The sequence below is a fragment of the Meleagris gallopavo genome, chromosome Z (assembly GCF_905368555.1).
Source record: "Meleagris gallopavo chromosome Z, MGAL_WU_HG_1.1, whole genome shotgun sequence".
Taxonomy (NCBI): Eukaryota; Metazoa; Chordata; class Aves; order Galliformes; family Phasianidae; genus Meleagris; species Meleagris gallopavo.
This window is the reverse complement of record NC_139435.1, coordinates 36,119,950-36,408,307: the sequence shown is the minus strand read 5'-3', so window position 1 is coordinate 36,408,307 and position 288,358 is coordinate 36,119,950.

Sequence of the window (288,358 nt, the reverse complement as noted above, 5' to 3'; positions counted from 1 at the left end):
CCCTTCCTGGAAGCATTCAAGGCCAGGCTGGATGGAGCTTCGAGCAGTCTGGTCTACTGGTAGGTGTCCCTGCCTATAGCAGGGGGTTTGGAACTAGATGATCTTAAATATCCCTTCCAACCTAAACCATTCTGTGATATCTGATGGATGTATGTCAAGTGGATGAGGCCAGGCTCTTTTCAGTGTTGCCCAGAGACAGGTCAAGGGGCAACAGACACTAGGAAGTTCTATCTGAACATGAAAAGGAATTTCTTTATTTTCTGGTTGACAAAGCACTGAAACAATCTGCTTAGAAAGATTGTGGAGTTTTCTTCTCTGGCAACATTCTAAAGCCACCTGGAAGCTTTCCTGTTTAACCTACTCTAGGGAACCTACTTTAGCAGGGGCATTGGACTATGTGATCTACAGCAGTCCCTTCCAACACAGATGATTCTATGATTCTGTGAAAAAAAGTACAACACAAACGTATGATAACTTTGACATTCTTCTCCTCACTCCATTCCTAATCTAATATTGCAATATCTGTATTTTCCTTTGGGTTTAACTGAGAAAATGTTCTGCTCTCAGTTTCCATTGATGAGGACCTATTACTGCACACAATTAATTTTCTTACTGTATATGGGTCCATAATGTTACTACAGACCTTGTTACCACCCCTGTCTTGTTCAAGGACCCCACACCCAATTGTTCCAACTGACTTAGTCTTTGAAATATATCTGTCAAGTCCAACATGTTGCTAAGTTGCAAATGTGCTACTGAAGGAGTCACCAAACCCCTCTAATGAAGCCTGAAAGAAAAAATATATATACTTCCAGTTCTCCTGGAAATGATAAGAAATACAGAAAGGAATAAGAAATCTTCCAAGTAAAATACATCCTAGTTTACAGCCTTCTATCCACTTCTCTCCCCCTGCCTCCCCTTCTCTTGCCTTCCCTCGCCTTCCCTTGCCTTCCCTTGTTTTTCCTTTATTTTCCTTGCCTTGCCTTTTCCCTTTTCCCCTTTTTCCTCTTTCCCTTTTCTTTTCCCCCCTTGTGTCTCTTTATCTTGCACTGCCTTTTGCTGTGCCTTGTGCTTACAAAAGCAACGTCAGAAACATGTATTCCTCAGGAGATGCAATTTCTAATACTAACTCCAGTGCCTTTAGATTCAATTAATGTTTTGCTGGGCTATGCTTATGTCCTTTATCTAAATTCTAACTATCAAGTATATATGTGCCATCACAATTGATTTTGTTCTTTCCAGAACCCTTTTTAAAAAGGCATTTATGACAATCACAGAGGATTCTCATTTTCTGTATGAATCAATATCGAATCTGAGTCTCAACATGAGACTCAACAAAATCCAGACTTGTGATCACAATGGACATTTGCAGCAGTTGAAGGAAGGGAGCCCGTGTCTTCTGAGTCCTAGTGCTGTGATTTAACCACAAAACCACTCTGACTCAGATTGCTGGTTCCACTGTTGCAGAGTAAGTCATACAGAGCTACAGTAGATTTAGATCCTTTCCTGTTTTATGTACTTAGTTAGCAAAGAAAATCCAGGAAAGAGTCCACAGAGGGCAACAAAGATGACTAGGGGCATGGATTTATCACCCTTGTGAAGAAATGCTGTGAGATCAGGGATTGTTCAACCTGGAGAAGACTGAGAGGGGATGTTAATATCTAAACTGTGAGTGTGGAAGGGCTCTTTTCAGTTGGTGCCCAGCAACAAGTCAAGGGTCAACATGCAAAAACTGGAACACAGGAATTTCTATCTGAACATAAGGAAGACTTCTTTACTATGAGGGTGATAGAGTACTGGAAGAAGCTGCTGAGAGGCTGTTGAGTCTCCTCTGAAGATATTCAGTACTTCCCTGGACACTTTCCTCTGCAACCTAAATGTAGGGAACTACTTTAGAAGGGGGTTGGGATAGATGATCTCCAGAGTCTCTTCCAACCCCTATGATTCTGTGATTCTAAAATAAGATAATGTTAAATGAGAAAGTCTAGGCCAAAGGAGCCATAAAACTCTTAAGTTCAGATTGTCCTACAGAATGTTAAATATTTGCAGCCATCCTAATTCACAGTATCTGAGACGTCATGGGTGCTCTGGACTTGGTGGGCTGGGAAAATTTAATGTGTTTGATCCAATGTATGTATCCAAATGTATTCTAAAAGAATATGTAAAGAAGGAGTCACAGCTCTGGAAGCTATATGAGTGTGAAACAGAAAAATATTCTGCCATGCCTGATAAAAGAGTTTTCTAGTTAAACATACCTCTATTTCTTTTCCTCTATGTTGAGAATTTTGAGTTACTTCTTTTTTTAAGAATAACTTCTCCCTGTCTTTTGCCAAGTGGTTCAAAGATTTTTTTTTGTTGTCAGAAAATTTATCATGCCAATGCACCTCCATAAAAATAAAACACACTCGTTTCTTGTAAATAAGTTGTGTTTTTCCCTAATTATTCCCATTTGCAGTTGTGTGCGTGGTTTTGCATGTTGCAGAAAACAAGATTGTGAGTCTTTGTCTTTTTCTTTAGTAAAAAGAATTAACATCTCCATCAATATTTCCCTCATTTCATATTGAAATGAAATCTAATTTGACTTTTATAAAATACAGGTCACTTGATCATAATTGGTTGCAACTTATTACTTCCTTGGTGCTGCTCGAAGGGATAACTCAAATTTTTCTGCATAACAGAAATTAAAGTCTTGTTTCTACATACTTTATTTACTTTATTTCAGTCTCATTTCATTATATTCTTTGAATTCTCTGAAGATTGATGTTTAACAGAAAGCACATCCACAATTTGACTTATAAGAATTATGAGATTTTGCTCCTATTTACATCGCACTGTTCAAGTGGAAATGCATTTTTTGAGACCTATATATTAACTTTTTTAAAAATTATTATTATTATTATTTTTATGATGATAAAACACTATGGAAGATTTTTTGCACTGAGAAGCAGATTTTGGTTATATTCTAGATCGAACAAGTAACAGGTGATTGTGACAAAACTCTTGAACTATTCTCTCTTGACAGGTCATGATATAACAGCTGAAAGTACTCCAGATAAAAAGCTGTAATAATAAGCTGCAATAATCAAGTCAGAAGATCGTAAGAATATAGAATATCATAGACAGACAGCATCAGCCAGGATAGTATTATACCTTTTGAGAAGTTAGTGAGTAATTTTTGTTCCCCCTCAACCTCTAAAATGCAAGACTGAGGGAGAGAGAGATTTCTTTTGAAATTCTCTGTGTTTCATTTTGACATTTACAAAATGAAACACTTTGAAATCCTATTTTAAAATGGATTTTCATTTAGAGATTTACCTCATTTAAAACAAGACAAAACTAAACTAAAACATTTCCATGCTTGGCAAAAAAATGAAGCTAACCTTAAACCAACCTCTAAGGATAAACAATTTGATGATTGTTTTGTTCAATTATCAGTGAATTAATAATGATCAGTTATCAGTTGCTCTATCTTCAATAGATAGTGAAAATTATTAGTAGCTGTAAGTTCAAGTAGAGAAGTCTGGGAGAGGTACTGTTATACTGCACTGCTTGAGTAAGATAAAACTATCAGCTAATAGCTACTGAAAATATTTAATGACATTTTACAAAAATGTTCATTTAAATGCCTAAAATAAATGAAAATTAATATTATCACAAGTTCATATCTGATAAATCAACAGGCAATAGGCTGACTTGTGAGCCTTATTTTTTCTCAAAACATTACATTACATGTTCTTGTGGATCGATACATTTTGTTCCTCTATCAAGTGACTAGCCAATTACAGTTTCTAAGCTCTTAGTGAGCCAAGTTCAGGTAAGGTAATCCTGAGCACTTTTCCCCTGTCATGAACCTAAGTGTTTCATATTTTAATTGACAAAATTATCATCTTTTAGCTTTTCATTTAGATTTAGATAAAATGTACTCACAAAGGCAGATGGTAGGCTGTTATTTTTAATTCACAAGACATGTTAAATATATGCCATATGTTATAGAACTTTTCAGGCACAGCCTTTTGAATTCTATCACAATAAACATACAAAATTACATAGAAGGGAACTCTGACAGAGAATATCATCATTTCAGGTTACATTTTTGGAAAAGGAAGTGGAAATGGACAGTCTTTCTGCTTCATAAAATATAACTATCAAAACTACTGAATTATCACTGAAACATCAACATCATTTGGGGGTTGGACTCGATAATCTCTAGAAGACCCTTCCAAACCCTACAATTCTGTGATTCTGTGATCAGTGTAGAAGGAAAATACCATTTCCTATATGCACAACATGATCAAAATTATCTGTTTGCTTGTAAGCAAAAGGCTTAAGATGTTTTACACTATTGTATCAAGTCAGCTTCATGGGAAAGGTAGTGGAAACTATGGGGCTGAAGTAAATAAATTTCAAACAACATTAAAACTGCATGTATCTTACAAGGAGACATTCAAGCTGCAGCTGTCCTATAATGGAAGCTACAAAAGCTGAAACAGCAACTGTAAATCAGCAACTCTAAACAGCAACTCTAGAGTATTGTTATTTGTTTGTTTCTTAAAGGACACAGTTAGTGGATGACTTCCACTGTCTAAGGTACCAGTAAATGATTGATTCACGATGTACAGGGCCTTAGGAGTGAACGGAAAACATTGTAATGTCTACATCCAACACGTTACTCAATTTCTGGAATGAGAATGTTCAGAGGCAGTTTATGGAGTCACAGGGAGTGAGGCATACAGCACTGACAACTTCAGTTCAACCTAATAGAGGGAGAGATCTGACTCCCAGGGAGGGAAATAAGTGCCCTGGCAGACAAAGATGGGGAAAAGGAGGACGTGTTGGAATGAATCTTGTGACTTGTTGTGGCCGGGACTTGTCTCTAGAAACTCCAACAACAACCGTTGAAAAGGGTGTACATTTGATTACTCTTGTGTACCATTGATCAGACTGAACTATAACAGTGAGAGTGTGAATTGGGTTGTCAGAAGCAAACATTGTTAACTCAGTCCTCTGGTTTGCATGGGCATGTTACTGTGGTCCTGTATTTATTCAGCTGCCTAACACTGCCTGAAGCCATTGGCAGAGAAGCTTTAAAGAAATGGTATAAATGTATGAGGAAAATAGCAAGAACATTTCTATATAGTGCAGGCACGGATGAATTATTCATAATGAATTATTCATAATACAACTTTTGGCATTTTTTTCCCTGAATACATTTCTGATTATTTTAATTATTCAGCAATAATATTGAATAATTTCTGCACTTTTTTTTATCATCCTTCGGAACACCTTTTAGGTTTTTAGTTTCTTTATTCAGTATTCCCCTTAACAAATTCACTGACAATTGATTAATCCAACCATTTCTAGAATTCCTGACTATCTTAGATTGCTAATATCAGTAGACTAATGAGATCCAGCTTGTTAGAAAGACTGTTAGAGAAAATGGATAACATTGATTTTTTATTTTTTTTTTTTACATTGTGAACACTGTTCACTGTTTTACAAGACTAAATAGATTTAGAGAGATTTGTTTATAATAAAAAGATTCTTAGAACTTGTAATAATGTTGTGCTTGGACAGCTTCTGTATTGCAGAGACTAGCAAATATTTCATTACAATTATTTCTGAAGTAGTTACTGACATTTGCATTTGTTAAATGGAATTGGACTGGATTTAATTTTAAGTTAAATCCAAGATCTGTTAATTTAGCACACTGAAGATGCCTGATTGTATATACAGAACATGAAAGAAATGAAATCAGGATTAGAACCTCTGTCTTTGGTGGTATTGCTTCTGCTTTAACCAGAAGAAGAAGAGATTTAGATCCTGTGTAAATACAGGCTCTCATTTTGATAACAGAAAGCTGTGAACTGAAAAACGATCATCTCTATATGTACAGATTTGTAGGCTATACATCAGTTGGAGTCTAGAGAACAGATAGGAATCTCTACACAAGTAATATATATCTTTCTATTATTCCTCTCTTTAGAATCCTCCAGGGTGCAAAACTGCTACTGAAACATCAAATCTTTTGAGACTTACAACATAACAAAAGCACAAAATGTAATAGCATTACTATAAGGATGTCCAGTCAACGAACTTTAGATACTGTGGCAGCATCAGATCCCCCTTGCTGAAAACATCAGTGAGATTTGAACTCCCCTGGATATGGTGGGCTTATTTTCATCCTTGTGAACGGAGTGGTGGGGCAAATATAATAAAAATTTTTAAAAATGTAAACTTCTACGAACTTTCCTTGCCCAGTTACCATGGAAATGAAAGTGGAAAGACTGCTGGCAGTCAGTAGCTTAGTGTGAGAACACTCACTTGCAGATGTCAGTTCCTGACTATTCATTGAAACCTGAAAGTTTTGATTTAAAAGATCAGCTGCAAATGTCTTCAAAACTGCAGATTGAAGTTGAAGTTGATAAACTAGTTTTTAAATTGGAGCTTTTAAAATGTGAACTTCTTTATATTTCTACTTGGCTGCTGAGACAAGTCTTTTATAAGCAATGGGACTGGTGACTATTTTTTCAGTCAGTATCTTCTATGACTGGATTTCCTTTCAGTCCAGAAGAGTTGCAGAGTTTGCTGAAGGGCTTACTTATTTACAGAGGACACAAGGTTGCTTGTTTGTTTGATAAAACTCTTGTGGATTTTGTTTAGAATTAAATTGCTAAGGTTTGCATAAGTGTAACATAACAAGGAAGATTAATGGATCTCATATTAAGTCATCAAATGACAGTTTTGCAGACAGTTGAAAATAAATGTAAAGTTTAATAATATATTTGACTTCTTTTTTCTCATTTTGATAGAATCACAAAGTTTGAACTCAAACGCAGGGTTACTACAATAAGCTTCTTACTGTAATAAATATCCATTCTTCATATCACAAATAAAATGCCAGAAACATATATACCAGGTATGTGCAGTGTACATTCTCTGGATCATCAGTAAATTTATTCCACTGTGTATTTTTATAGATAATTTGCTATGCTTGAATAAAAAAAAATACACAATGAGTATATGGTGTTTTTCCTAAGATAGCAGTCTGAAAAACAGATGAGGATTTTATTTTATTTTTTTAATGGTATAGGGTAATTATAGTAATACATTATTTTCCCTGAATTGACTATCAGTAGCCTAATTCAGAGAGCACTAACTTATTCATAAACAGCATCATTAGGACTTGAGGCAAATAAGTGGCTGATGTGGTTTGTACAGTACACTGAAGTCTTGAAACTCCTTTTCCTTCTTTTTTCCCTACTCATTAATTCAATTTTCATGACTGCTGCAGCAGGTGGAGTATTTTATCTTCTCATCTCATTAATCACTTGTGGGTTACTGAGGAAGCTATATTAATATCTGTTCAGGAGATAAAGACAGTATAATCCATAACTCCTAGCAATAGCACAGCCAGCTGTGGCGCCAACAATCTATAATATTACTAAGACTTAAGTAAGGTATACCAACTAATATGAGGCATCTGAAAAGCAAATTAGTATTTTTCATTCAATAGCAAATATTACTGATAAACTATGTGAAAATAAGAGAAGATAGGACTGTGGTAAAACTTTTTGAGTGGATGATAGGTAGGCTTGCTTTTCTTTTTCTTTTTTTTTTTTTTTTTTTTTTTTAGCTACACTTCCTCCAGACTGCCAAGATTCATCAATAATTATCCAGGAAAGTACCCAGCAAAAGGATTTACCTGAATCCTTATATGTATAATTTGCTGGGTTTTTATGCACTCAGGAGCACTAGGAAGGAAAAGAAAAACACTGCAGTAGAGAAGGGATTCTCTGAGACACTTTACCTGAACAAAAATGCTTAGAGGACACGTAGAACAGCATGTTATTTCAACTGTTGTTTTACAAAACAGCAGTACAACCCCAGCCAGTTATGGTTCTTCAGTAATGAGAATAAAACCATTAAATGATATGACCAGTTATAATCGGTAATTTCAGCCAGATGCCTAGCTTGTGCTCACAGAGCAAGTTTCAGGAGAGGTCTTCATTTTCTGATCACCATACACCACCTCACTAGTTATCTGAAGCTCGTTACCCACTTCTTCCTGTAGCTGTATGCCTGCCTTCATCCTTAATGATTGTTAGGACCTCAGGTCTTTTGAGATGGATCAGAGTGCATACTCCTGCTGGAATTTGTGAAGAAGGTTCTAATTAACACAGGTGGACTGCACAGTCCTTCTGAACTCTATAGCCTTAAAGTGGACGAAGATACAGCTCTCCTTCACTGGATAGTTAGTTATAATCATCAGTAGCTGTAAATGATCCAGTCCCTTATTTTCCTTCTTGAGAAATGTTCAAACTCTTGGATATCAGCATTTCCAACTAAAATGCTGCCCTGGTTTTAGCTGAGACAGTGTTAATAGCAGGCTGATATTTGTGCTGCTGAATAATGGATTCACACTCCAGGTCAGGCTGGGCCAGTGGGTGAGGAAGAGGTGTTGCCAAGATGGTATGGTGACAGAGTGGGGTGGAGTCTGGGCAGCAGGACTGAACTAGACAAGAGGCTATTGCATTCCACGTGACATCATACAGAAGGCTATGAATCTGTGGGCAGAAGCATGGAGGCTGGCTTCTGCTGAGGGATTAGCTGGGTGCTGATTGGTGCATGGAGAGATACTGCTTTGCTAGCAATTGGTGAAAAGTGGTATTGTTAGCTGGGTGTCAGTTGGAGGATGGTGGGTAATTGTATGTACAGAAACACATATAATCACATTTTTGTTTTTATTGTCTTTTGTTTCTTTTATCTTGGTGAATAGTTTTACCTCAGCCCACAAATTCTAATTTGTTTCCAGTTCTCTCCCTCATTCCACTAGGGCTGCATGCTACTTAGCTGCTGGTTGGGTTGAACCGCAACAAACACTTATGCGTCTCTTGCCAGAGTGTCCTCAAGCCATTTATAATTCTTTCCCACTGTCTTCTCTTCTTCAGAACTTTTGCATTCCTCATTTAATTAGGAGTATTCCATATATGACATATTAGTTTGAAACATATATTTTTGTAAGATTTTTTTGTACAACCTGGACAAAATACTGAGGCATCTAAGCAAAAAAAATTCATCTAATTCCATATTATGATGTATGAACTTGTTCCTTGTTAGTGCTAAGGCATATCTCCCTAGGACCAGTACACTGTACTCATTTAACTACACAAACAATTCAAGTAAGCAAGTAACTGGAGCCTATGGAGAGAGAGATGTGTTTACTTCACATTTATTTGGCTTTGGCTTCATTGTGGTCAAGGAGCTGATACAGCATAGTTAGCAATAATAGGAATGTCACATCTTCTAGAGGTTTTTGGATCTTTTTTGTGGCTTCCAATTTGCCTGTCTGTCCCATTTTTTTCTGTATAATCAGCTTTGCAAGAGGTGGCATTGCCAGCTGGTTACATAGATGCTAGGCTGATATAAGCTAATTTACACTAGTTGAGAGGCTGGCTCTCAGCAGTCAGCTACCCAAAGAACATTGATATTAAACTAAGAGACTTCAAAATGATCTGAGACCTACTACCACAAAAAAGCAACACAGTTTTTGTGCTGCCTAGGAGCATGATTTATCCCCCTACTAGTAGGGGAATGACTAGTAGAAACTAGCAATTCACTTTGACGATAACATCAGATTTGTGAGTCAGTAAAAGATAAGTAGTATGTGTAAGTTTTTAAAGGTATATACATGACACATTTAATTATTCTAGTTTTCAATTAACTATTACTGCTATAAATACAATGCTATTTTGACAGAATTCCATAGAAAGGTGGTGACAGGCATCAAATAAGTCTTATAAATCTAGTTTCTGAAAATCAGGAAACATCACACACCAAAGTTATATATAAAAAATTTCAAAATAATTTCAAGTTTTTGTTGGATCACAACTGTATTTTGCTTCTTTTTCACACCATGTCATTTGTTTCTCATAAGCTTCCCTTGAATACGGTGAATACAGCTGTAGTCAAGAACCATTAATGTTCTTAGGCCCTCCCTTACTGTCTCTGGTGCACACTTTCTATTTATATAAAACGCTTCACATATCCATAAGGGACTAGATTTTTCATTTTTTTCTAACCTGAAAATAATACTTCCTCTTCTGCTTCTCATTTAAGCTTCTTATGAACTAAAACTTACACAACACTTAGGTGAGAGAAAAAGATTTTAACTGATTTCAATGGTCTTTGAATCAGGAGATAATAAGCATACCAGAAAAAAATATTCATACACATTTAAAAAAAAATAAAATGGCAAAAAAATTGCTCTGTTTTGCTCCCTAACTCCTACTGCCATGAGATAATCTGAAATATTTTTCTTTCTCATTATGTGGAGTAGGGGAAAAAGAAAGAGACAGAAATGTACTCTGGAAATGCACATATAGAATCTCACAGACCGCTACCATATCAATAACATAGATTAACACAGATTTCTTTGCTGAAATTTCATATAAGAAATTTTATTCTGAATTAAGGAACTGTTTCATTTACAGCTGCAGCCACTGCCACTTTGAGTTGATCAGTGTCGTGTTGTACTACTCTTCAGTTTTTCTCTAAACTAGTTTAATCTGATTTCTCAGAGGATTCAAACTTATCTGAGATTTGAAAGAAACCTAGCTCTGTTTTATTAAGATGGGAAATTTGAAAGAGCATTTTTATTGACTATCCATATCCTACATGCACAAGTCTTCTTCAGTTAAATGTTCCATTATAAGTCTTCTAGTATAGCATGTGGTTGTGATCAAATGTCCCATCAAAACCTTTAGACAGGCAGGTTCAAAACTACTAAGCCAGTGCACCCAAACAGAATTCATATTGATCTTCCTCTAGGAAAAGAAGAAATTTCTTCTCATTAGCATACAGCTGCTAAGTGTCATACAGTGCAGACTGACTTGAAGTTTACCAGTTTTGCATAGACCTTGTGTCACTGCTTTCTAATGGCAAATGACAACAGACAGAAAGGCCACCCTGGAATACAATAAAAGAGAATACAATAAAAAAAAAATAATAAAAAAAATATAAATAAAAAATATAAATATAAATAAAAAAAATATAAAAAATTAAAAAAAAGAATACAATAAAAATAGAGAAATAAACAAAAAATATTCCAAGCTTTCCAGTTAATATTCTTTGCCATACTGTATGTGATAGACCACTAATCATTCCTGATTCTGTGATAAATTTGAATACTAATCCCTTCTGAATAGGGATTAAGTTTCAGCATGTAGAGGAGGGATTCATTAGAATTCATCTCATCAAGACACAGCTTGAACAAAGTTCCACAGCTCTCTGCACTGCAGCTTTTTCAGTGCTGAAAACAGAGTTCCAAAACCAGCAGAATTAACAGTAAGTGGCTAAAATCAACAAACTGTAACTTATGAATGTCCGTATTTTCTCAGTTAGAAATTTCAGTGTTGTAGTTTGAAAAGAATTATTTTCAGGCAAAACACTTTCTGGGTAGTTACAATAAGTAAACCGTCACAGAGTCCTGAAAGTGATGACAGTAATTAAGGGAAATACAGTAGTGATCATGTTGACAGAGCATGACTGTTGTGAGGCCTCATCTTTTGGTTTATGCATCATTGTCCACTGGCTCACAACAGTTAAATTACTCCATTGATTCAGCGTGAATCAGACTAAATATTAATACATCATTGAGATGCCCTTTCTCATGAAACGTACACAGTGTGGAATAGCTTTGACATCCACCAAATTGTATTCATGTAAAGGCATAAAACTACGCCTAATATAAAATGTAAAATGCTTAACAGTAGGTGTTTTTTGTTTTGGTTTGGTTTGGTTTTTGTTTTTCCTCTATTAGCTGGAACTGATGCTAATTTGACCACTAAATTAAAGGCAAAGTATCCAAACTTTTAGAACTCCATTCTCAGTTTTGACTAAATTGGCAGCATTTGTGAACACATGGAGCTTTGCTGATCACATAAGCTGAAGATTTGGAATTGTCCACAAAACATCCTGCTGTCGCAGGGAGAAATAGCCTCAGGTGTTCTGAACTCCAGTGCTTTGTTTACAGTAAATCATGCACAGCTATACAGCAATACAGTTCTATATGCTCTGCAAGTGGAATACTGCTGCACTGAAAGATGACAACCTCTCACAAACAACACTACTTCTCAGTGTGACCAATAATAGCTTAGCAAAATGGACTATAGATAAGAATGTCCTTCACATAACAAAAGGAACTTTGCGACATATAGTCTCATTCATCTGAAGCAGCAGAAAATTTAGCTAATTAGCTTGAAATGTATGTAAAAAAATCAATCAAAGATTGAAATGAGAGACCTAGTAGTGTGTGACATCACCTGCTGAACTCTCCTGCACTGCAACCATCCAAATCAATGCTCTGCAATAACTGATTCCAAAATGAAGTTGTTTCATGTGGAACAGCAGATATGGATGTGTTTCAGTTTTGTGGTCACCTTTTCATCTATAAGAGAACATCAATGTGAAGGTATTCTTCAAAAGAGAATAGTCATCATGTAATATACAGAATCACAGAATCCTTAGAGTTGGAAGGACCCTTCAAGGCCATCTAGTCCAACTTCCCTGAAATGAATAGGGATTCCACAGCTAGATCAGGTTGCTCCATATATTCATGTGTGAAGTAGAATATACAATACATTCTGTAGCAACATTCCATTCATTTTGCTTGGAAGTTTACAAATGCTGTTACCAAACACCACAGTATAGTTAGTGATAAAATAAATGGTATTACTACATAGTAACTCTCATAATTTTAACTAGATTCCAGTGGCTACCTCTAGTTTTTTGCACATAATACACTAATGTAAACATAACTTTTTTGACTATAAACATGCTATACCTGTGAGCAACCTGAGGTTACAGCTTACCAAATTTTCTTATGCTGAATTAGAACCACTTTATCATTTCTCTCCATTGATATCCCTGACAATACAAGAGATGTTCATTGAAACAATGAAATCTGTGCATGTTGTGAAAGATTGAAAGAGGCATGCATATTTATAATGCAGGGTATTTGAAGCAAGCAGCCAAATCTGAAAATTAAAGTTATACAGTAGTAAAAAGTGTACCATGTGCCTTTCAGATTTCATACTTAGGGTAATAGAAATTACTAATAAGCTGAACAACAGCAACAACAACAAAAACCAAAAACAATCACTGACAAAAGTGCATGTATGGAAATTTGATCTTGATGCATCCTGAGAGATCTGTGGACTGTTAAAAGTAGATGGTTCTCTGCTTTGGGTGTTTAGGAAGACAGCCTACTTTACCCAAGAATATTTTCATACTCAGAAGCTCTATTTGATTTTTAGAAGTGTTCAGCAAAACGTATGCTTTTCTTGTTATTTGTACTTCATTGTGTTGCAGAATTTTTCTCACAAATAAAATTGAAACCCTAAAAGATACTTTACCTCAAGAAAGCATGTTGCAAAACAGCTTATTATTGAATAAAAAGTTCATTAAACATGAAACATTTACCTTGGGAAACTTGCAAAAAAAATCTCATTCCATTTGAATCAGCATTAAGTGTAGGGTTTTTATGTAATCCTGTATTTTTGCAGAAAACAACAATAACAACAAAATGTAATAAAACAGTGCATGGGCCTCAGCAAATTGTCTTGTAAAATGTTACAGCACATTATTTGCTGCCTTACCAGTAAGTTGGTAAGTTAGCAACTAGTGCCCACTGGAGGGCGCAAAGAAGAAAGTGCTAGAAGTATGCATAAACCGGTGGTTAATCAAAAAAGAGGCTGCTCTGTGATAGCAGTGAAGTTTGACGGTCATTAACTTGCAGCACAATTCATAATTTATTGTCCTGTAAATCTGACCTTTCTTTTGCTGTAAGAGATGAAAGTTAGAATACTGTCCTGCTCACTGCACTGAAAAACTTCTAACTTTCCTACTTCTCTATGGATAACTACCAATATCTTTCAGAAAGTACATATACAAAGTCTCATAAATGCAATATGAGTGCTATATATACCCCTGAAATCTGTAATTTATTAGGACTAGTTGAACATACATTTTGTCACTACATAGGACAACTATTATACTCAATATACAGATAGAACGTGATGTTAACATTAAATTCAAAGGGGTGAAATTTAATAGAAAGTGAATTTTCATAGAATCATAGAATCTTTGAATTGGAATTGATCTCTTAAGATCATCTAGTCCAAATCTCCTGCAATGAATAGGGGGACCTAAAGCTAGATCAGGTTCCTCAAGCCCCTGTCTAGCCTGGCCTTGAATCTCTCCACATACAGGGCATCCACCACATCTCTGGGCAACTTGTTCCGGTTCTTCACTAGTGTTATTGTGACTTTTCTTATATCCAACCTAATTCTCTCCTCATTTTGTTTGAAACCATTTCCCTTTGTCCTGTCACTTTTGATCTTCATCCAGAGATCAGTGAGCCATTGACCACCACCTTCTGAATATGCTCTTGCAATCAGTTCCTCATCCATTGAGCAGTTCACCTGAGGCTGACAGATTGATAGTTTCCTGTGTCATCTTTTCTACCTTTCTTAAAATGGGTGCAGCATTGTCTTTTTTCCATTCACCAGGGGCTTCACCTGACTGTCATGATTTTTCAAATGTAATTGAAAGTGATATCAGCCAGTTCCCCCAGGACTGTGGGATGCATCTCTTTGGGATCATCAACATATATACTTAGGAGCAGTTTCACATTCACATGTGTATCAGTGATAAAAGGAAGGTCAGGGAAAAGTGGGCCTTCTCTGTAAGAAAATTGGAGACCTGGTCACAAGGGATACGGAGGAAGCTGGGGTGCTCAACGACTTTTTTTTTTTCAGTCTTCATTGTCAAGAGCTTTAGCCACACCACCCAACTTGAAGAAAGCAAAGATAAGAACTGGAAGAAGGAATATCTTCCTGCTGTAAGTGAAGATCAAGTTTGAGACCATCTAAAGAAAGCGAAGATGCACAAATCCATGGGATCCAATGAGATCCACCCATGGGTTCTGAGGGAACTGATGGATGAAGCTGCTAAAATGCTATCCATCACATTTGAAAGGTCATGATAGTCTGGTGAAGTTCCCACTGATTAGAAAAGGGGAAACATAACCTTCATTTTCAGGAAGGGAAAAAAAGAAGATATAAAGAGCTACAGGCCAGTCAGCCTAACCTCTGTGGAGGAGGGGCAGTAGTGCCCAGGTGTACTTCCCCACCTCGAAGAAATTCCTAAAACCAGTTAAATTCCAGCTGTAAAAGAACATGGTAGAGATTGGAAAGGCACCTTCAGCATCTGCAGTATGTCATCCTTATGAAAATCACCACCCCCCGTAGGGTGTGCAGAATCCATGTTAAATTGTTGCCCCTTAGGAAATCCAGAGCAACAAAGCAAAGAACTTGAAAAAATGGGAGTCTATAGTTTGAAGAAAAAAAGGTAAAAGTGGCTGCACCTGAAACTTGGGAAAAAATAGGAACAGAATGAAAAACTGCAATGCTCTTCCAAACAATAATTTTCAGTGTAGATGCTTTCCTTATTCCTGATATATTTTACAATTTTGATACTTCTCAAAAGGTATATTTTCCAAGTATTTGTCCATTATGAAAAATCTATATCTGGCTTTTGTATCCATGGCACTCTTGGTTTGAAGTTATGTAGGCTTACTGCCTTAGCAAAAAAGCTTTATGTTTGATTCAGTCTGCTTTCCAGTAGATTATTCTCATACAGCTTGGAAATGCTTCCAATAATCTAATTTATCACCCTTGTTTTACAAATGGCTTAAGGGTGCTTCTGACTGTTGAATGTTAAAAAATAAGGCTGAAGATTTAAATATATACATTTTTAAATTTAGATTCTTCAGGAAACCACATTTTGTTCTTGAAGATCTAGAGAGCACCACTAAGGTTAATAATAGATTTCAACTGTTGAAAGAACTTCAGGACTTCCATTTTGGAGGTCTGACCAAGAAAGAAATCTTCCAGAGAGTCGTGTTTTCAAATTTGTGAGGAAAACATACTTATACGTACACATGTAAGCAGAATGAGGAAGATGTGTTCAGAATTGTTTCTGTAATCTTCTGCTAGAGAATTAGGTTGTTTCTTATTCATTCTGTTCTTCAGCCAGTACCAAGCCATTCTACATTCTGTAAATTATTCTGTGAATCTGCAATCAAGACACAACATATATGTAGAACTTAGGCTTAATCACTTTCTTTTCTCAGAAAGAAAGGCAATTGCTCATCACAGTGTGAAACAGTATTACTAAGGAGAAAAAAATACTGTCACCTAGTAAGAATAAAGAAAACAACAGACAGTATTTGTTTCAGCTATTATATGGCTCATAATAATAATAATTAGAAGAAGAAGAAGAAGAAATCAACTGAGAAATATTTACATGCAGTTTGAATCATGGAAAACGTGGGGAAAAAATTTGTAGGAAGTTGTGGACAGTGTTATAGTTTAAGCGATTTGTTTCCAGTGGAACAAATTTTCCACTAAGACACATATTTCAAAAGAATAAAGTAACTGATTTATTTCCATTGTGATATACTAACTGGCTGTTATTTTTAAATAATAGAATCATAAAATCATAGAATGGCTTGGGTTGGAAGGGATCTCAAAGATCATCTAGTTCCGAACTCCCAGCCATGGACAGAGTTGCCAACCACTAAATCAGTCACTAGGTCAGGCTGCCCAGGGCTCCATCCAACCTGGCTTTGAGAACTTCCAGGAACAGACCAACCACAGCTTCTCTGGGCAGCCTGTTCCAGCACCTCACCACCCTCTCAGTAAAAATCTTCCCCAGACATCTAATCTAAACCTCTCCTCTTTTAGTTTAAAACCTTTCCCATTTGTCCTATTACCCATGTAAATTGATTTTCCATTTGCTTATAAGATCCCTTTAAGTATTGGAAGGCCTCTATCAGATCTTCCCAGAGCCTTCTCATCTCCAGACTGAAAAAGTCCAGCTCCCTTGACTGGTCTTCGTAGGAGAGGTACTTCAGCCCTATGATAAACTTCATAGCCCTTCTCTGGACCTGTTTCAAAAGCTCCACATCTTTCCTGTGCTGGGAATCCCAGGCATGGACACTGCACCCCAGAAGAGGCCTGACAATCACCTCTCTTTGCTCTGCTGTCCACCCTTCTTTCGATGTAGCCCAGAATGTTGTTGGCCTTCCTGGCTGCAAATACACACTGCTGGCTCATGTTAAGCTTTTCTTCTAGCAGTGCAACATCTTATATTTGGCATTGTTGAACCTCCTGCACAGTCTCACTTTTCAAGCTTGTCTAGGTCCCTCTGGATTGCATCTCTTCTGTCTGTTGTATTAACTTTACCAGTCAGCTTCATGTCATCTGTAAACTTGCTGAGGGTGCACTCAATTCCATCATCTATGTCCTGATAAAGAAAAATGTTAATTTACGAGTACTGGTCACAAGATGGGCCCCTGAGGGACACAACTCTTAACAATTCATGATCATCTGGACATAGAGCTTTTGATTACAACCCTCTGTTTGTGACCATCCATCTAATTCCTTATTCAACAAATAATCTACCCTTCAAACTTGTTTGTCTCCAATTTGGAGATAAGAATGTAGTGGGTCTATGGCAAAGGCCTTGCGGAAATCTAGATAAATGTCATCAGTTGTCCTTCCTTTGTTCACTGATGCTGTAACTCCATGTATTTTCATAGAACTGATTTTATTAAATATTACAAACAGTTAATATTAGATTGTACTTCTCATTACATCTCTTTGATCTCCAGCTATGTGGTTCCAAATAGCCATTTCATCTTGCCTGATTGAAGTGGTGGAGTCAGGAATGAAATTAACTCCATTTTATTTTTCTTGGTCACTTATATATACCATCTCCTATATAACCAACATATTTTAATCTTCTCAAACAATTTACAAGACTTAAAAGTGATCCGTTAGGAAAAGCTAGAGAAAATCTTCAACAAATTGGATTGAAATAATTGTTAGCATACAAAAAAAAATGAAACTCCTAAAGCTGGACCTATAAATATTGGACTTTAATATGCATACAAATGTACAGACAGAGAACATACATCCTAATTGCTCCCTTACTTTATAATATGTTTTTAATTACGACATTCAGCAGGCATTTTCCTCAGTCAATCTAAAGAAACTCAAAGGAGAATTAGTCTCACTATATCTATTCTCTCACAACCGTAGCCTGTAGTTCACTGGTGTGTAGAAAGGCAGAATCATAGGATAGAGTTTGCTTTTGCAAGGTATGAACTATCTAAGGAACACTGTAAGTTCTTGAAAACATACTATGTAGAGTTACTTTTACTTGATGGGAATTAAAAGCATTGAAATCGTGTCTCCAACATCTCAAAAAAAACCTTGTTTTTACTAGTTGATATTTTCTACTCAACAAACTTTTCAAAGTGGTAAAGCTAGGAGTTTGCTTTAGCAGGATCCAAGTTGATTTTATCTCTTACACTTGGAAATCCTTGTCACTATTATCAGGGAAACTTGGAATTTTAAGTTTCACAAAAGAGCCTGTAGAAGATGATTTAAAGTTAATTTATTACTTACTTTAAATGGGAGTTATACATTTCTGTAAGGAAATTATTGCTTTTTTTATTAACTTTCTGGTTGTGATTTCAAAGGCTATGAGCCTGTCTTGTTTAAAGCACAACCAGAGTACTTTAAGAAAAAAAGGATATCCAAATTCTGCATGGGATTAATAAAACTTAGTATGACATTTTGGGTTGGATTGGGTGGATAGGAAAATGTGAAATTCATCATAGATTAATTCTGTAGCATAGATAACCACTTCCCAATTTCACATCTCAATTAATTTGCTCTGTATGTGGTTAAAGTTTGTGAATACAAATGATAAGATCTGATTAACTTTATCCTAGTTGTAGTACAACATTTTGTTAGATACAATATTCAAAACAGCAATACCCTTAGAATTCAGGTTTTATTTTCAGAATATGCTATCCCTTTATTCCCTATTTTTGATCACTAATACTATCACAGTTTGGAAACTTCTAATGAGAGATCTGTGTAACTGGAAGGCAATTTAATAGAACTCATAATAAGTCATTTTAAAATGCATAATATATATATTCCTCTAAAATACATTCAGTTGGAAGCACTTCAGATGATAGAGCTCTCTATGAAATTCTTTGACATCATTTACTGAATATACTTATGGCATCCTGTGGCCTAGTGGCATGACTTACCATTTAGCTATCATCTGTCTAGCAAGTTCTGGAAGTTGCAAGTTGACAATGACATCATGCAAGAGTAACAATCTGCTAACACATGCTTTTTTTGTTCTGGTAGAACACCCTCATATTGTACAAATTATGAATCCATACAATCAGCTAAGGATGACTCTTTTGTTCCTGCCTTTGAAGAAAGCTTTTAACTGGGAAAGCACCGCAGAATTATGTAACAAATGATAAGGAAAAGAACAAATGCAGAAAATTTTAGTGAAATGTGTATGCAACAAAAACAAGATGAGAAAAAAAAGATTTTTGACCGTTGTGTGATGTCTTTCAGGTGTTAAACTTTTCCATAGTCCTTTGATATTCCTTTGAACAAGCTATTCCTAAGCTCCAGGCTTTTTTTTTTTTTTTCCTTAACCTTTGATGATGATCATTGTATTTGATTTACTTACGTACAGGAGGCATCAAACACTAAGCACTTTCTGTCTCCTGATATTGTCCCTTGCCATTTTTTTAATAAAAGAAATATGTTATAAAGATCTATATTTCTATATTGCTCCATCTCAGATAAGAATATTATTTGTATGGTAGACTAGACTCTCTTTAGGAGATTACCGTTTTGATCTGAACATCTAGAACTGGACACTGATCTCTGGATGTGGCCTCAACAGGGCAGAGTAGAGGAGGAGGATAATTTCACTCAACCTATTGGCCACAGTCTCTTTAATGCAACCCTGGTCACAAAGACACACTACTGGCTCACCAGGACAAGGTCCTCCTGGCCTGTACTGATCTGTGCAATTTTTCCTCCCCAGATGTAGGAGACTATGCTCACTCCTTTTTGAACCTCTGGCCCACCCAACTCTCCAGCCTGTCCGTAAGTCATCCAGTTCTTATTGTCCACTAATCTATCCCACATTTTCCTATGCTTTCCTATGAGGATTTTATGGATAACAGTGTCAAAAGCCTTGCTGAAGTCAAGGTGGAAAACATCCACAGCTCTCTCCTCATTTACTCAGTCAGTCATGACATCATGATGGCTACTAGATTACTCGAGCTTGATTTCCCCTTTTAGTGAATCCATGCTGATTACTGATAACATTCTTCTTTTTCACTTGCTTGGAGACAGCATTCAGAATAAGTAAGTTATTTCATCACCTTCTCAGGGTTGGATGTGAGGCTGAATGGTCTGCAGTTTCCTAGGTCACTCTTTTTTGAAGGCTGGAGTGACATTGGCTGCCCTCCAGTCTTCAAGAACCTCTCTCATTTTCCATGACCTTTCAAGGACAGGTCATGGATAGAGAGTGGTTTGGCAATCACTTCTGCCATCTCCCTCAACTCTCATGGCTGCATCACATGAGGGCCAACAGATTTCTGTGCATTGAATTTTCGTAGGTGACCTCTTAACTGGGTTGTCCTTGACCAAGAGGAAGTCTTCATTTCTCCAATCTCTCTTGCTTACCTCTAGGGCCTGAGATTCCTGAGTGCCAGTCTTAGTAACAGAGAGTTGCCCTTCTTTTGTTCAAAGAAGGGCAACAAAGCTGGTGAGGCACTGGAGTGATCAGGCACTGGAATGGGCTGCCCAGGGAGGTGGTGGAGTCAAAGATCCTGAGGTGTTCAAGGAACATTTGCACGTTGTGTTGAAGGACATGATTTAGTGAGAACTATTGGTGATCAGTGGATGGTTGGACTGGGTGATCCTGTGGTCTTTTCCAACCCTGGTGATTCTATGATTCTATGAGAGCGAAGCAAAGAAGGTATTCACTTACTCTTCCTTCTCAGATTTCTCTTTGTTAATACATTCAAATGATCTGTCCTATGATGTGATTGAAGGATAGGCAGCTAAACTCCATTTTAGAAATGAAAAAATTTTAGGGAAACACTAAAACTGTTTCTTATTCAAGATCACTTACTCCCATTTAATTCAGTGGAAGGCTATGGCTTAAGAGAGCTGTAAACACAGTCAAGTGACTTGAGCAAGGAGACATGGAAAATCTTTGGTAGGGCAGGATTTCCCAGCTTGGGTTAAAATTTTCCAAACACTGTGCCATTTTCTCTCTGTCTCATCGTGAAATCAATGGAGCTCAATAGCCGTAAAATTATAGAGAAAATTTTCCAAACACTGTGCCATGCTCTCTCCATATCATCATGAAATCAGTGGAGCTCAATAGCCATAAGGTTATAGAGAAAATGTAGAACACAGAAAAGTTCTACCTTTTTATTTTTCTCCTCTCTGTGAAGTAGTAAAGTAATGAAGTAGGTTATTGTAACAACTATGTTTGAAATCTTATAGATAGCCATCATTAGAAAAATCTGATTGCTGTCTTAGAAGAATAAAAAATCAATAATCAGGACCAAACCAAACCACCATCACCAAAAACAAAACAAAACAAAACAAAAAAGACACTAAAACAAAACAAGAAGCAGCAGCATTTCTGCTTGACTAATTTTAAGAAGAAAGAATAGCTAAAGAAATAGATGTCACCTCCATTCTCCTTTATGTCCATATTTCAAAAAGTGCTAAAGTCAAGCCACTTAAAAAGTGTCAGGTACCTCAGTGAATATTTTAATGATATTATATTGAGAGTAATTATGGAGATTAATGGAGATTATTTTAAGTGGGAATTGAAAGTGACAACCTGGACCTTTCAAAAACATTTGGTAATTTACTCTGGATAATGTGGGTAAAGGGCTTTTCTGTATGAAAATATACCAAAGAAAAGTGACAGCAGACAGACCATCACAAAAGTCATGCCTATTGTAAGAATGAGCCTCATATTTGTCTGTGTAAATATGATATTCATAGCAAAGCTTGTCCTTGTATACCAATCTGGTGTCTGGTAACAGAGAAGATGATGCGAAAAGAAGCAAATTGTCCGTGTAGGTTACAAATACTTAATGGTAAAAAAGCTTGGCTTGATGAACAGTTTATATTTCTTCATCCCCATACCAAAGGAGACAAAAAGGACAAGATGTCCCTGTATAATAGGCTTGAGACTTTGTAACTTGAGGGAGAGTTGGGTGAGGGTGTTGTTGGAGGTTCACCTGCAAGGTTGTCTAGGGTGATACAATTGACTTCATAACTAAAGACTGCTTTCACCAAGAAGGAAAGAAAAGTGATAGTCATAAGTGGCTCCCTTCTGAGAGGAACAGAGGTCCCTATTTGTCAGCCCAACCCTATCTGTAGGGAAGTTTGCTGCCTCCCTGGAACCTGGGGTCAGGGATATTTCGAGGAAACTTCCTAGTTTGATTTACCTTGTTGATTATTATCCTTTATTGATAGTTCATCAACAGCAGTAAAGTCGTTGAGAAGCCTCAGGATTAATAAAAAGGACTTCAGGGAATCAAGGTGGTTAATGGATGGCATACAGATCATTTTTTCCTTTATCCCTTCAGTGGCAGGGGAGGATACTGAGTGGAGCAGGAAAACACATCTCATAAATAGATGGCTGAGAGGCTGGTGCAAATGCAAGAATTTTTATTTATTTATTTATTTATTTATTTTTATTATTGTGGGACAGTTTACTCAGAACCTGGCCTGATGGTTCTCACCTGTCTCCAAAGAGGAAACAGATTCTAGCTGAGGAACTGGCAAGGCTCTTTAGAGGGCTAGATATAAACTATATATATAAAATATTAAACTAGATATAAAGGGGGAAGAGGTTAAAACCAGACCCGCTAGACATGAGCTTAGGAGAACAAAGATGGGACTGGGGGAGAGGCAGGGGACTCAGTTGAAGTGCAGCTACACCCGTGCATTCAGTTTGAGCACCAAACAGGATGAGCTGGAAGTCATTGTGCAGCAGGCAAAGTATGATTTAATTGCCATTACAGAAACATGTTGGGATCACTTCCATAACTGGAGTGCTGCAACTGATAGCTATAAGCTTTTCAGAGGGACAGGCAAAGAAGCAGGGGTAGTAGTGTGGCTCTCTGTTAGAGAGTGTTGTGAAGTTGTTGTGCTTGGGGCAGGGAATGATAAGATTGAATCTCTATGGATAAGGATCAAGGGGAGGGCCAGCAAGGCAGATATCTTGGTGGTGGTTTGTTATAGACCACCTAACAAGGATGAAGAGACAGATGAGGCATTCTGCAAACAGCTGGCAGAAGTTGTGCGATTGCCAGACCATTTTCTCATGGGTACTTCAACTTCCCTGATATGTACTGGAAATACAATACAGTGTAGAAGAAGCATTCTAGGACATTTCTAAAGTGTACGGAAATAGCTTCCTAGAGCAGCTGGTAACAGAGCCTACCAGGGGAAGTACCCATTTAGACCTGTTGTTCACAACCAGAGAAGGACTGGTGGGAGATGTGGAGGTTGGGAGCTGCCTTGGACAGTGATCACGAAATGGTAGAGTTCTCAATTCTCGGTGAAGTCGAGGGAGGGGGGGCAGATAGTAAAATCTTAGACTTCTGGAAAGCGGACTTTAAATTGTTCAGGTAACTGGTAGGGAGAGTCCCTTGAGATTCAGTCACAAAGGGTAAAGGGGTCCGGAGAAGATGGTCACTCCTCAAGAAGAAAATCTTAAAAGCTCAGGAGCAAGCTATCCACCTGTGCCACAAGATGAGCTAATGGGAAAGAGGACTGGCATGGATAAACAGGGAGCTTCTCCTGAGGCTCCAGGAGAAAAAGGGAATATACCTCCTTGGAAGAAGGGGTAGGCAATTTGGAGAAAGTTCAGAGAATTTGTTAGGATGTGCAGGGAGAGAATTAGAAAGGCAGAAGCCCACCTTGAGCTCAGCTTGACTGCTGGGGTAAAAGAAAACAAAAAAAATGTTTACAAATATATTAACAGAAAGAGGAGAGCTAAGGAGAATCTTCATCCTGCTAGACCAGCCTCATCTCTTTCTATGACCAGGTGATATAGCTGGTGAATGAGGGAAAGGCTGTTGACATAGCCTTCCTGAACTTTAACAAAGCCTTTGACTCTGCCTCCCACAGTATTCTCTTGGAGAAGGTGTCAGCTCTTGGCTTAAATAGTACACTCTTTTCTGGGAAAAGAACTAGCTGAAGGGCTGAGGTGGTGAAGTTAAATCCAGCTGGCGAGTGGTCATGAGTGGTTTTCCTCCCGGATTAGTACTGGGACCTGTCCTTTTCAATATCTTTATTGATGATCTGGAGGAGAGCATTGACTGCACCTTCAGTAAGTCTGCAGATGACATGAGTTGGCAGGAAGTGTTGATCTGCATTAAGGTAGGAAGACCCTACAGAGGCATCTGGACAGCCTGGATCACTGCTGAGGATAATGGGATGAATGTCAACAAGACCAAGTACTGGCACTTTGGCCACAACAGCCCCAGGCAAAACTACAGGATTAGAGCAGAGTGGTTGGAAGACAGTGTAGAGGAAATGGAGCTGGCTGTGTTGGTCAGCATTTGCCTGAACATGAGTCATGTGCCCAGATGTCCAAGAATGCCAATGGTATGTTGACTTGTATAAGAAATAGTGCTCCCAGCAGGAGCAGGGAAGTAAATGTACTTCTATACTCAACACTGATAAGGCTGCACCTCGAGTACTGTGTTCAGTTCTGGGCCCCTCACTACAAGACATTGACGCCCTGCAGTGTGTTCAGATAAGGGCAATGAAGCTGGTGAGGGGTTTGGAGCACAAGCCTTATAATGAGAGACTTGTGCTCCTCACAAAGGAGCTGGGATTATTAAATCTGGAGAAGCGAAGGCTCAGGGGTGACCTTATAGCTCTCTACAGCACCCTTGTATGGGGCTGCTGAATCACGGCCTGAACCTTTGATTGATCACCTGAGGCAAGCAATGAGTCAGCCACGGGAGCACAGGTGAAGGCAATTCACCTGTGCTGCAGGAAGGGGTGGAGTCTGACTCCACCTCTCCTACACCCATTTAAGAGCTGACTGACAGTGGGGAAGGATCTCTCTGGAGATCTGCTCCATCAGGAGTTCATCTTGTGAGCCCAGGACAGGGTGAGTGACTTTCTCTCATTTCTTCCAATATAAATTGTATTAGCCAAGCTTCTGGATATATATATCATCTGTATATCTATTGACTATATACCATCTGTATATCCATTGATTAAACAACCCTTAAGGGAGGTTGTGGTGAGGCAGGGATCAGCCTCTTCTCCCATGTATCTAGGACTAGAGGAAATGGCCTTAAGTTGTGCCAGGGGAGGTTCAGGTTGGACATTAGGAAATATTTATCTGAGAGAGCAGTCAGGTGCTAGAATGAGCTGCCCAGGGAGGTGGTGGTGTCACCATTCCTAGAGGTATTCAAGAAAAACTTAAATGTTTGTATGAAGTGACATGGCTTAATGAGAAATATTAGTGATAGGTGGATGGTCATACTGGATGATATTAGGTATTTTAAATTCTTCTTTTTCAATGATTCGTGATCCTATGTTTCTACACCTTCCTCATTTGGTTGGTGGTGCAGTTTTTCATCATATTCATTTTGATATTTACATCGTCCATGCTATATGGAAACAAGGAGATCAGTTCATATTGTGTCTGGTCTCTTTTTGAATCAAGTTCATTCTCTAGTTCTTGCATGTAATACCTAATAAGTTTCTATCACAGTCTTTTTTGTGTAGTTAAATGGATTTGATCATCAACAGATTTATCACTCAGCATCTGATTTAAAAAAAAAAAAATTCTGGAACACTTTTAGGAATTGCTTTACTTTGCAGGAGAGTAAATTGATATTTTTATTATTACTATTAACAATTTAGAGCTCTAAGAGAGTCCTATTATATGTATTGCTGCATGTATATGTGCACATTTGAAGGAAGCTTTATATTTATTTTACAGCAGATCTCCCTTTTAGGGTAAGGAAAAGACTTAGAATTTAGTGAGATATACTTTGCGTACTTTTCTGCCAATGCATTAAAACTATATTACAATTTAAAATATACAAATTCTAGATAGAAATTCACCTGATTATCATACCAGCAATGGTCAGAAGACTAACTAGTTCTATTAACTTGTTTAATCCAGGAGGATAAGAAAGGTGAAAGAGGATAGATATGTATGAGGGGGGAATTTATGCATATATTTTTTTCTTCTCACATTGTCATATTTTCCATTCATGTATAATGATAAATTATTATAAAAGAGAATTAAACACCTACAGATTTCAGATTATATTTTATATCTTCATTTTTCTCATGGGACCAGGCAGCTGAGTTACAGAGAAAGACAGATGATTGACAAAATTTTTGAGAGCATCTATATAGCATAATGAATGCAAAGATACCTGAGGTAAATCTTAAACTTGTTTACCTACAGAAGCAATTTAATCCTTACATTGCTTTAATGTGGCCAAACTGACATTATTTTAAAGACTTCAGAGACAAATCTTAGTTAAATGTAAGTGATCAGTCTCTGATTTTTATTTTTATTTTTTAAAGCTGCTATGAGAAATTTGCCAGCTATCACAGATTTTAGGTATGCATCTAGCAGTGAGATAATTATTGTATTTCAACCATATTTGATGTAAATGAATTGGGACATTCATCAGACACAGAAAGAATTCACCAACTGAAACAACACTGTAAACTAGGTACAACATTCCTTGAAAATGCTAAGTATATTGTGTATTTTCTTTCAATGTGGAAAATATTTCCTCACTTTTTTTTTTCTGACAATTTGGAACAAGAAGTAGGGAGGTTGTAGAAACTGCTGCAATTGGAATATGCTGATGATCTCTAAATCCAGTCAGTAAATGTGGATGATAAGTGTAGACGGCATCTCGGCAGATAATTTTACACTCTGTACTGCAGCTTTTGGGAAGTATGAACTATTCAGGCAATTCCCAGCTTACGTTCCTTAGTCCATTCAGTGCCCAGTACATACTCTAACATCATCCTTCTGATGCAACAGAGCGCAACTGAACCACCTATGTCCAACAAATCCAGTTATGTGAAAGATGAAGCCAATACAACATAGATATATTGCCAATTATGTGGATCAGCAACACACTATGATAGAAAGACTGTGTCCCTCTGAAACACATGTATCCAAATCTTACAGAATGATTTTGAATTGCAGTTGTGGTTGGGTTCAGAAACTATTGCAACTGGAATACTGCACAAAGGAGGAACAACAGTGAGCAAAATTATGCTACTTTCCTATTCTGGAAGTTGACTCTTCTTTCATGTGTCCTATTTTAATCAACAGTAGCCAAAAGAGGGGAAAAAAAATGAAACTGCTGCAAAAATATGAAAGTACAATTGAATCTGTATAGCACTTCCATTTTCATTGGAGAGCTGGCATGATTCACATGATAGAAACTTCCAAAGAGGATGATACTTCATATCCATAGAAGTTCAAATATTATTTCATCTGATACAGATGGATGCAAATGGTGAAAAAGGGTAGCTCTGTACTTGAAGATCTTTGATTTAGTCAAGAACCTACTTTGACATTGAAACTTCTCCACTGGTAATAACTGGAAGAGCCATTCCAACCAATAAGTGGCAATACTTATCATGGATTTATGTTCAGCTGTGCCTTTATTTAGAGTGAATTTCTGTGGAACTTTCTTTGCAAGTGCCAAAACTCAATGTAGAAACTACCAGACATTAATTGTGAGAATCGTGTTCTGTTTTAAAAAATAATCATAAATTTTTTGGCTTAGATATTTTTGCATGATTCAGTTTTTTCCTGTTCTTCTTTTAAGTATTTTAGCCTTTTGCTTGGCACTAATTTGTGTGCAAGAGTTGTGAATCTGTAGGTATCTATTCCATGTGTTAGTAGAATGTGGAACTGGTGCTGTTAAATCTACAGCCTTCTTCAATGCCAGTAGAAGTCAATGAGAACATTAGTTTCAGAAGGCTCAGAATAGGAAGTAGAGTTATTTATTAACTAAACATTTGGCTGCTGTTTTTTTTTTTTTTTTTTTTTCAGTAAAACATATATTCTGGTCACTAGGATTCACTAGGACTAAGATTTGACTCAATGTAAATTGGAAGTGAAAGAATAGAAGAAAAGCAAAAAAATATCTTTGTATATAGCACTGATGCAGGCAACCATTTCAAAGCAGTAGGCAAATTCTTATCTCACTCTTTGACAAGAGAAAAAAGTAACATACCAAAACAGTACTAAGAATTTCTATCTGTCACTGTTTGAGAAGACTCTACAAACTTATTTCTGCTCTTAGCAGAAATAATTTGCACTCCTAAAATTTTTGAAACTTCTCCAAGACTTAAAGTCATGTAAAGTACTTGCTGACTCTGCCTCCTTTTCAGTTGTACACCCTTGAGGTGTGTTCCTGAGACTCTGAAGCTGGATATGTTAGGTGTAGGGTTTATGAATATGAAAAATAGTAGATTTGCATGATTGTGAAATATCAGTCATTGAAATTCACTACTATTTAAGCTGAAATGATGTATGAGTCCATAAAACATTTAATTAATGAACACTAAATCTTTAAAACAAAAGCTAAAAGAAATGAAAGAAAGAAGAAAGATTTAACTTCTAAATGCATTTCATTTTTAAGACCCTTTCAAGATCATCTCTGAAGATCTAGTGTCAACACCATTGCAGCTTCAAAACTCATTTCTGCTGCCTATTGCACTGTTTTAAACTTTTACTTCTAAAATCAAAACAAAGGAATGTAACCTCCCGTTTGTAGTTTCTCTTTTAAAAAAAAATGAAAGGCTTCAAATGGTACAAGGGCAGCAATTATGCCATCCAAAGCTATCATGACAGTTTTAGGGATAACAGTGAAACAGGCTAGAAAAAGGCAAAAGATATCAAAAGCAGACATGGTCTTATTCTTTTTTTTTTTTTACATTATTATTTTATGGTTTCTGGATATGTCAAGATTAAGAAAGCTGACTTGTTACTACCCTTCCCTTGAATATTATCTCTTCCTACTTAATTAAGGTAGGACATGCATTTTAGTGTTATAACATTAACAGTTATGCCACGTGATCATAGCCACACTCTGTGTAACTCTTGAAACAACTCCGATAATATACTTTTGAAACTGGTTTACAAAAAATTACTCCTGCTGGAAGGCTATGTTTATTTATTCAGACAAAATTACTCATAAATATTTTGGTGCAGCTGGCCAGAATAAACAACCTTAGATATCATATTTTCTCCTCCCCTCCCCTCTTTCTCTTCACTAGCTTGAATACTCACAGCTTTAATCTTTTGTCTTGTTGCCTGCCTTATCTTTGTGGCCCTTCACTGAATTCTTTCCAGTAGATCTGTATCTTTTTTTTCTTTTCCTGGGAAGCCAAGAATTGGACGTGGTACTCCAGGTGATATCTTACCACTGTTGAGTGAAGAAGAATCATACCTTCCTCAACTTGCTGCTGACACATCTCAGAATGTAACTCACGATACTGTTGGCCTTCTTTGACATGAGTGTTGTCTGATATCTATTTTGATATCTAGCAGGACCTATGAGGCCATTTCTACCAGCACTTGTGGGGCTTCTTCTGTAAAGCTGCTTTCCAGATGGCCAGATACCAATGCTTGTGGGTACATGAGATTATTCCTCTGCATACGTAAAGTTTGTCATTTCTTTTTGTTGACTGCATGAGGTTTTTGTCATCCCATTTCTTCAAACTGTTGAAGTCTTACTGGATGGCAACATGACCTTCTGGTGGATCAGCTATTCCTCAGTTTTGTATTATGACCAAACCCTGAGATTATGCTTGACCTATTGACCAGTTCATTAAAGAGATGCTGATCATGGTGTTCATCATTAGTTAGTGGCCTCCAATTAGACTTTACATCACTGATCACCACTATCTGGGCCCATTTGTCTGATTTTTCAATCCACTCACTGTCTGCTCATCCTGCTCATATGTAAAAAGTTTCTCCATCATGATATTCTTGAAAACGGTGTTGAGGTCCAGGTGGAAAATATTAGCTGCTCTACTTTCACCTACCAAACCATGCACTTCATTTTAAGAAGTTATCAAATTGGTTAGGCTATTTCACCTTCTTGTCTTTCATTTGCCTAGAACTTGTTTCCGGGAGAAGTAATTTCATCACTTACCTGATAAGTTAGATTGAGTTAGTTGACCTATAGTTTTCTGGGCTCCCCTTCTTGCCCTGATTGAGAACACTCAATATGCTTGGCTTGTTTAGTCTTAAAAAAGGTTTATGAACCTAGTTTGGCTTTGAAATGTTATGGTTTTTGGTGGCTCCAAGAATTTTTTTTCTGTGTTTTGTTTCCAGCTTAAACCACAACAGATTAAGACACATTTAAATCTTTGAACAAGGCATGTGAAGCACCACATATCCAAAGCAGACTGTGAATTCCTGAATGATAAGTGATACCTCTGGGACTGGCATCTGCTACTTATAAATGTAGTGGCATTGTAGTCCGGCTGCAATCTTAGCAGATACATTTTTTTTTCCATTGTTGATATTTACCTAATTTGATGCTAATAAAGCACCAACACGTGGTTACAAGTCCAGGTTTTGAAATTATTCTTAAACTCTAAAGACTCCAAAATCGGATGAGAAATATCAGAAAGCTGAGTTCTCTATAATTTTAAAATCTGTCTTATTTTGAACTCACCTTCAGGGAGTGCTAACTTTGTGTTGTGCTCTCACTTCTAAGACTTCACAGATGAGACAGTGGCATTTGATATGAAGTTGCAGAACTGCTATTATTATTGATCATGTCTGCACTATCAGACAGATCAATAGGCTAACTGGCTAATATTCAATCCTAGCATGCATTAAGTTTTAGCAAGTGGCATGTTTAGAATCATTTAAGAGTGCTTTGGTTTTTGGTTTGTTCCAGGAGAGTTACAAGGGTTTTAGTGGTTTCTTCTTGCTACACTGGTATCTCCATCAGAATGAGGAATAGAGCTGAGGGAATGGAAGAATAAACTTGACAAAAAGCCAAAAAAATGAAACGTTTCTACTCAATCTTTTCTGTATTTTGAAGATGATTTTTTTCTAATCCACAAGTCTCTTCTTCACACCTTCTCACTCGAATTGTGACTTGAAGGACATCTGAGAACACTGTGGGAGGGTAAGAGAGAGGCCAACTGCCTGTGACAAATAAAGCATCAAGATTTACAAGCATGAATAACAACAAGAATATTGTACTCAGACTATTAGCAGAAAGAGCCAACTCAGATTTTCACCCAAGTCAGAGCAGAATGGCCAGAATGGAATTGTACCTAATACAAAATTTTAATTATTTAAAAAGCTCAGCTTAAATGTTGCCTACCTTTTACTGGATACGCTTACAAAAACAAAGCAACATGAAAACCCCACAGAGCAGAACAAACTGAAAACAAACTAAAAACCAGAAACATACAAACAAAAACAGCAACAACAAAAAATAGCAGCAAAGCAACAACAACAAAAAACAAACCTAGTACATTTTCAGAAGGCTAAAAAGATATTTCGAGGTAGTCTTATAAAAAGAGATTTTTGTGCTATGAATGTTTTTCAAAACATACAAAAAAATCCACATAGACATAATTCTACCTATAGCTTATATTGTTCTATGGAGTGTTGTTCTCAGAAAAAGCACAGGTAGCAAAACTTTACTTCCCCAAAATGCACTTCAGTATATTTTAAGTACAAAATCCTAATTTAAAATAATGTCAGCATCTTTTGTCTGTAGAACATGAGGCTCAGCATCTTTAAATTATTTAAGAGGTCCTCAGAGAGTCAGTGATGCTTATAACGTCAGATTTACTCAAAGAAATGGAAAGAGCAAAGCAAAATGTTGAATAAGGACTTCCTGTGTGATTTTACCAAGTTATTTTTTACTGCCTGTAATTGAAGCAGCATTCTCACCTCACACAGTTTTAGCCAAAAATATATGTTGTATAACTGCCACTTGCTTAACTTTTTTTTTCCTAAGTAGACTAGGTCTGCTCTACTGAACTGCACTTTTCCCCAAGAGGATGCATTTACAAATAAATACAAGCTCTACTGAGAGTCAATTGAAAGCAAATTTGTGCAAGGGCTTACAAATTCTAAGTATGCTTCCTTCTAAAAGGAAAAATATAGAACTGTATGAAACTTTAAGGGGGATAGTTTACCATTAGCATATTAGTATCCTCTCTGACAGGTTTTATTCTTTTGATGTGTTAGAAGGATCAGAGTTAATACTTGTGATGTGATTTTAACAGTTTGTACTCAAAAAAAATTATGAATGAGAGGATTTTTAATTGGGAAAAATGTGCATATAGATGCAGTGCTGTCATCTGTAAACATCATTGTACCTAATATACTTTTTATGCCTCTTTAAGAAAAAGTGAAACTTCTGTTCCTTCTTTTCTTTGACACTCTTTCAGCACTAATAAGGAAATTAGAAAGTACTCAGAGAATGTCTATCAGAGCTAGAACAAGGAGAACAGGCCAATTCCTGCTTTACCTCCAAGCACCTTGTACTGGCACATCATGTACCACTGGTGTTTGAAACACTTTGTGTTTGAACTACAGCACAGACTCCTTGGAGAAGAGGTGCATCATCTCATCTGCTTTTGAACTGAGCACGCAGGTTATTGAGTCTCAATACATAATAAAAGGGATTGGTAGCACTCATTAATTTTTTGAGAAGTGATTTCTCATTAACCTAAACAAGAGTACTCCTTTTCAGTGGAAATAAAAAAACATGTATGTATTTGCACAGCTCGTAAAATGATGTGCAGTGGTCATACCCTTTGACATGATATGCATTAACAGGAGTTTTGGGTAATGCTGAGTAACAATCTTTACGCTTGAATAGAAGCCTCCTGGCTTCGAGTCACAGGTTGCCAGATAGTTTGCATATTGAAACTCATGCAGAGCCACACTTCACCTAAGGGCAAAATCTTTCCTCCAAGAGCCACCGCTCTCTTCTGCCTAGCAGCTTAGCTCTGGATCTGTGGATCATCCTTTTCAATACTGAGAAAATATAGCATCAGTAAAAACCATCATTTCAAGTATTGTCTTTGCCACAGACATTTTTTTTTTTTCTCTTATCTCTGTTCTTAACACTTACTAATAAAGGATAGTAAATATTCTGTTTCTACTAGGGGGAAATACAAGTAAATAGTTTTACTGGATGCTAATTGTTTTTTTGCTGTTTAGAGGTGTTCCTACTTACAATTACCACAGAGTGGTAGATTAAGGAGGGAGCATAGACACAATTCATGTACCACTGTCATTCATCTCTTGTTTTCATTCTTTGACTTTTAAATCCAATTTGAGGTTGTATTCTAAGGAAATAATCAAGGCAGATGTTTAACTTCAAGTTTCTAAGTCATGGATCACCTTGTTAATTAAAGTTTGGCAAATGGAATAGCACTTTAATTAAAAAAAAAAAAAAGCCTAATAGGTTTATTCATTATTCTATGCCGGTCAGAAATGCATCAAGCATGCCTGAATTCAGTTTGACTACTGTTTCTTTCTTTATGCTTCTGCTTTCATTACACGAAAGAAGTGGGAAGAACTATTCAGGAAGTAGTGTTTTACCTCTCTCCATCATCTCAACTCATCTCAAACTGACGTATTCTCTACTACTTGTGCCAACCTCATCTGGCAGAGAATGGTGAAGCTACATGGAAGATACCAATCATTTACATAGCAATGTATGCCCTAGGCATTGTTTTATGACCTAACTTAAGCTTCTGCATTTTTCCATCCCTTCTATGCCCATCACTATGCTGCGCATGATTCTACTTAGCAGTGTAAAAAGGATGATTTCTCAGTCCAGATCAATTGTAACAGTGCTTGGACAGTGGAAGGGCATATGAAGTACGTTCATAGAAGATTTATAAAACTCTCCACATTTCAGAAAAAATATGAATGATTTTAACAGTAAGTTCAGTAATTAAATCCTGTAGAGAAAACAGGAAAAAATAGTGAGAAAATAAACTAGACATGATAGTTAAAGCAACAACATTTGATTTACTCTATTCCTTTGCTTTTCTTATTTTTCTATTGCTATTTTTATCATTTTCTTGTATTAACATGGAAGACGGTCATTTTTTTTTTTCCTACAGGAAACTTTCTCTGAAGACATGTCTGAGACGAATTTTTTCAAAATTAAGAATACAATTTTGAGAAACAGCAGGTTTCTATTTATGTTTTCTGGCAAACATATCTCATGCAATCTACTGATTACTATACATTATGTTTTCTTGTTTTTTATTTTCGAGTATTTATTTATTTTTAATCCTGATATTTCTGTTGGAGAACTCTTTCAGTATTCTTTTAAGAGACAGGACTTGACTTTACTGCCTGAAAAGAAACAAACAAAAAAAAACAACAAAAAACCCCCACTTTTTCTTGCCGCGGAATTCTTATGTATATTGTCTAAAATATTTCCTTTGTCTTCCTGTCTCTTGTCCAATAACCTATGATTGCTAATATGTAACCAAGTATGCCGAAGTACTTCATAATCGGTCTTCATTTTCTAGAAAAATCATAGCCTGAATCGTTTAGTCTTTGTGGGAATCCCTCACTTATCTTTTTTGTATTCTGTTGATGTTTTGATCTCTCTGCAAGTTGTATAATAGGCATTCCAAACAATACTTACTATGGTCTTTGCAATTTTATTAACAAGTCCTTTTTCTGGTGGAAATATATTATGTGATACATCTTTTCTGATCACATTCACCTTTCGCACCTTCATTATTTTGGTGAATTATTGTAAAATCTTGTTAACACCAGTTTTATTATTTTCTATCTCTTTCTGCCATCCTTCTTAAATGATGGGCATACAATTTACAATAGTTGTTCTCATTAATACTTATATATATATATATGTAATTTTGACCCTTAGGGTCATCCATTTCTTCCTACCTGTCAACATACCTCCACTTTCTAGTTCTATTAAAAAAAAATCCAAGAAGATCAGTTGGAGAACTTACTGAATAGCTATTACTCATTGTACAGAAAGCTTTTATTCACCTGCTATAAATTTTGATCCCTGTTCATTCCCCCTGTTAATCTTGCAGTGTTTAACTGTCCAGATAAGTGGTGATTGCTACAGTTTTGTTAAATAAATAAATAAATCAGTAATATAATTGAGGCCTGCTGTGAAAATATATCTTTGCTAAAGAGGATGCTCTTCCATCACAGATAATCTAACATCATAAATAGTCTATTTCACCTATAAAATGACTGGAAATGTAATTTAAATCCCCACTGATCTTTTTTGCATTATTTGTCATGTCAGTTATCTGGCAATGTCTTCTTTACATGATATTCATTGTTCAAACTTAGGAAAAATGATTTATTAAAATCCTAAGTATATGAATAATTGCAAAGAATCCATACCATACAATAATTATAACTTCTATAGTCTATACTACAGTCTGCAGAATGAGTGGCCTTAAAGATAACTACTGAAATGACATGTGGATCACTCCAAAAGTAATGCCTCTTATATATTTCCATGGAAACTACATCATATAGAAAAAGCACAAAAACTCTATTGATTATAAGAACCTGCATAGCTATCAAGAATGTGGCTTATCTTTCATGTTGCCATTTCCTCTGTTGGAATGCAACACCCACTACCTTACTATGTTCACATCCAATGTTTGGTCTCCAGAAATGTACAGCAAGCATCAGTGAATGTCAATGGGTGTAATTTTTTCCACATGGAGGAATTCAGTGACACGCCTTTGCTTCATATGCACTTTAATGTCAGATGCCATTTGTCAGACTGCTACTCTGCTGCCATCTGTAACATGGCAACAAAAAGGTAATGGAATATTGGCAGGCTGGCAGGAAGTTCAACCTCTATTGCTGTACCACCAACATCTGCTTCTGACATCGGAGGCCAACGTAATGTAATAGGGGGGGATTTACTTTCGCCACAGACACTGTATAAAGCTTGGATTTCACTTGCTCAAGTTGGTTCTGTAAGAGAAGGCAATGCATGCAAACTGGTATTTCAACAGTTCAGACATTTTACTGGAAGTTAGCACAATAATCTGTTCTCTGAGAACTTCTAAACTGCAAGAACATTTTTCATTTACTTGTGTATTGTTATTGCTTACTCTGAATACTTGGAAGAATTCAACAGTTGTAGGTATGGAAATACAGTAATGCTTTACATGTTAATAAAAGCACTACTTAAGAAATATTGAATATGCAAAAGAAATGAAGCAAGTATGGTAAAATGCAGGAGGTCAGACATTCTGTGATTATTCACACTTCTCACAATCATCAGAATGCATAATTTGATGTACATTATTGTTTATTAATTGAGTCTTTTTAAATGTTTAAACATGTCTTTTTCTATTTTTACAGGAATGGTTATTTAGTAGAATGTACTTAAAATGTCATTAAAATTAGTAGGGTAACTCATAGTCTCAAAATTATGTGTAAGCAGTATGTTGGACTGAAGCCAGAATTCCACAATTCCACCACCAAATTTTGAACAAGGGCAGAATTTGACTCATGCTGTCCTCTTGGTAGTTGATGAGTATACTATGTTGTGTAGCTTCTGTGGGTACTTTACACAGCTATACAGCATGTATATTTCTTTTCCCAAACCAGGGCAATATTGTTATCCAGCTTGCTTTTAATTTGCATGAAGATTTCTTTTTCATGCAGCAGCTACAGCAAATAGTGTTGACAATAAAAGGATAAAAGGTACAGTTTGTCCGAAATCTATCCCTACATTAAGCATGAGATCGTCTTCTTGTACACAGAAGTTCATCAGCCTTCTGATTCGAGTCTAGCAAAAAAGGCAGTATGTTGGAACTGTAAATTAACTTCAGTAAAACAAACCTTTGGATTCCACGTTTCTTGACAAGAAAGAGACAAATATAACATACAATAACTGGGCTTTTCATAGGCTTATGAAGATATTACATCATTGAACAATTTTATACCATAAGGTCTTTTATGAGCATTTTAATTATAAAGCAAAATCAGAGTATCATATGTATTGAAATATTTGGCTCCAAGTATGGATTACATGACATAGTTTATATATCCTCAAGAGAATTGTTAGGTGCTGAGTATTTTGAAAAGTTAACCTTTACTATATACATATCCACTTAGTCCATGACACTGTCATCAAATCCAGTATTTTCCCATTCAGTGAATTGTGTACCAGAATCATATGCCTGAAATATTATTGAATATCTCTTGACTTTCAGACAATGGACATTTTCATTAACTTAAGGAATTTTCATTCCATAATAACATGAAGCATATATTTGAAAATGCAAACAACACTGTTAACATTTCAAATAATTTTACTGATACAGGAATTTACGCTGACATTAAAAGCTATGCTAAATTACTACTTGGGTTATTTTGAGGATATCTCTATTACTAATATGACAAAAGATGACTTTAATGGCATAATAAACCAGAAACAAGAAAGCATTATTAAAACCTGCTTCATAAAGTGTTACTAGTCTGCTATCAGTTAAGCTGTTCAGACATGATGAAATTTCAAGCTAAATATGCTGGGTGACTTCATGTACTTTTAACTAGCAGTGCTTAAAAAATATTAGTAATACATATTTAAGCTAAAAAGAAGAAAGAACAAAAAGAGTTATTTTTGCCACTCTAGTCCAGAGTAAATATTATTGGGAAGAAATAATTACATATCTTGTAAAATCTAGACATATTTTCCAAGAGTCTTTCTTCTTCTGGTTTTTACAGTGAAACATTTATTTTTTATATTGCCCAGTTCTTGAAATCATGACATTTGGTTTGATTTATCCAACAAAATCAGTAACTTTAAGATCTTATGTATTTGCAAGACACAGAGGAGCGCTACTCTACATTCCTTTAATTAATTATTTACCTCTCTTCAGGGTAAAACACTTACTTTACATGTATCATTCTTTCCCCTTAAAAAAGCATACCGGACCTGGGTAAAATAAAAAGCTTCTGAAAAATAGACTTGATTCTGGGTGGAAAATTTGTTGTTTGTGAAGTTGCCTTAATGAAAGTTTAGGGAAATTATTTTGGAGAGCATCATCTTGTTCACAGCCAACAGATTTAAAAAAAAATTGTACGTTTTAAGGCCTAGGATTGCTCCCATCACAAGTTCATTAAAGTGTTCTTGCCAATACAAAGATTTTAGAAAAGTAGAAAACTAAGAGTATAATGTTCTATTACATGTAGTTCAGATTTAGTTCTACATTTTTCTTAATATTACAGTCTAACAAAAAAGCAAGCATGTTATTTCTGGAAAACACTATGAAACACATATGTCTACTGGGAGGATCAAGCATATGTAATGTATTATCTTTTATGCTTGAGCTATTTTAATGGTACATTTTAGTTAAATGGCAAACAATGTCCAGATTATAAGTATACAGATAAAGTCCTGCAAGAACTTCTTTGGATATACAACAATTTACAAATGTATTGCTGACTATGGAAGCAAAGATTAGGTAGAAAATATTAAACAATGACTAAAGTAGATTCCTAGGAGCTACAGTTTTCTCATAGAACTGAACAAAATGTATTTTCTATTAATTTCATACTATAGCTACAATGCTTTCTCCCCTCCCTACTGATGATTTACAAAAGAATTTTGACACATTAAAATGGAAATTAAGTAGCAAATAGGAGAAACAAGTCATTAGAAAGGAGTGAGAGCATGCAATTCAAAATTAGAGAGAGAAGTTCTGCAGGAAACAGAATGGAGTCATCTAGAAAAAAGTATTTTGGAGTGTTTTTCAAATAAACACACAAAAAAATCAGTGTTATTAGGATAATTAATTTATGGCAGATGCAATGGTAGTGATATGTAGATTGGCAAAGTTATACTACAGCAAGCAAGCAGAAAACTACTTCAATCAGAACAGTCGTATACTGAACATATTTAAGTCTCCTGCAGTACTCTTGATCATTGGTCCAAAATATTGCTTACTCCTTATTGCTTGCCTTTTATTTACAGGTCTGGTCGCAGAAGCATTCTGGTTGAAAGTTGAGAGTGAATAATGCACAAGCTATAAATGAGAGCAAGCTAAATAGTAAAGGATAAAAGGAAACCTGTCTGTGTGCTCTGCAAACTTTACTGTCATCCTAACAATGTATTTTTTACAGCTAACCTCAATGGTGTATTCTGAAGATAACACCCAAAACAGAGCACCAGAGTTACAGTGACCTGAGTATCTGTGCTTTGGTCCATTTCTGAGATGACTGCATAGTCAGTAAGTTAGTTAAAAAAAGAAATAACTTTTTTTTGCCATATGCATAGTTCACAGAGATTCTGTGAGTATAACTACTGAGTATTCAACTGCACTTGCTCAAAAAAAAATTGTATAAAAAGAAAACTCTTTTTTTGCCATCTTATTAGTATTTTTCTTGATCAGCTAGAGCTGTTTGCATTTTAGTGCAAGTTAGATGTATTTTATAACTCCAAGAAGTGCTAGGAGTCACGCTTTTGCTCAAAATCATATTAAAGCCACTTGTAGAGCTGGGGACAGAAATAATGGAAAAAAGTTTTCTAGCTTGAACTTGGGTGCCACTGAGGGTGGAGGTCAAGATGTATATTCCAGCCTCTGTGGCTTTCCATTGCCTCTTACCTGTTGCAACAGCATGTAAAAACGTACAGGGGATTCAGCAAATACAGCAGATAGGTCTGATTTTCACACAAGGAGAATAGCAGCCTTGTGGGTTTTTCTCTCTTACTTCCAGTATACACTCTGACCAGAATTAGTAAAGGTATCAGCTAGAGTTTTCTGTCCTCTTTTTTCACCTTACTGAGGCATCAGTGAGGTTTTTCAGATCCTGTAGAGTCTTTTTCATTTAACAGAAATAAGAACTGGAAGACTCACTGATTTCATGTTTTCTTGTGGGGCAAGTGGAGAAGGCATAATGGAATTCAGTGTCTCTCTGTGATTATAACAGTATTTACTTTTATTTAATAATATCAGATAATTTCTGATTGTCATTCTAATATAAGGCTGTATATTCAAGCGTTTTTACAGAATCTCAAAGAATTGTGTGACTCATTATTATGTAGCCACAAAATACAATAGTTAATGTTCTTATATTCAAGAGAAACATGTCTGACAAATGAATGTTAAGTATATTTTAAGCTTTTGCAGCATCTTTGATACACTGTAATGCACTGTGATGCACTAATGCACTGTGATGCACTGAAAGAAAATACAAAAAGCAAGCAGAGAATGCATTTTAAAGATTGCTGGTTATGCTGAGTTTAGGATATGATTCTAGTTTAGATTTTATGAAAGGTAAAATTCCCGAATCACTGAACTTTCATATTCTTGATTAATAGAAACCCAGCTTAATTGATGTACATTTTCTAATCCTCCCAATATAAGGGCTATTTAAGATGAGATTTTATGAAAATAAGTAAGAAACGTATGATTAGATTAATATCCATAGAACCCCTAATCTGTAAATGACAAAAAATTGCTATTTATAATTCTACCAATGAAGCGGTCAGACCTTATTTTAAACTAGAAATTTAGTTTAGAACATATTTGTCTTTCTAATTTCCCTACCTTTCTTTGTTTTTACAATCCAAAGATTTGAAATTTCCTGATAAATACTATGCAAAAGTTTGTTCCATGGAGGGAATCTTGAAGTTAAATACAATTCCAAAGCAAACTTATTTTCCATGGCACTAGCTTTGTATAATAGCAGGCATAAATAAGCATGCTGTGGATTTTTTGAAACTATAGATCAACACTGCATAAGTCAGATGAACCTTGAAAACTTCATTAGACCTGGGAAGAAAAAACCCCAAGACCCAGGCACCAGTAATACTGGGAACTACACAGCTGTAAAGCAGCTTGACAGAAAAGAGGCTGAAAGTCTCAGTGACAGTCAACTAGAACATAAGTCAATCATGTGCCCATGCTGCTAAGAAAACAGTTCTTGGCTATTAGGTAAAGTATTTCTAGTAGGTCAAGAAAGATGATCCTTCCCCTCTTCTCATAAACTTATACCTTGAGGGAGACTGTAAAAATGACAGAATCAAACTCTTTCCAGTGGTGTTCACTGACAGAACAAAAGGCTGTGAACACATACCAGAGAACAAGCATCTTCTAAACATCAGAAACCACTGCTCTCAAGCCATTCTTTGCTAAGCCTGTAAAATTACTGTAGTGTGACCAGATCAACAATAATCACCAATGATAAACATTAGAAAGCCTTAGTACCCTTTTCTTCCCACTTGAACCTCAATCCCACAATCACAGAAAGTTGTTTGGACGTATCAGTAAAGTATTGAAGAAGAGTATTGTCAAGAGTTCAAACTTGTGTAACTTGTCATCATATTTTACAAGACCACAGAAGTCCACTTGTTCATACCAACCAAAGAAAAATATAAAAGCCATGCCTTTACTATGTATTTCATACTCTAACTAGGAGAGTTGCTTATTACATAGTGCATGATCCCAGTCTGCATTCTTTGTCCAGCTGCATTTCCTAGATCTGAAGTTGCTTTGAAGAGGAATTTGCAAAATGAGACCCTTCAGTGAAACTCAGTATATTATCTATCAACTATCTTAAAATGTAATTTAAAGATTTTGATATAATTTCAGAGATTTGACACTATAAAAGAGCAATAATTTCTCACAATTTTCCTTTATAACAACAAATAATTTACCATATTAACTCTTCTAACACTGAAATGGAAAACATATATAAATATATTAAAACTTTAGGCTATCTGTTTATGTTTTCCTGGGTGTCTAACAACTAAGTTGATGAGTATTGTTTCAAATGTTTTTAGCTGTTAATTATATTTCTAACAGTACCCTGGATCAAACACTCAGAAATGAATTTGTGGTTTCATTTCTTTTTTAGTACCATAATTACAAATTGTAAGCAACTTCCCTTTTCCCTAATGGTTGAGTAACTTTATAAGAACAGAAGATAGGGGTAGAGGGTATGGAACAACAGAAAATTAAAAAAAAATAAATAAATAAAAAAGGAAAAAAAAGAATCTATTGAAGTAGAAATTAAAGAGAGATGTTTGATATGATAAATAATGACTAGATAATGGGTTTCACTGGGATATGGAAATATATCCCACAAAAATAAAGCAAAAACCTGTATGGAGTGGCTTGGGGAAGAACAACACCATCGTGTTTTTATCTCCCTCATGCTTGATACTGTCACCAGGCCAGACCTTGGGAACAATTCACAGTTGACTCAACCTGATTGTGAGTCTCCTTAGGAATCACTGTGGTTAAAGAAGAAATTAATAGATGATTTTATTGCTTTGGTAGACAAATGAGGAAGTAAGAGATACTCTATGTATTGAATGTTTACTGTGGCGAAAGAATATTTGTATAATTACTGATGACATTCAGTCAAACAATATGCACTTTTATCCAATTGTTGAGTCAATTGTCCAATAAACTCCTGAAAATCTAAGTCTGTTGGTTTAGACCTTATAGATTAGAAATTTGCATGGTGGAAGAGTTAATTTGTTCACTTCAGGAGTTTAGCATACCTTAAATATGTAAAGAAATTTTGTTACATCTATTTGTGAGAAGAGATTTTGGAAAAAAATTGTATATTCCACTAAAAGTATATGCTTTCATTGGTGGATTAAATTTAGATGAAATACCAAGAAACACCTTTACAACTGTATTTAATGATCAGTATCCTCTTTAGCTGCTTTAGCTTTCTACTGTTCTTCATTAGATCTGCCTCATTCTTCTCCTAAGCTGGCAAAACCATACAGAAGTCCTGATACCCATTTTTTGAATTCTACCACTGTCACTGATGATGACTCTTTCAAGCAATGATGACTCGTTCAAGCAATGCAATCTACTTTTTTTGTTTGTTTGTTTGAAATGCAGTGGCCACCATTTTTAATAGAAGATTTGTTCCACATTCCTTATGATTAATCAATTGATCCTCTAGTAATTTTATTATAATTTTCTGATTTCCACTAATTTCCACTAACCTAATGTTGCTAAATTTACCAAAAAAATCATATTTCTTAAAGAGTACAGAGTAGTTATAAATTTGTTTTCTCTGTTTAGAGTATTTTGTGACACCACAGTAAATAGAATATGAGAACTAGCAGATGCACACAGCTCTCATGTGGGAATTGTAATTTCTCTGTAAGAAATTTGAAGATCCTGGATTTCTAAAAAGGCAGTAGTATGATTCAGGCAAAAATGGGACAACTATGCATTGTCTCCCTTGGACTTTATTAGATTCAGGGCAATCCTTTGGAATATAGTCATATTTGGCTTAACAGAAGTTGCAGCAGTGAACATGTCTGTGCTAATATTCCTTCTCCCAGTGATGGGAGCTATACGCCAAAAATAACCTGAGGAAAAAATCAACACCCACATAACTATTTTAAGAAATAACAATAGATGTACAAGATGTATATGACAGACTTTTCTTCCGTGGCTTAACATGATATCACATGTGCTCTTCAGTGTGCAATTTCAGGCTTAGTAGGAACTTATCCACTTAGTGCACTTTGACGTTTAGATAGGAAACGAAGAAAGTTACTATATGTAGTGAAATGTCAGATTTTGATTCAAAGTCTTTGGGCTTTGTCTTTTTTCACCTAAACTTAACACTGCTTGTAGGAGAGTTTTAATCTTCCAGAGTAATGACACCAAGCTAATATCTCTTGTTCTTCTGTAAATGAAAGTGATTAACACATAGTATTGTTGTCTTACATTTAAATGTTAATATGTTCTTTTTTGAAATGGAACATTTCGGTCACTTTGTGTACAACCTATTAAAACATTAAGAACACCTGCAAACCAATTAGTGATGACCACTGTAGCTTTCAGAGAAGTGACTGTATGACCACACAGCTATTCATATTAGTTTTATAAGAATCATCTAGTGCTTTGTCAGTCTATCATTTTTTAATGTGCTTTTCTTTCTGTTTATATCTTTGAAGTTCTCACGTCATACCTACAAATCTATTTCAGCAGAAAGAATCTATACAAAGTAAAGCAACTAAATGCTTTGTGATCCCTTAATCTTTCATGTCTTTAACAATAACTATCTGGTTTCTCTCTTCCTATCTATTCCATTTCATAATCAATTATATAAATCTTTGCTTCATAATAACAAAGAATCTTTTAAGGGAACCATGAGGATCGTATGGTTCATTAAGATCTTCCATAAGTGACCTTTTGACGTTTTAATGCAGTTCCTCCTATCCTCCTCATCTTCAAATTAGATCAATTCATGTAACACCATTTATCATCTTGAAATCTAGCTTGCAACTGTAGTCTCCAGTTCTCTCCTCCAGAAATGTGTCAGAATAACTCACACTTGCTTCTATCACTGCCTCTGACAATTTGTTTCATTATTTAGTAACCTTCTGCATAAAGAAATTCTGTCTGAACTGCTAATTCTTTCTTTAACATCAATCCATTATCTCCATTTTTGAGTAAATTATTATCTCAAACTGTGCCTTAGTGACATTCGAGTTCTCTGCCTTCAGGATCTTAAGCAGGTCTAATTAGGACAGTACTAAGATTTATCTTTTCTATATATCTGATTTCAGATATTTTAAACTCTAAAACTTTTATTTATTTATTTATTTATTTATTTATTTATTTATTTATTTATTTATGCCTTTTACAAAAAAAAGAAAAGAAAACAAGCCAAACTTCCCACAGCCTACAATAACAAAAAAGGAGATTAATTCAGATTAAAGTAGGAGTATCAGGTCAGCAAGGCAAAACATTTGAAAAATTCTTCATGTTTGACTTCACAGCTCAGACATATAAGAGTTCTTGTGGCTTGGTTGTGCTCAGAGCTGTCATGAAGAAAGGGGACTTTCAGGAAATACTCTTTATCTGCATCACTCTCTTTCCACTACATAGTGTTAGTGGTCAGACACTTTTCAATGAGTGTTGTGTAATTGTTGGGCTTATTCTGATTTGGTGATAAATTGCTATCACTAACCTTTACAGAATATCTTAGGCAGTGGTCCTTTACAGAATATCTTAGGCAGTGGTCCAAAAAAGTTGATCCTTTTTTTTCCTGCATGAGAAAGATAAGAGATAAGCGAATCTATTATCAAAACTTTCAATCTGGTATAAAATCCAGTATCATGACATTTATTTTTGTTCTAAATCTAGGTTACAAGGTCACTGAATTATTTTTGGGGTGATATTTTTTAGGTTTCAATGAAAGATGCATCATATTTTTATTTCCCATCCAAAATGGATTCTTTTTCTAATGCTTTCCTTGTTGTATTTCACTGACTTACCCAAACTCAACTCACAGAAAATTCCCCTCCAAAATAAAAGCATGCCATATTTTCCCCCCTAAATTCTTATTGTCAGCAACCACGTTTTCTATTAAATTCATCAATATAGAAAATCTTACCAGCTTTATTCATGATAGAACTTTTATTATTACATTGCACTATATATATATTTTTTGTTACATTCATATCAATTTGATCCTCTGTGATTCATTCACTAACTCCACTACACAGAATTTCAGCTGTGCAGTAGCAGTGGTAAGTAGAGATTTTAAGTGTTTGGGAAAAGCCATTTCTGTCCCTAAAAAGCATGTGAATCTGAAAAATGTCCCCAAAATTTCCATCCTAATAACTCAGTGTCCTATTTTCAGAATAAATTTAATTATTAACAGTTTCAGGAAAAACAAAAATGCTCCAAACCGTTACAACCTGTGGGTGTGTAGAAGATAAAAAGAAAATAGTTCATTTCATTTTTTTTTTCAATTTTCATCATTTAAGAAGTTGTTTATTTTGATTTTTATTAATTTTACTAGCTTTATATTCAAATTTTAAATCAATACATTGTTATGATATGATGTACTAATTTTTCATTTTGGGAAAAACTGAAATTAATAATATTTCAACTATTGCTAATTTTTTCTCCAGTGTTTACTTAGCTGAAAAATTAATCCAAGGTTATTTTCCTTTATTCCTTATTAAACTAGCTTTTTTGAGCTGCCTTTTCACAACAAAAAAAAGCGCCTTTCCTACAAGGGCTCCATGTTGTGTGAGAACAAACAGGTATACTGTGTAAAATGGCTCAGTAGTTTCATGTGAAGAAATAAAAGAAGAATAAATTGGATTACAGCCCTTGCATTTCTTTTGTAATGTCATCTACAAATCTAAGTGTGCACTCTTGTTTTCCTCTGAGCACGGGCAAGTCCTGATAGAAAACCTCACCCCACTCCTGCTGCTGCTAGCTGCCAAATTATAAGTGTAGGTAGCTTGACTACATGTCATAAGTGATAGGGTTCCCTGCTGACCCTTCAGTTAATTACATTTTAAATGTTTGCAAAATTTCTGGATTTTTTTTTTTTTTTTTTTTTTTTTTTTAATTTATTGTGCTGTTTTTGTCTGCTTGAACAGATAGATGGATAAGGGCTGGACATACACTTATGTAAATCCTCATTTGATGTTTATGTTTTCACCATACTACTCTAATATTTTATATTTGTGCTAAGCTGATTTGTTTCCCTTAATCCCTCTTTGAAGCTCCTTATTCAGCAATTTACTGCAAGTCTTTTTACTCCTGCTGTGCCTATTACTAAACAGCAGTTGATTTTGCACACATATATTTTTCTTCTTACACTCTTTGTTTTCCTTAATGACTGTTCTCCCCTACACTTCTCCTATTCAGATTTCATCCAGTTTTCTTCAAAATCCATTTTATGGTCATTGTATTGCGTTGTCTAAAGATCATAGATTCGGATTCTTTAAAAAGATTCGCTTTTTAGTAAACAGCAGATTCAACTTTTTAGTAAAAAGAAACCAAGAAAAACATCTGTTGATCTTTTGTCTTAAAATATTCAACTTTAAATGTCCTTTCTTTCCATTTTTCTTCTGTCTGTTATGCCCTGAGACACAGCAAAAGCATCTTTCTAGGCACAGGCAATATGTACAGGCTCACACATACCAATATACACATGCAGAACTGAAGGAGATTTCAATGAAAATACAATGATGCTCAGATGTGCTGGCAACTCCTACAAAAGTATTCTCTTGCCGTTAAGACACTGATTTATTTAAGGAAAGTTGGGAGGACTGCTCGGAAGCAGGAGCAGTGAGGAGAATGTACAAGGCCTAGGCCATTGTCAGCTTGCTCACATACTTTATACACCTGCTTCACAGTTATTAAGCACTTGTGGTCTTTTTTGACAGAGTATGTCAGGGAAGGTAAAGAAATAGAGCCTCTCCACTGCTGTTATCACAATCTACAATAGACTATTACCCACCAAAAAGCACAAATATTTTTGGTTTGTTTTACTGATGACATCTAATATGAACCTTTTGGTGATTGGTACACAGCTGTGACACTTGCCAAATGCAGTTTTAACACATCTACACTCTCTTACAACAGCATGATTCCACTTCAGCGACCACTATCCACAGCCACTCTTTCACATGATAAATCCCAGCTTAACATGACACCATGCTTTTTTTTGTTGATTTTTTTAGTTACTTTAGAATTTCCTTCTCAAATTCAGTCTTGGGTTCTGTTGTTTTCTGCATGTCATATAAGACAAGGAAATAAAAATGAGAAAGTATTCAGAAAGCAGTAACTTGATTTAGTTACTACATGGAGATGAGAATAATATTCACATTGCCCCTGTCTCAACTACTACTGTACTACCTTTGCTTAAAATCACTTTGCAGTTCTAAGATCTGATCCTGCAAGCATCTTCAGCTATTAGCAGTCAGCTTTACAGGTTTTCATAATAAATGCTGAGCACTATCAGTCTTCGGTCCTACAGAGCTATGAAGAAATATTAGTTTTCTTCACAGTGCTTTCATTTCTTGCTTACAAATGTGTTTTTTTTTTTTTTTTTAATCAAAATACAAATCTTAATTACAGGCAAAGTAATGAAAATCAGAAACACATATACAAAAAGCAGGAAGTATAAAATGTATGTTACCCTGTGCACAGCTTTCTTGTGCACCAGATGTATTAACATTAGTATTCAGATCTATGGAACAGAATGCTATTATTAAAGTAACTGAAGAGTTTTTAATATTATAAATATGTATGACTTTATAGAACAGAAAGGAAATATATTCTGCTCAAAGTTCTCCTAATGCTGAATATATTAATAAAACTTACAGCATTTTTGTACAAGTGCTGTAAATTATCCACTTTATAATTAGATAAAAACTATTTGAGAAATAATTATGAGTATATGTTCATTACATTGGAGTTGGAGGACTGAGAGATAAGGGCATTAGGTCAAGTCTTTCAATCTGACTCCAGATACTCATTTCCACTATAATGCCTATAAGAACATTATGGCAACAGAATCTCAATGTTTAGAGAATTCTAATTCATTTCCACTCTCTGGCTGTGAGACAGTCATTCTTAGAATATGCAAAAACACAAACATTGAATTTTAGCATACTCAGCTAAATTATTCCTCTGTCTCCCTTCCCCCTCTACCTCGCCTCCCCATACACTGCCTCTTTTCCATCCTGCCTGGTGAAGCCAATCAGCATGCAAGACTTTACAAAGCAGTTAGTAAATGTTGATTCAGACTGCAGTATTTACTTAATAATGGCATTGCTTTATCCTTGCTTTTAAGTTAATCACAAAAAATCCTCCTCCAATCCTTGCCAGGAAGCCTCCCTTAAGTCCATTGCAAATCATAGACATAATCTGTGTAAATAATTAATCTGCCTGAATCTTATTCCAGCAACACCTGCACCAATACTGATTACCAGATGTGTAATTGCATTTTGCTTGTATTTAAATGGATTCGCCCCTGTTTTCTGTAGTGGAGAGTGCCTCACCTCTCTTGTGGTCTAGGGCAGAATTTACTGACTTTTCCTTGGTTTCCCAATTCATGTGAGTACTAAGATTAATCAGTCTGAAGTCAAACCAAGAGGATGCACCCTGTCCAGCTTGCACTGAAATCAAAGGTCACTGTGCGGATTGACAAGAGGCAAAATCAGTCTCTAATCAGCTCAATAATAAATGTGATTCAACTCTACACTGCTTCCCATTGGTCCAAAAATTAAACACATAAACTGCTTTCATTCAGAAAATAAAGAAAAATTGAGAATGAGAAAATACAAGATCACTCAATTACTGTTTTACATAGAAGCAAAGTTTTAATGAGTCTTCTCTCTACTATCTTCAAACAAATGGCTGAGGTTAATGCTCCTCCTAAAACATACTTGAGATATACATACATATACATGATGTAATACACGTCCAAGCACATACAGGCCATATACAATATTGAAATTGTGATTTTTCTATTTGAGTTCTTTGCCTCATTAACTGTACTTTAAGACTGAAGGGACAAGTTCAACTCAAAGGAAATGAACAGCACAATGTCTACTGTTTTTTTTGTTTACTTCAGTCTTAAATACTCTTTGGTCTTTAACTCTGAGTAATATTCGTATATTATGCCTAAAGAACTGGTCTGATGTTTTTGGTGATAAACATCTAATTTTGCATAATACTCTATAATAATGTATAATCTAAAATATGCAATCAGTTAGTGGAAGAAGGATCTGATCATTAGAGGGAGTTTTTTGTAATTTTCCTTGTTATGAGTATTTACATAATACTATAATACATAATATACATACTTTAGTCTTGAACCTGTCCAGTCCATGGCTATTACTCTGTCCTATTTCTTGTGATTATTCTCCTCCCCTTCCCTCTCCCATCCCCTCTCCCATCGCCTCTCCTCTCCTCTCCTCTCCTCTCCTCTCCTCTCCTCTCCTCTCCTCTCCTCTCCTCTCCTCTCCTCTCCTCTCCTCTCCTCTCCTCTCCTCTCCTCTCCTCTCCTCTTTTCTCTCTTCTCTACTCCTTTCTTCTGTCTTTCTACTTCCTACTTTCTTTTTCTAAATCATCAGGTCTAGATAACAGCATTGAGATGTGCCAACAATTTTTTTTCCTGAAAGGCAGAAGCATAATAAATCATGTTTACTTCTATATTATCACAGATTTTCTCTGCAGTACTTTTGTCTGCAATCATGATCTTATAAATTAACAAAAGATAATATCCTGAATTTGCAATGTTTTTTCAGTCCCATGTGCTCAGATTTGGGGCTAATCTTATAGTTTGTTTTATTTTTTCTTTTCAAAGCATTGAAGCTGTATTGCATAATATCAATGGTATTATTTCTAATTTCAGGTAATCGCACAAATGAGCGCCTGAGCCTGAGCACACTTCTCTTACACGTGATAACTTAAATGAGGCAATGAGATAAACTGGATAAATACAAGAAATATATTTGTCTTCGGCAAAGATTTTAAGGTGACCTTAACCTCAAGTCCTTAGGGGAAGGCAGACCAAAACAAACTAATTTATTTAATCAGATTAAAAATAATCTAAACCAACAGCATAAACTAAAAGAATACATGAGAACACATGGGCAGGGACTCAACTAAAAAATATCTGGGACTGATACAGTTGTGAAACAGAACAGGCTCTCTTGAGTCACGACAGCAAGTATTTTGATGTTAAAAAAAGTTCAAGGTTGATGCTCTGAAAAATACAGTCTGAATTTTGGGTGGTCCAATGTGGAGCCAAGATTTGATTATTCTTCTGGAATATTCTATGACTGTATGATTTATATATTTCAGGAATATTGTTAAACAAAGCAGACTCATTTAAATCTGAGAAGAAAATTTGGATATGTCATCATCACCTCCAGTAAAATGAAGAAAGAGAAGCACTGCTCTCCAGAATAAAACATGTGTATTTAGCTTTATTATAGAATACTAATTTATGGTTATTTATTAAAATGCTAACATCTGAACTCCAAGCCTTCATAAATAGCTGTCCTTAGCAAATCATTAACAACCTTTGATCAGAAAATAATGAGAGATAAGTGAATTAAGAAGGAAAAAGCATAACCAATAGAAGTACAATTAAAATGACTAGGATGTGTTCTATCATCTGAAGTAAACATAATAATGCAGACCTTGCATTAGAGTCCTTGAGAAAGAGAAACTGAGGTAGACTAAAGAATTAATGGAACCCTATAATTTATACAGAGTTAAAAAAAAAAACAAAAAACCTTCACAGTCTTCAGGGAAGTGAGAAAAAAAAGAGCTTCATGAGAACAAATGTTGAAGAAAGGGCAATAATGAGGCTTTCCTAAGGCAATTCTGTTACTCTGCTTATAGCATAAAGTCATACATGGTCATGCAACATATAACAATCAGTAGCACATACAAAGAAAGGTTGCAAACTTACTGTGATGCAAAATAACACTCAAAGTTGTGTCAGTTCAGCCTTACAGCTTTTGGTCTATTTCTTACCTGCCTATACTGAAATCACTACTGCCTGGAATTAGGATTAGTAAGCAGTTTCCAACCATGTGTTTTATAGAGATACTTCTACTAATATAGTCAAGATATAATTAAGATTTATTAAGGATTGCAAAGTCCAAATTTTACTGGGACAGAACATGATTGTACAGAGTCCACTGCAATAAATGGGAAAAAAAGCTGCAGTGTGAAATGTGGGTGCCTATCTGGCACAGTTTAGCAGACTCATGCACATGGATTTGTAGCTCGGTGCTAAGGAAAGCTACACTATCAAAATTATCACTTATCTGCTGTGCTTCTTTGTGTGTGTAATTAGCTGTCATCCTATAGTCCCTATATTTATCGAAGGAGAAAAAAATTGCCCCTTTCTTGCTTCAAAATTATCCGTTTTTCAGTTGTGTATACATAATTACATTGCTGGAGGGGAAATCTCTGTCAAGTGACATGTACATGGGTTATCTGTAGCAAGGAAACTTACTTCATTTTTCTTCTGAGTAGAAATTTTTCTTTAAAAAGACATTTGTGGTAGTTGAATCAGATGGATCATATTTTTCCACAAAGTGGGATTACGCTCCATAATTAAGAATATTCAATTTATATTCTGAGAATTTAGTTGAATACTGTATGGCCTTTCTGTAAATCATTCTTCCAAATGTAGTTCAATAAACTATTGACTTTCTTTACCAAAAGCTTAAAATATTGTTAGATTATGTTCAACTTGATGCCTACCAAGAGCACCATGAAATATATGAGGTTCCTGTCAGCCCATTTCTCCAAACTGCTGAGGTTTCTTTGAATGGCAGCATGACCGTCTGGTAGACAAGCTATTCCTCAGTTTTGTATTATAACCAAACTTGGCCCATCAATCACTGACCTGTTCATTAAAGAGAAGTTGAGCATGATAGGGGCCAGTATTGAACTGTGGGGTACAACACTACTTAGTGATCTCCAACTAGATTTCGCACCACTGATCAGCACCATCTGGGCCCAGCTATATATCTGATTTTCAATCCACCTCACTGTCTGCTCATCCAGACCATATGTAATAAGCTTCTCTATCATGATCTTCAAGGCAGACAGTATCAAATGCTCTTCCTTCATCTACCAAGTCAGTAATTTCATCAAAAACTGTTATTAGATGGTTACTTTTGATTTTCCCTTTGTGAATCTATGTTGACAACACTCAAACATTTTAATTACTTTCAAATATCTAGAAATATTTTCAAGGATTAGCATCTCCATCGCCTTCCCAGGATGAAGTTAAGACAAACTACACCTAGTTCTACCTTTTCATCTGTGAAACCAGTTAACTGTAGAAAGTTATCAGGTTGGTCAAGTATTATTCCCACTTAATGAATCTGCCTTAATGAGTCTGCCTGATAATCTTCATGTCTTTCATGCATCTGCAAATGGTTTCCAAATTTTGCTGTTTCATCACTTTCCCAGGAATAAAGAGGCAATGTAGCTGCTAGTTCTATAGATCCTTTTCATGGAACTGAACTTGTGAGGGATGTGAAAAATAACTAGAAGGTATTCTATAGGTGTGTTAATCAGAAGAGACAGCCAAAGGAGAGCCTATATCCTCTGATGAATGATAAGGCAGAATTGTCTACAACAGATGTGGAAAAGGATGATGTACTCAACAAGTTATTTGCCTCACTCTTCACTGGATGCTGGACTTCCCATGCCTTTCATGTCCCTGAACATCTAAGTAGGGTTGGGGAAGAAAAATCCAGCCCACCAAAGAGCAGAGTGAGTCCTAAACAAGCTCATGAGGCTGAACGTATACCAGTTTGTGGTGAATAAGGATTTGATTGGATGGTTGGAGACAGAGAGTTGTGATAAAGGGATCTACATCCAGGTAGATGCTGGTCACAAGTGGTGTTCCCCAGGATTGAGTCTTCAGATTGGTTCTCTTTAACATCTTTGTCAATGACCTAGACATTGGGATTGAGTGTGCTTTCAGCAAATTTGCTAATGACAAAAAGATGAATGGAGTAGCTGATACAAGATGGCTAGGGATGCCATCCAAAGGGACTTGGACAAGCTTTGGAACTGAGCCCACATGAACCATGTGAGGTTCAACAGGATCAAATAAAAAGTATTGCTTCTGGGTTGGAGCAGTTCCAGACATGTGTATGGACTGGGAGAACAACTCATTAAGAGCAGCCCAGATGATAAGGAGTTGGGGGTGCTGGTGAATGAAATGCTGGGCATCAGCCAGTAGTGTTTGCTTGCAGCCCAGAAAGCCAACAGTATCAAAGGATTTGCTGAAGTCTAGGTAGACTACCTCAACAGTCTTTCCCTCATCTATCAATCTGGTCACACAGTCATAGAAGGCGATGAAGTTGGTCAAGAATGACCTGCCTTACATGAACTTGTGCTGCCTGGGCCTGATCCCCTGGATGCCATGCATGTGCCATGTGATCTCACCCAAGATGATTTGCTCCATAACTTTCCCTGGTATTGAGGTCAGACTGACAGGCCTGTAGTTCCTCGGATGCTCCTTATGGCCATTCTTGTAGATGGGAGTCACATCAGCTAGCCTCCAATCCTCTGCGACCTCTCCAGAAACCAGAAACACTGATAGATGGATGAAAGCAGCTTGGCAATCACCTCCACCAGCTCCCTCAGCAAGGTTGAGGCAGAAAGGCTTATTTGATGGCACATATGAAAGGCACATGTCTTACAAGGAATGGCTGAGGGAACTGGCATTCTTTAGTCTGGAGAAGAGGAGGCTCAGGGAAAATCTCATCATTCTCAACAACTATCGTAGAAGAGGTTGTGGTGAGGTTCAGTCAGCCTTTTTTCTTGGGCAGCTAATGATAAGATGAGAGGTAATTACCTTGTCTTGGACTCAAATTGGATATTAGGAAAAACTTCTCTGAAAGAATGGTTGGGAACTGGAACAGGCTATTCAGGGAAGAGGTCAAGTCTGCATCTCTGGAGGTGCTCAAGTAACTTGGAATTGTGGTACTTAGGGGCAAGTTTTAGTGGGTAATGTTGGTGGTAATTGAATGGTAGAACCAGATGATCCTAAAGTATTGACCATGATTCCATGGTTCAGAAGAGTACATTAATTAGAGATATTTTGATGTATATCTCATCTTGAAGCCCAGTCAAGAAATTTTAAAGTTTGGGAAATTTTAATCAAAAGGAGTATACTTTGAATGAATCTGGATTTTCATAGTGTCATGCGATGGGTTGGAAGGGATGTTAAAGACTATTTAGTTCCAACCTCCCTACCATGGGCAGGGTTGTTTCCCATGAGACGCTTTAGCCCTAAGCCCCATCCAACCTAGACTTGAACATCTCCAGGGATAGGGCACCCACAACTTCTCTGGGCAACCTGTTCCAGTGCCTCACTGTACTCTGAATAAGAAAATTCTGCCTAACATCTAACATAAATCTTATCTTGCAAGGGCACTGCAGAGTGAGACAATCACTTCCCTCTCCCTGCTGGTCACTCTCTTTTCATACAGCCCAGGATACTGTTGACCATCTAGGCTGCAAGCAAATACTGCTGGCTGATGCCCAGCTTTTCATTCACCAGGACCCAGTCCATACACATATCTGGAACTGCCCCAACCTAGAAGCAACACTCTGTACTTGCTCACTTGGTTCATTTGGGCCCAATTCCAAAGCTTGTCTAGGTCCCTCTGGATAGCATCCCTTCCTTCTTTTGTACCAGCTACTCCACTCAGCTTGGTGTCATTAGCAAATTTGCTGAAAGTACAGTCAATCCCACTGTCCAGCTCATTGACAAAGATTTTAACAAACAATTTTGAATCAACAGAGAATTTCCTTCATTAAAATGATTTAAAAAAAAAAAATCATGAAACTCTGAAATTTGTATAAAAATCTAGTACAAAAATTTGCTTTATGCCTTGTGTTGCTTTAAAAACAGTGTCTTTTTCAATACAACCTTAAGATCTTTCCTTTTAAGTTGTTCTGTTTAAAATTCTTATGTAGATTATTGAAGAACTTTTCTTTCTATTTGCCTCTTTGCATATTGTATATTTTTCTTTATTTAATACATTTGGAATTACCCAGTGAGAAAATGAAAGCAGCTTTTGTGCAAAAGAACAAATATTGTCTCCTTTCACCAGGAGTCATTCCAGTGATTGTGACACTGAAAGCAAATCTCTCAAATAGGCTTGCATTCAATAAAAAGAAACAGTGAACTCCTGTATCTTCATCTTTTAGAGAGTACTGCAGGTCTTCGTGTTGTAGAGATGGGTTAGATGATCCTAAGTAGCCTATAGAAGAGCTCAATGGAAGCCCTTTACAAGGCAGAGGGAAGAATACTTTTCCTTGTGTTGCAGAAGGAAGCTTTCCCACTCTTACATGCCTTCACATCACTTTCTGCAGTCTCAATTGGAGAATTAAATCCTAGTCGGTTGATGTGGACCTTCATTTTATTAGCCTGAGCCCATACTATGCACTAAAGAGCAGTCACGACTCAAATTCATATTCAGAAGTGTACAACAGGAAAATGTATTTTACCTCTTTCTCTCCTAGATCCTCAGTCATGTAGCTCTAAGCTCTATTGAAACAAACTTCTATTTCAGCATAGTTGGTTATACCACTAAAATATGTTCTGCAGAAGCATCTCTATCCACATGTTGTGGTTCAACCCAGCAGCAGCTCATCATTGCATAGCTGTTTGCTCATTTCCCCCAAAAGTGGAGTGAGGGAGAAAATTGGATAAATTCCAATTCTTTTGTGTTGAGGTAAAAGCTATTTAGTGAGATAGGAGAGGAAAATAGAAACAAAAATGTAATGATAACAATATAAATAGAGACTATGAAATTTCTGCTCCACCCCCTGCTGCCATACTCTAAATGTTGTCAGTCTTTCCCAATAAGCGGCCTGGCTTCAAGCATGCTCTCATCACTCAGCATTAGCCAAAACATTGGTGTGCTATTAGAATCGTAGAATCATAGAATCCTTAGAGCTGGAAGGAACTTTTAAAGGCCATCTAGTCCAACTCCTCAGCATTGAACAGAGACATCCACAGCTAGATGTGGTTGCCCAGGGCCTAATCCAGCCTTGCCTTGAAAGTCTCCAAGAATAGGATATCAATCACTGGGCAGCTGGTTCCAGTGCCTCACCACCCTCAGTGTAAAAGGCTTTTTCCCTATATCTAACCTAAATCTACCCTCTTTGAATCTACCCTCTATTAATAGCATGTCAGTTCAAACCAGAACACCATCTCTCATACTTTCATATGTGATACAGTGACACATATCATGTGTGAAACCTAAAATGCAGTGGGCAGAAAAACTCTAGATGTACCAGATGGAAAACTTGGAGACACAATTAAGGAGCGAACAGTATCCAGAAGCTCACATCAGACCAAGTAACCTTTTAAGAGTTTTGGAATACAAACAAGACTCAGTAGAACATGCATATGAGAGGAGCACAGTAGCCTGGCATTCAAATAGGACGGGTAATGTAACAGGCAATACTGTACTGGTATTACCTACTTATATTACAGATTCACTGCATTGATCAGAAATGTTACCATCTAATTCTATTGGCAAGAGCTGCTGTTTCATAAAATTTAAATGCCTGCTTATTTATCAAGATGGAAAATGAAGACTTTTGAAAGCCTGCCTTAAGATTTTGTGGTGATATTGATGTGTGATATTATAAGAACGGCATCATTATTGACCACATTTATTTTTGTTAGCTCAACACTGAAAAAAAATAAATAAATAGAACTGCAGAAAAAGCAACTTGCATTTTATTTTTGGAAAGTATTTTTTAGTGCCAAACTCTTTAAAGAAAAGATACTCCTCTTAAATTAAAATTAAAATTTGCAGTTTATTATGCATTACTGTAGTTCATAAAGGTATTTACTGTGTTGCTTAACATGACACTTTTAAAACATAAATAGATAAGTAGGTTAACATCCAGATGCAAATTTCAGATTTGCAACTCAGGTCTGTTTCTAATAAATTTTGTTATATATCCCTATATCCTTTGAATGTCTTCTTCCTGGCAGTATGAGTCAGTAACCATGTGGAATGAAAAAATTGGCTTATGGAAATTTCATTGCACAAGTTTTGTTTTAATTTTCTTTTGGTATCAGTGCTCTGTGAAATCTTGCTTCCAGTTTTCTGTACAAGGTTGTAGTCTCAGAGAAAAAAATAGTTTTGTTTTCTGCCTGCCATATAGAAGCTTTTCTTTGTGATGCCAGAAGAGATAGTGAGAATGCAGTTGCTTTGGGTCTCTTAATTTATTATTATTATTATTATGCCACCGTCTTTGCATTTTGTTGTTAAGAAGAGCAGCGAGGCAAGTTTTCTAATTTCTACAATTGCTAGCTTGCTTGCTACATTTTCGACACTGATACGTCAGTCAAAATCATGTGTGTGTTCATTAAGAGAAGGAGGAAATTCCTTAATTCTACCAGACACTTTCTGCATTGAAATTGTCGAGGCATTTTGTATCCATTATTTCCTCACAATGAACCATCTTTAATCTTCCTTCATAAAATGTATAACCCAAATGAGGTTTTGAAGTTGTCAAGTGATCAAGTGTCAAGTGATATAATATTAATGCTATCTTGTTGTTTTACTGAAGACTAATATACTGGCACAAAATTCTAACCACATTGTCTTTAATTTTTATCTTGTACACAAAGAGGTGTTTGTCACTCATCACCTTGGATGCCTCATGGACGCACTATGTCTGGAAGCTGACACTTTGAAGTCATTAAACAAATGATTGGCTATTATAAATCTTATACTGAAGGTGTACCTGTACAGAAGACAGATATGTCATTTTGAAAAGATGTGCTGGAAGAATTTAGATGAGTAAGTACTACCTTACTGTGAACAATTATTGCAAGAATACACTGCTGACAGTACATTTATATCTTTTTTATATTACAAGTGCCAATATGAAGATGAATATGTGACACACTAAAAGCAGTAAACAAAGCTTTGTGGAGTGAGTGTGCAGCAGGATATCTGTTTTGCTTTAATGGGACTTTCTGTTAATCAACTTTATGTAAGCAAAATTTTTTTTTGTTAACCATCAGAATGCATAGCTTAGTCATAGATCTTCAGAAGAAGACCTTGTTGATGGAATGGGAAAAATCTAATCAGCGTGTGAGGGGACGGTGATGGAAGAAAACCACACAAATGCCAAACATTATCCTTGTTACATAAGTTAAATATGTCACTTTTAGCACTGGGTGTTGGCCAAACGTCTCTAAAGACTGAACTAGAAATTATAAGTAGAGCACTATGAAAATGAGGCAATGAGACAGAGTGTGAGGTTCGGAAACCCTCAGTCCAGACTGAGCTCTAGAACTCCTATCAAGCTTCAAAACTTAGATCAAGCTTACAATAATTTCTTTTTAATATAAATGTATCTTAAAATCACCATTCACCTCCCATTGTTCATATTTTTTTTAATGTCTTTTCAATCATATATTTGAACTGGATTATGGACGCCTAGAACAGAGAATGTGAACAAATAAATGATCTATTCATAATTTAAAAATAGTCCTAAACGTCTTGGGTAAGAGCAACAGTAACTCCTCTTAGTTTCAAGTCAAGGCAAACACTGTCTATCTATTACACTTTTTCAAATATTCAGAATGTCATGTTATAATGTGGTTTTAAAAGAGAAGACAACTGGATGTTAAAAATGTTAGAGTGCAGTTTATTTTGCAGGTTGTGAACTCTTTTTCTTTTTTTCTTTCTTTTTTTTTTATTTTAATGAATACTTTGTAATGGTTTTGTTTGATAAATCCAATCATTTTGATTTTATTTGGCAATTACATCGCTCACAACTCCTGGCTTTTCCTGATGTTGTACAATACCACATGCAATATTTATGCAAGAAATGAGGTACAAAAATATTTTCCACATTACATGCAAATGTTAAAATGATCTGAAACACTACTTAGACTCCTCATTTTTAATTCGTTTTAGTCAGTACAATGTTTTTCAGTTTCTAACTTGTCAGTATCTACTACTCTTAGCTAAAAAAAGTCGTGCTGACTGTGGGTCTGAGAATTTGACAGTACCTCTGACAAGAGTCAGAGATTTCTATATCTGTATAGTTTATAAACTATTCAGAAACTAAATAGAAACTACCAGTGCCCAATTTGCCTGGTGCAGAGACAATCATGTCTTTTTTTAAAATCTGGAGTCAATCTTTCCTTATTGCCACTGGGAACAATATCAAAAGCACACATCATTCTCCAGAGTATCCTTAGAGGGAATTTTACCATGTGAGTATAGAAATAATATTGAAAAAATAAATCAGGTATTACTAAATTCTTAAATACTTTAGAGAAAATATTAGAATGAACAGGGGTTTTTTACCTTGAAAATCTATATTTGCAGAATTCCGAAATCAAGATAGACCATGATGAATTTGAATTATGTTTGTTGCTCAGTGTCTTTCGTAATAAGTATTCAGATAAATAGTAGAAAACAGACACAATCTTACTTTGAACAAAAATGCGGAATCTTTCACCTTCCTAGAAGTATGTTTTTTCTATGAATAGGATAATAAAGTCATGGCATCATGGAATGGCTGAGTTTGGCAAGGACCTGTGGAGGTCATCTGGCCCATCCCAGTTAAGCAGGGCTACAGAGGGCAGCTTGCCTGGGACTGTATCCAGAGGTTTTTGAATTGAAATAAACTGTTTGTGAAAGTGAAGACATTTTCACACTAACTACTAGAACTTAATGCATGGTTTCCTCCTACACAGTTCAAACCTCCTACTTGATGACATAAGGCTAGTGATCTAAGACCAGATATACACAGCCCAGCATGCTTTGAGAGTAAACGTCTACATGAATTGCCATGAAAAAATGACAGAGATTTAGTTTTTAAAAATCATCTCTTTCTGGAAGTCAAATACCTTTCTGAAGACTACAATGAAACTTCCAATTTCTACATACTTTTATAGATCTGGCTGCTGGCCACTATGTCAAACATTGAATTCACACGCAAGGTAGAAAACAGGTAGGGTGTGGCCTTTGTCACCTTCAGTTCATTGCAAAACAGTTTTCTGCTTCTCCAAACACACTATATAGAAATACAAATGCAATATCATGGCTCTTGAGAACACTAAATTAAATTTTTAAAAGAAATTAAAGATATTTAAGTAAAAATATTTAAATAAATACATTTAAATTCTTGCAGGATTTTGATTTTAAGCCATGAATCTATTTTTAAAACTCAGAATTTTCAAGAAATATGATCTTTCCCTGTTTTTAATACATTTTTACTCTCATGACCCAGCTAAGATTTCTAAGCTGTTGCTGCTAATGAGGCCTACAACTGTAAAAATATTTAAAAATTTTAAACAGACATTTCTACTAAAGTCATTGAAAACAATCAATAATAATGTTGCTTACTAATGAAAACTCTGTAAAGGATCTGTTGCCCTACTGGAAAAGCATGGATTAAGCCAAAGATCTGGAGATCCATATGTCAGCTCTAAAAATGAGCTATTCAGTATCTAACTTCAAAATGATAACTTATATAATCTATTATGAAAATTATCAAAGTTATGTGGGACATGAAACATATTTATAGAAATATATTAGCTCTATCATTACAAAAGAAGGAAGAACCATAGTGTCCACAGAATTATGTGCCTTCAGTTATTGATACAGTCGCAGTACGATGTGATTGTGATGACTATAGTAAATCCACAGAGGCAAAGGACTGGTCCTGATCATCTAATATCTACATTAAGCATATCAGTAAATTTTTGCTTCTGACTAGTAGTGTTCTGATCCTGTGGGCTAAATTTGCATTATTGTTTTGGAAACAGATGTGTTTCAAGAGTTCTGGGTCCTGCACTTCTATCACAACAGACATACACAAGCACAGACACACACAAATTTATCTAGCTACTTATTTACTTAAGTATGTGAACAGATATGTTAGAATTAAACAGTTTGGCCTATGATAAATTCACAGTCGAAAAATCTACAAAATTCCAATGAGATTAATAATAAGTAAAAGCTCTTTTTCTTCTTTATATTCCTGCCTTCTCTGAATGTCTCTTCTATGTTTCCATGGCTTCTCATTACCGACAATGAGATATCTTGTATTTTCACAGGTTTTCTCTTCTCTTTACATTCTTTCTTCAGATTCCTTTTCCTCCTTTCCAGTTATAATGCCTCTAGCTCATTAACATTTCCCCATGTGGTTAAAATAGGTGTCAAGGTGTCAATTTTTTTCCTCATACAAGACAAGGTTTAGGTAGGAAATACGATTTCAAGTGGTAGGATGCTTCACTTCGGACTTCCACTTTGTCACGCTGCTGGTTTGACTGGTACTAGGAGGAAAAAGATTGCTTTCTCCTTATGCTTTACCATGCTGCGTAAGTGCTTTTCACTGAAACTGTATCTTCAGTTCTCTGCAGCTTCAAGCTGGTCTATTCACAGGGAATGTGTATTCTGTTTTTTCCACATGATGCTCATTCACAAACTGCTCCATTTTCAGTTTTAGGACTATAAAAGTACAAGAACCTGATTGACTTAGATGACAGTAAGGTGAGTCTTCTACATGATGCTCCTTGAGTTGAAACACTAGTACATATGCAGCAAAGAAGATAACTTGCAACTATCTTTCCTAGTAAACCATATTTCAAAGATGATTAAAGGACAAATGAGAGATTAAAAGTTAGCAGCAATGTATAATGAGTGTGGCTCTCTGTACAGATTTCTGCCATAAACTTAATTGATTTTAGTAGTTATAATAACACTTTGCAACACCAACACTTTCACTACCATTTTAGGTAGAATACGAAAACATATTCTCTCTCTCACACACACAAAAAAGGATTACTGATGGAGGCACATATTCATGCACACATCTGTGTGCATACGTATGTGTGTATACGCATGGAGAAACATACAATGATACAAGTACAGAAATTCCTAAAATTCTACTGGCAGAGCAGAAGTACAATCCATGATAGATATAAGATCAATATCCAAAAATGTTCTGAGGTAGACTCTGTTCCCAACCTACAGCTTTTGCTCCCACCTGTTACCTCAGCTCAGTCGTTAATTTCTTTGTACTGAATGTGTGCAAGTATTGTAGATAGGCAACTAAAGAAGGAATGTTTTCCTGTTTCCCTTGGACTGATTAAAACAGGTATGTGAATACTGAGAACAATACAGTAAATGAAATGACTGTACACACAATGCAAAAGCTCAAAATGAATGTAGTGGCAGCTGTGTTTGCAATTCTGGTATTCACAGAAGTTCTAACACAACAGATCACAGAAATCAAGGAACTAGTCATTAAGTAATTGTTTATGAAGTGAAAATATCATTTAAAAGTATTTATTAAATACTATTAAATCAGAGAGCAACACAGGCAGTATAGGAAAATAAAGGGTGGATAATGAGTATAGAACAATAGAACAGAGATAAAGGTTAATATACATGGGTTCAATGTTTCACTTACTTCTGTTCATTGTTTTGACATCCACATGTTCTAATCTAAGCGCGGTTAATATTTCAGAAAATTCTGGTTGAAACAATCAAAAAAAAGTTTAGTGTATGTGTAAACTAACACTTTAAATATATACATCCCCCTCACCAAAATCATAAATATCTTTTCCTCGCCGAGGCCCTGTGTCTACCTAACTAAAAAAAAAAAGAAAAAAAGTTGTGCTTTTTTATTGTACTGGTGCGTACTATGCAAAATGGTCATAGAAGCTGAATGAGGAAGCTAATATTAGATTACAAAATTTTGTCTTTTAAAAATGAGATGAATAACACCTTCATTTAAAACTGTCAAAACTGATAATGATAACTGAATCAGTTACAGAAAATGGCACAATTATGATGGAGAGAGTAGCAGTGACCAGTTTACCATCCACTGAGTGAAAAAAGAGATATATAGTATTCATTAGTCTATGTATCTGCTTCGTAGGATTTTTCTAATAAACTTTTTTTTTCAATCCTTGTGGAAACTTAAGTCCTGAAAATTCTAAATAACTAACCTGTAAATAAAGTACTTCACTTCATTTTTAAGGATCTTTATTTTACATACAAATAAAAACTTCTTTCTTTGATTGCAGTTCATACACCTTTCCAGAATGAAAAATTACTTTTAACAGAACTCAAAACTTTTATGAGTATGCAAATTAAATATTTTGACTGTTTATGAATACCTTAAGAATACATTTTTGAAGGAATGCTTTTTCAATGAAAGGATTATAAATTTATTTTTTTTTTTTAATTATTAAGAAGGCATCCTGGTGAGCTTGAGTATATGCAATTGACTTCATGTATACTGCATTTTCAGTTTTCAGTGATTTCAGGTTTTCTTATAGAAAGTATATTCTTCTTAAATATTGTTTTTCTCCCTTTCAACAAGTTTTGAAATGGTATTATCAATTTAATATTTTCTGGGTGAGAAAAAATGTGTAAAAGGAAAATATAATTCAAGGCATCTAGTTTTTCTCTAGATTTTCAAGTTTTTGACACTGGATTCCAGAATAAGGGAAAAGCTCAAGAACAGGTAGGACAAAAAATAATTTTAGCTTTGAAGAGTTTTGAGGATTTTGAGTCAGACTCCTCTTTGATGTTTTTTTTTATAAGAAACGTATCCATTGCTGATTTTGCAAAACATACTCACACGTCAAAGTGCATTCTTTAATCTGCATTTATAAGTAATGATCTTGTTTAATTATACAGGGCAGGAGTTGTACATTAGCATACTGAATATGTCATTAGAATAGTTTTTATTGTAAGTACTTTTTTTAAATGGAATTTTGTTACTTACGTGTAAAAAATGAGAATACTAGTATAACACAATCCTTTTTTTCTACCTTATCGTAATGATTGCTAAAATAATATAAATAATTAATTTATACAGAAAGTTATCTATAAGCAGCATATAAAAATGCAGTCACTGATGCTTAATTGAAAAGCAGAGATACAAACAGTTCTTTGATCTCTGCCAAAGGGAAGATTCAAGAAAACTGACCCACTTCCTATGACAGAAAGAAATCAACGAAGCAACCAATCAGAAAGAAGAGAGGGACCACAAGCAAATCAATTAAAAAAAAAAAAAACAAGCAAGGGAACAAAATTATTCCGGAGCCTGTAAAATTGCTCTGGCAAGAGATCTGAATATGAGTGTAGAAGGAAGCAAAGAGCAAAAGAAATCAGTATCTCGTGAAAGATATGAAAAATAAGAAAGCCAAGCGTTGAAGGACTCCTATAAAAGTAATTCCTTGCTATTATTCATTTACTTTTTTAGATTTCGTATTTCTCTTTATAAATACTGGCATAGCAAACATAGTAAGAAATTAATCATAGCTAGGTCAATGTTTATATAAATTTGATAGATTAGCTTTGGTAAAGATCTGAATATTTTTTACTGAGATTAAGTCCTAATATGATAATTGCTGTTTTTAGGCACTCCAGGAAGTTTACAATTCTAGCTTAAGAAAGATTAATTCAGCCTCTAACTAACAGTGTACAGTTTCCTTAGTGTCTCTGAACATCATAGCCCAGCAGAGGTGAGAACAAAAGTAGATTCAATTTCAAAACCACATTACGAGGAGTGACTTCTATTTAAAAATATCTTCGTAAACTGAGAGGTTATTACATAAATCCTCACTATGCCAGTGTCTTGTACTTGGAAGACTAGAGCCACATAAACTTCCTTCACACAGATTCACTAAGGCAACATACTACAGGAGAAAAAAAATCTGATCTGGTATCAATTTTCAGCTTCCATGCTTTCAGCTTCAGATATTTAGACATGAACTGAGGTGCCCTGCAGAAGTTAAATGAAAAGACAAATGTGGATAGGTTGTTCAGCACTACAGGTGAAAGGCTACACTTTAATTTGGCAAAATATGTTTAAATTAGGCCTTATAATAGGTAGGTTCCCCATTATTTTGCACCATTAAATTGGTTTTAGAGAATACTTTAAAACACTTTCACTTGTTAAATCTTTCACAGCCAGCTGATTGTCTCCCTAACAGAAAATGAGAAGAAAAATGTCAAGAAGAGCAAGGATTATCTTAACCTTATACTACACTGATCAGAACTCTGCTTGAAGTCAATGATTGCAAAACTTGTTCAGAATAACCTGATGATTCAGTCTCCCAGAATGCTAATCTTCAAAATCATTGCAGCGAGAGATAAGAGGTTTAAAGCCACATTCAGTTGTAATGATATCTGTCATTAAAGGCAGATCACAGTCCGTTGACATGAAATGTCTAACTTGTAATTACTTTTACTTTAATATTTTCATTACTACAAGAATTGTTATTCTGTCTTTATATTTTGCCTATTATTTTCATTTTATTCTAATGACAAACTTGTTAATAAAGCTCTCCATTTTCTGCAGATTCCTGTGTTGTAGCTTTAATTTATACAGACACTGATTTTTTTTTTTAATGAGAAAGGATGATTGTCTGCATGGCCTCTTCATATTGTTCACCAGACTTTTTTTCTTTTTAATGTTCAGAAAAATTGTCTCATTCTGAAACCTGCCTTTCTCTGCTTTCTTAAAGAGTAGATCTCAGAATTATTCTCTACCTCTCCTTAATGCCTGTATTATCTGCAGTTTGCTAGTGGATCATTCTCCCTTTTTGAAGAACAGATACTTAAAAGAAATACAGAGCACTTACTTCTGTGAACTTTTGTAATTATTTTTTTCTTACTCTTCTTAAATTAAGATTAACTAAGCAGTTCTTCAAGTGACATTTGTGCTGGTTGACTTTACATGGTACTTTTTTTTCACTCATGGAACATTACTGCACTTCATCTTCAGCCAGAAAACCTGTTGTTTCTTTAGAAGGTGGGGAATGGCAAATGATACTCTACCTGATTAATTATCATTTAGTATATACTGAAAGCAAATAAATAGAGCAATAATATTGCCAAATTATGTCTGTGTCACATTTAGTTTTCAGTAATGAGATGCAGACTGGGAATGCACCCATTTCCATTAATTCCTTCTTTTATACACAAAGGACTAATTCTAATTTCAGCCACATAGTATTTTATTTTTACCATTGAAACTGGAAGACAAGCTGGCAAATATTTATGAATCTTAATTAACAGTTTAAAAATATTTTACAGAAACAGATCTGTTCTGTAATTGCTACCTTCCCATTTTCTTGTTTTGCTATGTGTCCCTCTCTTTGCTCACATATATAATTGTATATATTAATATAAGCTTATTTTTCCTTTAAGAAATATTATGATTTAAAATGTATCAAAAACAGGACAGAGGTAGGATTCTAAGAATTAAAGGTAAGTTGCACGATTCTCAAAATAGCTAAGGTTATCAAAACAGACTTCATGACTAGGAATAAAATTATAATGTAATGTTGTCCCCCAGCTATTGAAATTTGCCATTTCCATGTATGGAAGTTGAAGTACTAGCAAACTACAGCTTTTAATTCCAGTGTTTTAAGACCAAACACTACGTCAGAGTGTTACATTGCAGTCTAAATTTATGACTACTTCAAAATAGCGCAAAAAATGTCTGCAATTGCAATTACCTTTGCTTTCAGTTTCTTACTTTCTCACACAGCCTCTCTGAGAGGCTTTAAAGCAAGGTAGCTAATAAAATAGATGACTGAATGCTATAACATAGATGTCGTATGACAGGTCTGAAAGCATCAGGAGCAAATTGACTACTGGGCTACACAGCTCTTCTGATATTCAATGAATGAGACAATTTGTCCTGACTTACCCTTGATAGAATCCAAGGCATGAAAATATAAACAAATTATACAAAATAAGAAGTAATCATTTTTAGGCAGTGAGAAGGGATTAGTAGTAAGGATTTTTAGTTACATATTGTCTGCCTTTTCCAGTCTGAATTATAGATGCAGGAAGACTATTGCTTTCACAGTGCTTCCTGAATTTTGTCTGTCTCAGCCAAGTATGATAGAGGCAAATGAGGGAAAGAGAGGAGAGAAAGGCGGGGGAGGAAAGAGTGCAGGAGAAGTAACCACTTGAAGGTAAGTGCCAAATATTCATAACACAAAACGTAGACTGTTGCAATAGTGTCATAATTTTCAGCTGGCAACTTGCCATACAACATGCAAAAATAACCACGTGCCATCTGTAATTACTTTTTTTTTTCTTTTTTTTTTTCCCCAGGCAAAATGGAAATTAAGGGCTACAACTAAACTGTGATTTGTTAGCTTGAGACAGTGGTAGAACTATAGAAGCGTATAGGACTTGTTGGTATATTTGTTTCCCAGTCATGTATATTGATGTTAACATAATAGAGCAAATAATAATTCTAATGTTTCAGAGAGTATTTCACTTAGGGATTTAAGGTAAATTATGAAAGGAATGCAATATCTCTAAGACTGTGAATAGTACTTACATATGTCTATAGGCCTCGCTGCCTTTCTGTGAATTGCAGTTTTAACTCCCTTCTTTTTTATTTTGGATTTACTAGTGCAGTGACATTTTCAGTGAGGAACTGGAATATCAGCTCTTAATAGGAAAACTGCAAGTTTGAAAATGGAGCTTATTTTGCTTTTAAAAACATACTAATTTGCAGATGATGCTGTATGAAAAGATCTTTATATCATTTACGTTTATGACATCACTTCATATGTTTTTTACTACACCTCAGAAGTAATAGATTTCATCATTTTAATACTGTACATGGCCTCTCCATATTTTGCCTCTTCACATTTGCACATTTTTCTAGGCATGAGATGATTTGTTTATTTATTACTCCTATATATTTTTCTATGAAGACAGGCTGAAGGAGCGGAGCTTATTCAAACAAAAAGAGAAGGTTATAGGCAGAGCTCAGTTTGGCCTTCCAGTATTTAAAAGGAAATTTATAAATGTGAGAGACATCAACTTTTTATACAGATAGATAGTAATAGGACAAGGGAGAATTATTTTAAGGAAAACTGAAGGAAGAGAGATTTAATTAGATGTCAGAAGAAAGTTTTTTACAGAGACAGTGGTGAAGTACTGGAACAGCCTGCCCAGAGAGGTTGCGGATGCCCCGTTCCTGAAGGTATTTAAAGCCAGGGTGGATGGGGCTCCAGGCAACCTGATCTAGTACTTGATTTAGTGGATGGCAGCCCTGCCCTCTGGCAGGGGAGTTGGAATCTGATGATCCTTGAGGTCTCTTCCAACCCAAGCCATTCTATTATTCTATGATTCTATGATACTCTTTAATTGATTTATATATTACTCTTTCATTGGCATTCAGGTGAAAAGAACATGAGGACAGAAATGAATAATAAAAAATGGTGACACAATCTTTCAATTACGAGCAATATTTTAACTTTCTCATTAACCAGAAATTACTTGCAGAAACTATCTGAAAAACTGAATATAACTGTACTACAGTATTTCATCTAATGTACATTTTCAAGGACAGAAACTTTCAGAATTTATTCATGACAAATTTACTCTAAATAGCTAGCTGCTAAATCCTCACATCCTAACTTCATTGGCTTCTTGATCACTCTGTTTTCAGGTATTGTTTACGTAATTTTTTTCCCAAGCATTTACTATTGCAGTCCTGAAGATAAGTATTTACTAAAGTTGTTCCTTTTGTTTTTCTTTGTTTTACTGTTCTATTATTTAGCCTTGAGAAAAGAAGACTGAGAGGGGACCTGATCCAGGTTTATAAATATCTGAGGTGTGGCGGCCATAGCGATGAGGCCAGTCTCTTTTCAGTGGTACATGGAGACAGGACGAGGGGAAACGGACATAAGCTGCAGCATAGGAAGTTTTGCACGAATGTGCGTAAGAACTTCTTCACGGTGAGGGTGACAGAGCACTGGAACAGGCTGCCCAGGGAGGTTGTGGAGTCTCCTTCTCTGGAGATATTCAAGTCTCGCCTGGACGCCTACCTGTGCAACCTGGTGTAGGGAACCTGCTTTGGCAGGGGGGTTGTCTCGATGATCTCTAGAGGTCCCTTCCAACCCCTACAATTCTGTGATTCTGTGATTCTGTGATTATTTGTGTCATCTCTTTTTGCCACAAGCACAAAAGAATACAATTGGCAACAGGTATTTTCCTAGTTAATGAGTCTCAAGTATTTCTTTGGTAAAGGTATTGTGCATTGCTCAGTGAGCCTTATGCATATTACTGCTGCTGCCAGAATGATGGAGCGCACAGAGTATGACTTTAACTAGTCTTACCTGATAGATAAAGCCAACTAAAGCTCTTTTTCCTTCAGTTCAGTCTGTTACAAAAGTCTGATGGCTCCATCCACTATTTAGAACACAGTCTATGATATATCATAGTCTATAATCAGACTGTGAAATCCCAAACGTATGGATTCAAATGAATGTTGCAAATTCTATTCTCCTTGTTGCAGCTCAGCCCTTGAAGGACCTCTTAAATTAACCTGTGTTTTAGAGGGCTGTTTCCATGTCTGTACTTGATTATGTAATGCACACAAAGTGTGTCAGCATCTCTTACACCAAAATTGTTTTGGAATCTAAGATGTGGTTGAATACAAGACGTCCTAGAATATTGTTTTCTCTTTATTCCCTGTTCTTTCCCTACAGCTGTGCCTTCACACTTGCTTAAAGCAGTGCTGATACAAATCTCATGATTTCTCCCCTGCTCTTTCAGGATCCAGCAACTGCAGAATTTGTTAGTCAGAGTAAAGCTTCAGAATTAATAGCCTATACTCTCATGATACTTGACAATGAAAAATCTCAGTAGACCTGCAATTACTACAGCTCAGAAGAAATGCACTGCCTGTGGGATCTTTTTTTTTTTTTTTTTTTTTTTGACTGGAAGGGTTTGGCTGTGGCTTCTGTTGCATTGAGTTGAAGATAACTTTTCTCTCATGTGAAAGATACTCCTAGAATATTGCAAAGGATAAGATTTTTTTCCACAGTTACAAAAATCTAGATTTTCCAAACCAGAAGTCTTATATTCAGGTCTTGATTTGAGGATATCACATAAAATAATTAAAGATATTTTCTGTGAAATGATATGTAGAACTTTGAAGCTTAGGAAGCTTCCATTAGCAGGCAAAGTGGCTTGAAACTTCTTGAGCGTTTCCTTGTCCAGAGGTAATTTTTCCTTTATTTTACTTGGAAAAGACTACTTACAAAGTTTCTTTTTCAGACAATTAGATTATTTTGTGACTAGACCTTAAAAATTGACACTGTATAGAATACAAACATACTGTTAACATAATGTTTTGGGGTGAAATAACTTTAAGGAAGTGATAAAATATCTTATTATTCTAAACAAAATATTTATTTTATTTTAAGTCTCAAGAGCTGAATATTTTAACATTTCCCGTTACTTTCCCTGCTTAAAAATACTGGCCAGAGCAAGCAGATTCCAAGCTACTCAAACATAGAAATGATTACACCTGAGAACATCAGTGTCTTAATTTTCAGCACAAATTCTGGTTTGACACTTACTTACTACAAGTACCAAGAAATGAAACAACAGTAGCACCACCTCCACTCAAAAAAAAAAGAGAAATAAGCAATATTTTTCTATTGTGAAACAAACTGTGTCAACGCTGAAGAGATAATTTCCTTAAGAAAAAATGATAAAAATTAGTTTTCACAGAAAATATTAAATATTAAAACTTTAATATATTAATATAGTTATACATATATTGTATATATTAATATATATTATTAATTAATATTGATTATAAACACTGATTCATGGAGTTTTAAATGCCAAAAATTTTTTTTTTAAACAGCACTTCTCAAAAAGTCATAGTGAAAATAGAATAACTGCTAATCGAAGATCTCATATTTACTATCTTTCCTATTCAGCTTAAGAGTCAAACTATGATTACAGTCAGGCTGACCTGTAACTGTATTAGCCGGGGCATCATAGGTTGACTGTTCTGGAACATAAGGCCAAAATGAGATTTTCAAAGAGATTTCAGAAAATCATATAGTATGTTACTGTCACTTTTGACAATACACCATGGTACATGAAGGAAGATGTCAATCACTGTGTTTTTTTTAAAGGGGCTTGTGTGCATGTTGGGAGAGAAAGTGTTATTCTTCCCTTTGAAGATTCCTTCCTTCTGTGGCTGCTGAAGTGACTTCAGAAAATGAACTGTCCTAGATGACTGCCTTTTCCAGTGTAAAACAGCAGAAGAAGATGCTGACAATGCAAATAAAAATTAATCAACATGATTTTAGTTAACCTGACAGAAGAACTTTTGACTAATTTATCATCAAATAGAAGTATGACCACGGAAAATATAACTTGATTTGAAATGAATTATTTGTCTTTATGTTCATCCCCTGAGTCTCAACTTTTGGTTTTAAACATCACTGGAAATTAAAAAAGGGATTTGATTTTCAGCATATTAAGAACAGAAGGAATCTCAGATATTAAGACAATGAGTACCATATATAGATACACACATATATATTTGATGTCTAATGTGTGTGTGGGGAAAAGCCTTCTTTTATGAAGATAATTCAAAAACATAAACCATTCAGTAAATATCGGGTACTAGAAGCTCATTCATGGTCAGAGAAGTGTTAGTAATAGGCTTTGTTGTACTAATCTGAGGAAATTGCAGGTCTACAGAATAATTATGTGATCACATACTTAACTACTGTAAGGTATAAATATGCAAGCTTTTATCTAAGCAATGTGTTCTTACATTTTTCTGTGATAGGTAATCTCATCAAACCAAGCCAAGAATTTGGCATCGTAATTAAAATGTATTGTAATTTAGTGTCACTGCTTAAGTAGGAGTTCTGAGGTTCTTGGCCTGTACTCCAAGTTTACTTGATGAAGATCTAGGCTAGGAGCCCTCTAGTTGCATTACTTTGTTACCATGCCTGATAGAAGTTCTCAAGCATACCAAGATTGTCTAGTGCTTTAATCTAAGTTATATCCACATGATCAAAAGCAAATGCTTACAAAGAGAACACCTCTATTTGTAAAACCAACTTCAAATAATTATGTTTATTTATTTCATTTTATCCCCTGAACGTTATCTCCACCCTACCAACACTTTTTTTTTTTTCTTCTAAAAGTTGATTTGCCTATCCTCAATTTTACATAATTACAGCTATTTGGTGTCTGCTAGAGATTTATTCACATCTCATTTCCTAACAGTCTCTCAAAACACTCTCTGTACAGACCTGAATATAGGTTTTACCACTAGAAAGATGACCAACATTGGTCTCTGATGGCTAAAAAAAAGTTTATTTTATTATGTTTAGCGGGAGATGAAATTTCACTATAGCATGGTAGTGCAGCTCTATCTGCATTTCAGTAGTGTGGATTCAGGTTACACGAATATTCATAAGTAAGAATCTATGCAGCTTCTATCTGCTTACAATTTTTATTCATATTTAAGAGCAGAGAATTGATATACAAGGTAAACAATAGTATATAGACTGGGTTGTTCAGCTGAATGGGACAACAGTGATAAGTATTTTCATCATATAGATAGCAGGAAGGATAGCAATTAAGAGATTGGTAGGGCAAGTGCTCATTAACAAAGAAAAACACATACAAATTTGTAAACACACTTTGTAGAAAACTATCTTCCACTAGTACAAGACAAAATTTGTTCTTCTAGCCTCTTATAGGAAAGCTTTATTAATTGAGGAGTTTGCTTGAATATAGAGTAGAAAGTAATAGATAACTTTGCTATTATTTTCACTATTTCTTTATCTTAAGATATGTGAAGACCACACAGTAGACTTAGCAAAACAATTCCTCAATAAACATTTGGCAGACTGTGAAATAGCCTCATCATAAAAAAAAATTGACACTTTGTATAAAGAAGATCTCTTTTTCTCCCTTGTATTTCCTTCTGGAAACCATCTGAAGTACAGTATTGTTTTATACTTTATATGAAATGCCCCCACTGACCTCATGTTACCAATCTCTTAATATTTAAGCTGACAGATGGAGTGTTGGGATTTGAACCAGATATCAACCTTCTGTTCACATATGACTAGCTTTGCCTTTAGTAATACAATGCTGCAGAAGCTGAGTCCTAATAAGGATTTCATATCAGGTTGAATTTTTTTAACAAATTCTCATCAGGAAACGGTACTGCTTGCTTGGTACTCCATTCTATATATTCTTTAAAGATTCACTGACCTCTCAAAATGTTAAATGTCACTAATGATGCATTTCCTATTCTCCAACAATAGAGATAGACCAGGATTTCAGCGACTCTTTCTGAAACGTGCATCCGAGTATTTTAATGCCACCACATTCTCAGTGTATCCTTATTCCCTCTTTGAACATGCATTTGATGACTTCTTGAAGTGACAATCAGACAAGAGCCCCATTTTTTGGTTATCCTTACTTATATTGGAAATACTCCATGGTCATCCAAACTTACAGAAGCACATAGTCAGCTCTTTAGCTTCTAACAAATAACAGTAATTGCAATATTTATGAAGGCTCTTTGACATAATTGGAAGGAGACTTTAAAACAGTAGCTGGAAAGAGATAAAGTGGTTGTCAGCATGTGAGCTTATTCTTCCTTCCATGTCCCTTCTTCCTTCCTTTTCTACTTGTCTCTAATATAATCTGTGCAAAAAGGGATATGTGTAAAGCAGAGCAAAAATCCTCTTTGGTGAGGACTGAAAGATTATCTCAAGTCTCAGATCAGATATTTGATTCAAGGCTCCTATTACTGACAGCAGCTCACAGTGCAGTTTGAACATTTAGTGACTTTGTGCTTATCATTAGTCCTTTAAGTATATTGCAGTGTTTTAAGTAGAATCAGACATCAAACTTTAACAGCATTACAGCATATAGATTAAAACACTCAACTCTATTTTTACTGAAGAACAGTCATCTAACTCTTTGCCTACATAAAACCACCACATAAATAAGTTGTTCTCACTGACCGTATGCATACACATTATGATATGCTTATCATTCTTCCAGAACTTCTGCCTGGCTCAAGAGTAGCTCTGTGACTCCAACACTCTCCTCAAATGTGAAGAGGAATTAGCATGGGATTAGTTATTTTTTCATGATTCCCGCTGATGAAGGCATATACTAAAATTGTACTGTCTCTTTAGCCCCTTTGGGAGAAAAATACATGAGAAAGCCTTCCTCTTGCATGACGTCATTTCTACTTTTCCCAGAGATTGTATGGAAGGATCAGTAGACTCACAGAATGTAAGTGAGACCAATCAGCGGGAATATTTATGCAAGCTTTCTTATGTCAGTACTGTTTTCAATACTGTCTTTAGGAATTAGATGAATATGTCACAAAAATCTATTCAAATATAAAATTCCCATGGAGAATCAAAGAGAAAAAGTCAGTCCATTGTCTTTAAATATAATATCTTGGATGCAACACTTTGTTTATCTGAACACCATTTCCAATTCCTCCACTAAGTGTGCAGCAAGAAGTCATTTTGATTTTTCCATGCATTAGTACAAATAAGTCAGTTCCTTCCTCCTTATAGACATGGAAACTTACAGAAATTTTGTAAAACACTAGAATAAGATTTGTATCCCAGAAATTTGGTGCATTGATGCAAACTAAGTTATGAATACTTTATCATCACATGAGGCGAAAGTACACTGCTGTGATGAAACAGAAAACAAAAAACTCGTGTTAAATTCTTGTGCAACCACATCTCCAGACTAATTATTTCCCTCCTAGCAGACATCTGCACAATAAATGGAAGATCACCTCAACCTTTGCAAAACCGCAAGCAGTAGAGGACACAGCAACTGCTACAGTCTTTCAGCAAAGTATTAACATCTTCAATAGCTAATCTAAATGCACAAAACCAACTGTTGGGTTAAGAACATCTAATAGATTTTCTTGCTTCTCTACTAATTAAGTGTTACACTGGAGGCTTAATGTGTAGAATTGAAATCAGTTTCAATTCTGATCTTTCAAACTTAGCTCTAGTTTGTCAAGCAAGTCCTCTCTGTTCTACAGTTTTTCTATTTTATTATTAACTCAAAGGCAACATTTTTCCCCCTATTGACTGATACAAATTCACCGAAGCCTGGGTTAATGTTACAGGTATAAACATCATTTTAAAGATTCCACGTCTTAAAAATAGTGCAAAGGAAATGCTTCATGTCTAAAATTGAATGGGTTGGATTTTGCCAGAAATTCGGCTATGAATAAAATTACCTCTTCTGTTTTATACGCATGGGTAGTTTCACAGAACAATGATGCCAAATGGAACATTTTCTTACTGGTATATGGTATGCTTTGGACAAAATACATCATAAGATAGGAACAATATAACCAATTTAACCTTAGCTCTGAGATGAGGATATGGATGCTACATGATTTCAGCACATAAAGCGCTACATGCTATACTTTATAGAAATACTATATTAACTCCAAATATTATTTTAGGCATGAAAGTTCTCGCTGTTTATTTATTAAGTAAACATAAATTAAATGGACAATGTAATTTTAAAATTGAGAGCTGCTTGTCCTAAACATCAGGAAACTGCATAGTTAGAGCATTTGTTTGATTACATCACATGTTTTAATGGAATGTCAAAACAAAAAATATTATGAAGTTGTTGGCGATCTAAAAGTCTGAAATCAGTTCTGATTAGCATTCTTAATGTATGAAAATCTTAATTCTGCAATTTTAGCTTGGGTGGTTACAACAGTATATTTTAGCTTTGTAATTTGCTACTATTTGCAAAATTGATAAATTATCAATTTTATCATTTTTTATCATTTTTTATCATTGATTTATCATTGATAAATTATGTCTGCAAATTAAGATTAAAGCAGAATGCCAGATCAAAATGCTACGCTTGCTGGCATTTTTTCTTTTAAGAATTTGAACTGTATCGAGTTTCTGTTACTAAAGTTTTTCAGAATAAAAAAAAAATCTGTTTCTTGTCTCATAAAAAAATTGAATATTTATGAAAGTCTAAAATGAACATAGTTACAATAGGACCATTCCAAATTTCTGCAGATGGACAGAGGAATACTTTCAAAAAAGCTATTGACAACAGACTTTGCCAGAATTTTTCCTCATGTATAACTTATTAACAATGAAGTTTATGAGAAGAATCAGAACAATTTGATGTTCTCGATCTCTCCTGAGGGTAGACAAAAATAGAAGTATTTTTCATGCTATCACTGGAATTTTAATTACTGGACAGTTGATTGCTTACCATTTCATAGATGTACGTCTTCGGTCACAGTGAAGCAATTTGAATAGTTTTTCCTATGCATTACAGTGAGGCAAACTTTGCAGTTTTACTTTATTCTTCTCAGAGGCTATCAGTTAATAAATGGAATCAAGAGAAGGCATAAGTAAACAATATTTTCAGTCTCAAGATGGTTCTTTTGCACAGTTTAAAGTCAATGATGAAAAGGTTACAATTTGATTTAGAGAAAAAGAGCAGTTACTATTACAGTGCAAAATTATTTTTCAGCATTATCTGTCTTCAGAATGAAATCATTAAGAAAACCATTTGGTTCTCTGAAGAGAAGTAGTTTTGTCATTATGTATCGGAAACATCTGTAGTCAAACTTCAGGTGCAAAAGATTTTTGTCACCAGCCCATAGAATGATTCATGATAATTTAGTTTTGTTCTGGTTCTTCTTCTGTACAATATCATCATGAGCTTATCAATCAGTTTCCAGCTTACTGGTTTATTCAATATAAAAATTATAAAAAATATTTTGTTTATATTGTACAAGGAAAGCTGATTTAATGTACTTTTTTTTTTTCAGACTGCATCACAGTAGATTTTACAGGAAGAAAATTTGGCATTTTCAGAATCTGAAATATCTTGGAATTTGTAGTCTGTAAATAAATGTGAATCAAGTTTCTGTTATACATTTTCTACTGCTTTTCAGAACTCTCCTTGTTCATGCACCTTGTTCAGCTCTGGACATGGGAGATAAAGCCAGTCTCCTGCTATTGAGATTATTTTCTTTTATAAGGTCATAAACAAATGGATCAACAAACAGGCATTTTCAAGCCTTCCTTTGCTGAAAAAAATACAAGGCACACAAAAAATGATTACAGCCTATGTAGTAGGCCTGTATTTGATGATGTGGTGAGAACGGTAATTAGTGTCACTTTGAAGCAGATTCATAGAGTGGGTTACCTGAACTTTGAATTAAGCTTTAGTGGGGTATTTTGTTGTCTTCATAGTGTATAGTTGAGATCTACAATGGGCATTGTAGAGTCTCAGCACTTAATTAGGGAGGAAAAGCATCTTAGGCAATTTGATCTACTTGAGGACACTATTTATTGGAACACATTAATTGATTTTTCCATTTGTCAGCAAGGAGCTACATTAAGTTTTGCACACATTAGGACAGAAAAAAATAGTGTGTACTTACGCAGTGATGATTTGTATAATAGGAGGGAGCATAAGGCACTGAGAGTAATGTGGAATCTTTGAAGGCCTAAACACATTGATCACTTAGAGTGAGAAAATCTGAAAATCAGAGAGGTAACAGGCTTTTTTTCTGGAGATTTAGAAGTACTAATGAAGCTCACTAAAACTAACACAAGAACTGTAGCTGGTTCTATTTCTGTCTAGGGATGTACGCATACAAATTTCCATGCTCCAAAGCCTTCCAGGGTCTTCTTGTACACAGCACATACAAGACCCCTGTCAACTATGTGCTTAGGGGCACTGTCAAACCAAATTTCAACATGACCTGGTAGCACTGAAGCCTGGTTTTTATTAGAGATTTTTTCAGTATTAAGGGTCTCCATAGATATAGCTCTGCTCTGTCTCTACCTCTTTACATTAGTTCTAATACATTATGACATGCAATGGCTATAGTGCTGTACACTATGCACACTATACCTTCCAACATTCACCTAATCCTTTTAGTGTTGCCACTAATTGAGTCAATAAATAATTGGATGTGTCGTTTACAAAGATAAGCATTCTCTCTAGGTCTTAGAGTGCCTACACTGCTGGGAAAAAAAAAAAAAAAAAAAAAAAGCAGCTCAGTTTAAAAATCAGGTCCCTCTATTTTCGTGAAGTGGAAACATTCCTCATTTTGAGGATACATGTAGTGAAGAAATGAAAAGTTCCCTACTCGTTAAGAAATCATTGAGCTCTGGGGTCTCTTTTTGAAGCCAGTAATTTAAAGGAATTTCTACTTTGTGTGATAAAGATTGAAATAACCAGTACGGGTGCAGGAAATTGTAAGATCCTGGGGAGGGATATGAAGGGGAAAGATTTCTTTCAAACCCATTAGTGATTTTAAAGGCTAAAACTACACATGGGTCTGAAATGCAACAAAATTAGTGAGTCTCAATTTGAAAGTGAGAGGGAGTTTCTAATGCAAGTAAACTTTTGCCTTTAAGCCTTCGAGAAGGGGAGTGAAAGCAAGCAGAACCCACAGCAGACCAGGGGCTGCAGTGGGAGAACTCTTGCCGGGAGAGGAATCGAGGGCTGCCCATGCTACCTGAGCAACCAGGTCACACACGTCTCTGGTAATGAAGATCCATCCATTACCATAACATGCAGTCTAGTGCTGTTGATCAGTTTCATGGCCTCCAAAGAAGCTGAACAGTTATCAGTAACATTCAAAATTCCACTGGAAAGTCATTCATTTCACTTTATGGTCCTAATTAGCCATTTGTATAGTTCTATAATTAAATATGTTCCTTTCTCATCAAGTTTTTCACTTTAGTAATGATACCACTGTGCCACAAACAGGCATCATGCTGTTTGGTTTGGGACTTATTCATAGCATTTAATTGGTCACCCAGTGGTTAGCCAATAACCCCTTCTATGGGAAGCAACACTCTGAATGCTGTTAATGGGCTAGAGGCACAGTGATTGCCTCCTGGTACCCAGCAGTACTGGGAATAAAGCAATTTCCTCCACTGTGTTGTGTGCTCAATAGCTAATCCTCTCCACTCTTGAAATGCACACTATTTGGTTATAAGTATTTGTACTGGCTTACTTACCGCTGGGTTGTTAATAGGCAGTGATTCTTCAATGCTCCTTCACTGAAGTTACAGTCTGCTTGCTGACTGCTAATTAAAACAAGTTTCCACTCTAAGACTGCAACTAAAATGTAGCAAGGTCATATTATTTAATGCAGAAGTCTTTTATTTAATAATGTTTATACAGTACTTATATGTGCACATTTTACAGACAGGCACAGATATTATTGATCATATCAATATAGTCAAAATGAGCCATAGATTACTCTTCTCTTCCTCGGGGTATGATCACATCACTAGATTCACTGCGTCTGAGATGCAGAGTTAAAAAACAACCTGTACATGCAGGTCTCTCCTCTAGTCTATTTCTTAGCTTGTATTAAAACAAACTAAAACAAAAACAAAGAAATCATCTTAAAACAAAACAAAACAAAACAAACAAACAAACAAACAAAAAAAAACAACCAGATGAAACAACAGTTTTCTACAAGGATTTAAACTTCCAGTTGTCTTTATAGAAAGTAGAACATATATTCATGAACAATGGAGTAATTTTAAATGCAGTAAGTTTAAGAAGTGATTATGACATGCAGAACTCTGTACTTTTTTGACATTTATTTAAAATTCAATTTGAGTAAGAACACCTGTCAATAGGGGGTTTAAGTATCCCTGCCCACAATATATCTGAGTGCAATATTTATCAATTGCATGTGACTATCCCTTTCTTCCTGTCTGTCTCCAGCAGAAGAAAAGCTCTCTCCAGCAGATATAATTCTGGTTTATTTATTCTTTTTTCTGCTTTACTAACAGGAAGGTTGCAGAATACTCCTTAGCCATATTGCTACTGAAATTAATATCTGAGACAGAAATAAGAAATTGTGCATTTATAAAAAGTTCTTTAACAGTCTTTCTCTTCTCCATACATTAAAATAGAAGTTCGCTTATCAAGTGTCTCTAGGACAATGTAGGACACTTCAATTTCATCAGTGGCTTACCTACCATTGGGTTGGCTTAATCACATAGATTTTTTCAGGCTTATTTTTCTTTTTTAAATAAACTAACATATAGACTTGCACCTTGGAAACAAATTCAATGTTTATGAAAATATAAGAATTAGGTAAAAAATGTACTGCATCCCATTTACCCTTTACTTCTAGCATACACATTCCCTGTTAGTCTGAGCTGGTTGTTTCAATTTTCATTTGCATAATTTTTCTGCATTCTCTTCCTTTGCTTTGTTGTTGTTGTTGTTGTTGTTTTTACAGAACAGAAAGAGCTTATTCAATTGAAACTCAGACAAAGTATATATTGTATACCTCTTAAGGCATGAAGGAATGCTCTCTGGCTTTTAAGGATGGCTGATGCTCAGGAGTGGTGCAACCAGTGATTAGCTAATGTTTTGTGGATGAGAGGGTACTTTGCATTCCACTCTCTTGCTCTGATTTGGAAAATATTTTTTCACAAAAACATTCACAAAAGTTCATTCAGATGTAATCTTATTCTACAGAATTGTTCCTTTTCATAGGTGTTTTCACCAACCTTACTTCAACTTTGACAGACTTGGTTTCCTGAAAAAGGTTTAGATAAACATCTTGATAAGCACATTTGAATCTTATTTCAAATAAAAACCTAGGATTACTTCCGTAACAAACATTACAAGACACTGCAGATGATATAGTTCAGGATTTTTATACATTTTCTTTGTAATTTTTAGAATATTCACGTGACCAATCTGTGTATCATGCGAAGATTCCTTCATGCATTTTAAGCGTCTGCACAAAAGTTATCATAACTTTTGAATGGAGCAGAGCCATGTTATACCTTGTACTATAAATGGAATAGAAATGGAGGAGGCAAAAGAGAGTAAGAGAAAGGATGCTTTTTACTCCAATCTATCTAAACAGTATACTGACCGTTAACCTTTCCTACATCAGCTCTCCTCCAGCACTCTCAATCACCTGAAGATTAGGTAAACTTCCCAGATTATAAAGGGTGAGTTTTCTAATTAATGTATCCAATGACACTCTTCCACCCCACAACTTGATCTACAGAACATCTGTCCTGTGGATCTTTCAGGCAGAAAACACGATCCCTACTCCCACACAGAAACAAAATAAAATAAAAACAAAAAATATTTAGTGCTTAAAATGTTGAGATAGTCAATGGAAATCTTTTAATTTTATTCTTAAAATCTTAGATCAGATCCCTATAAAATACAACCAGTCTCTGCTGAAGACTGTCTACAACAAGTATTATATTGCTCTAGTTATTTGACTAATGGGCAACAAGGCTCTGAGATACTAAACTAACTTGCTGTCACTATGCAAGAGCCTACTGTAACTACTAAATCTCAGACTACTCCCATCCGTCAATAACTATTTAAGTGTCAATATTATTGTTTAACAAAGTAGCCTAATACTACCTCTGAAACATCACTATGATAGACATTAATATCCACCATAATTACATTTTGGTTTAGTGAAAAACAGATGTGGCTAAAACCAGCATCTAGACAGTGGACTTCAGGTAACTGAAAGGACAGTGAATCCCTATTTAAAACATAGATAAAATAACAGGCACATTGCAGAGGTGAGGACTGATTCTCACAGAACATTAGAAACTACCTTTGAAGTGATCATTCTGGTCCAGTTTTACATGAGCTGGCCCTAGCTGTTGAGTGATTGAACACAGACAGCCTGGGATTGCTATAAGGTTTAGTGCTACTGCAGTGTGACCTTGCAAGGTCGCTTAGAACTACATCATGATGATTCTCCAGCTTGCATGTCCCTGCATGATAGTCTGCTACCTGGCACAGGGATAGGCCATTGTACAGAGCTGTGCTTCAGGGAATCGCTGTCAAACGCTGCATATGGGAGAGACAGCATTTTCAGAAAGCCATCAGCCTGCACATCATAGCCAACTGGAAGAATAAGTATATCTACTTTGTGGAAAGAATCATTCTAAATGCAGGCTGGGAGATTTTCTTGCAAGAAAACTGCCTGCTGTTGTTTAGTTCTACTTCATTCAGACCAACGGGACTGGATGCACTCTCTGTAAATAAACTACTACACCAAAGAATATTCTAGGCTCATGTAATCAATTTGCAGTCTTAATTGAAACACAGCCCCAATATTGTTTGTGTGGGCTAAAGGGGAAGTGATGTTATTATCACCTGGTTGGAAGAGTTAATTTAATCTAGTCTGCCATGAATCATGATTTAATTATTCCTAATTGATCCTTAATAGATGGATGTCAAGTCTGGCCTTGTTCAGCTTCAATTATAGCAATTTCACAACCTCATTTTGCAGTGGAGCTTGGCAAATATCTGATGATTTCTGCCACTCTCATTTCAGTTTGAGCTCTTCTTGAAACTTTCAAAAATTTTAGAACCAGAGAGTGGAGATTTTACTACAGATAGTCTTTGTAGGTTGTTTGTGAGCATTTCCAATTTAGATAGCTTTGAAGGTGTGTTTGTTCTTCTTCTGTGGGTAGGAGGCATTTATGAAAATGGGTGAAAGCCACGAGATATTAAACTGAAACAGAAGTAAAATGTTATTTTTCATTTTCACTTGTTTAAATTTGCATGTAGGTAACCTTAACAGAAAGAAAGAATTTTTTATTAAAGTTGTTAGAATATACAAGTCCCCATAAAATTAATAGTTTGTTTTCCATACTTTAATTTTTTTTTTCTATTACAATTTAAATAAATTAGCAGTTTAAAACATGTTCAGACTGCTTACTGTGATTACTAGCAGATTAGTAAAATTATATTCCAGGAGAATAAGAACTGAATAGGCAAAAAAAACTTTTAGTGAAAGCTTTTTTGTTTATTTTCCTTTCTTCAGTATGCTTTCCTTCACACCAGTTCAATCTCAGAGATTAATTAACATGTTTTTACAGAAAAGAAGTTATATTTGCATTAAATATTCAACACCACTGAAAACATGCTGAATTAAGGCATAAAAATAACAATCTGTTCTAAGACATGAGTAACTCCACAGTTATTACCAGAGAGAAAAATCAGTGTTAGCCCTTCATTGGATATGTGTTCGCAGGGAAACTACATCAGATTAGCTGCACAGTAACATTTTTTATTAAACAGTGCTAAATATGTTGGCCAGATCAATGCCAAGATATAAAGTAGAAGTACGCTTTTTACATATCCTTTGTGAAAGTCGAGACACAATACTATTGAGTAACTAACTGAAAAAATGTAAATAACTCTCAAAAAGTTTCAGCTAGAACATAATTATTAAGTGAATGAAGAAGAAACATATGTATAGTAAGAGTAAAATCAGTACACTCTCAGTATATTTCAGATAATTATTTGCCCATTTTTCAGGAATATACAAATAATTTCTATTTTAGAGAGAATTTTATTTATTGATTGATTTTAAGAATAAGGAGTTGAACTTAAGTAGCAATATTTTTTAAAATGTTCCAATAACTTTTTTGTTGTCTGTTAACTATCTAAACCTATATAACACTTTTCCTTCCCTGCCAAATATTGCTTCTAATAAGTATGTTAATATTGTTAATAAGAATTGTTACACAAAGGAACTAGAAGAACTTGGTGAAATAACTTTTTTTTTTTTTTTTTTTTTTTTTAAGTCTATTGTAAACAGAACCACAAATAAATGGGAGAAGAAAAATGGTGGGCCTTTTAAACACTGTTATCTTATTTCAGGGAAAGAACATCCAAAGGTGCTGTAGAAACATGTGTATACAGTCTATAGCCATTTTTCCTCATTTATGTTACAAACTTGCTAAGCATTAACAAAATAGCAGAGCATAAAATCTATGAGTAAATAGCATGGGAGTCTTTTATGACTTTGGAAACAAGACTTGATTTGTCCCTCAGCAGCTTTGCTGTGATTCATAATGAAATTCTTGATGTTACAGAAATACCAAACTGGTTTAACTTGGATACTTCTGCATGCAGGCATTGGAGCATTCTGTCTGGAATAGTAAGTTATCCAATAAAACCTTAAACACAGTCTTCCTGGATACAGACCCAAACTACTTCCATTAACACAGAGGGCAACTGTACTTATTGACCTACTGCTTTTTAAAGGGATATTTCTGACAGGGCTAGTGTCATCATACGGAACTACCATAGAATCATAGAATCATAGAACAACATAGGTTCGAGGGGACCTAAAAGATCATCTAGTGCCAACCCCCTGCCATGGCCTGGCTATCTTCCCACCAGTTCAGGCTGCCCAAGGCCTCATCCAGCCCAGCCTTCAGCACCTCAGTGGATGGGGTATCCATAGCTCTCACAGTAGCTTAACTCTGTTAAGAGTGTTTGTTGTAGAATATTTACCACTATGATCCTGGAGAATGATGTCAGAATTTGACAGAATGAACTGCAACAGTCCTTCCCCCTGCTGGTGCCTATCTAGGGTCAAGCAGCATTAGGAGTGCATGGAACTTTACAAGACATACTGATGAAACTGAATTAGGGCATCCCAAAGGGGGTGCCTGAAACAGGCATCAGAATTCACTTGGAGTCTCCAGCAAAGATTAAAGCCTCTTCTCTCTCTGCAGCAACCTTTATTTTCTCTAATGACTTTGTCCAGAGTACACCAGGATAAGTTTCAGCAGAGTATTATCATTAGGTCTTCTTGTCCTCAGATTAATGGAATTACCATGCTGATTTAAAGGGGATGAGGGAAATGGTTCTATTTGATGAACCAATGGAAAATGGCCAAATAAATATAAATGTCTAGCTCAGCCATTTAAGTATTTCACTTAGTAAGTTGTATATATTGACTCTACCGAGGTTTTAGTATTTCCAGAAGAATGGCCTACATCACTGCTGATAGCTTAAAGAACATCTATTGTTGCACTGCCAGAAGAGTTTATATCCTAAGGAACAGCATGTACTTTGCTGAAAAAAAAAACAACCAAAACATTACTCAGCAGGCATCTCACTCAGTCCCACACAGACTAAAAAAAAATGTTCCAGAGCTGAAATATTACAGCTTGTTTGCACCTGAAGGTACCAAAAGTGATTTACTGTTGGCAGGTTTACCCACAAAAATTCAAGTTGAATATTTATTTGGAACTGTACCAGTGTTAGCATGTCTCACTGGGGAATAATCTAACCATCAAGGCCACATAAAACACTGACTGAAAAGCAGTGCAGAGGCAAGCTCTCCGTTCTCTAAACATTTCCCATGTGAAGCAGGTTTAGGAGGCAGGCATCTGCCATAGAAGGGTTTGCTATTAATAGGAGATGAAGAGGAATGGCTACGGAGGTACATTGTCAGACATGTTTTCTTCTATTCTAAAAATCTTTCTCATAAAGGTTTCTGCTTTTTAATAAAAATATGAGCAATAGGATGGAGAAATATCTTATGCTTTATGCTCTTTATGCTGAACCTCGGGGAAGATCTGATGCTTATGCAGAAGGATTGCAACAATTGCTTTTGTAGAAGAATGTCAAATCTGCATCTTATCCACTCTCCAAAGGCTGATGGACTGCCACCCAATGATGAAGCTTTTTAAAATAATGCACATCAGCTAAATTAAGATCCTACATATCCATGCCCACTGGCCAGATACAAAGTCCTTTAAAATCAATGAGTTGATTCAGGCCAACATGACTGTCTCCTGCCGGCTATGATGTACTGAGAAAAGAACACAAGCTAAAGAGTTATGCTGGCAACCATTGCTTCTTCACCTGACTAATTTGGAGAGAGCTAACAGACAAATGCGTAATTTAATGTAATTAAACAAACAAACAAAACATATCACAAATAGAACAGAAAAAAATGAGGAAACTGCCATTTATTTTTATGAGATAGATTTGGACATATTTCTTTTAATACCAAGTGCAAATTATTCTCAGTATTAGAACCCATTCCAGAGGATCTGCAAAACCAGATCAGCAGTTCATCTAATATAGCATTCTCTTCCTAGTTCTGCTGGAGATTTCAGAGGAACAGTACAATTTGACAATTCATCTAATTGTATAAATCTACACAACCGGGAACCTTTTTTCCCCTTGCCCAGCTGGTAATCAGCATATGCCCTGAAGCATGAGGTTTGGTTAGAGAAAAGATAAAAGCAGGGGAGAGAAGAAATAATAATGTAACTTATTTGAGGTATTGCTTTAGACTCTAATGGATCCTGCCACAGATTAATTCTTCATTGTATAAATACCCTGTGGTGATGCTCTGAACTACAGATAGATCAGCTGTGTCAAGTACACCAAATGAGTGGTGCCAAGGTGCTAGATTATAAAGGAAAGATTTCTTCCTATTCACATAGAGAACAATTTTTCAATCATACCTCTATTGCCCAGGAGATAAATTTATTCATTCTTCTTGGATGTGTCTTGACTCCATCACTGGATAGCCAAAGCTTTGTGTTCTTAATCTTCATTCAGCTGACTATTAAATTGACTCCTGAATGCAAAAAGGGACTTGCAATGTCTGCGAGTAGTCACAATGGTAAAGATGACTATGTTTTTACATCCATGCTATGTTTCTTAACGAAGACAGAAGGAGGAAGCAGTGTGCTTTGCCCCATCCTGGAACTGGTATTTGCTGCAATTACCTTAAGCTTACGTTTAGGCTGTCACTCCGCAGGACAGTCCTTCAGGTACCAGGCAAAGCAATAACTGTAGCACTGCACTGGCTTGTCCATCTCTGTCAGCCTTCTTTCCATTTCAAATCCAGCAGAATAGCCTGTGGGAAGTGGATTGACAGAGAGGTTTGGCCATTAGTACTCTTTTGTGCTGTTATCTCTTTTATTATGTTTGAAAAAGGCTTTCTTTTTTTCTTCAAGGCTGAAACAAATAGCCTGCAGCAGAAGCCTGGAGAAAGCAGACTTAACCAAGATAGGACAACAAGGATGAGTGATGAATTGTACTGACAAGTCTGTGTTGATAGGAATTTGTGTACAGTGTAGGGAAAGAAGGCCAAAGCGGAGTTACAGTTTCATGTTCAGTGGCTGGAGAGTGTTTGTCCTGGCTGCAGTGTTTGTATTTGAATAGCGGTAGACAAGATGAGAGACGTGAATAATAAAAGCCATCCATTCTGATGTCTGCTTTCTAAATTCAGTTTCTCAAGATAAAGTGCTCTGTAAAAATGGTAAACAGAAACTGAGAATAATATAACAAGAATGAAAAAGACAATGCAGGTTGCATGAGATTATAGGTTACCATTTACCGTTACTTGAACAATAAAAAAAATATAATGCTAGGAAAAGTGGAATTGACTGTGCTTGCTACTTTTTGCTTGCAATATCCCTTCTAAGCATAAAACCCCAAAACAAATGATGATAGGTTATAGTATGTAGCTTCAGTTTCATTGTAGTTCAGAATTATTATAAGCTACTGTCCACAATGAGGGTGCAGAGATACATGCGGTCTGGAACACAAAATTACTAAAGAATTCTGATTACAGAATGGAAGTGAAATGATCTTCAGTCTCATGCAGTTGCCCAGAGAACTCAGAAGTCAACTGCACTAGCTTGACTGATAATTTGACAGAAATGGAATTGGAGTTTAATTTAAAACATCATCCTTCCTATTGAGTAGTACTGCATAGAGAGCACCTCTTTGTGAACTTTTTCTCTGTAGGATATGAGATTCTCTGTTTTGAAGTTCTGGCTGGTCACTCACCATGTCCTCTTTTTCCAGCTGGAAGTATCAGATACAGCCACTAAGTGAATCAGCAGTCTTCTACAAACTTTCTGGAAAGGCACAGGTGCCAACAAGTTTGCAGTAAATGTCACACATTCTGAATGTGCTGGGCTTACTGTGCATGCACAACTCAGCAGTGTATCACGTAAACATTGATATATTATGGATGCACTGAACTTACTGCACTTGCACTGTATGTTCTGGTCCTGAATTTGCTGAATGAAAATGAATGGTAGATTGGAGAGAGATTGAAGTATAGATATCATTTTTTATGGAAGTCACAGAACCCGTGCAGCTGATGCTCTCCAATATGCTTCACAAAGTTTGTTCCAGTGTCAAATCGCTAGTGCTGTACTAGCACACAGATTACTATGTGTCTAGCATCAGAGACTGAATTCTGTAAAAGAAATGAAGAGTAAACGTGAATAACAACAGCAGTAGAAACAGTATGATAACATGCCTGTTCACTAACTGACTTCAATTTTTCCACTCTTGAATATTTTCATTTCAGTTTTTATTCTGAGTGATTAAGCCTCTGGTCATTGTAAACCAGACAGAAATATTGATTAAATTCCAGTTCAAGACTTTATTTTTTGAATGCAATTTTGCAGATTTTCCCAGAGCTTGATTCAGGGGAAGGGAGAATATATGGAACTGTGTAATATTCATTTTTTTCACAGATGCTAGTTGAAAAGAAAATAAAATATCTGTGGAGATAAAGCAAAGAATGAGGCAGATGGGAGAAAGAGCATATGCTACCTATACACTTTTCTTCCTCATCTGATTTCTGATTCCCCTTTGGTTTTCTGTACATCTGAGTTTAAGTAGGAAATTTAAATGAGATTTTCTACTGCTTCTGTCATGTACCACCACAAGAGAGAAAGAGAAGAAAATGCTTTCCAAATCCCCACCTTCCTTTTAAAATAACTTCAGCAAGAAGATCACTAGGAGACATGAAAAATTCTAAGTTTGTTCTTTCCTTACTTAATTCAAAGTTTCTGCACTTAGCCCCATAGCCAAACTGTAAAATACAGAGGAGCTGAATGTTTTTCTGCATAATTCTTTTCTACCTAACAAGCTATCTCACATGTGCAGTAACATCTGTAACATCCTTAAGTAATGAGATAGTATTTCCATTTGAGGCTAAATCTAGGTTGGGGGATGTGCCCTTAAAATTCTCATGAACATACAGTGAAATATTTCTTATCATATTTAAGGAAAACAATTGAGTTTCTTCCCACAGACAATCGTCTTTTTTCCTCACTTCTGTTCATTAGGCTTCACAGTTTCTTGTTACCTATGTTCACATCTCAGAAAACAATGTTTGTGAGGACCTCCTGTTAGGATACTCGTTGCTCTCACTTGCACACATTGTTTTTTGGTGACATCTACTATTACTCTTGCATTTCCAATGCGATTTAAAAGTGCTTTTCCTCTATCTCCGCAACTTCGTTTATTTGACTTAACATTGAAAGCTCATTATCTGGGTGATTTTGTGCAACATGCTAATCATTATTTTTCTCATTATTGTCCAAACTAACATTTCAAAAAAATCCTTGTTGTGCTATCTCAAGAAAAACTGTCAGCAAATATGTATGGTACCTAAGATTTTCATCTGAAACTCTTTCAGAATGAACTACATGATAACGAATCTGTATCCAAGTCTGATGAAACAAGATAGAGCAGGAGAAAAGATTTAGTTCTTTGCAAAACTTAGCTTAGAAACTTGCACAGAAACTTGCAGAGAAGTTGTGTTGCTGGTGCTGGTCTAGGGGAAAACAAAACAAAACAAAACGCTACAACAAAAAAAAAGCTAATGCATAATTAATACATTTTTTTAATAGCTCCTTAGGCCAAATGTTAGCTAGAAACACAAACATCACTAGAATCATATCTGAGCCCTACTTTAAGGCTTGTCAGGATGATAAGCTGTACTCTGACTTCATTCAATCAATTGAAAAACTTGAGAAAATACTGTTCATTTTTAAAATGTAAAGATATTTATAAAGATAGGCTCTTATTGTAGATAGAAACAAAACCATAGGTGTTTGTCAATTGCAATACATTCTTGCATTCATCTCCTAATTCTAATCATAATTATTTTTTTTTTTAATTAGAAAAGCCCGAAGTCTGATCTGTTTTTCCTCTGACTTCTAATTGAGAATGAGAAAGACTTCGATGACACGATTCAGATTACTGTGAATAAATGAGAAAAAGTTCTAAGAAAAATCATCTGAAACACCTGTCTTCAGAGACAAATTAATGGAATGGATAGCCATGCTGTTTGAAGAAAAAGTTAAACATTTTTAAATGGCTTTATAGATATCCTATTGTGAAGGTGATGATACTTCTACCTTGCTGTCTGTTATGGTTTGCTTTACCTTCTCTACTTTTTAGATCTGTAGTGCTTAGAGAACAGCTTTAAATCACTTTCACTCTGTTTTGGCAATGTTCTGCCTAAAGACACTTTTTAAACATAAATCACTCTGAGACACGAGTATAACTAAAGGAAAAAATACTTCTGTTTCTGAAGTAATAACTCAGGAAAGAAAGAGATATTACCTCAAAAAAGCTAACAGTTGTTGGTCCCTGTAAAAATATAAAGAAGCTTATTTATCTGACAAGATTATGGGAACAAATAAATAATTGCCCTAAATTATTCAAAAAATTTTTTAATTGAAGGATGAAACTTACACACAAGATGTAAGCAAAAGGCTGCTTTTTATTTATTTACTTCTCAAATTTCATTTATATTCTTTTTTTTTCCTGCACTACTTTGTAAATGAATCATGTGGCATACAGCCCCGGCTGTTGCTTGCCTTTGTCCATAACTGGTACTTTATTGTTGTCAGCATTTATTATAGTAGTGTCAGTACCAGTGCAATGAATTCATGACCTAGAATAATGACCCTCTAATAGGATCAAGGGACATTTAAAGTTTCTCTTTTCATATAGTTTGTGGTCTCTTATGAGCAGAACAATCAAAATTCATTGCCTAAAGGATCTTCTGTTGTTGGACATTCAGACTCATTTGCAATCATTGGTCTGGGCTAGCCTTAAGTGCTACAGAAACTATGAACCTCAAGATGACCCTGGTCAGCACGTCACCTTGTCCTTTGGAGAAAGAAGTATTAATGACAAAACTTCACTGCTGAAAGCTGTTTGCACAAAGTACCAACTTGCTGGTATGAAGCAGGACCATAATTACTACATATTCACAGTTTAATAAATAGTGTAATAGTGCCTACAATAAACTCTCCTAGAAATGGAAAATATTTGACATGCTTATTTTCAGGCTAACAGAATCCCGAAATTCATTTATGTTAGATTTTAAAAATGTAAAAAAATATTTACAACATACATACTGCTGCTGTGTTCTCTGGGATGTTCAGTAAAAATAGTTTTATTCTGATAATCAGTAAGTTGTATGCAAAATTGTAAAGCCAAGAAATCCAAGGACAGCTGTGAGAAAGAGAATGAGGAAAAATGTTAGATAAGTCACCAAAATCCCCAAGAAAGTGCTCCAGCTACAAGAGCAAGGATTCTGTTGCAACCTGTGAAGTAGAAGATGGTAAAGAATGTTGTCCTCATGCAGCCTATGAAAGACTGCACCAGAGCAGATATCTACGCTACCACCTATAGAGGACCCCACACAAGAATAGATTTTGTATCAGGATATGCATCCCGTGGGGTATCCACACTGGAGTTATCGGAAGAACTGTACTTCTTTTCTGGGTCTGTTCTTGAAGAATTACAGCCAGTTGGAAAGATCCACGTTGATATAGTTCATGAAATGTTCCATCTCATGGAAAAGACCCACATTACAGTAGCAGAAAAGTGTAAGAAGGAAAGAGTGTCAGGGAAGAGCTGTTATGGACTGAATATAATTCCCATTCCCTACCCATCTGCACTGCTTAGGAAGGGGAAGGAAGTTAAGAAATCAGGAATTAAGTTTAGCTTGGGAAGAATAAGGCAGGTTTTTTTTTGTGGTGTTTTTTTGTTTTTTTTTTTTTTGCTTTGTTTCTCACTATCTTATCACTACATGAGATTTTCTGAAAGTAATGCCTCCTCTACACAAAGATTGCTCCAAAAATAATGCTTCCTATTTTACTATATTGAGTCACAATCTTAGAGGGATCTGTTGGAGATATGACAATGGATGCTGAACCTCACTGTCAATACTCCACTATATTTTGTTGCTTGTGACAGATAAGAGCAGAAGGGCAGTGTGACAAAATGGTGTCTGGTATGCAAGTGCATATGAAGCAAAGGATTCTCATTGAATTCTATTTGTGGAAAAAATTTGCACCCACTGACACTTGGTGAATTTTTACGGAGGCCAAATAGTAGATGTGCACAGTGATGCTGTGGGTGGTGCATCTCAGAAGCAGTGGCAACAATGACAGTGTGTCACCTCCACTGGTGCAGAATTTTATGAGCACAGAATGCAGGCTCTTGCTCAATGCAGGTAAAAATGAATAGATAAGGGTGATGATTGTGTTGAAAAATACAATACGCTGAAAAATAGTTTTTAGTTGAGAATTTGCTCTATCAAGTAGAACTGTGTTATGGTTTCATGATTTTTGGTTATCAGTATTCCACATCATAACATCATGTAATGCACTGGGGGTTTGACTGCTGATGCTCAAGTTCCAGGTGCCTGTCCGGAGGAGAGGAAGAACTACATTTCCCCAGGGGACTTTGCGGTCAGCAAGGAGATATAAATCCCGGCAAGGTCACCTGATGTTCTCTTCTTTGCCTGCGCTTCTTTGCTTGCACTTCTCCGTCTGCGCTTCTCTGCCTGCGCTTCTCTGCCTGCACTTCTCTGCCTGTGCTTCTTCATCGGCTCAACTGGACTGCACTTCTCATCTCAGCATTGTGGTGAGGCCGATCCACCTTCCAGACAAACACTCTCTCTATCTTCTTATATTTCTGCTGATACTATATTTAGTAAATTAGTTTGTTTCACCTCAGATTGTTGCCGCTGTTTTCAATTATTTCGGGGTCCCCTATTTTCCTTTTCCGAGGGCGCGGATCTGCGGATCCCTCTGCCCTTCTAGTCATGGAACTGGACCAAACTGTTGACCGTGCTCTTTGTATCTGTTGTAGTTTGCATGGAAATAAATAAGAAGGCACTACTTTTGGAGTAACCGATGTAACAACCTTCAAAACACCTTCCAAGATTATGGATTTACTTGTTTGGTGGGAAACAAACATTTTCATTATGACATTAATCTACTGCCAAGAGCTAAGCTGCATGATGGGGCTACTAGTTCTGACAAGTGTTTAATTTTATGTATCAGCTGAATTATAGCATGTTTAACGAATGAGCTGCAGTTTTCATGTGGATATTTTATATGATATAGAGAGTAGTTGGATTCTATGAGTTTTTTTTTGTTTGTTTGTTTGGTTGGTTTGGTTTGGTTTTTGTGCTTGCTCTCTTTTACTTGCAGTATCCTGTGCCTGTAGGAATGTGATTTTCTCAGCAAAAATATCCACTGTAGACATTATGGCATATTTTTATCTGGTAATTGCCTTCTGAAGGCAGTGTAGTTGAAAACAGAACTCTTTTATCTATTGAAAATAGTAAACTAGTACTATTTGATCTGCCTCTTAGAAAAGGGAGTAGTAAGTGAAAATGATTTCACATAGATTTTTATATACTGCTGTATCTTGATCTGATAGCTCTTTTTATAGATTACTATACTCACACGTTATAAATGAGTACAGGCTTTGTCTACACTTTCTTACCTATCAAGTAATAATTCCGTTCCCTTCCCATCCTTTCCCTTTCCTTCCCCCTTCCCTTCCCTTCCCTTCGCTTTGCCTTCGCCTTGCCTTCGCCTTTTCTTGCTTTGCCTTGCCTTGCCCTGTCTGCCCTGCCTCTTCCCTCTTCTCCCTTTCCTTCCCCTACTCTTCCTTCTTCTTCCCCTTCTCTCCCTTCCTCTTCCCTTCCATTGCTTTTCCTCAGAGCAAATTCTCAGCTAAAAATCACTATATTCTTCAAATACCGTTATCTACGCATTTTTACCTCTTATGTACAAGAGCCTGCACATCACACTTATAAAAATATACGGAAGTGAAGGTGACACACTGTCACTGTCACCACTGCTGAAATGTACCACCCACTGCCTTACGTGTTCATATCTACGGTTTGGTATCCATAAACGCTCAGTAAATGTGGATGAATGTCAGTGGATAAAACTTTTTTGCATGGAGGTAACATTCAATGACATACTTTTCCTTTCCATGCCACATGCCACTTTGACAGACTGCCCTCTCTGCTACTATTTGTCACACAGTAACAAAATGTAATGGAATATTTGTGGGAAGGTTCAACTCCTACTGCTGTACCACCAATATCTCCCTCTGCCATTGTGTGCCAACATAATAACATAGGAGGCATTGCTTTCGGAGCAGCCCTCGTAATTTAATTTATTGCCAAAGTAAATTGTGATATATAGAAATACATAGTTCTTGTGTCCATCATTGACATATACATTGGTACTAAAAATTTTGTTAGTTCAACAAACAAGTGAAAAAAAATTCCAGGAACCAAAACCTACTTATTGAGCAATCCATCTGTACCTGCTCATCTACGTTACTACAGTGGTATAGTTTGGAGATGGATTTCTTATAGACAGAATTTCTCCCTTTCCTCTCCTTATCAAAGCTTCTTTCTGACAGAATGGTTTTAGTTTTAGAATGTGGACACTCCAAAGAAAAAAAGCCACAAAACCAAAAACACAACTATTGTATTTTCTTGTTAATTTGAAGATAATTTTAAACACAGAAAAAAAAAAAAAAAAGTGTAAATTTTGTACTAAGGACAGATTGCATCATCTTAATTTCTAAAATAGGCATGAATAAAAGATATGCTTCCAATTTCGTATCCTCTCTTACCACTTGAATATTTCCCTCTTATGTTGAATATCTTTCTAAAAATATATGAATATTTTTCATATTCATTAATGCTTCATACGGACATTTTTTTTTCTTTTTTCTATTTTCACACAGTTAATGGAAAAAAAACAAAAAAAATACAACACTAATGATGAAACAATAAACAACACCGCTTGATTCACCAGCAGTTCCAGGAAACTTTCTAATGTTATTCACATTAATTGAATATGTGCTTTTTCAGTCTCACAGGTTGCCACAGTATTCTTTTTAAAGGTCTGTCCTCCTAAATAAGCAATAATCACCAGTGGTTTTGGAAAGAAGGAATTTTCATTAAGGATCAAAAATGCAGATTTTGGATACCGTATGATTCTAATCTCATTCAAAGAAATGAGTATCTAGGTAGATTTTTCTTATATATAGCTCTATGCTTTATGCATTAAAAAAAAAAAAAAAAAGAAAAAAAAAGAAAAAGAAAAAAAGATTTTCCACAAACAGTTTGTTCCATACTTCCCCTCCCTGCATTTATAGTGATCTTATTAACCTCTTTGATCTTCCTTCTTAAAAAAACATTTAATTCAATCTATTCATGTGACAGGAAGAGAGGCTATGAAAGAAAAATATTATCAGTTCTCTTCTTTACCTTATATAAAGATTCAAACACATGAAGAGAGAAATAATTTCCATATCTTGCATAAATCACCAAGAAAAATATAATTCATTATTTTTTATCATTTTCTTTTTTTAAAACTTCACTGTCTTAACACCTACTCCCTCACCTTCCCCCAAAAAGAAACACTTCCCCCAAAAACAGAAATAAAATATTTTCATTATTTTTATTGGTAATTTTAAAGAAAAAATAGCATAGAAATATAAAACTAATTTTCTCTGTTGTTATGAAACTCGCAAAATGTTTCTAGTCTGATTTTTATACTCTTTTGTTAATTCTTTCCTTCCTTCCTTCTGTCCTTTTTTAATCTTGGTACCTATATGTGATGGAGTGCAAGGTCCAAAAGCTATAACCTTCTGCTTAGAAAGTTACATGGAACTCACTGAAATAATCTGAAGCATTTGAAAAGAGAAAATAAATAAACAAAAAATAAAATAAACAAACAATCAAAAATGGGCAAACAATAAATACATTTACTTTATTAGACAAAAAGCTCCTGCAAATAAACTCCTAAATTTTTGCCTCTGATAAATCACATTTATAGTTAAAATAGAATTCTGCTGATCTAAATCTATAGCAGTTTTTTTTCTATTTGTCTCCCATCCTCACTCTCTTGTACTAGCACATAAAATAGCATGTAGTACAGATGAAGAAGAAAACCTATTTCTCCTAATAGGTCTCTGCCTTAGTAAACCCTTGCACTTCGCAAGGATTGAGGAATTTAAGATTTGCAGGGACTTTGAAAATAGGCAGGGAATGTTAGTAGCGTTTTTTGTTGTTGTTGTTGTTTATTTGTTTGTTTTGGGATTTTTTTATTATTTTTTTTATTTATTTTTGTCCAGCCACATTCTCCACAGATCAAGAAAGAAACAGTAAATCTCTTCAGGAATTGAAAAAGGGGTATTGAGTATTGAGTATTTTATGGTTATTTGTCTGCAAGAAACAGACACAATTTTGTCTTTTTCCACACAGATATCAAATTGGAAACAATATAGAAAGGAGCTAAAAATGCAAGTTTGTAGATGGTCCCTGAAGTTTACCTGCTCTGCTTCAATAGTGTTTCAGACAGTTCTAAATAGAGTAATTTAACTGTTTTGGTGTACTGCTACTGTTTTTTGTTAATGAAAGGAAGAGCAATCCTGTTTCTTTTTATTTCTCTTGTTTTTACTGAAATTGAGTTGAGTTACATGGGACAAGCCTTACCTCTCATTCCAAAAGCAAGCTCTGAACAGCGAAGGTAAAAGTTTTGCTTTAATAATAGGTGAAATTAAGAAACCACAGTAGTATAAGGTGAACCAGATGATCTCCAGAGGTCCCTTGGACCCCCTATGATTCTGTGATTCTGTAACTTGAAAACAGCAACACATACAAGCTCCACATGAAATAAAATAATCACATTTTATATGATCACAAGCAATTAAGGATTTCAAACACTGCAGCAGATTATGATAATTAAGATCATATAGGAATGAGAAAATACTACACAAAAATTTATTGGGAAAGATAGAGAAGCCCAGCAGTAACAGCATTACAGGCAGAACTGAAGTCTCTCTGTTACAGCTATTTGCTATTACTGCTGATCAATATCAGACAGTAGCAGAAAAATAATGACTCTATTTTTGCATGGTAGTTCTACATTTATGCTACCCGATAACCATAAAAAAATCTTTCTGTTTTGCATTGAACTCTCATTTCTAAGTATTAATGCTTTAAGGTAGGGATCTCATAAATTCTTTAATTTATGTTGATGAATTTCATACCGAAGGGTTTTCAGTTGTATTGAAACCCAACAGCATTTATTATCTGATAAAAAAATTCATGATTTTACGCTACATGGATACATTTACAGGAAGAAGAGAAATGTGAGAAAAACGATTCTCCAAATTCTGTTCTCAAAATGGTCTGCATAGTTTTTCTGATCTCAGTCAAGCCATTTGCATTTGAAAAACTAGCTATGAATCACAGAATGACAGAGTCATAGAATACCCCAAGTTGGAGGTGATGTGCAACACATGGCTTCACACAGGGTAGCCCGGAATTCAAACCTGATGTTGGAGAGTGTTGTCCAAACACTGATGGAACTGTGTCCACTGCCCTGGGCAGGCTGTTCCATGCCCACCACCCTGTGGTGCAGAACCTGTCCCTAACCCCCAGCTACCCCACCCCCGACACAACTCCATGCCGTTCCCTTGGGTCATGTCGCTGTCACACAGAGCAGAGGTCAGCACTGCCTCTCCGCTCCCAGTGAGGAGCTGCAGCTGCCATCAGGCCTCCCCTCAGCCTGCCCTGCTCTGCCCTGAACACGTCTAGGGACGCCTGCTGCTCTTGCATGTGTTGACCTCTGAATTCTTTGTAGCCCTCCTTTCTGTGTTCTCTGAGAGATTTATGCCTTTCTTGTATTGTGGATCTCAAAATGGTATGCAGTACTTGAGGTGAAGCTGCACCAAAGCTGAGTATAGGCAGTCCCTTCCTTCAACCTGCTATCAGTGCTGTGTCTAATGCACCCCTTTTGGCTGCCAGGACACAATGTTGACTCACATTTTACTCTCCATCATTCAGAACCCTCAGATACCCTCTCTGCGTGGCTACTCTCCAGCCACTTGCTCCCTTGTCTGTATATATAATTGAGTCTGTCTTATTTCAGGTGCAGAATTTGGTTTATTCTTGTTAAATTTCATGTGGTTGTTCACTGACCTGCCTTCCAATTTCAAGATCTCTCTGCAAAGCTTCTTTATCCTGGAGGAAATGAGCATTCTCCAAATGTAGTGCTGTCCAAAAGCTTACCTAGTATAACTTCAACTCTTGTATCCAAGTCATAGATGAAAACTTCATAGAGAACTGACCCCAAAATGAAACCCCACTGGCAACTGGCTCCACCCTCATGTAACTATTTAGTAAAATACTTTGAGATCAAGCAGTCAACCAATTTTTCACCTAAGCATTACATATTTGACTGTATGCTGATCATTTTGTCCAGGATACTGTGAGAAGCAGTAATGAAAACTTTGCTTCTTCCCCTTGTCTACTAGGAGTGTAACTTTATCATAAAATGAGACTAAGTCCATTAAGGAGACCTGTAAAAGTAAATATGGAATGATAAAAAGGCATGATTAAGTCTTTCCTTTAAAACAACAAAACAACAAAACAAGCAAAGAAACAAACAAAAACAAACAAAGAAAAAAACAAAACAAAACAAATGGTAACAACAACAATCCAAGTAGGCAGGGATACTTATAAACCCACCATTTGAGACAACATCCTGTTTTCACTGAAACATATACAGCTCACCAGAAAACTAGGTTACAATGTACCCAGACAGCCAACTGTTTTCTGGGGTGAATGAAGCACAGTAGAGCTTGCTGGTTGAAAGGAGTGACTGTACCACTCAACACTGATGCTATCAGAAAACGAGTGCTGCACATGCTTTTATAAATAATATATATATTATTTAAAGGACATAGAACTATTGCAAGAGGTGACCACATTGCAGCCCACAACTTCCTCAAGAAGGAGAATATAAAGAGAAGTGCTGATTTCTTCTCCAGTGACCTAGTAACCTCTGTGAATTGCTTAAAGTTGTGCTGGGGTAGGTTCCAGTTGGATATTAGGAAAACTTCAGTGAGAGTGTAGTGGGAAACTTGATCAAGCTTCCCAGGGAAGTGGTCATGCCACTGAGCCCTTTGATGCTTAAGAACTGATTGGATAATGCTTTTGGTTTGTCGTCTGTACAGCGAAGGAGCTGGACTCATTGATCCTCATGGATCCTTTCCAGTTCTATGTTGAACAACATGCAAGTCTTTTTGATTTCACTATTTTCATTGACTCAGTAAATCACAGAATTTTTGTCAAGGTATCCCAATTTTTGCTTCATTCATTTTGCTTTTGGTCTCATTGGTACGTTATTTATTATAAAACCAGGAAGAGAATCATTTAGGTTATGTTCTTAACACCTGCATTCTGGATGTCGTGTTGTGATTTTGCTTCAAAAAACTTAATGCACATTCGTGAAAGAAAGTATATGCATTTATTGCACTGACTATAGCTGATTGAAGTTAGAGTGATTGTTCTTTTGCTTTCACATATGCATTAATCTAACCTTCTATGAAACCATAATCTTCCTAAAATATACTCTAATTGAACTGTACAGATTTAATGTCATATGCCAGCAGAGTTTAATATTCAAATTTTTCTAATTATATATCTTTTCACAGCTGTAGTAAAGATAAAATATTTAAAATCTACTACTTCTTTTTCATTAGATCTTAATGAGTTATTAACTCTACACATATAGTACATCTGCTTCAGCTGCTACTTTGAAAACAAAAGAAAACCCCAAAAATAAAAATACATTCTTAATAGAGAACTTACATTTTTAGAGTAATATTAGCCTTAAAACTAATTAGGAATGCTATCATTTTTCCAACAATCTGTATTTCTTGAAATGAACTCCTAGCTTTATCTTGTAATGCCAATAAAGACAGCCTCTGAATGTTCTGTAGTACATCCTAATTAAGTCAACTCTAAATGGTGTAAGTTATGTGACATAGTTTCTGTTTGTTATAGATTCATGAACCTACTCAAAACTTAGTTCCCCTACTAATGAGCCTAATGAGCTAATGAACTTTACCTCATCATAAATCTCAAACTGAGTGTGCTTTATTTTGAATTATTTCCATATTCACCAAAGATAATTTAGGAGTAGAGTTTATCTTCTGTCTTATTTAGGAAAGTAGAGAATGCCTGATGATCTAGTTAGAAATTATTTCTTTACTTAACAGCACTTCAAACAGTCACTAAGGTATCTGGATTTAGCAACAAATTACTATGGAACAAATTTCAAGGGAGAAAAAAGAAAAGAGTCAGGATAAATGACAAGAGCTAAGAGGCCAAGCACTTTCTACAGATTTCTTAGAGAAAAAGGAAATTAGACTCCTAAATGTACCATTGTCTCCTACAGTTCTTGAATTTATGTTTGTTGAATGAACTGTATTGATATGAAGAGATTTAGTTAGGTTTTTAGAGGTCCCAATACCCAGAGTTATTTACAAAGAACACTGCAAGGTTAGGCTGAGAAAAGTTTGGCAATGTATATATCTATTAAAAAAAAAACAAAAACAAAAACAATATGTACATTGACATTTGTTACCGCTGCTTCAAATACTGGCTTTCCCCCCCTCCCATCTTCTTTTTATATGTTGTGATTCTAAGAGGAACCTATAAACCAAGACTGTATTTGGATATGTCAATCAACTCTCATTCACAAAGACTCATGAAGTGATTAATGACAGGCTTGACTTAACTGGTAAATTAGCAGTAGAAGAGACCACTAGTGCCTTGAAGCAAGATTCCAGTTCTACAGAAGGTAACTGCAAGCTTATGTCATAGCTATAAATATATAAGATCAACATTTTGACAGTAATGGCACCCATGAAATGCTACTATTATAGAATCATATAATCACAGTGTTTTGCTATTTTCTCATTACTTTCTGATCTCCAGTTTAGAATCACAGAATAACCCTTTGTTGGGTGAAGAGTTGGCTGAAGAACCAGGCCTAAAGAATGGTGTTGAATGGAGTAAAATCCAGCTGGACTCTGGTCATAAGGGATTGGGATTGGGATTGGGATTGGAATTGGGAGTAGGACCTGTCTTGCTCAATATTATTAGCAATGATCTGGATGAGGGGATTGAGTGCACCCTCAATTTTGCACCCTCAAGTTTGCAAATGACACCAAGTTGGGAGGAAGTGACGATCTGCCTGGGGGTAAGAAGGCCCTGCAGAGATATCTGGATAAAGTGGATTGATGGGCAAGGTCAGCGGAATGAAGTTCAACAAGAACAAGTGCCAGCTCCTGCACTTTGGTCCTAAAGACCCCAAGGAATGCTAAAGGCTTGGGGCAGAGTGGCTGGAAGACTGTGTAGAGGAGATGGACCTGGGGCTAATTGGTCAGCACTCAGCTAAACTTGAGCCAGTAGTGCATCCAGGTGGTCAAGAAGGCCAACAACCTTCTGGCTTGTATCAGAAATTTTGTAGCCACCTGGACATGGAAGGTGATCATCTCCCTGTACTCATTGCTGGTGGGGCTACACTTTGAATACTGAGCTCAGTTTTGGGCCTTGAACCATAAGAAAGGAGTCAGGGCCCTGGAGTGTGTCCAGAGGACAACCAAGCTGGTGAAGGGTCTGGAGCACCAGTCTTATGAGAAGTAGATGAAGGAACTTGGATTGTTTAGTCTGGAGAAGATGAGGCTCACTAGAGACCTTACTGCCCTCTGCAACTATCTGAGGCTGTGGTATGGTGGGGGTCAGCCTTTTCTTCTGAGTAATTTATGACAGGATAAGAGAGAATGGCATCAAGATGTGCCAGGGGAGGTTCAGGTTGCATATTAGGGAACACTTCTCCAAAATAGTGGTCAGGCACTGGAAGAGGATGCCCAGGGAAGGTGTTTGAGTTATCTTTGGAGGTGTCCAAGTAATTTGGAGATGTGGTACTTAAGGACAAGGTTTAATAGGCAATACTGGGGGTAGGTGGATGGTTGGACTAGATGATCTTGGAGGTCTTTTTCAACCTCAGTGATTCTATGATTCTATGATAGAATCATTTGTGTTGGAAGGGTCATCTAGTCCAACATTCCTGCAATAAACAGGGGCATTGTCATGGTTTCATGATTTTTCGTTATCGTTATTCCACATCATAACATCATATAATGCACTGGGGGTTTGCCTGCTGATGCTCAAGTTCCGGGTGCCTGTCCAGAGGAGAAGAAGAACTACATTTCCCCAGGGGGCTTTGCTGTCAGCAAAGGAGATATAACTCCCGGCAAGGTCACCTGATGTTCTCTTCTTTGCCTGCGCTGCTTCTCTGCTTGCGCTTCTCTGCCTGTGCTTCTCTGCCTGCGCTTCTCATCTCAGCGTTGTGGTGAGGCCGATCCACCTTCAATTTCACACTCTCTCTCTCTCTCTCTCTCCTTATAAAATTAAATTAGTTTGTTTCACCTCAGATTGTTGCCACTGTTTTCAATTATTTCAGGGTCCCCTATTTTCCTTTTCCGGGGGCGCGGATCCACGGATCCCTCCGCCCTTCTGGTCATGGAACCGGGCCAAACCAGCCCATAAACCGTTGACAGGCATCTACAGCTCAGTGAAGTTCTTCAGCACCTAGTAAAGCACCACCTTGAATGACTCCAGGGTCAGGGCACTCACCACCTCTCTGGACAACCTGTTCCAGTGCTTCTCTTATCATAAAAATCATTTTTCTTATGTCCAATCTAAATCTCCCCTTTTAGTTTGAAACCATTTTCTCTTGTCCTATCACATCAAACCCTAGTAAAGAGTCTTTCTCCTTCTTTCTTGTAACCCTTCCTTACATATTGAAAGTCTGCTATTAGGTCTCGGAGACTGATAGCCCCATCTCTCTACTTGTCTTCATGGGAGAGCTGTTCCATTCTTCAGATCATTTTTGTGACCCTTGTCTGGACACACCCTAACAGATCCATGTTTCTCATGTACTGAGGACTCCACATCTGGACACATTACTCCAGTTGAGGTCTTACCACTACAGAATAAAGGGTTGGAATCACCTCTCTCGACCTGCTGACCATGCATCTTTTGATCCAGCGACAGTTGCCTTTCTGGGCTGCAAAAGTGCATTGGCTCGTATTCAACTTGTCAAACACCGGTACTCCCAAATCCTTTCTGGCAGAGCTGTGCTCAAATGTGCACTGTGTATGTATTCCTCACATAGACTTTCTCCGTACTTAACACTAATTAGCAACTATTGTAGAAGTCTCTCCTAAACTCTGCTGACATTAATGATGTGAACCTGGTGCTTCACACTGCAAATATACTGTTTGTGGAACTTAGCTTAGATTGAATGTTGGTGGTAGAGTGACTTTAAGGTAGATGTTAAAGAAGTAAGAGTAAATACCATCAGATTTCCAATACAGTAAGTTACTGCTGTTGCCATCAGAATGCCATCAGAAATCAGAAGGCTCTGAATATCAGCAGATTGATATAGGCTAGACTAAGCTTCTCAGAATATAAACATATCTTCTGAATAACTGTCTCCCAGAGAATGAGTTATAACATATGTTAATAAGGGAATATCCTGGAAATCCACAAGTTTTCAAGAAGTCCTTCCTACTTAAACAGAAACCCAGCAACTTAACTTAGTTACTAGTTTCTTAAGCTTACTGATTAGTTGGGATGATCCTAATGTACAGTAACTACACTTCACATGTAAACCAGATTTTGTAGTCTGCACATTCATCACTGGATCACACTTCCTGGGTTCTTTTACCCTGAGGTACCTGAATGTGCATGTAATCCTAGGGCCAGAAGATCACATTTGCAAATAAGTCATCTGTATGATACTACTATTCTGCAAATAATATATATATTATACTATCCATGTATAGTGTCTCTGTATACCGTATGTACTGACAATAACTCATATCAAGTATTTTGTTTGAGACTGTTCACACTTGCAGATGCTGCCCTTTGGATCCTCATTTTGATTTTGAGTCCAAAATTTTATGTTGGATTGGAATTGATTTTGTATACATTACAAGGAACAAACAGCCCTTTATTGAGTTTGAAATATATAGCTTACCGGGAGAATTGTTCAATTCATGAGGAACTGTGAGGGAGTTAATTTGAAATAAAAATCTAACTGTGTATTCTGTAGATCCAAATAATTCACAAGGCCTGTCAATGTCTATATTTAGATAGGACTAACTGAAATAGTGTAGACAAAGATAGCAAAGGAATTTTTTTTAATACAGAATATGCATTTCGTAAAACAAAACTCAGTGAAAATATTTGTAATGTAAGAGAAGAAACAAAACTATACAGAAGAGATGTTTTCTCATTATAAAAGTGCTGCTCCAAAAGTAATGCCTCCTATTTTCTTATATTGGGCCATGTTGTCAGAGTCAGATGTTAATGTTACGGCAGTGAGGTTGAACCTTCTCATCAACATTCCCTTAAGTTTTGTTGCCTTGTAATGAATGGCAGCAGAGAAGCAGTCTGTCAAAATGGTATAGGACATGCAAGTGAGAATGAAACAAAGATGTGTAACTGAATTTCTCCATGTGGAAAAAAATTGCACCCACTGACACATATTGATGTTTGCTAAATGTTTATGGAGACCAAACAGAGCAAAGTGAAGTGGTGGATTTCATCAGCAGTGACAGCAATGTGAAAGACAAGCCATGTTCTGGACACCCATACACAGATTCCACACAATGAAAAGAACAGTGTCTCAATCAGCTCATCCTCACAAACTGTCTAATGATGATTATGTTGAAAAATAGTGTTTCATAGCTGAGAATTTGATCTATCAAAAAATGTTATACTGCTCTTTGTGTCTGTTGTAATTTCCATGGAAATAAATAGGAGGCATTATTTTCAGAACAACCTTCATAATTCAAAGCCCAGTGGTTTATCAAAATTAATTTTATCTAAAAGCTTTCCAAATGTTTGTGAGGATGATGACAATGATGATGATGATTTTAGGATCTAGGACAAAAAATCCGGCCAAGTATTTTTTATCTCATCTCTCCCACGGAAGAACAATGTTTTTGTTTTAGCCTGAATTTGAAAACCTACCCACAAACTCATGGCAGACTGGGGAATGGCCTACATTAATTACTGTATGAAAATTTTAGGGAAATGAAACATATTTATTATGTTATGGAAACAAAATACTATACTCACATCTGTAAGAACAAGTTCCTCCTACAGTCATGGAGAATGTTATTTGAAATTCATCGTGTATACCTCCTAGAAAATTTGGCAACCTATTTCTGTTCAAATGGAAAAATAAACCTCTTTACTTCTTTTTACACACATATCTATGTTGAAGCAGTTCTGATACTGTTTTTAAACCTAGTTAATCAAACTCTTTTCTGAACTGTTTTATTTTGCCTCAAGATAACTTAATTTGATTAAACTCAGTCTTATGCCCAATCAAGATAAACTCCTAATCATTTTAAACTTGAAAAAGCACTTTTAAATGGACCTCTAAGGTATCGACATGAGGGCTAATTCATGTAAAATCAGTTAAATTAAGCCGGCAGAGACAAGGCTTAATAGCAAATTAGTTTTTATCCCCATATAATGCTAAGTAGATATTTGTTCTAAAGCATTCTGATTTTTTTTAATTATTTTATTTTTAATTCTCAATTATGTTATCTACTGGCTCACTGTATGAGCAAAGTTTAAAGCATTTAGTAACAACAAAAGTTTTCTGTTAACAAAAAGAAATTTCTGTAAGATATCCTGAAAGATTTCTTTTTTTATATAAGTTAAACTGTATTCAGCATTTGATGAGCTTTGATGTGTGCTGGATATTTATCATCATCAAAGTATTTTTCAAAATCACCAAAGGCAGTCAATTCTAAAGACCAAACCACCACTTGATTTGATGCTATATATTTTCCCAGGGGTTTGGATCAACCCTGAAGTCATTACTTTCACTTACTTTTACTGTGAGGAACACAGGCTGAGAACTGCCATCGTCTGTTTGTGAACTTGCTTTCTGTTCATTCTCCTATGAAGTCCTCAGATTTTTGCTGTCATCTGGAAACATCTCTGAAATAGGAAAAAAAAGTCAACACAAAAAAAAATACAAGAAAAAAAATCACCAAACACAAACAACCAAACAAATTCTAAAAAGCCGTATATTGGGTAATTTTTATGAGTATACTACAGACTAAGATAATCACAGATAAGAAGTCCTAATTCTGATGCTATTGTTCTTACTGGAGTTAGATCTATCTAGAAAACAAGAAATATTTTATGCAGAGAGGGTTGGAAAGAGAGGCAGAAATTGATAACCATAAATGCCCACATGTTCCCCAGGAGTACAAAGTTATGCTTGGGATTTGTCCAGAGATTTCTGATTGAAATCCTTGTCCTTAAACTATCTTAGTTTATCTACTGTCAAGCTGCTTACTTATCACCACTTATGGGAATAGTAGTAGAAAGGACTTGCATCCTATTGTTCTCACTTGAAAAAAAGGATCAAGGTGACTGGAAATCAAGCAAACATGTTTTTTCCATCTTTGAAAATAGTGAGATCTTCTGCTTGGGAAAAGAGGTGGAAATACCAGTTGGCAATAAAATTATATCCAGAATCAACTTAGCATTTTCTAATCACATTATAAAGCCTGACAATTAATTCTTAAAAGTTCTGTGAGAGACTGGAGCAGAATATATACATTTAACAACACAATACTTCATGTATGTAATACTTTACATACTCATTAAAAATTCTGAAGAAAATTAAAAAAGTCACAGAGCTGCTGTGACTTCCTCAATGGCTCATTGAAGGGGCTGGTCAAAGTCAGAAGATATACTACAGTAGCATAAAGCATTCTAGATTTAAATATGTATGCAAGGGTATAACTGTTTTGAAGCTTTTGTTGTTTAGAATATTCATTTTTTCTAACTTCAGTTGCTTATTAAGTCATTTTTATATTTTTTTCTAGATCCATATGTAAAACACACACAAAAGAAAAAAAGTACAAATATTTTATACTATGTACAAATAACTATATATATCAGACCAGAAATAATCATGCAAGTATTTGATTATCTGTTTTGAGACAGTGTCAGATGTTTTGATTATTTTATAATTTTTGCTGTAGTGAGAGCAGCTATAATAATAAAATTAATATTAATTTGTAAACAACAACAACAAAAAAAGGTAGAAAATGTGACTGTTAGAAACTTCTAGCCACTTATTTAACTATTTTTGTTGTTCACACCTAAAAATAGTTGCTATGTATTGCTCTTATATATAATGTAGTTCAACACATAATTTGTCTTTGCTTTGAAATATCTAAGCAGACCAACAGGAGTGAATCACTGAAAATAGACACCATAGCCAAAATTTGACTGACTTGGCACCAAAATATCAAGCTTTTTCATGCATTTAGTTGCCAAGGACATTTTGAGGATCTGTTTCCAAATCACATTAAGATGTGACATTTTGTACTGCATATATTGTTAAATTCTATATTTTCATTCCTGTGTATTAACAGTACACCAGGCTCAATATCATCAAGAAAAGGCTGATTAGGAATTAGTTGGACAGCATGGTATTTAGTAAAGGCTCCTGTCACAGAAATCAAAAATGAATTGCCAGATATTTAGCTTAACAGGGTACTGTCAGTTGTGCTTTCTTGAACTCAGCAGATAAATGACTACAACTCATATTATAGTTGTGCATTATGTTCTTTCAGAATGAAGATCATCTAGTCACATAACATATGTCTACAATGTATGATGTGTCAGAAAGCTTAGAACTATTTCTGAAGAAGCACTGAGGTTGTCAAAGCCCATCCTAGAATGATGAGGTCATGTTTTTGCTCAGTATCTGAATACTGAATGACTGATCTGATACTGAATGATGTATCTGAATGGGAGGCTGAGCAGCCTGACAATGACGAGGATGACCATGCTGAGCTACATTCCTTGTTTGGATTCAGTTCTTACATGTTCATACAATGCTGCATGGTCAGTTGAGAATGAGGATTCTACGGTAGGAAAATTGACTCTCTCAAAAAAGCCACTGTTGACAAATTTATCACTCTACAAAACTGCTTTATTTAGTTTGAAATAATTTGAAGACTAGTATACATTATTTTTTTAGATTGGGAAGAGCAATCATCCACTTCTGAGTGTCTGTAGATATGTTATCTCCACAGGTTATTCTTTTGATTTTCATAGGGATAGACAGATGTGAAGTGCAAGTCCAACATAACTAATCGCAAATTTTAGATTTAACTCAGCAGTCAAAGCACCATCTATAGGTAGGTCAGATATGGGACATTATGCATACGGTGCTGTCTAAACTTCTTTGAATATTTAAGATGGATACCAAGATATTATATTCATGATAGCACAAGGTCATCCTAAAATCAATTTTCTTTTGTTATTTTTTCTGCTTTTATCGCTTGTTTCTTCTTTCATTGTAAAAGCAATGTTTGTGATAGGAACACAATGCAAGCAAGAAATACTATCAGTGATGACACAAAATATATAGTCAACACATTGTGGGTTCAAGCTGACATACTAAGAATATGGTTTTAAATTGGTTATATCAAACAAACTCAAAGAAACAAGATGAGAATTCATAATTCATAGTTCACCCTGGTTTATATGAATATAATTCAATTAACTGAAACCTCTGTTCAAAACAAAATTGATCAGAGGAGATCTTAAAAATCACCCAGTTCCAAACCCCAAATAAGCCATGGTGGATTGCCATCCAGTTTCAGGTTGCCCAGTATGCTATCCAACCTGGCCTTGAACACTTCCAAGGATGAGGCATCCCCAAATTATCTGGGCATTTATTTCTCTTATTGTACCAACTTCATCACTCATCACTCATTAGCAAATTTGCAGAGGGTGCACTTGGTCCCACTGTCTAGGTCCTTGATAAAGATGTTAAAGAGCTTTCGTCCCAAGACACTCGAACCCACTCATCACTAACCTTCACCTCGACACAAAGCCATTGACCATAGCTCTTTGTCTGTGACCATCCAACCAACTTTTTTTCCACTGAATAGTACCTCTCCAATTTAGAGATAAAGATGTGTTATGACTATGTCAAAAACATTGCAGAAGTCCAGTTAGATTACACCAGTTTCTCTTCCTTTGTCCATTCCATCACAGAAGACCATATTGGTCAAGCACCATCTGCCATTGGCTATCTTGGATCACCTCCTCATCTTATTTGTGCCTTAGCATATCCTCCAGGAAGATCTATTCCATGATCTGTCCAGGCACAGAGGTGAAGCTGCAGTTCCCCAGATCTTCTTTTATCTTTTTTTTTTTCTTTCTTTTTTTAAATGGCAGTGTTATTTCCCTATTTCCATTCATTGTCAATTTTGCCTGACAGCCTTTTGAAATAACAGTGTCTTGTCAACTACATTAGTAAGTTCCTTCAGTATTCTGGGATGCATGTTGTTGGGCCCCATAGACTTTCATATACTCAATTTCATCAGGTGGTCTCAAACTTGCTCTTTGCTTAGAAATGAAGGAATACAATGTGTTTTACAGAAAGTTCTCACAGAGTTTAACTGAATTATGCCTTGGAATTATTGTCTATTATATAGCTGCCTATAATAATTCCATTCTCTTACTGTTGAGCGATATGACAGGAATTATTGACAGTATGGCATGGTTAAATATGTATTTGTTATAATACTTGACATGCTTGCATGCCACTCTTTATCACTGCTAATACAACACATCAGTTCAAAAAGGAAGAATTTTAGGCATGTTACTCAGTATATGTATAGCAATTAAACTATATTTTTTTCTTCATGGATGTCATTCCCAGAGAAATTGTTTTCACTAACTTTTCAGCAGCCAATAAGTAAGAGGATGCAAATATAGCTGAAGATTTGTTTTAATTTTAGCTAAGTATTTCCAGATACTCAGCTCTACAGGAAAGTTTGGGTTCTAAAAAGAGTTGCAGATGCAGCTGGATTCTTATTTCATCCGCACTGTGCCTTCTGTCATGGACAAACAGATGCATGGACATTGTTGCCAATCTGAAGTACAAGAGTTCAGGTGATAAAGAGAAAGAAGAAACATAAAGCAGGTGTGAGATAGATGTTCAAGCTGTTGCCAAGACTACCTGAAAGATCTTTATTCTATTTCTATACAGAAAGAACAATGAACAATTGGCAGTGCTTTTGTAAGGATTGCTTATCTCTCGCACCAGCCACTTAATTCCTCTAAATACTGGAAACAGGCTTCCTCTTCTCAGACTGGGAAGAGGTAAAATCTGACTGTTAACCTATTGTGTTCCCTGAGGTTCAAAAGAAGTATCAGTATCAGACTTTCATAAGTGATGGTAGCAGCTTTGTCTCCTCTTAGCAGCTAGAGTATGTGTATTTTAAAGCAAGGCATGGCAGAGAGATAATCTTTTGCATTACATTGCTTTGTGGAATATATATAAATCAAGTTTATTCATTCTTTTATTGTGAGTATGCTTTTCTCTGTATCTGGGCTTAGAGCTGAACAAGTCATCACAAGGTAAGAAGATATTAAACACCAACTGATCAATAACTGTTTAGGATTGTATTCTTTGATTATTACAAGTCAAAATTAAGATAAGTAAAGTCTGTTTAACTTTCCACTGTGAAACGTATTTGCATTTCTGACACTTGTTCTCCACAGAGAAGCAGAATACACACCCATATGTGAAGGCTGATCTGAAAGTAATGCCTCCTATTTTATTACGATGGCCCACACGGCAGAGGCAGATGTTCATGGGATGGAAATATTCCCTTATATTTTATTGCTGTGTGACAGATGGAAGCAGAGGGGCAGAGTGTGACAAAATGATGTCTGAAAATAGAAGTGCAGATGAAACAAAGGTGTGTAACTGAACTACTTTATGCAGAAAAAAATGCCACCCATTTACATTCATTGATGTTTGCTGACTGTTTATAATATTACACAATGGATGTGAGTACAGTCATGCAGTGGGTGGTGCATTTCAGCAGTGGCGACAGTGACAGAGGGTCACTTCTGCTAGTGCAGACTTTTATGTGTGGCATACTGGTTCTTGTTAATCGCTGGCAAAAATGCATAGCTCATTGTCATTGCTATGTTGAGAAAAATACGTTTTGTAGCTGTGAATTTGCTCTGTGAAATTGTACTCTTTGTATCTGTTTTAGTTTCCTTGAAAATAAATATGGAGTATTAATTTTGCAGCAGCTTATGTATTTGTTTTTCCACATATTTATATGCTTATACAGGTAGAACAAAAAAGTGTATACAAACCAGAAGAAAAAGTAGTGGACACACTGTTGAAAACTTTTTTTGCTTGCTGAAGACAAGATTTTTCCATCTGTAGTATATTGCTTGTAACCTATGTAAGGATTGACTGCACAAACTGAGAACACTAATACTTTTTAGCATACACGCACATAGATTATGATCTAAATTACACTAGTGAGGACTAATGAGTTAGTTACTCTGCATATGGTTTAGTTTAACAAATCAAAATTATGCTCACAGCGTCATAATCAATTTGTATTACACCAGTGTATGCAAATAAAGGTAATGAGCATTGAAAAATCTGCAAGTAGAAGTGGAAATTAGGCAACAAATTCCATAGGCTGTATAAAGTGTTGCTTCTGTCTGCAGGAACCAATTAATTAATATGAAGATATTACTCGTCCAGATCACTGTATACTTTGAAAATAAATTTAAAGAAGACAAGTCAGAGATCTGTATGACCAAAAATATGACTTTTGGAAGCTGAAATAATATAGAAAGCAAGATAATAAAGTAGCAGTGGTAAGCATTTTAACACTACAAAGCTGTCTCAAATAAAAGGTTATGTAGTGCAGCCCCCTGAGGCCCAGGGAGCTGGCTGACTACCTGAAGTATATGGGAGAGACAGGGGATGAAATTTAATGCATTTTTTTTCTGCCATTTTGTTTACTTAACTGTAAGAGTCTAAAATATCTTACTCTCTAGAATTAAGCGAGAACAGATTGCTGCAAGGTTGCTTTGAATTTCAGCTTTACTGAGGACCTTTCTCCCTTTGTTTTTTTTCAGGTCTTGTTTGTGAACTGCATTCATGCATTCCTGTAGGGCTTTGATTTGCTTTTTTTTTCCATAGAATATTTTTGGTATTTTGTTTGTTTGTTAGTTTGTTTTCATGTACAAAGACTTACAACACTTTCAAATCTCCTCTCATTATTTGGGAAACCCCTTAGTCCATAGAACTCAGACATTGTTCAGTATCGTATTTCAGTTAGCATTTTCCTATTACCCTGAAAAAAGAACGTCTACATATATTTGACATGTAGGTGGCTATTACTCCTAGAATTTGTCGTGAAGTAGTGGGACTTCTCAGCCTTCATCATTAACTGAGACTTTTACATTAACTTGAAAAATGGGAAATTGCTATTAATTGTAAGGGGAAAAGCCATATACTATGAGGGTATTTTCAAACACTGGAGTGGGTTCTTGGAAAGGCTGTGAAACATACACCCTTTAGGATACTCAGAACTTGTCAGAATCTGACAAGACCCTGAAAACCTTGCTCTAATTGAGCTATACACCTCCAGACCTCCCAGCCAATCAAAACAAAGATGTCATTATGGGGTTAAAAAACCAGCTAGATAATCTAGAAGAAAATATCACATTAGCAACTACAAAGATAAATGTGCATAATTGTGAGTAAAAATGAAAGCGGTGTCTACTGGCTCAGACTCTTCTTATATAAGGAATGTTTTGTGTTGCTGAGGCAAAGTGATCCTGAGGAGTAATATCCCACTGTGAGAGGGCTACTCTACCAATTACATGTGCAGTTCTTCACTCTTCCAATTCAATATAGGAAGCAGTTATGAATGGATTTCCTCACTACGCTGATGATCCTTGCATTTTGTTGTGGCTTCTCAATGTCACTGACAGTCAAAACAGCTTAGAAGAATCCTCAGTGTTCACTTTGCTCATGGAAAGGGCAGCACACAAATGGTTTATGATCTTGTAATCTTTTTATGCATATTCCTTGTTCACTCCGTTTGTTGTGTGTGCTGATAGGTGATAGTAATGGCTTAGGGAATTACTGTATTTAACAGTAAGGAGCTGCTTCCCCCATGATAATGACAATGCATTTTATAGTGGCTCTGAGTTCAACTCTGTAGTGTCCAGCATTTCTGTAACATTCAATAGTCTCTGATCCAGTGACACATTCAACAGAATAGTGATGGTAGTAGGTAAGGAAAATGTTAGCATGGCATATTCCCCTTGCCTACTGATAAATCTTCCTGAAATAAAAATTCTACCAAGTGCAGCAAAGCTGCAACCTATGCAGTGCATATATTGTGAAAATATATATTTATTACGTGTGGAATGAAGGTGGTTTGTCCTTTTTTAAACCTCTCTTCAAGCTCACTGGGAAGCACAGAAAAGCAGTTTCAGCTGATTCTTATAAATATCTGCATTTAACCAGAAAAAGATGCAGATACACAAAAAGATGAAATAAAATCATAAATAATAAAGAAATAAATCTAAGTTATGGTTAGTTAGAATTTGAAATATTCCTCAAGCAGAAAAGAAGGCCAAATTCGTTGACTGAATTTTTTGCTTTTTATGATTTCTCTACTGCATAATTTGACATACTCTAGAATAGAATTATGTAGACATTTTGAAGAAGAAAATGAAAATACATTATTGTCATGAGAAGTTGTAGCTCTACCGTGTTCACCACGTGTGTGCTATTCAATAAGTTACAGAAGAAGAGTTCATTCAATGTGGTTATGTGGTTATGGTTGTGGATTACACTTATCTGAACACAGTTCTGTTTTTTATATGTCAAAGAAAGTTCTGTGTAGCAGGTATACAGCAATAAGAAATGTGATTGTCCCTGTCTAAGAACTCTTAACTAATTTGTTATATGTTTTAAGAGTTACTAAAATGTGTCAAATTTGGGTCATTTTTAATATTGCATTTCTTTAAAAAATCTATTTGAAATGCATCAACTGTTTCAGATAGATCTTGCTTAACTGGGAGTTTGTATTAGACTTTGTCTAAATACACTCATGTATGGCTTGTTCACTTAGTGCATTATATTGTATTCCCTAATGAAATTAGTATTTCTGTGGAAGTTCGGAAATCTTTAAAACTATTATACTGTTATTCTTTATTAAAGAAGCCTTCTGTGTATAACCACTATAGAGGGGAGACAGACCAGAAAAATGCTTTTTAGCATTTTGCACATCAGCAGTTACCAAGCATCAATTTGATTCTTTCCTCCACATGTTGAAACACAGCTCAGAGCATTAAACCCATTCTCCAGTGATTGGGACAAAAGTAGGTTAGTAGAGTGGGTTGCTAGGAGACCAGTGTCAGCGTCATCTATGACCTTGCAGGGCATAAAGAAACTGTATAGATTTATTGAGCTCTGTGGCACATTGACTAAGTCCTCTGCTTGGCCTGTCTTACTCCATTTCCATCTGTTGTAGTGCTCTAGCTCTCCCATACATATGCACAAATGCCCTCCACTTCCACAGCAGCCATGTATAAAGAGATTCACCTCTGCTTCTTGAGACTTCCTAAAGCATCACCATTATTACTCTTACATTAAGCTACTGCACAGTGTCTTAGCTAACCAGACACAGTAAAAGCAGCATCAGCAAAACCCCATCCTTTTAAAAGCCTACTTCTTCATACTGTTGCTGTTAGAAATAGGAATCCATCCTACTGGGAACAGCACTATGAAATATGTATAAACATCACAAAGTAATTTTGCTGTCACATTCAAAATATTTTTTCTAAGTTGCATCCACAATTTTCTTTGCTGAGGTAACTTAAGGTTAAACAGCTGTGTACTGTAGGGATCTGTGGCAATCATGTCATTTTCCTGACATGTTTTTTGGAAATAGCTGAAGGCATCAGGTAGAAAGAAAAATGAATGAAAACGTGATACTTATACAAATAAATCAATTAAAAAAAAATGTCCTTTAGATATGCAAAATTTTTCAGTACCAGAATTTCTCTTTCTGTGAGGTAGGTTTTAGATGTTTACTGTTTGAATGCTACTGTTTGCATTACACAAGAAGAGGCAAAGAGTGTGGGTCAGATAATAAAATTCTGAGGTAATCCAGCCAATTTTTATTAACAAAAAACTGTCCCAATAATTTGTATTAAAAAGTACTGTGTTGGGTACTCAGACTGATGCCTGGTCCATTCCACAGTTTTTGTCACGTATGTATCATTTTGTCTGACAAATACATGTAACAGTAAAGATTACTTCTAGGAAGAAAAGGAACACTTTTCCTAAGCAACCAAATTATCTGTCCTGCTTTCTACTTTAGCAGGTCTCAATAAACTACTTTGTGAATGCCAGTAAAAACTGGTTGTACCAGAGCAGTGAATAAAGTGCATTCCAGCAAAAAAAAAAAAAAAAAAAAAAAAGGCTTTTTTTGGAGGCTATTCCTTATCACTTGCCCTCTTGCATTTAACCTATGAACAGATTCTTAAAGCATCTCAACTAACTACAGCTATCATAGAGATGCCCAGGCACCTTGATGAGTACTGGAGCATTAAAATCCTAGATTATCAGTGCATCAGTCCTGCCAGTAGACAATCAGTACTAGTGAGAAGAAAGAAATTCAGTTGTTGGTTCATTTGATACTATCCCTTCTTGAATCATGAAACTGTGGCTGAGAGATTTTCAAGCATATAGTTTTTATGAAAATATATATTAAAAAAAAAAAAATGGTAATGGTTTAGGAAGCTTCTATTCCTTCCACAAAAAAGCTATTGAATTTTTAAATGTGATGGGGCATTGGGGGATGCTGAAAGTGATCTAGTGCCTAATCTACCCTGTTAGCAGAATTTGGGATCTAGAGTGTAGTCCAACAGCTGATGCACGCCATTGAATTCTTTGGATAACTAGAAGGGCATCTGTGACTACAAACTCTGAATGCTCACATGTTTGCTGTTGGAAATGGATGCATGTATCTGCATCATCTTAGTTAAGGCTAAAGATGTGTCACTTGTTCATTGCATTTTGATTCAGGCCATACCTCTAAAACCAAAATCTCACTGAGAGTCAGTCCTGGGGGTATGTTCAGACACGACTCACTGATGCCAAGCTGATACACAAGAGAATTATCATTGACATACTGATGATTAGTGGTTCTACTGGCTCTTCTGTACAATATTTTAGTGGCAGAAGAAGATTAATATATGTTCTCTACTAGTCAGAAGTAAAGCAACAATAATAAAAATTGTTGAATGGAAAATTCTGGTGCAAGTATTTTCCTTGCAAGTACTTTCCACTGAAGCTGAGCTTATTTGGAACCAGAATAAGGATTGTAGAATCAGAAGAAAATGTACAATGACACAATCAGCCAAAATTTTGGACGTATTATTTTTGTTAAACTGTATAGGACTATGTTCACTGGTGGCAAAATAACTTTACAATTCCCCTGACACAGTTTACAAACACAAAACAACCATTCAAGACTTCTCAGCAGGATGGACAAAATTTTGCTTTAAGAGCTCAAGTCTCCACTTGACTTGAGACAGAGAAAAAAAACAAATGAGAAAGAGATAGTCTTGAGATGGAAGTTTCAGCAAAGCCTGCTTGTATTCTGACCTGCAGCCATATCAGCTTTCCAGGATCCCGATAGGCCAAAATATGTGTGTCCATTATGTCATAGAAAACTATCTACAAGCTATTTCTGTACCTTAAAGTGGGATTTGATTAGAAATGTAAGCTTAATGTTTAAATTAATTTAAAGATAAATTAATACTATTCTCAACAAGTAAACAGAGAGAAGGCTATCCATCTCTACTCTGAGGGAAGATTAAGATAATACATATAAAACCAAACCTAAACAAAACAAACAAACAAAAACAACCCAAATCTTGATTTCAACAAGAATCACTCTACAAAACTGTCCATATTGACCACATATTGACATTCCCACAGTTTTAATTTCAGAATGTATCTTAAAAGAAACATTTTGATTTATGAAGGGAACATAATCTCAGAACAAGAATTTCCTTACTACAGTTTTGTTGCTTCTACACAAAACAAGACACTATGTTGTCCTCAGGTTTTGATAACACCCAGAGTGAGGATGTGTATAAATAGAAGTCTGAAAGGGGAAGTTTTGTTATTGTTGATCTTCAAACAAGCCCTTCTGTGTTTTTTATTATCTTCTAAAGTAACAATTAATAAATTATAATCATCAGTTTCCTTTCTGCTTCATTCAGGTTAAACTTGTCTATATTAGTAAGTTGATAGAGTGCCCAGGAACACCTTATTTGCACTAAACTCTCAGAAAAATCCATATTAGCATCCATAAGCACTCACCTCCTTGTACTGTGCCCCCTGCTGCTGCTGGATGTTGCTCTGGATTTAGCGCATTGCCAGAAGAACTGGCAACCTGACTACCATTAAGAAGTAAGCATACAGCTAGTCTATTCTAAAATTTATTGGGATATGGAATTGAAGTGTCCCATGCTATCTGGTTATCAAGGATTATATGGAAAATAGGAGGAATTAGAAATCTGTGTGCAGTTGTGAGGCTGTGATCTTTCCAGGCTGTAGGGATATGGTGTGATGACTCCCATGACTGCAGTGCTGCAGTGTAATGGTACAGGTCTTAAGAAATGGCAGTCAGGAATGATGAAGAGATGGAGTTGTTCTTTTTGTGATAGAACAAGTAAAGTGCATTGAACTCGTCCTGATAATAGATGGTGAATCTATTGAGATCTTATGGATAAAGTCTAAGATGCAGACAAAAACATGTGGCTCTTTAGTGGGTATATTTCTACAGACCTCCTGACCAGGAAAAACAAGTGAATGGGGCTTTCTATGCACAGCTTAAATTAACTTCACAGTCACAGACACTGGTTCTCATAGAAGATTTCAATCACCTTGATATCTCTTGGAGGAATAACACAGCAGAGCATAAGTAATCTAGGCAGTTCCAGGATAACATCAGCACTTGCTGACCCAAGAAATAGAGGAACAAATGAGGAAATATTCTTTGCTGGATCACATACTCAAACAACTAAGTGTTTTTTGGAGGCATGAATGTTGAAGACAATCTTGACTGCAGTGACTTGAGACAGTGGAGTTCACAATCCTGAGCTGAGGAGGAGGGCAAAAAGAAAGATCTAAACCTTGTGCTGCAGAAGCAGATTTTGGCCTCTTTAAGGGTCTGCTTGAAAAAATTCCTTAAGATAAGGCCCTGGAAGCATGAGGAGTCCAAGAAAGCTGGCTGATACTCAAGGATCACCTCCTCCAAGCTCAAGAGAACAGTCCATCCCGATGAGCAGGTTGTCAGGTCAAGAAGGAATACCTAAAGATCCACATCTTGCCTTACCTTGTTTCCAGAGAATGTGAGGGAACAGCTAATCCTGGAAATAATTTCCAAGCACATGAAGATGATCAGGCATGGTCAGCATGGTTTAAACAAGGGGAAATAATAGTTGACCATATCTATAGTCTTCTACAACGACTGGCTTGTTAGATGAGAAGGGAGAAGTGGATATAATCTGCCATGTTTTCAGCAAAACTTTTGACATTATTTCACATGAGATCTTCATGGAGAAGCTAATGAAGTATAGGCTGGATGAATAGACAGTGGATTAAAAAGTGGCTGGATGTTGGGCTCAGGAGCTGATCCAAAACATGAAGTCATAGAAGATCCTGAACTAGAAGCAGTCCACAAGGATTACTGAGATCAGTCCTGGCTCCACACAGGACTACTCCAACAACAAACATATGTTTGAGAGCATTGTCCAAACACTTCTTGAATTACAGTGGGCTTGGTGCTGTGGACTCTGCCCTGGGAAGTCTGTTCCAGTGCATGACCACTCTCTAGTGAAGAATATTTTCCTAATACCTAAACTGAACCTTCCTGATGTTGACTCATGCTGTTCCCCCAGATCCTCTTCTTCATCAGTGAAGAGAACAGGACTTTCATTGGTTGTGACTGATAAATGCATGGGCTTTCAGGTGTTCTTCAAAAATGTACAGAATAATCTCCACAACTTCTCCAGGTTTTGAAGTGAGACTGACAAGCCAGTAATTACCAGACCTTCTTTCTTTCTCTTTTTGAAAACTTGGATATTTGCTGGCTTCCAGTTAACTGAGATCTCAAGTCTGATGATAGAGACACAGAATATCCTGAGTTGGAAGGGATCCACAGGCACTGTTTAACTTCAGTAATTGTTTACAGGTTTAAGGGACAGATATGGGATTATTTATTTATTTATTTATTTATTTATTTATTTATTTATTTATTTATTTATTTATTTATTTTTGCATTTGAACTGGGTTGAAAATATTGGAATTTTACATTATACCACTAACATAACCGGTTCTACCACAGAGGATGGTGATCAGTGATATGAATATTGCTAATTAGTAATGTATCTCAGGATTCCATTCTGAGTACAATCCTGTACACCATCTTCATTAGTGATCTGGGTGATGGGGCAGAGTATATACTTAGCAAGTTTGTTGGTAATACCGAACTGGGACAAGTAGCTGATATACTTGAGGGTTATGCTGGTAGCCAGAACTGCATGCAGAAGAAATGGGTTGACAAGAAACTCATGAAGCTCAACAAAGGAAAGTACAAAGTTCTATATCTAGGAAGGAAGAGCCCTTTCAGTCAGTGTATGCTGGCGACTGACCGGCTGCAAAGAAGCTTTTCAGAAAAGGCCCTTGGTGTACTTGATGGCTATGAGACATCAATGTGCCTTCACAAAGAGACAAACAACAGTATATTGGGCTGCATTAAGAGTGCTGTCATACCCCTCTACTCAGCATTGATAAGGTTTCCTCATGAGTACTGTGTCCATTTCTGGGCTTCCTATTTCACGAAAGATACAATGTTACTGGGGTGAGTCCAACAGTGGGGCACTAAAAAGATTAAGAATCTTTCAAGAAATAAGAACAAGTTTCCCATGAAGAAGGGCAGTGCTTTTTCATCAGTGTATACGAATACATGAAGGGGGAGTGCAGAGAAGAGAGAAATGAGCTCTTTTCAGCAGTGCTCAGTAATAGAACAAGAGGCAGTGTACGAAAACTGGAACATGTAAATCTCCATCTGAACATCAGACTGCAGAAATGATGTAGCAATTGCACAAGCTGTCCAGAGCAGTTGTGGGATACTTCTGGAGAAATTCAAAAGCCAGGATGTGGTCCTGGGCAACCTATTGCAGGTGAGCAGATGGTTAGGACACGATGAACTCTAGAAATCCTTTCCAACCTTGACTGGTCTGTGACGTTGTTTCCAAACCCATGAATGTGGGGCTGTTGTAACAGAAAATTCAAGTAGAGGACTGCGAGTCTTATTGGAAGTTTGCCTGGCATAGTCTTACTCTCAAGTAGTGACTTTGGGTCTCTGTTTTGAAGTCATTAGTGTATTTGCCCATATTTATGGGCAAAACATTTGTGGATGGAATAAGAGACAAGTCAGGATATACATGAAAACTTTCTTATTTGCTGTCATTGTGAAAAATGGATGTCTTAAGGATTTAGTGGTGCAACAAGAAATCATGTATGATCTAACACTGAACACTCACTGATTTTTTTTTTTTTTTGCAGGAGTACTACAGCCTGAAAGCTCTGTTTCTCATTCAAGCAGAGGAGGAACCTTTGTTCAAGAGTCACAGGAAAATAAAATTTAATTTTCTTTATTGGTGAGAGGTAAGTTCATCCGAGAGATGGAGATAGACTGGATGAATACATAACTCTGAGGAAAATCCAGCAGTGTTCTTCCCTTCTAGAGTTTGCTGGACCATCAGAAATGGGACACCAAGTACATTACATAACCTCAGCCTAGGAACCTTGCTTGAACTATTCATCAACTGCTTATGGTTCAAGACTCACTTGCTAATCACACCTGCAGCATATCAAGAGAGTTCTGAAAAGGCCCAGGTAGATGTGACTGAGTACTTGCCTGTGGAGAGGAACATTTATTTGGAAAGCATTTTCTTTGGGGAATTATCATGGCTGAACCTACATAGATTGACAAAAACAGTGGGAAAATAACAAATTTTTCCTTTTGTAAGAAATTCAAAATTATTTTTTGCAATTTTGCTTAAATCATTTTAACCAAAACAGATATTAAGACTTTTCTACATTTACTTACCTGAAATGCTCTGTGTTCAGCAAGGAAAGTTGAAATGAGAATCTAAAGTTTTACTGATATAAGTAAGATGAAAACTATTTTAAGTATAACGTTTGAGAAAAAGGGATAATTATTGATAGCAAAATGACTGGGAGTGTTATTTGCCCTGTACTCCATGAAGAATGCCAGGCCTGCTTTAACAGGATCAAATCAGTGAGTCCTCACAGCGCGGAACGAGTCTGTGGATGTCTTCACAGTTGCCTTTCCAGCAAAACCTTCTAACACAGGCTAGCTAGTTTCAGCTTCTCTATGTTCAGGATATATGAAAATCTCTGCTGTGCATACATGCTCTTGGGATTTCCAGTCACACAAATATTACTGAAAGTATTATCTCCTCTTTATCATTTATTCCAGGAAGATTTTTTTTTTTTTTTTTTTTTTTTTTTAGGAAAATGTCAGTGTGTAATGGAAAAATACATGATTGTAAAAAATGTGAGAAGTCTGCTCAGACGTTTAGGCTAACCTTGAAGCCATCAATAGACAGCTATCCAGGATCTAGTTATTTTAATTCATTTGTTTTTTGAAGCATCTTACAACAGGCAATTGGGATGTAGGTAGGATATTAAATGACTACTAGCTTGTAATCTGGTTGCACATTTACTTCAGTTACACATGCTCCTTCTGAAAATCTCTCATCAAAAGTAGATGCAAGAAAGACATATTGAAAGCTATTTTTATGTTTGGCTGGCACTACATACTTTCAAAACATTGCAGACAAGTTTTTTAGCCCGATTTTAGATCTCTAGGATATTCAAATAAAGGCAACTAGTTAAAGTTAAGATACTCACCATTTCATTTATGTTAATTCACAAGAGGGACATCTGCTACTATAGTAGAATTTTTACAACAGAAATTTCATTTTTAATTCTAAAATTCTAGCAACAAAATATCACATACACAGGCTGCTAATAATAATCAATCTGGCTCCCTGTGAAGATCCTGAAACCTAATGGTTTGATTTCACTGTATGTTCTAACTGATTTGATGTCGTACTCTTTTTTACAAGCAGCTAAGCACCAGAAAGCCATTCACTCACTTCTCCCCCCAAACATCCCCCACAAAGAATGGGATGGGGGAGACAATTGGAAACAAAACAAAACTCATGAGTTGAGATAAAAGCTGTTTACAAATACTGAAAAGAGAAAGAGAAAAGAAAGGGGAAAATAGCAATGGTAACTATACATATCTAAATATCTAAATATCCACAATGTAACTGCTTGCCACCTGTCGACTGATGCCCAGCTAGCAATACAATTGCTTCCCACTGCTGACTGATGCCTAGCTAATCCCTGAGTAGCATATGGCCCCTGACCAACTCCCCACAGCTTTACAGACTTCTTCATGATGTCACATGGTACACAATAACCCCTTGGTTAATCCAGTCCATCTGCCTGGACTCAACCCCTCCTGCATCTTGCCATCATGAAATAGCGGTGGCTCTCCTCCTCCAAGTGGCCAGGCCCAGTCCCATCACTCAGCAACAACAAAAACATCAGGATGCTATTTACACTGTCTACAATGAAACCAGGGCAATATCCTCCCCTTATTCCATATCAATTGCACCCAGCCCAGAACAGGCAGTTGGGGTGCCAAGATGATCTGTGCTTCAATACCAACCACCTCCAGAGCAGCTCAAACCCCTATGTATGTTGTTCTTTTCCAGTTGGAGTGTTGCAGCCTAAGATCTTGGATCTTTGATCCCAAAACCATAGAACCTGATGCTTCCTGCCAGACGCTCCAGTGGAACCATTTTCTGTGGCTGCAGTATAGAGCATATTATTTTTTACATCTTATCCTTACCAGTCTGACCCAAAGGATACTGCATAAGCTATCTCCTGTCTAATTTGTTCAAGGTCTAGTTGTTGCTCAGGATCTCATACAAAATTGTTCTTCTGGGTTACTTGATAGAGAGGGCTTACTATCAGAGTGTGATTCAGAATATACGAACTCCTAAAACCCACAACATCTAAGAAGTCTTTTCACATGTCTTATAGCTCACACATAGTTAGGCATTGGATGCTTACTGACTACTTTGTGTGTTCTACCTACTCTTCGTTTCCATCTTTGATTGCTTTCCTTCTTCCTCATCTTATTCTTCTGCCCTTGTCTTAGTAAGTGATTATCATCTTTTTGTCTTGAATATGGGTGTAACATATACTGGAACAGATTTGTAATCTGGTTGAACTGTGGTGCCTGTTTCAGGGGTTAGAGTGACCATAGGACCTGTCATAGAGTCCAGAGCAACTGCAGGGCCTATTGCACTGTCATCAGATCCAGATATCTCTTTACTTCCAGGGTACCAAATAATGTTGAAGAGGGCTTGGTATATATGGGCCAGTCCTCAGCATGCTGTAGTGATTTGTGCCTCTCTAGAATTGACAGAGTGGCAGCACACTTTCTCCAAATATTTGACTGTTTTTTCAGGATTTTGCAATTGTTCAGGGATGAAGTTCCAAAGCGCTCATGGTGTTCACTCTTTCAGGTACCTCCCCATATTGTCTCCCTCCCTGTCACTCATAAGATCCAGCTTTAGGGCAGATCTCTGGGTGATATTCTTAAACAGTTGTTTAATCTTAAACAAAGATTGAAACACATCCAGGAGCATTAGGAACTCATTGTTTTCAACACCCCATTTGACTCTCCTATATCCTGACTCCCTAAGGAGAAAAAATAAAGAATGAAGTTATTAATAATTTCCAAGATAAGTATGAAGATGATTACAATATCATGTACAAATACGAGATTGGTTTGCCAACCAGTGTTACATAGTACAAAAAAAATGATAACCTTAATCCAGCCTGTGGAAATGTAAACAACTCAACGGGGGGCATACATAGCAAAAAAAAAAAAACAAAAAAAAAAAAAACACAACAAAAAACAACAAAAAAAATTTAATATTTAAATAATACAATTCCTGGGGAAAAAAAAAGTCTCACAAATCTACTGAATAAATAAATAAATAAATTCTCCAAAACATTATGAACTGTAAATACTAGACAACTATAGTGTTTATAACATTATAGTTATGTTTTAACTATATATGTATTATAGTTTTGTTTTAATATGCTCTGGTAAGGTCTGCTGTGATTTTAACCATTTGAGCCCCATATTGGATGTCAAAAGGGACTGCTGTCATTTAACCTGACATGAAACTAAGCACCACACAACCATTTGCTCACTCCCCTCCCAAACATTGGACTGGGGAAGAGAACTGGAAACAAAATAGAACTCATGGGTTGAGATAAAAACTGTTTACTAAGACAGAAAAATGAAAAGAGAAAAGAAAGAAATATATGTTTATATGCATAAACAATACTATTTTTCTATATATCCACTATGCAACTACTTGTCACTCATTGACTGATGCCCAGCTAGCAATATAACTGATCACTACCTGCTGATTGATGTGTAACTAATCCTTGAGCAGCAGCCAGTCCCCACAGCCATCTTCCCACAGCTTTATAGCCTTCCGCATGATGTCATGTGGTATGGAATATCTCCTTAGATAATCCAGACCATCTTTCTTGGCTCCACTCCGTCAACACCCAGAATGGTGTTGGCCCTGGGCTCAAATTCATCACTCAGCAACAACCCAAACACTGGTGTGCTGTTAATGCTATCTCACCTGAAACCATGACATACTCCCTTTGAAATGGGCCTATTTTTAACCTATATTATCCTATTTCTTATAGCATCTCTAATAACTTGCCATTCACACACATGACGGATGCAACACATTAAACTGGCAAAAAGCTATCTCTCTCTCCTTTTTACTGGTTTCAATTTCTGTAAGTGTGATAAACAGAGACAGATCTCAGTGGGGTCAAAAAGTTGTCAGTATCACTGAGGTATCTACAGATGTATAAATACTTACATAATAAATGACCTTAAATCAAGCACAATTGAGACTGACTAAATTATTTCTAATTATATGTTCATTATCAATATATGCTGCATGCTCTGGATAAAGCAGAGATGGGCTGAAGTTGAACAGCATTATACTTCACTCTATGTAAGTGTGCTGTTGGTCAAATATGAAGGCCAAAAATATGTCAACTCTTTTCCACAGTCACTGCTGTTTTATGTGTTGACATCACCTCACTGCTGAATGCTTCTGAAAGTAATGGGCAGTGAAGCAAACAGTAAAGAATAAAGCTCAAGATAGAAAAGCAGTATGAGGGAGGATGAGCTGGACAGAGGTGCTGAAGACCAACATAAAATTCCTCATACACTTCTGCTTTTGAAGTGCAAGTGTGTTTTCAGAAATATACTGAATATTTCCCTTTGACTCTGAACATGTTTGCATGCACCAGGCCCTTGTCAGGAAGGAGGCTAACCTTCAGAAGCAATTCCCAACTTTAGTGGTTAGATTGGTCACACAAGAACAAGTGAACTGTAGTATGACTTCCTCTTGGTAGCATTTTCCATGACAGGAAACCCAAAGTCATGGAAATGTCACCCTGATGGAACTGGATCAGAATGATTCAGCATAGTACTGAAATCTGGGTCATGGATTTTAATGAGAATGCATTTAATTTTATTTGATATTTTTTGTGGTAGAATGTTGAAGCTCCTATAGTGCAACATATGCCTTCTCAGATACACTTACTTTGTTAAATAAGGAAATAGCCCGTTAACTGTAAGCAAAAGAAATGGATTGAGTACAAATAATGCATTAACACCCTTATTTTAGAAATGAATATCTATTTTTGCCAAGATTTTTTATATATGTGCAAATAAACAAATAAAAAAAAAATAATACTAGACAATTAAATGTACCACATCAAATTTAGAAAACAGTTATTAAGATGATATATCTGCAAATGCACATTTTATGAGACATAAATATCTAGTGCGATATAGAAAGAAACAGGGTCTAGGCTCAGAGTACCTTGTAAATGTCTAATATGAAGCTAACAAGGACAAGAACTGTTAAAGTGAGGGGAGGAGGAATATAATAGTTGTGAAATAAATTTCCATTATTTTGTTTCATAGTCGCTGAGGCAAGCAGCTTCAACATCACAGAGCTAACTTCAGAACTCCTTTGTACGTGGACAAAGATCTGCTTCACCTCTTGATTGTTGCTGCATGGTGAAAGAGATCATTGTAGATGACTGACTAGGCCCCCTTTTTAAAATGACTACAGACTTCTGCAGGTGCAGATCAGGCCTTCAGGTATGAAAAAATAGTTTCTAGCAAAGCAAATCATTTAGAAGATTTGATCTTTGAGTAAGAAAATCAGTATTAGAAATGTATTTAGAAACTTCACAAGCTGACTGATCTCTCTGTTGGGAGAGGTAAGTGATTCCTCCATGCACAAGACTTTGACATGCTTTGATGACTGATGCTATGAGTGCAAAACAACATGATCTTAGCATCCAATGCGCTAGGGGAACCATAAAGAGAACTATAATGAAGAATGATAAATGAAATAAATGAATGTTTTCTTTTCCTTCCTCTGGTTTATTTCATTCCTTTCATTTTAAGGTAAATAAACAAAAGATCTGAGGAATAATTAAATATTCCTTCTAGACTTGCTCATACCTCAAACCACACTGTCCAATATATAGAATTTGTTGCTGAAGGATATCATTGGTGTTAGGAATCAGTGCAAATCTGGTAGTATTCAGACTCAGGGAAGATCAAAATTAACAGATATCACCTTGCAGAGTATTCTGTTCTTCCTCCTAACAGATCAAGCTAAAACATTTCCCCCATATGCTTTTCTATTACCCTCTTTGAAAATTAAGAGAATCGTAAAATCCAATGAAATGTTTGTAAAACAGAAAAACAAATCAAAAAAAGAAAAAAAAAATCATATGCAAGATATACACTAGGGAAAGGTTAAAATAAAAGAGGAATAGTGCTTATCTGAGATCAATTAAATGAATGTATTTCATGTCTTACTACATGTCAGCAGTTTGCCAAGCAGGACCTTGATTCAGCACTGGCTAACTTTTAAGCGTAAAATATTAGTATGTTTTAATTTTCTTCATTGCTTGTAAAATTTTCCTGGTTATAACAGAAACGACAGTTATGTTCTTAACAGTGAGAACATTAAAAAAATAATGCTCAGATAAAAATACATACTGCAGCATGCTTATTATTCTAATCATTTTATTTATTCACTTCAAAAAACTACTAATGTTTTGTGAGGAGAAATCTGGATATTTTCCTCTAGTTTATCTTGTCCCGTAAGTATTTTAATAGGGAAACAGGCAGTGTTACCCAGGTAAAGGTATTTTCTACCTGGATATCTTCTTGTAACACATATTAAAAATCAAGGTATTAAGTGCAAAAAAGGTGTCAGGCTGCTGTTAGTTATCAAAATGTGTGTCTGTGCTCATGAATGCAGAATATATTAACTAGTCTATCTGTTCTAGAAACTAAAGAATGTCACCAAGATAAAGTTATTTAGAAATTGTGGATAGAAGAATTTAAAAACACTTTAGCAACTCAGGGCCTACAGAACAGATGATATTTCTGATGCAAATTGACAGAGAAATGCCACAAACAGGAGCAGAAAGAGTCTGAGAAAGAGCTATTTGAAATTTGCTGAAATCATCTCCTTAATCCTGCTTTACACATACTAGTCATGGACAGACAGATTGTCCTGAGAGATTTTGTTGTTTGTTTGTTTGTTAGTTTTTCACTATCAATATATAGCAGTAGGGAGCATGTGATAGTAGCCCAGAATATTTGCTGAAAGTAATGCCACTGATTTGAATCCCAGAAACTGGAGTTTTTAAATGTACATGTGTATGTAGGGAGAGTCTCAGCTTTCCTAACCTTCCTATTTTAATATACCATGCAGTGAGTCAGAGAGGAAAGATAAGAGCCATTCTGGGAACAGATAATAGTCTAAACAGAAATAAGTCCAAGGGACACACAGAGCACTAAGCTGACTGGATTTTTTTCTTTTTTTCAAACCACTTAGTGACATGCATCTAAAAGCAAATTTAGGCTTTCAAAGGAATGACAAACACATTTCAAAAATGGCAATGCATTTCCCCAGCAGCTGTGATGCACTTATTTGGCACTGCGCAATACCAGTGCTGGCTGCATACAACATGGCTCCCTTGACCCCTTGACCTTATATCCTCCTTCTGATCCTTTGCGGGATCTATTGCTGCGTGAACCGTGGGATGCGCATGGGGACTGAAGGACTCATTCTGACATTTTGGTTTTCATTCCCTGATAGATTCATTTTTTTCATTTTCCTTTTTTTTTTTTTTTCTCCTTTCCTTCTCTGCCCTCAACTTTCTCCTCTTTCCTTTTCCTCTCCACAGTAGTTGCTACTACGATCAGTGTATGAGCTTAGCAGATAATCCAGGTGTCCATCCATTCTGTTCTGCTGCAACAGAAGCATCTGCATTAACATTCCACCTTTTCTGGCCTTGCTGCAAGCTGTGTAGCACAAGAAGCTGCTCCTGTTAAATAAGAAATCCTGTTTGAAGAGGAAAATAAGTTCCGGGTTAAGAATGAAAGCTTAACCACACTGCAAACTCACCAAGGTCAAAATATCCCTGTACTATGCAGTACATTTGCAGTTGGTGTCACTTTCAAGATACAGTAACTCACCAGATAGCAAGAATGCTACATTCTGTCATTCTGTAATATATTTCACAATCTGAACTGTCTGAAGCACAGAAGAAATTTAAATCTTTCCCTTTTTCTTCTAAAAAGTAGGATGACACAAATGGTTAACATACATTATGTACATTTCGCAATAATGCAGCACAGCCAAATAGCTACATAGAAGTCCAGTATCAGAATTAGATTGTGGCCAGAAAACCATTCACATTTTTAGTGCGTTTTCAAATGCTTAAAGTAAATTTGATCATATAAACAAAAAGTAATGCCCAAGAAATCCAATCAATTCTCTCCTCATACTTGCACTTTCCTACTCAGAATATTATGTGACACAGTTGATAGCTTCAGAAGTAACAGGAATGATCAAAACTGAAATTTGAAGTAAAAAAATTACGAATTGAGCTGATGTCCAGTGTTCGTGTACATATCACATTAGAATTTGTGAATTTTATAATGTATTGGAATCATTTACAGCATTCATATTCAGGACTCTGTTTTACCTATATATTTGTTGGCCAGCATGATAATAGAATCATGGAATCTTAGTATCACAGAATGGCTTACATTGGAAGGAACCTTAAGCATCTTCTGCTTCCAACACTCCTGCTATGAGAAGAGTTGCAAACCACTAAATTGGGCACTAGATCAGGCACTGAATCAGATTGACCAGGGCCCTCTCCATGACAACAGCAAAACAAAACTAAGTTTTTTTTTTCTTTTTTTTTTTCCCCTTTTTTTCCAGATAACTTATTTCCTATAACAGATGCAATTTTTCCCTTCAAAAGGACTCTCAAGTTGTATGTCAGAAACAGCTGCTAGAGTAGAAAAACAGCAATCAGATTTTCTATCTTCTTTCCCACACAAATCAATTTTTTTTTGCTATTGTCTCTCTCATACATAATCCTCTGTTTAATATACAAAAAACATTCTGAGTTTCAGTGATTGCTGTGGCTCTAGAAACACTTCAAATCTTTTTTAGGAGATAAGCAGCTCTCTTCCTCATGTTGCCTTCTCCAGAGAAGGAATACTGGAACTGGACTACATGTGAACCTCCACATATTATAATAAAATTCCTTTATCTGACATGAAATTTTACAGCATGCCTCAGATCCATTTAACTGTTAAACTGATATTTCCTGGGCTCTAACAATTACTAACACTCTTCTCTGATTAGCAGTTTCAAAAAGAGGCTCTGACTGGTGAAAAGCAAACCATGCATTTGGACCGAGATTTTTATTAATACTATAAACAAATAATGAAACAAGCACATCAGCTTTCTCTTGTTTAAATACTCTTGTCTACAGTACTGAAACAGGAAGAACTATTTAAATAGCCCAAGCTATATTCAGATTTCTTTACTCTGAAGCAATACATGACACTCTTTTACATGAAAGTAACTTTTAATATAAACCATTAGTGTAGTTAATAATATAATATAGAATATAAAAGAAATTTATTGCAAATACCTTAAGATCAGTGATTTTGTGAGTCATATTCAAGAATGTTGTTTGAAGTGACAGAAAGCAGGCTTTTCATTTAGCATTCTCAGATGCTGGTTATTTAGAAATATATGTTTGAGTTTATAACTGATATATATATTTAAAGGAGTTAACAAATACTGAAGGATGACTGCTTTAGGAGGACAGATACAGAAAAAATAATCCATTCATCATCTTACTGATGGAGAGGAGAGGAGAGGAGAGGAAGAGGAGAGGAGAGGAGAGGAGAGGAGAGGAGAGGAGAGGAGAGGAGAGGAGAGGAGAGGAGAGGAGAGGAGAGGAGAGGAGAGGAGAGGAGAGGAGAGGAGAGGAGAGGAGAGGAGAGGAGAGGAGAGGAGAGGGAGAGGGGAGGAGGGAGGGGAGGGGAGGGGACAGGGGAGGGAGAGGGGACAAGGGGAGGGGAAAGGGGAGGGGAGGGAGGGAGGGGAGAGGAGAAGGGGAGGGGAGGGGGAGGGGAGAGGAAAGGAGGGGAGGGGAGAGGGGAGGGGAGGGGAGAGGGGAGGGGAGAGGGGAGGGGAGGGAGGGGAGGAGGGAGGGGAGGGGAGGGGGAGGGGAGGGGAGGGGGAGGGAGGGAGGGAGGGGAGGGAGGGGGAGGGAGAGGGGGAGGGGAACGGAAGGGAAGGGAAGGGAAGGAAGGAAGGGAAGGGAAGGGAAGGGAAGGGAAAGGGAAGAGGAAGGGAAGGGAAGGGAAGGGAAGGGAAGGGGAAGGGAAGGGAGGAAGGGAAGGGAAGGGAATCCCAAACCACATCCCAAAATGTGGTTTGACTTCTTGACTCTCCCGGGGGACACTGCTGGTCCAAAACTCTTACAAAAGGCAAATGATTTCCATTCATTATGTACCTTAAAAGAAAAATACTAACAGCTATTTCATATATTGGGAACCATTATCTCATTTCAAACCTCTGCACATACAGACATGTATACACGCGCAAAAAAACACACAAACCAAAAAAAACAACAAAAATTCCACTATGAATCTTCACAATAAAAGGCCTTCAATGACAGTATGTAAGCATCCATGTCATCTTACAAAATTACAATGACTCTGAGAGTTCTAAGACAGAAATATTTTTATAGATTAGCTTCTCCTCTTTAGAAACGAACGTCCTGAAATTGTTGTAAAAATATAGAGCTTTGGTTTACATCATTCTTTATTAAAAAAAAAAAAAAAAAAATTCTTGCTTTTTCTTCTATGCTGAGTGCTTGAATTTGTTTAAAACATGATTTTAAAGCCACATGTCTTTAAGACTGTAGATGTCACTTACCTCTCACTCAAGGAATGTCATGCAGAATTATTTCTGTAGGTTGCACCTGCTATTTACAACTCCAGTACTACATTTAAGAACAAGAATATTGGAGGTACGCACCTATCAGTTCCAAATTGTATTAGCATTCCTTATTTTACAATTTTCCTGCCATTTGACAGTGTTCCTTTCCTCTCACATCTGTGTCTTGATTATGCTGCTGATGACTGAAATTTGATGTTATTTCCTACCAAAAAAAAATCAGATTTTTTACAAATTCTGGAGTAGTTTCATTCTAATCTTCTGTTATTAAGTCTTCCAAAGAGAATGCAGGACACTGGAATATATATCTGAACCAGTTTGCTCCTGGAAAACCCGATTCATTACCCCAAGTTCCCCCTGGAGTTAAAAAGTGGAAATCAAGGTGTTAGAAAGGTGAAGACAAATTCCTTCAAAAATGATACTTCAGTAGAAATACTGTTGACTGTAAAGTTATCTGTACTGACAGTGACTCCTAAATTTTCTAGGTTTGAGGCTTTTAGGGTCCTTAAAGGTCTTCAGGGTTGGCAGCAAGTGCCCAAATAGCAGTACAGTGTTAGAAACTGCATGAAAGCTTTTGGATAAGGCTTTTTCATTCCCTGCTCTTATTGAAAATTTGAAGAAGTACAGACTGGACTTTTGAATTGTTTACTCTCAAAACTCATGAATCATATTTTTTCGACATATTTGTTACTGAATGAGCACATCCAGGAGATACAACAGCAAACCTAATAGCACAATAATCTGAAAAAAAGTTAATCTACAGGAAGGACTACTGCATTTATAGCATATGTCCCTCAAATCTTACAGTCTGAAAAGTCAAAATTTAAATGAGGTATGAAATAGAATAAATAAAGTAATGGCAGGAAGATTAAAAATACATAGGGAGAATTAATATGGTGGCTAAACTGCCTACATTCTTTCTCAAAAATTTCTACACTTTTTTTAATTTTTTTTTTTTTTTAGATTATTTTATATATTTCAGTTTTAGAAATTCTTAAATATATTTCTTCGATTGTCCAGAGTGTTACTGTTTCTATTCTTGGAGACCAAGAAACCCAGATCAGGTATTTTCTGAATACTGTTTGAGAACAGCAGCGATGTCTTGACTTTTTTCTGTGTGATATTGGCTACATTTTTTGTGTTGAAGAAGGTGACAGCTCGAGGTTCCACAAAATATGTGTAGTTTCCATATTTTCCCTGAAACAAATCTCAGTGGTTGCTGCTATTCTTCACGTAGAAATTACTGTTTTGTTGTCAATCAAGATTAAGATGTAAACCTCAGTCTGGAGGAATTAAATTGTTTCTAGACTCCTTAGAGAACTGGGCAACCTTTAAGTGCCAAGCAATAATGACCATGTTACATGGATAGAATGAAAATATGTGGTAAAATAGAAATGATAACAGGAACGTTTTCTGAATAACTGGGCCGTCTACTGGACTGGATCTGCATCTCCAGAGAATGTACCTCTTGGAATTTTCTAAATAACAGAAGATTTAATATCTGCCTGGCTACACATCTTCTAGCTTCAATAGCTGGATATACAACAAATGATTATACATTTGCACTGTCAACTTACAAAATAATATAGTCACTCAAAAACATAAAACAGTTGAAAAACAAATAGTAAAATTAATGTAGCTCTTTGAAAACTAAGCTTTTCTATCACCTCTAAATTCATATTCTATCTTTGTAAGATTTTGAATTGTTGCAGTGAGTTTTAAAATCTGCTTTCTTTTTCTTAGGCAGAAAACTAAAATCTCTTCTTAGGCAGTAGCTATCAAAGTAACCTCTGTTTTATTCAACAAATTCAGCAGATTAATTATCCACAAATAAAAACAGCCCCTGACTAGTAAAACTTGATACTAAGATATTTTATGAGCTAAATCTCTAAATACCCAAGTATTTCCTAAGACAGATGGAGTTATGTTCTCTCCTTTCAGCTGTATTTTCCAGAATGTCATACTATGCTTCCCTCTGAGTTTTGATTTATGTTAGAGCTTCATTAGAGTGAATATATATTATCCTACTTAGTAGGATTATTAGTGTAATTAGCATTGCTCATGTGCTGCTTTTGCTATCACTAAGCAATGATGTCTTAACAGAAGTCTGGGAATTTTTCTCTCATTGTGATATGTGCTGACACCAGATGAACTTACACAAAGTTCTTAATCCTCACTACAGGGGAAATTTCTGAGTGCAACCTTTTGATTACTACTTAACATGGCTGGAAGTTGACATTTTTTTCCTAGTTAGTTGGAAGTAAAACCAATAGGATCAAACTGTTACAGTACAAACATTCATTCCCAGAGATTGCCACATGCTTCATCACATTTCTATTGAAACTAATTCAGTGCCAACTTCTCACTGAGGACTTCTGCAGTCAGGATTGCAAGCCACGTACTGGCCTTGATTGATATTACTTTAATAGAATGTTACAAGAAGGAATAAAAATCTGTCTAGACATTGGCAGCTAAATAGGTAGGTTGTTTTGTCCCATACTATAAATAACAATATATATTAAACAAAACACATTTAATCTGACAAGTAAAAGACAAACTTGCACCCATGAAAATACCTCATCAACTGACACAGTATTTAATTATTCCTTAAAGAGTACCCTTAACCACGGAAATATCCCACTTAATGCTTCCTCTAATTTCCTCAAGTCTATATTTATGAACTGCCTATGCATATTTTAATGATTACTCAGAATACCCCAGAAAATATGCTACCCTGTTTCAATGAAAAGTTCAGGCTGAGGAGTGTTGTAAGGAATTTGGACATTCTGTACAGATCTATCCTGAGGAAAACAAGACAATGCAAAAAAAAAAAAAAAAAAAGATACAAAACCATAAAATTGTAAGCTCAGCATATGGGGGCACAGTAATACAACATGGACTAATCTGAATGAGAAAAGTATGGTTAAGACATAGCCCATAAAGAACCTACAGTCATAGAAGAGCTTAAATTCAGAGAAATTTCAAGTGTTCATCAGGTCCATTGCTTTTCTCTGAACAGTGACAACTTAGATCAGATTGCTCAGGGCCTCATGTAGTTGCATTCTGAATGCAAGGATGGAGATTAATTTACTTGATTTACAAGGATGGAAATACAAATCCTTTTATTTAAGTAAAACACTTTGTCTGTAATCTTTCATCATCCTGCAATTTGAGTTTATGAAATATTCAAAGAAGTCTTTTATTTGAATTGTACTAAATTTTAAATCAACTAGCAGTGCTTGGATTACTTTTTGCTTCTTTTAAAAATTTATAATAAATATAACAGATTTTCTGTCTCAAATTACATCTGAATATCAAATGATGATAAAAATGATATTTTACTATGTCATTAAAAATTTTAAAACATTGTTTCCACAAATGTTTTTGCAGGCAATTTTTCATTATGAATGTTGTAAAGGAATTTTCCAAAATCATTATATATTTTAATGATCTTATTAAGTTAATAAAGTACTTAGATATAATCAACTGTTCATAACATTTGACTAAACATCACACTGAAAAACACTGGAGAAAATCACAATGGCAGTAGAATGGGAAGTATGATAACTTTGACAGCAGATTTATAACTGATTGAAATTCAGAAGAATAACCCTTCTTCCTCAGGCACAGTGAAATGAAACAATATGTGCCTCCTTTTGTCCTGATGTCTTTCAAATTAGCTTTTTGTGGTGTTCTGCCAGTGGGAAGTCTCGGGATTCACAAGGATCTAGGAGATGGTACAGCCAGGACAGCTGAACCAACTGGCCAAGGAGATATTCCATGGCATCATGCTCAGCAATAAAATCTGGCGGAAAGAAGGAAGTAGTGTTTGTCTTACCAAGAAACTATTATATGTGATGAGTCTTGATTTCCTGAAGAGGCTGAATTTGTCAGTGGGAAGTCACAGAATTGTAGAATGGCTTGAGTTGGAAGGGACCTCAAAGACCACCTGTTTCAACACCCTGCTTCAGGTAGAGTTGCCACTCAGTAGATCAGGTTGCCCACTGTCCCACCCAACCCAGCCTTCAGTGCTTCCAGGGATGCAGCATTCCTAACTTCTCTGAGCAGCCTGTTCCAACACTTCACCACACACAGTGACACATCTCTTGACATCTAATCTAATTTTCCCTTATTTTATTTTACAGCATTCCTCCTTGGTCTTATCACTACCTATCCATATAGAAAGTTGATTTCCCCTCTATTTATAATAATCAGAATTACAGAATCAAAGAATCATACAATGGCTTGGATTGGAAGAGTCCGTAAGGATCATCAAGGTCCAACCCCACTGCTATAGGCAGGGTTGCCAATTACTAGATCAAGTACTAGTCAGCTTGCCCAGGGCTCCTTTCAACTCACCCTTAAATACCTCCAGGTATGGAGCTTCCACAGCCTCTCTCTGGGCAAAGTGTACCAGCACTTCAACACTCTCTCAGCAAAAAACTTCTCCAACATCTAATCAAAATCTCCTCTCCTTTAATTTAAAATCATTCTCCTTTGCCCTATCACTATCTACCCTTATAAAAAGTTGATTTCCTTCATGTTTATAAACTCCCTTTAGAAACGGCAGATCTCAATGAGGTCTCCCTGCAGTCTTCTCTTTTCCACGCTGAGCAAGCTCAGTTCCTTTAACTTGTCTTCACAGGAGAGATGCTCTAGCCCTCTGATCGTATTTATGGTCTTCCTTCAAAAATCTTTTCTGTGTTGGGAGCCCCAGGTTTGGATGAGGAAATACAGCTAGGGCCCAACAAGGCAGAGCTGATGAGGAGAATCACCTTCCTCACTCCCTGTAAGTACTGGAAAAGTGCTCTAAGTTCTGCCTGGAGCATCCTCTTCTCCTGACTGAATTCATTGTTTGCATGTGAATCATTTTCTTTACCTGGCAAACTGTAACTCAGCTCGTGAATTCTTGTACTTTTACCTTTTCTGTTCTCCCACATGGAGAGAATGAGTGAGCAGCTTTGTTACTTAACTGCTTGCTGGGGTTAAACAACAACAGTCTATATCATGGCTTTCTAAGCCATCAACATAGAATCCTTAATTTATTTTTCAAGTTGAGCACTCCACCAGAATCTCTGATAGAATAGTATCCATATACTAGAATTTACAAAAAAAATCATACACAGAGCTTTTGAGTAAATGGTACTCCTTGTTTAGCAGAAGCTTTCACAGTTATAACAACTATGCCAGCCCCAAGCAGTAGAGTGATCTTGAGGCGATGATTTTCTTTCTGTAGAGGATATACTAGATCACTGACCTTAGCTATCTGGCTTTTTGCTTAACAACTAGAAAACAAGAGGAAATAGCATCTCTGGGGAGACCAGTGAGCTATTTCAGGTACAGAATGCTCTTTTCAACACTACTTACAAAAGTCTTCAAGAAGATAATGGGCAGCTGGTCCATAAGTAAAAACCTTTTTCATATCTGTTTTCTGAATATTACAGTTCCTTAAAAAAATCTTATTTCTTAATATCCAAATAATTTTGTTTATTAGCAGTGTTCTCTTTAGTGGAAGCTTGTAGCTTAAATTGCAGTAGAATAGAGCATTATATTAATTGCATTTATTTTTTCATCCATTTCACTCAAAATGAAAGAAATATGTATGTTTCTTTATCTGTGGATGCTTATTGATACACTGAGGTTTATTTTTTTCTTTTTTATGTTTTTGATATTTTTCTTTTCTTTTTAATGTTTTGGGTTCTCTTCTACTGGTTTCAAGATATATTAACTCTATTTTATATAATACATTTAATTAAAAAAAAAAAAAAACAGAAAATGAATAAATGTAAAGGGAAGTATATCTTTACTTAAATCATTCCTAACATTTAATATATGTGGTTGTAAGTAAGCCTTAATAATTTCAGTTGAATTCAGCTGTGTTAATGTGTGTACTGGCATCTTGATAATTTCATTCAGATAACTGAGTAATTAATTATCAAAGAGTTTGTAACTGATGACCTTTTTTTTTGTAAAGTCATTTATTATAATAGTTTATTTATTTATTAAGAAAATAATTGTTTAGTACTTTGTTTTGTATCATAGAATAATGGATGAACATTTAAAACTCTTCTACTTTAAGCTTTGGAGGGAGAATTTAAAATTTATTCATACCTGAATTGATATGTTATAAATAGCAGCACCAGACTATTGTTTAGTGAGTATGTTTTAGAAACATTCTCTTATTCTCTTATCTGGCACTTAAAACAGAAGCTGATAATGTACACTTCCTCTTCAAAATCGATCTTTGTTTAAAATGACAAAAAAAAAAACCTTTTTCTCTACATTCATTTTTTTGCTCTTAATAAGAAATAAATAAGAATTTTAAATGAAATGTCCATTGTAAAACTAAGCCTGTTCTCCTTGTTTGTATTCTTTTTTCATAAATCCTACCAAACAGAAGTATGTCAGCTGTATTCATTGCTGTACAAGCTGCCTCTTGCCAGTTTTTCAGCATGTTGTTAGACATGATTTATTGTGTGCTGTCACTCTTTTTTTTTTTTAACCAAGGAGCAAATCTGACTAGCATTCCTGAATGAAGAAGTCATCTGAATCGTAGTTAGAAGCGTGTAGATCTTATCTGATCATTTGTAATATGATGTTTTCTCATTCTTTTAGTTTTCCATTGCTGGGCACTTTTGATGGGGAAAAAAAAAAATCCAGCAACAAACATTTATATAAATGCTCACATATTCTATATAATTTTAAATATAAGATTGAATTTTTCTCATGTTTTTAATGTTTTCTATTATACTGAAAGTTTATCTCCTTGGGTTATCACAGTGCTGAGTTACTGTGCAATTATCTCATCATAAGACTGTTCACAAGTGATTTTACACGGATGGTACATGTATCTTAAGATTGTATGCATGATCACTTCATAAATCCAGATCAGGCAGAATTAATCATAATAATCTAGTTACCTATTAACACATCTGCAATGTGCTGCTTTCACACATGCACGTTTACACATCTCCAGAAAAACTGGAATAACTCTGTCATACAGTGTTTAATACTGGAGAAATGCCTTACATTACAAGAAGGGAATGTGGTAAATACATTTAAAAGTCCACTTACTGAAACAAATGTTCAATCCTCATCTCACAAATTTATCAGCTGTGGCTAAGATATATGATGCTCTAAGAGGTCCATTTTCCCTTCAGTACTTTTAATATTTGATATTTGGCAAAACTAGTCCATTCCAAAGTGTTTCAAATAATGTTTATAACATTGGTTTGTAAAGTAATTACACTCAACAATAAATGATAGCTTGTGAAAGGGAATAACTAGACATTAACATTTGTAGCAACATTTGTTTAAAATGTTTAAATAACATTTGAAGAAGGGTGGCACAGCAGGGAGGGGGAGGTGAATGTCGCTCTCCACTCTGCCCTCGTGAGGCCCCATCTGGAGAACTGCGTCCAAGTCTGGGGCCCTCAATATAAGAAAGATATGTAGCTGTTGGAGAGCGCCCAGAGGAGGGCCACAAACAGGGCTGGAGCACCACCCCTGTGAAGATAGGCTGAGGAAGCTAGGCTTGTTCAGCCTGGAAAACAGAAGGCTGTTGTGTGACCTTACAGTAGCCTTCCAGTACATAAGCTGAGCCTATAAACAGGAGAGGAGTCAATTCTTTACAAAGGTAGATAATGGCAGGACAAGGGGAAATAGTTTTAAGTAGAGGGAGGAAAGATTTAGGTTGGATATCAGGGGGAAGTTCTTTACAAGAGAATGATGAGATGTTGGAACAGGCTGCCCAGAGAGGCTGTGGATGCCTCATTCCTGGAAATGTTCAAGACCAGGTTGGATGGGGCCCTGGGCAGCGTGGTCTAGTATGAGATACGGAGGTTGGCGGCCCTGTATGTGTCAGGGGGTTTGGAGCTTCATGATCCTTGAGGTCCCTTCTAACCCAAGCCATTCTATATTTTATGATAATTTATCAACACTGTCCTTTAAAAACTACTTTGTACCCTTTGTGACAGACTCTATTGCTATGGGTCTCACGGTGAAAACAGCAATAAACAATACAAATATCATTTTGATATATCCAAATGCCCATGATTATTTTGTAAGCAAGTTTCTGACTTAAAAAAATCTACTTATGTTGTTTTATCAAATTAATGAGATGTTCATTGTTGCTATTTTCTCCAGTTTTTCTTCAAATGCATTTACAATACATTTTCAGGCCTGTACATTCTAATTTCCTTTTGAATGTAGTCATCTAGATCTCACTTTACCATCTTCTAGTACAGAGGAAAAAAAATATACCATAGTGATTAACACAACTGTCACTTATTCTTGCTGCTTTACTTTATTTATTCATGTCATACAACCAAACTTGACAATAGAGTGCTCTTCAAATCTGAGTTCTGCTAATGTATAAAAGGAAAATGAAGGTGTCCTTTGAGTTGAAGATTCATCCAGGCATCGTCATCATGACTAGTAGAGTAACTCCCTGGCATGCCAATGAGAAAGGCAACAGGGAGATACTCCCAAAAAGTGAATCCTCAGTCCCGTCACTTTTGGTCAGAGGGGGGCAACCTGAGAGATAGCAAAAGTTGGAAGACAGTCCTGTCTTGGCATCATGTGCAAATCCCTTCCCTACCAGCCTCACTTGCCCAGATACCCTTAAATAATAAGTTTGAGGCACTGGATGTTGAAGGGGAGGTGAGAGAGGAGGAGGGGGAAGGTTTGTGTAGGACATTGCCAAGGGCAATGTGGTTGACTCTGTCTCTAGACTATCTCTGCTAAGAAAGATGGAAGGGTTATTGTTGTAGGCAATTTCCTTCTCAAGGAAATGGATGGTCCTATATACAGGCTGGACTCAACCTGTAGGGAGATGTGCTGCCTTCCTGCGACCCACATAAAGAACGTAACTATAAAACTCTCAGATCTTGTTCATCCCTCTGATGATTGACTACCCATAACTAATAGTTCAGGCAGGAAGTGATGAAGTAGCTCAGCTCTGCAAAGTATTAAGAAGACTTCAGGACTTCAGTGTGGTTGGCTTAGGGAGTGGGAACACAACTGATGTTTTCTTTTATACCTTCCGGAGCAGCAAGGGATATGGAGAGGGCTAGGAAAACCCAGGTAGTGAATAAGTGGCTGGGAGGCTGGTGCTAAGAGGAACTTTGGGTTTTTTGACCACAGGGTAATTTACTCGGCATCTGGTCTAATGACTGCAGACAGATGTCACCTGTCTCTAATAGGGAAACAGATCCTAGCCCAAGAGCTGGCTGGGCTAGGTGAGAGAGCTTTAAAATATGTAGGAGGGGGAAGGGGATACAGTGGTGCCTGCTAGGGTATAAGGAGTAGTCTGGCCTTTGTTCCAGATCCAATGGACAAAGAGAGTTGAGTATAATGGGACAGAGAAAGGCTTGGGGTTGCTTATCATGCCAGGAGATTACAGGGAAAAAGCCTCTAAACTGTCCTGTAGGATTGGAGGCAGCCTAGGCTGCAGTGACCATGGCCTGCTGGAGTTTGTGATCTCAGGAACTTGGTCCTGGCAAAGACTGGGCTCAGAACCCTGAACTTTGGGAGAATGAACTTCAGGCTATTTAAGGAATTGCTGGACAAAATCTCCTTGGAAGCTGTCGTCAGAAACAAAGAGATGGAAGAAAGTGGAAAAATCTATCTGCAAGGAAGCCTTTCTGAGAGCACAAGAGCTCTCTATCCCTCAGAATAAGAAAGTGGCAGAAGTGGCAGGAAACTGGTATGGCTTGGCAAGGACCTGCTGGTCAGACTGAGGGAAAAGAAGGGATTGTACAGGCTGTGGAAACAAGGGCTTGTCATCTGGGAAGCATACAAGGATGCTGTCCAGGCTTGCAGAGAGGGGAATAGGAGAGCCAAGGCACTGCAGAGAGAGGGAGGTAATTGTCACTCTCTACTCTGCTCTTGTGAGGCCCCATCTGGAGTATGGTGTCCAGGTGCGAGACCCCCAATACAGGAAAGATGTGGAGCTGTTGGAGATGATCCAGAGGAGGGCCACAAATGATCAGAGGACTGGAGCACATCCCCTTTGAAGACAGGCAGAGGGAGCTGGGCTTGCTCAGCTTGGAGAAGAGAAGGCTGAAGGGTGACCTTATTGCAGCCTTCTAGTATTTAAAAGGGGATTATAAAAAGGAGGGGAATCAACTTTTTACAAGGGTAGACAGTGTTAGGAGAAGGGGGGATGGTTTTAAGCTCAAGAAGGGAAGGTTTAGATTGGATGTGAGGGAAAGGTACTTTACAGAGAGAGTGTTGAGGTGCTGGGACAGGCTGTCCAGGGAGGCTGTGGATGCTCTGTCTGCAGAGGTGTTTAAGAGCAGGTTGGATGGGGCCTTGGACAACTTGGTCCAGTACTTGGTCTGGAAATTGGTGGCCATGCATGTGGCAGGGAATTTGGAACTTAATGATCCTTGTGGTCTCTTCCAACCTAAGCCATTCTATGATTCTCTGACGCTATGATTACTCAAAGTAAAACTTTGTTCTGTGAATTCCAAGATTGTGATAAATAATTTGATTCATATGTGGTAAAAATAATAATTGTAAGAAAATGACTGAAAAAAACTCACTGCTTTGGAGACTCCATTTTTGGAAAATGAATGTCCTTTTCTTTGAGAAAGCAACACTTCTTGTTTCCATGAAAAATACCATCAAATTTGGCCAACTAGCCAAAAAGTTCTGTTTTGCAAATGACTGGCACAGAGATGCAGTAGAGTTTAATGGGTGCATTTTAGGGGCTTTATCTCCTTGGCTAGAATTGACCGGAAGATTAAGTGTCTCTCTCCATCTAACGAAGCTGTGTTAGTGCATAGTCTAGATTGTCTAGATCGACAGATTTCTGAAATATTAACCTACTGAGCATAGGTGAATATAAATTTCCACATATTATTTCTTCCGATATAGTCTCTATGTAAAACGTTTTTCAAAAGCAGGATGCATGTGAAACAATTAGTTCAATAAAACCAACTTGTACTGGTATATGCCTGAACCACCCACTAAAAACATATGAAGTAAAGTTAAAAATGACACATCTCTTAGATTCAACGTTATCCATATTCCCTCTCCAAAATGGGAATTACAACCTGAAATACTTACCTTAAGGAGTTAGGAGTATCAGCTAGCCCTTTCTTCAAAGCAAACCTGAAGAAACAGCATCCTTGCCTTCCTCTTTATGTACTGAGGTTCAATGGAAAAAGGATTTATTCTGTTTCTACAAAATGTAAGTCTGATTCTGTTTTAAATGATCTAAAAACAAACACTTGTCATGTAAAGAAGATGCTTAAGTCCTTTATGTTTAGACTATTTAATCTGCCTTGATAAATAAAAGACTTACTTGGACTATGGAGAAAAAAGTGCATCCATTCTAGAGATAATAGAGATAATGGCCTGAGTGGTATAGTCAATATATTAGAAGGAAGGGAAGCTATCCAGAGTGTCCAGGACCCACAGGAGAAGTGGGTACATGAGAACCTAGAGAGGTTCAACAAGGCCAAATGGTGCACTTGGGCCAGGGCAATCCCAGGAGGGGAAGATCTCCTCGAGTGCAGCCTTGCGGAGAAGGACTTGGGGGTCCTTATGGACAAGAAGCTGGACATGAGCCAGCAGTGTGCGCTTGCAGCCCTGAAGGCCAATTGTGTTCTGGGCTGCATTAAAAGAGGAGTGGCCAGCAGGGAAAGAGAGGCAATTGTCCCCCTCTACTCAGCTCTTGCTCCAACTCTTGACCAGAATATTCAATATTTGTCCAGAAAATGTTCAAAACAAAGGAGAATCTGTGTTGTTTTCTTCAACACTCAATTTCTACCAACTTGTTACTACATTACATTCTCTTTATGCAGTTAAAAATAACATCAGTGTGTACTGTGGAACTGTTTTCCTTAGGTGAGTCCAAGAAGACTTCATCCCTATCAACACAAGGACAAGAAGTCAGTGAAAATGATTTTTTTTAAGAGACAATTTGAGTGAATAAATAGTACCCTATGAAATGCCCACTGAAGTCATAAACTAGTCTTACCCTATAGCAGAGATTTTCTTCCAAAAATCTCTGGTCTCAGCTGAAAACAAAACAAAACTTTCATCCCTTTTAATTTCTTTCTGAATATTTTGGATTCTGAATGCTGTATAACTTTCCTGCAGAAAAAGCAACATGACTTGATATGTTTAAGTGGTCCTGTGAGATCTGATATTTTTGCTATTTTAAAGGCTTCCAGTTTTTTTTTTTTTTTTTAATTTTAATTTTATGAAGCTAAGTTAAAAGACTACCAGCAACATGCTAATGAGTTTTATTCATTTCATCCTAGGAAATGAAAAAAAGTGAAATATAATTTCATGAGTGTCAAGTATAGTATGTAACTGCACATATGCGATCACAATGGCTTTGGCAAAATTAAAGAAAAAATATGCATGACCAGAGTGACTCAAGTGGCAAGTGTGTGGCAAATATAAGAGAAATGAGCTTTTTGGTATGCAGGGAGAAGGGAGCCTACAAACAGATGATTGACTGGAGACTGCATCTTGGCAGCATACACAGGTTGCCTCACTGACAAGAAGTTTTCCAGTATGTGTCTACTTTATTTTGTAAATTGTTTCAGATGGAATAAGGAAGAAAAGATGAACCTACATTTTACCAAATTAATGAGTTTCTGAAGACACAAATATGTGATATTGTTAAATTTTCAGTGAACTCAGTTGTGTAACTCATGCACGTCTGATACTTTTCTCTCTCATTGAAGGAACTAGGACATTATTTCATTTTGAATATGTATTTATTTATATTATATTTATATATATATAATATATATATTATATTAATATTTTTTATATTAATGAAACTGTATTGATCTGTACTTGCTGAATATCATATAGGCACCAATACTTCAGTGTTTCTCAGCTTTATTTTTTCCACCCTCTATGTCCACTCCTATTTCTGGCAGCTCATTTCAATACAGAGTCAGTACTACAGCTGGTCCATCAAACCTTACTTTAAACCAGTATACTATTATGTTTCGTTCTCGTAAAATGTAACCACTGAAAAATTCCTGTTCAATTTTTCAAGCTACTGATTACACATAAATTCTCATAGTCTGAGGGTGGGAATATTGCTTTAGGATTATCTCCTTGTATCTTTGCATGTTTTAACAAATGCAAGTTGTCCAATGGGGACAAAAATAATACCATCTGTCATATAAAATGTCAGAGATTCTGGAGCACATAGGAATAATTCCCCATACATATTGCAGTGCTTTTCACAAAAATCCATGGGTCATGTGCCACACTTTCTCAGAGATTAACTACAAATATGACTTAAAACAGTAATTTCATTTTGGAAGTTCCAAAGATTTCTATAAAAAGGACAAGAAACACAGTGCTGGCACATTTAGTAATGACATTAAATTTTGAGTGGTATTACAAATTTAAGAGATAATACTAGCTCATATATGAGATTCTGTCCAAAAACCTAATTGTTTTCTAATGTAATGATATTTTCAGGACATGTTTACAGTGTGGGCAAAACTGATTTGTACTAGTCTAGATCCAAACAATGACATTGAAAATCTCTTAAGTTTTATTCTAAAATCAAGATTAAAAAAAAAAAGACTTGAAACAAAGAAAGTGTGTTTATAAAGGCTGAAGAAAGCTAAATCTGTGTCTTAATTTCAGAGATAGTCTTAAAGTCTGAGAAGTAACTGAGTAAAGAGCTGCACAGAATTGCTTGCTACAGGTGAACTCTCATGGTAACTTCTGTCACCTTCAGGAAAATGAAAATTTGTACTGAAGTGTGATGCAGTGCCAGTCAAGTCCTTCATACCACCAGTCCAATGAGTATAGGTAAGGAAATATAATATGAAAATAATAAGTACCTACTAATAATGCTGGAGAACTAGGCTATGATTTATGCCTTGTACTGTTAGCTTATCAAATGACACTGGTAATGACTGAAGGATAGCTGTTGGCATTTTGTTTAAAGAAAAAATGAGGAATACTTACACTGAAGGTAAGGTTACTCAGGTATAGCATACATATAGAAAATAAAAAGAAATCAGTGATAATTCTGTTATTTAGAAACCTGTCTTTCTGTGGTTTTTGTAGTTGCTGTTGTTTGTTCATTTGTTTTAAATAAATATAGAGAAGACCTTGACACTGTGCAAGCACTGCTTATCAACAGCAAATGCTGATGAGTTATCAACGCTCATTTTATCACTGATCTAAAACAAAACAGCATTTGGGCTAAGTGAAGAAATTTAACACCAACCCAGATCAATCCAGTACAATGTGAAAAGCAGGAAGGAATATAGTCCTCCAATAGAAATGACCACTGAAGCAAAAGACACTTCTGTGTTATTAAAGATAGACAAATAAAAATAGTATTAATAATGAACAATTCCCAGAGAATCAGCATACATATGTGTTGAAGCTAAGTCCTGTGAAGTTTGGTCTCCTTCCACCTTCCTCTTGTCTTCTTTGGATATCTTTCTATTTTGATTTAATTGTTTGAAACATAACAGCATGATAAAAGTTGTTTTTTTTTTTAATGGAAATTTCTCACAGTAACACAATCAATCATATTTCCAACTCATGCACCATCTTGAGCCCCTGAGCCTCAAAGATTTCTCTTCTATGGAGCTTACTTGTTAATTTAGCACTGATCAAAGACTAAAACATTTATCATGCTTATTAGTGAATAAACCTAGCAGCAGGTATCCCAAGCGAGGAAGCAAATCCTCATTTCCTGCAAGAGTGAATTGGAAATTATCCAAAGAGCTTGCAAACATTTTTCAGGAGTGACGAATTATCAAAAAGAAAGCAGCTGCTAGACACGGCATCTCAAGGGTTTGGAGGGATGGGGAAAAAAAACAAAAAAAAAAAATTAAAAAAGAAAAGCATCCAGCAAAGCATCAAGAGACTACTCCATGGCAATATATTCTATACTTTCATTTACTGTAATTGCCTCTGAAATTATTTATCAGCTGACCTTAGGACCAAGTTACAAATAACTGTGAACTATCATGGTTGTTAATGTACAGACAAATACCAAATTCTTCACTTTCTTCCCTACAGCCACTTTTTCTTTTTATCATTTCCAAAAATGTAAATTGATAGATTGTAGAAGATTGTCTAAAGCATGGGTATCCAATCTTCTGGCTTGTATGGGCCACGTTGAGTGAAGTGGAAATGTCTTGAGTGGCATATAAACTATACAATATAGTTAATATATACAAGTAACAAACATTTTATTTTTAATATATATATATATTTACTAATACATCAAAAAAGTGATGAAAACATAACACTAGAGGGATATTTGATCTCTGTTTTGTGAAAATAATGCAATAATCTAGTTCGATGGAAGTGATTGCAATACTTAATGAGTTTGAATTCACAAGAGGTTTTTTTTTATGAACTTATACTCTTCCTGTGCTTCACCCTCGAAAATAGTAATTCACAAATGTACTTACAGCAAAAAGCAATGGATTGGACTCGATGATCTCTGGAGGTCCCTTCCAACCCCTATGATTCTGTGATTCTGTGATAAGTAAAGTGTGCCTGTAAAACAAGGGATATTTTCTTCTGCTAAAAGAGAATTATAGAATGGCTTGGTATGGGAGGGACCTCAAAGAATCTACCCATTGCTGCAGGCAGTTACTGACTGCTAGATCAAGCACTGTATCAGCTTGCCCAGAGTCCCATCCAACTTGCCCTTGAACATCCCGTAAGATGAGACATCCACAGCTTCTCTGGGCAGCCTGAGCTGTCTCACTGCCTTCTCAGTGAAAAGCTTCCACAACATGTAAGTCTCCCTCCTTTAGTTTAATTAATGGTATAGTTAAAACCATTCCATTAAAACTTGCCCTATCACTATCTACCTGTGTAAAAAGTTGATTTCTCATTTTTCTCCTGTTTAGAACCATAGAATCATAGAATGGCTTGGATTAGAAGGGATCTCAAAGATCATCAAGGTCCAGCACTCCTGACACAGGCAAGATTGCCAACCTCTAGACTACATACTAGATCAGCTTTCCCAGGTTCCCATTCAACCCAGCTTCAAATATTTCCAAGTCTAGAAAATAAACGTTCCATTTTTTTTTCAGTTGAATATTTGACTGAAGTTCTATACGTTCAATTCGAAAATTGGCGGGTAATGTTTTTACAGTGACTGAAAATGGAGTCAAAAATGCACTAAAAAATTTATGATTTTCTTGGCTGTTCTTCAATTCCTTTATTAAAAAAAAAATGAAAGCAAGGCTGCATATGTTTCACTGTTCACAGGATTATATTTAGCTAATGTTATCAAATACAAATATTTATTTGCCGTAACTTGAGCTTCCATAATTTAAGTTTAATTCCATTGCATTTATTTCATTTCATTTCATTTCATTTCATTCCATTTCATTTCATTTTTCACTACTGTTGTAGTTTTGTATAGCACAAATAGGGTGATTCACCTTGAAGACATATATTTAACTCTTTTAAATGACTGGTCAAATCCACAAAATTTACCTATTCACTTTCCTTCAGAAAAGTAAAACAGAATCAATATCTGTTTCTTTAAGGAACTCCTGGAACTGATGATGATTCAATCCCTTGGAATTTGCAAAATTCACAGATTTGATGACAATTTGCACAATATTATCCATTTCTAAAGCACCCATGAATAAATTTTCTTGTAGTATGATGCAGTGATATTTCATCAAATGTGAGTTTCTGGCAGCAATTGTACTATCTTGTATTAATTTTGAATGTCCCCTGTTTTTTTTCCAACCGTAGCTGGGTCATCATCAGTAGCTATAACATCTATAAAAGTTTAAGAAAACCATTTTAGTGTATTTTTATGGATTTATACAAATCACGAGATTTAGCTTTTAATAGCATCAAAGATGTCATTTCTTCTCTGACATTATATTTGTTATCGATATCTCTTAAAAAAATGGCAAGATGAGCTGTATCTGTAGCATAAAGAATTTCATCTATCACCAAAACATACTATTTGAAATTAGTGGCTTAATTCTGTTTTTTTTTTATCAAGACTAATTATATCAGCCATACGTTATACCTGCTTTTTATACATAGCTTCACAAACTCACCACCAATAAATGGTTTTGCTTGTTTCAAAATCAGATTTGCTACTACATAACTAGCTTTAACAATACAGTCCAGATGATCTGTAAATCTTTTTTAAAAAAAATTTGTTGAGACCACAGACTTTTTTTCAGTTCTACTATTTTGTCTTTATAAAATATTCATTGATATGCGTTAAACTTGGCAGCATTTCTTTGCATGTAATCTCTTTTCAAACTCCAATCTTTGAAAAACTGATGCAAAAACTCCTTACAAATTAAGCATAGTCCCATATCATTTGTTGTGATAAAAAAGTACGCATATATTCTTGTTTTGTTGAACAATCTTCTTTCATACATGATTTTCCTTATTTTGGGGGAGGGAGGTGTTCTATTTTCATTTGAGATGACATTGGGTAGGTTAAAATATTATTGCCAACAATCACCAAGTGGCATATGCTTATGTCATGTGTAATTGTGTTTTAGTGAGAACTATTGGTGATGGGTGGATGTTTGGACTGGATGATCTTGTGGGTCTTTTCCAACCTTGGTGATTCTATGATTCTATGATTCTAATAAATGCAGGTTTCAATTCAAATGAGTGTGTGGGTCAGGAGCAAGAGGTGGAGTTATAGCACTGCACTGTGCTCTCCCCTTGTCCTGGTTTCCACTCAGGCACATTGATGTTTGGTTGTTGCTGAGTGACAGATGAGCGCCTGGGGCTGGGCCGGACTGCTTAGTGAGGCAGAGCTGCCACTACGATCGCACAGGGCAGGGGATGGCCACAGAATGGGCTGGGCTGGCCTGCATGCAGCCTGTGTGCTGTGAGTTGGACATAACTGCTCTAGAGGCTTACAAGAGGCAATGGGCACAAAGTGATAGATTAGAGGGTTCATCTGAACATTAATAAGCACTTATTTAATGTGCAGGTGGCAAAACTGGCACAGGTTGCCCACAGAGATTATGATGTCTCACTCATGGAGATCTTCAAAAGCCATGTGGACATGGTCCTGTGCAACTTCTTCTGGGTGTCACTGCTTGAGCAGAAGGCTTGGACCAGGTAGACCCAAAAATTCCTTCCCACCTCACCCATTCTGTGATTCTATGACAAAATCTCCACAAATCCGTTTTGGTCACAGTAGCAGTTGTAAACCCTGGTGTGTGTGCACTTATTTATGTCTTCTCTAAAAAGAAGAGAAAAACAGGGACCATAGCTTATTCAACTGAATGAAAGATTCAATATGAGGCAGACCCAGTGATCTTTATGAAGAAAGACATACACATGTACACATCCCGTGTGGCATGAGAAAAGAAAATTACATTACAGAAGTGCTAGATGTTCTGATTTCATAATGCTGTTCTTAGCAAAGTATTTTTGTGTGCTTAATATAATAACAAAAAGTGTCAGAAGTCAGAAAATAAGTAGAACAAACAGCCAGGCACAGATAGAACTATGACTTTAAAACATTCTTGCTATTGGATTACTATGGGATTATTTTTTTATTTTCAGCTGAATTTCTTCACAATGTGAACACAGCAATGCTCTGTGCACCAGCTCACTCAAGCAGGATGTTTCAGACTTATAATTCCCAGTGAGAATTGTCTCTGAAGAACTTTTCAGCTTAGAACTGACAGATATGAGATCTCCTTTCTGCTGTTCATATTGGCCAGTATCCCCAATGGCAGAAACTTGTGCTGTTTGAACATATCTGTGCTATCTGTGGTTAAGATATAGCTAGAATTTTCTACGATAAAGATTGGAAACTCTTAGATTTTAGATTATGAATATTCCTCCCCCAGGACAGAAAGAATATAGCTAAGTTTTCTCATATTTGTGATTATTTTGCTTTTGCCTTAATATTCAGAACTTATTTTCATGTGCAAATAGGGATGAAGCACAAGAGTTTCCATTTTCACTGAAAGTCCTACATAATTCTGTGCAACATCTACATACAAGAATAACACAGATGAATGTAACAGTTATTATGTGTTAATTTAAGGATATTTAAATGGCAAGTTCCTTACAGGTCTCCAAATTATCAGAATTACATGACCTTAACTTGGGCATTCAGCCATCACAAGAAGAATTCTAATTATATACACAAGTTTGGCAACTGAGGGGAAAAAAAGTAAAAGTAATTTTAAAAGACATCACATTTTTTCTTGCGTATGTACAATGAATTTTATATCTTTCTGCTGAAGGAAGATGGATGTAATTTGAACACATTGCACTTTGTCTCCTATTTTATAGTCTTTCAAAGGTAAAGACAAGTCACATGAAACAAAATTCTAATTTCTTTTCTTTGATCACAACTCATTCTTGTCAAGTCTATGAAATACAAATAATCTGATTGAAAACAAGGGATGTAACCAATTACAGTTTCAAAACAAATAAGCAAACAAAACAAAACAAAAAAATTCATACCAAAAAGCCCAATCATAGAATAAAGAAACAAATAAACTCAAGAAATCTTTATTAATGCTGCTTTCTCACATTGAATTTTATTGTCACTTACATCCACCCAAATTGTGATACTGGACTTTAGACTGAAAATAAGTCTGAAAAAATAGTACTATGAATATTAGTTTCACACAAATCTTATATTTTGGTTTTATTGGAACTAATGTTCACTCCCACAGTTTCTTAAAAAATCAGACAACTGTAAACTGGATCTTGAAATGGCTTAAATGATTGCTAATCCTTGTGAATGAGTATTAGATTTTGGAAGTGACAAATAACTAGATAAGGTTAGAACAAGCTCTGATGAGTCCTTATACCATTACAACTTTTAGTAGAAACAAAGAGCAGAGCAGAGCAATTTAAGTGTTGCAGTATATAATTTATGCCAAGTAATTCATATACTGCTTTTTAATCTAGAAAATGAACCCCAAATAATGTTTTATACTTTAAATATATATATATATTTCAAATGCTTTAAATTCTATCAGCATTGTGGTCAGATAAGTAAAATGTCCAAATATGTATTTTGATAATTTAACAGAACAGAAGCCTCAAAAATCAACAGTAAGCACTATTCAGTTGTGGAATAATCTCCCCTTGGAAACAGTGGGAAGAAGCTTCATCTCCAGGGATATTTACAATTCCACTACACAAAGCACTGGAAAATATATTGTAGGGAAAAATGTTGTACTGACAGCAACCTGGACTAGTGAGTCTTTCCTCTTCTGCTACATCTATGATATCTATAAAGAAATTATTTCAGTTACTCAATCTTAAATTTGCCTTTGGAACTCCCATAATCTGCCATATAATAGTAGAGTCTATTATAGAATTTGATTACTACAACTACTATATTTTAATAACCAATAATATGGATTCTGAAAAGAAGTTGTACCATGACCTAAATTATAAATAATGTGGACAAAGCTAAAACATAACAGTATCAAATACACTAAAATTATTTTGTGACTAACTAACATAGTTATGTATGCATTTGATCATGGTATCATGGTATGGCATCTTTTTTTTAAGGGCTGATGAAGAAAAACAATGTGGCATTATGTACACTGTTCTTATCTTGTGAATTACTGTTGCAGGTATAACAAAGGAGATATGAAAATGCCCTAAAAAATGACCTTACAATTGACCCCCTAAGTTAATGAGAATAAATATATCACAAATATACTTTTCCCAACAACACTTCATAAGACATGTTTTTGTTGGTAAAAGTTATCAATTTTCTTTTTCAAGTTTGTGTGCAGTTATTGTGCTATCATCCCATCCAAGTTATATTCTTCTCAATTTTTCAAGTTGGAGGAAAGAGAAAATCCAGAAACAGAATCCTGACAATGATCTGGTGCTTGTGCAAGGGTTTTCATTTTTATGACAATGGGACTTCTTATTAAGATTATAATCTTAAAGGGATTATAATCTCAAAGGGATGAATGGGATCTGCCTGTCTGGAAGAGGCAGAGTAGTCTTTGGCAGCACACTGGCTAACATAGTGAGACAACTTTAAACTGAAGGACTTAGATTGTGAGATCCAAAATGGTGATGCTCATATCATTGCAACTGACTGGAGAATAACCCAGACCAATCAGAAAAGTGACAAATGTTCCTTAACTGTCTCCTGATGTGAGCCAGAAGACCAGCAACCTCAAGTGTATATAGCTATGGGGGATCTTCTTGCATCCCAGTGGAGATATCTACATCCTCTGTTCCCTTTTATTCTCTGAAGTGTCTATACACCATAGAATGCAGCATGAGGAATAAAAAGGAAGAACTAGAGATCTGTGAATGACTGCAGGGACATTATATCATTGCTGTCATGGAGACATGGTGGGATGGTTCACACCACAGGAACGCTGTCATAGATGTCTGTGAACTTAGGAAAGACAAGTCAGCAAGGTGAGGCAGTAGAATTGCTCTATATGTGACAGAGGGTGGTTTGGCAATCACTGCTACCTGCTCCACTTTCTCCCAGTGGAGAAAGTGCACCCTTCAGTGCACCTTTCAGTGCACCCTTAAGAAATCAAGCAAAGGTGACAGGAGACCCACATGGATGATCCAGAGAATTCATGGGAAACTCGTGCAAGAATAAAGCCTGTAGAATGTGGAAAAACGATCTGTCCACTTGAGAGAAATATAGGAGCATTGTCAAGGCATTTAGGGATGCAATGAAAGGGTCTAAGGCTCATTTGGAATTCAGACTGGTGAGGGAGGTTGAATGCAACAAAAAAAAGGCTTTTTTAAGTACGTCAGTATCAAAAGGAAGACTAGGAAAAATGTAAGCCCACTGCTAAATGAGGTGGGTAATCTGGTAATGGAGGACACTGAGAAGGTAGAATTATCAAATGCATTATTTGCTTCAGTCTTTAATCATTTTTTATCAATCTGGTAGCCTTCTATGATGTCATCACTGGCTGGCTGGGTGGATGAACAGGGAGAGAAATGGTTGTAGTCTAACTTGACTTTAGCAAGGCTTTTGGCACTGTCTCCCACAACATCTTCATAGGTTACCTTGGAAGGTGTGAAATAGGTAAGTGAACAGTGAGATGGACTAAGAACTAGATGACTGGTTCAGAGGGTTGTTATCAGAGGCACAGACTCTAGTTGGAAATCTGTATCTAGTGATATTCCCCAGAGCACTGGGTCTGGCTTTGTTCAATATCTTCATCAGTGACCTGGATGAAGGGCGAGAATGTACTCTCAGCAAGTTTGCCAATGTTACAAAGTTGGGAGGAGCAACTGACAAACTGGAAGGCTATGCTTTCATTCAGTGAGACCTGGACAGGGTGCAGCATTGGGTAGGGAGGAACTTTATGTGGTTCAACAAAGGCAAGTGTAGACTCCTACATCTCGGAAGGAATAACTGCGTGCATCATTATGGCTTAGGATCTGACCTGCTGGAAAGGAGCTCTAAGAAGGTACTGAGTGTGCAAGTGGACAGCAGGTTGACCATAAGCCTGCAGTGTAACGTCTTGACAGTGGTATCCTGGGTGCATGAAAAAGCGCATGACTAGCAGGCTGAGGGAGGTTATCCTCCCCCTCTATTCTGCCCTGGCAGTTCTGTACCAAGTTCTGGATTTCTCAGTTCAAGAAACACAAGCAACTACTGGAGAGAACCCAGCGGAGAGTCACAGAAGTGATTAGGACCCTGGAGCATCTCCCTCATGAGGAAACGCTGAGAGACCTGGAACTGTTTAGCCTGGAGAAAAGAAGATTGAGGGAGCATCTTATCAATTCTTATGAATAACCACTGGTGCGGAGTCAAGTGCTAGGCTCTTTTCAGTGGTGCTCAGTATCAGAACAAGGGAAAGTGGGCACAAACTGCAACAGAAGAAAGTTCCATACGAAAATGGGGTAAACCTTTTTACTCTGAGGGTGACAGAGAGAAGTTGTGGAGTCCCCTTCTCTGGAAATATTCAAAACCATCCTGGACACTTTCTTGTGTAATCTACTGGAGGTAACCAGCTTAAGCAGAGGTATTGGACTAGATGATCTCCAGAAATCCCTGCCATTCCCTACAATTCTGTGATTCTGTGATTCTATGATTGTGTGTTGTTTCTATACTTTCAAATAGCTCAAATAGATTTGAGAACAATAACACTTTGAAACTTTTTACGCTCCCATGTGTAATCAAGAGAATAGGTTGCAGAAGAGTTCTCAGACTTGTCACCATTATAAATCTAAATTCAACCCATCTTCAGGTATTCATACACGCAACTCAGAAATATGTAAATTTCTCTATTAGCATGTCTTTAATTTCTGTGATGGAATCAGATGTGCAGTCCCATTGCTTTCATCACCCAATCTCTTTCTCTATTTTTATGCTGCCCTTGTGTTTCTGAATATTTCCCAGTAGATATATATATGTATTTTTTTCTTTTGCTGTAGCTGATCACATTTGTGAAACATTTGCTGAGTCCTCTTAGATTTCCCAAGAGACAGTGGCTTCATCTTAAGATGAAGCGGTTTCAGACTCTGAGAACGAGTTAGATTTTGTTGTCAGTTATTATTTCATCTATTTTATTATTTAATTATTTTACATTCTAATGTAAAAAATAATAATTTAACAGGTGCATTGTTTTTGAGAGGTATATTCTGTTTTTTTCAGTTTGGATCAGTTTGATATAACAATGATTTTTTAATCTATTTTGGTTATTGATTATCATTAATTGGAACTTATTAAGGACAAGTATAAGTTGTGCAATAGCAGTTGTCTTGCTCAATATAATAATTTGACTAGGTTAGACTAGACCCTAACCAATTTTCTTTTGATAGAAGAGGACTTGTAACAAAGAAATCATTAGCATTCTGTGGACCAGTGCTTCAGGGCACTGAGACCACAATGTGTTCACCTTCGAGATACGTTTTTGTGCATTCCTCATCTGTTAATAGTTGACCAGAAAAGAAAGGGATTTTAAATTCCAATACTAAACCACCAAAATCCTTGTTTTTTGAAGGCATCAAACAGTGAGGTAACATTGCCTTTTTTTTTTTTTTTTTTTTTTTTTTTCCCTTCAGGACTTTGTCAGGCCAATAATTGAGACAAAACATCTGCATTTTCCTTTGAGCTGATTTGTATTAACTTAGCTGTGCTTTTTGATCCTCACTGCTCTATAGCAGTAGCTAAATTCAGAGAAAAAGTAGTGTAAACAGCTTATGAAAAGCAGCTGTTCCTCATTTGACATCATAAATCAGAACACTTTGCATTATTAGAGATTTGTTATGGTAAAGAGGAGTAAACAATGAGAAGTGACTGAGACTTTCTGTTATCTAGCTAAGAGATATGAAAACAGATATGTAAATGGAGCATGTTTTGGTTGTGTGCTTCTGAACATTAAACACTATTTATTCACACAAGATAAACCATAGGCAGTGTGGGAATCAAATGTTGTTTCTGCATTAGAATTGGATAATATATATATTTTTATTTCATGATCTCCGCTGTCATAGTTCTTTTTGGGAGTCTTTCTGCTTAACTTGGGGAAGATCTCTGACAGTTTACATCACTTATAGTCTAGATAACCCTTCCCAGGGACGCACGCTCTGTATATATAGGTGTATATAGGTGTATATATGTATATTTTGTCATACACACTGCAAGAATATCCTGCACGAGATCAAACCAGAGAACAAGTCATGGCATGCCCGAGGAAGCGCCTGAAGAGACATCGGAAGGCCTGGCATCATCCCCCGCCCCGGTGATCCTTGTTTAACGAAGACTTGGAAGCAAATCACCATATCAATACGACAAGAAGAGCGCTGAGACATCTTGGAGACTGACTGACACCAGATAACAAACAAATTAACAACTAAATAACAAATGTAAATCCTCTGATAAGATTGTGAACCTGGAGTACCCAGCCAGTGGGGAAACGGGAGGGGGAGGAGGCAAGGGCGAGAAAACAGGGTATAAAGGCTGTCATGTTGTGTCCATAGGTGCGCTCCTGCTTGCGGGACGCCCGCCATTGCAATCGCAAATAAAATCTGCTTTTATCAGAGATACCGTCCTGACAAAATTACTTGGATATTTCCAACAGCAGGAAACCTGACTTGAATAGTGACTTTGCTTTTTATTTCATTGTATCAGCTGAAGAGAAGTACAAAACACAGTATGCTGAGTTGAAATGTTATGGTTTGGTGACTTTTTTGTCGTCAGTATTCCACATCAGAACAGCATGTGGACCAGTTAAAGAGTTAATGTTCTGGTGCCGTTTACTGCCCTTTTATGGGCACTTTGAGTATCCTAATGGGAGGGGAAAGGGGGGCAACCCCGGAGGACTTGGCGGGAAGAGGAGGTGGGGTGGAGCTCCGGACGAGGCCGGTGTTTGTCTCTCCTTCGTGCCCCGGCTCAGCCGTCTCAGCTCGCTGCGGAGAAAAGCGTGTGTTTTCCTTGCACTATCGTGGTTTGACTCGCATTTTGGATACTCTTGTCTCTCTCGTTTTGTTTGGTTTAGTTAAATTCAGTAAACTACCGTTCCTCCTGAGATCGTTGCCACTGTGTTTTCGTTAAAGCTATCTGCTAGCTCTCTGCCCTTCCCCTTCTCACGGAGCGCACGCGGCCCGGTGCCGGCCGGGTCGCTGCAAACCGTTCGTACCCTTCCTTGTGCTTTTTTGTTTGTTTTGTTTGTTTGTTTTTGTTTTGTTTTCTTTTCCCCGGGGCCTGTGCCCTGCTGTCACGGACTTATATGTAGGGATAACCCCGTGACAAACATTTAACTGTGTTGGAAATATCCGAATAATTTTGCCAGGACGGTATCTCTGATAAAAGCAGATTTTATTCGCGATTGCAATGGCGGGCGTCCCGCAAGCAGGAGCGCACCTATGGACACAACATGACAGCCTTTATACCCTGTTTTCTCCTCCTTGCCTCCCCCCTCTCCCCTGTTTCCCCACTGGCTGGGTACTCCAGGTTCACAATCTTACCAGAGGATTTACATTTGTTATTTAGTTGTTAATTTGTTATCTGGTGTCGCCATCCTGTCGTTTCCAAGATGCCTCAGTGCTCTTCTTGTCGTATTGATATGGTGATTTGCTTCCAAGTCTTCGTTAAACAAGGATCACCGTGGTGAGGGATGATGCCAGGCCTTCCGATGTCTCTTCAGGCGCTTCCTCGGGCATGCCATGACTTGTTCTCTGTTTTGATCTGGTGCTGGATATTCTTGCAGTGTGTATGACATAATATACATATATACACCTATATACACCTATATACAGAGCATGCGTCCCTGGGACGGGTTATCTAGACGATAAGTGATGTAAACTATCAGAGATCTTCCCCAAGTTAAGCAGAAAGACTCCCAGAAAGAACTATGACAGTGGAGATTATGAAATAAAAATATATATATTATCCAATTCTAATGCAGAAACAACATTTGATTCCCACAATTCCCCCTTTTCTTTTTTCATAGATTGTTGATTTCTGCAATTCCTTTTGTTGTCTTTTTTTCTTTTTTTTTTTTTTAAGGTTCACTTTTATAGACATCTCCTCCTTCATTTTCTTTATCTCCCATCTCCTCTAATACAATCATTTTTTTCCAAATGTGGTGGCTGCATTGGTGTTCACTTCAATAATGCTGTCTCGATCAATCACTCTACCAGTCCCCTCATACAGGGGATAACTCAGCAACCAGTGACCATCAGGGCTCCTTTTACTGCTATCAAAGAAGTACATGTGGATACAATCACTCCTTTCCATTCACCAAACCAGGACTCCAACCATCCAGTGATGCAAGTATCTATTCCTGATTTTTCTGACAATTTATTAGCAAGGGTGGTAGCCCTTGCAATGCCTTAGTTATTTTGTCATCCGGAGCTGTGTTATTGGGATGAAGGTGCAACAAAAAGTACCCAGCATTACACATACACCCCTTTCTTCAGCTTGCATCATATCTTTGGAGATCCTATTTTCCCAGGCCATCCTACTTGTGGCATCTAACTGTTCTGCAATCCCCTTTATTGCACTCATTGTATAATTTGTAAATTTCCATTGATTATAACAGATGTAGTTAATCCAATCTACATTCTTATTGATCATCACCCACGAGGACGGTCACTCAAATCCTGCAACAGTTTGATTTCTCACCTTAAAATTATCAGGGACAACAAGAAGTGAAAAGTTTAAATCCTTAGCTTGCTCACATACCAAACAATTACTGATATAAGTATACTTTGCAATGATGTTTTTTTTTTTTTCAAGAGATGCATAAGCATTTACATCAAATGTTGCACTTAACTAAATGAACATTTCTAACAATTATAAGAGCCCGTATTACTGTCCTTGGATTTACAATTTTAAGGATCCAGCTGACTTCAGTTCCCATTGTGTTCGAGGGACCTTCTTAACTCTAGTATGATGTATCCACAAAGTTTGTTCTTTAATTTTTACTGTTGTGTGGGGCATTAGCAGCACCTGGAACAGACCTACCCACCTTGGTTCCAGGGGCAAATCTGAAAGAGATCTGCAATATACATATAATCTCCTTGTAAAATATTATGTATCAGGCCGCCAAGGCCTTGGGCTCTAGTTCCTAGAACCAGTTTCTCTATTTCCCAAAGTTATTCCTGTAGACTTATCACATGCTCAGTTAGTGTTTCACTCCCTAGTTGGGTAGAGATCCCCTTTTGTACAACATAAGGCCCTTTGTACAGTATTTTGAAAGGACTTAACCCTTCTTTGGCTCTAAGTTTCATTCTGGTCCTAAGGAGAGCCAAAGGCAACAACTGTGGCCAGGACAGTCCAGATTCCTGGCCCAGTTTTACAATCTGTGATTTAATTAGATGGTACATCTTTTTCACCTGACCACTCGCCTGTGTTCTGTGTGGTAAGCGCAATTGCCAATTTATTCCCAATGCTTGCTAACCTGTTGGACAATCTCTGCAATAAACTGAGTTCCCTGGTTGAAGGGTATTGTTGCAGGACACCCAAACCTTGAAATAATCTCCTGCAACAATACCTTGGTTATTTCTTTGGCTTTATTGGTCCTGCAAGGGAATGCTTCTGGTCACCCTCAAAGGGTATTGGTTAAAACTAGCATATACCGAAACCCTCCTTTTCCTGGCAGTTCTGAAAAAAAAAAATCAATTTGCAATTGTTGCCCTGAAAGGTTTCCCTTTCCCAACAAGCCCCACTTGTACCCTGTTCCTGGTACTAGGATTGTACAGTTACTTTCTGGTGTCTGTACCCCCTCCTAATGTTTCATTATGTTCTCTTAGAACTAAATTCTATAAAATACTAACGGGCACAACAATGTGTCCATCTGGGTATGCACCCATCTGTCAGTTTGCTCTCTCCCCTTTTAAATTATTAATTAGATTCCTATCCTCTCTAGGATACCTTATAGGTTCTGACTAAGGTTCAGATATTTTAAGTTTACTGTCTGGAATTAAAGCCAGTTCACCAATTTCTTTTCCTTCAGCTGCCTGTTTTGCCACCTGATCCACCATCAATTCCCAGTTTCCTGTACATTGTCACTCTTCTGATGTCCTTTACAATGCATAACAGCCATGCTGCTCTTTGGTAGATTTACATCATGCTGAATGTTTCCTTTTGTGTAAGCAACTCTCGCTCTTTCCAGATGGTACCATGAGCGGGTACCACCCCAAAAGCTTATTTAGCATCTGTCCATATATTTAAGCTTCTTGTCAAGGCAGTTATTTCAGCCTCCTGAATGGAAGTCCCCGCAAGAAAAGGTCTTGCTTCAGTTACCTTGTCAGTAGCAGTTACTGCATATCCTGCCTTACAGTTTCCTTGTCTTCACAAAACTCCTTCCATCGATGAATGCAGGAATCCTCAGCATCGTCCAGCAGTTCCTCCTGTAGGTCTGACCAGCTGGCACAGACAGTCTCCGTGCAAGTCACACTGCTGGCTTAGAGGTAGCTCTTCGTTGTTGTTCTGGGTGTTCAGCAAATTGCTTCCTTCTCTTTGATCAGTTGTGCTTTCTGTTGAGAAACTTGATAGCCATTTAAATCAAGAAATTCAGCAAACTCACAGTCCATTGTACACAGTCCTCCTTTGTTACTGTGGCATCCACATACTGAAGTGAAGTTCCACCGTGGAATAGAGGAACCCAAATCTCAGGCTCACAAGCTGGCCAGTTTTCAAAAATCATTGGGCTGTTCTCACAACCCTGGGTAACACTGTCCGGGTTAACTGAATTTTCATTACTATTATTATTATTATTATTTTTTTTCCTACACCCCATATTGGAGTTTTCTTATTCAGAGGCATTTTAGACTTTCTTTGGCAAAACCAGGCAGAAAAAGGTGTACTTCAAATCCAGAACGGTAAACCTCACCTACTTATTCCTTAACTTGATTAATAAAGATATACACCATGGGTTGTATATATTCAACATTTCTATTATTTGCCCTCAAATCTTCTACCTAACTATAGCTCTTGCCATCCAATTTCTCATACGCAAGATTAGGGTGTTGTATTTGAATTCCTATCCAATTAATAATCCAAAATTCAAAAAGTTATTTATTATTTCTTTTATCCTCCTACAATCTTGTATGCTCAAAGGGCATTGCTTTACCCTGGTTGGGCTGGCTCCCATCTTTAACTTTTATTGGGCTGTATTTTTGGCTCTGCCAGGCATTTCTGATGCCTGCAATCCTGTGTATACCTGATTTAGGATTTATGTAACTTCTGGGGGTACAACATTGCTTTTCCCAGTTTGTGTTAAAGCCAGACTTAAAATTTTCAGTCAGTTGGTCTTGCTTGACACTTAGCTCCAATTTTCTCTACTGAATTTAATCTCTACATTCAACTGTTCTAATGTCATGCCCAAGTAATGGTTTTGGAGAACTTGGCATGTACAAGAATTTATATATTCCTACTTATTCTCCTAGCTTGTATTTAATTGGTCCCCTAAAAAAAAGTAAACTTCTCTTGCCAATAACTCCTACAACTACAAAAAAAAAATCATCTAAAGGTAATAATTCTTGATGTAGCACAGAGTAAGAGGCATCCATATCAGAAAATAAACCTCTTTACCCTGCTTCCCCAAGCTGCTTTTGGTCCAGTGGTGGGGGGGAACTCTCCCTGAGCCCTTCCAGGCTCCCCCTTACCTCTTTTTCTTGGTAAGGACATCCCTGTTACACCTTTGCTCAACTTTGCCTTCCTCAGTCTGTGTGTTTTTTTTGTTTGTTTGTTTGTTTGTTTGTTTGTTTGTTTTTCCCAAACCCTTTTCACTTTCTAGACTTTCATCATCACATACATTACTAACATTATATTTCAGTTTCACCCCCTCCCCTCCCCAGGCTTCCAGTGCTCACACTGGGATATCGGGTTTCCGAGATCTCTGCAGATGACGGCTATTCTCACTTTCAATGTCCCGTCCCATCCCCATTCACAAGCAATGCACCCTTTACAGTCACAGCGGGAGGCTCCGGCCCACACCTCTTTCTCCTACTCCGAGTTGTTCTTACAAGCCGCGGTGTGAGGGGGGGTAGTATGGGGGATGTGTTCTCGTGCCGGCCCAAACTCTAATATCCCAAACTCACTTTTTCCTTAACCCTTTTTTTTTTTTTTTTTTTTCCTCTTGCCGTTTTTGTTTTTCCACAATTCCACTATTTATACCTCAACTACATTTCCACATACCGTTAACAACTGCTTTTCCACATACCGTTAACAACTGCTTTTCCACATACCATTAAAAGTTGCATTTCCACATACCATTAAAAGTTGCATTTCCACATACCATTAAGACAGTTTGTCCCAGTGCCTTCAAAATCCACAAATCAAACAATACAATTCCTCAACTTCCACAAATACCCAGCACTTGGTCTCATGATTAGAGTACTTAACTATAAAACTGACCCCGTTACTCCATTTACGTTCCTGGTTTCTTATTCAATATTCTCCCTGGCTCACCAGCAATGTTTTCTCCACTGAGCCAAAATACAACCCAGGGGGTCTTCTCAGTATCACTTTAGACCTCCTTGTATCATAACAGCCTCGTACATGACATATCATAACACAACATAACACTTTCACAACATAAACATTTAACAATCACAAAGACAGTGACAATAATCAATACAATTTATCCTCAGGATCCTTTCTCCCTCTGCCTCCCTCCAGAGCCCAATCTTCCCTCTGTATTCCTTTCCCATACTTGCATAGGTGCCCACCTCCTTCTCCAATAAACAACATATCAGTGATAACATCATTTCCATCCATGAAATTAGGCCCTAGAAATTGATCTAATTGTTCTGCTACACTTACAGAATCTTCAATTAAGGAATTCTTGAAACTCCTAACTTTTCTTCTCATAAAAACAACAGGCATTAGCATACCCTATTTCCCTTTGACCTAAGGAGACTGCCCTAAGAGGATAAAGTGAAGTATTAGTAAGGTTAGTGTTAGAGAAAGGAAAATTCTCCAGGTCCCATTCACATTGCTCCAACTCCCTCAGTAGTAGAATGTGCATCTTCTCTCCAGGACCCTGCACAGATCAGCGGCACGGCCGCTCTCTTAGTCTGTAGAGATCACTGCCACTTGCAGTGCTTTTGAAATTGAAAGGGGGGAGAGAAGTTGTCTAAGGGGTCCCATTTATGATCTTTCTGGTTCTCTTTCCTATTTCCTCCCCTTTTTGGTCCGGACCTTTTCTTACTAATAATAGACTGGCTTCTTGAATCCAGCAAGCAGCGTAGTCTGATTCCTCCTTTGAAAAGAGGGTTTTATTCTTTACATACGAATTCAGAATCTGACACACCCAATCTTTGTCAGATCCATATTCTGGCCAGAATATTTATTTTCCCTGTATTGGCTCTCTAGGCCATATCTGTATACAATATTTAAGCATCTTTTTCTTATCCTTGTCCCTGGTCTTGGGATCGTCTTTCCAATTCGGAAACATTTTCGTAAGGGGCTATCTTTAGGCACAAACCAGGGGACCTTTTTTCCCCTGCTCTCGGGAGCTCCTATTCCCCATCCCTCCGGAGTGCTACTGTGAACTACCCAGCCCACAGATCACCACACTCCGACTCTCGGATTTAGGGCCAATCCCTCCGGAGTACCTTACTCCGATTCTCGGATTCAAATAGGGGTGTACTGCTGCCACTTCGTCAAGTGTGCAGGGTACCGTACACCAACAGCTCCCTCCCGAGACTCTTCCTTCCACCAACACAGCCGCTTCGTCCGCCCCTGGCCGCGCCCCTCGCGGGACAACGGAACCGCAGGTCGGGACTCCGCACTCGCTTCGCACTGAAGTGCGTCTCACACATACACACACTCAAGAATCTCAACCGACCCCCAAGGCAAGAATTAAACTCTCTTACCTTGGTCCGTGCACGAAGTTACCGGGTCGCAATGGCCAACACCCGTGCCTACCTGCCCCTTGGCTTTTACAGAGCCCGTCCTTTATCTAACAGTCTCGGTTTCTTATCGGCCGTCCCAAGGAGTCACCTCACCACTCAGACAGGACCGCTGAAATCAGCGGGGTGCACCTATCCTGTTCAGGGCAGTAGGGAGACACCCAAAGAGGCAATAATAATCCCGGACGAGCCCCCAAATTGTTGGAAATATCCGAATAATTTTGCCAGGACGGTATCTCTGATAAAAGCAGATTTTATTTGCGATTGCAATGGCGGGCGTCCCGCAAGCAGGAGCGCACCTATGGACACAACATGACAGCCTTTATACCCTGTTTTCTCCCCCTTGCCTCCCCCCTCTCCCCTGTTTCCCCACTGGCTGGGTACTCCAGGTTCACAATCTTATCAGAGGATTTACATTTGTTATTTAGTTGTTAATTTGTTTGTTATCTGGTGTCGCCATCCTGTCGTTTCCAAGATGCCTCAGTGCTCTTCTTGTCGTATTGATATGGTGATTTGCTTCCAAGTCTTCGTTAAACAAGGATCACCGTGGTGAGGGATGATGCCAGGCCTTCCGATGTCTCTTCAGGCGCTTCCTCGGGCATGCCATGACTTGTTCTCTGTTTTGATCTGGTGCTGGATATTCTTGCAGTGTGTATGACATAATATACATATATACACCTATATACACCTATATACAGAGCATGCGTCCCTGGGACGGGTTATCTAGACGATAAGTGATGTAAACTATCAGAGATCTTCCCCAAGTTAAGCAGAAAGACTCCCAGAAAGAACTATGACAGTGGAGATTATGAAATAAAAATATATATATTATCCAATTCTAATGCAGAAACAACATTTGATTCCCACAACTGGAAGCCCTAGCGGAAATGGCGTTATTTTGACTGTGCAGCTAGAAGTAAACGGGTCAAAGGATATATTCTTACAGCAGATCTTATTTAAGGAGAGTCACTAAATAAATGCATAGACCTTGTTTTTGAAGAAGGATGAGGATACCAAGCTAGGATTACCATTGAAAGATGATTAACGTGCTTGCAAAAAGAGGGAAAAACTCTCTCAGGAGTGAACTCAAGTCAAATTTTGATTCTGCTCATAAAAGACCAGATTCACACTACAAATCTGCCGAGATAGATCCAATAACTTAGTATTTGAACAGTGAAGTCCCTTTATTTACAGTGATGTGTGAGACAAAGTGATTTTTGAAGTAGTTTTTCGATAATATTTTTCAAATTAGAAATTTACATATCTTCTCATTAGGTCTGATCAGTCTCTTGCTATAATCAGTAGGAACTTTGATATGAGAGGAGGGAATCTGTTTGCCTTCTTTTAATGCAGCTGTGCCATAAACCATGTACATTGCCATTGTTCCTTGGACTCAGGAGTTGAGTGATATACGCTAGTGTCCTTCCTAAAAGCTACATTAGAAGTTTTTGATACTGGCACTGCTCAAGATGGTCTTTTTAATATTCCTGTATTTTCTTTGAGACTTGGTAATGTTTCTTCTTGCTTTGGAATCTCTCCTGTTATGATGCATTTGTGTCATTCTCCTTTTTATTCTTTTACACAAAATATTTTCTTATGTTGAGAAGTGAATTATGTACAGTGACTGTTAAATAAGTTAAAATTCAGAGTTAGTGAAATTTAGAGATCAAAACCAATCAATTACCAGTAGAAAAACAAAAACAAGAAAAGAAAAACAAAACACTGTGATCAGTATTAAAAAGGAATCTGTGCTTGTAACTGCTGAAACTCAGATTATGTAAAGTCTGTGCCAGTGCTGGGGGGCTCTTTTAAACATTGTAAGGAAAACAGAATTATAGTTGAAAAATGGCTTTAGGCAAAGAATTAATATTGTGAAATCCAACAAATTAGGAGCTATAAAATGGGCATTATATTTAGAAGTGTTAAAGCTGTTTTGAGTTTTTGCATTTCATGGGAAGAAGTAAGATGTACTCAACAGAGTACATCTGTTACTAGTTAACTTAAAATAGTAACCACATTAATAACTTTGAAAAATATCCAAGGGGGGGGGGGGGGTGAAAAGAAAAAAAGAATTACTACAGTGGTAAGGTAAGTGAAACTTCCGACCTGAAAATAGTTAAATGAAAGAAGTTCTGTTGTCTGATACATTTTCCAGTATCTTTTTCTCCTTAGATACCTTCAGAAAAGACATTGCTATTGCATAGACAGATATTCTCTAAAAATGACTGATAAACATATACTTTCAAAAACAGTTTAAACTGGTGACATTGAATGCTTGAATGCTGTTATCTATATAATTGATTTTTTTGTTTTGTTATCTGTATGTTTTGTATTTCCAAAAGAAAGGGATGCCCATTCCATGTTTCTCTCAGTGAGCAGAGGAAAGGGAGAATTGTATGGCCCGGATCTTCAATGAGGAGACAGCATAATGAGGGCTAATGAATGTGGCATGCAACTTCCAGCAGGTAAGTGCCAGAAGCAATTAGGGGAAGAGGGCAAAAATGCCATGGAAGAGAAAGAAGGAATCTACAACTGATAGGTGTAGGTAAAAACAGCACACACAATTATAATGTTGAAAAAAAAAATCTTGAATTAAAAACTGTTGATATTGAGTAGCATCAGGAAAAACATCGCATTAGGTGAAAAATAAAGTTTCCTGACTGGATTTATAACTCCATCAATATAGCAAACAGAATGTAGATTTAAAACTTTACTTAAAAAAAAAAACCCAAAACATTACTTTTCTTGGGAAGGTAATCAGCGTGTACTTCAAAAGCAACAGTCTTAATACACACACATTGCAGATAAGCACTGATAGGTGGATATAGAGCTAATATAAGCTGTCATCCTTCAGTTTAAATCAATAGAGAGCACTGAACACTGGAGTCACTTAGTCATGTCAATGAGAATCTGTCCTACTGTCCAGCTGTATATGCCTGAATGAATATAGTTAAATGTACCTACACTAATGAGGATTGTGCCAATATGGTCGAGCAAGGAGGATTCATTATAATCATATGTACTATGGTACTCAGTGAAAACAACATTGAAGTATGCTGAAATATTTCAATTACATTTATACTTCTTACACTGGACCCTTGAAGTTTCAGTACATTCAAGTCATTGCTAAAAAAATCTAAATCAAACAAGTTTTATCTTAAATTCTTAGAAGGCATCTAGGACAGAGTAAGTTATGCTTTCTTTTTATACAGTTTATTCTGAAGTAGGACTCTAGCATGTGCTCCAACATTAAAGACTCTTTGGCGGGTTTATACATCTCTCTTAAAAAAATGCTGACAGATATCATAAAACTGTTACTTTCATATGTAAATCGTAACTTTTGTGCCTGGTTCCCATCAATGATACAGAAAATGAATTGCAGACTTTTCTTACTTAAATGTTTTAACAATAAAACCTGAGCAAAGCAACCCTGAAATCTCTTTGATGTAATAGAAGATGAAATAGTGATGATTTTGCTAATGGATGTGAAAGGGGGCCTTTTTTTTTCTTTCCCTTTTTCCAATAATTGAGTTTAATGTCAAATCACAGATCAGTTCATTATCAATCAGTACTGCAGGCAACAACACCCACTTGAATTATTTTAAACTGAGCTGTAAATCTGAGATTGGGTTGAATGGTCATGTTTTTCAGATAGTCTTAGGCTGTAAATCAGACACTTCACTTAGAAACAGATTTATTTAAATGGTGTAACAAACAGGCATTGATAAATAAACTTTTCTTTGTCAGGAAGAATAATTGCTGGCAACCTGAGTTTTAACACGACATAAGAGCTTGATCACACAACTAATTTATTTAATCAAGGAAGGTTCAGAAAGACAGAACTACTGAATTTTGAGTAGATGAGCATCAGAAAAGATTACACAAGGATGCATAAAACTTGAGATATCTGCAGTGAAATGGCAGCAGCCCTCATAAGGGTTTTGTCACTAAAATAATGCCACAGTAATTTTGTGTGATAGCCTAATGTATACAAATTTTTTTAGCTTCTGATGTACAAATGCTATTTGTCCCCATTCAGAGGGTTGGTAGATCAGTAAATTCTAGGAAAGGGAAAGCACCCTGATAAGAAAGGTTGTCTTACAGCTCCATACAAAATGTATATATGAGATAAGACTAGTGTTGTAAATGTTTAGTTGTAGTTCCTTCCAGAAAAACATAAGATACAAAGTTAGCCCAAGGGATTTTACTGCCTGTGACAAATTTAAATAATATAACTTGTCTAGAGCTACTTAAAATTTGGATGTCTCTGATATACTCTGTGACCACACAAAGTAGTTATACATAGCTGGAAAGGGAAGCAACAGGTCTAAGGGCAGAGTCATTGATTCCAGTTAAGTATTGTCTGAGATAATCAGTCAAAATAAGAAATATAAATAGTGATGGAAGAAAAAAGCAAACAAACAAAAAGATCAAAAATCCACTCATAAGATGTGAACACTGTAAAACAAGTGGAGTTTCTTTCTGCCCTTTGCTTTCCCGTTGTAAATGAAGAAGGTAAAACAGGAAGACTGAAGATTAACAGTTACTTTTTTAGAGCTATGAATTCTGCATGGGGCTTATACACAGCCTTCACCCCTGACCTGTCTAGATGTTTAATCATCAGTTGACTTCTTTCATATGTGCTGTGTTTCCCAATGATGGTGATGGCAGTTTTTCTCTGCAAAGGATCCAGTCAAGGAGAGGTGTAGTGAAATTTGCTCTTTCCACTACCTTCGCACTAGCTTCACAGACTTTACCAAAAGACAGTGCTCATCTACAGAGCCAGAACTATTCACTGGAATCATTCTGCATTCCCTCAAAATATGAACACTTCTGTACTTCCTCTTATTTTTCAATAACGCCTTTTTTTTCTGATCTGTTGTAAGACGACATTTTGACAGTGTCATTAGCCTCTTAACCTACTCTTTATTTAATGTCTGTTCAGTCGAGATAGTTTGCATTAAGTAATTTTAACAGACAACTTCACAACAAATTTATAGCATAATTCAGGTTTCTTTGTGGAGGGACACTCTCATGTTGAAAAATTGCTTCAAAATTCAAATTAGTTCCCCACTAATAGGGAACGTGAGCTGGGATTAAGCCATCATGAGACAGCTTAGTTTTACTCTAGTGATGATGTGTTGTTGTGCTAGTAATTCTGAGTGGGATGGGAGCATAGGGTGGAGTAATCAAAGCTGTTATTTGTAAGGTCATGGCTCAATGCATTGGTAGGAGTAGTAGAAATACTTGATTCAAAATAAAGAGTACCTAAATATTAGAGAAATAAAAGTTAAGCAATTAAAAACATGTTTGTTGACTTCAGCAAGTTTCAGTTCACTGTTCATCAGCTTCATTGCTCTACGTGCTCTACTTAATGTTTCATTTGGCTGAATTTAGGACCAGAACAACAAACAAATGTGCAATGCAAAAAAGCAAAATGTTATAACTACAGGCCAGAAGCCCTAAGATAATAGCTATCAATGGACTGTCTTACTTAAAATAAAAAGACAGAGAAAACTTTTACATCTTCAGTATTCTGGTTACATTCACTTTAGAATATGGTTCTAAAAATCTCAAAAAGTAAATAGAAGAGTAGATCTTACCATTAGCAGTTAAATTTTAGGTCTGAGCCTTTTCTGATACAGGTTTATGTATAAAGATACTCTTTATTGTTAGTAACAGGAGTGAGTAATAAAGCTCTATGTATTTAAATTGATTACTTTACGAAACAGCTACACTACAGAGTCAGATTAAACATCGCTCTGGCACAATACCCTGTTTCTGATAGTCATCAGTGGTAGACACTTAGTAAGGAAACAATCTCTCTTGTAGCTAATCTTTGCCCTGATATAACCCACCTTTCATTCATAAGATATTTGGACACGCATCTCTAGATCATCGAGTTTGTAAGGCCTTGATCATGTATTTACCCCCTGAAGCTGCCAGCCTCCTTCATTTCTTAACATACTTTTCTTTCAACATTTCTGATAGTGAAAGTAAAGTCGGAAATGGGTTTTCACTTTAGTTCTAGAGCTTATAATATTTTCCTTATTTTGATTTACTGAAATCACCAGTCAGTTGAGGTCTGCTATTAGAGTCAATTGAAAATGAGATCAAAGATAGGTTCTCAAACTTTCTGATGCAGAAGAAAATTCAGTTACCTACTTCTGCTTATAAACATATAGTCCAAATTTTCTGTACTTCTGAACGTCAATTTGGTTCTGTCAGAGACAACAAACTACAGGAGCATCAGAATTTTCCAATATTTTCAGCCTGAATAGACAAAGGATCCTGTGTAAATTCCAAATCAAGACCATTCTCATGAGACATATGATTTTAATTCATGAGTCAAGGAGACCTAAGACAGAAAGTTTACAGATGTCTATACAGATGAAATGAAACTATATCTTTGATTTCATTACTCTCTTTTGCTGTTCTTTTCTTCCACTAAATGAATGCCATAGCATTTGCCCTTATTGTTCTAACTTAGAAATATATATGATTATTAAAGAATTTGAAAATACTAAGTTTAGTTAGTGGAATAGATTATTCTGTAAGAATTTCTCTTAGTTTTACTGAAATATAATTAATGTAGTTCTTTGAAGTCTAATGACACATAATTTGGATTTAATTTGGAGTCAATATTGTTCTGGAATTATTCAGATATGTATGTACTTATATCAGTGTAATAATCCTTAAGCACTGCTGATAGCTCAGGTGAAGTGCCTCCTCATCATTGTGTGCAGCATGGGAAATAAGCAGCAGGAGTTGGAAGACATGGCACAATTGGAAAACTGTGACCTAAATGATGTCACAGAAATCATAGAATCATAGAATGCTCTGGGTTGAACAGGACCACAATGATCATCTAGTTTCAACCCCCTGCTGTGTGCAGGGTCGCCAACCACCAAATCTGGCTGCCTAGAACCACATCCCGTCTGGCCTTGAATGCCTCCAGGAATGGGGCATCCACAACCTTTCACCTACAACTGGAATGCTGTTGTCAAGGGTTACAAGCGATTGATAAGAGATAGGAAGAGAAGGAGGAGAGGATAAATTGCTCTTTATTTATAGAGTGGATAGATAGTGAACAGCTGCCTTTAAGAAACAGCCATGCCCAAGCTGAGTGAGCCCAGACAGTGGGATTAAGTGTACCCTCAGTAAGTTTGTAGATGACAGACAAACTATGTAGTTTCACAGAAATGTTGGAGTGGGTCCAGAGGAGGTCGCAAAAACAATCAGAGGGTTGGAGCACCTCTCCTCCAAAGAAAGGCTGAGGGAGTTGGTGTGATTATCTTGGAGAAGACTACAAGGCCTCACTGCAGACTTCCAGTGTTTAGAAGGAGGTTATAATCAGGAGAGAAATATTTTAACATGGCCTGATAATGATAGGACAAGGGAGAATGGTAGAATTAAAAGAGGGGATATTTAGATGAGATGTTAGGAAAAAACTTCTACTCTCAGAGGATGATGGGATGCTGGAACATGTTGCCCAGAGCCATGTCTTGGGAAGCAGTTCCTCAATATATGTAGCGGCTGTTCAGGAGGGCAGACAGTTTCATAAAGTGCTGAGCTTGACCTGGTCCTTCCAATTTCCAAGCTTCTAGAGCTGAGTGCAACATCACTATGGAATATCTCTTTGGTGATGTCTCCTCCTCACCTCTTGCCTACACCCGACTATTGGATATGGCAGGTTGAGGGAAGGGTTGAAGAGGGTATGGATGTTGCAGAGTGCTGCTCAGATAAAAACATTGGTATGATATCCACCCTATTCTAGCTGTAAGAACATAGCACAGCACTGTAGGAGCTGTAGGGAAAATGAACTCCATCACAGCCAAATCCTGAACAACAGTTTTCCTCCTGTAAGCTGTGCTAAGGCATGTAGATGGGAGGGATGTGATATGGGATAACCAGCTTCACCAATGACAGATCCTGCCTTACCAAATTTGATGCTTTTCATGAAGCATAACTGTGATTATGGAAATGGGAAAAGACACTGATGTAATCTATCCAGACTTCAGTGAAGCCTTTCCCCATAACATCCTTCTCTCCAGATTGGAAATATATGAATTTGACGGGTAGACTGTTTGATGGACAAGGAACTGGTTGCAAGATAGTACCCAGAGTGTGGTGGTCAATGGCTTACTATCCAGATGCAGATCAGTGAAAAGTTGTGTCTCTCAGTGGTCAGTACTGGGATCAGTGATTTTTTTAACATCTTCATCAATGACATTGACAGTGCAACCTCAGCAAGCAGGATGACAATAACCTATGTGGTACGGCTGACATGCCTAAAGTACAGGATGCCATTCAGAGAGACCTAGACAGGCTTGAGCACTGGGGCCAGGTGAACCTCAGCAAAACCAAATGCAAAGTCCTGTGCCTGGGTTGTGGCAAACACTGCTATCAGTACGTGCTGGGGAATGTAAGGATAGAGCACAGCTCCGCCAAAATGACTTGGGGGTACTGGTGAATGGCAAGCTGACATAAGCCAACAATATGCCCCTGCCACTCAGAAACCCAACTGTATTCTTGGCTTCATTTAAAAAAGCATGCCAAGCAGGTCTAGGGAGGTGATCCTGCCCCTCCACTCTGCACTGGTGCGACTGCACCTCGAGTGTCCAGATGTGGAGTCCTCAATACAGGAGAGATTGGATCTGTTAGAGTGTGTCCAGACAAAGGCCACAAAAATGATCCAGGTGGCAGAACTCCAAGTAGACGTGATAGTGGCTTTTCACTATCTAAAGGGGGACTATAAGAAGGAAGGAGACAGATTCTTTAGCATGGTCTATTGTGATAGGAGAAGGAGAATTAGTTTCAAAGTAAAAAAGGGAGATACAGACTGGACATAAGGAAGACGTTTTTTACGGTAAGGGTATTGAAGCACTGGAACAAGTTGCCCAGAGCTGTAGTGGATGCTCTGTCCTTGAAGACATTCTAGGTCAAACTGGACCAAGCTCTGAGCAACCTGATCTAGCTGTAGGTGTCTCTGTTCATTACAGAGGAGTAGACTAGATGACCCGCAAGTGTCCCTTCAACTCTTAACAATTCTGTGCTTGTATGGTATTTCTTCAATGTCATTAATTTTGTTGCAGAGTTCCTTTTATTTCAAAGATGATTTATGTATGTCTGAGGAGACAAATTCCTGTCCTGTGCATTTGCAAAGGGATAACAATGTGCATGAAAAACGATGTTCTAAGGAAAATAATAGGAAAAAAATCTCAGGTGGACTTAATTCAGTTGGAAACGTTATTAGGAATAACAACCCTTTCCCTTAGAAAGGACACACACCATTTCATTCCCAGGTAGTACCTGTGCAAAGAGTGGAATTAAACCTACTTCCTTAATCACACATTTTGTTCTTATCCTGTTAGCACCTTCTGTGGAATAGCACATCGTTGCTATTCCCAGGGGGGAAAATAAATAAATAAATAAACAAATAAAATGAGATACGTTTGTTTCATAATTTTTTAGAGTTGTATGAAATAAGTCTCAGGTGAGCAACTGGCAGTCATGATGAAGGACTTGCTCTGTATTAGGTTGCTGCTTTTGTTATATTCCTGTCAAATTCCTTCAAAACTGACAGTCCTGGACTTATTCATTACAGGCAGTGGACCTTCCTAATTTTTGTCCAAAGGATTTTTAGTCTTATAGCTGAACTGATATACTTCCCAAGAGTGATAAGAAAATATGTCATAGTAAAATACATAAAAGACAAATGTAGGCAGGAATTTTTTAACAGAGGATAATTAATTAGATGGGTCTTAAATCACCATCATGCATGGCTCAGAATGGCTGTTATGTTTGGAAACCTAGACAGAGCGAGTGTTCAAATATGAGACTATAGTCTGATGCTACCTAAATACAAACTGTGCTTACGCTCTCTGCCATTTTGTCCTCTTTGTCACCCAAACCCTCACCTCCCCCACCAAGTACCCTTTGTGGTGAGCTAACATAGCTCACAAAGCCCAAGAACTGCTATAGTTTTATCTTAATTTGCATGACTAGATTAGAGCTTATATCATGAGAAAAAAAAAAAAGGGCGGGGGGAGGAACTGCAACAGGGAAAATTTAAATTGTTGTTATGTGTCAGAGGAGCAGGAAAGATGTTATCATAGCTGAATGAAAATCTAATCCTGGGAAATTCAAATTCAAACAGAAGAAAGAGAATGCGGTGTAAAGACACGGGAATTTATACTTGGCATGTACTTTATTTTTGGGTTCTTTAATTCATTTTCCCAAGCCACTATAATTTTATATAGTTTCAATCTTCAAACTTCCAATTAGACTAAATAAGTAGAGCTGTAGGTCCTATGCTTGGGATGCACAAGAAAGGAAATGTAAAAAAATTGAGAACATGAGCAAGTATTGAGAAGATCTTGGCATTGAAAAGAGATCTGCAAGTTTCCTAGTGGAATAGAAAAAGATACAGGACATGAAAAAGATGCCATGAGAGAAGAAATAGCACTGTGCAGTAAAAGCTGAAAAGGGAACATCATTGAGCCATGGAAGCCACAAATATTAATAAGGCATTGTTTGTTGCAACACAAGTCAGCCAGAGTTCAAACACTAAGTGCCTTGATATCAGTTGTCCTCTTTTGAAATGCACTTTAAAAATTCACATTAACTGTCATCTACTGATTCAAATATTTTAAATTCATCAGTGCTTACAGTGGAAACTGTCAATGTAACTCAAGTACTCAGCTATTTAACAGCTATTTGGTGGCTGACAATGCTTAAATAATGTACTCTTCCTATTTATTCAAATATATGCTTTCCACAAAATGATTAACTATTTCAGGTAACTAGTTCATCACTCAAAGATAAGACAAACCTATATTTAAAGGCCTTACTAAAGTTAGACAGATGGTTTTGTAAACTGTGTCTGTTGAAAATTCATGAATGGTTTCAATTTTCACTACAGTTTTAGATTAAATGATAGCTTAATATTATCCTAGTATCTCCACAGATGTTCCTTTACAGCCTGGAATAGAGTGGGAGACATATAATGGATGCTCATCTTTAATACCTCTTTCAGTGATATTAACAGGGGGACTCCTCAGGTAGTCAGGTGAATAGCCAAGTCTCTGATCTGCTCTTGGGTTATAAACCTTAAGAAAAGTGACGTAGTGTTATAGATCCTGGCATTACCTTTTAATGGTATCCAGTGACTGGTTTCCTTTTGCAAAGAAAAAATCTTGGACTCAGTCATGTACTAGGCGTATTTTGTATATTATTTCCTTTTTAGGCTCAGTAGTTATTTTCTCATAATTTTGGGAGAATCATTTTTGCTATTCTAAAACTGTTTGGATTAATATCTAGCCATTTTGAAACAATTTGTATATCTACAATTCTGTTTTGGGGTAATAAAAAAGAGTATCTTCTTTCACATTTCATAAACAAATACAAGTATTTCAGATTATAACTGTGGTCTAAGCTGTTCTCTCAGAAGAAAATAGTAGGATGAGGAATTCTCTGAAGATAAAGCATTACTAAAATCTCTTCAGAGAATTACTTTTTAATCACTCTGCTTTGTGATCTATTTATCTTACTCTGTCTCAGAACAACAGTTTCCACATACAGACGGGAGGAGAAAATTAATATCTCTCCTTCCAATTTTATTCCAGCTGAGGTTTTTTTTTAACCATTTATTAGAAATTGTATGATGTGGACACTGCTAATCAGACCTATATGTAACTATTTCTCATTCTCTTCATATATTTTGCCATGATATGTGCATCAACTTTCATTTTTGAAAAACTGTGAAGAGGTCACAAAAATAATGTGCTTTTTTGATGTTTGATACAACTCAGGAAAGTATCTCAGAGAGCAGAAAGAACAGTTGGAGTTGCTAGTCTGACACAGTCACAATTTCTTCAGCACATTTTGAAGCAGTTAGAACTCATCCACCTAAAGAAACTCTTATCAGATTACCTACAAATTGTCTGCAATTAAAAAAAAGAGAGAAGGAGAGAAAGAGATAATGAGACAGACAGGAAAAAAATAGTGTGGTGGGCTGTCTCACTTCAATTTATAGGAGTGAGAGGAGGTTCTTTTAATATCTGTATACCTAGCATGAGATTAAGAAACAGTGGTTCAAATGTTGGTCCAACCAGTTTATTACAAATCTTAATTAGGGAGATGGGGAAGGGGAGGACGGGCACTATTATGAATTAGGGTAATGGGGAAGGGAAGGAGGGCGATAGAAAAGGTAGGGAAGAAGAAGCAAGGAGTCTTTATAGGAAGCAAGAGGGAGATAGTCACCACTGTGGATCCAACGTTGTTCATAGTTCAGTCATTGATTTTCAGTAATCGTAGATCGTTGGGCATTGTTCTGTTGAGGACAGACGACAGCAATGGTGACCATGGCGATGATGGCCCCTTTTCAGTACTTTCAAAGTGGTCGAGTCAACTGTCTTTTGGAGTGACAGCTCAAATCCAAAGTGGTGCAGTCAGCTGCAGTGGCAGCTTCTGACTCTGGGATCTCAGCAGAAACTCCTTTGTTCCCAAATTCCGGGCCTTGCTAGTAGATAAGAGGGAGCAGGATGCCCATCTGCATCCTGTTTTTCACAGGGCATGATCATTCCCAAATTTTCTCATACCAAGCTGGAGCTATTTAGTCACAGGCTAGATCTTCTGCCAGTAAACACTCCTGAGCACTCTCTGCGGAGGCAAGCATCTCTGGAGAAAGGGGCTTTCAAATGTTCCCAAAGTGATGTTGATTGTCACAGGGTAGCACCCATCACTTGCCTCCTCAACAAATCAATCAGAGTCTTATCACAAGAAATACCTCAGGAAACAAGCTTTGAGCCAAAAAACAAAGAAGGATTCTCACACGGGCAGAAAAAATAAGCTTGTATACCCAATTTTTGAGGATACATTAGAATTAAGAGATTTTGTCTTTGCTTTTTCCATAAGGAAATATGTCAAAGAGATGGAATGAGTTCCACATCCAATAATTTTTTTTTTTCTAGATAATATTAATGGCAACGCAATAAACAGATGGAAATATTTTTCAAAGTACTGTACAGGGATTGCACTACAAAATCCCATTAGAATTCCTGAATCTGGGAGACTAACCTTCTCTGCTCCCCAGCTTTGAAAATGTACACCTAAACTACCAGTACTTCCCATTAATATGTGCTTGAATTAGGTGGGTGGGAAATACAATGGGTGGTCCATTGTATTTCATTTCTAAACACAAGTTTTTCTCTTGTGCCCATCCCTAAACTGAGAATTAGCACCATTTACTTCTAGGACACAAGAGCTACTGGAGAATATTTGCCCCAAATATTTATTTTATTTAATCTTAGAAATCCTTAGAAAGGTCTGTTGCTTCCATTCACTTGAAACAACACAAGAGTATTAGGATCAAAGTGTGGGAGTGTCCAAGTTAGAGGAAAACAACATGGTCACTGGGTGCTTCTTGTTTGCAACTGTGTTATAATTCTCACAGGCACAATGGTATGTAGTCACACCAGCAGACATCCTCAGAAATGTACTTATATAGCACTGCTATAATATAAAGTAGATTATGAGCAGCAGCTAAGGCTGTTAGTAAATTAAGATCTCCCTCATTCAATTTCAACAATAACTTGACATGTGCTTCAGAAATATGAAAAAGTGTTACTTGTTCACTCCTTTGTAGAGAAGGCCACCTTCTTGATGGTGTTATGAACAGATTTAAATAGAAGCTACTTACCTTGTTTAAAAATCTATCATTTCCTGCTGTGTATTTATGAGCTTATAAAATCAAAAACAGTGCTGAGTGTTGTGCTGGGTCTGGTCCAGTTTGGGTGTTCAGGTTTGCAGTATTTTTTCCCATAGTATGGGTCTTTGAGTAGCCTTAATAGACTCCATAGTGGAGCAACAGTCTGAAGTTAAGGAAAGCTTTCTAAGGATTCACTGCATAGTAGAGTCTCTTGTTAGACAGGTGACTATCAGAATCATTTGCCTTTCCTTTTATTTCATAACCTTTATGGCTACTGTTAGCCATTGCTCACATACAGATTTTTCTTAGACAAAAGTCTGCTTTAAAATGAAGTGATTCTTCTCTGTGTATTCACCTTACTGCTGATGACGGTTTATTTTGCTCAGGCTTGATGAATCTAGCTCACCAGCATAACACTGGTCAGTGTGTCTCATCCTCTAATGGATCTTACATAACTTGCAGTTTACATGCCAAGATGGCAAACCAGCAACAAGGAAGCAGAAACTTACCTTCCTTCAGTGGACTTCAAACTTGACTTTAATAAGGCAGAAATTTTGGTAATGTTGTAGGAGCCAGCTGCTCTTTTAAATTATTTTCCCCTTAGACATCACTGAAAAAAGAAATATGTTGGGCTTAACGTAATTGAACAAGCTTCTCCAAGACAGTATTTTTTTCTTTATGCTCTTTCTCCTAGCTGCTATTTCTTTTTCTTACTTGATGAGAGGATAAAAAACAGTTGATGACCTGTTGGTTTACTGCCATCTGAAATAAACATTTTCATACTATGGAATGCTAAAATAAAATGTAAGATGAGTTAGAGTGTCTGTAGCTCAATTTTGTCACTCTGAAAACAAAAGTGAGCTCTTTTTTTTTTTCTTCTGCTTCTAACATACTCAACTTTTCTCCTCTTTTCTCTGTTCAACAATGTCTTTTCACATTTTACTGACTAGCCAATTCTAGACTGTGATACCAAAATGCTTCTCCCTTTTAGATTGTGACTTTCCCATTTCTAGTTCTTCTGAGATGTATTCTCTGTAAAACAAGTGAAGTGTCTTCTCTTTTCCCAGTTACTGCCTCTGCCTTCATCTCGCATTCTCAATAACTTTTCTGTACCAAATTCCCCTCTTCCATTACCATGTTTACAACTGCCCTCAGCAGTATGAAGAACCTCTCAGAGATTGTATCATATGGTCCTCTTCTTGACTTCTCCTTCTAATATTGCAGATAAGTGAATATATTTATACTGGACAATCTGGAAGTCTTAATACATTTTTAATCTTATCCAGTTACAGTTTCCCATATTCTACCAAAGAAACACTCCAAATCTCTGAGATACCTATGTTTCACATCATCATTAGTTTGTGTCATGATTGAGGAAGGAATGGGATGATGCACAGCAGAAGTTGCATCAGAGCTGCTCTCCTAACATTAAAGGAAACAAAAGCACAAAACCAAATCCAAACCATTTATTCATATATATATTAAAAACTGGCACAATTCCAAGTTATTTTTATTTGTACCTAGATGTTAACTAATTAATGATGTTGAAATCAGTAACATTTACTTGATCAATACACATACATAAATATACATAAATAACACAGGGTAGGCTGCTGGCAAATCCAAATAAAGATTTCCAAATATTATAAATATACAGTTTCTTAGGAGGTAATGTCTGCTAGCAGCACATTCTCCATTTCACGTCTTCATTCCATGGAAAACACATTTAAAACAATTTATGCCATTGTCTTTGCCCTGAATGTGTACCCAGAGGTACTATGTATCAGATATTGAAATGTCAGTTTTTGTAACCATCTCCCATTACCTTAGCAAAAAAAAAAAGAAACTAGGCAAAAAATGTCCAGGGTATTCTGAGGTCCTTATACAGCTGAAACATAAACAAGACAGAGTATGATCTTTACAGTTTGTATCTTCACCTGTAAGCAAGTTTCTATGAATGTTTAGGCATAGCTTGGGACACCTGCAATCTTTCATTCATTGCAGCAGAAAACCATACAAGCTAATGGCATATCTGCACTCCCAACCTATGAGCACCATCATAATTTATAGAAGGCTTCAGACTGCTGACTTATCCTTTATGAACTCTATTTCCCACTTGAATATTTAATTTGGATGCTTTAATTTTATATAATGTGAAATTGGCCTGGATGATCCTGTAGGTCTTTTCTAACCTTGGTGATTCTATGATTCTATGATTTCTATAGTATATAAATATATTAATCTGTTTTTTTCTTACCTACTGCATACACAATATATTTTCAGAGACAAGAACTATGTTTGCTTGGAATTGCAGCTCAGTTTTTCTTTAGATGAAGAAATAAGTTTATTATTGTGACAAAGATTCTTTACTGCTAAATGTCACAATTGCCCTGACAGTAATGCTCCTTTAAATTATGGATAAGAATTTGCTTGTGTTGAAATGTAGAAAGGATGAAACAGCTGAGGGGAACTGGACACAACAGTCCAGTAATACTGGAATAGCATTCTTAGCTATTTGTTTGCTTTTATCAGTCACTTTCTATTACAGAAATACCATTAAAATAAATGTCCTCTTCTGTATGTTTTTTGGGCACCAAATAGAATGATAATTCTCATACAAAAAGCCATGAGCTCTCAGACTTTGAGCCATATTTCCATCTCAAATTGTACCTTTTTTACACAGAAATCATGACTGAAAACTTGTGACGATAGATTTCTAAAATAGAGAATGGATTTAGCTTATGTAGTTCCTTTTACTATAATTCACTCACAGCCCTTTACGCATGGCATTCTTCTTGGAATCACAAGGTATGCGGTAGAAAACTTAGCTCTTTTCACAATAGGACATATCTGATTTGCCAAAATGACATGATAGTCTTGATTAGTAAGATGAAAGGCTTTCATCTTGCTCAGAGACACATGTACTATAGTCATTTCAATAGATGAATTATCAAACTGCTTGAGAGTATCAGTTTTGACATACAGTCAAGTATTTGCCTTGGGAGACTCTAATACAGTGAATCTGAGATACAGGAAGATGCAGAACTGACTAATGCAGGTGCTGCATTTTAGACTTATTAGATGCAGAGATGGGGGAAGCCATAGTAGTTTCTGTGAGAAATAAAATAAGACTGTAGCTATTTAAAAACTAAAACCCCTTCACATTTAATCAGAGACCTTGCTCAAACTCATCCTCATGAGATTGGTCCCACTGGTAAATATTTCATCAGTAACTATGGTTACGTCATCCTCCATTCCTGCATAGTCCTTTGACTGACCAAGTGAATACTTGATCTGTTATATATGACTTGGACTAACCTATTACACTTCCATAAAATGAGTTTAAGATAGCATAAATTTTAAATTTAAATTATCCTAAAATATTACCTTACTATAATTTTTCTGAAATAAAATTTTAAAGTTGAATATTTAAAATATAAAGCTTTATAATCAACGGTCCTTAGAGAATGAGCATAGCAAATTCTAGTATGCCTGTACAAAAGATCATTTGTTTCAAACTTCTCAGATCAAAAGAGCACTGAGCTGTTTAAATGCTATGGAAAAGGTTAATGATCTTTTGGTAACCTCTGACATGGTAGTAAAGGAAAAATAAAATATAAAGAAAACATATATATTTTTAAAGTTCTAAGTAAACTGGAATATTAACTGTAAGTATTAGTCATTGACTCATCCTTTTGTTGGTATTTTGCTTGGAGTTTGCTTCTCATTAAGAAAAATATATAGATATAATATTTATGGTATTACATCCTCATAATTTAGGACTTTGTAATGGCAAAGCTGTATATTCAGCTTCATTTAAGATATGAATAACTTTTTAAATGTTTTTAAAATAGTCCTAGTCATGATCACAGTTGAGTTATAGTAGTTTTATTATATTCTTCAGCTGACCGTAATTATAACTCACATGAAAACCAACTCTGAGTAGTCTATTCTGAATATTAATCATCATGAATAATGCAAGTTTATTATTGATAATAATAATAATAATAATTAAAAAATAGTTTTTTTTTTTTTGTGGTTGTTTTGTCTTTTTAAAAAAATTAATCTTTTAAAGATTTTCAGACTAGAAATAGATAACTTTGTAAGATGAATTAAAGTCATCTACCTTCCCATTAGAGAAGATCTGACATCTGCAAAATGTGATTTTATTGAAGTTTATTATTTAAGCTTGCAACAGCTCTTACAGCCAAACAACACTAGAATGACCATCTTTTTTTTCATCATTAATTACCATTCAAGAATATAAACAATTTTTATAAGGAAGAGATCTGAATATTTCTGTTTTTATTAGTTTAATTCTACTGAACTTTGTCTCATTTACAGACAGCTCACTATAATCATCAATATAAATCAATATTTAGAAAGATATCAAAATAATATTCTAAATATAACTATTGCAGAACAAATTAATAATAAACTTTTCTGCCCTTGATAATACTGCTAAAATAATTTTCAACTAGTCATACTAAGGTTATCACAAATCTGCTTCAGCTGAGTTGAAACATCTTAAACTGCACAATTATAGGACTGAAATCTTCAGAAAGTACTACCTGAGAGGAAGGGCTATTCCTCAAATTCCTCATTTATAACCCAAATCATCTAAAATGATGATGTCATATGAAGTAACCAGGATTTTATTGAATTAACTGTATGCCATTTATATAATCTTCATGCTGACAATACTATTATTATCCCATTAGTGTGAAGCATAAAGTAGCAATACACATCCACATCTCCAAAAAATTGTACTGAAATCTTTTTTAGCCTCACAAGTTTCTGCTCACTATAATCATTTTAAATGTGTCTCAGTGAACAACATTGTAATACAACAAGTCAACACATTACAATATTTTCTTGTTTTCTTTTCAGAGCAGCAAAAGGTAATTTCTACAACTTCTCCCTCATAGTTTCATAAGTGACACTCAGAATTTGTATATTGCTATCACAACTGCCAAAGTCTTAAAATAGTGAATATCTACAAAATATTGAAGTTCCCTTCTATCTGATAATTATTATCTGATAATGTAATCTCAAATCTCTAAAAGTCAACTCCTTAGGGAAAAACAAAAGGTTTTGTTTGAGAGACATACCCTATGTTAGTTGACGTTGTACTAGAAGGTAGTTTTAATTCTGATGACACTGCCACACATTAAGAATGTTTTTCAGTCATGTTATAGAAAGATGGCCTCTAGGCACACAAACACAGGGAGGCAAAGGCAGGAGAAAGACTCCCAGTAATGCCCTGCCCTGTTTTCTCCCAAGCCAAAAACAATATCCAGCAGCCTCTGGCTATCATGAGCAAGCAGAAACACTTGACCAGTAACCTTTGAGGTGAGGGGAGTTACTATCTCTGGGTAGAGAACACATGATAGAATGTAGGGAAAGAATCCTCTTGAGATTGTATGAAGTTTTTAATGAGATCTTCAGAGAAACTTAAAGCAAGGAAAGGGATGAGTCAAGGTAGTCTGGGGAGGAACAAGCACAGGAAATGATGTCCTCTAAAATGAATATGTCATTTCATTTATCTGACTTGCCCTTTTGATCGTCAGCACATCTCATCATCTTTGTAAAATTTCCAATTGGATAAAAGTTTTCTATGTGCACTTGTATGTATACAGGAGTCCAAGTGAAATAATTACGGTCAGACCGTTGGTCAGAGGACCAAGGAGTCCACGATGCCTGCAAATGCATGTGGGTGTGTGATTATATGATCATTAGCAAAAATCAAGGATGGGCTAGCTGGTGTGTAGGTAAGGCCTAAGAAGAAGGAAGAAAGCAAACCACTAACAGAAAAATCACAGGTAATCAGTTGGCTTCTTGGGCATCAATGGTGTCCCAGCCATCTCTATATACGTGTGTGTGTGTACATGTGTGATTGTGTGCATCTGTGTAAGCGACTGTACTAGTTACAGGAGCAGGGCATTTACAGGTGTTGGACTAGATGATCTTTAAAGGTCTAGTCCAATCCAAATCATTCAATTATTTTATAATTATTCAGCCATAGTATTTCCATGGATACCAGATAAACATGATATCTCTGTATACTAGTATAAGGGATGACTAAAGCCATATTTCCAAATGCTCTATGGATCATGAACATCACCAGAAGAATTAAGCTGGTTCTCACACTCACTCTCTTTTCTACAAATTTGTCTTTCTGAATGACTGGTTTAAAGTGTAACACTTTTATAGAAACAACATACTTCTGTTTCTTCTTTATGATTTCTGTTTCTTAAAGCCTTCCTCTTACAATACTACAGCTTCTCAAAATTTGACTACTGAGCTATTACAATCAGATACTTCCTGCTGTTTTCTGAGATTGTTTTACAGGTTTTGAGATCTTTGTATGTAGTGGATAACGTAAAGTTCAGTGAGATTCAAAACTCACTTTGCTTGAGTGGAAGTTCATATACTCCTTGAAGGATCATAAGGAGGGTATTTTAAATAATCTTTGTGAATATATATAATTTGTTTCATAGTAAGAACCAATGTTTAATAACAATAGAAAGTAGTAAATAAGAACAAAACTAGCTCATAGAAATAAAAGAAATTCATGTTCAATGAAGGCAGCACAGAAAGAAAATCTCAAACCAGAAAATGTTCGACTTAAGGTTTTGCTACATTTTAATGCTTTAGATTAAAGGTTTGTATTTGGCAAACTGCAAGTGAATGTCAAAAACTTGGTATGGGAGGAAGTTAAAGTCTTTCCAAGGTCATATTTTAAAGGAAAAGGGAGAGTCAAAGATAAGGAATGTTGTTGATGCCTTAGACTAAATCACATTCTGATTTCTCTTGATTAAGGCAGTACAAACTTAGCATATAAAAAATCTTCTCCAGTTGTACATGGTTTGTTCTGTGCATGGTATGTTATAGTTCAATAACATACAAAAAATAAAAAAAAAAGATACATATGTTTTATTGTTAATAAATGAAAGAAATCATTAAATTATCTAAGTAAAAAGAAACCAAAAATCAACAAAACAAACACAATTTTCCACTTTGAGTAAAACTTTCAAAAATTGTAACTGTAATTTTGACAGACTACTTGTGTAGCAATTATTTCATTTGTAACTTTCTCAGTGTATGGGGCTGCTGAATCACGGCCTGAACCTCTGATTGATCACCTGAAGCAAGCAATGAGTCAGCCACGGGAGCACAGGTGAAGGCAAATCACCTGTGCTGCAGGAAGGGGTGGAGCCTGGCTCCACCTCTCCTAGACCCATTTAAAAGCCGACTGCCAGGGGGGAAGGATCCCTCTGGAGATCCGCTCCATTGGAGTTCATCTCGCAAGCCCAGGATAGGATGAATGACTTTCTCTCATTGCTCCAATATAAATTATATTAGCCAAGCTCCTGGATCTATATATACACCATCTGTATATCCACTGACTATATGCCATCTGTATATCCATTGATTATACACTCAGTATCAATTATATCCTGAACAATTGAAAAATGCCACATATTGGATGGCCATACTCAAAATGCATATTTTTTTCATTTTGCATATTGCAAAATGAAGAATCAGCTCATCCAGGTGGATTGGTAAATTACAATCAAGAAACTTTGTATGGAGTTGAATATTAGCTTCAGTGAGTTGGAAAAGATGGTGACAATGTTGGAATACCACAAAGTCTCCAACAGATGGCTCACGTGAATGCTTGCAAAGGAACAGAAAGAAATTGTATGCAATTTTGTTGAGGACCTATAGAACCAATACAATGCTGAAGGTGACATTTTCCTGGACTGCATAATTATAGGTGATGAGACATCACCACTATTTGCTGGAATCAAAATGGCAGCCTATTGAGTGGCAACATGTAAATTCCTCATCAAAGGAAAATCAAGAGGCAACCCTCAGCAGATAAAGTCCCGTGCACTGTCTTTTTGGAGACATGAAAGGGGTGATTCTTCTGGATTTCCTGGAACATAGACAAATCATCAGCTCAGACCACTACATTGCAAAACTGCCTAAGCTGAAAGCTCGAACTTGCAGAGTTAAGCCAGAGAAGAAGGCAACATTTCTCATGCAACACTATAATGTCAGTTCACACACCATCTGAAGACAATGAAGCACATTGCTGAACTTTGCTGAACTGTCCTACCACACCCATGGCATAGTCAGGGCTTGGCATATTCTAACTTCCATTTGTTCTGGCTGATGAAATCTGGACTGCATGGGCAACATTTTCCTAGTAATTATATAGTCATAGCAGCTGTGATACAGTAGGTCACCTCTGCCAGTGCAGGTTTATCAGCACAGCTTGTAGATTCTTGTTCAATACTAGTGAAAATGTCATCTAATGAGGGTGACTATATTGAAAAATAATGTTTTGTGAAACAGTGTTATGGTGCTCTTACATCTGTTGCTGTTTGCATGGAAATAAATAGGAGGCATTACTTTCAGAGTGACCTACATATATTTCTATCTAAAAGGAGAATTTATTAACCAGCTTAGATTTAGACAAGTAATTTTTATGTGCTTAAATGTAATACAAATAAGACACCCTCTGTGGTAATGTGAAACTCGAAATGTAAGCTATTTTTAAAAAGATATAAATGTTTTTGTTTGCTCAATGCTATGAAGTCAGACACTAGAATATCCTGGATATTCCTTGTTTCCTCCTTCCTTTCTTTCTTCCTTTATTGTTTCCTTCCATCTTTTCTCCCTTTTTCACAAGACACCTAAATCTTTTCTCTTAGTATATCAAAAGTACTGAATGTCTTACCCTAACATTTATCATTAAAGATAGGCCTTCAGACAGAAGGCACTCTGAAAAGAAATATTTATGAAAACAAGGAAGAAAAATATTCCCATCTTCCAGTCACTTCCCTCCTTTTGCCTTTAGTGAGAAATAAACATAGGACATTGTCTCAGTGAAAACTCCTGATTGTAGTCTTACATATAAAGGATCCAGCAGTATTCCATTACTTTTAAATGAGTGGGTTCTGCCTTTGTCTTAAGGACTGTAAGAGAAATGGAGATTCACTTACTTATTGGTTACACTCTATTATAAGAAACTATGGATTAGCAGTCAGGGCAAATGCCGTTTTTGAGTACCTTCTCAATGCAATTGACAATTATCTTGAATTCATAGAATTTAGAGATGAAAGTGGGAGAGAGAGAGAGGAAGACTAAAGCTCCATTAGCTTCACCAGCTCACTTCCCATTGTGCTTCTTACAAACACGTTTTCTAGTATATAGTGCAGCCTAGTTTTAAATGTGCCAAAGCAGTGAGCTTCCATTACTCTGCTGGGATCCCTCAGTGCTGCTAATTGGCTTGCAAGTGCCAATACTGTGAAACGACAGAGTTGAAGGGGAAAAATTAATTTCTGAACTTTAATTTTATTTCTGTTAACTGTTTTTACTGCAGTAAGACTGAAATTTTTCAACTTTCATTCGATCTTCCTTGAATTACATCAACTTTCACTTGGCTGTGCTATTGCAAAATTGTGTAGGCCTCAAAATGTAAACATTAATTTCTTGGAAAGTTGTGCAAGCACTTTAGAAAATAAGGTCATCTCAAAGACAAAAGTATCATGAAAAATATGGGTAATTCTATCGTTGGAAAACAAGCCAAATGAAGACATGAATATATGAGGAATCTTTTTAGGACTCCTGCAAAAATTATCTCCATGTCTATATGCAATATATTAAGCTGATCAGTGTAACTGGAGAATTGTCCTGAGCTTTTCTCAATACAATTTATTTTACAGTAAGTTTGAAATTATTTGGTAACATGACGTCATCATAAAAATTTGAGACCATGTTTTGTAATTGTACAATAGTTGCTGTCATAAGAAGTTTAACAAATAAGGAGTGAAACAGAATCATAGGATCATAGAACCACCAAGGTTGGAAAAGATTTCCACGAACATCCAGTTCAGCTGTCTACCTACTACCAATATTTCCTCACTAAGCTAACATCTATGTATTTCTTGAACAATTTCAGGGACAGTAACTCAACCATTTCTCTGGACTGTTCCAGTACTTGACCACTCTTTCAGAGAATAAAAATAAGAGGCAGGTTCTTCTTTTCCTTAGGAAAACTTAAGAGTTGCCTTGGCACCTGTGCAAATAGCAGTTCAACTATGTAGTCCATTTGATTGGACAGAATCACAGAATCACAGAATGGCCAGGGTTGGAAGGAACCTTAAGGATCATCAACCTCCAACTCCCTGCCACATTTAGGGCCACCAACCTCCACATTCAATACTAAACACAGGTTCTATCTTCCACATAATAGACATCATATCTTACTAAATGTGCAAATTATGCACACTTAGTGCAAAAGTGTGCACTACATTAAAAATGGAGGTAATTACATGGCCAGCAACCTTATCAGTAAGTCTACTACAGTTTCATGGTAACATGACAGTTTCAACTAAGCATGCATACAACACAAATAAACCCTGCACCTTTTAGTACATTATTTTCTCTTTTCCTATTTTAAAGAAAATTAAGAAAAAACACAACACTAAAGAAGTGTTCTATTATTCTTGGTTTACCTCCAATGTTTTTCTTGATCTGTGTTTTCATTCCAGTTCAAACTCTGCATATTTCAGACGACGGGGGAAAATAATCTTGTTCTAACTACAAATGAAAATGTTCTTATCAGCCTCTTTCATTTATTCTTGCTTCATTTCTTGGATCTCTGATAGTGGAAAAAAAATGAATCAAAGCCAGGGTCTGCATGCAGAAGTCACTGTTTTCTTATGAAGACAGAAATGCTGACCTCCATTTTTTAATTTGCTGCTCAGGGATATTCAAGATTGCTAAAGTTTTCTTTGAATCACATGTTTTTGTCTCGATCCTTCTCAACAGCCTGGACAGCTATCAGAAATACACAAGCATGTGGACAACTGAACCCAAGATTTCTAGGCGTTGCACTCCAGGCAAACATATGAGAGCCTTATTCCTGTGAGTAGGCTGGTTCCTTTTATCAGGAACTGATATCAGGGTTAGGAGGAAATTCATGTGAGAGTGGCAAGATGGAATGATTCTGTCCAAAATCAAATAAATACATATTCCTATATTCCAGTTCATTAGCTGTACTGAAGGGAATCATCTGGGTTTGGATTGTACTCAACACTTTATCTTCCATCTTCTGAACAATTAGCTTCAACTGTGTCTTCTTTCATCCCGTCTAGCTGGGAGACATGTTTTTTCTGAGAGCATAAAATGTCTTTGAGTCAACCTATTGAGGAATCGTCAGTGATCAAACACAGGATAAGTTTTTGTTCCTGTGGGTCAGGAACAAAATGCCTAGCACAGAAAAAAATCTAGCAACTTCTTATCTTTTAAACACTTGAATCTGCTTCACGAGTGCTCAGATTGTACCAACATTCACAAGAATATGTCTCCAAAAGGAATTTACCTTCTACCTCTAAAAAGAGTTCAGTATTTGTTAAGAAATAATTATTTTGGGAGAAGTTGTGCACAGTCATCTCTAGATTTTAGAGTAAAAACGAGGAAATTTGCATGATATGCTATACAAATCATTTTCCTCTTTTTAATATCATGGTTTTGAGGCTTTAGATTGTCATAAAACCTAACTAAAATTTATTACTGAGCAATATTTAAACATTACTGGAAAATCACTCAGTATTACCCTAGTATCAGCTAATTAACATAAGCCTGATAGTATTTGTTTATAAAGAAAGGCACTATAAATATTTGTAGAAAGTTTTATCCTAAAAAATCACAGGGCATCTAGAGGGAATAGTTACCTATATATCAAGAAAAGGAGACAGTCCACTAAGTTAGAAGTAAAGAAATCTGGGAATATATGTATTTTTAAATGGCTACTGAGATCATTCTGTATTATGCACTAATGAGTGAACTAGTCAAGGACAGAATAGACAGGGACGATATGCCTGTCTCTCTGTTTTGCCATCCATAAAAAAAAAAAAAAGCATTTCCCATTGTATATGTGTGTACACACATTCATGCACATACCTCCATCTATTTGACCAGCCCTGAAGTGATTTAAAACACCACAACTGCAACAGAGTGTTAACAGTGCAGCTAATCCCTCAACCATATTTCAGTTAGTAAATACATAGTAAACACAACTGTGCATGAAGTAAAACCATATACTGCCATATTAATATGGAGACCGACATAAGATAGAGGAAAAAAATAGTTAAATTCCATGACCCTGAGTCCCATCAGTAGTAAAAAAAAAATATCATTTGAATTATATAAACAAGTGCTGTTCTTAATCTGCTAAGAAGAGAGAGTTTACTTACGGTATTCAATTGTGCATATAAATAGCTAGATGGCATCAGATATGTCCTAACAAGGATTATGGAATTGCCAAAGAGAGTTTCTCTATCTGAAAAGAGCTCCTTTAACTTAGAAAGCACTGGAAAAGCTTTCTGTATTGTAGTTTTATTTGTGGAACCTTTCCAGAATGGACTAGAGAATGAATAATCGCGTTGTAAGTGTAGATCCAACCTCAATATTGTGATTAAAGAAAACCAAATCTGTCTATGGTTTGTGACTGAAGGGGTTATGCTGGTATTTAGTCATCCAGTTTTATACTTTCTGTTACTTCCAGGTCAGCAACAAGCTATTACTTTCAGAGAGAAAAGAAATAAATATGCTAATATTGTTCATAACCTTTCTTAAACTGTCTGTTCTTTTGCAATCTCCTACAGCATCAACGTTACCAAGGCATTTTCCACAGCCTTTAACAATCAAAAGTATACAAACCGTATATATTCACTGGTGCACAAATAATTTATTACTGATTCTTTTCCCCTTGAGAATGCTGCTAACAATATGCTTCTGCTTGTTTAATTCCTGCCCTTGTAGTAGCTTTGGGTTTCTTAATTTCCTTTCCCCTTGTGTGTATAGTAGTTTAGGTAGTTACAAGGTTAAAAAGGCAAGTGTAGGATATTTGATCACCTATTCCAGGGATTGCTAGCAAATCAGCAAGGAGTACTGAGGAAAGAATCATGTCATCCCCACAAGTCTAGCAGTTGATTTCATTATTAGGGAAGCATTTGGATATTTCAGTAGTTATGAGCTACATGCTGTTGAATGTCTGCATAAAGACCTATTTATTTGCAGGTGATTGAGACATTTACCCCTTAAATAATATTTTGCTACAGCAAGTCATTTTCACTATCCTAACTATAAAATTATGACATTCTGATGTATCCCCACAAACTAGAAGCAGTGGAAATAAGTGCCCGATCTATGATTTGCTAAGTAAACCTTCAACTTACTTCTGGATCCTGCTCAGACTACAATGTACACATTGTCATGCTTATGCAATAATAATTATCAGTTCTACTATAAATAATGACAGGCATTGTTTGTCTATGCTTATGTCTCCTACTAAATTTGTGGCATGCTGATTTTGTGCTCCAATAGTACAGGCATCACAGCTAGCCTGGAGCCCAACGTGTTTTCACCCCATTTGTATGTTACTATTAATACTCTCTTGATGTATGCTAAGATAGCAATTTGGACAGGTGACAGCACTAATACATACTTGCATATGTAACTGTTTCTGAGTATCATACTAAATGTGAACTTCATTGACACAAAAGAATATGAAGAGTGACCACATCATGCACTGTATTGTGACCACATACATTGATCATGCATCATTATCTTATAGTAATTCTGACTTTTTTTAAGAAAGATGTAAGCTAAAAATGGTTGTACTCCAAATGAAATATAAATTTATACTGACTCTTCTCATACAAACTCAAGGGCCACCTTTGACATCAATATTAAGCAGTTATCACTCTCAATTAGATGCTAATTTTCTTCCCCCTGGAGAATTAAAGACTTGGCTCTCAATGGTCGTCTGACAGGACTTCAATTAAAGGAAAAATATAGCCCTTTGTAATTTCTGTCTTTTTCACTTACATTGTGTCAGTGTACTCACCTTCCTTCTACATCTGATTTCTGTAAAAGCACAATTTATTAGGTGCTGAACAATCATCAATACTGGGGCCTCTATGTGTTAATTCCATAGTACTACAGAGGTAAAAGAGAGTAAAACCGTTGGCTTCAACAATATAAGTCACTGTGCTTTCTGTACTATGGAGTCTTATACAGTTGTTTATTGTTCCTGGAGCCATGGCAGTAAAAAAGTCGAATGAAACACTGCTGATTTTCAGCAGGACTTGCAGTCATGTACTTGTCCCATTAATAATTGCTGCTGTAGGTTATCTGTGCAACAGATAGGACAACTATTGAATGCTTTTTTGTGTGTGTGTAATGCAACTTTTAAATTTTAATTGTCTGATTATCCCAAAGAAAAGTTGGTGAAGATGGTGGCAGAATGGAAAAAAAAAAACAATTGATTATGAGTCATTAAGATAAGATGGTTGAAATGTCAGAAAAGACAAAACATCACAACAATCCAGATCCAAGTGCAAACTCAGGTTCCTTCTAGTCTTCAAATGAAGTTGTTATCTTGAGGTTCTATTTGAGCTTTTTCTGTCCTCACTGGGAAAAGGAAATGCAATATGAAGCTACTCACTGCCACAGGACTCTCCCTATTCTTTCCTCTCCTCATATTCAAATAAATTACTTTTGGGGGATTTCTGACTCATGGGAACTCTGCCACTGAGGAGAGAACAATATCCTATAGGGAATTTTTCTCTCCCACAGGTATGACTTTAGACAGCGTTCACCAAGTTGCAGAGCCAAAAGTGCTGTGGTTTTGATTCTTTTAGATTTCATTAATCAGTGTCTCATTCCATTGTCCCTTCCTATTAGCATTACTCCCAAACTCCCAAGTCAAGTTGCTAAATTTTTATTGCTGACATAGGATCAATGCAAAATGCATCAGAGAGAACTCTCATCTGATTTAGAAATGGTTTAGAGTTCTGTTTTCCAGATGCTGTGCAATACCTGACCCCAGTGAATGAACAACTTTTCATTAAAATTTCCTTTAAGAATCTTCAGAATAAAGAGCAAAAAGATACTTTCAGATTGAACGTAACTCAAAAATTAGGGACATGGGTAGACAAAAATAAAATAAAAAAAAAAAAAGTTAAAGCCACTTCAAAATACTCTGAAGATAATATATTGCTGTACAAAGACAGTGTATGAGAAAAGAGATGAAGTGTGAAAACTACTGCAAAAAAAAAAAGAAAGTGGTAAGTTAGTAAGAAAACTACTAATAAGCACTTAGGCTGCTATTTAAAATATTTTTTAGAGCTTCTGGTGATTATTATTGTTGTTATTGAGTTATTATTTGGAATTAGGAATCAGGGCTGCAGAATTGTCTAAAAAGCGTGGTCCAATATAATTTTATTTTTTTTAATATCGTTTTATAATTTTCTAGAAAGGTGAATGGCCTGTTTCACATGAAGCATTATTGCACAGGAGTTAGATGAAAAATCCTTTAACACATTCTATGTAAATAATAGTCAGTGGTTTGACAATAATGAACACTAACCAGAATTGCAATTTCTGTAAAAAAATATTTCTCAAGCAAAAGATATTAATCAGATCAGTTTGGAAAATGATTTAAATAGATAATTAGATATAACTAATTAATTGATAATTTTCTGAAATAAAAATAATAATAAAAACACATGGTTTTGCTAAATTATTCCTGGATCTGAACCAATAAACACAATATTAGTAAAGTATTTAATTCTATGCAAAACCTGATACCTTCTCAACAAGATAATATTCTTGATAAAGATCACTGACTTTTTCTTTTAGTCCATTTTAAGCTGTGTTTAATGTTTTAACTAATAATCATAGAATCACAGAATGGCTTATGTTGGAAGGCACCTCAAAGATCTTTGAGTTCCAACCCTCCCACTACCAGCAGGGTAGACAATCACTAAATCAGGTGCTAGATCAGGTTGTCCAGGGTCCCATTCAACCTGGCCCTTGAAAACTGACAGGGATGGGGCATCCACCTCTCTGGGCAGCCTGTTCCAGCACCTCACTACACCCTCTGTGAAAAATTTCACACTTACATCTAAATGAAATCTTTTTTTTTTTTAGTTTAAAACCATTCCCCCTTATCCTATCACTATCTATCTGTGTAAAAATTGATTTGCTTCTTGCTTATAATCTCCCTTTAAATATTGGAAGGATGCAGTGAGGTCTCCCAAAGCGTTCTCTTTTCTTGATTGAAAAACCCCAGCACCTTCAGCCTTCCTTTGTAGGTGAGGTGATCCAGTTCTCTGGTCGTCTTCATGGCACTCCTCTGGATCTGTTCTATAAGAAAAAAGTTCCAAATGTTCCATATCTTTTCTGAGCTAGGTACCCCAGACAGTGCTCTAGATGATCTCAGAAGGACAGTAGAGAGGGAGAATCACTCCCTCTGTTTTGCTGCAGGTCAGGATACTGCTGGCCCTTCAGGCTTCAAGTCCACGCTGTTGGCTCATGCTGAGATTATCATCTACCAGTTCCCTGAGACTTCCTCTGCAGGGCAGCTTTAAATGAATTTTTCTCCCACTCCATACAGATATCCTAGATTGCCAGTTTGCACTTGTTGAACTTCATTAGGTACACAAGCACTCACCTTTCAAGTCTTTCCAGGTCACTTTGGATAGCATTTCTTCCTTCATATCACCAGCATCAAAAAGTATTAAACTCAGTGTATATTAGAGAAAGCACAGACACAGACACATACACACACAGAGATCACTCTAAAAGTGATGTTTCCTATTTATTTTTGCGGAAACTACAACAGATACAAAGAGCACAATAACACTGTTTCATAGAACAAATTGTGAGCTATAACACATTGGTTTTCAATATGGACACCATCATTAGATGTACATTTTCACCAGCACTGAACAAGAGCACACATGTTGCACTCATAAAAAACTGCATGAGCAGAGGCGACCCATGATTTCACAACTCTTACGATGGCTTTGTTACTCAAAAAATGTTGCCCCCAGAGTCAATCTTTTATTGGCTCAAAAAAAATGGAAGTGAGAATGCACAAAATACGCACTATAGAGTGAGCGTAGGACAGTTCAGCGAAGTTTAGCAACATGTTCCCCAGTCTTCAAACTGGCATGGGATCTGCTATTATAGCATTGCAAGAGAAATATCTCTCTGTCCTGATTCTGCAAGTTTGACCCTTCAGCTTAGAAAGCATAGCAATGTAGCGGTCAGAGATGATAGTTTGTCTATGTTCCAGGAAATACAGAAGGATCATGCCTTTCTTGTCTATCCCAAAAGGCAATACACATTACTTTACCTGCTGTGAGATGTGTTTTGATCTTTCTCTTCGGAGTTCAGTGTTACTACTCCACAGACTGCAGTTTTGACTCCAGCTCATAGTGGTGATGTCTCTTCACTGATAACGATGCAATCCAGGAGGAGGTCATGAGACTGAAACCTCATATTGGTTTTGTAGGTCTTGACAAATCTGCATGCAGTTTTCTTTCTGTAGACATTCATGTCACTCACCTGTCATATACTCCAGTATTCCAACATTGCCACCGTTGTTTCCAATATATCAAAGCAAAATTGAGCTTTGTACAAGATTCCCTGATAACAAAGAGAGCAGATCAGGATTCTCTTCATTTCATGATGTGACAGCTGCATATGGCTGTCTGGAACATGGTTTGTCTTTAACATTGCAGTCAACACAGCTGAAATGCACAACCCTACATCATACTGTGCTGACATCCCCTCTTTGATCCCCATAAGTTTTTAGCAAGAATCAATTAACATCAATGGACCTAATGTTTTTCACATGGAAGAATTAATTCCACACCTTTGCTTCAAATGCACTTCATATCACATGCTGCCTTGTCATACTGCCCTTCTGCAGCAAAATGTAATGGAATATTGGCATACCATCAAAGTCTGCCTCTGATGTGTTTTAAAAATAGTTAAAACAATACTTGGGGAAAAAAAAAAACAACAAATTATTTTGTACAGAATTTTACTTCACACAAGAGTATGAAGATTATTGGTAGAAATTGTGGTCATAGAACCACAGACTCATACAATGGTTTGGGTTGGAAAGTATCCATGAGCCAGCAGTATGCACTAGCAGCCAAGAAGGTCGTGGTATACTTGGGTACCTTAAAAAGAGCATGGCCAACAGGCAGAGGGAGATTATCCTCCCCCTCTATTCTGCCCTGGTGATGCCATATCTGGAGTATTGTACTCAGTTCTGGGCTCCCCAGTTCAAGAAAGGGAGGGAACCTCTGGAAGGAATCTAGCAGTGGGCTACAGAGTTTGGGAGCATCTCCTGTATGAAGAAAGGCTGAGATACCTGAGACTGTCCAGCTTGGAAAAGAGAAGGCTTAGAGGGGATCTTAATGCTTATAAATATCTAAAGCATGAGAGTCAATAAAATGAGACCAGGCTCTTTTCAGTGGTGCACTGTAACTGGACAATGGGCAGTGGCAATGAACTGAAACACAGGATTTGAACATGAGGAAGAATTTCATTGAGGGTGTGACAAAGCACTGGAACTAGCTGCCTAGAGAGGTTGTAGAATCTTTTTAAATATTAAAAATCCACCTGAAGTTTTTCCCATGCAACCTACCATAGAGAACCTGCTTTAGCAGCAGTACTGGACTAGATGACCTCCAGAGGTCATCTTCCAATCCTTATGATTCTGTGCTTCTTGTGACCTTAAAGATCATTTAGTTTCAAGTCCACTGCCATGGGCAGGGATATCTTCCACTAGATTAGGTTTCTGAAGGGCTGATCCAATCGAGCCTGTTTGTAGCAGCTAGGTACAAGTTTGACAGAGAAACACTTTCCTGTTGAAAGATTAGTATAGAGATAACAAGTTAACTTTCTGGTTATGGAGAGGAAGGTAATATTTACAACAGAGACAAATATCCCATGTGTAATTACTTGTAGTAAATGGAATGTTTCTGAATGCTTCACAACATTCCTTGGTGTTTTTGAATTTGTATTAGGTTCAATAATATTTGTCTACTTCATTTGCAGTATTATACTTCACAAGTGCTAGTGAGCAGACCTATATTCTTATTCCTTGGTTTATGGTTTAAAAACAAACAAACAACAACAAAAAAAAACCAACATGACTTTAAGACAGCTGAAGTAGAAAAATGAAACTCATGCAGCCCTACAGACTCATGACATTCTTTCTGGTTACTGGTTAATTAACTGAGTAATGCCCAAATAGTTAGGTAGCAGCACTGGTCTGACTGGGAGATTAGACAAAATGACCTCTATGCCAGGCCAGAACTGTATCCAGTTCTGGGTTCCCAGGTACAAGAAAAACAGGCAGCTACTGGAGAGAGTCAGGTGGAGAGCTACAAAGATGATTAGATGTTGGGAGCATCTCTCCTCTGAGGAAAGATTGAGACATCTGGGACTTCAACCTGGAGAAGACTGAGAGGGGTCTTAATGCTTATAAATGTCTAAAGGATGGGAGTCAAGAGGCCAGGCTCTTGTCAACAGTACCCAGTGACGTGACAAGGAGCAATGGACACAAGACTGGAACACAGGACATAACATCTGAACGTGAGAGAGAATTTCATTGAGGGTTTGACAGAGCACTGGGACAGGCTGCCTAGAGAGGTTGTGGAGTCTTTTCTCTGGAGATAATAAAAATATGCCTGAATGCTTTCCAGTGTAACCCAGTCTAGGGAACTTTAGCAGAGGATTTGCACTGGATGATCTTCATAGGTGCCTTCTGTGATCCTCCATCTTTTTGTAAGCACCCTCTATTACATCCTAGGAAATATATATATAGCAAAAAAAAAAAAAAAAAAAAAAAAAAAAAAAAAAAAAGCAAGAATAGAATTCCTCAAAATTACAAAATAAATCTTGTTTTATCTCATCTATTCAGTCCTGATGTTTTAGTTTCAGGCTAAGATTGTACTCTGTGTAATGTGCATCATCCTAACCCATAGGTCTCCTTTCCTACCAGACCATTCTATAATGGTCAAGTTCTACCTATTCTAAATCACATCTGTATAAATTCAGGAGAATGACAGGCAGGTGTGAAAGTATGCAATAAATTTCTGGAGTTCATTTCAATTAGTCTGCCTCCATTTACAATTCTAAAGAAGAAACAACAAATTTTCTCTGAAGTCAAATAAAGTGTAAGCTCCAAAATTCTGATTTTATACTTTTATTCTTTTAACCAATATACTCTTATGTTTCTTAACGGTAATTTCTCTTTGACATGTAATTATTTCTTAAAGTCAGTTCTGGAAAGTTAGCATTTTCTCTGCCTGTATTGTAATTTCAAACTCTTTCATAACATTTTTTATTGGAGTAGAAAAATCAATTTTTGTCTTAAGCAGTGTACATTTGTGTATGCTTTTTAAATAGTACCGCTTTTTTACCTTTTTCAGTAGGGCGAATCTTTATTTTACTAATTCAGATGCTGTAGAAGATATGCTTCTGTGGTACCAAATGTGGTGGGAAAGTCTGTATTTTGCATTAACATGTCATCAAAGAATTCAAGAGAGGAAAGATGCAATTTATTTTAAGCGTCCACAAACACCTATGGAGAAACGTATGACATCTCTGTATACCAAATGAAACCATTATGATCAGTGATACTCTGATGAATTCCAAATTGCTCTGTAATGAGAGGACTCTAAGTGTTATTTTGATCAATTATATCACATACTGTGGGAATATATCAACAAGTATTCATAGGCTGTGAGTTCTTGTCTGATTTTTAACTGCGTAATTAATATACATATCATTTTGTTCCATAACTTGAGTTGTGAAGAAATCACTGTATTATACCAGAATTCAAGAATTCCTTAATTCTTAGCCATCTTTCACTTGCTCAGAAAAATCGTCCTTTTTCATCCTTTAAAACAAAAGAAGAAAAATAGCATAAAGTGTAATATATGTTTTTCCATCAGCAGCAGAAGATCTTCCGTAGGATAAAAACACTATAACTGTCAAGACAATAGAAAAATAACCTGTTAGTACACATTTCTGTCATCTGAAAAATTCAGGATAAGTCTTTCACTAGAAACAAAGCTGGTGGGTTTTATTTTATTAAACTAAGATCTTCATGTATACTGTCTTACCAGCTCCATTCTATGTTTTCAAAGAAAATTTGATGAGTGAAAGCTAAACATTATCATAGATTCACACTTTTTTTCATAATCCTTGAAGAATAGAGATTACAAAAAGTAAACCTACATACCAATAAAATAAGAGATTGTATGCCATGTTATTAAAGAAATCACATATCTTTTCAATTGTGCTCTGATCAGTTTAGCTAATGGAAAGAACATATTTTAGTGGAATTAACAAGAGTTAACAGAATTTTTCTAACAGAATTACTTGAAATCGTATTTCATTCTTTGTTAAGGTGAAGAGGGAAGTGATGTTTTATGTCATTATTTACATGACGTTGAGACTTAAAGTCATGGTGCTGTATATCTTCAGGATCTACCTACTTGATTAATACTTGAGTACTCTCAGCTTCTAAAAACCAGGCTTTTTAGAAAATTAATAAAAAAGGCCTTTAAAATGCAAGTTCTTCTAAATCATGCAATCAAACCTTTCTGGTCTATTTGAAAAGGATGGGAGCACAGAGAAAAAGATAGGACCTTGGCAATATTCAGTAAGCTTACTGTTGCAACAAAGCAAAACACAGTAGAGTCACACTATCCCTAGTGGCCATTTGGTAGCTGTCAGTATTGTCCAATACAGATGGTGTCTGACGTGGAAGTGTGTATAAAGCAAAGGTGCGTGACTGAATTTCTTCATGAGGAAAAATTTGCAACCACTGTCAGTCATCGATGCTTGCTGAACATTTATGGAGATGAAAGAGTGCACAGTGAGTTGGCAAATGGTGCATTTCATCAGTGGTTGCAGGAATGTGAAAGTTAAGCCATATTTGGGATGGCCATGTAGATTTTTACGAGCATAGCATGTAGGCACATTCTCACTGCTAGTGAAAGTACATGGCTAATGGTGATGATTATGTTGAGAAATAGCATTTTGTGTCTGAGAATCTTTTCTGTCAGTGCTATTGTGCTCCTTGTCTCTGTTGTAGTTTCTATGGAAAGAATCGTAGAATGGCTTGGGTTGGAAGGAACCTCAAACATCATCAAATTCCAACCCCCTCGACAGCTGCTAAATCAAGTACTAGACCAGACTGCCCAGGGCCCCATCCAACCTGGCCTTAAACATTTAAAGAAAGGGCATCCACAACCTCTCTGTACATCCTGTTCCAGCACCTTACCATTCTCACCATAAAAAACTTCTCCCTGAAATCTAATCTAAATCAACCCTCCTTTATTTTAATACCATTCCCCCTTGCCTGTTCCACTGTCTACCCAGGTACAAGCATGATTTCTGTCATGTTTATAAACTCTCTTTAAATACCAGAAGGCTACAAAACCCTTAATCTTAAACAAACAAACAAATAAATAAAATAGGTGGCATTACTGTTTGAGCAACGAATATATTTTCTCTCCTACTATTATAAGAGCAACAGGATATTGAGGAAAACAAATGAATGACAGAGTGAAAAAGCATATATATAAGTGAATATTTCATGCCAAAACTGCTGCCCGTGTCTGAGCCTCACTCTGAATGTTGTCTTAAATTTTTATTATTTTCTGAAAGGCTAGTCCTCTAAATCTATATACAATGCGATAGAATCCAAAAACTCCTCAAGTTGTTCTGCAAATTATCAAAATCAGTCAATCAGAATCAGTTATAATTTGCAACTAGAAACCACTTCAGGAATTAATATTATTCTCCATAAATTGGAAGTATTTCAATTACTGTCCATGGATAACCTTCTGGAGGGGATGTCTTGTTTTTATTCACTGTTTTATTGGCAATTTTGCTCTTCCTAAGCCTTTTATTACACATGCATATAAACTTCCAGCTTGAGGTAGGAAATGAGAGAGCTGGTTTCATTTCAGATTTTTTTTCTTCCTGTTAATTTTAAAGTTAAATTTATTTATTAAGATTTAAAAAAAAAAAAAACAAAAAAAAACGATTAAGTCATTTGAAGTTCACAGCAACAATAAAAAAAATCACACTTCACATTTTGTGTAGCAGTGTACTATGACTGAATCTTTTAGCTTTTAGTGATCCACGCGATATTTTTGAGAAACTCTTAAAACAGAGGCTTTCCAGATTCTACACAGCAGACAGAATTTTGATGACCTTAACCTTAATGAAGAACAAGTTCTAAAACCATGTAAAGTGGTCATTAGTTCTTATGGAGATGCCAATACTACTCACCTCCAATTTTTTTATGTTAATATCTTTTTTATTTAAATTTAATCCTTGGGTTTTAAGGTGTATTGCCACATGCAGTTCTTGATGGAATTTGGAATTTGTTTTTGAAATGGATGAAAATGGGGAGAAAAAGAAAAAAACAACAGCAACCAAAAAAAAAACAAAACCCACCACCACAACAAAAAACAAGGAAAGGCTGAACTGACAGATTCCTTCATGCCCAGATGTAATATGACATACTTGTGCAGAAAGATGCTGATCAGTTACTGATTTCTACCAGTTTCCCCATCAGGCAGCCAGTTTCTTTCCAATTTGTGCAGTCACTGCATTCCCATCCATGAACTCTGCAGGACATGGGTCAGGCATAAGCAGTCAAACCACATTTCTCTCTTCTACCCAAGACATAGACAGCTATGACTAGCTGAAAGTACCTGCTTGCCATTCACAAGGACTATGGTGTAGTTGTGTTATCATTTCCCTCCTTTAGTTTATTCAATTACTCAATTCACCAGGTGCATCACTCCCCCTCTGGGCCAGTGCAATGGTTAGATTAATTATGCTAATCATCCACTCTAGGCAACAAAAGCACAAAACACCCGTCCCTTCTATTCCTCCAGCCAATTCTTTTTCCATCTACACTTCTTACACCTGAGTCTCCCCAGTGTGCCTGAATTTTCACAGGGCTGGGATTTGGAGACAGAATCCAAGACTTTCCTTTAGTCATCCTCTACTACCAAGCCATGTTAAGAAGCTTTGCTTCTTCTGACTACTGTGGATATCTGTACATTTGTTAGTTTTCAAATTTTAATTCCATAAATACTAATACTCCTACATCACTTTTTTTCAAAACAGTTCCTAATTGTGTTCCTTTTCCAAACCTACAGTAATATCAAAATTCAAGGTTTTGATGCTTTCTACAATCACTTTTTTTTAATTTTATTTATCATGTATGTTTTATTTCCCTCCCGGTAATCCACAGACCATTTTGTTCATGTTTAGGAAGTTTAGCTAAGGTCTCTTTCTGAGGTTTTTCTTTTTCATTTTTTTTCTTTTTTTTTTTTCATATCCAGCACAAAGTTAAATAGCACAGGACAATTAACTGCATAAAGTACAGCATTGCTTGGGATTTTAAATATCATAATGTATAAAGTTACATGGGTAAGAATGGGTTCAAATGTTTATTTATTTGTTTTTTTTTGTGTATGTTTTTTAATTTGTTCCAATCCTTCAGCACAGTTCTATAGCAGATTTTTCCAGAGATCCCTTTCTTTATTGAAAAATTTTGAACTAAAATTTATTCCTCTGTTAAAAGTAAAGAGATTTCTGTCTCTCAATTCTGTGATTCTATGATTCAGTGCTGGAAAGAAATCCACAGTAAACTGAAAAAAAAATTCTGGAATCACTAGGACTGTGACCATTTAAATGTCAATGTAATTGATCATCTCTATAGAGATTATTTTAGAAAAAAAACATTCAGTGTCTCAGTTCTGACAGTTTTCCAGTTATCTGATGTTTCATTTGCCACCTACGCAATGTATGATGTATTCCTATCTCTTTGAGTGTTTACATGGGGTATTGTACACTTTCTCAGGATACTAAAAAAAGTATGGGAAAAAGTGGGGAAAATATAATAACTTGATTTTAAGCACATCAAAAATAACACCAGGCCTAATCTATAGATAATATCATTAATTTTCATGTCTGACTGAGAATCACTCCTTTTTCAGATATGAAACTGATGGAGAAATGCCAGTTTGTCACACGACAGCATCACAAAAAGCTAGGCATCTTGCCATCCAAATTGTCCTGTTTGCCAGGGCATTGTCCAGAATAGATTTTTGAATATACATAATGTTAAATAGAGTTTTAAATGAGACTATACAGGGAATGTGTTTAAATACAAAACCTGAACTTGTGCAATTTTTTTTTTTTTTTAACACTGGAGTGTGAATACACTGCACTAATACACAGCAGAATAAATAATGCACATCATTTTGTTGGTGTTTGTTAGGATGCAATATTGGCAGATTTTGAATCAAGTGACCTTCCCTAACCCTCAGAGTCTGCTAAGCCAGGGACAAAGTGAAAAATCAAGGTCATTTTTCAGCCTGTGTTAACTAGAATGTCAATTACACTTTTGCTCTGCCACAAAGCAGTCACAGAGAGTTAGTGCACAGGCTTAGACATGAGCATGTAGAGAGGGACAGCCTCAAGATATATTCAGTCTGTTTCTGTCAATGTATGCCTTTCTAACTCTGTCGGCAGTCAATATGCTACTCAAGGTTTGGTTCAGTTTTTTAGGCTCTCAGTAGTTAATTCAAATGCACTCATCTGTAATTCCTGGTTAACTGGAAGGAATATTTCCCAAATTCTGTGCAGCTTAAATGTTTTTTGCTTTTGTAAAAATCACAGAACCATAGCTGGTTGAATTTGGAAAGGACCTCTGGTCATCTGGTCCAATCTCTGCTCAAACAAGGTCACCTTCAGCAGGTTGACAGGAACTATGTTCAGAAAGCTTTTGAGAAATAGAAAGAATACTGTTTGCAAATTTGTCAAGACCTACAAAACCAATATGAGGCTGAAGATGACCTCCTCCTGGATTGCATCGTTATCAGTGAAGAGACATCACCACTATGAGCTGGAGTCAAAACTGCAGTCTGTGGAGTAGTAACACTGAACTCCGAAGAGAAAGATCAAAACACATCTCACAGCAGGTAAAGTAATGTGTATTGCCTTTTGGGATAGACAAGAAAGGCATGATCCTTCTGTATTTCCTGGAACATAGACAAACTATCATCTCTGACCGCTACATTGCTATGCTTTCTAAGCTGAAGGGTCAAACTTGCAGAATCAGGACAGAGAGATATTTCTCTTGCAATGCTATAATAGCAGATCCCATGCCAGTTTGAAGACTGGGGAACATGTTGCTAAACTTCGCTGAACTGTCCTACGCTCACTCTATAGTGCGTATTTTGTGCATTCTCACTTCCATTTTTTTTGAGCCAATAAAAGATTGACTCTGGGGGCAACATTTTTTGAGTAACAAAGCCATCGTAAGAGTTGTGAAATCATGGGTCGCCTCTGCTCATGCAGTTTTTTATGAGTGCAACATGTGTGCTCTTGTTCAGTGCTGGTGAAAATGTACATCTAATGATGGTGTCCATATTGAAAACCAATGTGTTATAGCTCACAATTTGTTCTATGAAACAGTGTTATTGTGCTCTTTGTATCTGTTGTAGTTTCCGCAAAAATAAATAAGAAGCATCACTTTCAGATTGACTTACATAACTGGTTTCTGAAATTGTGCTGTAGAGCTCTGCTTTACCCCCATTCAATCCCACGCAGTCTTTGACTTTTTGGACAGCCACAGCTAAAAGAAACATTTTCAAAGTATCCAAAAAAGTTTTAAAAAATGACTTCTACATGCTAGAGCCTTGTTCAAGAACATGCCGTATATTAATCCTTTCTGACTAGGTACAAACTTGACTGGAGTCACTTTTACTGCTTTGTGAATCTTCCTGTTGTAAGCTGAACTAATGAATATGTGCCCTTTTAGCTGTGATAATAAAAGGTAAAGAAAATCACTTGCTGAAGCAAATGACATTTCTGACCAGGAACTGAGGACTTAGTACTGGAATTATACAAAATGCGTGATTTGAGGCACAGCACAGAAAAACATAAAAAGTCTGTTGTGGGTCACTTCCACTTGCACCTAGTCACCAAGAATGGATTATTACTGCTATTTTTATATCTATATGTAGTAAGGTAATCAGTTAATAGCTTTCATGGGTCTATTTTCTCTGTCTAAATAGCCACATCATTCTAAAGGAGAAGGTAGTTGCTAAATTAGTGTGTCTGAACTGTCTCTCAGGAAATTTAAATATTTTTGTTACCCAGACACAATCACACCTCCCTTCAGTGTTTATTGGCCTCAGTAAGTAGCACATTGCCATTTCTAGGCTCCCACAGGCTCTGTTTGAACTTTGCAATGCTTCTTAGACAGTTGGTCCAAGTTTGTGTTCCATTTCAAGCTTGCCACCATTTCAGGATGAAGCCTGTTATACTCTATAGTTGAGATTTGATTTTCCTGGGTAGTAAGCCTTGGCACATGAACTTGAAGAAATATATTTTGCTTTATGCACTCATTTTGGACAATCAGGTTTACAAACCACCAAGGTCTACAAATACTATATCCATGGAATCTCATCATGAAGACTATTACTGGTGAAGTTGAGTTTACTCAAAATCAAAGTCCTGGAGTCTGATTCTGATACTTTGAATCTGTTAGAAATGACTAAAGAATGACTGGAAATGACTACATGGCTGAATAAAGATTTTAAATTCATCTTTTAAATGTGAAGGGCCTTTGAAGACATAGTTTTGTACCATATTTTAAAAGGCTGAAACAAGAAACAGTCATATGTACCCATGACACCCTCAGGGAACTCTCTTGAGTTTTCATTAGAAATATTTTCAAATTATGTTTACTGTGTATGTTTTACAACTTTACTTATGCATTGGATGTGTCACTTTCCATTACAGTCTAAACATAACATATTCATGTGTATCAGTACTGCTGTTCTATGAAATGGCATTTTGTAAGAAAAGAGTTGTCCAAAAGAAATGCCAGTTTATATACTTACTACCTTATTACTTAAACATTATAAATGTAATATTAATAATTTGTTATTTACGTAAAATTCAAATGAAATGACCAATGACTTTGAAAAATATTTAGGAAGAAATGGAATTTAAGTGGATTTAAGCATTCTACATAAAACAGTTACTGGTCAAAAGAAATAAATGAACATTTGTTTTAACATCTGAAATATGTATTTTCTTTTAGTGTCAGTCTTTGAGCTAGTATCACTTTATTTAGTTTCCTCAGAAAGTATCTAAAGTATAACACTTCAATGAGACAATCTTAAGTGGTTTCAGGCACCTTATCAGAATTTAAATAAATAAAATTTAATAAATTAAAGTAATAATTAGTCTTCTACATTCTAGATACACTGACTAAGATTTTGAAGAAGGGTAAAACAATCAGCTAGTGATACTGTAAAATGTAAGAGTTGCTCTCTTCTTGGGATAAATGAAACTATTTTCAGAATAGCTTCATGGCTTCTTGACCTGAGGATGTACCTCCCAAATTTAGGAGTCAGAATTTTGGTCCCAGTGACAAGGCATACAACAATCACCTTCTGCCTCTTCCTCCATTGGGAAGGCTGTCTGCACTACAAGTTAGTTTGGAGATGGCTTGAGGCACATAGCTTCCCTTAGGCAAAATAAAGATCTGCACTAATTTTTAGTCTGTAATCTGGGAGACACAGCATCCCAGAGTAACTTATTTCACTACGTATCATCCTTGTTGACTTTCTCATTTTGTCTTGAGATCTTTTCTTCTCTGGAGGTCTGTCTTCAGCTACGGATAAATTTATGAGCTGACTCCTGATTTATCTGTTTTATTGAGACAAACCACATCTTTCACAGGAAATTGCAGTTTCAGTTTCCTCCAGGTTTGATAGGTGGCTACTGAGAGGAGCTGAGAACTGAATTTTACATACATTTCCCTGGTCTTACTAATACCTGAAATAGGTCTTACACATTGAAGTGTCTCACTGAACACCTTGAAAATTTCCGTCATACATATACCCCACCAGCAATCTTGAGTTGTGTCCCAAAATTAGTTCTTAAAGCATCTCTTAAAACCAGCATTTTTTATTCCTCCGTTTAAATAGTAAAGAATAATTATTATGTTGTCAGAAAATTGCTGCTCCCTTAAGTCTTGAAGGAAGTTGATAGTCAGAATCTGTTTTCTAATTCAATGTACTTCATTTATGATTATTATATGCCTTTTGTTTTCAACAATTTCTTACAATATCCCATAAGGTAATGATTAAAACTTGAAAGCTTTAAAAGTGAAAACAATTGCTCAAGCAAAATGTAAACCAGTTTAGTCAAGTGCTTTGGGCTCTGACTGTCTCATTCTCTCCCTCCTTGTCTTCCCTCGGATCTTCTTTCTCAAAGCCTGTTCTTCCTCAAGACCAACTATTCCTGTCAGATTGTCTTAAAAGACAAACTTCATTCAAAATAGGGATAACACAAATAAAATGTGCATGTATATTGTAAGAATTTTTATTCTGCCTTCATTGCACCCTTTTTGTAGTAATGCCATAATAACCTCTGGGAGAATTCACTATAGCATAAGTGAAATTATGAGGGTAAAACTTTCATTGGTTTCCACAAGTGCAGTTATGCACTGCAGACAATAGCACTGATTCTACAAATGCTCTGATCCTTGAACAGATTCACTGAATTTGGTTGAATTGAATACAGGGCATGTGTAAGAAGTCATTTGCATGCATAAATGTTTACAAGATGGAGGGCGGGGGGGAGGGGGAGGGAAGGAGAGGAGGGGATGGGTTGTCTGAATTTCAAGTGCTGAAGTTCAAAGAAAACATAATTAACAACAAAGCCATTCCCAAGAGCTGCTTAGTAGTTCCTACAAAGTACTGGATATCCTCAACCCTCATTAACTTCAATAGAAGTTGAAGCCAAGTGACATGAAGCAAGATCAGGTCTCAAAATTCCAACTAATATACATTTCTTCTTGACAGCAACAAAAAGGGGGTCTGATACAGTCTACTAAGCTCAGTACTTATGTGAAGCCCAAATCTGTTTTTGTCTCTTTGCAAGTAATGGTCTCATTAATTCAGCAGATCTTTGGATATGCTGAAATACAGTTGTTGAATAATGATACATAGTGTAGTAAGATCATTCCAAAGCAACTTTTCAACGACAGAGATAAAATAGATACCGAAGGCATTTTTTAGAAAATTAATTTTTGTATCTTAAAAAGTCCCCCTTGCATATATTTAAGAGAAGAGAAAAAAAAAGTATGTATGTGTTCATGTTTGTATATATGTGTATATATACATTTTTGAGTTTGTATGAATATAGAAGCATGCATATATGTATGCATTATTTTACCTCACTTTCACTTCATCTATAATTAACTATACATAGCAGACGTCCCATACAAAGGACTATGCACTTAAATCTTAGTAATAGATTCAAATATCTAATACCAATTAATTACTTAGTTTTTTCAAATTATGCAAATAGCAAAAAGGTTGCCTGGGCTGAATTCAGATTCTTAGAGCTTTATCTACTTCAGCTTCAGGTCATTTTCAAAAGCAAAATGGACCTATTTTCTATATCTAATTTGCATGCAGACAAAATCCTATGGGAACAGCTGAACTTAGAAGAATTCACTTCCAAATTGCAGAAATTATCAATATTATCATTATTATTGCTGTCATTTACACACCCATCAATGTATAATCTGGAAGTACTTTAAATGGTTGAAAATGTGATAAATTAACATTAACCAAATAGGATAATCGGATACTTAATATTTCAATCCTTACATGCATGCCCACACATACATGTGCGTACACACATAATGTCACTTTGAAAGTAAAATGAAAAAAATAATTATTATAATATTAAAATTGAGTAACTGTGGTCAGAGAAAATCAAGGAACAAGAAATGTATACCTTGATCCTGGTCTCAGAAATGACTAAACTAGATCTTAAATAGGCATCTAGTAGAAAATAATTCTCAAATTGAGGGATGCAGTAATGATAAAGCTTTGCTTTTGGCAGAACACAAAGAGGTAGAACATAAACACTACTGAGAAATGGAGTTGGCAAATAGGCAGTAAAACCTTTACTAAGCATGTACCTCAGATGTGCTTGATCTGATTGTTGATGATCTTTGGCCATCAAGCATCCTAGTACAAATTTATTTGAATGCTTACACAGTCTGGGTATCTGAATGTAATATGAACTAATTTCAAATCCCAGCTACTTCTGCTGTCAGTCAATCTCATGCTTATTGTATTCATTATATATCCATTGCAGACTTTATTGGAAATATATAGTAAGCACAAAGAATACATTGGAGACATAACAGAAGAGACAGATTAAGCTTATCACTGTGTGAGTGGTGATGAAGTACATCTCATTAGTTTACAGGTAGCTTTACTCAAATTGTAAACAAAGAGCAGATCAGGCCAGAGTCTTCTTAACAAGGTGCTGAAAAATGATCAGGCAAAATCTATTTTTTTCCCTAATTTGATTAATTTTTTGCATATGGTTATTGCTATCTATTATGGGATGTGCTCTATTGGTACAAAACAACATTTTATGGAAGTATTTTCTGGGCATAGACATCAACTAGAAAACACACTTCTAGATTGTTTATCTCACTTTGTATGCAGCCTGAAATTTTATGCCTACTTCAAAATGAAAAGTATTTGTAAATTTGTTAAGTTTATCTAGCTAGAAGAAGTGCCAACTCCAATGTAAAGGCTGTGGTACAGCATTTAGGTATATTTAGATTTTAACGTTAGAATTTAGGCATCTTCATTGCCCTTGCTAACACAATCTAAAGAAAAATCATCATCCTGACTGTTGAGAAACAGCCTAGTGGGGAGCCCATATGCTACTTCATTCACATTTGTTCAGTGATGTGGCAGTGATATCTATATCTATATTCAAGTCCTCGATTATTTAGGCTGTGGATAACTACATGCAGGGAATTTTTTCTGTACAGAAAATATGTATTTTGCTTTTGTTTCTAAAGACATAATAGCACTGCTGTACACTTTGAATCTGACCATAATTTCACATCATAAACTTTTTAGTACCTTAAATGTAAGTAAGTGATATCTGCAATCAGATATTTATATATTTCAGTATCCCCTATAATCAATCTTTTGTGTTTGATGTAAAATTGTTCTTGCAGAACATGTAACATTTTATTTAATTGATGGTTAATATTTATGAAACTGACAGGTTAAGTAGGGCAGCCTGGAGCCTGTTATTGGATCCAGAGATTTGATAGCTAAATCACACTGAAAATTCCCACTGTGGTTTGCAAGTTTTTTGGAGGAGAGTGAATTTTATTACAAGGGGGAAAATCATTTCTTTTTTGCACAATCTTAGTAAAAAGGATTTATTCTAATGAAATTCCCCACCTGTCTTGTGAGTTCCCCATCCATGACTAACAGTGGAGAAGTTGACTGCTTACGAATTTCTTTGTTAGCCCAGAGGGGTTTGTACCAGCAGGGAACACTTGAGAAACAAGACATGCTTCTCTTTTCACTTGCTGCAGCATCCCTGGAGGCCCTGTGCGTTAAAGTACCTTACTCTAGAAGAGAAAAAGTTGAAGTGCTCCTTCAGCTCTGTAGGCAGGGACCCCCATGAACATAATTTAGACTATAATTAGTGGTTGCAATGTTCAGGCTCCATTACCCAGTACAATTCCATGTTATAGTTACTGTCTCCTCTGACTTTTAGATTCGCTTTGAGTCAATTGTCTTCTGTCTTCCACACGTGTTTCAGAAAAAAAGGCTTTGATTTTTGCCTGCATTGCACAAATGCTGCTAAGCAACATTCCTGGATTTAAAAGTAAATTTAATTCTTTTGAAAAAAAGATGACATGACACTGATTCTGAAAAAGTGTTAAATGGCATCTTTAGAGTTACCATAAACATCAAGGGCAAATTTAAGCCTTATTACATGCATGTAATTGTGGGCATAGTTCTCATAGTTTTGTCCTTAGGACTACACTTTTCTTGAAGTTCCTGATTATTATAACAGGATTATAGCTATAAACTGAGCAAGAATAAATTCATACAAATCAAATGCATTGTAAAGGGAAATACGTGTTTTTACCTCATACTCATTTTAAAAATAAATGTCTAAAACTTTACTCTTTACTCCTACTTTTCAAATTTATGTGTATATATATATATATACATGTATTTAAATGCCATAAATATTGGAAATAAATCTATTTCTTATATGTTAATCTTGACAAAAGTTAACAAATTTGAAAGTGGAAAGGAAAAAAAAGGAAAGCTCTGTGCCATGAAGATTAAACAGAACTAAAGAGGGAACACTTTTTTTTCTTCTCTTAAACTGAGGTCAGTATTAAAAGCCACTTTTCAAGCTCTTTTAGAACATTCTACTTTAAGAAAATTTCTATTTTAAGAGAATATTGTGCTACAAGGCCCAGGCTCAATTAAAATGATTTTTTGGCTTTTTTGTGAATTTCTATTTAATCTCTGTGGCACTGTGCTGACCTGCATAAAGATGGTAAAGCTACCTCTTAGCTTCAAGATCTATTCCTGTAACACAGCCTCAGCAGTCAGTTTCTAACAGTTCTTCTCACAAAAAGACTTCTTATAGAACACTTTATCATTTAATAGCCAAAATAGAAAAGAAGAAAGGACATTCTCTAAGTCCAAACCTCACCGCAGTAATTCTAAGTGGTCTGTACACTAGTGTCCTTGGTACTAGGAAAAGGGATTTTTAGAGGGAAGTAAACCTGTAACATACTTTCATTAGACGAAGAAAGCTTGCATAGCATTGCTCTATGTAGCTGATATTGGTATTGATGTTTGTGTATAAATAATAGCTTTCTATATCAAATCCAATTTTACTAATATTTTCAGTGAAACTGCTGTTGCAGTAGTTACAGGAAGCTTAGAACTGGACTGGCTATCTAAAAATATATTTTCTACTTGGGGAAATTTTGTCTAGTTAAGTCATATTTTAGAGGATGGCAATTCTGAAGCTATTCTATAGGATTCAGCGCTGGAAGGATTCTCCTGGGTCCTCCACCTGTCTCCTGCTATTACAAACAGGTATGTCTCATAATCTTTTTGATTAACTGTATTTCACCTAAGAATAGTTAAGTTTTCTGTCTGTGCTGTTTTAAATGTAAAAGCATTCTAAAATCCACTGACTTGAGTATATGGTACAAAAACTTTCTGCTCTCTTGAATAAATTCATAGCCAGCCACCTACTCGTTTCTGTGGCATCCAAGCACAGTTGTGTTAGTTTCCTCAATGACAGTCTTTCCGTTCACTTGATTTTTGTTAATTTTCTGCAAATTTTCAGTGAAACTATTATTTTACTTATTTGTCCTTTAGGAACTGCACAATCAACAGATATATTTCCTTTTGCTTTTTTTTTTTATTATTTTCCTTTCCTAATGTAATTGAAGCACATATTAAAATGTTTGTCTCAAATTTCAACTTTGAAAAGACTTTATGTTGGTATCTGCCATTTCAGTGTCATTGCTTATGTAGAATCATAGAACTGTAGAATATCTTGAGTTGGAGGTGATGCACAAGGATCATTGAGTTCAACACATGGCTTCAAACAAGATAGCCCAGAATTCAAATGTTGGAGAGTGTGGAACTCTGGCAACTCAGTTCTGTGCCCACTTCCCTGGGCAGGCTGCTCAATGCCCACTGCAGAACCCGTCCCTAACCACCAGCTGCCCCTCCCCTGACACTGCTCCATCCTTGGGCCCTGCCGCTGTCACAGAGAGTAGAGCTCAGCGCTCATAGTAGTGAGTTAGTAGCTTCCATTTTCAGAGAACAAATTCCACTTGCCATCCCAACTTCATTTGTTGTTCTTCACGCTGTCATGTTCACTGAAAACCGTGGATGTTTTATATTTAACAAAGGTCATTTTACATAAACTTTCTTGATTTCTGAGGCTTTATTTTTAATCTCTACCACATCCTTCATTGCACCATTCTTTTGTTATTTTTGTCTGTCTGAGGAACATTTTGCTTATGGTTTTTGTTCAAATCATAATTCTGTTAGACTTTCAGCAATTCTTTCTTTCAATTCTTGAATTTTAAGACATGACTGTCTTTCCTGCCTTTACCCTATGCATGTTTATTTTCTCTTTTAGTTTTTAAAGGGCAGATATAACTTCAATTAAGAAGTTAGTCTTCGGAAGACATCTAGACTCATTTTCTACACTTTTATTTTTCTTGTTTGGTAGACAAATTCAAGATATTTTTTGCACTTTAAATTTAAATAAATATTAAGCTAATTTTACATTCGAACTCCACTCATCAACTCATTAGTTCTTGTTGGAAATATCGTTAATCATTAAAACTATGGTAACAGTTGTGGATTTTATCTGACTTTTAACTTATCTAAATGAATGCATCTCATGTCACTCACAGAGAACTAAAAAAATACAGATCTAGTATATATTTGGGAAGTCCTTATGTGCGATAGACCCCACAATCTCCTCAGAGAAGTAAGACTGGCAAGAGTGACTTATGTCTTGACCTAAAATTATCATAATGATCTTTGATAAACATTTGCATGGAGTTAGCTACCTCTGAATGCAGGAAACTTGACTCAATACCTAACTTAATTATTCCTGCAGCATTGAAATCCTCTTTGAACTACTTAGACTGTATTTGTTCACTATTTTGTTTTAAACTTAACAAGTATACTTGTTCTAAACCTACCGCATATTAGCTCTGAGTTAAAAGCTTTTTTCAAAACCCCTAATCCCTTTTATTTATGATGATGAAACTGGAAGATACTACATAGCTGCTGAGTATTAGATTTTCCCACCACTGCAGTGACTATGTTTTGGATTATATACTGAGATGTGTGCCTCTGTACATTTCTAATCAAGAAAAATGATACTAATGGAAATGTTTCAAAAGTAACAGAACAATCCCTCAGAACAGTTTCTGCTAAATTCTCCTGCTTCAAAATATAATCTCTCCTAAAACTTGTGAAAAAAAATATTCAAAGCACATACAAGAATTCAAGTTAGTATTGAATTTATGATCATTTATCTCACTCCACTTAACTAGTAGCAAGATAATTAAAAATAGTGAATCAATTGTGTTATCTTTGCAGCTTAGAAAATCTTATATGAAGATTATGAAAAAAAAAAGACTGATTGTACATAATCAAAAAAGAATAGATTAATAGATTAATCACTAAACTTTAACTTCTAGGGTAAGACTGTCCATGCTAACCAAAGAAGAGATCATAAGTGGGATGAATAGTAGCCTCTAATCAGTCAGCAGTAAAAAAGATTTTTGAAAAAAAAAACCACCTATGTCTTGAACAAATCAGTCAAATAGGAAAACCCTGAAACTTTTGATGGGAATACAAGGAACAAAATCCTCCCCACTGTAAGGGCAGCACAACTCTGAGACGGACTCATGCAATTGAATGTGTACAGGTCTATGGGGCTAGACATCATGCATCCCAGCCTACTAAATGAGATGGCTGATGTGGTTCTCAAGCTATTCTCCATCATCTTTGAAAAGTCTTGGCTCTCAGGTGAAATTCCTAGTGTCTGGAAAAAGAAGCATCATTGCTGTTTATAAGAAAAAGAAGAAGGACTGGGCAACTACAGACCTGTGAGCCCCACTGCCTGGGAAGATCATGGAACAGACTCTCCTGGAAGAGATGTTAAAGCACACAAGGGATGAACAGGTGATCCAAGGCAGCCAGTATGACTTCACCAAGGGAAGTTTGTGCCTGACCAATCGGGAGGCCTCCTATGAAAGAGTGATGGCATCAATAGATAAAGTGAAGGCAACTGATGTCATGGACCTGGACTTGTGCAAGGCCTTTGACATGGTCCCTCACCACTTCCTTATCCCTGAATTGGAGACATATAAATTTGAACGTGTTGGACTACTCCGTGGATAAGGAACTGGTTGGAAGATCACAGCCAGAGGGTTGCAGTCAATGGTTTTCTGCCAGATGGAGGACAGTGATGACAGGTTTCACTCAGGAGTCTGTCTTGGGCCTGTTGCCTCTTTAATATCTTTATCAGTGACATAGATGATGAAGTTGGTTGCACCCTCAGCAAGTTTACTGATGACACCAAGCTGAGGGATGCAGTTGATACAGCAGAAGGAAGGGATGCCTTACAGAGGGACCTTGATAAACTCAAAAGGTGGGCCCATGTGAACCTGATGAAGTTCAGTAAAGCAAAGTGCAAGTTTTTGCACTTGGCTTGAAGTAATCCCAGATATGTATGCAAAATGGCAGAACTCCTTGAGAGTTGCCCCACCAAGAAGGACTTAAGAATCCTGGTCTGTAAAAGACTTAATGTGAGCCAGCAGTGTATGCTTGCAGCCCAGGAGGCTGACTGTATCCTGGGCTGCATCAAAAGAAGGGTGGCCAACAGAAACAGGGAGGTGATTTTCCTCCATTACTTTACTCTTGTGAGGCCTCTTCTGGAGTACTGCACCCATGCCTGGGGCCCCCAACACAGGAAAGATACAGAGTTTTGGAGACGGTCCAGAAGAGTGCCATGAAGATTATCAGAAGAATGGAACAGCTCTCCTATGAAGACTGGTTGAATTATTAATATAAGGATGTTTGCTGCTGATGAAGTATGGTGTACAGTTAAGAGAAACATACAAGAAAAAATGATGGGACATTAAAGAACCAATGTGAGTCTGTTTAAACAAGCCACACATCCATGCATAAAATCATTATCAATTTGCTTGTCATTAGCATAGCTAAATAGCGTATTAAGAGAAAACACCAGCTTACTTCTGGCTTTACAGATTACAAACTGATTTTTTTGCCTTTGAGCACTAATTTATTGACCCCATAAGTGAAGTTGGTAAATAAAAGTATACTTCTATAAAAACAAAAAGGCTTTGATTGGAAAAGGTGCATTACTTGTGCATTTTCAAAATTAAGTTCTTCAGGTACCTTTTCCTAGAGCATCCAACTTCAGAGATTTAAAATCAAGCAGAAACATGTAGGAGGACTCACAGTCATTTTATATTTTGTATTTTAATAAAAACGAGGCTCAGGGGGGGAAAAATGATTAAAATTAGTATCAAATAAAACAACACAGTGATTAAAATCTCATTTTTTCAGGGTCTTGTCTTTTCTTGTCTTTAGATAACTAGAGTAATAGCTGCCTTCAGCAAAGTTGTAATAACCATTTCAGAAGTAGTATTCCCAACAGCAGCAGCTGTGCCTTGACAAAGGAATATGGAGATACGAGCACAACCTTATTCAGATCTTAAAAAGAATATTGTAGGATGGCAAGAACATGGCTGCCAGGCTTCTATTTTCCCCACTCTGTCTTCCCCTCCTATTCCCCCCTCCCCTGAAAACTGAAGTCAAATAAATGTAATTGGCACTAGAACTGCTGAAATACTCATTTCTGAACCAGGACTATCTCTGAGCTACATAAAGAATTCTGTTGCAAAATACTGACTCCACCATTTCAGGGTGAAAAGCAGCAGTAATTCCTGTCTTTACCATTCTCAATTTCTTCTTAACTAGTGAAAAATGTTGCATTTTAGTTTCTTAAATGTTATCTCTGAATAGAGATTGGTGTATACAGCCTCAAAGTAAAGGTTCCTTTACAACATTATTATTTTGTACGTTAAATAAGTTTACTTTTTTTTGTATTAAATACTAATAAAATTGATACATCTAAAATGATAAACGTAAGTAATAATGTCTTAATTACAATTCAGCTTGTTTGTGGCCTATTCAGGACATTAATTTAAGGTGTAGAAGTTTATATCCCCTGACTGATTGAAGGAATAAAGTAGAAATAATGGATTTATGCAACACAAACCTTGAAAAATACATTACATGTTCAGGTAGAATTTAAGACATGGAAAAAAGTATGAGAGCTGTATATATGATGACCTGTGAAGCATCCTTTGAAGGTAATGTGATAATGGATATTGCGTGAAAATTACAGACTATGGATGCTCTTACTCCATCTAAAGAAAAATAAAGTAAAAAATAGGAAGACTACAACAGATACAAAGAAAAGAATAGCACTATCTGATAAAGAAAATTCTTAGGTACAAAACATTATTTGTCAACACAGTCACCACCATGAGTTATGCATTTTCCCCAGCAATGAATAAAAGCCTTCATGCCACACTCCTAAAAATCTGCACCAGTGGAGCTGAATCACTGTTGCTTCACAGCTGCTGAAACACAGCACCCACCACCTCACTGTGCTCACATCCACTGTTTGGTCTCCATAAACATTCAGCAAGTGTTGATAAATATCAATATATGCAACTTTTCCCATGTGGATGAATTCAGTTACACATCTTTGCTTCATCCCACTTCCATGTCAGACACCATTATGTCAAACTGCCCTTCTGCTACCATCTGTCACATGGCAACATGTAATGGAATATTGGCAGGAACGTTCAACCTCAACTGCCATACCAAGAACATCCATCTCTGATTTCATAGTCCAATATAAGAAACTGAAAACATTGCTTGTATTTCTTTCTCAGGTTGCTAACAATCTGCTTGAACTATCTTATTCACTTAGTGCTGTAAGGAAGGTCATTATTTTCCTCTTATTGTATCACCATCCATTTATCCTCCTATGAGCAAAATCAGAATTTCACTGAGTACCTACCTTGCAATAGGAAAAGGACAAAATGAGTGTGCAAGATTAGATGTGATTAAATCAGGGATATAGAAATTGTAAGCAGACAATTCAGGTAGATAGAAAGTAAACTTCAAAGATGTAATCATCATTGAAGGCATTCCAGAAGAACTACCGTACAGTTATACTGAAGTTGTTACCCTTGTTCTTTCTATTTTAAACTGGAATCTTTAGAATCTCATGAAATTCAGCATCTGCTACTAGACACTACATGATTTATTGTTAATCACTGTGTGATTTATTTCCCCTTGTACACTCAGGGAAACAAGGCCAGATTTGACTCTTTAATCATCCCTTTTTACTCCAAGTACAGCTGGCTGTGTGCATGCAGATGATATCGATCACTATCTAATTTTACTGTTGAATCTGGGACAGGAAGGAATAAAGCTGTAACTGGATAGCAACAAAGAATACCCACTTTCTCTGCTCAAGAGATAGTGAGATCAGGACAAGAGATTTTTACTTTTAACCTGCTATGTCTCTGACTGGCAATCTCCATAAAATCGGTCAAGAAAACTATCCACTGTACACTGTTGTTACTTAGCTTGGAGTACAAGAGGAGAATTACTATAGCAGCCATACTGAGAATAAAAGTAATAAATGGATACCTAAACGAGTGGCCTCCTTCTTGACTCTGAATCGAGTCTAATCAGTCACTTGCCTTGTGGAAACATTTCCCATATACATCTTACTAGCTAATGGTAAGTTAACAGCTATATCTGCTCACATTGTCTGTGCAGGAAAAATAATTAGAGAAAGAATTCTAAGATGGATAATTAGTAGGTTTTCAGGAATATTTACTGAAGTTATAAAAAGAGATACTTATTCTGAACATCTTCCAAGTGAACATCCAGCTATAAATATTTTTTTATATACTCTTTGTTATTAATGAGGAACAACATGATTTTATAGTGAGTTCATCTACATTTTTACAGGTCAGATTTAAGAGGCCGACATCCCCTTACATTGCATGTCACTAAGAAGCACTATCCACTTCAAAATTACATTACCTTTTGCACAGTTAACAAGTTCTGCTCAAGAAAGAACAACAGCTTCACTATCTTGCCCATAGACAGCAAGAGAATCTCTGCTCCAGTGCCTGGATTACCTCTCTCCCTTATTCTCTTCTGACCTTGGTGCCTTCAGGGCTGTTTCTCTCATGTTTTCTTCTCTTTGCTGAACAGTGTGTTTTTACCCTTCCTTAAACACATTGTACCAGTGATACTACCAGCTTTCTGCTCTCCTCTACGTGGGCTGCCCAGCAGCAGACCAATAGTGAAAGTGTCTGGAGCTGGCTGGAACTGCAGAGTTCCTCACAGGTCAACCCTGCGTTTCCTTACAGAGGCTCTCCATACAGCGTCACCACTGCCAACACTACCACATAAATCTCACGTACATTTTTCTTTCCTAAAATAGGATTTTACTTCTGAAGCAGTACAGACTATTTTTATTTTCAGAGATCAAAAATAAATTGAACACTTTATTAAACACATGGGGGCATAGCCAAAAAAAAAAAGAAAAAAGCACCTACAAAAACAGTCAACCAATACAGGCACGACTGAAAAAAACTAGAAAAGAAAACAAATAAGGTAGAAATCACCTCTCTGCTATGGACTGGGGAGACTCATCATGCCTTCAACAGTTCTTAGAACATTTGTAGCTTCTCATATTTTAGAAAAAATAATGATGAAAATCCTGGAAAACTCTATCAGCAGTGAATCAGAGAAGGGGGGAACCAGTGATGAAACAAGGATGTGGTACAGAGTTGCGATCAGCAGATTTCTGGGAGTGTCAATGTCGTAAGGTAGATTTCATTCTGTATTACTTGTGCTCTAATCACAGGAGATGGGGACAGACACAAGCTTGGCTTGTTTCACTCTTTTCAAAGATAACCCTCAGGTTATGCATTTGAAAAAGCAGCACTGTGGCAAATGGAATTGGTCTTAAAAGATTTGTGTGTAATTCTGCTGTGTGCAGTGCCTACAATCAAGACAGACTTCAAACAATGGACTCACTCAGAAGTCTTCTTTCAGAAGTGGCATCCCAGTTTTGGGAATAACTGTTATGCATGAACAAATAAAGCCAGGACTGTGATTAGTTGTATCTCCTCTGAAAATACTTAAGAAGTGCAGTTCTGCTGCACATTTTAAAATGTGTCACATTTTTAAAAGTTCTATTGGAGTGCACAGATGAGAATTTATCATTAGATAAATGCTAGAATCCATCATAATGGACTGAAACCCCATTCCCTCATAGATTGTTTTACATATAATTTGGGAGGAACAACAGAGTTATGGATAGGAATTAAACATGATATAATATACTGCAGTCTCTTTAATATCTGACAGCTAAGATGTACACCCATTCAGCATGCCCCTGCCATTTCTCTGCCCCTTGTTTCATAGAACCATAGAATCCTTAGAGTTGGAAGGAACCTCTGAAGGCTACCTTGTCCAACTCCCCTGCAATGAATAGGGACACCACAGCTACATCAGGTTGTTCAGGGCCTGATCCAGCCTCACCTTGAAAGACTCTAGGGATGGGACATCAACCACATCACTAGGCAATGAGTTCCAGTGCCTCACCAGCCTTACTGTAAAAGATTTTTCTTTCTTGTCATTTTACTTCAAACTGTCGAGTACCTGACATAGTCATGGTGAGCTATCACATATTACGTACCTATACCTATATGGGCAAAAGTATTTTTAGTATCAGATATCAAAGCACACTTAACATCTCCAGGGACATAGGTATGAAAACTGTATTACTGGTCAGTACAATTTAAGTTCTGTTAGGCAGTCCTGTAAATGTGACAATGCTTGTCAATTTAGTTGTGCGATACCATGCTGTAATCACTCTGGCATTCAGGTAGCATCACCACTTTGTACCAGTTTTTTGTTGTTGTTGCTGTTTTTCTTTTTTGCATATGGTAATGATTTTTCTTTATTCTAACATACAGTTGTATAACTCAAGTCCATCAACAAGGCCTTTTGGTTCTAATTATATATACCTTAGTTACAAGCATAAGTAAGTAACTCAGAATTTTGCAAGATACTTCTAAATGGTTTGTTGTTATCTTTGATTGTGAAGTGGTCACTTCTCTCCTGCTGTTTTTTCTGTAATATTTTTCCTTATTGTTACTCATTTTTCCTCAATGGGTTTTCTCAGCACATTAAATTCTTGTGAATTTTGGTGCTGAAATGTCTTGTAATACAAAAGCTGTGATTACCTATGAATAAAGGCACGAGTCACTGGGATTGACTTCTTATATTCTGTAAAAAAGAAATCCATATCAGAGTTGGTTGAGGAAAAACATCAGTTATATGATTTCTGAAACACTACTGTAAGTGTACTAGTCTCACAAAATCCTTATGTCTGAGAACACTGTGTTAATCTGAATTTGGTTAATAACATCAGTCAGTGCTTCAGTCTTCCATGGAAAGTAACTCAGTGCAGTCCTTAGTGTAATATAAAGGCTCTGAGATTTAAGATGCTGAATTCTGGAAAGGAATTCATGAAAAATTAATTTACTTCTTTTTCAATTTTTATGATTTAGGAAATCTGCTGACAAGAGAAATTGTTCTGGTTCTCCTCTTAGCCCTCTCCCCCTCTCCCTGCTTCTTTATTTCTTTACTGTTATTGTTAAGAGAGTTGTCAGAGCTAGCAGGCCTGAGAAAGTAACAGATAATTAGCTAACTATTTCCTTTCTTCCCTTACTCACTTATACTCACTAAGAAAGAACTGATACATAGGGAAGTAGCAACATTATGTCAGTAACTTAAGGCGTGAGAATAGATATTATCAAGGAATTCTTTGATGCTAGTTGTACTGCTAGACAGGATTATTTTATCCAAAAAGAGGCATAAAATGCAATTAGATGTTCAGTCCACGGGAAAGCAATGAATGTTGGTTGCCTGTCTCTATTCTGTTCCTTTGAAAATTACCCTCAGGCTATCTAAAAGAAGAATGTTGTCTTTGATTTTTGTTTATAAAATGTGTTGTGATACAGCACATCAGCAAATGGCCATCCAGTTAGAATAGAAAGATCAATAGAAAGGAATCAAAAATGCACCCTCTTTGTTAGGAGAAAAAAATGTGCAGGTTGCTCCTATGAGGCATTTCTGATTCTTATAATATATATATATATATATATATATATATATATTAATAGTGGTCTATATGTTCTTTCAAGGTAGTGAAAAATAACATGAAATAAAAATACTGAAATAAAATAAAATTTAGCTTCTGCCTTTTTCTTGAAAGGAACTGACAATGGGCAGATTGCAGAACTCTGGGCAGAGGAGCTGCTGTTTAAAACTACAACACTGCAAACTCAGAGAGGAAAGCACAGTGACAACAGCACATGTACACCTGTACACACCATCTGGGGTGGAACTGATAGCAGCCACCAAACCTTGGCAAGACTTAATCTCTTTGGAGATAATCTCTTTGATCCTTCTCTGCCAATAGAGGGAAATTAAGCAATGAGTAACAGGAAACGGAGAGAAGAATAAACAGAATCATGTTTCATCCACCATCCACCTCAACAGAAATGACTGACTTTGTCTGATTGCACCCAACAGGAATTTAATTAATGGTAAAGAACCACTGTAACAAGGCAGCTCAGCTGTGGAAACCAACTGTGTCCAGAATGTATTCTTTAGCCTTAAATAATCAATATTTAGTAATATTTTCTTGTCATGCACAAGTCATTGTCTCACCACTAGTGAAGGCTGAACATAATTCTGGCTGTGTTGCCGTCCTGTATTGTAAGGATGAGGGAATAGTTGCACCTCTTGTTTTGCAAGCATTTAACTATAGCTAGAAATGTTTATGTTGAGAAAGAAAGAAAAAAAAAAAAAAAAAGATAAAGTGTGTAGTTAAGAATTACAATACAATGTTTATCTTTACAAAAATTGTTGTTGCTTACTAACCACAGAAAAAAATATACCTGTGAAATGGAACCTGTCAGATAAAAACACCACATGGGTCCAAATATATAAAGCAGTAACTGAAATTGTTTCCTGACTCCCGGGAGGATGATTGAGATGGAAATCTGCCAAACTAGGGAAGCCTATTTGAATGGCACAAAAGAAATGAGTCCTACTTTCAGAGGTTCAAAAGATGTTCTTTTCTTTTTCACACCTACAGAAAACTATTAATTTGATGATACAGACTAAATAAACTGCAAGCTTCTCATCAGTAATTCTTCATAAACTAAGTCATGGGGTTTACATTCTAATATTTAGGCCTAAAAATTATCCTAAAAAATACATAACACATATTTTTTCTTGAATACTTTCCACTGGAATAAATATTCTAGAAATAAGGCTTGGCAATCCTGTAACAATAAGATGCAAGTACACAAGGGTGCTAAAAGACCAAAGGATGAGTCACTACTTAACCCACCACTGGAGGGGAGACTCCTTCATCATTGGAAACTGCTTTTAAATTTCCTGCTGAGCTACATCAGAAAGTTGTGAAAAGAAAGTAAGTCTCAAATGCCTAATGAGGAATTTTTTGTAGTTTCTTAAAAATTAAAAATTGTGAAACTTATGATGTTTTGATTAATCTGCAAAATACATATTTTAAGTATTCTAGGAGAGATTTTCATAGTTGTGGTATGAAAATGTAGAATTCCATACCAAGACATCATCTATATCTAAGCCTGAAGCATCATGTTTTCATTCTATGTTCCTTTCTTTTTTTGCCTGTTCAAGCATTTTTTTCTTGCCTCCATAATTAGTCCATTCATATTTTGACAAAAATAATCTAGAGAAACAAAGTTAAAATTAGAAAAAAAGTTTGATATTACTGCTGAGAATTGTAAATGGAAAAATAAGGTGCACCACCAATAATGAGACAACAAGCTTCACTAAGAAAAATTCAAGTCAGATTTCAATCAGACCAGTTAGGAAGAAAGTTTCATCAGCTAAGAACAGCTTCAGTGTAAAAACTGTTTTCTGGAGAATGTCTAGTCTCTGTTTTAAACTATGTGATCTCTGAAGAGACCTTTAGAATACAGATGTATTTTTATATTTCTTTCTCAAGAGGGAAAAATTTCTCAGTGGGGAGCTCCTTGCAGCTGTCTTTATGACTTTTCAAAGCAGTGGACATCAGTTAACTACAAAATGAGAAAGCAAAGAGCAAACAGAAAACCCATGGAGAGGGCTGCTGTCAAATTTCCCTTAAAATCTAAATGACAGCAAAAAAAAAAGTATTTTACTTCACCATATATATAGAGGTAAATGGTGCTGAGTTCCATTTGACTAGTTGGAGAGCTATTCAAAATTGATGAAAAGACACAACATTTGTTTTTAAAAACTCTGAGTGGAAACAGTTACAAACTCACACGGAGTACAGGTAGTATTCTACTTGTCTACATGCTTCTTGGAAACCCTCTAACTTCTAGATCATTTATTTTTAATTACTCCCTTATTTCATTGCGCATGCAATAAGGAATAGCTTGTTATCATGACATACTGCTGATGTGTCATTTAAATTCTTTATATTCAACGGCTTTTGAAATGTTTTCCATTTATTCATTTATTCATTTATTTATTTATTTATTTATTTATTTCACAAATTTGGGAATGGCCCAGCTATTGTGATGACTTTGTGGATTTTTTAGTTTGTTATGTTTTTTAGTTGAGAACAAGTGATATTTGGTGCTGATCAGATAAGAGAGAGTTTCAAGAACAGGCTCTACTGAAAGAAATGAATAGTTTCCACTTCTGGCAAGGTTCTACAAATGACAGGGAGACAGCAATGAGTTAAGCTGACTGGTAGGGCTTATGTTGCACACTTGTAAGCAGAATTGCAACATACATCTTGCATAAAACCTGATGACTGCAAGCTTGAAATCTCTTGAAAATTCTGCTTCTTGTTCTTTGACCATTCTTGCGTTTTGAAATTGTACCTTTTTTTTTGTTGCCAAGACCATCCAGCTCAAAAATCCCTACCTAAATACAATTGTAATGCTGGCAACTTTTTTGTTGTCCTACATTTCCTCATGCTGTGGTCCTGAGAGACTACAATAGATTAATTTGATACAATTTTAGCTTAATGAATGTGCCAATAAAAGCTCATGCCAGGGCATCTAGAAAAAAGTAAGACCGTCATTTACAGACATAGCCAGAAAATTCCTGGAGAAACAACTACAGTCATTAAAGATATTACTGATTTTAATTAAGTTGTTAATGTTTGTTGTGTTCCTCTCTTTATTTGTACCCCTCCCCACAAGAAAACCAGGATGGTCACAAAAATGCTTCTCCTTTGATTAAAGGGAGATGAATGCTGCTGATTTATTTTCATAACTTCTAATAGCTGGTTAAGCAAGGCTGACTTTTCTTTCAAGGAAATGAAGAGTTCTCATCAGTTAGATCTCCAGTAGCAAGAACTCAGGAGACATGTCTTACATTAGAAAGTGGTATCAACTCAATTTACAGCTATTTCTATACATATTTTGCTGACAAAGAGCTGGAATCTCATTGGCATATGCTCCAACCCATATAAAATTAAATAAGAGTATTCTGTTCTTCTGTAAAATTTCTCTGCCATTGTTTCCAACATTTTTATTGCCTCTTCTTTCACTTTTTCTGTCAATATAGAACTGGAAAAAGATAATACAAATACATATATAGCATATGGTGTTTATGTACATACGTCTAAGTTTTTCTGCAAAGACAAGCTCAAGAGCTATGTATGTCTTTTAAGCTCTACCTAGCTATCTGTCTGTGCATGAATGACATGTCCTTAATGTTTTTGTTAATATTGTTACTGTGTACCTTACACTGACAGTGTTGTCGGTAATGAACAACATAGACTTACTGAAAAATTATAACAGTGATAGACTCTGTAGTGTAGATGAGGTTATATGTCATAGAATCATAGAATTATAAAATTATAGAATCATAGAATGGCTTGGGTTGAAAAGAGCCACAATGATCATCTAGTTTCAACCCCCCTGCCATGGGCAGGGTTGCCAACCACTAGACCAGGTTGCCCAGAGTTACAGCCAGCCTGGCCTTGAATGCCTCCAGGGATGGGGCATCCACAATCTCTTTGGGCAACCTGTTCCAGTGCAACACCACTCTCTGTGTGAAAAACTTCCTCCTAATATCTAGGCTAAACCTCCTCTGTCTTAGTTTAAAACCATTCCCCCTGTCCTGTCACTATCCACACTCGTAAACAGCCATTCCCCCTCCTGTTTATATGCTCCCTTCAAGTACTGGAAGACCACAATGAGGTCTCCCCAGAGCCTTCTCTTTCCCAAACTAAACAAGCCCTGTTCCCTCAACCTTGTCATGATGTTTTAATATACATTTAGAGTGAGACCTTGAGCATATCTCTGCTTATACTGGAAAAAGTCATATTTACTGTTTGTGTATTCATAGCTGAACATACAACTTATCCACGTTTTGGTCCACTAGACTGCAAACCTGAATTACCCTCAAAGTGCTCCATAAAACAGAAGTATCCCTCAGGCACCATTGCATTTTATAAGGTACAGTTTTACTGTGATATTGACAGTGACTTTTGTAACTCTTGAATGTCAGATGTTTTTAATTTTATTATTATTATTTTCCTATTTTTATTCTAGGCTGGAGAGCTAAGACATTTCTTACTTTACCTCACTTCTATTTCAGGATAGGAAGAATTAAGATTTGTTCTGTCTCTAGCGGTTTTAACAGGTTCATGTGAGACCCTGCCCCAGAGAAATTGTGCCTGACCCCTCCCTGGAAGCATTCAAGGCCACGCTGATCTAGAAGGAGGTGTCCCTGCCTATAGCAGCAGAGTTGGAACTAGATGATTTTAAAAGTCCCTTCCAATCCAGACCATTCTATGTTTCTATGATTTTATGATTCTATGATTCTATGAAGCTGATTTCTGTTCTTAGTCGAAAATATTGCAGAAGCACCTTAAAGTGTTTCACACTCTTAAGTATTCAGATGTAGGTATACCTCATTCTACATGTTTATCACTATGTTGTATCAAATTTGGTTTAGTTTTCTCTGCATTTAACAGATGAGTGAATATGATGGAAAAAAGAACTAGTTGGAGTTGGTTTTCAGATCTTCTACTTAAGTTCTCATCGTAGATTTTTATCTTTGAACATACACCTGTGATGAATAAAAGCCTTGAAATCTTTCTCATGAATGAAAACTGGCATGAATCTGAAGAGCAGCTGTACACACCAATATAAATGATGTTTGTTAAGCATTTAAAAGTCACATATTCATGACCAAAAATGACTGTATTTTATTATAATTAAATATGACTTTAACAAGAATTGTTCCACTTAGAGTGCACTATATGAATTACAAAAGATGAGATCTGAAAGTAGAGCACAGATTTAGTATTTCCAAATGTGAAAAAACACCATGCCATGGAGCCCTCTGCTGTTCAGATCTCATTAGCCATGCTTGTGGCCTTTCAGTGGCAAGCAGACTGAGGTGGAGGCTCAACAAATGGCAAAGATGGATGAAGACACTGCAGGACTCCGATCCCTTAATATGCATATTGTGACACTAGTTAAGTTTTGTGACTTAAGTCTTCAATAGTTTGGTGAAAACAAAAAAAACCCTACAGGAAGTGAAAAGGGGTATGTAAGAAAAAAAAAAAATTATTGTGTATGAATGTATGAGAAATAATTTAGACCATTTGAAAGAGAAAGTAATCAGTCTTAAAATGATATTGCATGCTATCTTAAAATGCCACATTATTTTAGACTGTCGCTTAAAACAAATCTGACACTTTAAATCTAACTACTGATTTTAAATGACAAACAGTGCTTAAAAATACTATTCTAAGTTTTTTTGTTTTTTTTTTTTGTTTTTTGTTTTTTTTTCTCACTTTTGTTGGCTGATCTAATCTCAGTGAAAGTCTCAATGAGTAAATAAAAATTGAAACAAAAAATAAAAAATATTTGTTCAAAATGTGTTGTGGAATATATTATGCTTGCTGATTATTGGCTGATTACCTGGACTCGCTTACATAAATAGCAATGCAGTACAATGTATAAGAAATATTAACGCAATAGAGCCTGTCTCAGGCTTCAGACTCTAATGAATACTACATTTCATGTTCATTAAATGTTGTAAATGCTGAACAAAATAAGAAACTATATCCTGACTTTGCTAATTCATGTTTTCATCCAGTGAATGTCTGAGTGATGACAGCATATGCAGAAAACAAACCTAATTGTTTTTTAGGCAACGTAAGAACTTAATTTTGGTTGATATTTTACAAATGTAGTTTTAGCATCACCATTGGCTTGATTAACATTCCTTTGCACAACTTTCATTCTTAGCATACCTAGAAAATGCATACTTGGAAATAATTGTAATAATTTCAATGTTTGTTCCATGTTTCTTGCATCTACCTTAATACCTTAATTTTATTTAAAGATATATTTGCTTCTCTGCCTCATACAAATTTGCAACAAAATCCATCACGTTTTATTTTTCAGTTCAGAAAACTGTCTTTTCTTAGGTTTCCACTACCAGTTTTCTTTTGTGTCTAGTTTGCAGTACCTTTGGATCCTTTCAACAGCACCAACCTTCAGATTTTTAAAATAGATCCATTTTCCCCAAAAAAGATATTTTCTCACAGTGTCTTAACTGATTTCATCAAAGTATCTCTGATGTGTTACTTCTCCTGAATGAATGTCATGGTGGAGAGGACCTCAATGGACAGCTCAGTCGCTTCATTGAATCCATTTTGAATGCCATATGAAATGTCAACTAATTTCAAGACTTTTGCTTGCAATCACTGATCGTCCATGTCAGAATGCCTTAATTTAGCTTTTAATTCAGCTATTTTACTTGGAACTAGACCATCCAGGTTCCTCTCATTACCAGGAAGAAACAACCAAACAAGTACTTCAATTGCTTTTCCTCAACAGTTTCATCATTTTTTGCATTCCTTAGCAAGCAGAAGGCGAATCACACCAGTTTCACCAGTTAATGTGTCTTTGAGAAATGTGATTTAGTGGATGCATGCTTTTTCTTAAGGTGCATGCTCACCATTATCTTTTTCAATATGACAAAAATTTCCTGCCTTGCATTGGTCTCTCTTATCCACAAAACTCTTAGCATGTGTTCCACAATAGACCATTTAAACAAGCTTGTAAAGTCATACCCTTTTAAAGTCATGACCTTCTTAGCTCTGTTGCAAATGTATAAGATAATCCTCAGTACCATTCATTTCATTCAACAGAATTTTCTTTCAATAGATTGTTTTTTATATTTTGGACAATCCTGGATGACAGAGGGAATGGGAAAAAATACAGTGGAAAGTATTTCAGACTATTTCCTCATCTTCAGTTTTTGTGGTGATGTTTTGAAACCCAGAGGCAGCTAGGCTATCTTCTTATCTCTAATTCAAAACATTGTTTTGAATCTCTTATTTCAAAACAATTTATTTCTTTCTTGAATCATTCTGGAGAGATTGGCTTTACTACTAGTAATACAAATAAGAGACTAGTGCTAAGGAGAAACAGTTTAAAAAAAGGGGAGATTTAGAATAAATGTCAGGAGGACATTTTTCATTCAGAGAGTGGTGAGGCATTGGAACAGGACGCCCAAAGAAGTTGTGGATGCCCATCCCTGGAGGCGTTCAAGACCAAGTTGGACAAGGCTGTGGGCAGCCTGAGCTGGTGGGTGGCAGCCCTGACAATGGCAAGAGGCTGGAGCTAGATGATGTTTAATGTCCCTACTAACCTAAGACATTTCATGATACTATGAATTTTTCATTCTCTGTTGTCTCCAGAATCCAAGGGCAGAGGATCAGTTAAATCTTTTTACCATTGGAATGCAAGGGTAACCAGAGTTTGAATTTCAGGACACAAGATCCTGTATTCAGTGAGCACTGCTTACGTATCTGCAGATATTACACCATTCCAAAAACAATTTTCATAGCACTGAAGTCTTCAGGAACTGTTCTGATTAAAAGATCAACCTAGAAAAGTCTCTTTGAGTATTGTTTTATCTTAGGGCTATAATTTCTTACTGGGATGAAGGCATGCTGTAGAAAATGGCTTATCTTCTAAAAGACAGATAACCGATAACAATATTCCCCATTTATCTTATATTCTTCAGCACAATGAATACAAAGTTCTGCATTTCTTTTCTATGTGCAAGCCCCACCTTTCTCTAAAACAAAAACAAAAATAAAACAAAACAAAACAAAACAAAACAAAAAAAAACCAAAGAAATAAAACCATGGAAGAAAAAATTCTAACAACATTCTATAATAATGAAAAGAAGATGCGAAAATAAATTAAAAAATCAAAATTCATCCCTTTGTAGGATGAAAATAGTTTTATTTTGCAAGAAATCAGATTCAGATCCAGTTAATTGTCTTCATAACGACTCTCAAATCTTTCATTTCAGGCACATGTTAGGATCTTTTCTATGAAGAAGTATACTCTTGGATCATTTGCTTAATCTTCCTCATCGAAACCTGGACCAGAGACTCTAATCTCTGTCTCAAACCTCAGAGATAAAGTCTAAATCATGAAAACTCCTAGGGCCAAAACAAATGCTATTTTGGGGATCATCAGATTTTCTTCCCAGATGTGGTCCCAATTATAAGTAGAATAACCAGTGGAAACTGAATATTGCAAAGAAAGACTTTCTTCTGTGAGGATTAGATATCACACCATAGTTCCTTGCTGAGAGTAATCCATGATCACAGAATATATATTATGGTAGTTGACACCCTTAGTAAGTAAACAACTCTGAGTGTTTGCATCTGGAAAGCCAAGGAGATTATGATACTTAACTACGTGCTATAAGTCATGACATGAGAAGGTTAAGTACATATTTAGATAAACTAGGTCCAAATGCTGAGTTGTCTGAAGACCTCACTCACAAAGTGACTATGTTATTTTGAAATTGTGAAGTTCACTTCTTCACTGTATCCTTCTTATTCTGATGTGAAATAAAATTGGTTTGTAAGTAAGTCAGTATCTTGCCTGCCACTGCAACAGGGATTTTGCAGACTACTTTTTGATTCCAACTATATATTCATAGCCCATCATCTTTTAATTGTGACAACTCTTGGTCTGAATAGAAATCACTGAAAGTCCAATTTGGCACCCAAACCTCGCAAAATGATGACAACATAGAACAAAGTTGTTCAGGAGAATTTAGGGTCCATACCGGCTAGAGTGACTAGCACTGAGGACAAAAATGAAAACTACATTTGGATTTGCAAATTGTGGAAGTGGAAGGAAGTAGAAAAATTCCAGGAAACTTATATCCTTAAATTAATTTATCTCGATATAAACTTTTTCAATTTTCTGGTGTCTAATACGCATTTCTATTTGGTAATTTGTAGCAGCTGTGAATTATTATATTCTCAAAAAGTCTTTTAAAAAATGTGACTGATTTGTTTCCTGTTACATCCTGACTTCTTTTAAACCATTTTACTGATCTTAGTATATGTGACATGTCACACAGAATTAAAATCATAGAATCATAAAATGGCTTAAATTGGAAATGACCCCAAGGATCATCAGGTTACAACTCCCCTGCCAGAGGCAGAGTTGCAAGCTGCTGGATCAAGTACTAGGTCTGATTTCCCAGAGCCCCATCCAACCTGGCCTTGTACACTTCCAGGGACAGTCCACAATCTCTCTGGAGAGTGTGTTCCAGCAACCCACCATACTCTTGGTAAAAACTTCACAGATGTCTAATCTAAGCCTCTCCTCCTTCAGTTTAAAACAGTTCCTTCCTGTGCTATCACTATCCACCCAAGTAAAAAGTTTATTTCTCTCATGTTTATTTGCTTTTTTTTTTAAATACTCAAAGGCCACAAAGAGATCTGTGAGAATGCAGTCTGCCAGCAAAGACTAAGGCAAATAGCTCATTGAATACCTCATACTTCTCCATATCTGTTGTAGCAATTTCTCCTGACACACGTACCTGTAGAATCTGTTCTTGTTTTTAACATGCCTCACCAAGTTCAGTTCCATCTGTGCCTTGGCTTTCCTAATCCCATCTCTGCACGTCCAGACAGCATTCCTGTATATCCCTGGTGATATGTCCTTGCTTCCCATTTCTTCAGTTTCCCTTCTTTTCCCCTAGTCTGACCAGACAGTCCTTGCCAAACCATGCCTATTTCCTACTTCCCTTGTCTGCCTTCTTATTGCTTATGGAAAGCTGTTGCACTCTCAGAAATGCAACTTCAAAGAGTAGCCAGCTTTGTTCTACTCCTTCATTTCTAAGGACTTCTTCCCAGGATACCTTGTCCAACAATTCCTTAGGCAGACTAAAGTTTGCTCTCCTGATGTCCAGAATCCTGATTCCATTCTCTGCTGGGGCCCATGATCCAGTCTTAAAATCTTTAATGATCATCTCCACACTGATGAGCAACAAGTCCAGCAACGCTTCACCTCTGGTCAGTCTGGCCAATACTCGAACCAGAAAGTTATCATCAGTTCACTCCAGGAGTTTCCTGGATTGCTTATAGCTTGCCGTATTGTCTAGCTCTAGTTTAAAACCCTGCAATGAAAAGTATTTTTAAGTAATTTTGTTTGCAAATGGCACCTATCCTGCCACATGCAGAAATGAATTTCACAAATTTCCCCTTCCTTTGAATTCCAGATGCTGCCTTAAACTGTCTTAATGGTATTGTTTATTTATTTATTGTAATGCAAATATTGGTAAAAAAAAATTCTAAAGACTACTCTGCTATTCTGTGTTCCTATCACTGACTAGTCCACTTCTAAAAGCAACCAAGGGAAAACATTTCAATGAGGCAATATGAAATTGCAAAACTTTCAAGACAGGTTCTTCTTCAAGTGTCTACTTAGACCCACCTACTACTCTAAGTGGAGTTCACTCAGTGCCACATTGCAGGGACGTTTGGATGGTAGCAGAGAACATGTTCTAGAGTTGGCATTTCCACATTCTGTGTGGATGTAGATGCATAAACTGTCCTATGATTAGCTCTGAGTAAGAGGTTAACTTGTATTTTGAAGTGAATAGTTTTAAATCATCCAGTGATTTATCAACTCAGTGGACTGTACATAAGCAGCAGTAGAATCTAAACACTATGAAAGCAAGAAAATGGCATGTGACTTCACTTAATTTTTTGTTACTGTAACTTTCACCCTCTGACATTAAACATATGCTCTTTTTGAAAATAGTTATTAACCTCTCACATGATGTATAACTAGCTTTATCACTCCAGAAAAAAAATCCCACTTTGAGTTCTGAAAAGAAGATCCACTGGGAGACACACAAATGGTAAACCACACCAAAGGACACAAAAAGGCCCATAAAACATCAGTAAGGTTATAAAGGTCTATGGATTTTAATTGCTGTGTGCCATTGGGCCTTTACAAAGCAATCAAGCAGGCAATCTCCAAAGACAGCCCTGCCATAATACATTTAACAATAGAGTTCTCACCCCATCAGCAGACTAGGGTTTATGAAGGTCCCAATAGCAATTAATGACCTTGTACATCGAGAGAAAAAGACAAAATTACTTAAATTGGCTATCCTTTCTGGATATATATCTTACATGTAGGAGAGTGCAATTTCAAGGCAAGGAAAGCAGAAGTTTTGATGACAGAAAAAGTCTTACTGATCTGATGTTTCTGTACATGTACTTTTTTTAAGATACAGAAATCAGCTTTTCAGATACTGCCTATTACACGTTCTGAAAAGTGCAGCATAATACTGAATTTTTGGACAAAATTCTAACTGCATAACTTTGTTCTCAACAATCTGGAAAATGCTATTTTTTTTCTGATAGTGAATTTGGAATCAAAATGTAAGTATACAGCAGTAGCAATAAAAAGGTTATATGACAATATGGTAAATTTGGGCAAAAAGTGAAAACTTAAATGCATATTTGTCATCATCTTACATATGCTGTATGTGTCTGCAAACATCAAGGAAATTTTACAACGGTACAAATTTGGAGGCGAAGTGCAACATGTTAAGCAGGGATAAATGCATGAATGAATTCACTGCATTCTAAAGAGACATGGAAGCCCAGCAAGTCCTGGAATTAAAACTGAATCTGAAGGTAGAGAAAAATGAAGGAAAGTCACTCCACACAGCAGAAGTATGTATACATAACATATATATGTCTTTCACTGAGATGAGCATTTAAGAATTTTAATACTGTATCAGAGAAGAATATGTTTTTTTTCTGATATGAGATGAGCTCTCTTGTGTGTGTGCTTGCGGTGTTAGATCATCTTTGTGAAAGAGGAGCAACTAGTTAATTATTTTTTCTAATAATTCCTTCCTTCCTTCCTTCCTTCCTTCCTTCCTTCCTTCCTTCCTTCCTTCCTTCCTTCCTTCCTTCCTTCCTTCCTTCCTTCCTTCCTTCCTTCCTTCCCTCCTTCCTTCCTTCCTTCCTTCCTTCCTTCCTTCCTTCCTTCCCTCCTTCCCTCCTTCCCTTCCTCCTTTCCTATCTTCCTTGCTCCCTTCCCCCCTTTCTCCCCTCCTCTCTTTCTCTCTTCTTTCTTTTCCTCCTTTCTTCCTTTCCAATAGGAAAAAATCCAGACATATATATATAACTAAATAATCCACTTAATTCCTCTTTCTTTTCCATTTTAAAGAAGCTACCATGGACTACAAACAATAAAGCCTCAGGAAATAAAACATGTAGGGATAAAGGGATAACTAGAAAATGAATACTTTTTTAGAATTTTCATTTAAAATCTCATTTAATCTGCATTGTTTGAACTCATTTTAATCAGGCTTGAACACATAAAGGATTCTAGTCATTCTACTATTGTGGAATTACTCTAAAATAATTTTTAAAAAGTTGTCCATTTAGTAAATATCCTAAATTATATTCAGAAATGCAACTAAAATGTTTCACCATTCAATCAAAGAAGCTGCACATGTAAATGCCCTATCTGTGCTCAGCTGACAAAAAGAACTGCTCTCGCAGGGAACTGATATACACAGCATAGAGTTGGTACTATTCCAGGAAGCCATCATTCTATCCATGCTGCCACTTGTACTGTCCATATTCGTAAACATCAATCCTTCTGTCTCTATACCTCTCTGTTTATAAACAAGTGCAAATATAGTTAAGTAGCTAGAGCGTTTAAAAAGATAAGAAGCAGATCTTAGTTTAAATAACTTATTTTTTTCTTCATGCATTCTTTGTCTTAGTATACGTAATTTGCACTAGTATCCAGCCTTGATAAGTAAAAACTGGAAGAATCTGATATTTTACTGATAGTATTTTCTATTTTACTTGCATTTCTTTTTCCCTATGAAGAACAATCTAACACGATTACTATATGCTTTCTATTTTAAATTTGAAAAAAAAATATTGCAAATATATGATTTAACTTCTAGCAATACTGTAGGAGAGCAGTGTCTCAGAACAGACTGAGTATGGCTAATGATAAACTTGTTCATTTAAAATCTGGTCAATAATGTGTATCCCTGTGTCATGCATACCCTCAATTTTAATAAGTATATATGCTAGAAAATAATAAGTGCATGTTCCTGGAGTCAAGAAAATCTACAAATATTGAACAAATTAATGTCTACCTCCATGCTTTCTAACACTCAGATTGCTCAGGACTTCCAATCAAATTCTGGAAAGGAAAAACAAATACACAAACGAACATGGGAAACACAGAAAAATGCTGATCTTCAGTTAAAAGAAAAAAAAAGGAAAAAAAAAAAAAAAAAGTGCTTTCCATTTAGCTTACCCTGTGTTTGGAGACATTTTACCTGTAGGCACAAAATGAGGAGTAGAGTTTGCACAAATCTGTGGGCCTGAGCTTGAGGATGGACTTGCTTGAGGATGAAAATGTGTGTTAACGTCTGTGGGTACCACTGCAGAACAAGTTGCCCTTGGTTGGAAGGCATAGTTATTGCAAGACTTTGAATTCAGTGTTTTTGTTGGATTTTTTTTTAGTTTTTTTTTCATCTGTTATTACAAAGTCAGGCAAAATATAGAACAAAGTGGAAAAGTATATTCTTAGGAGAAAAAAAATTGAAAGAAAATCTTCAAAGAGCACAGTTCATTAACCTCAGCAATGACAATGATTAAAAAGGAGATTGGTACAAATAATAAAACTGATTAAGTCTTGTAACTAAAAAATGATGGACTTGACTGGAAGATACTGGAAAGAGAAGTGAATGCAGATAAATGGAATGCATATACAAAACTCTAAATCATTTCCAACTATTGGAGAGAAGAGATAATTCTACCTTGTGGTGAAAAACAAACTGAACACAGAGTCTGATGTTTGGTTGATAAAGGTCTTTAACTAAAATGATTGGCTGCAGAAAACAAAGGAATAGAAAACACTTTGCAAATATGCTTGAAATGTATTCTGAAAAGAAAATGTAGAAGTAAACATATGATGTCAGTTGGAGGAAGGAATATGAAAATAGTTTAAGTGAAACATTTTAAGGAGAAGGTTGAATTAGAGGAATAAAACTTATTTTTAAGATACATCTTTCCTTAGACTAAACTAGAAGTAAAAATCCATTATTATGGTGGTAGTTTTTTGTTTTCTTTATGATTTTTCTAATGAATAATTTCATAATTGAGAAGTCAATTGATACAGAATGTATCTTTTAACACATCTTTTACACTTCTTCAATAAAGAACACTTGGAATTATGCTTAAGGAAAAAAAAATTGAAAAAAGCATACTGCAGATGGCAGACTGATAACAGTTTAATTTAATTCATAATATAGGATTTAAGGGAGTATTTATATCTCAGATTTGGATAACAATCTGTGCTACTTAAATTAGCTAGCTGGATTCCCAAGGTTCCTTCTCTAGTTGAAGAGAATGGAATGGAATGGAATGGAATGGAATGGAATGGAATGGAATGGAATAGGCTTATTTCAGTTAGAAGGGACCTTCAAAGGTCATCTAGTCCAATTGCATGACTGCTTCAGGGCTAACCAAACATTAAAACATGTTACTGAGGGCATTATCCAAATGCCTCTTGAGCACTGTTGGACATGGAACATCAACCACCTCTCTAGGAAACTTGTTTCATTGTCTGGACACCTTGGACATAAAGAAATTTTTCTTGTTGAGGTGTCCAAATCTCCCCTAATGTAGCTTTGTGCCATTCCCCTGCATCCTAACATCAGTGACTAGGAAGCAGAAACCTAGAATCTTCCTCTTCTTCCCCTCCTTAGGGTGCTGCAGAGTGCAGTGAGATTACTTCTTGGTTATCCTGATTTGACAAACAGAATGTCACAGAATCACAGATTCACAGAATGGCCAAGGTTGGAAGGAACCTCAAGGATCATGAGTCTCCAACCATCTCTCTCTTCCCCTCCCATCCCCCATCAGAAGGCCCACCAACCTCCACATTTAATATTAGATCAGGCTGCCCTGGGTCCCGTCCAACCTGGCCTTGAACACCTTTAGGGATGGGGCATCCACAACCTCTCTGGGCAGCCTGTTCCAGCACCTCAATACTCTTATTGTAAAGAACTTCCCCCCGACATCCAACCTAAATCTTCCCTCCTTCAACTTAAAACCATTTCCCCTTGTCCTGATGTTATCTACCCTTTCAAACAGTTGACTCTCCTCCTGCTTATAGACTCCGTTTAGTTACTGAAAAAGGCTGCAATGAGGTCACCCTACAGCCTTCTTTTTTCCAGGCTGAACAAGCCCAGCTCTCTCAGCCTGTCTCTGTAGGGGAGGTGCTCAACCCTTTGATCATCTTAGTGGCTCTCCTCTGGACCCTCTCCAACAGCTCCCTGTCTTGTATTGGAGCCCAGTATTGAGTGCAGTACTTCAGATGGGGTCTCACAAGAGCTAAGCAGAGGGGGACAATCACCTCCTTCTCCCTGTTGGCCATTCCTTTTTTAATGCAGCCCAGGATATAGTTGGCCTTCCAGGGTGCAAGCACGCACTACTGGCTCACATCCAGCTTTTCATCCACCAGGTCCCAGAAGTCCTTCTGTGCAGGGCTGCTCTCAAGGAGTTATTCTCTGAGTTTGTATAAATACCCGGGGCTGCCCTGGCCCAAGTGTAGCACATTGCACTTGGTCTTGCTGAACCTCATTAGATGCATGTGGGCCCACTTCTCCAGCCTGTCCTGGTCCCTCTGGATGGCTTCCCTTCCCTTCAGTGTATTGACCATACCACTCAGCTTGGTGTCACCTGCAAACTTGTTGAGGGTGCATTCAATGCCATTGTCTATCTCATTGAAAAAAATGTGGAAGAGCACTGGTACCAAGATTCACTCCTGAGGAACACTGCTTGTGACTAGCCCCCACCCTGACACAGAACCATTGATCACAACACTTTGGCATTGACCAGCCAACCAATTCTTTATCCATTGAAGAGTCCATCTTTCAAATCCATACCTCCCCAATTTAGAGAGAAGGATATGGTGAAGGACCATGTCAAAGACTTTGCAGAAGTCCAGGAAGATGACATCCATTGCCCTTTCCCCATCCACCAGTGCCATCAATCCATCATAGAAGGCCACCAGACTGGTCAGGCAAGATCTGCCCTTGGTGAAGCCATGCTGGCTGTCTCTGATCACCTCTTTTTTTGTTGCATGTGCTTTAACACAGCTTCGAGGAAGATCTGTGCCATCATCTTCCCAGGCACAGAGGTGAGGCTCACTGGCCTGTAGTTCACCAAGGTCTTCCTTTCTCCCTTTCTTAAAAATGGGAGTAATGTTTCCCTTTTTCCAGTCAGTGGGGACTTCACCAGACAGACACAATTTTTCAAATATGATGGAGAACGGCTCAGCAACCACATCAGTCATCTCTCTCAAAACACTAGGATGGATATCATCCAGCCTCATGGACTTATATACATTCAATTGCATGTAGAGGTCTCAGATATATTCCACTGTTACAGTGGGATGGAATCTTCTCCTCATACCCTCACCTAGAGGTTCAGGGTCCAGACACAAGAAGCCTGACCACCCATGAAGACTGAGGCAAAGCACTCACTGAGTACCTCAACTTTTTCTATGCCTGAGGAAGCCAGCTTTCCATTACCTTTTATCAGAAGGGAACACTCTCCTTGGCCTGCCTCCTCCTGCCTATGTAACTGTAGAACACCTTCTTGTTATCTTTCTATCTTTCACATCCCTTGCCAAGCTCAGCTCCATCTGTGCCTTGACTTTCCTAATTGTATCTCTGTGCACACAGACAACAGCCCTGTATTCCTCCCAGGCTACACAACTCTGTTTCCACTTCCTGTGTACTTCCCTCTTTTCCCTCAGTTTAAGCTGTCGGTCTTTGCTCAGCTGTGACAGTTGCCTGCCTCCCTGCTTGACTTCTTCTGCTGCAGGATACTGAACCTTACTGAACCGATCCTTAATTTTAACCCACAAACTCTTGACCTGATTTTGGCTATTCCTTAGACACAGCTCTTCGCAATCTATTCTATTCCTAACATAGAGGGCAACTCCCCTACCCCTCAAATGCTGTCTATTCTTTCTAAAAAGCTTGCATCCCTCAATCAGAGTAGTCCAGTTGTGGATTTGTTCCACCATGTTTCTGTGATAGCAACTAGGTTATTCTTTCCCAATTATACCATGAAGTGGGAGGGTTTACTGCTCTGTTACAATAAATAAATGAAAACATCCTCAGCTCACATGAAAAAGCTTTTGGGAACTCTTTTTACTGAAAGCAAAACCAGCTGCAACAGGCAACAACAAAAGTATCATTAATATTCCTCCTGAGAAAACATATTTCTAGTCTATGTGTCTTTGCAAGAGCAAAGATGTGGTATGTATCTGGTTGTTCCTTGCCTAAAAAATGAAATTCTTGACTGATTTGTTTGTTTGTTTGTTTTTAATTCTTATTTTTTAGTTCTAAATGTTTTGTATGTCACCACATTATTTAGAATAGAAACAAATAGTGGTAAGGCATATGCCAAAATGTTACAAAATGTTACTGATAATAAACTGGATAGTTGTAAATGAAGTGGGGGAAAATCACAGTGGTTACTTGCAGTAAAGACAAAGCTGAATCACTGAGCTGTTATTGTAGAAGGCACACATTGTATTAGACAGTAAATGTTTGATAGGAACACAAAAGAGCTATAGAGGCAGACAGATAGAGACATCATGCAAGATATCATGGCAGAGAAACCATTCTGAAGCATAGATTGTGGACCATGGGAAGTCTATCAGGAGAAAAAAGGAAATAGGCAGAGTATTATTTGAAAGAATAAATATTTACCAGGAATGAAAGACTATGTTTTTCAATAGTCATCACTGTTCAAAATAGCAAGTAAACAAAAAGAAAATTCATTTTCCTAATCACTAATTCTTAACAGCAAGGAAAACAAAATTTTAGTCCAAATATTATGGTTCTATCCAAGAACATAGCTTCTTTTCTCTGCTACTAGGCTAATAGCAGAAGAAGGATAATCTGAAATGGGCTGGGGACTTTACTTCCTTTGTGGCTTTGATTTGATAATTTTCTTACCTGATGGAATAGAGTAGCTATGTTATGGTTATTGTTGATATCATTTTGTTTATGTGTGCATTTATGTGATCTTTATTCTTTTAGTTGAACTCCAGGCACCCAAAGTACTAGTGCATACATGTTTCTACAGCTTTAAAAGAAAATAGATTATTTGTAACTCTGTGCTTCTAAACACTTTATCTACTTCTTCATGTGACTTTGTGGCAAAGAGTCAGCTTGTATTCTTCTGCTTTGCTGACCTTTGTGGATCTGAGTTCTGCAATATGACTGTATCGTTTGGATAACTGCAATCAAATTCAAAAACACTATTTTCTTTAAATTAAACTACAACATATTTCAGTCACAACTTTTGGAAGTTTTAGTGCTGTTGAGCAGTGTATGTACTCAGAAAAACTTATCACTTCCAGCCCATGGCCCACTAAACTGGGAATATGTAATGGAATATCTAGTAAATTACTCTAAGCTGCAAGTGCAACCAGTTTCTTAGATGACTGAGCTTGTCATTACTTTTGAAGTTCAAGAAGAAAATTTTTCTCCTTTGGAAAAATAAATTCCTAGTAAATATCCATGAAAAGCAATAAACAAATATGCTTCAATTGTGACTGTAATGTAAAATGTACATATATTAGTTCATGTATTTTGGGGCCTATATTTTTTTCAAAGTTGACAGGGGATCTCTTTCTTGATGGCAGGTAGAGGGGGCACAGCACAAACATTGCATTAGGAAATTACATGATTTGTTCTGGCATAGTTTGTATATAAAGAAATAACGTTTTGGTTTAAATAGCTGTTTGGGGTGATACAGTACTAGGTATGGATGCAGCTATTGTTGTGATAAGGTTTAGTTCAGCTTTGTTTATTTATAAATGCTGTAGTGTTGTCCCTCCATAACAGGCTACTTTGAAGTCTCTGCTATGTTCAGAGCCGCTCAAACCACTTGATACCGCATTCATTTTGCTTCATGAAGTGAGCACTGTAAGCAATTTCAGATTTTCAGCAGAGACTGCTTTGAATAATTTCATGCTGAGAATGTGATTTGCATGAAAGAGTAATTTCTGACAATTTATGTGTTAAGTTCTGTTCTGCCAACTTCAAATACCAAGCTACTTGTGTTCTGAGCTTGTTTTTATTGTCTATGGTTTATATGTTTTTTTTTTTTTTCTAACAATTAAGTTCAGGTTATCAAAGTATCATTATTTCTTTTATTTTTTCAAGCAAACCAACAATTTTAATTAATCTATATTGTGAGAAGAAGAAAGGACACTCTCTGGACTGAATTTAGGAAATTTCTGGTCAAGTGTATTGTGCAACATTTAATTTTGCAAGAAGCTTTTCAGAAAGGACTTTGATTACAGCATGAATACATATTTCCTGGGAGTGTCTGGTTCCCAGAAATTAGTGGTAAAAAATGTATGAATGGTTCTCCCAGTCCATGCTTTGCCAGAATAGACTGCAGAAAGTGGCTGAAGATTAAAATCCTTTTTGTCTGATAGACAGGGCTACAAAGATCAAATGAAGTTACAGCAGCTAGAATCCATGTAGGAAAGATTGAAACATCTTATTTTGTTGAGTAAACCATCTTTTAGAATTGTGCTTGTCAGTTTTCCTCTGCACTTTTTACTGTTTCTCAATTGACTTTCTCATATCTCTGCTTTCTTCCTCTTCCCTTCCCTTCTTATTACTTTTCTCATTGTACATACAAAATTCATCTACACTTCACCCTTAGCTTCACAGTCTTTGGTATATGGTGTTTCAATACACTTTTATGTACATGTGTTTTCCATCATTTTTCTTTTAAGTACAGATCCCAGTGCTCATATATTCAGGGTGGTTAAAAATATATGGCATTAACATAATTTGATACTGCATCACATAACTTTTTAACAATGTTGAATCCACTGCTTCCATGCTAAACATACTGACTTTCCTTGTTTTCAGTATTTCTTCCATTGCTGTCATAAATTCCATAGACTTCTGAGTATATGAGCTCTAATTTCTTCCCTAAATAATTTTTGTTTCACAAGCTCTTTGTTTTTTAAGCCAGAAGCCTGTACCTCAGAATTTATTCAACATATTTATCCCCAAATTCAGTTTCCAATGAAATGCTTATTGAAGTATGTAGGTTTCCATGAAAGTAATGCCTCTCATTATTTCCATAGAAACAGCAATAGATACAAAGAACAAAATAACACTACTTGATAAAGCAAATTCTCAGCCAAAATACACTATTCTTCAACAAAGTCACCACTATTAGATTATTCACATGGGTGAGCTGATTGAGGTGCTCTTCATTTTGCGATGTGACTGCTATGCACTGTCATTCGGAACATGGCTTGTTTTTCATGTAACTTTTGCCATTGCTGAAATGCCTCCTCGTTATGCCCGCATCTGCTGTTTGATCTCCAGTAAAAGGAAGTCTGGTGAAAGGAAGAGAGTAAAACAAAGACCACAGAGAGAGTGGGTCTTCTTCTAAATGAAGCTGGGAGCAGTGGCTGACATATGGGAAGTCTATGTTACGGGTCATTCAAAAAGACCCGTACAGACTGGAGAGTTGAGCAAGGAGGGACCTGATGAGATTTAACACTAGCAAGTGTATAATTCTGTACCTGGTGAAGAATAGCCACATGCATCAGTACAAGTTAGAAGATGACCTGCAGAAAAGAAGCTCTGCAGAGAAGGATCTGGCTATTCTGGTGAACAACAGGTTGGCCATGAGCCAGCAGTGTGCCCTTGCATCAAGAAAGCCAGTGATATTCTGAGGTGCAATAAAAACAGTGAGGCCAGTAGGTGAAGGGAGGTGATCCTCCCCCTCTCCTGTGCACAGATGAGGCCATATGTGAACCACTGTACCTAGTTCTAGGCTTCCTAGTTCAAAATAGACAGAGATCGCCTACAAGATGTTCAGTGGAGGGTCACAGAAATTATTAGGGCCCTGAAGCATCTCCTGTAGAAGGAAAGGCTGACTAATCTGCAACTGTTCAGAGGGGAAAGGGGGAATGTGATTAATGTTTACGAATATCTAAAGGGAGATGGGAGGCAAATGGATGAGGCCAAACTCTTCTCAGTTGTATATAGTGATAGGACAAGGAGCAATGACCTAAAATTTGAATGAAGGAAGTTCCATACAAGCATGTGGAAAAACTTTTTTACAGTAAGGATGATGAAGCACTCTATCAGATTGCCCAGAGAGGTTGTTGAGTCTCCTTCTATGAAGATATTCAAGATCCTTCTGGATGCCTACCTGTGCAACCTATTGTTGGGAGCCTGGTTTAGCAGTGGGGCTGGACTCCATGATCTCTTGAGGTCCCTTCAACCACTGCAGTTATGTTATTCTGTGCGTTTAACATTGCAATAACATATTGAAGCATATGAAGTCTGTTTCATTCAGATGTCTTAAAAATATTTGGAGGAATTTTTTCTCTCTGTGTAAAATATCTTATCAGTGTAATCTTGGGAAGTATATTATTTCACCAATATAAACCTATATTGGAATTTTATTGCCTAAACGATATCTATTTAATGAATTGAACTATATTACGTTGTTTATTGACTTAAAATATATAAATATATATTTATTTCTTAGAAAGAAAATATTAATGAAGGAAAGAGAGAAGATAGTGTCCTAAGCATATGGGCGTATATGAGTAATATATTATGAATGTGGCTCAAATGTATGTATTGAAATGTAGGATTAATGTCCTTTTATTTTGTATTTATATTTTAAAATTTAGCTTCAAAAATTAACATATTCATACTTGAATTGAAAATAAATATTCCATGACATTTTTCTTGTCAAACAATCAATAACTTTATGAGAAGAAATTCATGAAAACAAATGCCTTTTGAAATATTTCTTGAGTTGTTGCTGGATCTCTATAAAGATTTCCAGTCAGAAGAAACAACAAAGTTCTTACATAATTCATGTGCATGCTTTGTATAGCATGGAGTTTTTAAATACATATCTAAAACTTTAAGAAAGCTTATGAGTACATTTGATTTTCAAGCCTTCAAAAGTGATCCAAGAGGACAGTTTTCACTTTGTGTTGATGGATTTCTAGAGTTAGCTCTCAATATAAGTTCTCTCAAAATTTCTCCTAAACAACTTTAACTCAGCAGTTGGAAGAAAACAAGCTAAGGAAGAGAAATGAGGCCTAAGAACTCAATAAAATAAAATAAAATAAAATAAAATAAAATAAAATAAAATAAAATAAAATAAAATAAAATAGAAAATCTAGGAAAATGGATGGACAGGCATTTGTTCAAGTTTTCAGGTAGGTTGTGGTGGCTGAGGAAATCAGGTTCTTTAGTTAGCCAACAGTGGGGATGGCAAAACACTGTAGAAATTGATGCAGATAATCTTGATGCTGAAGACAAATCGAAATAAAGACATTTAGTGGGAAGATCACCAGTGGAATTTTTTTTTGAGCAGATTCAGTTCTGGTGCCACCTCCATATAGTTTATGTCAGCCATCTTTTATATATCATATTGGAAAGACAATCTTATTCCCTTCTCTTAGCTGAACGGGACATCTCTGATTTTTTTTTTACTTATTCCTGCTGGATTTTTATTTGTTATATTTTTGTTTGTGTGTTTGTTTTTCTCTACGACAGATGCCTAGAAAACATATTAGACGTGTATTTGAAACAGACATATTAGTAATGATGTCAAAGCTGTGTAGATTTCCTAGGTACTTTGCCAAATATCAGAAGATGTTAGAGGTTGTCATAACCAAAAAGCACAGAATGGTGAGACTAAAGATTCTTAAATTGTTTATGACTATTGAAATCAAAGTGTCACCATATCACCAAATACTTGGGACAAAGGTCAATGAAGTTTCAGAGCTTCTTGGGTAAGAATGAAATTCTCGTTATCTTTCCTCTAAAAGTTTATATCTCTTAATTTATCTGTAGTTGAAGGACCAGGACCTACTGTTGGAAGTAATAATAAAAATATGGTCCTAGGACTCTTCTGTTCTTCTCTGCATCTAGCAGCTACTATCTTCGTGTAACTTGATCCAGAAAACACAGACCCAAAAAAAGGATATACTACCTAGAGGAAAGAGAAGGAAGGCAAAGTACCACTTGTCTCTCTTCTTTCCCCTTCTCTGTTGTCAGAAACAGCAGATAAGAAATGATTGACAGCAGATATAAAGGAAGAGTAGGATCAGGAATTGTAGGGCTGGATTGGGAGAGGGAACCCAGAATGGTTTTATTGTTGTTCTGGAGTGTTATGAGTGTATGTCACAGCATAAAACCAGGCTAAGCATAAGCAAGGGATATAGTGACAATACATCTACAAAAATCACACTGAATAATTTATGTAGAATATTCTAAGGGGGAATGAGGGATGGGCAATCCTGGATGTGCACTCTGGGCATGGGGAGACGATGAAGATTATCATCCAGGCATGTGCCTCCTCAATATACATAATTTCTATAATTCCTGCTCTATATGGGAATATAAATATTTTGAAAATGTGTATTTGTATCATTATATATATGTTCGTGTATATAAAATAATTCTTGATGGATATTTAGGAGATCCATCAACATAGTATGTCCTTGATACACATGCAGCTCCCAAACGAGAATACAAATTAATATTTCCATAGGAACCTCTCTCCCTTTCTTTTTCTGGTGTTCATGGAGGGTGAAAAGAAAAGAATAAAAGAAACAGTAAAACAAAGTCACTGTTCTGATAAGAATATGCCTATACATCAGATATCATGGAATCATAAAATCATAGAATGGTTTGGGTTGGAAGGGACTCCAGGGATCATTAGGTTCCAACCCTCCTGCCACTGGCAGGGCTGCCAACCTCCAGATCTGGTAGTAGACCTGGCCGTCCAGGGCCCCATCCAACTGTCTTGAACATCTCCAGGGATGGGGCAGCCACAGGCTCTCTGGACAGTTTGTTCCAGCACTTCATCACTCCCACTGTAAAGAACTTCCCCCTGACATCCAATCTAAACCTTCCTTCTTTGAGCTTATAACCACTCCTCTTTTTTTATTTCATATTAAGGTGACACTGACCATTTTGCAATCAGAGCACTATTAACTTACACTTTTCCCTTCTCAATATGCATTTCTCTTGTAGAATTCTATCCAAAGCTACGCTCTAGCTATGACCGTCCTGCAGTCAGTCCATAGTTAATTAAAGTTGACAGCCCTTCTAAGGGTGGGCTTTACAACAACCCAATCAGAAAAAAAACTTGCTGAAGTCATGAAAAAAGCAAGACGATTGCCAGAAAATGTCTCTCTTAAAATTACGTCCAACATCTAATATTGAGTACCTGTAAACACTGGAGAAAAGTGAAGTGTCTGTTTAGTCTATGTACCTGAAATAATGCATTTCTTTTTCTGCAGTTTTTGTGATTTCTGAACAGAGAAAGAAGGCTTAAAAGAAGCATTCAGCAAGATAGAGATTGTTTTCCTTTTCTTTCCTTTTTTTTTTTTTCCTTCCTCCAGAAAAAAATGAATTGGAAGTTATTACTATATGTTAAATTACACTCATCCATTTATTTCACCATCACAATATTCCAATATAGACATAGTTACAAAACAGTATTGCCTTCTCCAATGAAAAGACTTGTTGAAAATTAAAGTTTTCATAATTCATTAAAAATTCATAGTAAAAAACATAATATGTAAGAAATACACCACTAAAAAACTCTAACAATTTCCTTCCAAAATATAACTGAAGGAATCTTATGTCCCAGATCTCTGTTTTCCAGATTACTTATGGAATACAGAAAATTCTGTAACACAGCCATTTCAAATAGGAATAAAACAAATATTTAAACCAAATGTGATGCATCATGTTGACATAACAAATGTGGACATTAATTAAAGAGCAGCAGAATCCAACAGAGAAGTTTGCCCTCCATCTGCTTGACCTGAGGTAATAACAATATTTGTTTAACTAGAGCTGACAGATTTTCTTGTGTTAGTCTTGAATCAGTGAAGTTGCCACCCTCAGTATGAATAACCGTAGCCATATGTGTGACATCACACAAAACAGGCAAACCACAGTTAACTAATTGTTTAGCTTGATGTTTTCTCCTTAGTTATTTTCTTATTTTGATACTAAGGTCCAGGCATGCTGTCCAGGTGTAGGCTGGGACTCTGAGACTTCTTATGTTGTATAGGCAGGACATTATTATAAAGTTTTTAGGTCTTTAGATGCAGAATTTTGGGTATTATTTCATCAAGATCTACACACTTGTACACTTTCACCTAAAAGCAAGATACTCAATGCATGTTGTAAATTATTCAGCCTATTGAGAGATAATGCTTCTATCTTCATTACATTTTTTTGTTCCAGAAGTAAATAATGATTTAAAAATCACAAATAAAAACTGCACAAAACAGAAGGGTGAGCCATCTCTACAAAATCTACAAAAAAATACCAGGACCACTGGAATTTTTGTATCTAGGAAAGATAATATCTACCCCCTGCCCGCTTGCTTTCACTTGAGTTTGCTCTATGAAAATTAGACTTTATTTTATTTACTGTGTTAGATTCTTCACTGCTTTAAATGAGAATTGCCCAGTGTCTCAAAGTTCACTGCGAAATTCTGACGAATGTCCAGTCAGTCTGTTTGACTAAAAGCTTCGAGGCAGTTTAAATGTACCTGTACCCATCTCAAAAGATTATTAAGATCCTGTAACACTGTAGCACTAATATAAATGAAAAATAATCTCAGAATTATAGGATACGCATGATTGAAGGCAATTCATATCATTTAGTAAGAAAACTATCATCTGAGCAACATGCATATTCTGTTGTTCAGTATGAAGTTTAAAGCATAGACAAATTCCACAGTTACTATAAAAACAAAAATGTCAAAAAATTATAAGGAAATCAGGCCATTAAGAATGGTCACAAGTCATTCCTATGTCTTATTAGGTATACCACAACAATTGCTCATATGGTAAAACCAAGGAGTCTTCAGCAAATCACAGACTTGACACTGTCAATATTACAGAGAAGAAATTCTACCATTCAATGTGCTCATGAAGCAATAGAAAGATTGTTTTATTCTCTGCCTCATTATGAATCCAATGTCAAATAATTTTTCACTAGAAATGTACAAATTGAAAATCAATATTTAAAATTCCTCTGATAAAATAATAGTCATTTAGATAGTTTAATAATAAAAAGGGTGTGTATCTGAAGTCTTTCTGTTCTTTCTTGTTCTCTCATTCTTTCCCGCCCTCCCCCCCCCTCCCCCCACTTGGAAGTGTTTCTTCACTGCAATAAATAGCATTCCTTTGAATTATCTAATTTGAGTTCCTCAGACTCGGTTTTTTTTGACCCACATGACAGGAGTGCAGCCTCACAAGTTCAAGATCGTAAATCCAAAGATTACAAGCATGGGGCAAAACTCATGAGAAAACCTTGAACTCAGGCACCCTTTTCATGAATGCAGACTGGATGTCAACACCCCTTTGATGAATGCAGATAAACGTCACATAAGATTTTTGAAAATATGTATTTTTAAACTTTCTACTTCACTTCTGCCCACCCCAAAGTACCAGTAACAGTGGTCAAATAGGATTAACACATAGACTTCAGCTTCAATAGGATAAAAACAATTAATTATACATTTAAACAGATAGAAATTGTTGTTCCTAGCCCATGGTTATAGCAAATTGCCTTCATTTTTATGTTTAGACAGGAAATCACTTCATTATTACCTGGTTGGTTTTGAAATAAAAAAAAAACCTTCCTTTTTATATTAATCCAGAAATTCTGTTTGTTTGTTTGTTTATTAATTTTCTAGAGTCCTTCATTGTTTTTAATGAACAGCTCTTTCAACTGAACACCAGTTTTCTTTTATTTTTTCACTTAACACAAGGGAGATCAAGAATGAAATGTGTAAACTATTGATTTAAAAAAACCTCATTTAGTAAACAAACATTGACGTTTACAGTTATTAACTCTTCCTGAGAACTTATTCACATTCCAAGGCTTTAATTATTATTATTTTTTTAACAGTCTAAACTATTAAATTTCTACTGACCTCCTTGGAAGCAAAATGAAATACTATCCCATATCTATCTGCATGTTTTGGTACAACTTACATAGGAAATTAAAACATTCTTTTTGTTGCTGGAATTGGCCAAGGAACAGACAGCATTTTTCTTGGTCTGGAACTCTGATGTCAATATGAGTTAAAATATTCTCTCTGTCTCCCTGATCACTGCTGCTTCTGCCTATCTCCTTATAAAGATTATGCTTCTGCTTAGTAAATGAAGAAAGGAATTAGTGATGCTCCTCTCATTTCCTGTCTTCCCACAGATGGTGATAAATTCAAATTCAGACTCCATTAAACCTGAGCAGAGAAACCCAGCAGGTGGCTACACTAATGGAAAATCCTGGCCTTGGAATAATGGGAATTGCAACCGACAGCTCTTCTACACCACAAAAAAGATGATGTATTCCTATTGACAGTGTTGCATTTGAGTCCAGAAGGCTGATCTGATAGTTCAGGCTGGGCACAAGGGAGGCAGAAAGCCCCATGGGTATTTTTCTTGGCTACACCACTGTAATTTTTGTCATCTGAACCTTGTATGACAATTCATTGTACAAATCTCATATAAGTTGGAAGGAGAGAGACAAAAAGAAAGAAAGAAAGAAGAAAGAAAGAAAGAAGAAAGAAAGAAAGAAAGAAAGAAAGAAAGAAAGAAAGAAAGAAAGAAAGAAAGAAAGAAAGAAAGAAAGAAAGAGAAGAAGAAGAAGAAAGAAAAGAAAGAAAGAGAGAAAGAGAAGAAAGAAAGAAAGAAGAGAAAGAGAGAAAGAAGAAAGAAAGAAAGAAAGAAAGAAGAAAGAAAAAGAAAAGAAGAAAGAAAGAAGAAGAAGAAAGAAGAAAGAAAGAAAGAAAGAAAGAAGAAAAAAAAAAAAGAAAGAAAGAAAGAAAGGAAAGAAAGAAGGAAAGAAAGAAAGAAGGGAAAAAAAGAAAGAAAGAAAGAAAGAAGAAGAAAGAAAGGAAGAAAGAAGGAAAGAGAAGAAAGAAAGAAAGAAAGAAAGAAAGAAAGAAGAAAGAAAGAAAGAAAAAGAAAGAAAGAAAGAAAGAAAGAAAGAAGAAGAAAGAAAAGAAAGAAAAAGAAGAAAGAAAGAAAAGAAAGAAAGAAAGAAAGAAAGAAAGAGAAAGAAAGAAAGAAAGAAAGAAAGAAAACAACCTTCTGCATTTGGCCTACAGGCATACATTTGTTCTTTTTTCTTGTTTTAAAGGACAAATAAAGGTTGACACACAACAGCATTTCCAGCCACTTCTGTATTTTTAATGCTGACATTCTTGGCCCAAGTGCTTTTAGTGTTCCCAGACAAGCCCATCTGAGAGAGTTTGTGTTAAAAAGATGCATAGATTGCCCTGAAGGTGTAATGCCTGATGTTCAGATATAATTTGTGCAGGAATACTGTGGTGGTTTTTTCCCCACTTTCTTTTAAATGTAGGGACTGTATTAGCACAGTTCTGTGAAATGCATGTGGGAAAGTGATTGTAAGGACCAGTAAACTGATTCTTAAATTTAAACTATATTTTGAAACTGAGTGGTGTGGGGAGGGACAAAAATGTTTCTCTGTTTTAATGCTCTGTCAGTAACTTTTACATGCCATATGCCCCAGTTCTTTACTTTACTATGTATATTCCTCCATGCTTTTTGAAACAGAGTTAGTAATATGGAGGAGTTTCCAAGCAGAAGAAATAGAAAATACCCCTTAATTCTACTTTATTAATTATAAGATTAAGTGTGCTATAATTTTTTTCATGAACTCAGATTTGTAGCAATTTAGAAAAAATTAAAATAGTAGTTGTTATAGACCGGAAAAGCAATTTCTCTAGTAACCTCATTAAAAATATATATATATATATAAAAGAAAAAATTTGATATTATTTCAGAATAATCAGAAAATGCTGGAAATCTCCATTTTTAACCAGTAATTTCTGCAGTGAATTTCCTGGAGTGCTCTGAACAGTATTAACAAAACATATGATTGCATAAAATTTGTTGTTTACATGTTGCATATAGAAATGCCGCAGCACATTTCAGGCAGTGTCCATCTTATGATGTCTCTTCTTCTTACTTTTATTTTCTTCATTGATTGTTCATATAAAAAATAAACAAACAAAAAAAAAGTATATTTTTTTCTGCTTGTTTTTTATTTATTTTATTGTCCTGCAATTGTCCGGATTTTCCTAAGAATACTCACCATTTATATATTTTCTGAGTTGTTTTTCTATTTTTTTTTCCTGAATTCAGATGAACTACTGTACTGACTCAGAAAATATTCAAAAATAAAATGTTCTTTCCATCTCTTATAAAACACTTTATATGAGGTTACTTTCTTATCTTAACTACGAAGTACCCACACCTCAATTTTTGACTATTATCCCCCAGATTTATGATTTTCATTACCAGTATTTCCTTAAATTTCTTTCCAGTTCATTTCACTATTGAGCATTTTTCATACATTTGATTCTCATAGTACTGACTCCTAAGGTGGAGTTTTTTCTGCAATTCTTCATGTGCTAGTTTTTGTTATTTCAAAATTTCTTCCTTGACACATATGTACTCAACAATACTTTGAGATCTTAACATAGAAAAATATCAGTATAATAAACAACAAGCATAGTTAATATGATTAATATAATGTAAATATGTCAAAGTTTCACAAAGTATAATGCAAGAGGGAGTCATCAAAAACGCTTGTTCAGTATATACCATTTTTAACCCACCGGAAGTCCAAAAACTTTAGCAGGACTGACGCATTTCAATGCCCTTTAATCCAAATTTGCTGTCCTAAGCAGAGAATAGACTGAATTGTGTTTGAACCAGTGACTTTGCATCACAAGAAACTGTTAAACTGAAATGGAACAGATGCTCAGAAACTTTACCAGTATCACTCAAAAGTTTTCGCAGACAGCCTTTTTTATGCCAAAACTCCTGGGGATAAAAGTTCCAGTCCAGGAAGAGAATACTTATGTCAGTCTGCAACCACAATAGCTGAGTTTGCAACTATACAGTAACAGTGCTAAAAGATGATGTTTCCACTATTTTAACAGTCTTTTAAGATCAACATTCAATATGTGGAAACAGAACTTAATTTAAAGGCTGAGCAAACTCAATATCACCATATGTTGCACCTGGTCTTGTCACTGCTGTAAAGAAAGAATACACCATGAGATTTCTTCAGTAAGAACATGCTTCCTTTACTCACCATTCTTGTTTAACATCTCAAATAAAGCCATGTATGCATAAAGCAGTTGGTTATAAGGGCACTGTTACTATCTTTTTCTACAGAAACCTGTTGTAGAACGTTAAATGTTCGTTATTTTGTATGAAATGCTCACTGAATGCACAAATATAAGGAGCAGACAATGCTCTGTGCATGCAGAGAAACGGCTTATATGTGTTTCATATTGAAAATAGCCTGAGACTAGAGCGCAGAACAACACTATTTCATTTTTATAACCCTAAAGGAAGGGACATTCTGACTAAATCTGAATATATCACTCATACGAGAGACCTGGTTTATAAATGATGATAAATATCTGGCAGTATTGAGTACTGAAGATAAGCTAAGTGGCAATGCTTGCATTCTGATACGAATATCTTATCAAACTAGCGATCATTCATATTCCCATATTAGTGATATATCCTATTATGATGGCTGAATATATCTTGGCTTAGACAAAATGTTGTCTGATAAATAGTCTTAATGCATAAATGTCTGTCAGGAACAAGCAACAGAAAAATGGGGACAGATGTTTGGCACTCTTTGCAGCTCATCAGCACAGTTCAACTGCTTCATTTGTCAGATGGGTTCAGCCCCTAGTCCAGATATAGAGAAGCTTGGTATTTTGAGACTAAATAGAGATAAGTGAATAATTTTTAGCAGATTATACACTCAAGAAAATTTAGCCTTCTGCTTAGAGAATATTGATGAACAGATAATGATTTTTCTACATGTTCATCAAACAAATGTGTTCAAAAACTGTCTTTTGAAATATGTTATGACATTAATGAAGCAAATATGCAAAATCCAATTTTTGTTGTTTTTGTTGATGTTTTTAATATGTTAATTCAGAGAAGACAAGTTGTGAAACTGTGGTGATAAAAATGCAAGAATACTAGAATTTATATGGGAAAGGTCTGCCATGTATGTGGTGTGCAGGTATATGACAATTTTAACCGTTATATGTGGAGCTTTGGAAGACTTTGGTAGAGCTTCTTATCTCTGGGGCTACAGTGAGAGGTGAGAGGACAAGATACAATCTGCCTTTTCTGCTTCTCTCAAACATATCGAGGAAAAATCTTTTCCCTAGAAGTGCTGGAACACAACTTCCAGTTTCTGAGTCTCTTGGGAATTTCCATGATGACCTTTCTCATATATGCTGTTTTGCCTTTGGGGAAATTGTGGATCTGGATGATGTTTTGGTCATGCAAAAATAATCATCACTGATTTTTTTTTTTTAATTGTTATTTTATAGCAGATGAGAATTAGAAATTGGAAAGATCTTGGGTCATCTGGTTCATTCTCTTGCATGTGAAAAATGGCTCTCTACAGTTAGATTTGTTAAATTATTAATTGCTGGTAATTTAACAGATTAATTAGAACCTTTTCCTAAAAATAAATTATTCAGATCTATTCATTATCTGGCCACTTTTGCAGGTGGCTATATAATCTCTGAAAGAAGTATACAGATTATTTGAAGTATTACCTCAATGTCCCTGGCAGGATCAAAAGCCCACAGTGCCAGGTCCTGTACATACGTGTATAGGAAGCCTTACCACACAAGTGATTAAATAACGCAATAGGAGAGATGAGAAGATGGTGATAACAGTGTAATTTGTGAAACTTCAGAGGATTGCTGCGTGTGTGCTCTACTTACTCTGAATTATGGGTATTTAAAAATAAATTTTATTTTCTATCATATTTATGTAAACATTACTGTCTCTCTTGCATAGAGCCTGGTCAACTTCGTAAAAACATCATAACATACATTTATAACAGGCAATTTCAATATCAAAATCAAATACATACACATTATTGGAATATTTTTCATTCTTCTACCTTGCTACTTCTCCTTCTAATTATTTCTGTTTGGAAAAGTATTATTTCTGATCATCTACTTTAGATCAGAGGGCAACAAAGTGATTTTACTGTCTTCTGGGATTTCAAGCTTAAAAACTCTGAGGGAGACATTTTTGAACCAAATTCAATGTCTTCAGAAAACCTTTCTTCTCAGGAGAAGTTGTATGGATCTTTGTTAACTCTTGAGTTCAAATCTTTGACTTCAGACTAGAGTTCAAGGCAGTAATCAGGATGTGCGTCTTTGGGTGTCTTCTCAATACTTTCTGAAGATCTTCTGCACTGCTTCTTTGTTTTTTATCATAAATCAGTAGCTTCCCACTCCTGATGTAACAGTTCTGTAACAGCTCTCTGGTGTCTACCTCCACCTAACCTTAAAATAGATCGTGCCTTCTGGCAAGGGGCAGGAGAAAGAGTTTTACTAAAGGCTATATTTAAGCACAATGGGTGAAGACCTGCTGCCGTGTCATTGCTGAAGGGGAGGTGAGAAAGTCATGAATATATTGAAGATCAGGGACAGGGTATTTGATCTAAAAACTCTATGTTTTGTTTGAAAGGCCAGTGGATATGTAACTTTACAAGAAGACTCCACCCTCCCTGTTTGTCAAACTCATTTTATTACTGACTTCTACCTCAGATTTCAAATACAGAAGAGACAGAACAACTTACCACTCAACTGAGAGAGAAAATAGAAAAATATGAACATGTATTCTCACTTGAAAGTAGTGCTAATGGAAACATTTGGGAAACAAATCAAAACAAACTGTCAACAACACCAATGACAAAATCCCTTTCATCTAGCAATCATAATATTTTACGCTTTTATATAATCCCCAGGGTCTTTCATCAAAAAAATCCTAAACACTCGACACACATTACCATAGATTTGTTCTCTGCAATGAACAGGAAGTTTTGTTATGCCTCCTATGGCCTTTTGAATTGGGTGTACCACTTACTTGTCAGGATGACAACTATAGTAGGTATAAAATACCTAAATATGCAAGGAGTCCATGTACAAAATTTTACATACATTGTAAGATATGTAGAAGATATTTTGACAAAGAACAAAGAACAGTATTCCTCTGTCTCAAAAAATATGTTCACAAAATCAGAAAAGACTCTGAAGGATGCCTACAGAATAAAATGACAACTTGCAGCTTTGAAAGATGAAGTAAAATCTGTGAATGTGAAAGTCAGAATTGATCGTTGTCTCTTAGGATAACAGAATATAGAAAAGTGAGTACTTTCTGTATTTTTTTTGTTAATTGTAGATAATAATTTTAAAAATCCAGCATTTTAATTATATTAACTTACACTTGTTAACTTGTCTCTCTCCTAGCATTTTGTCTCCTTCGTGTCGTCTTTCATTCTTTCCATCTTCTCTCTGCTTTTTCTCTCTTTCTCACTGCATAGGTGTCTTTTTTGTCCTTTGATTCCTCATTACTTTATTGGCAGTAAATGATAATTGCTAATGACCCTGTAGTACAAAGTGTTTCACCTGGATAAATCTACAAGATTATATCAAGATAATAGACGTAACTGGCAGTATCAATTTTATGTAGGATCATTTTATTCACATACAATCAGTGTGTAAAGTGAGCCTTTGAACTAAGAAGAACACATATTTCCTCTTGCTGTCCTAGTACACTTTTGTCCATTGCTACACTGTTAAGATAGGAATGTAAGAAAAAGAACTTCTCTAAAGAAGATCACCAAGCTATGGCACACTGTGTAACTGCAATATTTACAGTATAACTGCAGTATTTCCAGTCTTAACGCTATCTTGTAAGACTTCTTTTCTTTCATAGTTCCTGTTTTCAGTCCCCTTGTAATATTTTACTTGTGAAAAACAGATTTTCTTAAGTGCTGGGGGAGGTAAGCACTTCTCAAAATAAGCTAAAGGAGCTAGGCAAGTAAACAGAAGTAGTTGCTTTAAAAAACTGTACCATAAATGTCTTTGCTTATGTCACATGCTAAATTTATGCCCATTGAGAACTAGGGTGATGGAAAGTTTCGAAAGTTGTCTGTTGAAAAAAAGAAACACACAATTTAAATAAAAAAACCCACCTTATTCATATGTATTTTTTTTCCTTTTTAAATTAACTTCACATAAACATATCCTAATTTTTCATGTGTACATTTTGGGGTTTACAAAAATTGATTGATTCCATTGATTTCTTTTCTAGTTCCTAAAATATTTATCTTTAGATTAAACTACTTAAATTTTTAGAGTATTTAGTTGCTAAATTTTACAAGTGAAAGAAACTCATGATTCAGTGTAAAATCTTTGATTTTGATACCTTCAGTATTCAGAAAAAAAGGAGATTTTTGCAACTTGAACAAAACTAAGGCTTAGTATTACTCAGACACCATTCATTTCTGTGTACTTTATTTACATAATTTTTACCATTTCTGGTTGGGCACATTTCTCTAAAAAAAGCACTTCTGTATGTTTTCTTCAAAGCTGCTTTGCCTTTTCCTTGTGAAAACGCTTCATGTGATCTTTGGAACAGAGATAAGAGGGTGTTAAGGGATCCTGCCTGGAGAACCTGTGTCTGTATTCTACATAGATTTTTCTCTTCAACTCTTGATTGTCCTGACAGTGGATGGTATTGAGGCTTCCTCCCCAAGGTGACAAGGACTGCCCCGGGGTGATGTGCACCCTCAACTGTGTGGGAGTCAGGGTGTAGGTGGGGATGACAGCTGGGGAAACCACCACAAAGCTACCTTCACCCTCATTACAGGCAAAGCCAAGATCTTTCTTTCTGTCAGCTATGATGTGGCTTCCTTTATGTTGGCAGCCTTTTCTACAATCAACAGCCAGAGGAATTACTGTTGAGCTTTCAACCATGCTGGTTTGGAAAACAAAACAAAACAAAATTCAAAAAACCCGCTTCCCAAGACCATTTATAAAACAAAGGAGGTCAGAGAGCTGGTGCTGGTGATAAATTCTGTACTTGTTTTTCATCAGAATTTGTCTTGTACATGAATTTACCCATTCATGTCTTCTACAGCTCAAAACCAGGAGATTTTTAACAAATCTACTCATTGCACATCAGATCCAAATTCCACTGCTCATTTCCTGCTTTGCTAATGCTTTTTGTGCTAGTAACCTAAGTACATTTCTGACAGTACTGGAACTCCTTGAATGTGATTGGCTCAGCATATCTCTGGGCAGCTTGCAAATATCCTGTCAGTTCACATTAGTATATTTCCACTCTAGATATTCTTTTAATTTTTTTCTTTAAAGACTTCTAAAAAGAACAAGAAGAAAGTTGGATGTTTCCTAAAGCAACATTCAAAGCAATTAAATGAAACCTTTTTAACAGCGTGATCTTTTTCATTTTCACTATCACCTCCTTAGCCTTAAGTAAAAACTAAAAGAGACCTTTGAAAAATGATGATTTTTTATATTTAATATGTGATCTTTTTATGTTTCTGCTGTTGTATGCTTTTGAGCTGTCTAACAACTATGGATATGTAGCCAGCAGAAGGGCAAACGTCTCATATCCTGTGAAGAGGTGACTACCTGAAGTGTGGGTATGAAAGAAGGCATAAAAATTCTCTGAAAGGTTTTACTACAGAGAATATAGGGCTGAGACCTTCATCTAACCCTGGATGCACATTATTCTTAATAATGCATATCTGTACAGTTTTTTGCAGACTTTAAGAGTGAGCTTACTAAAATTGACAATATTTTACAGAAACAGAAAAAAGTCATGCTTTCTGTATCTTTCACAATTCTTTAATTTGTGATATATCACTTTTATCTCGTCTTGCTTTAACACTAGATTTAGTTTAATTAAATTTATGTCAAATGAACACATGAAACGAAAGCAAAATCAGAAAGCCTGCAGTTGCCCATTAGTGAGTCAGTGACTGCATAGAGAAAGGTTTTTGAAGCCTGGCTTACTGCCAGAACAAGCTTGCAATGATGCTCAGAGACACCCATGATGCTTTGAAGAAAGGACTTAGCTGACCTGAACCTGCTCTGTGGAATCAGTCCAAATCCTTATAGGCTCATTGTAAAATCTATAAGTCTTCAGTCTTCAACCATTTATCTATCAAGTGAAAAGAGTCAGGGTGTGAAACTACAATATCTGTACATAATTAATTAGAATAGATCATCCTTCATTTTGTATGTGCCTAAATCTGCTCCCCCTTTACATACACTCTCCTCACACACATACTTCCAGGCATTTTTTAACCCATTACATATATATTTATCATTAATCAACTTTTTTTTTTTTTAATTTAAATGGATTGACAGATCTTTAAAACACCAATAATCACTGCCTTACTTTGTGTGCAGTGAAAGTGAAGAAGTGATGTGTAACATCATAACAGTATATGTGAGCCATGGCCCAAATCTAATGTAGTGCACTAACAGGCATATGAAGTATTTCATGGGTCTGGGGTGAAGACAGTCGGCACTTTTCAGATGGGTAGCTGCTATCAAAGAATAACTAAGCTGAAACAAACTAAGAAGACTGCTCAGAAAGTGCAGAGTTCTAAGTTCTAGGTCTGCACCTTCTGGTAAACACTGTTAAGAAGTATGGGAGGCTGAAATTGCAATTATTCTGTATGACCTTTCTTCAGGTATAGTCCACAGTGAAAACTACTTTGCATGGTCAGCTTAATCCATTGTCAAGTGGACTAGAAATTGCACAGTTGTTTCAGAAATTATTCTTCTGTATGAACTGCTGGACTGAATACCTATCGAAAAATTGCTATTCTGTGCTCTCCTCCTAACCTTTTTCTCTTACAGAAAAACTCCTGTAACCATATAAATATATTACATGAGTTTAGACTACTTACTATTTTAAGTTTATCGTCTTCATGCTGGGCAACTTTCAGACATATATCATATATGTATTACAGAAAAGACTATAATGTTCTGGTAATATGGTATATGGTAATTTGATAGAGTTTTATTGCCAACTAATACTGAAACAAAAAATCTCACTGCAATTATTTTGTTACTGTCATTCTAAAAGATCAGTTTGGACTCTGTTTGCACCCAGTTCAGCAGCTGCTAAATCTTAATTCGTATCTCAGTGCTAAAATTAATTAATTAAGTCTTGGGGTCTGAGCATCTCATATCAACATTTTGACAATTCTTTTCAGTTTGAATATTTAGCTGAACTTGACTTGAAACAGATAGTTTGCATTTACAATGTGTAAACAATAGCGGCGATCTATCAATATTTATTTATCTGCCATTATTTCAAATTTTAAGGTTTGTCTTTAGTATTTCTTTGATCTAGAAGTGCTTAAAGTATAATTTATTTTTAGTAAATGTGTAAAGCAATTCAGCAGTCACAAGAAAATACTGCTCATCACATTACATTGGTTTCAAAATCCTCTGGAGTTCTTTGTGGTATTTCTTTGCAGTGCTAAATACTTGTATTTCTTAGGATCCTATGACTTGCATTAACATCACTGTCCCATTTTTCTAGTCAGTGAAATAGCATGGATCTGATTCACAATCCAGTGCCTGGGTTTTTGGCGAGAGTATGTAGGAATAAAACCATTTGATCTTGTATAGTGACTCTATAAAAGAAATAGTACAACCTTTCTCTGTACCTGCAGTTCATAATTCACACATATCACTCTGTTTCTCATTAAATTGTACAGTCTACATAATATAAATATGAAAAAAATAAAGGATCTTATCCCCAAACTACAGCAAATATTCAGGGTGTTATGAAAATTATGATGAAATCTATTTCAGGTGTGCCTGAATATTACCTGAGGATTTCATTGGTGCACTGCAGCTGCCACTTTCCTCGTGTCTGCATGTTAGAAAAAGAATAGTAAAGTGCAGATTTGGAACATTTGTACATACTAGAAAGGGAAAAGATACTGTTATTTAAGTACTAGAAATAAAGGCGCTTGTACTAATGCCAGCTAATTTTTTATTCTGGAGGAGCAAATGCATCAGAATTGTGTGTTAGACTAAACCCAAAACATGGTCTTATTTTACTTTCCCTTTTGACTTTCCAAGTTCTTACAGCACCAGATCTGTTACTTATTTTCAGTGTTTTTGTTCTGCAAATTTTTGTTATGCACACTTTTGCTATGATTTGTCCATAAAGATAAAGCATTTTTAATTTTACTTTCAGTAAAGTGAAATAAATGAAGAAGAATGTAATGGACCTTAGAACTGCATTCTTAAGCTTATGGTTTGCACGGTAGTAAAACTGTAATATAATGAGACCTTAGCTTTCTATCATTTGTATTTATCTCAATCAGAATTGTCATTTGCAAGGAATCTACCAAGATTTGAAAAACAGTTATATTGCTTTCTAGTTCCTGACACAGGGGAATATGAATAGGGGATATTCAGGATAGCAGAAAAAAAGATTACGGGTTTTGTTTGCAGATTCCATAAGCTTGAAGACACCAGGAAAAGCGGATTTTGTTTTTTCTTAAAAAGCCAATCTGCACCTTGTACTGAGTAAAATCCTGTTTTTATGAACCTTAAAAAAGTTATTTGGAAAATCTTTTGTATCATCAACTCTTGATATCAACTGCATAATACGTATATTATTGTCATGAGAAATGCCAGTTTTCATGTTATGTATGCACCTTCTGATTTTGCTACAGAGACTTACGCAACTACTTCAGAGAGATTATTTCCTTGAAGAGGGATCTAAACCAAAGAAAACAATCCATAGGTTAACTTGAAGAAGGAGACAGAATAGCAGAGAACAGCAATAGAATTATGTTGGGCTAGTAGCAAAGAGCAACCTAAGGAAAAAGAGTGGACAGACTAACAGGTGCATTAATTTTTGAAGCTTCTTGGATTTTGGAAGACTTCTTCTTGATAAACATTATACAACAGAGTTGTATAGTTATCTGTACCTGTCAACCTATTTTTTTCTCGAAGTCCCATATTAGTGAAAAAAAAGAATATTTGTTCTGTTTGATTCAAAGTTTACACAGTAAAGATGTTTTATAATTTATACAAGGATAGCACTGGAACAAGTTTTATTTTTTTTGCACTCTTCAGAAAAGAATGGAGTTTACCCTATGATACTCTGCAGATATTTCTCATAGCATTGAAATTTGTTACTGCTGGAGATTTTTTCTTTCTTTATTTGTTTGTGTGAACAAATTTTCCCTTACACACACTTATGGCATTTAACGGAAAGATTCCTTAGGAACGATGCTTTGTGGTCTTTCCATCTTACATTATTGTTAAGCAATATCACCTCTCTTGGATGGTTGACATTTCCAAGCTTGCTTTGCAATTCTACTCAGGAGCATCTTGTTTACTTTTGTAGTAGAAAACAAGGAGATAAACACAGGGAAATTATGCAAACCTGATTACAGTTTTCATCAATATGCCATATTCATTGCAAATAAGAAATAAACCTCTGTATAAAGAACAAACTAACCAGAACATATCACCACCTGTCAGATGAAGAAAAAAATACCTGCCCAATTTGAAATCCATGTTATACATAAATGTCACAGAATTTCAGAGCTGAATGACAGCTTGATTTGAGAAACCATCCAAATCTCACATTTTTCATTATATTTCTGCAGTTTTTTTTTTTAAATTGCATGTCTTACTGAAGTATATAGTAAGAAAATGAATTTAGTGAAATGATTTGAATTCAAGTAATTAATTCCTTTTTTTTTTTCCTTTTTTTTTTAAATATTGTTTTCACAGCATAACTTTTGACATTGGAACAGCTGCTTTTTAACAGTCTGATTCTATTGAAAAGTATTGATGAAAGTCCAGATTAGAAGGCAATTTTGCACAATCCAATGCATCTTTTCAAAGCAGAGAATCTTCCTGAAATTAAAATCAACTCATGTTTCAACTCATTTAAGAAAAATGTTCAGATCTATGCCTGTTTTGTTAATGGAAGATATTTAATCTGTACAAATCAACACAGATGGCTGTTAAAAATGCAATAACTTTTTTATATTCTGAATTAGAAAAGTAGTCATTGCTACAAGGACTTAGTGCATATTTCTGACAATCAGAGAGAAAATCCCTCTTAAAATCTTGCAGTAGTAAGTGAATCAAAGTCCTCCTCTGTGTTTACTCTATTGGAATTTTATTTTTCCATTCAAAGATCTACTGATATAAGGAAAAACAGGTGTGAAAATTTATAAACATAGACAAAGAAAATCACTGATCCTGCTGAAATTATAATCCCACCTGCATAAAAAATTTGGTCATTTTAAGAATACTAGTCAATTTATGACTTACAGAACAAGTTTTATATCTATCAGTTTACACCTATAACAACTGCTCCCTCAGTTTATAGTATGGTAAAAGCAGAATCTTTTGGTATGTGCTGTTCTTTGAAGCAGAATAATTGCAGAAAAAGTAACTTACACATACAAAATTAAGGGGGAGAACAAAGAGCTTTCATTAATTTTCTTCGTGAAACACCTAATAGGTTACTTAGTTCAGGAGGTATTGTTCTGTGGGCTGGAAACAGCAGTAAGATATGTGTCTCCTGAGAGAGAGAGAGAGAGAGAGAAAGAGAGATAGAAAGGAAGAATTACATGCTGATTAAGAGTATTCAGTGAATTTATGACCTTGCTTTTACATATACTATTTAATAGCAATGAGATGAGGAAAAGAGATGTAGTCACTTAGAGTTTGCAGTTCAGAGGTCATGCTGCAACTTACAATAGGCAAAAGTAAAATAGGATGTGAATAATATACAGCTTGATATTATACTGAAAAGTTAAGACTGCAACTGTTTATGCATTGTTAAGTAACTGGTTGCTAGCTTTTGTGCATTAAGACAACAATAAAAATTTTAAGTGAAAAAAGAAATCTTAGGTAACTGTAATGATGACAAAATTCTGCCTTTCTGTGCTGTTTCTGTCATCTGCTTGTATCTGGCATTCTATATGAACACATATTTTTGCATATATTTTGTTTATGTGCAAGCCTTGGCATTTTAGCCATCTCCTGCAGAGGCCCCTTAGTACCATATGCTTCTGTTTTTCTTCATTGTGTGATGTGATCTCTTCTGACTGTTACATGCACGTGAAAGGACAGTGGGCTTTTGGGGGAGAAGAAACCATGCTTTAAGAGAGCACACGTCAGTTGGCCTTCAGTCGCTTGGAGCTGATTGGATGTGACAAGTGTTGTAGCTACTCATCGTAATGGATGTCTCTGCTTTAGCAGAGAAGGGGTGAAAAGGATGTAATTCCCGGTGGAAGAAGGCAACAGGAACTATTATTTAATTACTGGCTAATATAAAAATCCCTCGGAATCCCTTGTTGGTTTGCAGACTTGCCTCTTCCTTTCTATATGAGGCAACAATCAGGGCTTTTAATGCAGCGCAGTCAGTTAAGCCTATTAGGAAAACAGTTCCTAAAAGATGTAATGTACATATTCCTTTATTTTCTGGAGCACACAAGTCTGCCTAGATATGCAATCACATCTTGAAACCTAGAAATCAATTGTTTTTTTTTTTTTTTATCCCACTTAAAAGATTATTTTACTTAATGCACAGCCTGAAATAACAATTCTACATTCAGCAGCAACTTTTCCTGAGAAACGAAGGTTGTTTGCTTTATTCATCAGGAATGTTTGAGTATTTCTTTGACTGAATCCCTTCATCTTCTCTCTTTTCAAGCACTAATGTTTTGATTAAGTTCAGAACACATCTGGCCCATTTCTCTTTCAAGACAAAATTCTTTTTTTTTTTCTCACCTGCAGGAAAAAAAAAAAAAATCTTTTGTTTATTACAGTTATTGCATGAAGAAAAAAAGAATAAAAAAACTAATAAATGGGCTTATAACCATTTTATTTTTTTTTTTCCCCTTGAAAAGGGATAAGGAAAAATAAAAGGGGAAAGAGAACGGCAAGGGAAAGGGGAAGAGGAAAGGGAAGGGGAAGAGGAAAGGGAAGAGAAAGGGTAAGGAGGAAGGGAAGGGGAAGGGGAAGGGGAAAGGGGAAAGGGAAGGGGAAAGACAAGGGGAAGGGGAAGGGGAAAGACAAGGGGAAGAGGAAGGGGAAGGGAAGGGGAAGGGGAAGGGGAAGGGGAAGGGGAAGGGGAAGGGGAAAGGGAAGGGGAAGGGGAAGGGGAGGAGAAGGATGGGAAGGAGGAGGAGGAGGAGAAGGAGAAGGAGGAGGAGAAGGAGAAGGAAAAAAGGGAAAAGGAAAAGGAAAAGGAAAAGGAAAAAGGGAAAAGGAGAAGGAAAAAAGGGAAAAGGGAAAGGAAGAAAAAAAAAAGAAAGGAAAAGAAAAAAGAAAAAAGGAAAAGCATACCTAAGTACTGTCCAAGATAAATACACCTAGTAACCAAAAGAAACTTGTATCCTCATTAGTGCCAAACAGTTTCAGCTAAAGATATATTGCTGGTTCTAAGCCTGGTGATATTCTTCATTACCTTTATTGTGCATTGTAAACGTAACTCTAGGTATTCCATTGCTGCTAGGATTAGTGCATTAGAGTATGAATGGTTAAAATAATATTTGAATAATGTAATTCAAAATTTTATCTTATACATGAGGTTTTAGAAGTTACTGGAAGACATATTAATAAAAAAATAAATAAATAAAGTTTTTTTTGTACATGAAAGAATACAAACAATGGAAATAAAACTTAATTCTTCCTGCATAAATGATCTTTTTTTTTTTTTTTAACTTCATTTTTTTGCATGCTACTGCACAGGGAAATTTGCATGTTGGAATTTATTAACTGTCTCAATGCAAGCAACTATATTCCCATCTAAATAAAATCTATTAAACTAGCAGTACTATACCATAGTTAATTATTGACTTTGCATAACTGTTCAGACATAGTTCTTCATAAAGTATATGTCACAGGTTTATTAACTTAATAATAAATTATTTAAAATATAAGTTGCATTACTTATTAAAACACTTTACTGACTTTACAAACTACAGAAATAATCCAACAAATACTGATATTTTCAACTTGAACTTAAAAAAAGGTAAGGTGATTTGCACAGATAAAGAGCAACATGTCTGGAATTCAAACTTTGCGACTGGGACTGATCCTCATCCTCCAAGTCACACTGTCTCTGCATTCTTCAAAGCTTCGAGTCCCACCATTTCAGTGTTACTGCTATTAGTGACACTACTTTTGTTTTGCTAACACATTATGGGCATCTCATATTCCACATTAATGCTTCATACCAAAAGGATCAACATGTTACTTTCAAGAGAAAAGTAACATGTTCTTACATAACATAATCTTCTTACAACACATATATTTGCTACCAATGACACCACTAACACTGCCCTAAAGTTTGAGTGTTTGTTTTAATAATGCCATTAAATCACTTGAAATTTGTAGCTCATTATCTGCCATATAAAAGACCTCTAAGACTAAACTGAAATCAGCCTAATAGTAGGCTTTAAAAAACGAGTCACTTTTTTCTAGCTGTGCATTTTATTTTGAACTTTTTAACATCAACATGTCACAGATTGTAATAATGGATATTTTACCTTTTTAAAAATGCTTTGTAGAAGCAGCTTAATGAATTTAGATATGAATGGGTCATGTGAATTCTTTGCTGTCTATTATCTGCAATGTTATATGCTATCCATATTTCTAAATTTCTCAGAAGCAGAAAACATCTCTCCCTTTTTGTCATTCTCTTCTTACATCTTAGGGTAAGAGGTGGTCTCATATACCTTGCTGCACACAAAATCATCTGATTCTGATAAGTGACACAGAGACTGATCCACAATCCTACTGTTAATTGATGGCAAATTGTTAACTTGAGTGATTGGAGTGACTTTCAAAACTGTTCACAGAAATAAGCCCTGAGAAGGATCAAATCTACTTCTGATTTTATCAACAGACATTACTTTTTCCCTCAAGCTGCAGTTTGTCAGATAAGAATGTGTTATCCTGATTAGTGTGTTCCAAAGATCAAAAGATGGGCAGTTCATATTAGAAAACCTGAACAGAAAAAATAATAATAATAATAATAATAAATAAAAAAAATACTTCAAGTTTGAAAATAAGGTTGAAAGTCTATTGTAAACTGAATCACAAACATAGGAGATCCATTAGAGGTCAGTCTTAAGTGTTATTTGTACGATTAGAAAAGTACAACATAAATCTGCCTATTAGCAGACGGATGAGAAAATCAGATAAATTCCACAGAATTTCTAATGGGAAAAAAAGTGGAAATAAATCATTTAAAAGAGTGAATAGCAACTCAGGCATGCTGTCAGGTTTTTATTTCAACACTGTATTTCTGCTTTTAGGCAGCAGCTGTGTTCAGAGCGAGACAACATATAAAGGAAAAGAGGTGCTTGATTCCATTCACTCAAAAAAAAAAAAAGTCATTGTAAATGTTGAATATAAACAACAACAATTTACCATTCCTCAATCAACATGAGCAATTGCAATGACTAATTGGGTTTTACAGTAGTGAACCTGTCAGTGAAACCTGATGGAAACTGGACGAGAAAGTAGAAAATGGTTAAAAGAATACTGCATGATAATTGTCAGCCATGCCATAGAGAAACAGCACACCCCATTGTCTAGGAGAAAGAACCACACTGTCAAATCTGCAGTCAACTCTCAGGAGACTGGGTGACTCCTCACTGATTTTTGGGAAAAACAGAAGCAAGAAGTGCAAGGAGATCAGCATCCAATTTGTCACTGAGGGAGCAGTAGAAAGGTCAATGTTTCTGCAGACCAATTCTGGAGGGTAGGATGTGAAAAGCATTCCCTGTGGGCACATCTATCAGTTGATATTGCTCATGCTTTCTTGTCTACCATCAGTCTGGCACACAATTTAAAGACATCCATGGCTGCTTTAGCCCTGGGTTACATGCACTGGCCAGGTTCCTGTGAGCACATTGCCTTTGTCAAAGGAAATGTTCCCCTCTTTTCCATGACAGCACATCTTCAGTATCCTCTGCAGCAAATACCAGTGCAGTGCTGCTTGCATGGGAGGACACATAAACACAGACAGTACTTTATATTTCTTCCTACCACTTTGCACAGATGGCAAGTGTTTATGCCTTTCCACGTGGCTGCACACTGGACAAGATGATCAGGACAGATTTATAATAGAGATCAGTGGAGACGAGTTTCAGTCTACAGTGGCTTAATTTCACTGGAATGCCCATAAATGGAGACTGTTTGTTGTGGCTAGCTAGCAGCATCTTGCTAGAACTGCTACTCTGTAGCATGCATAGATGAAGATTCACCTTTTGTTGTTGTTCAGGGACTGTGAACACTTCAGAGATGTTTAGACTTATTGAAAATAAAAACTGCTCATGTATTACTACATTTTTTTCTTTTTCCACCACTTCCAGTTATTCAAAGATAACAAATATATAAAGTATCTGGGCAGGGTTACTTGTCTATGTCAAGGAACAGCAGAGCAGGAGCACTGGGGAAAGGGAGAATATTAGATCTTGCTAATCCTGGAGAGAAAATGTGACATGAAACAACTTCTTCCTACAAAAAAAAACTAGAACTGGATAGTTCTTTATAATCTGTGAAGTCTGTAAAAGAAAGTACACAAGTGAAGGCTGAAAGCTTGAGCACAAATCCAGAAGAGAATATTTGAGATTTAACAACTGCTCTTCTTAATTATGAAGGGGGGTTGTTTCTTCATTTGTGGGCCCACTCACACTCCAAACAAATCTGAAACCATTATGACGCATGGCAGTTGGTTGATAGTGTGGAAAAACCTCATTTATTGACTGGCCAGACAGTTTTAAAACCTTTAGATATTTCTAAGTCTAGGTTATTAACTGTCTGACTGTAATCACATCTTCACCATAGGGAGCTTCAAAAGCTTTTCATTTGCATTGAATCAGTTGCCTTCCTCCCTGTCTTTTTCCCCCTGGAAATAAACTTAAATAATTCAACAAACTGCACACATGGCTAGTGATTATTGAACCATTCTGAAACATTCGAGGCAAATGGACCATTATGTAGTGGGAATTAAAACTTTCCTTGCAGTCACTAGGAAAAAGATTTATACATATATATGTATAATCTCTCTCTCTCTCAGGTATATGTGTGTGAATGCTAACAGTGTACATGAAGAACAATATTTATAAGCATTCCCTTCTCACAGAGACCTTCTGGCTGTCCAAAAAATTGTTTCATACAATGTTCAATGACTATGTTAAAAAATTACCCTCAACCAATTATAATGAGCGTAGCTTGTGCATCGTTGATGCAGTAAGAGGCCCGTTTCTTTTAGAGGGAGTATATCTTGTCACACTGAAAGAGCATAGCATTTTCCTTTCATGCTATGCATTTTTTGGCAGGAATCTACAGCTGATTACCTCCCTCAGCTAGATTACGTACTATCTTGTATCACTGTATGCCTGCGTCAATATTAATACTTTACAAAAAAATTGTTTTTTTTAAAGGAGCAAATTGACAATTTTCATTATATGCTCTATTTTTCTTTTAAAAATATGAAAATCTTGTTTTAAATGATAAAAATAATCTTTCTAGGACAAGTAGTAAGAAAACTCACTGCTCATAAATAACACAAGACAATTTGTCTCTACCTAAAATGTCACGTTTATATTCAAAACTTCTGTATTTCCAGACTGAGTGCTGCATCTCACTCAGTCTCTTGGCTTTTTTCCATTTCAGTATGGATCCTTTCATTGCACTGCAAGCACAGGTTGCCAGACCATTAATCTCTCACTGATTGAATTTCAATTATTCACAATCTTACCAGCATGTGGTTTGGTTTTTTTTTGGTGGAAAATCTACAACTTTTGAAGCAAGTGGCACACCATTTCTTACCTGAAGATATGGAAAGAAACAAATAAATCTGATTCATAAAACGTCACGTGATACTGCCAAAATTTATGATAGATAATAGGAAAATAAAAGAGGAAGAACAAAAGCTCACTAAGTGAACTTCTTAACCTGAAAATACCACCTACCTTTAGTATTGAGCTAAGTAATAGCTTTTAATTTAAGTAGAGATAAACCAATAGGAGAATATCAGGTGTATATGCTATAATAAAAATAGGCTCCTCTGTGAATATATTGTTAATGTGCTATGACATTTAATGGAAGAAAAAAGAACTTCAATAATATTTCTTAATCTTTCCCAAAAATTTTATTCCTTCATTTCTTCTTTCCTTCTTGGAATAGCTGACCGTACTTCAGACTTAATAGGTTAAAGGAGAGCAGAACTTGCCTTTTAAGAACCTATCTGTTTTCATATTACTATGGAATACTATACTGTATATAGTATCTCATACTATTTCACACACTTCGCTGAGTATCTACAGGACTAGAACACCGGAACTATAATGTCGAGAGACCTCATTTTGGCATTCCAGAGCTTGAAGATAGCTTATAAACAGGAGGAAGTCTGACTTTTTACATGGTCTGATAGTTAAAGGACAAAGGGAAACTTCTTTAAACTACAAGAGAGGAGATTCAAATTAGATATTAGGAGGAAATTTTTACTCATATGGTGGTGAGGCGCAGGCACTGGCTGTTCAGAGATACTGCGGATGTCCCACCTCTAGATGGATTCAAGGCCAGGTTAGATGAGTTCCTGTCCTCCACAAGGGGGTTGGAACTGAATGGTGTTTGAGGTCCTTTACAACCTAAGCCATTCTATGGTTCTATGAGATTTTACAAGCTGACGAACAGATCTTGCTTTTGAGATACTACATAGCAACTTGCTTGTATAACATTAAAAAAAAGTTTCCAAAATCCTCTTGACCTTTCCAGTTATATGGATAGGTCCAGCAGAAGCATTAACTCAGCTGTCGTGAAATTCTTAAAACTATGTTATGTCCTTATCTCTCTTTGTCCCACTGATATTGATGAAAACATTGCAGTGAGATTTGGTAAGAACTAAAAGTTTAAAAAAGGAACTATGCATAATGATCTTTTTGATATCCACTTAAGTATCTATCTAGTTATGCTGGCATCAAACACTTCAGTTAACTGATTTTCTATACCAAGCATGAAGCGGGAGACCGCTGGACCTGGAACCAGGCAGAATAATATGACAGTAAGCCTAGAACAACACAAGGTAATGAAAAAGGAAGCAGGACCACCTACTAAGTAAACTGAACTTTCTATCTCACTCAGGAGAATATGAAAGAGAGATAAATATGCGACTTTCTTGCCCCAAGAGCACTGCCTGCCAGTCATCAGTATCCTAACTACAAATGTGCTATTGAGTAGGACATTTTGATTAGAACTTTTCATATATCTATTGATGTAGCTGATAAATTGTTTATGGTGACCGCTGTTAATCTGTTTGATGCTGCTTGTAGTTCTCGTGAGATATTCTTTCTTCTAACGGTGTCCTTGGTTCTCATGCCACTTATCTTGCTCCACAGCTGCTGCTCTGAACAGTTTTTTTTTCTTATGTTCCCACAACCTATATTTAATACTGATATTGAAATTTAAACAGAAAATTAATACAGAGACACAATGTAGTAGTGATGTTCTTTGTTTCTTTGTTTTTCAGGTAAATTTCCATTTTACACTTTAAATAATTTATAAGATTCAGCTATGGTTATGAACTATCTAATAATACTGAAATCATAGGTAAGTATTAATATCATCACTATTTTAACTTTCAAAAATGTTGTACTCCTGGGCATGTTAAAGTAATTGCTTGCTTGTTTCTGTTGAATACTGCCTGCTGATCATCAGAAATAAATACTGCAATATTAATTTTAAATTCTTATTGCACTGAACTGCTTTGGAAAGTAACCACTTATATATTTAAAATGCCTTTAAGTGGCAATTCACCATCCTATTGAAAATCAGTCCAATATATATATCAATAGTTTGGTACCAGCAGTAGCTCCAATAAAGGCAGAAAAAAAAAAGGAATTAAAAATAAATGTGTAGATGGATAGAGAGACATGACATTGTGCCCATGTTATTGTGATAAATAAAAATGACACCGATTTTAGTATCTAAAACAAATTTCATGATAGTTGGTTGATTAGTCTTCAGAGCTAGTATCATCAAGGAAAAAGAAAGTGGAATTCCATTCTTTGTTATGTATATGAATAATATTTCAAAAACAAAACCACTCTTTTTTTCACAAACACTCCTGGGTTTGAACTGAACAGGTTTAAAGCTGAAAAAAATAATCATCAAATTTTACAAAAAAATTTCTACCAAATAAAAAGATAGAACAAAACAGGATTAATAATTAGGGCTAATATATTGCTGGGAAATCTGTGTTTGTGGATATTAGGAAAAGATAACACAACTTCACTGCCACACTGAAATTGAGAAAAGGGATTCCACACTTGCAGTTTAGGCTTCAAGACTTACTTTGCTTTTTATTTATTTAATTATTTTAAAATAAAGCTTTATTTTTATATTTATAGAAAAGGAATATAAAAATAAGAAATGATAAGGGAGAAAGAAAAATAAATTAAACTTTCATTATATTCCAAACCTTGGAAGCACTTATACTCAACTTGACCGCAGAGAACTGAGAGGCTGACAAGAAATCAAGTGTTGATTTTCCCTTTATGCTTTCTTCTAAGGATCCTTTGTATTTATGTGTAGTGTTACTTTTCCACTTCTTATACTGTCTCTTTCCCTTCCAACACTTTGTCACACCTTTTCTTATTTCCAGTGAACTTGAATCTAACTGGAATGAAATTCACCCTGTACTATAGTAGAACAGCACATTATATACAGGCAGACATTCATGCTAGATATGAGAGCGTACATGTGAACGTGATCTACAAATAGTACAAATTGCACCTCCCGATGGATATGATGTGGTTGCCAGGATTTATGACCAGAATTTGGCTTCCATTTTTTCACATCATGTTGTTGTCTGCTAAAATGGCTGAAACAGGACAGAAGTAATGGGAACTGCTCAAGTCTTTACATAAACTCTAAACCAAATTAAAATGTCCAAAGTTTGAAAGGAAGATCATTAAAAATTTATTTTTCTTCCTCCCTCAGTATTCCTTACTTTTTGCATTCCTTTGATAAAAATATAATAATAAAACTTTATTAGGAAAAAAAAAAAAAAAAAGTGTCTCTGCCTCATTTTGCAGAATAAAGAGATTTGGAATTTTCAGCTAAGCTCCTGATCTTCTGTGTGAACTCAAATTGCAACAGAATAATATTCATCTTACATTAGTCAGTGGCATATGCCCTGTTGTGATTTACTAGTTAATTTATGCATTACCTGTCAACATTATGAAGTGGAATTATACCTTGGGCACTGGTAGCTGAGATTTTCCAACACTAAGCAGTAATGGAAATTGCTAATCCCAACACATTCTGTTATGGGGTTCATATTATGCAGGTCCACACATTTTGCTGTACTCAGCAGTTTGATATAGTTCTTGTAGTAGTGTTAAGATTAAAAAATAAAATACGCCTCTGTGCCCTAATATGGATTGCAATGTGGTTTCAAGAAACAATATCATGCTATTCACGAATACGATTTACTCAGTTCAGTACATAGTTCCAACATCTGATGATCAGACAACATTCAAAATTCAGATGTGCTTTATTTAAGTAGCAATCATTTGACCACTGGAAACAAATATCAGTTTGAAAGTCCTAGATCTAGTTTCTGATCTTTTACAGATTCAAGGCAAATCTTCCAAAAAATATGATGTATGAAGAAGTTCTAATTTCCATGGCTATTAAAAAGAAAATTATTCACTTTCTTCGTGAAAGATCTGGAAGACAGCTCCTGGAATTCTTAGACTTTTCACATCTTTCTCAGATTTAGTTTTGGAGTATGTTTTATAACATTTTAGCAAAGAAGGGTTTAATCAGATTATGCATTAGGCCCAGTTGATTAATTACTCTGTTATAGAAGCAGGATTGTACAGGGTTTTAATTCTAAGAATCGGCTTCCCTAACCCTACCTCTTGCCATCATCTGTCAGATTATGCTTCATTACTAGTCCATTCATTTTCCAGATAGATCAGGCAAATAGGGAGACAGGAACACTCTTCAGTGCTTTTTATTTAGAAAAAAACAACTTCCTGTCCTCCTATATTATTTTTCAAAAATAGACAACAAAATTGCCTCTTAGCAACAATATCATGTGCAGCATAAATAAATAAATTGAGATTATATTTGTTTTCAGCAGTCTTAGAAGAAGTTTTTGAGGGTGTAAAATGAACAAAGGTTGCTTTTTTTTTTTTTTATAATTTATTTAGCCCTTCTGTATTGGGAAATGGGCAACTTTACAGTTTTTTATTCATAAATATTAGTTGTTTACTGTCATACATGTAAATAGCAGAAACAGAATTGAGTCAAAAAATATGAAAAAAATTCTCCCGTCACAAACCATAGAAAAACTACAGAGCAAGAGTTTGATAAAAATACATATTTCATTATTAAGAATACATCCTTTGTTACAAATACATATTTGGAAAGCTGTTTGTTGTCTTTGCAACTCTCTGTTACAAGCTAATTTCTTCAGACAGCTATTATTAATGGAAACACTGGAAACTTTTCTTTAAATAACTGGTAAATGATGAATTTTCAACATCTGTAAGAATGTGTCACTGTTTCTCCCATAAAATATTGCAATTCTATAAGTTATCTACTCCACTACTATACATACATATATACATACATAAGTAAAGGTACTTTCCTGCAGTTGATTGTTTACTTATCTAATCAACTGTTTTTCAAGAGTGCACATCCCGTTATAAAAAGTAATAGAGGAGTAGAGGATAACATGCTATGTATACATGCTAGAGAAAAAATTTAGCTGGAAAAGGATTTGTCACAGAAAATATTAAGCTGCTTTTACTTCCTGTCTGTGCCTTGTTTTTGAACATGCAAACTAGAAACTGAATGTATTTTTTGTAGGGATGAGATTCAAAATTAGAAGCCTAGGGCACCTGCCTGATTTATAAAAGCATCTAAAAGTCCCATTGCCCTCAGATGTTTTGTTCTGATATCACCTGAGACTTTGATCCAGTGATGATTTGCATTTTGCATACTTCAAGAATAATCAAAATGTACTAGTTATCAAAATCATATCAGGACACACAGCAAGCCAAGTAACAAAAGGATAAAGCAATCATAGCTAACTGAATTATTTTCATTCTTGTCTTGTAGTTTCTAAGAAATACTAATTCTATAGCAGGGATACAAAATATTAGAACTTTCAAATTTTCCATAAACAAAAATATTTCTGAAAATTTAATATGGGGATTGGTATGCTATTTCTTTTTTTTTTTTTTTTTTTGGCCACAAAATATGATAAAGGTCACTAAGTAGATTTATATAATCTTTTTAAAGTGTTTTTTTGTTGTTGTTGTTTGCTTTTTCACTTTTCAGCTTTTCTTATAATCAAAGTTAAGATATTACAAGGAATTTGTGATGTTAAAATTCACCTTAAAAAAATGAAAATGATTCTGAAATCTTGCTTTCACAAACAGTTATGCTTTAACAAGCTGATTTTTATTTGCTTGCTTGTTGTTTAAGGTGTTTTTGTGGACAACGATAGCATTTGTTGGTTGAGATTTTCTTCTGTTTTACTTCATGGTTTTCCTGTCTCAGTTGATGAGCTGATATCAAGGAAACAAAAGTTTGAGGTATTTAAATAGACAAGACCGCACAAAAGTAACAATGAAAAAAAAGAAATTAAGAGATTCAAAGGCACTGGGAGGAAATGAGAGGGAGTAAAGATTTCTCCATGAGACATACCTGAGAATGAGGAGAGGTGAATGGATAAACTGGTGAGAGTCCCAAAGGGCATAATTTCACAAATAAATATACTATCAAATTTGTCAAAAACAATTGAACTGCTGTGGATGAAGACAAACTAGATATCCTGCTTCATTTAAGACCAGGCAAAAGACCTTGAAAAAAGCAAATAGAGAAAAATGCCTGAGGATGGGCATTATTAGATGGAGCTAGAAAGTTTATGGATGAAAGGTCATGTCCTGGTTACATCATGGAATAGATGCAGTGATTAGTTTAAGAAAGCAAGAAAGAAATTTTAGAAGGGAATAGAGTAACAGGGCATTACAGGACAAGTGAAAAAGTAAGGAGCAGTAAGAGAAGAAATCTCTGATTAGTGAAGGATTTGTGTGCTATTCTTCTAAAGGTAGTCACTTCTAAAAAGGAAGGGATATATGCATGCAAGAATCTTATCTGAAGATAAACAACCGGTAGTGTTGGAGCTAATATCCTCCTGAAGAAGCCAGAATAGAAAGATGGATCATAGCTACAGGTTTTGTGATGAGATGCAGTATCTATGATGGACATGGTTCAGTATAATCATGAAGAAATTTATAATCACCTTACCATATTCTATATATATGAAGCTCCACAGGGAAAATACTACACCCTTAATCCCATATGGCCTCTGGATAAACAGAAAAATCCTTTAATCTCTGGTTCTAATCCTTCCCTGTTTCCACTGATACATTCACCAAATAATAAAGATTGTGGACAGTAAGAAAATGGAAAACGCTGAAAGCTTGGCAAAGTCACATATTATAGGAGAGGCACTATTACCATGAAAGTGAGAAAAATAGGCCTAGATATAGAAAATATGGAGAAGACTGGATTTTTTTTCATTTCCAGATCCATGTAAAATGAACAGTGACCTCAAGAAAATCAATGGACTCCCAAGAATGTCTTGAAGGCATAAAGTCACAGAAAATTACAGTTGGATCAGATGTTCAGCAAAGAAAATATTGAAATTTATGTGATTTGAAAGCACAAATTCCACAAATACTTCCATGTGTTATTATTATAGCATCCTGTATAATAAGCTATTTGAGTTCATCAGACAAAATAAAGGGGCAAATCATTTTATAATTCACTTGATAGAAGATCTGCAAATTTAGCTATTCTTCACATTTTTTACACTCTCATTGCCTGAATTTTCACTATGCCCAACATCTGTTTAGTTTTTAAATCTTTCTACCCCTCCATCACAATCTCCATATCTTTTCAGTATGTTCTTTTACTGTTCCGTTTGGTGGCTGCATGTAACTTCACAGCATTATACAAGCAGTGGAGTGAAGATGTTACATATGAGTATGTATTTCAGCAAAGGTACAGAATATTCAAAATTTATTAATAAACTCTGAAAAGCTACTTAAATGCATACATTAAAGCCATTCTTTAACACAAGGGTACATTACATGTCTGGCATAAGAGACATCAGATAAGCTTTCAGTATCTTCAATGCTTTCAAACTCTTTTGTGAGAGCAATGTTATTGAATTGACTCTACACAATTTTTTTGTATTAATACAATACAACTGTAGATTTAATGGGCAATTTTATTAGCAGAAGAGAATCTTCAACAAAAACAAATGTCTTCCTTTTGCCAATCAAAATACTTTTTCTCTTAAAACTGCACGAAGATCTGTGTTTTGTTACTCACCTCCCATTAAAATAAGATTTGAGGTACTCTTACTATTCAGAGTTATATCATTAGGAATTCAGCAATGGTAGATGAAATAAAAACTACTGTACAATAATGGTGTTATCAAATCGAGAAGCTTTTCTTTCAGACATAACTTCAAAGTTTGCTAACTTAGCGGAGAAACTTGGAAACTAATCCTAATCACTGGGTTTTTTTTCAGAGACATTTCCTCATTCAAATAATGGCAAAAACTCAAATCACTAACCAAGACAAAGAAAAGGAATGCAGGCTTTCACAATTTGATTCATTTTAAGGTCCTGTATACGTAAATGACTCTCAAAGTATCTCAGTGGTAAAAGAAGAATATTCTATATCTGAAGTGGAGTAATACTATGGCATTCTCTAGTCCTCATTTCTAAGGAGCTGGAGACGTATTGCCAGGGCTATCAGAGCAATTAAATATATGCTTGTTCTTACACAAGTGTACACATACGCAAACAGTTGGATAACTATGTATGAACCCTTAATTATTCAACTAGTATACGGTTAGTATACTGTTAAATAATAGCATTAATTACATCTTTTATAATTATGTTCTTTATGTGTAGCTTTCTACCTTTTCAGGTATATCTTGTAGTCTCCACTTCTTTTTCCCTTTTCCACCATAGGAGACTAGATTTATTCGTAAAATTTTTCTCATTCTTTCCTGAAAATATAATATTTTTTTTACCATTTCCCTTTCCTAGCAACATTTCCTCTAATCCTCTTCTCTAGGTTTTTTTTCCCATTGCTTTCAACTCGTGGCTTATGCTCTTTTGCCTGCATCCTCTAGACCTCCTTTGCAGTAACAGTGGAATAATTCCTGAACCTCTAAAGGAAATTAAAAAGATTATGCTACAGAAAGACTAGGGTAAAATTAGGAAGTAAATGGAGGAAGGAAAAGAATGTCCTTACAGTGCAGGGTGACAGACCATAATGATGCTGAGAAGAAGAAATTCATTTGAAGCTAGCATAGAAACAACAAAATGTCTCTGGCTTGGAATTCTTGAAGTTGGCTTTGGATAATGATGTCATGAGAAAACTTTCCGAAAGTGTGAAATGTGAAATCAAGAACAAAATCTAACTAGAGAAATTATGTATCCCAACATTAAGATAAGAAGATTTGATGTCTATCTCCCTGTATTGCTTAGTAGAAGTTAATACACATTTTCCTAGACATATTTACACACGGGAAAACTGGATGGAACTATAGACTGAATAAAGCCCTGGAAAAGTCCATTGAGCTAGGGAACATTACTGCATCGATAGTTGTTTGAGTAGTGGCTTTATGCAGATGAGTAATTTCCATTTTAAATTTCTATGATCATTATTGACCACAAAACTTGGTTGTAAAAGAATTGCAATGCCCAAAATTCTTTGAAGATTTAATTGTATGTAAAGATGTCAACTCGTATTGCAACCTGTAGTCAGTTTGTAATGCAGGGCACAGAACTACCAAGAATTCAAAATTCCAGTTCGCTGAAGGTTTTTCTGTGTCAAAAACAGAGTGGCTAAAACAGACTTTCATCTGCATATGTTAGTTTCTTCAGATACAGACTGCAAATTCAGTCTACGGGGAATATGGGGACATTTGCACTCTTGATTCCTCCAGTAACATGCCTTTCATGTAGAATTTTTGTTTTTTAAAATAATGAAAGTTAATATTAGAAAATGCTCATTTTCCAGTCTACCTGTATGTTGTCATTCAGGTATCTTGATCTGCCACACAAGCATTTAAAGTGAAGAAGAAAATTCAAATAAACAAAAAACAAAGAAACAAACAGAAGCAACAACAAAAAATAAAACAACAAAAAAATCAAGCCTACCATTGAAAGGATGGATTACATTCCAAGAAATGCAAATTTCTTAAATTGTGTAATCTGCTTTACTTAATAGAGCAGGGATCCAATTAAGAACAGTCCCCTATTCAGTTTAATTAGGCTAACTACAGGTAAGGGAATTCATACGGTAGAAGGAAAGGCATTCAGTAGAGAGATTCTCTCATGTATCTCTTTCATGTCTGCCTCCTCCACTGTGACAGAGTTGAAGCTATGTAGTGCTTGACTTTCACCCTTTTAATGCTAGAAAGTAAATGAATCACAGTCTATAATATCAAGACTTTGATACTGTAAGCCTCAGGCAATCTCCCTGATACTAATGGATGAGAAGTGGGTGGTAAGGAAGGGAGATAGCTGGTATAGTCATTTTTTCCAAATCAAAAACACTGTAAAGTTTTGTAGAAATCCTAATTTCAGCTATACTATTTACATACATGATCAACAATCCCATGTAGATATCTTCCAAAGTGCCTAGAAATGAGAAAATACTTTGTGCTCTGAACTGCATTCTAATGCCGCATCAGAATGCAGTTCAAATTATCAAAACTAAGAGAGATGCAAAGTTAAGATAAGTTGCTTTTCCTTATGGAAGGGGGGAGGAGGAGGAGAGGAGAGGAGAGGAGAGAGGAGAGGAGAGGAGAGGAGAGGAGAGGAGAGGAGAGGAGAGGAGAGGAGAGGAGAGGAGAGGAGAGGAGAGGAGAGGAGAGGAGAGGAGAGGAGAGGAGAGGAGAGGAGAGGAGAGGAGAGGAGAGGAGAGGAGAGGAGAGGAGAGGAGAGGAGGAGTCGCATAGTTAGATAAACTTGTTCTCATTTTTTATTATAACATTTGATGTCTCAGAATTTTTATCTACTTATGCAACTTAGGAAGGTAAGCCATGTTTTGCAAGTGGAGCAAAGATCCCTTTTTACTGTTTAATCTCAGTGAAGGATTTTTTTCCTTTCTGGCAGCATTTTGTCTTTTCTCCTCCTGTTCCACAGACTTTACAGTCAGAACATCTTATGATATCCTAAAATGTCCTCTTAAATAGTAGTGGCTGCATAAGTTATTTTAGGCTCAGAAGTATTCTTCTTCATTAGATTTAACATACACACAGAGAGGTAATGCATGCAAGAAAGGCTGTGTGGCAAGGCATAAGGTGGCTCTTAGAGGGAAATAGTCTTTTTTTAGAGTAGGAGAAAAGATCAGATGGGACACACTCCTGTCCTTTTGTCCTGCTACTGTGACAAACAAGCCTTGCTTTGGTATGCACATGGGTACAACTTGCCATATGAGAAGTTCCCCCTTCCTTTTCTCCCACTCAGAATTGTGTCTGGAGCAATTTTCAGTTCTAAAGAGTCAGCTTCTGCTCCCATTTACAACACAGGGAACCTCTTATTAATTACAATGGAAGTATAACTGAAAGTCTAATGAGAACACAAAAATCCTTAGTATCAACTGTGTTTACATTTGCATACACTTAGTTCTTCTCTTCCTGAGTCATATCTCCTTTAATGAGAGAAAGTGATCAGTAAACTGCAAAGATCTTAGCTGGCATCAAGCTACGCCTCTCGAGTAGTCATCATTTTGTGCTATAGAATGATCACAGGCTGCCTGACAAGGTGAAATAGCTAAAAGCAAGCAATATAGTCTGAGGATGCAGCCCCTAAATATTTCTGAGGAAATAAACCTTATAAACCAGAAATTATACACTAGATTTTCATGTTTTCTATAGAGTTTTTACCTTTTGATCACAATGTTGAAGTCAATGACAAAGGTATACAGAATTTTGGATTTTTTCCTGCCTACTAAAAATCTTGATTCCTCTATCTATATTAATAGTGATGCCAAAATGACAGATCAGATCTGATATTCTACGATTCTATGATTCCATATTTACAATTGTATAATTAAATTCACGGAATCTACTTGAATGCAGAAGCTCCCAAAGAATATCTCCACTACCAATCCTCGGATGAAACAAGTGAACATTTTACTTTGCAAATCTTACATTAGGACCACAGTTTTACTCATCTATTATGACTCAGTACATACCAGGACAGTACAGCTTATACACCAAAAAAGAAAAGAGAACTTTTAAGAAAATTTAATCAAAAGAATGGTTTAATTGTAATTCTATGGATAAAAATAGATATATCAGCTAAAAGAAAAATGCTTTAATGACTGATTCTCATTTGAATTTCTAACTAAGTTTGACGTGGGATTCTAGACAGAAATAAGGATTTTTAATCCCTAAGAGAGATGTCCAGATGCACATCAACAGTATTCCACATTCAAGGGGCAGCTGGTAAACTAGACTGTATTCTTTTTGAAAAGCAGTATGACGAAGTTGTTTATTCAGCAAAACAAACTGTTCCCTGTGTCCGTTAACAAGGCTGGCTTTGTGCAGCACAGACTTCTGCAGTGCTGACTCCTGTTTGGAACCATTTCACACTAATTAGAAATAAGAGAAAAGGCTGTGTTCATAAACAGCTCAGCTCAAGACTCTTTTCAACCCACTCTTTCTGAAAATTAACTCGGTTGTAACCCTTCATGAATAACAGAGTTGCACAAACAAGGTAGGGAAAATATATTGTTAATAATCATCAGCATGCTGTGCAAACTACTAATGCAAATTTTATATAATGTTAGCCAAATCATACAAAATGATGAGCTATGGGCTGCTTGAAATTCCCTCTTTAAGGCTACAACCACAGCGGTTTTTTAAATGTTTAGCAACACTTCAAAAGGAAGAGTTAATACTGTGGGGAAAAAAAAATATATCAAATAATGTTGAATGTGTAGTGTAGATCTGTATTTTAGATATATACATGACTAACATTATCGAGTACAGCATAACAAATTTAGTAGGAATAGGAATATTGAAAGGATTTTCATGTGGAGGACAATTATTTTATTATTATTATTATTTTTAAAGGAAACTCCTTTTCACTAACAGTAAAAAGAAGGTGTGTTAAAATGTCAAAAACTGAAGCTGAAAGTGTCATATTGGAAGTATCCTCAAGAAATAATTATGAAAGACAGAGGTTTATTTTTAATTTCTATAGGCAACTTGCACTTTGGGCAGCATTTGCTCACGGGAGTAATCCCCCTTAAATCTTGTAGTTTCTCATGGAAATGCCGGATGTCATAAATCAGGATTGTAGTGGTGAGTTCTAGTACTTTTCACCTCACAAAATGATGGCAAGGTGTCATATTTGAGGTATTTACATTTGGAACATTTTCTATTATCGATTATGATAAAAGTAAGTTTGATATTTTGGATATAAACATTTCCAGCATGCTATGCTTTACTGATGTTCTTAAAAAATTCAGTTACCGGAGTTAGATGCAGATAACAAATATATGTGCTTCAGAATAAGCTTATGAAAGGAGAAATTCAGAACCAAGCTTAAAAAATGTACAGTCAATTTCTATTATAGAATATCTCACACACACACACACAAAAAAAGTTAACCGAGAAAAGTTCAATCATTTTCTACATTATTCAGTCTCATTACTAAAATCATGAGAAAAAAAAAAAGAACAACTAAACTTAAGTGGAAAATTAGTCACAAGAAAGTTGTTGTTTTTATTCAATTGCTATATCTTAGATTCCTGTTCTAAAATCTGTGTCTCAGATCTAGTTAGAGGTGTCTTTCTGCAAAATAACTGTCTGATATAAATGAGAAATAAAAATGGGGAGAAAAATAAAATCAATTAAGATTCAATAACAGAGAGTGTAGAGTTAATGTGTAGCACTCTCAAGAGTTTTCATCACTTATGTCTGATCTTCTCATTACTGTATCCTGCTCTTATAGCTTTACACAATTGTTAAAAAGATGATAATGTCATATTGCATGGTCCTTGTGATCTCAGTGTCATTATGGCTTGAAAAATTTGTGGAGGACGAGTTATATTTCTTAACGAAGCTTGAATCTTTCCATTCCTCTATGTGAAAATGAAACTGAGCCTTTTGCCAAATTGCCAATATAAACTGAGCTCCCCTTCAAGAGTCAGAAACCATACAAATAGTTTTAGTAATCAGATCCTACGATTGAAAAGACAGTTCTAACTACTTCAGCCTGGTCGCAATGGATAGACTGAATTGAGAGGACTGTAAGTCTCTCATCATGTGCTCATATGGAATGAGTTGTAAAGAGAGAGAGAGAGAGAGAAAGAGAGAGAGGAAGAGAGAGAGGAAGACAGAGAAGAAGAGAGAAAGAGAGAGAGAGAGGAAGGAAGGAAGGAAGGAAGGAAGGAAGGAAGGAAGGAAGGAAGGAAGGAAGGAAGGAAGGAAGGAAGAAGGGAGAGAGGGAGGGAAATAAAAAGCTTTGTTAAATTGAATGGCGGATATTTTAGTGACATTACTATGTTTTGTGTTTAATTTAGGCTTGCCTTTAACCAAGGATAATTGTTGCATTTTTTTAATTTCATGTGGATTTTAACTCTAATCTCTTTGCTGTATTTTACCTGCAGGAATTATCTCCATTCTTCTTTTCTCTTTCAGATTTCATTATTCGCATTATGCACTTCAAGTTTTTGTTTGTTTTTTTTTTTAATATTATTAATTGTGAATTCTGATTTTTGTTAAAAAAAAAGCCACCTATGTAGTCATCTTGTTTGAAAATCAGGCAAAGAACATGACAAAAATATTCAAAGTGGAATTTTATGTTTTTGAGTGAGATGAGGAATATGAGAGAGATGAAGAAGCGTTTTAGCTAATCAGAAATGTGCAGACTTTCTGAAAGACTACATTTGATGAAAGAGTTCATCCATGCTGTCTCCAACCATGTGGACTTTGTTTTAAAATTTTTGCCATTTTTGGACAAAGTGAGTTGAAAGCAACATAATTCTGAAAAGTATTATTGTCTGGTCAGCTAAGAGTGGTTGTTTGTACTTGTGATATTTTTGAAAACACTGTCCTCTACTGGTTGAAATTTTGGAATAGAATATTCAAGAATACTCACACACGACAGTTGTCCACGGACAGATTAGTAGTGGATGAAAACAGAAGTGAAGATGAAAAGCATTCATTATTTTAAAGAGAGATACATGAAATGATTCTGTGATCAACGTAAAACACCTTTCTCACATGGAAATAGACATTAGTAATAAGCAAGAATAAACAAGTCAAACCATGAAAAATGTTTCAAGTTCATTTACTTTTTATCCTTAGAGCATTCTACTTTCACCTCATTTCTCCTCTCTAATTTCTTTTCTTTGATATTTTACCCTCCGAAAAACAGTGATGTACAAATCCTTAGAAATTTCAGACTGGAGCATCCAGAAATATGATTAATCCCAAGCAGATTGTACATGCTGCAATGAGTGAGCTGGATAATCCTCTAAGGAACTCTAGTATGTACATAACCAGGTATTAAAAAGATGCCATTAGGTTAAGTGATAATAGTACAAAGACTGGCAAACCTGTTTCTCAAGCCTAATTCTGACTATCCCTACCAGGCACTTTGTCATACAAGAGAGAATACAGAGCAGCAAAGTTTTAGAGTTTTAAGGTTTTTAGATCAAAATCTGTGGAAATGACCACTGCCATTCATGAAGAAAGAGCACAGGAAATAAGAAAATGCTAAACATTCATATAAGTGTTTATCTCTCTACTGAGGAGAAGAATGCAGCTTGTAAAATAACTACTGACTGACAGATTTACTAATAAGAAATTTTTAAATGTACTTCACATATCGTTTCTTATTAATTGTTATTGTCAATACTCTATCACTACTATCTTTCATTTATCACCTGGGTTTGGACTTCATTTGGAGAATAAATCATGAAGAGATCTGCAGGTTCTGAAGTCAGGCTTCAACTCTCTCATAGGAAGCTTTTGTGCAAATACTAAATTAAGAACTTAAGCATTTTCATGCCCTTGCTCATTGAGTGGATGGTTTTACTGCAGTTTTCCAATGGCCCATCTGAACTGTAATTCCCCATTTTTGTGGCATTCATATGGATAGAATTTTTCATCATGCAGTAGATTATTCCTATTGATTGTATTAAAGTAACCCAGCAGTTCTATTAGAGAAAAAGAATGCATAAATACAGATTAGTTTCACTCTTCTTAACTATCAAATGCTTTCTCTTATCTAATTATTTTCAACATTTTACAGGACATCAGTTCATTATACCACTGAAAATCCAGTTTCTGGCATTAAAATTGTTTTAAGACCACTATTTCCCATTCTTTGTTAGCTGAATAAATTTTGCTCAGAATAAAAGTAACAGAAAAAAGTATTGGCTGCATAGAAGTCCTTTGTTAGTGCTTTTGAACTCCCTAGTTGTGGACTACAAAGAGTCCAATGCGCTGCCTCTCACCACCATAGAACAGAAACACTGAGCGCTGCCTTCTTTTTTTTTTTTTTTTTTTTGAATCTTGATATACAGGATACATTATTGAGTGCCTATGAAAAGGTTTGTGAACCTTGATGGAAATCAGAGGTGAAAATGACAGTTCAAATGTCTAGTCTGGGTTTAAAAGATCTATGATAGTATATTTTTACTTATAACAGATACAGAGAAAGAAAAAAGAGCCAGCAAAGCAGTGTTCAGACTTATATTACACTCTTTCTCTGCACCTATCCTTTTCCTGAGCTGTCAAACCCAGAGCATTCTCTGGAAACTAAAGTGATTCTAAGCAGGTTACCAATATGTGTGTTATTTCTTATTAGGTGTCTCTTTAGGGTATCACTAAAACCAAAGCCTATATGATTCTTTTTTGCTACAAAAAATGTGTCAGGATCTGCGATGGTTTAAAGTATGTGTCATTCCTGGATTTAATCACAGTGTCCTGTAATAGATTTTTAAAAAACATTTCTTACTTCATTAAGGAAGCTTTACAAACTGTTAATCAGAAGAAAAGCAAGAATGTACTGAATAACCAAATAATAGTTGAAAAGATTTTGGCGTTTCATACTTACTTAATTCTATAACTCAAGAAAAAGATACAGTATTTTCAGCAAGTGAACCCTTTGTTCAATTATTTCCTATAAAACATTAATATATCTTAAAATCATTTTTTGTGCAATATCTACTTTAATCATCTAAAGGATTCTAATTAAACATGGTATTAATAAAACATATTTTTTTAAATCTTTCTCATTCCTTTGAAGAAAAAAAAAAAAAAGGAAAATTATTTTCTTTCACTACTTCCTAGTTTTTTGTCAAAGATATTTGTGAAAAAAAAAAAAAAATCCAAACAATATATAGCTTTTTATTCCTTACTTTCACATACTGGCAGACTTCATGCTGGATTTGTAATCCACTGAATTCTGAAGAGGGAAAGGAGTTGATAATGTTCAATGTGTTAGTGCTGGAAAATCTATAACTGCTGTACAAATACTTGTCATTCACACTGCTCATTATTTGTTCAAAAAACAGTCATGGTAATCAGTAGTAAACGATTACCAATCACTCTCAATGGACTTCCTGTCTACAGAGATACCAAATCTCTTTCAGTAATAATAAGACAAATCCAATCACTGACTGTCACCACAATCATCCACTGTCTTCAGAAGCATGTGGGTGCTCTACACGATCTGCATTTTGAGACAGGCATGAGTTGCAGTGTCAAATTTCTCAAACTTTGGAGGAGTTTTGGGGCATGATTTTGGCTTAATTTATAGTGGAGATAACTCTCAAATTCCCAAGTCAAAAATATCGAAAGTACTTGGTATCTAGTTGTCACTGATTTTTGTGAAGCACATTTGCAAGCATATTCCTTGTTATATATGTCATATATACGAAGCTGACTGCACATGAAAATGACCATCAGTAGTCAAGTAAAACATCAGTTATTATGGAGACAAAAACATGAAACCGAAAAGTTTATAACTGCGATGGTAGAAGAACAACAAAGATGAGTAGCACAGAGATGTCTGAAAATTAATGACAGACAAATAAAGACTGTCTGAATAGACAGCTTTATGTTAATAAGCTTGAGTTAGAATTTTCAGTTCACTAACTCGTCCATACTAAAAGCACCTTTATGTGAGGTGCTTTTAAAGTAGAATAAGTTGTCTCACGCTGTTTTCTCATAGGGAGCTAATGCAGAGTAAACAGCATACTGTAAATTTGCATCCCAGTTTACCACGGAATAACTTCCCTGAGTAGATATGTCCTAAAACAACATGTACAGGGAAATCAACAGCTAAGGTTGGATAATTATTATGAAAAACTGTTTGAGTTCTTCAAGTTTCTCATTCCTCTATTTATTTATCTATCTATTTATTTATTTATTTATTTTTCTTTTTTAATCTATATTAACAGTTCTTTATGTGACATAATCTCTAGTAACATGTTTGTAGTATAGTTTTTCTTCTCAAGTTATTCATGGCCATATGCAATAATAATTAGGTGCATCCAAGAAAAAAAAAATACAGATTTGTAATTTATATTATAAGTGCTTTTTTCCTCTTCATAAAATGTTGCGTCATGTAGTCAAGGGGTGGAAAAACTTTCACCTAACTTAAGAATCTTGCAGGTGAAAAGACGATAAATAGCCAAGTACAATCAGTTCAAATTTGTTTGTAGGCAGCTCACAAACTGAAACATACCTGCACAAAGTGACCCCATCACTGCAAGAAAAAAGAAGCATTAACAGTACTCTTTGGATAGATAATTTACAAGATGATAAAATATAACTCTAAACATGTCAGGGAGACAGATTGAAAGCTGGCTGTAGAGAAATTACATTTGCAAGCAATCAGAATTATTGTTACATTAAAATTATATTCTTTAAATGATCAATGTAGGTTTAAAGCCATAGCTGAACAATAATTGCTTTAGTTTGTACCACTTCAGGGAAACACAAGCAGACCCACTAGAAAAGAGACCATTTAAATGTAAATGAGAATTCCCAATCACCTCAACAGTTGCTTTTTTTTTTTTACTTTTTTTTTTACTTTTTTTTTTTTTTTACTTTTTTTTTTTTACTTTTTTTCCAGGAGCAAGATGCAAGCAAGATCAAAAGAGCATTTGAACTGCTAGATTTCAAGTGAGTAAACTGGAACTCTAAGTAGAGGTAAAGGAAAAAATGGTGCTTTCCATTTCCATCTCATATTTATTACATTATACAACACCAAGGATGATAATCTATTTGTGTAGACAAGAAATTTCAGCAGCAGATATTCATGTTAAAAATAATCTAAAGGAAAAACTGATAACAAGAATCAAAATAAATACTGAAAAATTCCATTGCGAAGTGAGAATACAAATCAGCATCTTTTTGAAACGAACATTCTGTATTGTGAAGATAATAGCAGGTGCCAGGAGCAAGAGAGAAAACAATTACACAAAAATTGTTTTGTACCATGAAAAGCATTGATTCCAAAGAGCTTTGGCACTGGGCAAAAAGAACTGAATGACTCAAATTTTTGACAGGACAAAGCAGTTCTGAGAAGACAACACAAATACTCCTAGAGAGAAGGACGTGTTATATTAATGTTATTATTCCTGTAAAAACATTCCAAATTCCAAACATTCCAAACAGAACAAGACAGGATGGGAGAATGTCTGCTGAGAGTAAGCAGCACGCAAGAACACAGTAAGAGGTATGTGGAACTTGGAGAAGAGCTCCAAAGAAAAAAACAAATAAAGGGAGCATATTAGCTCCCTTAAGCATTCCCAAGCTAGTTTCCATCAGGAAAACTTAGGTAGATATTTCTTGAGGATCTATCTGGGACAAAAATGCAGTGAGATAAAAGCAGTTGCAGTGTTTTCTCCTGCCATCCTGACCTGTTGAACTACCCCATCTATGAATATAAGGAAGTTATGTAGGCTAAATAGACATCAGTGATGATTTTCTTGGACCTGAAAGAGTTATTTGAGAATCATAGAATGGCTTAGATTGAAGGGAGCCCAAAGATTACCTAGTTCCAACCCCCTACCAAGGGTAGAGCTGCAAACCTCCAGATAGGCTGTCCCAAGACCCATCCAACCTGATCTTGAATGCCTCCAGGGTTCGGCCATCCACAGCTTCCCTGGGCAGCCTGTGCCAGTTCTTTACCACCGTCTGAGTAAAAAATTTCCTCCTAATCCATAATCTAAATATCTGATCTTTCAATTTTAAACCGTTCACCCTTACCCTATCACTATCATGGAAAAAGTCTGTCTCCCTTCTGATGTAAGTACTGTAGGCCACAATGAAATGAAGCCTTCTCTTTTTCAAGATAAACAAGCCAAACACTCCGAAGTTTTCATCTTAGAGGAGAGGCTCTCAAGCCCTTTGATTATCTTCATGGTCCTCCTCTGAACCCACTCCAACATCTCCACATCCTTTCTGTTCTGGAGGACCCCAGACCTGGACACAGTGGTTCAGATGAAGTATCATAAGGGCTGAGTCAAGGAGGACAGTCACCCCCCTCTCCCTGCCGGCTACCCATCTTTTGATGTAGCCCAAGGTACTGTTGTCTTTCTGAGCTACAAATATATATTTTTGGCTTGCATCAAGATTTTTTTGTTTACCAGGACTCCCTAGTCCTTCTCAATAGGGCTGATCTCAATGAGTTCTTCCTAGTCTATATACACGTTGTAGAATCACAGGACCATAAAATGGTTTGGATTGGAAAGGACCATAAAA